The 221,556-nt window shown below is 40.1% G+C and overlaps 2 protein-coding genes and 1 long non-coding RNA gene across 14 annotated transcripts in view; 2 read left to right on the forward strand and 1 right to left on the reverse strand.

Annotated features, from left to right (window-relative positions):
- The window catches only part of CEP152 (centrosomal protein 152), a 21,848-nt gene extending 16,768 nt beyond the window's left edge, over positions 1-5,080 (forward strand). For all 6 annotated transcript variants that reach the window (XM_035554043.1, XM_035554042.1, XM_050713003.1 and 3 more), the window contains exons 22-27: positions 127-301; positions 1,829-1,910; positions 2,005-2,111; positions 2,791-2,947; positions 3,243-3,346; positions 3,607-5,080. In XM_035554043.1, the coding sequence (XP_035409936.1) occupies positions 127-301; positions 1,829-1,910; positions 2,005-2,111; positions 2,791-2,947; positions 3,243-3,346; positions 3,607-4,607 (1,626 nt within the window). In that variant the 3' untranslated portion in view covers positions 4,608-5,080. The remainder of the gene's footprint in view (positions 1-126; positions 302-1,828; positions 1,911-2,004; positions 2,112-2,790; positions 2,948-3,242; positions 3,347-3,606) is intronic.
- Positions 5,081-40,035: 34,955 nt separating this feature from the next.
- On the forward strand, positions 40,036-196,603 carry FBN1 (fibrillin 1). Of its 6 annotated transcripts, XM_035553775.2 has the most exons (66): positions 40,327-40,417; positions 40,674-40,985; positions 53,835-53,917; positions 54,836-54,934; positions 62,083-62,178; positions 63,752-63,847; positions 93,819-94,016; positions 97,307-97,432; positions 101,930-102,055; positions 105,698-105,856; positions 109,211-109,378; positions 110,691-110,831; positions 111,623-111,742; positions 115,510-115,635; positions 117,768-117,890; positions 122,848-122,970; positions 124,172-124,324; positions 127,021-127,074; positions 128,000-128,125; positions 131,235-131,360; positions 132,045-132,164; positions 133,142-133,279; positions 134,648-134,698; positions 136,968-137,093; positions 137,908-138,132; positions 139,841-139,966; positions 140,060-140,188; positions 140,893-141,018; positions 141,160-141,285; positions 142,150-142,272; positions 146,346-146,471; positions 147,185-147,310; positions 155,037-155,159; positions 155,741-155,863; positions 158,012-158,137; positions 159,760-159,882; positions 160,489-160,611; positions 162,642-162,806; positions 163,155-163,223; positions 163,334-163,459; positions 164,798-164,920; positions 165,567-165,725; positions 166,639-166,710; positions 167,787-167,912; positions 169,737-169,859; positions 173,683-173,808; positions 174,611-174,727; positions 175,133-175,261; positions 175,531-175,650; positions 176,100-176,225; positions 178,230-178,379; positions 180,712-180,777; positions 181,505-181,621; positions 181,984-182,103; positions 183,803-183,925; positions 184,358-184,489; positions 185,103-185,228; positions 185,891-186,097; positions 186,551-186,676; positions 186,890-187,012; positions 187,920-188,036; positions 188,496-188,624; positions 189,440-189,559; positions 192,058-192,289; positions 193,329-193,503; positions 195,326-196,603. In XM_035553775.2, the coding sequence occupies exons 2-66, from the start codon at positions 40,813-40,815 to the stop codon at positions 195,713-195,715; spliced, it is 8,610 nt and encodes a 2,869-aa protein (XP_035409668.1). In that variant the 5' UTR covers positions 40,327-40,417; positions 40,674-40,812; the 3' UTR covers positions 195,716-196,603. The 6 variants fall into 6 exon arrangements, with proteins under 6 accessions (XP_050568860.1, XP_050568861.1, XP_050568862.1 ...); XM_035553776.2 differs by lacking the exons at positions 40,327-40,417; positions 40,674-40,985; positions 53,835-53,917; ... (3 more) ...; positions 93,819-94,016; positions 97,307-97,432 and adding an exon at positions 100,840-101,048; XM_050712902.1 differs by lacking the exons at positions 40,327-40,417; positions 101,930-102,055; positions 105,698-105,856; ... (32 more) ...; positions 166,639-166,710; positions 167,787-167,912 and having other exon boundaries at positions 40,701-40,985.
- Positions 107,907-115,874, reverse strand: LOC118251562 (uncharacterized). Of its 2 annotated transcripts, XR_004779859.2 has the most exons (4): positions 115,755-115,874; positions 114,640-115,003; positions 110,282-110,444; positions 107,907-108,426 (listed from the first exon to the last, which is right to left on the reverse strand). It is a non-coding gene; the product is annotated as an uncharacterized LOC118251562 (long non-coding RNA). The 2 variants fall into 2 exon arrangements; XR_004779860.2 differs by lacking the exon at positions 114,640-115,003.
- Positions 196,604-221,556: the final 24,953 nt, after the last annotated feature.

Here is a 221,556-nt window from a genome sequence, read left to right on the forward strand (position 1 = left end):
CTCCTTTGGGTTGCTTGCTTTTATTCCTGCTAAGTTAAAGCAATTAAGCAGTATGCTGTGGCACGCCTTTATTTCTTCTTTGTGTGGCTCTGTGCTGGGTTTTCAGAGAGTGTTTTTCAATTGCAGAAATATGAAGAGCTAGTGAGTAGCGTCAATAAAAATGCATACCCTAGCATGCCCCGAGGCACAGGAGAAACTGGAGACCTGGCGACACCTCCTTCGTACAGCATTGGTCAGCAGGCAGAAACACAAAGCAAGCCGAGAAGATGTCCACCCCTGCAGAGAACTGGAACAGATGGAGGTATTGGGCTTGTTTTCACTCTGGCAGATTGTGCCATCCAGCTAAGTGTGTTAGTAGCAGTCTTGGCTGGTGAGCCTGTGGCTGGTAGAGGGAGAGGTAGCTGTTGCGACTAACATTGTAGATGGAGGAATGCGACAGCCTTTGGTGTGTGATAGTTCCGTAAGCAAGCCGGAGTTGAGACTGCTGAGCAGGGTATGGTCTAGATGCTGTCTTGAAATGGGTAAGTACTCAGCAAGAGCTTTGACGACCAAATCGTACTCCTTGCTGCTGCTGCTGTTAGACAAGACAGGGAATTCTGCCATCATGTCAAGGACACGGTTGTATTGGGAATGGTACTTCACCCGGCCTGGTAGTTTTTCTGATTGTTTTGATGAAGGGTTTAGTTGAGGAAATGTGACTCCCCTGGGCAATGCTTCTCCCTTTCGCCTTCCCCTGTTCCCTCCTCTTTTGTAATCTGTGTAATCTGTGTATGGTTGAGCGTTGTAGCTGTTCTCAAAGCTGTCACATGTGCTACGGCTAAGCCAAAGACTGTGTAGCTGTGGCAAAACTTCATGGGAGGCATGAAAGTCTCTCTGGGGCTTTCTGTTTAGTTTGAGTTCTTGTGCAACCAAAAAACATCGAGTGAGAAAGCCCAAGAGAGCCTTTGGCTTTATGCCTGTAATGTGGCTTGAATTCCTTCAACACCAAAATAACAAACCATCTATTAAACACCAAACAATGCAAGCAGTGCAGCCCTTCTGTCTCTAGAGCTCCCTGTCCTGGCTATGGAAGGAAGCCGTTGCTCTCCTGGAAGTGGCCCAGTCTTTGTGAGTTTCTTAACTTAAGTCAGCCGCATGTGAGTCTTCCCAGCTGGGAGAGTTTCCTTCAGCTGACTCCAGAAGCCCCTGTTTGCCTGTTGGCTTGGAAAATAAATAAATAAGTGAACAGTTGAGAATTCAGCCTAGGAGTCTCCTGCTGCTGCCTGTTTGGAGACCTCTGTGGAGACTCAGATGATCGCGGACGGGAGTTTGCTGAGACTGCGAGGGGTCGGTGACTCGATCGGTGCTGCCGCCCCATTCTGTAACGGGGTTCCAGCCTCATGTGGTTATTTTAATTAGCTGAAGACAGCGCATCCTTTCTCAGCAAAAGGAGGTCGCAGTAGAGCTCTGGAAGTAGCCGGGTTGGGTTAGATTCATTTTGGGCACGTGGGTGATGTGTGACGTTTAGGAATTGCTGTTGAAGATCAGCACGGCGCAAAGGTTCGCACTGGGAGTCAGCTAAGGGAAGTTCAGAATGGCTTGGCTGTGCTGGCTGCATGCTGAGGGCCGGTGACAATTAGTCTGAGATGATTTTGTATTGAGGCTTTACTAAAATGTGTTATGTTTGATTTCTGCATGGTAGTTGCTGCCATAGCTGAATGTTGTCTGGTGAAGCTTTGTGACCTGGAGCTCTTCTACCAGAGGCAGCAGTTTTTGTGATGTCTGATGTTGAACTTGACTGGAGTGTAGGCAAGTACAGTGTTTTATGGTTTGTTACTTGCTTTTCTAGGAAATGAGAAGTTTCTTGAAGCTCTAACTGCCGAAAACTCTGAGGTGAAGGCTAAACTGAGAGACCTGGGAACACCGCCAAGGTATTTAAAAGGGATCTTTTTAAAGGATTTAATAGCTGATGCTCACCAGGTCTAAGCTACTCATATTGTGGTGTGTGACTTGTATGCTTTTCAGGTCACTGTCAGATGGAGGTGTCTCAAAACCCTGCACGTCCTGCTGCCCGGTGAAAGGGCTGGAAGAAATGCGTGCTCTGTACATTACAACCGTGAGCAAGATTAAGAGTAAGTTCTAGAGTCTTAGCTAAAACGTTAAGAGAGCAAAATAATTCCGTCAGTTGCTTCCTCATCCTTGAGCCAGCTTGCACAGGAGTCTGACAGCCAAGTCACCTGAGAACTGCTGTTTGCTTTCTTGCTGGAGTGAATGTGAGAAATGGAGTTGTTGGCATGATGCTGGGCAAGCTTCATTTGGAGGGGTGAAGCCTTGTTTTGCCTTCATTTCTTTGTAGCACTAAATTATGTATGTGTTGTTAAATGGTAAAGGCAATTTGGAGCGCTGATCTTGTTTCTCCCGCAAAGCAGCTGCCAGCCCAGCAACTTGTTGTGAGGGAGCATCTGCTTTTCTCTTGTGCTGTGTCCTGCTTTCTGGCCCTTTTGGCTTAGTCAGCAGGCATCTGGCTGAGGAGAGGATTCGAGTGCAGCTCCAACTCTTACTGGAGGGCAGTGGGTCCCTGAGTGCCAGCTGTACCTCTGTGGAAGAATTCCTGGTGCTGGATATGCCAGCCGACATTCCTCTCTGGTCCCTGCCCCTTCTGCTGGCAAAATGCTGCTGAAGATGTGGAGCGAGCCAATTAAATTCCTGTGTCTGATTTTTGGTACTAGCTCGAATGTCCTTTTGTTTGCTTGTTTTTTGTTCCCTTCCCATCCTGGGTTAAACTAGCGCTAATGAAGTGTGTTTGTGTAGGTGATATGCTTAATTATATCCGTGGAAGTAAGGAGAGGGCTGCCGCTATGATTAGAGCGGAGGTTTTAAGAGAGCGCCAAGAGACAGCACGGAAAATGCGGAAATACTATTTGACGTGTCTTCAGCAACTTCTTACTGATAATGGGAACTATGACGGGTGAGCTTAAGCATGTTTGGAAATTTCTTTTTGAAAGAGCTATGTAAATTTTAGCATAATGCTGTTACTCCACTGGCAATTCAGGCTATGTTGGAGCATCAGTTGTGCAGCCTGAAGTGCTGCCGGTCTGATAAGGCTGGCACAGGGTCACTGCCGAGCTCGATGCCTGAGAATTGCTGAGCAGTCTGACATACTGTCTTCTCAGTGTTTGTTGGCTCTTGCTAGCAATAGCTTTAAGTACAATCTGAAAGGAATTGGTTTTTAATTTTTTCTCATGTTCTGTGATTCTCGTCAGAGCTGAGAAGAAAATAATGAACGCTGCCAGCAAGCTTGTTACAATGGCTAAAGGACTTGAAACACCTCTTCGACACACATCCCAGAGCAAAACTACCCGCTCAGGTTAGTCGCGATCTATAGCTGTTTCCTGCTTAACAATGCACACTTAATGGATGCAGTAATGAAAAGGCAGGCGTATGGTGATGCGCTAGTTCTCGATAAGCTTCTGAACAGATATGTAAAGATATGCTGCTCATTTTGACAGTGCTAATACTGACAAATCTTTATTTAAAAAGGCATACAGACAAATAACCCCCCGCCCTTTTTTTCTTCCAGTGTTAACATTTCCTTCCATTAATCCGTTTCCTTCCCTGGCCTTGTAGCTCTGCTGCTAAATTTTGATCTGCCAACCGGAGGAGAGTACTCAAAAAGAGATGGCCTATCTCAAAGTCGGCTAAACCACATGGAAAGCAAATCTTGTGGCGAAAGTACTACCGAGAATGCTAATGCTAAAGTTGTTCATAAGTTCGTTCCACGTGACTTGAGACAGCAATTTGATGCAATGCAGACTGAAACACAACATATGCTTCCTGAAACAGATGCTTCAAATATTCAGAATGGGAATAATACTAAAAATCTGGTTGACTTTACAAGAGATCATCTGTTAGAATTTTATCCAAATGAAGATGGAAGCAGAGAAGAATACAGCCCCATCATAAATGTAAATAAACCACTCCTGTGTGCAACTAGTAATTTAGGACATCAGAATGCCTCTCCATCTGCCTTTCATGTCAAGTTAGAAAATATGCATGCAGACAGCCTTACAGATGGCCTTGGTGTCGCAGGGCCATCTCATCACATGCTGAAGAATCAAAACGAAAGATTAGTTTTGAAAGAAGATGAATGTATACCATCGTGTGAAAACTGGAAAACTACAGCTGAAAGAACTCAAGACTCAGATTTTCACAAAATCCCTGGAAGGGATGAAAGTAGCTGCAGTGAATGGAATTCTGTGAATGGAAGTCTGTGTCTGGATAGTAGTAATATGCCTGTGGTGCATCCTGAGCAAAAACCCAATGCGAACGTCCAGGCAAAGTTTGTATCCTGTGAAGAATCTTTTTCCACTGCCGATGAAAGTGTTCGTGGTACTTGGAGAGAACTTACCAATGGCCATGTCAGGAATCTCAAAGTGAAAAACAGTAGTAAGTTTTACAGTAGAGGCCAGATGAAAACAAATCCAGAGCGTACTTCATTCCTTGGGTCTGACAAATCAAATTCTGCTGTCACACAGTTCAGCATGTTGCCAAACTCAAATGCACGAAAATGCTGCAAGAAATACTTGGAAAAGAATGTCATGGGATCCCCAGGCTCTTCAGCAAGATAGTGGTTTTGATTTTTTTTTTTTAAACTTGAACCAATAACAATGATTCCTCATTTGAAGGAAAAAATATATATGTAAGTGTGAGGAAAGGGGAAAAAAACTGTTTCATGATCAATGTTACAGAATTTGAGTGTTGCATGAACAAATTCTATGCAATTGCTTGAAATATAAATGCAGACTTCTGTTTACTTTTTGGAATAACTTTCACAGCTGTTTATAGTGTATGTATGTTTATTAAATAGAATCTATTTTTATATTAAGTGTGCAGTGTTTATATAAAACAAAGCTACTTTAACTTGTGGTAATCTTTTTAAATGCTTGTGAAAATTCCTTCAGTGCTCAATGAGAAAGGTTTGAAACAAGTTTTTTAATTGAGCTTTCCACTTTGGAGAACCACCCCCTTATTCCTCTGTATGTGTCTTCATAATAAAAGTGTAAATACTTACCTTAAATTATTAAAACAAATCAACTATCAAGTCAACTGTCACGTATTCTTCTGTTGGATACAACAAAAAAAAAAAAGCTTCTACTGGATGAAAGAAAGTATAGGTTAAATTAACCACAAGCCCGTGTTTCTTAAATATATCAATTTAAACTGAAAATGTAGTAATTTTTCTTTTGATGGTTTCAAAACTTCCCTTTAAAAGCCTGCTCATATTTGAGAGAAGAGATGTGTGTTTTAGATGTTTTGCCTGTGTCTAACACTATTTTTCTTGGAGTGGGATTAGGGATACAGTAATGAAAACAAGCATTTTTCTGCTTTCTTTATTGGCTCCATCTGTGTTGCTTGCACAAGGTGTGGTTAAAGCTTGTTGCAATTAATTGTATGGTTATGGCTCAGCAAATCACATCACCGGTAATACAACACACAGACAAAAAAAAACATCCTCCTATTTGGCCTGTTATACTTGTGTGTTATTAGAAGAAACAAAACCAAGGTTGAATCACAGAATCGAAGGGGTTGGAAGGGACCTCGAAAGATCATCGGGTCCAATCATTGGGTCCAACCCCCCTGCCAAAGCAGGTTCCTTAGAGCAGGCTGCCCAGGTAGGTGTCCAGACGGGCCTTGAATATCTCCAGAGAAGGAGACTCCACAACCTCCCTGGGCAGCCTGTTCCAGTGCTCCGTCACCCTCACTGTGAAGAAGTTCTTTCGCATGTTGGTGCAGAACTTCCTATGCTCTATCTTGTGGCTGTTACCCCTTGTCCTATCCCCACAAACCACTGAAAAGAGGTTGGCCAAATCCCTCAGGTATTTATACACATTGATGAGATCCCCTCTGTCTTCTTTTCTCCAGGCTGAACAGACCCAGGTCTCAGCCTTTCTTCATAGGGAAGATGCTCCAGGCCCCCTATCATCTTTGTGGCCCTCCGCTGGACTCTTTCCAGGAGATCCCTGTCTTTTTTGTAGCGGGAAGCCCAGAACTGGACACAGTACTTCAGGTGAGGCCTGATCAGGGCAGAGTAGAAGGGGAGGATCACCTCCCTTGACCTGCTGGCTACACTCCTTTTAATGCATCCCATGCATCCCATTGGCCCTCTTGGCCATGAGGGCACACTGCTGGCTCATGGTCAACCTGTCGTCCACCAGGACCCCCAGGTCCTTCTCCTCAGAGCTCCTTACCACCAGGTCGTCCCTCAGCCTGTACTGATACGTGCGGTTGTTCCTTCCCAGGTGCAGGACTCTACACTTGCTCTTATTAAACCTCATTTGGTTTCTTCCTGCCCATCTCTCCAGCTGGTCCAGGTCTCGCTGAATGGCAGCACAGCCTTCTGGCATGTCAGCCACTCCTCTCAGCTTTGTATCATCAGCGTCCTTGCTGAGGGCAGACACTATTCCCTCATCAAGGTCATCAATGAAGATGTTGAACAAGACTGGACCCAGCACCGACCCCTGGGGAACACTGCTAGTCACAGGTCTCCAGCCAGACTGCGCCGCCGATCACCACCCTCTGAGCTTGGCCAGTCAGCCAGTTCTCAACCCACCTTACTGTCCACTTCTCCATCCCACACTTTCTCAGCTTTGCTAACAGGATGTCGTGGGAGACAGTATCAAAAGCCTTGCTAAAGTCAAGGTAGATGACATCCATTGCTCTCCCCCCATCTACCCAGCTGGTGATGCCATCATAGAAGGCAACGAGGTTGGTCGAGCATGACTTCCACTTGGTGAATCCATGCTGACTACTCCTCATACCATTCTTCTCTTCCACTTGCTTGGAGATGGCATCCAGAACAAACTGTTCCAACACCTTTCCAGGGACAGAGGTGAGACTGACTGGCCTGTAGTTTCCCGGATCCTCCTTCTTGCCCTTCTTGAAGACCGGAGTGACATTGGCTATCCTCCAACCTTCAGGCACCTCTCCTGTTCTCCAGGACCTTTCAAAGATGATAGAGTGGTTCGGCGATCACCTCTGCCAACTCCCTTAGCACACGCAGATGCATCCCATTGGGACCCATGGATCTGTGTGCATTGAGCCCACTCAAGCGCTCCCGAACCACTCTCTCGTCAACCAGGGGGGAGCCCTCCATTTCCCAGACCCTTTCTCTTCCCGCCAGGGTTGAGGAGTCCCGGGGGGGAGTCCTTGAAGCAAAGACTGAAGCAAAGAAAGCATTCAGTATCTCCGCCTTCTCGGCATTTCCCGTTACCAGGACACCCCCCTCGTTCAGCAAGGGACCCACATTATCCCTAGTCTTCCTTCTACTGTTTACATACTTTAAAAAAACCTTCTTATTATCTTTTATCTCTTTTGAAAGCCTCATCTCTAGGTGGGCTTTAGCCTTCCTCATCGAGTCCCTGCAGGCCCTGACAACACTTCTATACTCCTCCCAAGAGGACAAGCCCTTTTTCCACATTTCATAGACCTTCCTCTTCCTTTTGATCTTATCGATGAGCTCCTTGCTCATCCACGCTGGTTTCCTGCCCCCCTTCCCTGATTTCCTACTCTTAGGGATGCACCGATCCTGAGCTTGGAAGAAGTGCTGTTTAAATGTAGCCCAGCTCTCACAAGTACTCTTGCCTTCTAGCAACCTAGCCCATGAGATACTCCCAAGCAGGTCCCAGAAGAGGTCGAAGTTGGCTCTTAGAAAGTCCAGGGTAGCAATCCTGCTACTAGCCTTACTTCTTCCACAATATTCTCCTCCATGATACATAAGCGTTTCATGTGTGACAATGTTTAACTCTTATAAGGATGGTCTCACAGTCAAACAACAACGCTTAATCGGAGAATCTTCTCAGTGTTTAAGAGGAAAACAGAGCAAGATTGAGGAGAGATCATATGGAGAAAAATGTATTTAACTTCCTTTACCAAACTGCCTTGTCTGTTTATATTTCAGGCCAGCTGGCAAGGCAGAATGCGTTACAGCTCTTGGTCTGCAAGACTGGTTTGTGTCTGGAGACTTTGTAAGGTGATGGAGTGAGAGAGCTCTGCATTTCTTGGTGGCTTTTAATGTTGCCCATAAATGCAACCCCACTTCTCTTTAGTGAAGGTGGGGTTTGTCATCGTCAGTGGGAGCAAAACAAGGCCACGAGAGACTGCTCGTGCCTAAACAAACACGGGCAGTGGTTAAGTTCAAGGGCGAAATTCCCAGCTCTAAGTTGAGGAAATAGCTGTGGCCTTGTGTGCAGGTGTAGTGAGTTTACGTGGCAAGGTTTTGGTAGCGGGGGGGCCATAGGGGTGGATTCTGCGAGAAGAATCCAAAAGCTGCCCCATGTTAGATAAGGGCCCTGCTGTTGGCCAGAGCTGAGCCAATAAGCAATGTCTGTGCCTCTGTGCGAGCATTTTTAAGAAAGGAAAAAAAAAAATGCTAGGGATCAGCAGCTGGGCGAGAGAGAGGCGTGAGAAACAGCCTTGCAGGCACCAAGGTCAGTGAAGAAGGAGGGGGAGAGGTGCGCCAGGCACCTGAGCAGAAGTCCCCTGCGGCCTGTGGTGAGGACCATGGTGAAGCAGACTGTCCCCCTGCAGTCCATGGGGTACTACGGTGGAGCAGGGTTCCACGCTGCAGCCCGTGGAGGAGACCACAGTGGAGCAGGTGGACCTGCACTGACAGAGGCTGCGGCCTGTGGAGGACCCCCACCAGAGCAGACCCCACGCTGGAGCTGTAGCCCATGCAGAGGAGACCATGTGGGAGCAGGTGACCTGGCAGGAGCTGCTGCCTGTGGGGGAACCCAAATTCCCCGCCCTAAGTTGAGGAAATAGCTGTGGCCTTGTGTGCAGGGGAAAGCTTTTGCTGGTTGTCCTCTAATCCCTGAGTGGAGGCTTCTTTTTCCAACGTGGAATGGCTTTTCTGGTTTGCTCAAGCATTTTTCCAAGTAGCAGAAGCTAAGGAAAAGAGACGCATTTATTGCTGTTTAAGAGGTGCTTGAACAGGTGCTTGAACCAACTGATCAGACAGACTCATTCCTTGGCCTCGTCCAGAAACCTTTGCCAGGTGAAGAAAGCTTGCAGAAGAAACCATGCAGCCATCCTGTCAGACACCACCGATGGCTCAGATGGAGCAGCTGAGGCCCCCAGCTCTCTCTGGTGTGTACAGAGCACACTTTTCCACGTAATCCTTCACCCCAGATGGGTTCAGTAGCTTCTATGTAGCTGCTCCATAATGTGCCAAGCTTTGTGCCTATACATGAACTGCTCTTAAAATTTTTCTGGAATGTAACCTTTTACGGTACGTTTTCCTTCGTATATTTTCCATCTGTTGTCTTGCTCAGTGTTCTTTGTAAGAGTAACTTAATTTTGTTGTTTCTCTGTAGCTTTTAAAAAACTTGCTGGGTTTGTGCTCCCTTCCTCTCCTGTGGGACAGGTAGAAGATGTTAAACAGACACGTGAAGGAGGGAGGAGGGGTGGAGTCTTTCCAATCCCACCTAGTAAAAGGGATAATGTTTAAATCTAGACACTTGCTGTTTTATTTGTATTGCATCACAGTACCAGGCAACATCAGTAACCAGCGCTTCAATGCATGTGAGAATGTGGATGTAGATTGCAAAACCAGTTAAATCCTTGCTCACCTAATATTTATTTTATATCTAGGTGTGCTTACAACTCCAGAGAGCTCTGCAGCTGCTGAGACATTTATTTCTCAGCCTTGTAATTTTTTTTTTAATTAGAAAGCAACAGCTGTCTTTCTTTAAAAATCTGTATAATTTAGAAAAGAATGAGGAACACTTTGAATTTGGATTATAAATTACAAATTTTAATATCTACAAAAGCTGATGTTCTTTTTTTAGTAGAATTTTTTTGGATGTTCCTATTGTTTTGTCAAGGGAATTTGCAAAAATGTGTTTAATGTGACTGTTCAGAGTGTTTCCTATGGGTTGATAAAATCATTTTCATGTGCAGTAATCTGCCCAACATTGACTTAACAGATCACTTTCTGGAGCATAGGTAACATAAAAAATATTTGCAAAAATGTGTTGTAGAACAACAGCTGTAGGACTTGTTAAGATGCTGTTGCAAACGTGGTGTGGGATCTGATATCTGTTCCAAAACTTTCTACTTGGATGAAGAACATTGCGCTTGTGCACACAACAGTGAACAAGCAGTGAATAATTGTGGAGTTATTGCTCAGAGAGAGGGAAAGAGAAAGTATATGTGCATAAGTAGGATTATAAGTTTAGGGAGTTGAGAGGAACATCTCTCCTGTGAGGAGAGGCCATGAGGTGGGCCAGGTTAGCCGGGAGAAGAGAAGGCTCAGGGGTGATCTTATCCACATACACAAATATGTATGGATGGGCAGGTGTAAAGAGGCCAAACATGTACGGCCAATATGTACGGAGGGAGGGTGTAAAGAAGCCAAAGCCACGCTCTTCTTAATGGTTCCCCAGTGGTGGGACAAGAGGCCGTGGGTGCGCATGGAAACATTCCATGTTGCTGTGAGGGGGGGAGTCCTTAGCGACCTCACCAACTGCTTGAGGAGCCTTCGGAGTGCTGGGGTCAGCAGGAGCTGACCCTCTGCTGCAATCAGAGCAGCCTTTAAAGTCTTACTTGTATGGTTGGACTGAACTGGAAAATGCGCTTCTGCTGAAGGTTTGTTGCTTTTGATGGAATGGGGAACTGAATGGTTTGGGAATGGGGCTGCTTGCCCAGCCTGTCAAGGCTTCTGCTGAGAGCAAACATGGAATGATTGAAGTACATTTGTGCAAGTTAAAACTTCATCACCTATTAAAAAAAGTTCAGGATCTGTGTAACCTTTGTCTATGGAAAAACATTTTGTGTGTTTTCCTCATGAGGAAGAGCAGATGTGGGGACAGCATCAGTGGGATGTGACGTTTATTAAGCTCACTGAATGGAGGCTATGCTGTGTTCACTGGTCAAGATGTTTTAAGACTTTTTGCATTCATTTAAGTCTTCTGTTACAGTAAAACAATTTGTTTTCCTGGAAATTGAAGAGATTTACATATTAGAAGAGTGATTTTATGTCACTTTTAGAAGTGCTTAGCCCTTACCCACACTTGGAGTCCTGCTAGCTAAACTGGTAGACTGAGCCCAGTTTAAATACGACCCCTCCTGATGATGTGGATGTGCTGCTTTCTTTTTGACTCATTCCAAGGCAGTGGAGGAGTGAAACCTATGATTTAATGTGTCTTTAGTTTCTAGTAGCACAAAGGACAGGTGGTCTTCAGTGAGTGATGTTGCCTTTCCTTTCCTGCTTCCTGGAGCTGAGATACAGTAAATCTAGGGAATGCCCTAATGATTGGGAAAAACTTGTCAAATACATTAAAACTCTGTAGATAACAATTTCATTTCTTCTCCTGTTCTTTGGTATTGTAACAGCTGTGCCAACAAGTTTAGACCGAAATGTTGTAACTATGTGGTGGAAAGTGTTTGTGTATTTATTCTTGTTCTCCCTCTAGCTCCCATCCCCAAAGTAATGACTTTTTGCTGCTGGTAAATTTCTAGGGACAAACCTTTGGTACTCTGGTGGTGTTCTGTAGATGTTTAGAAAAAATGTCTTTAACTCGTAGTCTATTCTTTGATTTTTAGAGATTATCTACAGTAGCATCTGAGAAAATATGATACTTTTAAGATAAAGTTTTTGTAGATGATAATTTATGTTCTGACATAGTTGCAACTGAAAAACTAAAGGAATATTTAAGAAGAGGCAGTTCATGTTTTTGCTCTAATGAACACGTGCTTCGCCTGAGACTTCAGAGAAAAACTGGGTTGGGATACAGACATTGCATGTAATAACTGAATATATTGTGTAGATCCTGAGTTGCCCAATGAGAAAAACGGGATGGACTACTCAGGTCTAGAAGAAGTGCAGCACGTGGCCCCATATCAAAGTCTCTATGAAAACCTGGAAGAAGAGGTACATACTATACAGGAGTCATTACAACAAGTAAGTTGAGAAGTCTTTTTGGTTGTTGCCTTTTTAAATTATTATTGCTATCTTTATATTTTAAAATAACTTTCTAAGCAAAAAAAAACTGACTAGCTTTCTGTAAGGCAGTTTAAACTACTCTGGAATAGTGTATGTTAGCATGCAAAAATATGATTTGGTTCCTTTTCTTAAAAAGCTTTGAAATAGATTTGCTCGAAACGTTTCCTCCAGAATGTTCCCATGATCCCAAAGATGGCAACAGTTTTTAAAAAAAGGAGTTGTCTTATTTCAGTGCAGTCATTCAGATGTGCTTCTAGTAGTTTTAAAGCACTGCATGAGTGTTTATCAGTCCTGAACTCTGCACTAATACAAAAGCCATGAATTAATAGTTTTGAAGTATACTTTTGGTTAGGCTGCTATATACATTCATATGAAAATTCAATTCCTTTATCCTAGTTTACGTTGTTAGTTTAATCAAATAATCAAATTGATTATTCACTAGTCACTGTGCATATTGACTATAAAATCCATATGAACTAGTAAAGGTAGCCAGTCAATTTGTGACTGTTGTTTTTGCCCTCACCAAAGTCTAAAATGGAGTTTCAAGCCAAACAGATGTTATTTATATAATATGACCCTTCAGAAAAATCCTGCCTGTTTATTATACACCAGGGAACATTAGATAAGTTTTTTTTTTTTTTCCCAGAAAAATTCCTAGGTTGGTAACTGTAGTCTCTTAAGCATTGCGTGGTGCAAATCTCTGTGAATTCCAGTGTTGTCAAGGAATGATGTCCTTTTCAATGGAGGAAGAAAGTCAGGGTTTTGTGCAAGTGGCCTCTTTCATCTGTGTTTGCCTGTCTTTGCATGAAGTCCTATGGGTTCTTTTGAAAAGTGTCTAATGCATATGGTTTGTTCTGCTTCAGCTGCAACAACTCTTGACAGACCTTCTGCATGATATGCTGGAGGACAGTGGAGACCAGCTCTCCAGCTATTCAGACTGTAGCATTCACGAGAGTGAGGAGCAGTAAGTCCCTTTGTACTTTATTTTTTGTTATTCTTACTTAAGTTGTGCTGTTGAGAGCAGAGCCAAGTCTCAGCTGATGGGGTAAATGAGAGTAATCCACGTAAAAGGAGTGCTGTACTGCAGTAGGCAGTATGGCAGGGGCTCTTTGAGAAATAAAGTAGATGCCAGTTACTTTAATGAAGTAGTTTTTTGTTTGTTTGTTTTGCTCGGTTGAGGTCGTAGTACCCTAGGTAAGCGTCTTGTCTTTCTCTAGATCAGTTGAGCCTCAGAAGCCTGATGGACGGTGGAATGATCATCCATTGATCGTTGATCCTCAAAACGTAAGTTTATCTAAATAGAGGTATAATGAGTAGGAACTGCTTGTCAGTAGTAACATGCTAAATATTCTCTGAATTCACTAGAGGAGTTCTTACGTTGGTGGCATACTTTGCTATTTATCTGAAGTATTTTGACCTTGAGGGCTGGTAACTCCACAAAGAAAAAAAATATAAGCTTTGAAAGGGAATATTTAATTATACCACTTATGTTTTGCACAGCAGTAATTTTCTTCTTTGTTCTTTTCTCCATTTTGTTTTTTTCTAAGTAGCATCCCTCTCCTTACTCCCACCCCCCAAAAAAAAGTGCCAAAGCCTGCATTATAAAGGGTCCTTAAAACCTGCCTGTTACTTGACTTCTCTTTGTCCAGAAACATACTTTGACTATTGAAGAACTGAAAGAAAATGAGGAAAAACTGAAAAACTCAAACCTGGGTCTCTGCTGTCAGATGAGAAAGATTGTTCAAGATTTTGATGAGAATAAGCAAGAAGCGCTTGACAGGTAGGTCTGTTAACTCTGTTTTGTTTCTTTTGTGATATTTTTATCCTGCATGTGTGTTTGTGTACCAGCTGTTTGTGGGGAAGGGTCTGCACTGGAAATCTGGTTTCTTGCTTAAAGAAGAGCAGAACTCCATTTACAAGGGGGACTAAAGCGTGTTTTCCTTTCCTTTCCTTTCCTGGAACTGTAGGTGTGAAAGAACTTATCAGCGACATCATGAGGATATGAAAGCCCAGTTTGAGAAAGAGTTGATCGAGAAGTATGCTGCAGAAAACCAGCAGCTTCTACAAAGTCACGAAGAGAGGGTCTCGCAGCTGAAGGCTTTTCTTTTTCTTTTCTTTTTCTTCTTTTTTGTCATTGTTCCTGAAGCATCCCCGCTCCTGTCTGGCCCTTGGTGCCAGTTATGCTTTTTTAAAACAGACTGAGTGTCCTGTGAGTGTAAAGACTGTTTGCTAATGAGTAATCTGTGCTGTGAAGGGCTACCATAGAGGAGCTGAACAGAGAGATGACTGCGGTGAAGGAATGTTACATAGCGGTCTGTGGTGAGAAGGACACCTTGGAAGCTACTTTAAGGCAGAAATTTGAGCAAGAGCAGCAGCTGAAAGAAGAGAAGGTACTACTGGACATACCTACACACCACTCTCAGTTCATCCTGTTTTAAAAATGTAATGTGCAGGAGTGGCTTGAACTTTGTTTGGAGCAGAGCCTTGGAAGAGATGCAGCCGTATCAGAAAGATAAGCAGTGTGACCTATTGATTGTTAAGTTAGCCTACTGCTGTGCTGTGTGGTTTAACATACAGTGGCAGTAACCCTTTCCAATGGCAATGCCTTTTCCCACAGTTGTCCTTCTTATAAAGTGGACTCCTGGAGACCATTCAGCCAGCAGCGTGAGCTATTGCAATCTCGAGCTTGTTTCCAAAAGACCTTAGTGACAGTGCAAGTTTCCTTCTCCCTGTAGAAACCTGATGTGCAAATGCTGTGTTTTTTTTTTTCTTTTTAAGTAATAGCGAATGGAGTCTGCAGCATTGATTAACAGCATTGCTTTCCTGAAGCTATGAGTGCAGAATGACTGAAGGGAGGTCAGCTGTCTTGCTTAGTCCAGCACAGCAAAGAGATGCAGCTGAAAAAGCGCTGGGAGATGCGGATGCTAGATAAGAGAATGTGCTTTAGGGCAATAGGCTGTAGTAACCTCTGATATTGTGCCTTACAACACCTCTTTCTGAGAGCTAAATCTCCTGTGCTAGGGGTTGTTGGTAAAGTCAAGCTCTAGAGAGTGCATCGTGCATCTCATGCATTCTCACTGCTTTGTACCAGAGCAATTTGCTGTATGTTGGAGAATGCTTCATCTGTGGTGTGTTTTTAGTATTATTGCCACTTTTTTTTTTGGCCAAGCTCAAGAAATGGCTTCTAGAAGAAAAAGAAGAGTCTCTTAACCTTCTGAGGAGCAAGCTTGAAGAGAAATACAGTGATTCTATGAGAGCAGCAAAGCAGCAGTGGCTGAAAGAAAAAGGAGAGCAGGTTGAAAAGGAAGTCGCGTTAGCCAAAGTCCACTGGGAGAAGGAAGAAAAAAAGGTATGGAGCTTTTACCTGGGGATTTCAAATGAACCAAATGAAGCAACCAATTTATTTTCAGAAGGAGGACTTGTATGTATGTGCACTAGACTTACTCATTGTGCTTCTGCCGTTTGAGGTGGTTGTTAAGGGTCTGCTGTTTCAGGCGCTTCTGATGAAGTCAGTAGGTATGACGTATGCTTGGGATCTTTGCAAAATTAGACCTTGTAAAGCAGCATACAGACCGTAATCACAGCTATAACATGCTGGAGTTTTCCACACTAATTGGGTGTTGAATGTTTATGCTTTGTATTCTGTTTGATTTGGTCATCCTGAGAAAGTCTTCTTTTGTCTCCTTCCACACAGAATAAAGCTGGGAGGAGGAAGAAAAATCATCTCCTTTAACAAACAGATAGCGGGAAGTGTGTATTTGGAGGGCGCGGGGGAGTGGGAGAGCGTGAGGGGACCCACTGACTAAGAAGCGCCTCAAAGCGTTAGGTTTTGATGCTTTTCAGAAATGTAGAGACGTGGCTTGGAAGAACCTCGGTGCTCTCAGAGCACGGTTTTGGTGTTCTGCTGTCAGGGAAGCTTACTAGTGTAAGCTGACTTTTGCTTGTTAAATGCCAGTGCAGGTGTGTTTATATTTGAATAATGGGCAGATTGTCTTAAAAATATATGTATTTTTTTTCCTTAGAATATAGAACAAGTCATTGGAGGGATAGAAGGAGAATGGCGAAATAGGCTGGAAGAAGTGAGAAGAACTGTAGCTGACTGCAATGACTGTGGCAGCCAAACTGACAGAGTGACAGTAGTGGATGATGCTTCATTCAAAGAGTTAGCAAGGATCATTGCAGATCAGAAGCTGCAGATCGAGAAGGCTCTGAAGGAAAATATGTCCTCTGAAGAGGCCTTAAGAGAATTTGAAATAGAACTGGAAAATAAATACTGTAAACACCTTGCCATCCAGGTAACAAAAAAATAGTTCAATTTGCCTGGATCCATTGTAACTGCCATGCACAACTTTCGCTGCCATGTGAAAGTAATAATAAAAATGTTCCCAGGGATGGCGACTGAAGCAGGCTCTTTACCTGTTCACAGGTAGAGGAAGCTTTAACCCAAGCTCGTGACAAGTGGCTGCAAGTATTAAGAGACCTCAGAGAGTATAAAGTAAATATAAAGACGGAAGAAGAAAAATGTGAAAGGGAACACCAAGGGACTGCAGCAAAGCAGGTAGCTGAAAACACTCATATGGGTGATGGTATTGAGCTATTCCTTTACTTTGAGGTACACTTAATTATTTACTCAGTTACGCTTTAATATGAATTCTGTGTTTATTGATCGGGTCTGTTTTATATGTTGATCAGTTAGCCCTGATTCTCTCAGCTGCCGAAGAGAAGTGGAAGAAAGAACATGAGAATACAGAGAGGTCTGGAGCAAGAATGAAAGAGCTGGAGGAAAAGGTGGTTTCTCTCAGGAAGGAGTTGGAGCTAAAGAAAGAAGAAATGCCTGCGGCTATCAAAGCAGAACTAGCCAGAGCCCGTGCTCAGTGGAACAAAGAAAAGCAAGAAGAAATCTTGCGGATACAAGAGCAGAATGAGAGAGACTACCGTTTTTTCTTGGATGACCACAGAACCAAGATTAACGAGGTACTTGCCACCGCAAAGGAGGATCTTGCAAAGCAGAAGAACAGTCTCTCCGCCCAGAAAGAGGCGGAAATGAAGATGTTACTAGACCAGAAGCAGCGGGAGTGGGAGGCTCAGGAAACAAAGAGACTTCAGGATGAGATCAGTCGTTGTGAGGAGAAGATTCTGGTTGAGCTTGAGCACGTGTTGCAAGAAGTCCATGAAGAGCTAGTTGAGTGCGCAGCTAGTAAGTGTTCCTGGAAGGACAGGTGTTCTGATGCTCCCGATCAATTAAATAATCAATGCAAAGGCAAACTGAAGGCATGCTTACAGAAGGCCTACAGAAGAACAGTTCACACAATTCTGGAAAAGGACAAGCAAGAACGGAAAGAGGTAATTCTTCTGTAAGTGGTAAGTGCCAACCAGAAGAGGGTTTTGAGAAGTCAGACTCCTACCTACGTTTACTGGTAGGAAGAGTCCTTTAGACCTGTGAGGGAGGGCTAAGGCACGGCTAGCGAGTGAAAAGGAAGAGGCTAAGCATATCTCTAACACTCTCAGTGTCTGAAGAAGAGGAATAGCAGGTTAGGAGCGTTCCTTTATAGCACCGAGACAGATAAATTAAGGAGGTGCACCTGCCATCTTAAGTCTGGGAGCCTGTTCAAAACTCATCATGTCCTGATTTGAGCTGCTGTCTTCAGTTCTTTTGCAGGGCTAAAGCACCTGGGATGCAATTACTAGGTCTACTGGTCTCCTTTGGGTTGCTTGCTTTTATTCCTGCTAAGTTAAAGCAATTAAGCAGTATGCTGTGGCACGCCTTTATTTCTTCTTTGTGTGGCTCTGTGCTGGGTTTTCAGAGAGTGTTTTTCAATTGCAGAAATATGAAGAGCTAGTGAGTAGCGTCAATAAAAATGCATACCCTAGCATGCCCCGAGGCACAGGAGAAACTGGAGACCTGGCGACACCTCCTTCGTACAGCATTGGTCAGCAGGCAGAAACACAAAGCAAGCCGAGAAGATGTCCACCCCTGCAGAGAACTGGAACAGATGGAGGTATTGGGCTTGTTTTCACTCTGGCAGATTGTGCCATCCAGCTAAGTGTGTTAGTAGCAGTCTTGGCTGGTGAGCCTGTGGCTGGTAGAGGGAGAGGTAGCTGTTGCGACTAACATTGTAGATGGAGGAATGCGACAGCCTTTGGTGTGTGATAGTTCCGTAAGCAAGCCGGAGTTGAGACTGCTGAGCAGGGTATGGTCTAGATGCTGTCTTGAAATGGGTAAGTACTCAGCAAGAGCTTTGACGACCAAATCGTACTCCTTGCTGCTGCTGCTGTTAGACAAGACAGGGAATTCTGCCATCATGTCAAGGACACGGTTGTATTGGGAATGGTACTTCACCCGGCCTGGTAGTTTTTCTGATTGTTTTGATGAAGGGTTTAGTTGAGGAAATGTGACTCCCCTGGGCAATGCTTCTCCCTTTCGCCTTCCCCTGTTCCCTCCTCTTTTGTAATCTGTGTAATCTGTGTATGGTTGAGCGTTGTAGCTGTTCTCAAAGCTGTCACATGTGCTACGGCTAAGCCAAAGACTGTGTAGCTGTGGCAAAACTTCATGGGAGGCATGAAAGTCTCTCTGGGGCTTTCTGTTTAGTTTGAGTTCTTGTGCAACCAAAAAACATCGAGTGAGAAAGCCCAAGAGAGCCTTTGGCTTTATGCCTGTAATGTGGCTTGAATTCCTTCAACACCAAAATAACAAACCATCTATTAAACACCAAACAATGCAAGCAGTGCAGCCCTTCTGTCTCTAGAGCTCCCTGTCCTGGCTATGGAAGGAAGCCGTTGCTCTCCTGGAAGTGGCCCAGTCTTTGTGAGTTTCTTAACTTAAGTCAGCCGCATGTGAGTCTTCCCAGCTGGGAGAGTTTCCTTCAGCTGACTCCAGAAGCCCCTGTTTGCCTGTTGGCTTGGAAAATAAATAAATAAGTGAACAGTTGAGAATTCAGCCTAGGAGTCTCCTGCTGCTGCCTGTTTGGAGACCTCTGTGGAGACTCAGATGATCGCGGACGGGAGTTTGCTGAGACTGCGAGGGGTCGGTGACTCGATCGGTGCTGCCGCCCCATTCTGTAACGGGGTTCCAGCCTCATGTGGTTATTTTAATTAGCTGAAGACAGCGCATCCTTTCTCAGCAAAAGGAGGTCGCAGTAGAGCTCTGGAAGTAGCCGGGTTGGGTTAGATTCATTTTGGGCACGTGGGTGATGTGTGACGTTTAGGAATTGCTGTTGAAGATCAGCACGGCGCAAAGGTTCGCACTGGGAGTCAGCTAAGGGAAGTTCAGAATGGCTTGGCTGTGCTGGCTGCATGCTGAGGGCCGGTGACAATTAGTCTGAGATGATTTTGTATTGAGGCTTTACTAAAATGTGTTATGTTTGATTTCTGCATGGTAGTTGCTGCCATAGCTGAATGTTGTCTGGTGAAGCTTTGTGACCTGGAGCTCTTCTACCAGAGGCAGCAGTTTTTGTGATGTCTGATGTTGAACTTGACTGGAGTGTAGGCAAGTACAGTGTTTTATGGTTTGTTACTTGCTTTTCTAGGAAATGAGAAGTTTCTTGAAGCTCTAACTGCCGAAAACTCTGAGGTGAAGGCTAAACTGAGAGACCTGGGAACACCGCCAAGGTATTTAAAAGGGATCTTTTTAAAGGATTTAATAGCTGATGCTCACCAGGTCTAAGCTACTCATATTGTGGTGTGTGACTTGTATGCTTTTCAGGTCACTGTCAGATGGAGGTGTCTCAAAACCCTGCACGTCCTGCTGCCCGGTGAAAGGGCTGGAAGAAATGCGTGCTCTGTACATTACAACCGTGAGCAAGATTAAGAGTAAGTTCTAGAGTCTTAGCTAAAACGTTAAGAGAGCAAAATAATTCCGTCAGTTGCTTCCTCATCCTTGAGCCAGCTTGCACAGGAGTCTGACAGCCAAGTCACCTGAGAACTGCTGTTTGCTTTCTTGCTGGAGTGAATGTGAGAAATGGAGTTGTTGGCATGATGCTGGGCAAGCTTCATTTGGAGGGGTGAAGCCTTGTTTTGCCTTCATTTCTTTGTAGCACTAAATTATGTATGTGTTGTTAAATGGTAAAGGCAATTTGGAGCGCTGATCTTGTTTCTCCCGCAAAGCAGCTGCCAGCCCAGCAACTTGTTGTGAGGGAGCATCTGCTTTTCTCTTGTGCTGTGTCCTGCTTTCTGGCCCTTTTGGCTTAGTCAGCAGGCATCTGGCTGAGGAGAGGATTCGAGTGCAGCTCCAACTCTTACTGGAGGGCAGTGGGTCCCTGAGTGCCAGCTGTACCTCTGTGGAAGAATTCCTGGTGCTGGATATGCCAGCCGACATTCCTCTCTGGTCCCTGCCCCTTCTGCTGGCAAAATGCTGCTGAAGATGTGGAGCGAGCCAATTAAATTCCTGTGTCTGATTTTTGGTACTAGCTCGAATGTCCTTTTGTTTGCTTGTTTTTTGTTCCCTTCCCATCCTGGGTTAAACTAGCGCTAATGAAGTGTGTTTGTGTAGGTGATATGCTTAATTATATCCGTGGAAGTAAGGAGAGGGCTGCCGCTATGATTAGAGCGGAGGTTTTAAGAGAGCGCCAAGAGACAGCACGGAAAATGCGGAAATACTATTTGACGTGTCTTCAGCAACTTCTTACTGATAATGGGAACTATGACGGGTGAGCTTAAGCATGTTTGGAAATTTCTTTTTGAAAGAGCTATGTAAATTTTAGCATAATGCTGTTACTCCACTGGCAATTCAGGCTATGTTGGAGCATCAGTTGTGCAGCCTGAAGTGCTGCCGGTCTGATAAGGCTGGCACAGGGTCACTGCCGAGCTCGATGCCTGAGAATTGCTGAGCAGTCTGACATACTGTCTTCTCAGTGTTTGTTGGCTCTTGCTAGCAATAGCTTTAAGTACAATCTGAAAGGAATTGGTTTTTAATTTTTTCTCATGTTCTGTGATTCTCGTCAGAGCTGAGAAGAAAATAATGAACGCTGCCAGCAAGCTTGTTACAATGGCTAAAGGACTTGAAACACCTCTTCGACACACATCCCAGAGCAAAACTACCCGCTCAGGTTAGTCGCGATCTATAGCTGTTTCCTGCTTAACAATGCACACTTAATGGATGCAGTAATGAAAAGGCAGGCGTATGGTGATGCGCTAGTTCTCGATAAGCTTCTGAACAGATATGTAAAGATATGCTGCTCATTTTGACAGTGCTAATACTGACAAATCTTTATTTAAAAAGGCATACAGACAAATAACCCCCCGCCCTTTTTTTCTTCCAGTGTTAACATTTCCTTCCATTAATCCGTTTCCTTCCCTGGCCTTGTAGCTCTGCTGCTAAATTTTGATCTGCCAACCGGAGGAGAGTACTCAAAAAGAGATGGCCTATCTCAAAGTCGGCTAAACCACATGGAAAGCAAATCTTGTGGCGAAAGTACTACCGAGAATGCTAATGCTAAAGTTGTTCATAAGTTCGTTCCACGTGACTTGAGACAGCAATTTGATGCAATGCAGACTGAAACACAACATATGCTTCCTGAAACAGATGCTTCATATATTCAGAATGGGAATAAAAGTTATAAATAAAAGTAAATAAAATCTGTTCAACAGATGTATGCTGCAAGGGGTTCCTTAAGTGAAGTCATTTTCTACTGCAGTTGAAAATTTTGTTCTTTCTTGGAGAGAACTTAATAACAGCAAAGGGAAGATACTCAGCACAAAACATAGTATTAATGTTTGCAATGGGGGCCAACTGTTAACAAACCAAGAGCCTACTTCATGCCTCTACTCTGAGAAATTAAATTCTGCTGTTGCACAACTCAGTGTATCACCAAACTCAAACATAGGAAAATGCTGCAACAAATATTTGGAGAAGAATGATGTGTGATCCCAAGTCACTTCAGCAACATTGTTTGATATGCCTTTTTCCAACCTGAAACAATACCAGCAATTCCGTGTTTGAAGGAAAAGAAATATTACATAAAAATCTGAGGAAATGCTGGAAATCTGTTTTACTGAGTCCATTTCATGATCCATGTTACAAAATTTGAGACTGCTGCATGAAATAAATTCTTTGCTATCCCTTGAAATAGTAATGCAGACTTCTGTTTACCTTTTCCTTTAAGAGGAAAACAGAGCAAGATTGAGGAGAGATCACATGGAGAAAAATGTATTTAACTTCCTTTACCAAACTGCCTTGCCTGTTTATATTTCAGGCCAGCTGGCAAGGCAGAATGCGTTACAGCTCTTGGTCTGCAAGACTGGTTTGTGTCTGGAGACTTTGTAAGGTGATGGAGTGAGAGAGCTCTGCATTTCTTGGTGGCTTTTAATGTTGCCCATAAATGCAACCCCACTTCCTCTTTAGTGAAGGTGGGGTTTGTCATTGTCAGTGGGAGCAAAACAAGGCCACGAGAGACTGCTCGTGCCTAAACAAACACGGGCAGTGGTTAAGTTCAAGGGCGAAATTCCCAGCTCTAAGTTGAGGAAATAGCTGTGGCCTTGTGTGCAGGGGAAAGCTTTTGCTGGTTGTCCTCTAATCCCTGAGTGGAGGCTTCTTTTTCCAACGTGGAATGGCTTTTCTGGTTTGCTCAAGCATTTTTCCAAGTAGCAGAAGCTAAGGAAAAGAGACGCATTTATTGCTGTTTAAGAGGTGCTTGAACAGGTGCTTGAACCAACTGATCAGACAGACTCATTCCTTGGCCTCGTCCAGAAACCTTTGCCAGGTGAAGAAAGCTTGCAGAAGAAACCATGCAGCCATCCTGTCAGACACCACCGATGGCTCAGATGGAGCAGCTGAGGCCCCCAGCTCTCTCTGGTGTGTACAGAGCACACTTTTCCACGTAATCCTTCACCCCAGATGGGTTCAGTAGCTTCTATGTAGCTGCTCTGTAGTGCCGGGTCCTGCACCTGGGACGGGGCAACCCTGGCTATACGCACAGACCGGGCGATGAAACGCTGGAGAGCAGCCCCACAGAGAGGGATCTGGGGGTTTTGGTTGACAGCAAGTTGAATATGAGCCAGCAGTGTGCCCTGGCAGCCAGGAGGGCCAACCGTATCCTGGGGTGCATCAAGCACAGCATTGCTAGTCGGTCGAGGGAAGTGATTGTCCCACTCTACTCTGCGCTGGTGCGGCCTCACCTCGAGTACTGTGTGCAGTTCTGGGCACCACAGTACAAAAAGGACATTAAACTGTTGGAGAGTGTCCAGAGGAGGGCAACAAAGATGGTGAAGGGACTAGAGGGGAAGACATATGAGGAGCGGCTGAGGGCACTGGGCCTGTTCAGCCTGGAGAAGAGAAGGCTGAGGGGAGACCTCATCGCAGTCTACAACTTCCTCGCGAGGGGGAGTGGAGAGGCAGGCACTGACCTATTCTCCGTAATCACCAGTGATAGGACCCGAGGCAATGGTGTGAAGCTGAGGCAGGGGAAGTTTAGGCTGGACATCAGGAAGAGGTTCTTCACCGAGAGGGTGGTCGCACACTGGAACAGGCTCCCCAGTGAAGTAGTCACTGCACCCAGCCTGTCTGAATTTAAGAAGAGATTGGACTGTGCACTTAGTCACATGGTCTAAACTTTTGGGTAGACCTGTGCGGTGTCAGGAGTTGGACTTGATGATCCTTATGGGTCCCTTCCAACTTGGGATATTCTATGATTCTATGATTCTAATTCTATGCTCCGTAATGTGCCGAGCTTTGTGCCTATACATGAACTGCTCTTAAAATTTTTCTGGAACGTAACCTTTTACAGTACGTTTTCCTTCGTATGTTTTCCATCTGTTGTCTTGCTCAGTGTTCTTTGTAAGAGTAACTTAATTTTGTTGTTTCTCTGTAGCTTTTAAAAAACTTGCTGGGTTTGTGCTCCCTTCCTCTCCTGTGGGACAGGTAGAAGATGTTAAAACAGACACGTGAAGGAGGGAGGAGGGGTGGAGTCTTTCCAATCCCACCTAGTAAAAGGGATAATGTTTAAATCTAGACACTTGCTGTTTTATTTGTATTGCATCACAGTACCAGGCAACATCAGTAACCAGCGCTTCAATGCATGTGAGAATGTGGATGTAGATTGCAAAACCAGTTAAATTCTTGCTCACCTAATATTTATTGTCTGTCTGCAGAGAGCTCTGAAGTTGCGGAGGGAATTTCAAAATGAAAATCATCTCCAGATGCCTGATGGGAAGATCCATACCCAAACTTTGTCAGTCTTTCTCTGGTGAGTTAAGTTTTAGTTACTTAGCCCAAGAATCAACAACTTAGTCAAAAGCATTTCTCAACCCTCCTTCTTCTAACATCAGTAGGAGAGAATGAAGCTAGGACAGGCTAGCATAAGGGGTGGCAACTCCTGAAATTGGATAGCTGACATTAGGAATGGGGGATGTGTACTTTCACAAGCTATGTGGTTGGACTTGTGTAGTTGACTCAGGACTGTAACATAGCCACTAAATAAATATTTTAAAATAAATTTGCCATTTATTTTCACAAACTCAGTCATACTTTAAAAGAACTTACCTGTTTTGTTCAAGAATTCATCACATATTATTGTCTTTTTCATTCAGACGGTTCCTTGTTTTTATTCTAATGATGTTGCAATTCAATACTATTTTACTCGAGTTTTAACACCCCCATATGTGCACAATTGAAACCTTGTCTCCTACAGCAGCAAGTTTCTGTGTACAAGAGTAGTTATGAGTAGGAACTGAGGCCATGAGAATTTAGGTAGCTTGTTCAGAAAGTTAGGAAGCCTGAACAGGGAATTAAAAACAGGTATTTTAAATTGTAGGTTAGTGCTTTAACCACTAAATTACCTTCATTTTTTTAATTTCTTCAACACTTTACTATGCTTTTATATTTCTTTGATTCATATTCTGTTCTATTTGAGTTTATCTTCTTTACTTTTTATTAATTCTTAGACTTTACATCTGCCAGTTTTATTTGGCTTTTTTTTGTTACCCTCTTTTTTTTTTTCTAATTTTAATCTTAGCCTGTCTTTGCCTTTGTATGGACTCTTTTTTTTAGTTTGCTTGAACATCGTGTAGTTTCTAAAATTCCTTGCCCCCTGCACCTCCTTCCCTGGCCCCCTCCTCATCCTCTTGTTCCACCTTCTGTTGTGGGAAATACATTCATCATTATGAACTTCTTCACCAGAGTGATAGATACCATTTTTTCTTGTCTTAAATGATTCATGATTTGTCATATTCAAGAATTATTATTACATATCACAGATTTCTACCTTTAGCATTCTGAAAGAGTTGTACAGTCCTTTTTCCTGCCACAATACTTAATCAGCTGTTGTTATGTTGGTCCTAATGGATGTTTGTCCACTATGGTGTTCAAGTTCTCCAGTAACGGAGACTCTACAACTGCCCAGACAAATGCTTTTCAGTATCTCATTATCCTTAATGCTGGAAGGCTGCCTCTGCTTCCCCTTTCCCTTTGTGTCTTACCTGAGCTCTTACACGGCAGTTTAAGCCTGTTACTACTTCTGCAATGTACCAAGTACAAGGAGTAGGGATTTCTTTTATATGTCAGTATGTCACGTGTTTAAAAACTGCTGTTACTCTCCTCAGTTTTCTTTCACTTAAGTAACATCAATCTTTCTTGCGTAAGTCAGCTTTTAAGATGTATAGGTCTGTTGTTGCACACAAATGTGGAAAGAGTCCAAATGACAGCAAATAGTAAATGGAAAAAAATTAGACCCAACAGTATTGATCCAGCCATGCTTGATAGTTTTCAGACTGGTTCAACTGATGGTCAGTTCTTCTGCAGAATTACTACAATATTAGAAAAACACCCATCTGTGATGATGAAAGTCTTTCAAGATTGCTATGATTAAATCAAGGTTCAGTAAGTATTATCTGTGGGTATGTGATTAAGGAGAACTCCAGCTTGCATTTACAGGCTTTTCTTAGCACCTTTGGAATTTTGTATCTCATTGCCCCCTCATCACTTATTTTACTTTTTTATTGGTAAGTTGGTACTTTCCAGTGAAGTTTGGAGATCTACTTACTACCATACAGTATCTCTTTTCCCATAAAATATCAAGCTGGGTATACTTCCCAGCAGTAGTAAGATACACAGTCACATATATATATTTCAGTCATTCATGCTTAAAATTTGCTGTCAAAGCCATTCTTCTGCTTTTGGAACTCTGTTCTCATGTTTCCCTTTGTTCTGCGGGAGTTGCTAAGATTTCCCATTGAAATTTATTTTAAACATTTGCTCTTTTGTGCAGATTCACTGCACAGTCTTGTCTCCCACGGTGTAGATGGGTTACAATGGAGACAGACTATGGTAACCTGGCAGTGATACAGGAGCACATTACTTGCAGCTGCAGTGAGATTTCACCCAGCATTCTGATGCAGAATACTTCACACTTTGAAATTAATCATGCTTCTCTCTCTGTTCCTTTTGCTTGGGCAAATATTTCAGTGTTGTATAGATTTGGGGCAGTGATCAATGTGAGAACCAAGGTTCTTGTTTTCCTGCCTCTTGTACATGCTTACCTACCAAGAGAGCTTTTAAGCCCAGTGCCTTTTTAACACTTGATAAAAATGAGTCTGTTTCCATCATGTAATGATGCTCCTTTGTAAATCTGAATACAAATAAAGAAATTCATGTCTATTGCCAAATGTTCTGGCTCAATGCCATCCCTGGTGTTCTGGCTTCATCCAGATGATGAATGTTCCCTGTCAGCCCGCAGCCTAGTGAGAAGGGACAGAGGTACAGAAATACTGTAATTATCTAATCAACTTTGCTTTAAAATGTTAAGCAAATGCAATTCTTTAATACTCTGGTTTTACTATAGCTGTTAATTAACATGTGCAAATGCAATTTGTACAGCAAAACCGAGTAGAGGAAATACTCACTTTTAAGTTACTTTACTCCCCTCTAGTGGTCTTTTGCCATATGTACTTTTATATAACACTTCATCGCAGTAGATTTAAGGACAGTGTTAATAATCTGTTAAGAAAAAAAAAAAAAGTCTTCTGGTAACTTCTTCCTTCCACTCATCTTCTCTTTCAATAGAGAAACCAGTTCATAGTGACAGGATTTCTTGCCACTGTAAATCACTAAACTAAACTGTTCTTTATAAGTTGACTTTAGTTAAAGGCCAAACTATACCCATGCCTTAAAATAAATGTATTAAAATATCTTAAATCTGTGTACTAAACGTGTTTTTTTTTTTTTTTTTTTTTTTTTCTGTGCCCTCAAACCTGTTCCAAAGGGGTGTTGGTGTCCGTGTTAGTTACTCAAACTGCAGCCAAGGATTTACATCAGCTGAAACTAACCACATCTGTAGTGCTATACGGTTGTTCTGAGGAACATGCCAGTTCTGTGGTGCACCCAATACTGTTTGGGCCTGTGCAAGTTGTGGGACATACAGAGGCTGTTGAAGGAGTGGGATCTGCCTTTAAGCTAGCCAATAGCCATTTTCATGTAGGATGTCACTTCTACTAGCTAGAAAACAGCTGAGATCAGAATGGAAACTCCTGCTCTTTGTTCAGGTTGCTGATGTTGTAATCAACACGATGGAGTTGTGCAGCACAGACTTAATTAAGCAATAGTTAATGGTTAAGTGCTTTGCATTCTAGAGTCTGTTTTTTAAAGGCTTTGAAATGACTTGCTATTCCAGGATAGGGTACGTCATCAAACATTTGTCTCTTTTCTCCTTTTTCTGATCAGGAATATATTAAGAAAAATGTATGTAGAGGATTGGTTTTCAGAAGTTAGCTGCTCTTTTCAAACTATCCATTTGGAACTTTTCCATTTTTTTCTAGAATGTCTTGGACTATTATTTGGAAGAAAATATGGGGGCATTAAAGGGGCATCGTGTCAATAAAGAAAATGTTGTCAGTTTACTAATACAAAATACAGTTCTCTTAAAATACTTCACAAAATTGTTTGTCTTCATATTTAGTTATGAAAAAAATTGAAACATTCCAAGTATCAAAACATTTTAACGTGATCTGAGTGAAACCTTTTGTTTTAAAATGAGTCTCAACTTGTAAACTTTTGCAAATTTAAAAAAGTCAAAATTGAAATGAGTCAGTTTAAGAGACCCACAGCCATCTTCTTTTCCTTCATGATTTTTCTTTTGTGGAAAACTTAAATACCTCAGTTTCCTTCCAAGGTGGAAGGAAATCAAATATAGAAAGTAAAATTCATCATAAAACATAACTTCTGTCTTCCTGCCCTGCTCTTGCAAGAGATGCTTTGCCTATCAGTGATGTATGTTATAATATCCAATAGCTGGTGAAGCTATTTCCTACGTTTCTCAACATTGTTGCCTTTAGGTCATTAGCAGATAGTTCTAATAAACATGAGCTGAGCCAGTAGAGGCTTTGACTCTATTTATTGTTGTGGACGCCTGAGCAGTCCCTGGGGGAAGTTGTGACTGATTCATCAGCCAGGGATTTTAACTTGTTCTCAACTCTTCTTCAAACAAAATGAAAAACATTCACGTTTGCATGTGGAAAGCAGGTAAGATATTTCATATGAAATAAAATCATATCTACATCTGTAGAAACCACACAAGCAGGCAGCTGATACATAAGATTTTTTTACTCAAATTAGCTGCTGGGGTCTAACTGAAGAATGTGCAGAAGTCTGTGTAGAGAAAGGTCCATGGCCACATGGTGTGTCCTGTCTGACACCTGGCAATTCTGCAGATGGGCTAGTCCTAGTTGTGCCACTCCAATGTTGCAATGTGGGCACTTGGGCTTGACAGCTGAAACAAGTTTCCCTGCCTCCTTTGGTAGTGCTGCTGTTATTCTCTGCAGCTTTCTGTATCAAATCCATGTAGGAGTTCCATAACATTGCAATTTCAGGCACACATGTGCTCCAGTTACCCTCTTGCTAGAAACAAATGGTTACTTAAGAGCTCCACACACAAGTCCAAGTAGGACTTTTGGGTTTCTGTGCTTAGATAGAAGTGGGAACTTGGTCAGTATGGATTCAGACTCAGTGACTCTAGGCCTCCAAAGGAGAGAAAAATCTACTGAAACACCGTGCCTTAGAAGTATCAAAGAGGAAGTATGAAGCTCATAATCCCTGTAACCTTGCTTGTCAGGTCACAATCACAGAATGGTTGAGGTTGGCAGAGAGCACTGAAGGTCATCTGGTCCAACCCCCTGCTCAAGCAGGGCCATCCAGAGCCGGTTGTACAGGCTTTTGAATATCTCCAGGGATGGATACTCTACAGCCTTTCTGATGCGCGCTGATCCAGTGCTCAGTCACCTTCTCATATCTCTGTAATAGTTAAGGAAGGTTTCATCTGGGCTAAGAAACCACGTGTCAGATATATGTGAGTTGTAAGGTGGGTTTCTTTTATTTTGGGCAGACTTAGATTTATTAAATGAGTTCCTACCAGATTCACAGAGTCACAGAATGGTTGAGGTTGGAAGGGACCTCAAGAAGTCATCTTGTCCAACCCCCAGCAGTTTATACCTTATTCCTACGGATTATGACTCAGGTCACCATGTTTCCTACTGTTTAAGTATGGATTAAGCTGACCTTAAACTTAGAAAGTAGAGGGGAGGAATGAGGAGAAAACAATTGTGGGGGAAAAATATGTTACGAAACACTTGCTAAAATTCTTGCTACCAGAAGAGGGAAAAAAGGAGCAACATAAAAAGCTGAGTATTCTCATCCTTTTCTGTAGTATCAGAGTAATGAGACTGCTGATAAGGAAAGCAGGTTTTAAAAATGACTTTGCAAGTCCTTATTTCCTAAAGCTGTAAGATCTAGTTATGGTAAATGAATTCTGGAGTCATGCTAGAGGTGACTGCATATGCTTCTGCCTTGCTGTCAAAGTGTCTTTCCACCACTGCTACAGTTTGCCTAAACCTGGTATCAAACAGCAATTGCTACTTGGAGCTTCCTTTCCATGGTACTGGTATAGTATAATAGAGTCACAGTTTCACTTGGGGTTTCCTAGAGCTTCTGGAATATGAACAACCCTATAAATTAAATCTCCACACTGCCTGCTAAATGCTTTCACAGAATCACAGAATCACAGAATCGTCTAGGTTGGAAGAGACCTCCAAGATCATCTAGTCCAACCTCTGTCCTAACACTAACAAGACCTCCACTAAACCATATCACTAAGGACTACATCTAAACGTCTCTTAAAGACCTCCAGGGATGGCGACTCAACCACTTCCCTGGGCAGCCCATTCCAATGCCTAACAACCCTTTCAGTAAAGAAGTTCTTCCTAATATCCAACCTAAACCTCCCCTGGCGCAACTTTAGCCCATTCCCCCTCGTCCTGTCACCAGGCACGTGGGAGAATAGACCAACCCCCACCTCTCTACAGCCTCCTTTAAGGTACCTATAGAGAGCGATGAGGTCTCCCCTGAGCCTCCTCTTCTCCAGGCTAAACAACCCCAGCTCCCTCAGCCGCTCCTCGTAAGACTTGTTCTCCAGACCCCACACCAGCCTCGTCGCCCTTCTCTGGATGCGCTCGAGCACCTCCATGTCCTTCTTGTAGTGAGGGGCCCAAAACTGAACACAGTACTTGAGGTGCGGCCTCACCAGAGCCGAGTACAGGGGGACAATCACCTCCCTAGCCCTGCTGGCCACGCTGCTTCTTATACAAGCCAGGATGCTGTTGGCCTTCTTGGCCACCTGAGCACACTGCTGGCTCATATTCAGCTGCCTATCAACCAGTATTCCCAGGTCCTTCTCTGCCAGGCAGCTTTCCAACCACTCATCTCCCAGCCTGTAGCACTGCTTGGGGTTGTTGCGCCCCACGTGCAGGACCCGGCACTTGGCCTTGCTGAACTTCATACAGTTGGCCTCAGCCCATCGGTCCAGCCTATCCAGATCCTCCTGCAGAGCCTTCCTTCCCTCGAGCAGATCGACACATGCACCTAACTTGGTGTCATCTGCAAACTTACTGAGGGTGCACTCGATCCCCTCATCCAGGTCATCGATAAAGATATTAAAGAGGACCGGCCCCAGCACTGGGCCCTGGGGAACTCCACTAGTGACCGGCCTCCAACTGGATTTGACTTTCTTGCAGAAGTGCTGGCTAGTGTGGAATGTATTTTGCTGATCACCTGAAGAACAGCAACTTATACACCTGGCAGCTGGTTTTCTTGAAACAAGGCTATTTGCTGATGGCTCCGCAGTAGGGTTGAACAAAGCAGACTCAACAGATTTATAGCTGGGATTTGCAGATTAACACATTGTTGCACTTCCTAGCATCTTCCTGGGCTAAATCTCACACGCATTTCACATAAGTGGAAGAAGTTCCATGCATTTTTTATTACAATCCTTCTACCACAGTTAACAGAACACAGAATTTAGTTCTAAATAAGCTAGAAGAGCTGTCTTCTCCAGAATGTTACTGGGGTTAAGCATGGGGCTAACCTTTCCCTTGCAATGGGGTTTAGCTAGTGCCATAAATTACAATAATTTATTGAAAACATTTAATTTTTGTTTTTCATCCTTCTCTTGCAAATAGCATGATAAAGTTCTTCACCACAGAAAGAGGAAGGACAACTTGTGAAACAAACATATCAAAGGAGGGTAAGCAGCTTACCGGTATTGCTTAGGCTAACTTACCCTTAAAATGCAATTTATTATACTGTTGGGAGAATAATAATACCTACCCCCCCCCCAAAAAAAAAAAAAAGGCGGGGAAAATAAGCAAACAGAAATGGGAAAACGCTAATAAGATTTCAAATGCTGAGATTCCCTAGAAAAAGCAACCCTTTTCAGCTTTCCATGGGGAATGATCATTGTCAACACATATGCTTATCAGAGATCCATTCAACTGATATAAAGGTGCAGTTGTTTTTATAACACATTTAGCTCTGAATTTGTTATCGTCAAACATGTATTAGAATGTGCGTATGTATCATGCTCTAAAGACTTGAGTTTTACGAGTTGGAGTAAATTCAAAAAAAAGAATTAATTTATTGTTTTAGACAACATTGCAAATATTTCTCTCTGTATTTTCACCATGCAGAACTCTCAATATTTATTCAGCAGGACTGTGTGGATTTGTTGCTATTTTGCTATTAGTGACAAAAAGTCAGGTAGGTAACGAGTCTCATCTGTAGACCAAAAAATGTAGAGAAATGCATATTTTGAAAAGGAAGAAAGATTTTGTAGCCAATTGTGTGAAGGGAATTTTTTCCAGTTCTCCGTAATGCATCAGAATCCATGTAATGCTGTTTTCAGAAACTTTACTGCTGTATTTTAGCTTAACTGGCTGGAATGGCATTCACCACACTGAAGTCAGGGCATGCTCTGTAGTCCACTGAAATAAATGGAGGGAAAAAAATGATCTCAGGCTTTGGACTAGGCTTGTACTGTCAACGGAAGTTTCTCCAGATCATTGCAGTGCAGGGAAACTGTTTTCCCAATAGTTTATCATATAATGCGTCTAGGCTGGAGCCTCTGAAAGATTTCCTTATCTTGAAAAGGCAGCACGAATCTCCTTATTTACATCACTCACTGTTTCATCCATAAAATTAGACTTCCTTCCTCTTACTGATGAACAGGAGTGGGAAAAGTCAGCCTTACTATATATCCATGTATCTCTAGATAGATAGATATAGATACCATTTTTTCCCAAGCATCTTCTGTCCATGAATATTTTTCCTTGGCTCTCCCTTATGGGTGTCAGATGACATTTCCTCTACTTGACTGTGTGCCTGTTCGACCTCTGTTCTTATTTGTCTGAAGTTGTGTGGATTTTTTTTTGTGTGGAAAGGAGTTCACACAGCTAAAAATGGTTTTCAACATTTTTATTTAAAATTTGTAGTGTCAAAAGCTTGTACCTTATTAAAAAAAAAAAAAGTAGCAAATCAATCTTTTCTGAACTCTACCCCATTCACCACAGTAGCAACAATTTTGGGTGGACTGGTGTTGATAACTTGCAAACAAACAAAAGAAGCTTTAAAGATTTTTTTTTTTTAATATTAGAATTGCTTCCCCTTTTAAATTGTAGTCTATTGTAATTGATACTACAAACGCAAGTAAACATTCACATTTCAAGTGTTGTAAATAATGAATTTTAAATTATCCTTCTATCTTAATCCTCCTTGTAGGGAGGAAAAAAATTATTTCAAAAACATACAGAGCTTTCCTCCTGTCCCTTCTTGTTTCCAATTTGAGCTGCAGTATTTGGAATTTATTGCAATTTCCTACTCAAATGGCTTCCTTAACTTCTTTTGGTTACTTGGAAAATGAATATGGTTTTGACTTAACTGAAATTATTATTTTCTGTGTTTCCTTACAAGGAAAGGCAACTAGATTATTTGCATTATTTATGTGCTTTATAGCTGCTTGCTTAGGACATGATCAGCTTGTTGCCCAGTGAGCCAGTACATAAATGAGAAGGGGCTTATAATGAAATAATTTTAAAGGTAATAGGATGTTTTCTATTGACTTTTGTGGGCTGAATATACCCAAGTAATAGTGCTGGAACTGTGGCATGCAATATATTAAAGAAGTATATGCTAACAAATGGATTGTGTTCTATACAGTGTGGTGTATAAAAGACTTTACAGCTGATGGGCATTTTGAAGCAATGAAGACTGGCTGCTGATACTTGTGAGCAGCTGCCTCAATGATTCTCAGTAAGTAAATCTTAGTACTTTGAACGGACAGGGTGGAAAAAAAAGTAATTCCTGAATGATATTATACCCTGTAAGGAGTCACAGACTCCAGATGAGGTTGTCTCATTTAGTTTACTGGTATCTAGAAAACCTGAGGAAATGAAGTCAGCCTTTTGGAAAGTTATTGAATAAAGGAAAGTGCAGAGCAGAGCTGTACTGAACTTTTCACTGGCTGGAGTCACTCATACGTGAGTCAGCAGTGTGCCCTTGCAGTGAAGAAGGCCAACTGCAGACAGGGCTGTATTAGCGGGAACATAACCAGGTGGTGGAGAGAATTGATTCTTCCCCTCCTTTGGCTTTTGGGAAACCGTATCTGCAGTAGTGCACTCAGTGCTGGGCACCCCAGTAGTACAAAACAAAACAAAACCATTGGCACCTGGAGCGAGCCTTGTGGAGGGCCACCAGGATGGTTAGGAGCTAAAGCAAGGACCTCTTAGGGGAGGGCTCATTCAACATTAAGAAGCAAAGGTTAAGGAGGATCTTAGTGATGCCTTTAGAGGAGACAGAGCCTGACTTCTGGGTGATTGTGAGCAGTGATAGGATGAGAGGCAACAGGCACAAGTTATAATGAGGGAAATTCCTATCAAGTATTGAGGAAAATTCATCACGATAAGAGCTGTCAAACACTGTAATAGGTTCTGCCAGAGAGGCTGTGGAGTCTCCATCCTTGGAGATGCTCAGAACTTGGCTGGATTGGGCCCGAATGGCCTGCTCTTGATTTGGGCCTGCTCTTTGCAGGGATCTGGACCAGGTGACCTCCACAAGTCACTACCATCTAAATTCATATTTGATTCTACGAGAGGTCCCTAAGTGATGCTATGATAGTGTTATTTCTCAATGGAAGGGCTTTGTAAATGGAATGCGGTGGGTTGACTCTAATCCCTGGTCTCTTATTACCTATTTTATTATTTCAACTGCATCATGGGGGAACTTCCTATCAACTGAGACATCTCATAGCTAGAGGAACACTGGGGTGGAAAACAGAAGCAGAGCCACCCAATCCCTTGCTGACACAATGTCTGAAGGAATGTAGGGCCTGATTCAGCTGTCTTTGTTCAAGTCAGTAGGGAGTTGTGCATAAATGAGAGCTACAAGAAGAGGCTCCTAGTTACTGACTTCCACCCACTTGGAATGTACTAATTCTCATAAAAAGTTGTATCCGTTTTGCTTAATGTCTTGGCCCCAGAATACACCCAGCAGTTGGCATTTCATGCTAAGCCATGAAATTTCTTCCACTTTGCTTCTGAGTTTACAGGTGGGATTTAAAAGGTCATTTGGGACAAATGTAAGATTGAGGAAACTAGTCTTGCAACTGTTACTCTGGCAGAATTCCCATTAAATTTGACAGGGTTATAGCTGACAGAACAAGAATGTGTATTTCCTTTTCTTGCAGTAAAGCTGGATTATTTTTTTTTTAATATTTAAATAAAAGAAAAATTGCTATTTTAAACTGAAAATTTTCTAGCTGTATGTATAGAATTAAATATATGTCAATGTATGTATTGTATTAGGATGGTATTTTTATTTTATTAAAATTTTCCATTCCATTTTAATTTTGTTGTATTGCTATTCAGCACTAGTCTTACAAAAATAACTTGTGCTTCCTCTTCTTGGAGGACAGAATAGAAGCCACAGGTTTTCTTATAGTTAACTTAGCTGTTTGTATGTGTCCTAAAGAAAAGATACATGTTAATGTTATCTCATATACCTTTAGTAAATGGAGATGTAGTATAAAAGGGTCACTCATATTAGATATTTGGATTTATTTAAAATAAAATACAGTTCTAGAAAAGAAAAGAGCTATGAGTATAGTACAGAACTATCCTTAAGTTAGTACTAAGAAAGGGCTGTCTGAGTTAGGGCATCTCTACAGTTTCCTTGTGATTTCTTTGTCACTAATACTTAAAAATCCAGGTGTTTTAGAGAATTAAGAACATTCCTTTCATTCAGACCTCAGGGAGGACAAATCCAGTTATTGTTTGAATTCTTCTCCAAATTTTAGTGGGGCGATACCAAAATTTTGCTTCATTCTTGTAGATTACAGGAATTGTCTTTTTTAAGATGACAAATTCTGTACTAAAACTGTTCTATGCTTGCATAAATAGGAGAGAGATGTACTGAATATATATAAAATGAGTAGCTTTCTGGTCATCTAGGCTGCAACTGAGATAAAATGCTGGAATTTCCCCAGGAGCACATAGGCCCCTAGTGTCTGAGCCAAAAGAGTCTTTCATTTAATTCTTATTGTATTACAGAAATATTACCCCAACACTCCACACAGTCTCACAAATTATGGATTTACATTCTAATGTAGATTGGATTTCTTCCTCCTCCCTTATAAACTCAGTTTACAGAGTAAACATATTTCATTTATAAAAATAAAATAAAAGTCTTAAGTGAAATTTGTCCCCCAAAAGCTATCCTTAATAGGTTTCATAGCTAGTTATCACAGCTTATCGGACCAAACAGTATTTAAAAAAAAAAAAAGGTGATAGTTTGTTTTGTTACCTTTTTTTTATATATTTAAACCAGCTAATTGGTCTCAACTTTTGTCTGGATGTAATTACTGTTCATGCTTGCAATGTACTTAAAAAAATACACACACCAAGATTTTCCCACACTATTTCTTTTCATTGGCATAATCAAGACTTTATTAAGAAATATGTAAGATGGGCATATTTTTTCTTCATGTGGGTTGGACTAAATTTACAGATCTAAAAAATACAATTACTGCAAAAGTTCATATAATTGAAATAAACTCTAATTGAAATAAACTCCCAACTCTATCTTAGTACTTCATTATGGTAAGATATTTTGTTTGTTTGCAAAAGTTCAAAACAATTTAAATGTCTAATGAATATGAAAATTCTGATCAGCATCCTACAGAACGAGAGGGAGGAATGTTTGCCTAACAGAAAAAGGATCAGGTTGCTAAAAGCCAGGAAAAGGGAAGAACAGTCATATCACTGCTACTGAACGTACAGCATCAGCACTGAAAACTTCAGTTCTGTGGTTTTATGAAAATCAAACAGCAGGATAAACAGGTATTTCTCTGAAAATCAATTAAATTTTAATAATTCCCACACTATACACAATTAACTAAAATATTTGTCTTTAATGTTGATAAGCACAGGGCGGTGCTCTATGGCATGGCTAGCTATACGAGCATATCTTTTATTAGAGGAATGTACCGATTTGTTTTAAAGGGTGTGTGCACCTATGTAAAAACTTAGGATCATTGCTTCCAAGTTGATACCCAACTGAAAAAGGTGGTCTGTCTATATTTGCTAATGTAATTCATTGAACTGTAATTATCTTCCCCTGATTTTGGGCCCTGCCACCCTGCCATACCATTCATATCTTCCAAGATATGCTATACCATCCATACGTTCTTACTCTTTCAAGTAAGATCCTCTGGGTCTCTCACTGAAAACAGTTGCTTATATGTTATGTCGAACTCCTCTAGGCACATAAACAAAGCATATAACATTATTGTTTCAGTGTCTTTTATTTCTGGATTTGATTCCAGATATTTGACCAAGGAGCTAAAATATCACTGAACTTCTGGTTCTCAGTTAATCCAAGAGTTCAGTTTTTTGTCATTAGAAATGGTTATCAACTGGATCAAAAGAATTACTCCTCTGTCTTCTCGAATGAAACTTCTGAGTGGCTGACAAATCTGTTGGAGGCCATATAGGAATCTGTTTGTCTGGATGTTTTTCAGAGTCCAAACATTTGAAAACACTCGAGTGCCTGTGGGAACGTGTGTGGATGACCCTTAGTAGTAGTTCTGTTTAGCAGCAGAGAGCAGAAGTTTTAAATCTTTTGCTTGTGACAGTATATTTTTTTTAGTGGTTTGAGAACCCAGGTGGGCACATTTTAAAGCTGTGAACAATTTAAATACTTCTAGTATATAAACATGTTCTTTAGAATGACACACCAGAAGTTGATGAAGTGCTGCATATTTCACTAGATTAATTAGCAGACAGCCCACATATCATGTAGCATTACTTCACATAGTGTAATCCATATTTCTGCAACCATGCAAGATACCAAATAATACATCATAAAATGTCCTAGAAGATATGAGAAAATCATTCTATTAACCTGTTATATAGAGTGGATATTTTTTCTGGTACTTTATCTAGAAAATTCAAGCAATTGAAAAAGAAAATGTTGAAAACAAAAGAATGTTTAAGTAAATAGTAAATGAGAATTCCCTTCATAACTTACACTTGCTTACGGGTAAATTCTATAATTCTATTTTGCATGCAAAATCAACTTTAATTCCATTGTTTCCTTTTGTACAAGCTACAAAACAGGGGTATAAGGTCTGGGTTGCTACTGGCTTGAGCCTTGTTCACATGAACTGAAGAGCCACACTCTGAATCTCACTACTTATTTCTTTTGCCAATATCCCATATTATTTCACTGTGTATCTACATTTTACCTGTATTATCACATTAAAATATTAAGTGGTGACACTGGAATGGCCAAAATCAAATAACCGTTTTACAATTTACAGCATCTGCCAATTTTCTTGATGTTAAAAATCAGCCTAAATACTTGGAATGCTGTTACTGGGTCAAGTATACACGTGTTGCATTTCCTGTGCTAGCTTAAATACTATGTATGTTTATATAGATAGATAGATATGCGTTATCCTTTTAAAACAAAAAATTGCTAAAAAAAGAGATTTAAAATACTTATTTCAAATAGCATCAAAATGTGGCACACAGTATATACTCTCCATTTCCCTTTGGCAGGTGCTTTGGCAGCTGCTGTGGGTGAATGGTCAGCTACTCTGAAAATCATACAGCTAAGCTTTTGCTACATCGGCTCACTAATACAGAACCATTCACAATCAATACCTACCTGAAATTAACAAAAGCTGAAAATACGTGTAAGTTAAGAAATCAAACATTTCTGCCAAAATACTTCTAAGTGAAGAGTAGCTGAAGGCATAAATATCATTTACTGTCAGTCCACAATGCTTGCTTTCCTTGTTTTGTATTTTCTGTATACATTGAAATAGGATAATCCTCATTATGTGTCTACCTGTAGGTGGACTACTACCTGTGTAGGTAGTCTGGGATTGAATTCTATTAACCACTCACTAATTTCAATATTACAGTTTTCTATGTTTCCAGGGTCGTAGTGGGGTTTGTTCTTCAGAATTTCAAAAAACAACACAAAAAGACAACTAAAAACTGCAGGATCTTTTTTTTTTTTTCTTTTTTTTTCTTTTCTTGGTAGGATGAGACATGCAGTTGTTCTGGAGCTGGCTGTACAGAATTAGGAGCATGTACAGGCTCTCCATGAGAATGCTACCAATCTGTTATTTATTAAGGCTGGATTACAGCTCGAGTTTCTTTAGTCCTGTAAGAACTGATCTGAAGTCCAGTGAGTTTGAGGAGAGTTTTCCATTGACTTAAGTAAGTTTTGGTCTAGAAGATGATAGCAACAGGCAAGTTATTAGCTACGTTATCATGAATTTTGTGTACTTTTGAAAGCAGGAAAGCACCTCCTGCTGAAATCTGGAAGTTGGTTCCTGGAGCTTCCTTGTACCCCTACTATCTAGCAGGTATTTTCATTTCAACTTTGGTGTGGATCTTGTCATTCCACTGGATTTCTGCTAACAGTTTGGACTGATTTGTGTTGATTCTAGAAGTAGCCCCATTTACTGTTTTTGTTTTTCTGTAATGAAGGTTGAGCTCAGTTATCCTTGTGTCTGAATTTCCCTTGCAAGGGGTGGAGTGCATACCTTCCACTCTAAGGATTTACAATTTCGTGTCAATGACAAAGAGTTCCCAGTGATCAAAAAAAGAGAAATCCAGAATTATAAGACACAAAGCAGTAATTATTCACAAAATATTCACTATGCCTCTTTTACTCCAAAATCAGTTTCCTTGTGATAGGGGTCTAATAAAAAATAATCTATCAAATCTATGCTTATGCTGCTTCCTAGAGTGGAATAAAGCAATAATGGAACTATGGAATTAAGGGCTTCCAGTTAATAACTGAATTCTCCCCTTTAAATGAGGCCTCTTTCTTAGCCTACCACTGCATGCGTTGCAAGTTTGGTCTGTCGCCGTTTCCCGGCTCAGCTCTTGCCCTAGGGTTTTTGCATCCCTGCAGCGGTCCCTGCCCTGCTAATTGCTAGAAAGCATATTATTCCTCCCGCAGCAGCCTCTAAGGTGAAGCTAGCATCGTTGCAATTTTTCCTTATAAGGGAAACAGAGATGTTCGGCATTACTTTTTTAAAGCCGCTAAGTCGCCGCAGCGATGCTGAACCTCTCGGACGCCTATATAGGTTCAGACGGAGGACTCTGTCCCTGTCCCTGCGCTTTGGGGGTACACCCTGAGCTGCTGCCCCCTGCCCCAAGCCCGGGGGCTCCCCGGCAGCCCGGGCAGGCACCAGGGGTCCGGCGGGTCCGGGCAGAGCCCCAGGCCCGGGGGTAGGGGGGCGGCTGGCCGCAGGTGCCCTGCCCAGATCCCTCCCACCTCGTGGAAGGTGAAGCACCGCCGGCCCCAGCCCCGGAGCCCCCCGGGGTGGCGTTTTGGGGGTGGGGGGGTACATTTTCGGTCACCTCTCTCTCGCGAGAAAGCGGTGCGCGGGCGGTCCTTGAGGAGGACGGGGGGGGGAGTGAGAGGAGGGGAAAAAGGAGGAGGAGGAGGAGGAGGAGGAGGAGGAGGAGGAGGAGGAGGAGGAGGAGGAGGAGGAGGAGGAGGAGGAGGAGGAGGGAGGGGGCAGCTGGAGCCGCAGCTGGAGCCGCGGTGGGTGCAGCGGCCGCAGCTGGAACAGCAGCGGGAACGGCGGCCGGCGGCGGCTCCAGCGGGTGCGGGCTCCGAGCGGGGCGGGCGGGCTGGCCGGGGGGCTCCTGCCCGCAGGGCTCGCCCCCGAGCTGCCGGCGACCCCCGGCGCTCCCAGCCGCCGGTACCCGCTCGGCGGAGCCGGGGAAAGTGGTCGCGGCCGGGGGAGGCTCCCGGCGGGTCCCGGTGGCGGGGAGGTGGAGGCAGCGCCGGCGGGCGCGGGGCGGCCGTGCCAGCTTTCGCCCTGCCCCTGACGCCCCTTCCTCCCTTCTGTCCTCACAGCTCGCCTCGCAGACGTTTCCGCGGAGGCAGGGCGGCGGGCACCGGCGGACTTCGGCGGCGGCGGCGAGAAGAAGGAGGAGGAGGAGGAAGAGGAGGAGGAGGCGACGGCCGCTCGCAGCCCGGGGGCTCGGGGGACGCGATGTGGCGGGGGCGGCTGCTGGGGATCGCCCTGGGAGTTGCCGTGCTGTGGGCGTCCCAGGGGGGCGCCGCCGCCGCCGCCGGGCACGCCGAGGGGGCGAGCGGCAAGGAGCTGCGGGCCAGCAGGGCCAAGAGGCGAGGGCAGGGCGGCGGCGGGCACGACGCGCTCAAAGGGTAGGTGCGGGCCGGGCCCCCCGGGGCACCGCGGCGGTGGCTGAGGGAAGCGGGGAGAGGAGGCTCGGGGAGGAGGCTCGGGGATGCCCCCAGGAGCCTCGAGGAGGCTCGGGGATGCCCCCACCACAGGGCCGGGGGGCTCCGGGCACCGCCCACAGCATCCCCGGGGAGCCGTGCTTCGTGCGGGGGGATGAGGGCTTCGCTGGGCTGCGGCTGGGCTTTGCTCGGGTGGCTCGAGGGAAGGGCGCAGATAAAGGCTCGCTGCAGGCTCCTGCATTCCTCGCGCGTCCCCTCTGCAGAAAGCAGGGCAGCGGGGAGGCCCGCCGCTTGCTGCCGGCTCTCGTCACCCTCTAAACCTTGTGCGCTGTGCCCCTGCCTTCTGGACTTGTGCTGCTTCTCCACTGCTGCTCCTGGCCCTGGCACCGCTGCTTGTGTCAGAGCTATCCAGTACCTAGAGCGAGCGAGCAACGCGTACAAGAGTGAAAACTCATCATCGAGCATCGTGGCACACGCTTAGCAGGGTGGTTTTTTTAAGGGGCAAATCCGTGTCAGGCAAAATGCTTTCCAAATCCTAATGGAACACCTTTCCTGAGAAAAAATAATTGTTAAGTCAGCTGAAAGGTATTGCGTGTGTGCGCAGTTGGAAACGTAGTTCACGGTAAAGGTGAAAGGTTGCAGTATTGGAAGCAAAAAGGATGTTTCCTTCCTGAGGGGTTCTGGTGCACTGTTTCAGCCCATAGCAAGATTTTTCACTCATCAGGCAGAGAGCAAATGTAGCAAAAATTACACGGAGATAGTTATGTTTCACTAAGGGATGCAAGATTTTTTCTGTTTTCGTGACTTCCCCAAGAGGAGCTATTACAGCTTTATTTTTAGAGGCCTTGATGGATATGCTTTAATTTCTTGCTGACTTCCTCACACTTACATAGTACATTTTATTTATATGCAGATTGGAAATCTTGGCCTTTTTTAATGTTTGCCTAATTGGAGAAGGTTTATGTTTTAGGGTTCTTGTTCTGCAAAAATGGATGCAAGCTGTCGGTATTGTTTTTCAAGGATCTGATTTTGTAGGGGCAGACTCTCTTATTTCATTTCCTCATACCTTGTCACCAGAGGAACAGTTGGACGGAGTAGGTCTTTTCTTTGACAAAAGCTGTTCTTGAAGTTGGGGGCTATTGGGGTTGTTGGGTTGTACTAGTTGGGGACTAATTGTAAGTAATAAAAAATTATAAGGAAAAGTATTTTCTAGAAAGAACCTTTTTTTCTTCATGATGTTTTAAAAAACTTTCTCATTTAGAACTCTTGAGTTAATATCAGGCTGACAAACATCACTTTCTGATCAGTGGGATAAAATATGCCACCTAGCACATGTACACTGCCTTGATGGACTTAGTGGGAGTTAGAGGCACGCAGCTGAGGATAAAATTTCTTTGTTGAATATGACTGTGCTGTTTAGATAGTAATAATAGTGCATCACAGATGATATTTCAATTTTAATCATTTTTGAAGTCCAGGATGGGTTAGGATAAGTATTCAATCTTACGGGTTGATTCGTATGTTTAACTGAAGCCTTCAGCTTGTGTACTTTGCAGTGATTCATCCCCATCCTTTTATTGTATATTATCTGTGAGTTCCATATCAACTTAGTGATCTGCAAATCTAGAGTTAATGCTAATATCAATTTTAGGTATTTTATATCTTGGTCAAATATTTGGAATTTTAGAGTTCTGAATGAGTGTCCTTGGAAGGCAAGTTCTTAAATAAAGTATGATTGCCAGATGTTCTGAGATACAGTAAAGACAAAACAAACCATTAGTTCGGTTGATAACTTTTTTTGTAACTCTCATTCGAGGCTGAGAGTAGAGTGCATAAGCTGCTTGGAGGAGATGGAAATCCCTTCGTTAACACCCAGTCATCTTTATCTTTGTTGGGAGAACCCTGCAGGACATTTCCAATTCAGAAATTGCGAGTGCTTCCTTAGGTGTGGTAGTGTACTGTACAGTATGAATAAAAAGAATTGTCATTTTAACAGACAAGGTTGGAACTAATTCTTTGGAAACCCAGATGGAAAACGTATTTTGAATGTACAGGAACTGTATATATGTTAGACAGGGAAAATTCATTGTTATTGAATGGACTAAAACACTAAAAATATGATTTTACAAGAAGTTTTTTTTTTTTTTAACTTGTTCATCAGTACAAATACATTTGGGAATCTGAGGGTTGTAATGCAAATCATAACAGATGCTGGGAAACTTTATTTTGATGTTATTGTAGTTGACTAAGACTGCTTTTCTTTTTTTCCTTTTTTGAAATGAACTCTTGCTCTGATTGTAGGAGCATGGGGTTACATTTTTAGACAGATTCTTTTAAGTTTAGACTTTTTATTTGCTTGATTATAATTACTATTGAAAGGGTCTTAGCGTTTTAAAATATCAGGGAAAGTCTGTATGTGAATACTAGTCTTTTATGTAAAAATGAAGAAGTCTAAGATCTGTTTCATTTCTGGCGATTTTTCACACTTAATATTTTTTACTGCAAGCTGTTGATGGCAGGAGATGTTTGCTTTATTCCCTGTGACCTTTGCCTCATTGTTTATACTAGTGAGCTGTCTGAGCGCATAATACAGTTCTATAAGTATTTTTAGCTTTAATAATTATAAATTATGTGGAAAAGCCTCTTATGTACTCATTTTAAGGCTTGAAGCTTGCTGCTCCTGTAGTTAGAACTGATCCAACTATTAAAACATTAGCACTGAAGTCTTAGTAGTGCCCAGTATGTTTGGTCTAAGGCAGTGTGTGTTTACGTGCTGGTACCTGCTGCCTCTAAGTGAACAGAAAGCAATCAAAAGAAAGGCAGTAATTAATTTCAGCATGTAACTAGATATATCATTTGCATATTCCCCATTCACAGAAATGTTGCTGGAATCTGTTGTGGTTCAGCAAGTAAAAATAATAAGCATCTTATTGAGACATTTTTATCCACAGAACCCCCAAGGCTTTAACACAAACGTTAATGTGTTGAATTATAAGGCATCAAGCCGTTATCCTGCTATTCCTTAAACACCAAAAAATATAGCATCAATTTTTGAAGAAATAAAAACTACAGAACCGGGCCATGAATGGGAAGTTCTTTCTAAGCAATACATTCTTGAAGTGAACCACTTATATACATTTCAATCATTTGAATATAAAGCCGAAAGTAATTTACTGGTGATTTAATTGGTGCTTTACTGCATACAAGAAATATTGTGCTTGAAGATCTTAGAATTAATTAGGTTTTCCCTTTTTCTGATGATGCTAGACAAAGACCTCAAATTTAATGATGATCAATCAGTTCTTAATAAGATTTTAAGCACGTTTATCTGCCTTTTTATCAGTATAATGACCAAAGAAAGCAATTATTTGCCTAACAAATAGCTCAGCAGAAATTTTGAGAGACCTAAAATTTCTTCATACATTTATGCAAAAGTGATTTAATTTAATTGTTGTGAAATTGAAATGATAGTGAATATTGTAGAACATAATAGTTGGCTTCAATGAGATTCATAACACACTTGGATTAAAGCTATTCAACAGGTGATTGGGCTTTTGGATCAATTTCTGTTGGTTGTGCTCACAAAACAAAGTTCACAGGTTTACTGATAGGCTTGCTTGAGTAAACTCAGTTGGATTTGATCCTTTTTATGCATGACTGCTCCCTGAAATAAAATAAATCTTCTAAATCTATAATATAATTCCAGTATTCAACTATATAATTAAGGCTTCTGGTTTTCTTTTTAAACCAATATTTACCACTAACAGCTTGGTGAAGAAAAGCAGACTTTCCGTACCGGTAAATATTGGTTTATACTGAAAAACCTCAAACATTTTTCTTGCCACTTTTTGGCCTGCACACCTCTGGCTGGCTGCTGGTGCCACACCTTGTCTGTGTCACCCTGGGAGCAGGAGGGAGCCTGGATAAAAAGGGGATAAAAAGTAATTAAAAATGCACTAGAAACAGAGCCCTTTGGATTGCCACCTGCCAGCCCTGTGAATTTTCAGGTATAAAAGCAATGCCATTAACTTTTAATATAGGGCAATTAAGAATACATGCAAATTACTGTAATAGCTGGCTTCCAGGCAGAATGGCAGACTTCCTTCCAGCTTTCGGCACCTTACGGCGTAAAGCCTCTGTGGAGGTCTCCTTGGCAGCTACACGCAGCATAAGGTTCTGCACCTCTCCGAGTTTCTTTGCTGATGGCCGTGATTTTATTTTTTATTATTATTGTTACATTATCCTGTACATAAATGGAAATCTAATTCAAAAGTGAAATGAGTTCATAGATCTTGGCATCATGTCTCGTGTACATGTTTCCTTTCTCCCAGTAGGACCATATGATGTGATTTGATGTAGGTGTGACTTTCTCTGGGGAGCGGGATGTATGGACTAGGACTAGCAAGAAGCCAGCACAGAATTTATTCTGCAGCTGGCAATAGCTGTTATCAATGCTTGCTGAAGGGCTAATGCTTAAAGAGGGAATAATGTATGATTTTCAATTCTGGTTTTATAGATGTCTTCCCGAATGCCACGATGTGTTTTAATTCTGTTTTTGAATATACTAGTTTAACCACTACATGTAAATTTTTATTTACATTTGATACTTTTAATGAAAGCTGTCTGACAGTAGTCATCAGAAAAGTACTTTTGATGTACTCAGTATTTATTTCCCATTTGATGATAGCAAGTCACTGCTAGAGCAGACAGTGGAAAAAGGCTACAATAAATGATACAGCAATGTTCTTGACATGCTGTACAAAACGTGGTTGTGTTGGAACTATTGTAAAATTGGCTCACGGGGCTTGGATGAAACAAGTTTCCTGTCACCAAGCCCCGCTTTGCCAAGACAATATGTTGAAAATCAGGACTTGGATGTAGTTATTTTCCTTTCTTCCCTTCTTTTATTTATTTATGTATTTATTTAGTTATTTTGGCCTGCATAGTCCTTAGCTATACCAGGTTGGCCTGATACATGACCCAGGTGCTGCAGGGTAAGTCACAGCTGGCATGCAATCCGTTTGTACTTTGTGTCCAGAGGGGAGGAGAATTTCCCATTGGGTTTGCCACTTCTGTCTCATCGTAGGAAGGTACATTGCTGTTCTCCATTCTGGAGATGTCCTGTGCAAGGCTGTTTGTGGCTATGACTAGCTGGCTGGCCAGTTAGAAGGAGATTTATGCTACAGCTCTTACTCAGAAAACAAGAGACGCTGTAGATCGCACAGTTTCTTCCCACTTGTTCCAGGTAATCATTTTCTTCCACAGTTATAAGATGGGATTATCTAACATTTTGTGTGGTGTTATCTGTCTGGAGCCTTTCTGATCTCAGTTTGTAGTTGTTCTGTTGAACTTCTGTCGAGGGAGACAGGTGGTGTTCACTCTTTAGAAACTGGATACTTAAAGGACTGGGGGGAAGAAGAGCACCTGCAGAGAGCGCACCTGATTGCAGCACAGTGTGGAGAAGTAATCCTCAGGTTGTGACACAGGTTTCCAGAAAGAGTTGTGTGGAGGAGACCGAAGAAGCCAAGCTGTGGCTCTGAAAATACTTTCTTCAGTAAAGGGCCAGTTTAAGGCTTGCAAAAGTAAACTTCTTCCTTCTTGTTAGCCAACACAAGCTACATTTTGTGTTCAGTGGCAGTTCTGCAAGTTGTTCACCAGATTCAGTCTGATCTGGGTGTGTTTGCTGTTACCTGGATAAGCTCCTCTATGTGCAACTGCACAGTACAGCAGTGACAGAACATTTGGACTGTGCTGAGCTTGACGATGCAGACTTTGAAGTAGGCACAGGGCTGCTCTCAGTTCTTTGGGAGAAATGGGAGGATCACTTGGTTAGGGTTTGGCAGGGAGAGTCTATCTGTCTGCTTCATTTACAGTGATTCCTATTGAATAAAATTGCAGCTTCTGTTTTCCTGTATGCCTGTTTTCCTTTCCTGCAATGTGTCGTTCAGCGGTGCTGCTCACTTAGGATAGTCTTGTTTATTGTCATTCATCTTCCATCCTGCAAATGTTGACTTTGAAGCCTCTCATTATTAGAATAGTAGTACCCAAAATGCAAGACTTAAATGATTTAGGTACATGGATCACCAGAAAAAACTTCCTCTTGATAGATGTGTGAGACATTGGCTCACTGGAGGCTCTCTCTCCTTAAACAAAGCTTAGGAGCAAGGGATCTTTGCATTTGTATGTATGGAAATAGTAAGAGATTAATCATTAGCTTTTTTGCTTGCAGTAAGATCACCTTCCATCTCATTCCTCTTCTTTATCTCCCTCCTGATCCTTAAAGACGAACAGGACATAGATGCATGTGTGTCACTTTGGTCTTTCTCCCCAGACTCAGTAAATATTTTTGTAAAATGGAACAATTGTGGCCTGGAGTGTTTCTGATTATCCATCGCACTGGGCTGGAAAATATGTTTGTAGCTCTTCAATCTTGTATTGTGGATGTCTCTTTTGATTGTTTTCACATCGATTCTGACTAGCCCATTTCAGTGTTGTTTTATTATTTTTAGGATTTCAGACCTGCAGAACAGCCTCATTCATGTTAAGGCTGATGTATAGATAGAGACATAAGAAGAATCATTTTCTGGTTTTGTGACAGTTCTGTAATGTTTGGGCTCTTCTCTGGAAGGTACATTGGAAGGTAAAACGAAGCCTGTTAAATTAAAACCTGTGCCTTCTCTTTTTGTACGTATATCTTCATTGAGGTATGAAGTAGTTCTAGCTTTTATCTGGAACAATACTTTGAATGTTGACTTGCTGGAGAATCTGTTGTTTTCCTTTCTACTTCTCATTTTGTGAAATGATTCATGACCATTAAAGCCTCAGAAATACCAAATGAAAGCCGCAGTTCTTTTGTCTACAGTCTTAATCATTTTCATCCACTTCTTCAAGCTTCCCTCTCATGTTTTGCTGGAGGACATCAGAATATCCAGTGATGTTCAGCTGAGGTTTCAAAATAAGATTTGTTTCCTTTCAGGAACATTTTTTTTCCTGTCTCTTTTCTCCTTTGTTTTTTCTCTCTGATGCTTCTTATTTTTCTCTTCCCTGTATAGAGAGTAAATTACGAGTGACTGCTAAGGACAAGGTGAGCTATAACAGTGGGATCAATTTTCCTGTTGCGTGACAGCAGACATACAGTTAACTGACCTTCTGAAAGCACAGCGTTGCTGTCCCAGCAAGGAAAGAGTCAGAGGGTAGGAGACAGAATGATGTGGAGGGAGGAGGAGGAACACTTCAGTCTTAGCTAAAATAAATCTTCCAGTAGCCTAAGGGAGAGCATTTTAAAAGACAAGTTAAAGGCATTGCTTAACACCTGAGGACATTTGCTGACAAGCATTGATACAGCTGTTGGGTTTATGAGACTCTCAGTAAGCGCTGGGATGTACTCCAAGGTGGGGATGGCGGGTAGCACTGGAGAGTACCTGCTGGATCCCTCCTGCTGACCAGCCATGCTTGTCTGGCCCAGCAGATAGTTTTTATGGTGGTATACTCATGCCTTATACTTGTGTCTTACGCAGCCATGTGAATTGGGTGTCGAACTGGACCCACTGACATTCTCATGTGGAACAAGGAGGGAGTACGTGCCAGAAGCACGTCTGTCCCTGGCTATGATTGAGAACAGTGCCTGGCTGTCAGGTTAGATGGGTCTGTCCCTGGAAAAGACACAGGCAGATTTTGAGAGCAAGTGCGGAAGAATTCACTTAATCAAATTAAGTCAAATACTGCTGTCAGGTTGTCACAGTTTTTAAATGCTGTATTTAGCTGTCACAGTGTGATGGAAGTTAGGGTTAGAAAAGCGCTCAGTGTTGCTGCAGGAAACTTGCATGTCATTCTGAACTCTTGACTTGCACATAGGCCAGAGCCAAAGACACCCGTAGAGCTCCTCAGCACATTATTTTTTTAGTTGAACTGAGCCAGGATTCTGGGACAGTGGTATCCTTACTGTCAGAGTGAGAAATAGTTATCATATTAGGCTCTCTGCATGGCACAAACATCCGGCCTCACTTATTGCATGGCAAAAATGAGTATAGCAGAAGCAATCCTTTCTATATAAAAAGCATATTTTGCTTAAAAATGTGTACTTATCCTTTGTAGGATAATAGGAATGATTTTTTTTTGTTTACTCTGAGTCTTGCATTGTTTCCTAGAGTTTCCTTTTAGGCGGATGAAATAAGTAGCTTCCAGAGTCCTCCTTCTAGCAGTCAGGCAGCAAGAAGATTTCTAATTTGTGCACCAAATATCTGGCTTCTAGGTTGTTTAGGTGGGAACGGACCTCTGAAGGCTGTGCAGTTCAACCCTTGCTCAAGGCAGGTTAACTTAGGCTGGGTTTCTTACAGCTCTGTCCAGTCAAGGACATCGCTAAGGATGGAAATTCTTGAGTCTTGTGTTCAGCTCTAGGGGAGTCAACGGAGTGGGGCCATTTCGCACTGTCAGCATTTACTCTGAGGTGCTGAGGAGTTTAGGGAGGTATGGAAAGCTGCTTTATGACAAAAGGTATAGATCTGATGGTGTCTCTGGAAAAAAGCTTGTAAAAGTTACTCCTTTTCACATTCTGGAGCCTTAGCTACTATTTCTTGCAATGTTGGTTATCTCCAGACTTACAGGACCACGTTTTTCAGACTACACTACCATCTCTTCAGGTACCGTTTCTCATTCTTTTAACTCCTGGTGCAAGCTTGGAAACACCACCCAAATTCTAGGTGGGAACGATCAGCAAATAGTTCTGGGTACAGTTTTAGCAACATAAGAAGAAAACTAGGCAAGGGCTTCTTTGAAAATAACAGATGGATGATGATATTGCTTTAAATTGTCTCTCTTATGCCAGAAAACTGTGTCCCTACGTTATGTTAAAAATAGGCCAGCTGCTGCAGCCAAGGAGTTAACTGAAGTCCTTCATTAGGCATTTTCTTGCAATGAAGAATCCCTGCACGTTTCTACAGGGAGAGGAAAAATGGGCTGAGGGAGTGATGAGAAACCTTCCTCTGTGTCCCTGCACCTCGGCTCAGCTGTATCTGGAGATCAGCTATCTCCCGTACTTGCTCAGCTGTTCCTGCCCACTCTGTCTCGTCTCTCCACCTAATTTATTTGAGACCCACGCTTTGGGTTTGATTCAGCCTGGGTTACGCCAGCGTTGGCCAGTGCATGGCAGTGCTGCTGACGGAATTTCGGCCCGAAACCTCGCTCGCAGCAATGCTGGAAACTCTTCCTGCCGTGGGAGCAGCTGGGGGGCGATGCTTTCTTCAGGAGTGGGCTGTCATTTCCTCGAGAGGTCACAGGCAGGGTGAAGCGGGATGCACAGCATTAGCACAGCCCCGGGCAGGCTGCAGCTTGGGCTCTGGCTGTGTGTCTGTCGGGGCCTTGCAGGGGACAGCCGTGATGCTGGAGGTGTCCCCACTGCTCCTGTGCTGGGTGGTTTCTTCTTAACAGGGGTAGAGGTTCCCTGCAGTTGTTCCTGAAGAAATCTTCTACTTTGATGCGTGCAGATGCTGTCAGCCAAACCTGTCATTCTCAAGCATTAATTACTGGAATTTCTGGATGAATGTTTTTCTCTTCACTGTTGCAGTCATTTTCTAGTTGATGACTAACATCCTTTGATAATTATTTAACTCATTTTGCTACTGAATTTGTACTTGCATATCATCAAAGATATAATTTCTTGTTTATTTTGGATGCCTTTGATGAAACTGGATATCAGTCAGTGTCTCTCAGCACCGTACCATTACAGAAATCCTTTATGGTTTACAAGTTCAGAAGTGACTCCGAAATAAAGAGAAAGCCTTCCTCCTTCCCCTCTCCCTACCTCAACCTTCCCCCCACCCAAAAAAAAAAAAAAAAAAATTGAGAGCATGTTGAACCTGTGTTTTTCAGTGTTTTGTCTCCTTGCCTCCTAAAACGTCTACAGTGGTCAGGACCCCAAGAGCTTTAATAAGCATGGACATAGTGAATTTGCTCCCCCTTGCCGTCCCTGTCTCCATGATGGGCACCATGTTGAGAGCTCGCTGTGTTACGGGAAATGTGTTCCACTCCGCAAGAGAGAGGCTGGGGTTTAGGAAGCGGGTGTAGGGCTGCTGCCTCCTTTGCTCCTGAGAGGATCTCAGGATCCCTCAGCTCTCCTCATCCCTCTTCTGGCTTGGGAGTGACAGGAAGGTGCTATGGGTGCCTTTTTACCTATTTTACCATTACAAATCAGGTTTTATTTTATTACTGAGCTCTGTAGTGCTGTTCAGGAAAACAGTTTTATAAGAATATAGAATGCTTCTTTTTTTATTCATAGCCTGTAATATCAGCAGGAAAATATGTTCTATTAAACCAAGTGGTGGTTAACTGTTTAAATTAAATACTACGATAGAACCTTTGAAATATGATTGATAGTGTCCATGATTTTACATGAGGTAAATTGTTATCCTTTCAAATACTTTATTTATTTACAGGCATTTATTGCTATAGTGTTTGATCACCTCATAAATATCAATGAATTTAACCTTCAAACTTAACTCCTTTTAAAGACATTTTACAAGTAGACACAAGTAAAGAACACTCCTTTCCCTCTCAGAGGAACCTACAGTAGAGCTTAGAATTTAATACAGGTTTCTTTTATGAGCTAGACAGCAGCTTTCTGACGAAAAACTGTTCCACTGGAAAATGCACTTGTCAGACTCAAACTGTTCCATGGAAGTACAGTTTGATGACTTTTTTTTCTTCTTTTTTTTTTTTTTTCATTTTCTTGTTTGAAAGCTAAGCAGGCTGCCCCAGAGTTGGAGCTTCTTGGACGTATGGCATAGTCTACCATGTGGACAGCCTCAAGACTCTCAGGGTCTCTGACTTCATGGTTGCTGGCACATCTAGGTTTTCCAGAGCCCCATTTTGGAAACAGATTTTAAAAATCGTCTTTCTTCATGGCACAGATGTCTGCTCCTGATTCTTAGCTTGGTCCAGATGGCCCCCAAAACCATGTGCTTGACGAGACGGAAATTTGACAGAGTGTCTGTGTATCACTTTATGGTCAGCTGGTCACAGATTATTACCAACCTGGGTCAGAAATGGGTGGTTTGTGCCTGTAGTTGTAACAGGTAGCAACAAACCCATTCTGTCTGTCTTAGTAAGTTCCATTATTTCTTCTGACCAGAGAAGGTGAAAAGCAATCTCACTTGTCTGCTTGCCAGTCTTACTTGGCAGATGATCATGGAGCAACATTTGGCATTGATGAACAGGGAACTCTAGGAAAGTTACATGGTTATAGCCCTGCAGGGAAGTAGCTGACATTACTAAAACTGAATACATCGGAATAATATGAATAAGAAGAGTGCAGGAAGGGAAAAGGGCCCTGCAACATGCCCAGTTGTGTTGCTCACGGCCTCAGTTACCACTTTGCAATTATACAAATCTTGTGGAAGATAATGGTAGTTTGCTTTGACTTGAGTAGTTTCTGGCCAAGCACTTAATGAGGGGACTAGGTGTCACTGAAGTTGCTGTAATCAGAATACTTGAAATTATATGAACAATGCAAATCCCTAAATAAATACAGTATAAAAATCTTGTTATTTAGAAAATGTGCATAAATAAATGTTTGTATATATTAAGATTGTTTTTGTTAAGTTGCCTCACCATATGAGGTAACTGTTGTTTACTTAGCAGTTGCAATACTAGGGATGAAGAACTTTCTGAACGACCAAGGACAAAACAATAATAAAACCCCTTCCTAAAACAATAAACACTTTAAATCTGTCTCTAATCTGTGTATAATATTTTAATAAAGCAGTTTCTAGGAAGTACTAGTTTATAGATAGCTTTAGTTGCATTAATCTAATGAGTAATTGCTCATAATAGTAATATATTGTAAAATTTTCATCTGATAAGATTGAGACATACAACAAAAGGAGGCGTATTTTTTCATTTTTGAAGCTATGCCTTACTAGCTTTACGTGCGTGGATGCGTTTTGTGCATTAAATAAATGGGACAACTTACATCAAAAAAAAGTTACTAGTGAGGGGCATAGAACAGTTTAAACTTTTCTATTTTTACCAGTGAAATCATAGGAATGCTGCCACATCCTTTCAGCTTTTGTTGTAAACTCTTTTTGTATACTTTTAAAAAAAGGAAATATGGGTGAGAGGGATGGGGTGGAAAGAAAAATTCCTATGGATCCATCATTTAAGAAGTGCAAGAAATACTCATTGGAGTAGCCCTTCATTTGTATTTCACATGGCCCTATCTGTCTACATGCACCCACATCCTTGATTTTTTTTGACAGTAAGTCAGTTTTGCTAATGAAGCATTTGCGTATTTTGGCTCATTTGGCTAATGTCATGATTGGCATGTCTCACTGATACATAGACATGTAGTTTTGCTCATGGCCAAAACAGGGAACAGTAACAGTGCTTTAGACTAAAGCAGAGAAGACAAGAAGCTTAAAAGTTATTGTTCAAAAGGCACTGGATTTCTTTGTATTCATTAATGATGATGGTTATGATCCCTCATTTTGTATTTAAGTGGGTGTTTTGCTAGAAAACTCTGAGTTACTTTTTCAGATATGGGTTGATAGGAGGCAAGTTTTGTCCATTCTGTTCTTGTTGTTCAGTTGTTACTGATTTGATTTCATGCTTTATAATGTCATCTTCAATTTGTAAGAGTGTATGTCACATAAAAAGAACCAACAATCTAAGGCATACAGTTCTGCTAAAAACATACAACACTTTCAGATTTAATTATTGAAATGTATATTGCAATGATTTACTTTTTCCATCTTTATGACTCTACTATAGAGCATATTTCTGAGTAAAAATAAGAATTCGTTCTTTTTTTTTTTTTTCCAGACCGAATGTGTGTGGATCACGTTACAATGCTTACTGTTGCCCTGGATGGAAAACTTTACCTGGTGGAAACCAATGCATAGTCCGTAAGTTAATCTAGTTATATGTTATGACTGAGGGTTTATCTTTGTCCCTGTATGTCAGGGTATTTTTTTAATTGTATACTAGAACTGAAATGTGTTTCTGTATGCTTTCAATAACAGCTGCACATCATTTCTTTACCATTTCAAATATATTAAACTAATATACGGAGTTTTGTGGGCTACAATATAGTGATGTGATACCAATATTTAACAAAGGATTAATCTTGTCCACATGTTCTGTTTAAGTCTGTGGTAGAGGGATGCAAGGGGTGTGTGGACTCTCAGGAGTGAGTAGCTGTGGAATACGTTAATCTATTTAAGTAAATGGAAGGAGGCAACAGCACTGGGCCAGCAAGTAGATTTGCTCTGCTTGTTTGGACCATATCCCTGAAATATATATGTAGAGACATAAATGTATACATACGTACATCATGTTGCTGTATACATATCACGTGTAATATTACATTGTCCCAGAAATAATTCCGTAAGGCTGATAAGACCCTCTCCAGAGATACTGAGGCAATGTGCTCTCAGATGGTAATTATTACACTGCTGTGTCTGTGGTGCAGCAATAAAGACAGCATTGTAATGCTGCATAAGAGCCATCCTTCCTCCAGGAGTCATTTGGTAAAATGGACCACAGTTTTCCTTTTCCAAGGAAATCTCCCTACATATCCAGCACAGCCCGTGGCATGTTCCCAGGCTTTTTCATAAGAGACTGGATGTTTAAGTTTTAGTTGTTTTTTAGAGTTGGAGATGAATGGCAGGAACCCTTTTGGATTCTGTTTGGATTTTGTCCACAATTTAATGAGTTTGTAACTATGGGTGTCAGGAACTGAACGTGTATTTTCTATGAGGTGTTTTTTTATGTGTTTGGGGTTTTTAAAGCATGTTTTAAAGGCATATATGTTTTATTTGTAGCGATTTGCAGACATTCCTGTGGGGATGGATTTTGCTCTAGACCAAACATGTGCACATGCCCAAATGGTCAGATAGCCCCCTCCTGTGGTTCAAAATCAAGTAAGTATTTCTTCTGTGTCTTTGATATTGTTTTGTGTCCGTGAAACTAGTGAGGTATGTAAGATAGTTCAGTGCTCGATATTTAGGACAAATTACTTCTGAGTCACCAGATGTACTTGACCACAGGAAAGAAAGTGTAGCCTCCTATGACGATACTGAATAATGACTCAGAAACTAGCTATTGGAGATGCTCTTCTTTGCCAAATTAGTTTTATTGGAAGTTATATTTATTTGCCATTTTGTAACACTAATTCCAGTCTTTGTTTGCTTTCTGGAAAATGTCTTATTTTTATTCAACACTAGATATGCACAGATACACTGTTCAGAAGTTGTAATAATAGAGAGATCACTGTTGGCAATTGGCTGAATTTATCTTGCTGTGTAATTCTTCTGTAATTTTGGGGGTTACTAAGCCAGACACTATGCCGTCTTTTACAGACATAGGCCTACTGATTTGCAATGAATTAATCGAGTATTATAGCATTTCCTTGCCAGGCTCAGTACGCATCTTCTGAATCTAATGTTGCTGAACTTATTAAAGTGATGCTTTTGTAGGTGCTGGAGGTACAGAACTGGTCAAGGTTTTTAAGTGGAACAGCTTTTCATCGGCAAAAAAACCAGATGCATTGAAAATGAGAATTTTCAGAGAGATGACTGTCTAGAAGTGTTTGAATTTCAGGTTTTCAAGGAAGGTTTCCTAGATCCATAATAAAATAAGTAAAATGAAATTAATACAATGAAACAAAGAGCTCAGTGGTTAATCATGGGTAGAGTATCTGATATGAAGTAGGATCTTGGTTGGGATAGTGTCTCAGTTTGTATCTGAGATGCCAGCTGTAATCTCAATTGTATTCTCATATAAATATGGTGTTTGTCTCTTAGATATAGAAGTCTTTGACTTTTGTACAAAATAGGTAGTTTTGAGGATGAAATGTGAGGGAAAATTTTTTGGTGCAAATGTCCATAACTATATGAACAAGATATTGACTGAAGTCAGTGAGGAATGCACTCAACTGACATCTGTAATATTATGAAAAGCCGTCATCCTTTTCATTTTGAGTATCTTTTCAGACTCAGTGTGTAGTCTGCTTGGTCCCCATATTTTACCTTGCCATTTTCCTGCTATCCTAGTTGAAAAGTGTTCCTACGTAACTGACCACTTCAGTTTGAGGCTTTAGCATCCTTTTCATGCAGTTAACAGTGGAAAAACAATAACTGTGCAATGTAATGGAATGGCATATACTAAAATGGTAAATATTGTTCATAGTTCAACCCCTTTCTCATGCTCCTGCGATGTCTGTTAGTGAGAGGCTGGCGTGAGGAGCGTATGGAGCTGTGAAGCTCCCAGAGAGTACTGGAAGGAGAAAGAGTACAAAATGCTGAAGAAATGTCTATGTTGTTCATTCCTGCCTGGGTTTGCAGCTGCTGTTTTACCAGGTGCACACTCCTTAATCCTGTAATCTAGTAAAGGAAAGCATGACTTTCTCCCAAGTCCCATTCAGAGTACAGAAGAGATATATCCCTACTACATTTGTTTCGTGTTTTGGCACCTTTGTAAAAGGCCGGAACAAGTGGGCCTTAGTATTACCTCATTTTGTTTTAGGCCACACTGAAGTATTTTATGAGTCAAGACTTAAAAAGAAAAATAGAGTATGAGTAAAGATAAAGTTGTTCTTGTGGTTCTTCTTCTGACATATTCTACCATTGACCTCTTTAGTTTTAGCCTTTATTGGAGTTGTGTGCATAGATAAATGGTCACAAAACGACTTCACTACAGTTTTTAATGAAGCAGCTTCTAAAGATTATACCTGTTAGCTGTTTTGGTTATTGTTAATTACTTCTTCTAAGTATAGGTGTTCTACAAATGAAAAGCTTTAATCAGTGCTAAGATCATCTTCCTTATACTGCTGCCTCGGTTTATAAGGCCTACATTAAAATGTTGCTTTTCTGTACACTATACCAATACATTCAGCAGTTGGTGTAAAAAATACATTGTTTATTTCTCATTTATATATGCAATAGCTTAAGATATTTTTTGTGTGTGTGGTCACATCACCTGTATTTAGTAAAGCAAACCAATTTTAAAAGGAAAAGTGTCTTCAGTTGTTGTAGAGAGAAATGACTGTACTGCCTCTGTGCACTCTTGTGTAATAACTTTTATTACCCAGCACCTCATTAGGACTTATAGAACATAGACTTTCTGAAAGTCATTTGCTCTGTTGGCACTGTAGACAAAACCCATGAATACATATTTACACAACAGACCACAATGGCTTAGATCTGCTATTAGGAAACAAAAGAAACATAAACATAAAAAAATCTGTTTGACATCAAAGGGTTACTGTCAGCTTGCATTGGCCACAACTAATATTTTGTCAGAATATGCATTCATAAACCAATTTATTAATTATGTTTTAACAAATGGGAAAAAGTTCTTCTAAAGTAATACAAAAAATCAAAGTGGATGATACCAAATATGCTAGTGTGATTACCAGATTGAATGAATCACGTCAAATGATCTATCAGTTCCTTTTATCCAGCATAAAAATCTGGGTAGTGCCATAGATACTTTTTTTCTTTTTCTTTCAGATCTGAAGGTGACACTATGGAAAGAGTGCTAATTTATGTGTGTTGTCCTGAATATTGGCAGATAGATGAATGCCAATTGTCTTTTTCTGTGTGCAGACATTGCATTACAGCTCAGGTTTCAACAAGTTTGTTGCATTTAAAATAGAAATAAGAGGTACAAGTGAAAATAATGGGACTTGACACAATTAAAAATAATGGGTCCTGATAGTGAGATGTGTTTGAGTCTTCTTTTGGATATTTTAAGCTACATCTGTGTTCATTACTTAAGGAATTAGTAATGGTCACAGGTTTTAAATTGTGTACAATTGCAGGCAGACACCAGATGCACGATAGCTCTGATAGCCTGCTGAACTCAAATAATTAATGCAGACTGGAAAGCAAAACATAGCCTCCAACTTTGATTCCTACGCAGGTCAACTGTCGGGACTTCTCTGGTTACTAATCAGCTTTAGGAATTTGATTCATGGTTGAAAAGACCAATGGGTGGTTTTCTCAGCATAGATTTTCATGACATCAGTGAACTTGCTGGCTGGGCAGTGGTTATCTCTGGGTAATTCTTGAAATTTTGGGTATGTTTACAGTAGGAGATAAAATTGCCACGTATGGAGGCATCCCCCAACCTGCTGTGTGTGGCTCTGATGCTGCAGTGCACGTGATGGGGGAAGTCATCTGCCCTGTTTGGAGCCGGCTCTGTGATGGATACTGCTGCCTCCCAAACCACCCAGGGCATGGCTGCTTTGGCTCCTCCTTGTGCTGCAGACACATGCCAAGATCCTGCCATGTTGTTGGAGTCATTGCTCTGTTCCTGTGGGAGCTTGGGGCGGGGGGGGGGGGAGAAGTGAGGAAGAGAATGGTTTCTCCTTTGGCTGCAGGCCTTCTGCTGCCCACAGGGTTATGGGTCAGGTCTGGCTGGTCTTGCTTCCAAATGTATTCCAAGTTAGAATGGCCTGGGTTGGCCAAGGCAGAGCAGACTTTTGCTGACACGGCTGTCTTGGAAGGTGGAAGCCATGGCAGAGGCAGTGAGGGCTGCAGTGGGCACTGAGGGCAGCAGCTGAGGGGAGCTGCCTCCTGTCAGGCCGGTTACACCGCTTGAATGCAAAATGGGGCCTGCCCCACTCCCCCTGCCAGTGGCTTCAGAGGCACCAGCTGAGAACAGAGCCAATTTGGATGGTCAGTCCATGAGTGTTGGTGGAGCCATAGTACTGAGGTTTTCCTCAGAAAATGCCTGCTGTGGATGGGAAGGCCCAGCATTTCTGGGGGCCCCAAGCCCAGGCCCTCAGGTTTGCACCCCCAGGAGGCCACTCTCTGGGATGGGATGCCAGGTGTCTGCTCAAAACCCCAGAGCTCAGTCCCTTCGCTTATTCTGCTGCTCTCAGAGGTGGTAAAAGGTCTTGAATTTTGAACATTTCCAGAGTTTTCAAGACTGCTGTGGGTTTACGCAGCCCCCTGGGGAGCTGCTGCCTCACGGGGATGCAGCCCAGCATCCTAGCCTGCTACTAGCTGCCATCTCCTGAGTCAGTCACTCGACAGGGAAAGCTCGCTGAGCATCTGGGATGTGATGAGGCCATCATTCCTTGTTTACAGCTCCTGGCAGGCAAAGCTGTGTCATGCATGGCCTGGCTTGGGAGCATTTCCTCTTCAGTGGCACAGAGAGACAAGCGGCGGCCGCTCCTGCCAGTATCCGCCACTGCAGAGTGCCCTGGGCCCCAGGTGCCAGGGTGCTGCTCCATTATGTTGCTTCACATCATGATCACAGACCCTTGTATTTTTTAGTTTGGGACTGCTGAGCTGACAGTGTGCAGCTTACCTGTTGGCTGCTTAGTGATCTCATGAATGTTTCATGAGTGGTTGTCATGTGGTATATTCCGTATGATGAAGTTTTTACTCAATTTTGCTGAGAATTTACTAAGAAAGTCAGAAACTGTTATGTTTAAGTGTGCAGCTTGTAGTTTGTTTCACTCTGGATAGTCAGTACAAACATTGCCCACACAATAAGTGTATGTGTATGTTAGATCTTGCTGGATCTTTTTGCAGGTTTATAAAGTTACATTGCTGCAGTTACCTCTGTTTTGACTTCAGAAATTTCCAGTTCAGGCTGTTTACAAGTTGGACCTGAAAGAGAACGAAAATTTATTAAGAGCAATAATGTATTAATGTTGTTAACATTTCCTATGCGTGCAAAGCTATATGAATTGACTTACCAGCCTTATGGTAATTCCCGTGATTTTTCCTTGAGTCTCAGTCAATGTGATACCTTGGAATAGGTTATTTCATTTAATGGAATATCTCCACTGACATTAATGGAATTGTTGATATAACTGAGAATAGACTTTGCATCTGCATTCGTATGATACTTTTCAAAAATGCAATCTTAAAATCCTCAAATAAGCTCCAGACAGCCTTCGCATCTGTTTCTGTGAACTTCTGGAAGGTCAATATTTCAGAATAGTTAGTATGATTTTGGAAATACTATTTTCAACATTCCCACAAAAGAGGACAGAAAATAAATAGCCTACTGACTTTATGTCACTGATTTTATTACATAGTTATAAGGTAGAAAGCTCACTGATTTGAATGGTTCATTTTAATAATTATGATTGGGTATCCCAGCTATCTTCCATAATGATTTTAGTTTAAAAAGGAGGAAGAAATATTTTACCGTGGAAAAATTTCTTTGAGAAGCAGTAAGACAAATTATGGAAACTTGTGTGTGTGTGTTATGTGCAAAACCACTCCTTATCCCAAAATGGGGAAATATACTTTACTGTTACTTGAACAAATAATATGAAAATCATCATATAGGCTACTGTTAACCTTTTTATCTCAAATGTAGTTCAAACTATTTAAATGGCTTTGGTCTTCATGTGGGAATGGAAATTAGCTCTTGGCATAGCTTGTTCTAATTGAAATCAGTTTGTGGTTTTTAAGTTCCTTCCCTGCTTGACAGATGATATCATTTCCTATGCTTTTTGTAATCCCCTCTGTTTTTCTAAGATTGTATAAAGCTAAGTTGAACTATAGATTTTAAAGTAACTATATACCTTTTTCTGACCTACTTAGGACATTGTCCAAAAATCTTTACCAGATACTCACTCTGTATTTGCAGACAATTTTACTTTTTTTAAGGAATGTTAGCGCATTTTTGTTTCCTGAAGGACATCCAAAGTAGAACAAAGGTGTATCATAAATGTGAGACACATAAGAAATAAGATAGTCTTACTTTTATAATTGAAGAATTAAGTGTACTAGTGTTTTAAATGCTAGAGATCATTTAAAATCCTTTCTCCAATTGCATGTTCAATTTATATTTTGTGGATTCATATTGCTATAGATGGCAATACTGCTAAAATTATTAATTCTGCTTAAAAATTAAAATTAAATTCCATGCACATACTTTTGAACTGTAAAAAGCCAAATGATGCTTAAGGGCTTTGTGCAACAGGAAAAATTCAGTGGTTGGCACAGCACCTGTTAGCAACAGGCTCTGGCAGTACATGCAATTTGTATTTTTCAGTCCTGAACATTTCAGACAGCATGGTGTAGGTATCCAGTGCTCCATCACAACCTACTAAAATGCTGATCTGTCCGTAATCCTGTCTGGGGAGGAGCCTTTCATGTGGTTCCTGTTAAGAGGGAAACCATTTCCTGGCTGTGTACTGGAGTGCCTGCCCCTGTTAGCAGCTGTGTCAGGCAGCAGGAGCTGTGAGGAGCACTTCATCGGGAGACCTGCCTGTTTCTCTGTGCCTGATGAAAAGCCTGACATACTTTTAAGTTGTTCCTGACCTCTGGTTGAAAAACGTATTTGTCCTTATTATTAGAAAAACACAGCACACACTTTCATGCTTTACTGGCTTGGGACTTGGGCTGTGTGTTAATCATAACAAACAGTGGGGCTGCTGCTGAGGAGAGTGAGCTGTGTTGCTCCCTGGTCTCTCTTTGCAGGAAGGACTTTGGGGAAGTGCTGTCTGTAAGCTCCTCAGGCCACAGGCACTGAGCTGGTGGCAGCTTTATGTGGTGATGGGGTAAGCCTACAGAAAGAAGTGCCCTGTTACTTTTCCTTTCTGTGCAAGAAGTCCTACCTGGGCAGATCAATTTCTTATGTCGTGTGTCCTGGCAGAGCCAGGCTGTCCTCAGGAGCTTTCTTATTGCTTCCCTTTCCCTTTCTTAATGCTTCCCTTTTCCATTGCTCAGATGATAAGTCTCTGTTTCTGCTTGGCGGTATCCGCCAGAAGTTTAATACTTTCCCATTACTGATGGTCTTTTTTTACCACTGCAAAGTAGGAGATGAGTTCTACATATCTATGCTCGTATGAAATGCTGCTGACTTCAATGAATAAGGGTGGTTTCAAATTCTTGCACAATGTCCTGTATTCCTGAGGAACTGTAAATTCGTATTGTTTTCTGTACTGCCATTTTAAATACCTGTTTTAAAATATGCATCTTCTGTTTCTAGCACTGCTTTCTAGTTCATATAATCAATCCCTAAAAATCCCTTAGCAGACAGTTAAGTGTTTCTTCCTGGCTTGGCTTAACTGAGGAAAATCTCTTTTCCTTTCAAGTACAACACTGTAACATCCGGTGCATGAATGGAGGTAGCTGCAGTGATGACCATTGCCTCTGTCAGAAGGGATATACAGGAACACACTGTGGACAGCGTAAGTACATTTTATTTGTATAGATACTGCGTACAGTTAAGTAATTCTGGGTTGTGTGAACTGGGCACCCTTTAACGCTAAATTTCAACTGATGTTGAGCTTGTTTTTTATCGGGTGCAGTGGAATTTTTCAGGAAAACACATGACTTTGTATTGAGTGCCGAGTGAATTCTTTCTGATGAGGACTATTAAAATAAACATCATGTGAATTCATAATAATTGGATATAACTTGATCCTGTAGTTCTCACTATACTGTAATTCCCATTGACCTCCAGGGCCTTACATTCTCTAGAGCAATAGGCCATAAATAAAGAATTTATATAGGATTCAGTTTTTGTCTTATAGACAAAATTGAGCTCCTTAATACAAATCCTTGTTTTTGTTTCAAGGGTTTGCCTCAGAGTTAGCTATTATACTTTAAGAATCTTGCTTATTTTGATGTTATCTTGATGGAGTTGATCAAGACTCTCAAATTGATCGATTTCCTCAATCAATCCTGAGCCAAGAGCATTCTTGGATCCACTGCATAAAGCCTCTACCAGCCTGATTCTCGTAGTCTTGTTCTTCTTGGCTGGAATGCTGTGAAGAAACTCAAATAAGGATGCAGGCGCTGCTTTTAACCAAGGCTGTCATGTTGCTATCTGGTGAACTATTGGTCTGACAGGGAAAATGTGTTTAGCCTATTTAATGAAAACCTTTTGTGCTCTGTCAAAGTCAATGGCGCACTTAAAATGAACTTCACTGAGACCATGAATTTGCACTAATAATCTGGAAGAGGATCACATGGTGAAAGGATTAAGAATTGTATTTCTGCCTTCTCTGTGAAATATCAAGTGGATAAAAGAGGATAAATGGAAACGTTCTTTCTACTAAAGTGAAATGTGAAATGGAACAAAGAATAACATTACTCAAAGAGCATCAAATTGTATTAAAAAACCCATTTTTCATGTGGATGTTCCTTTTTCTGATTATCTTTGAGAGCAATTGCTTTTGAAGCTCATTATGAGAAAAACTGGCCTCTATCACAGTGTAGTACAGGAAAGAATATCTTGGATTAACTAAATCAAAATAGATATTGATTACGTTTTGCTGTCGTAGTTGATATCATGAATTATTAAGCATCAGCAACAAGCCTTTTAACACTGGATTGTTATTTTTTTATTATGGTAGAGGAGCAAATACATTTTTAAATGTGCTTGAGTAGGCAACAATTTAGAGGATTCAGAGATTAAGTTCCTATCTGCAATCTCTACATTTTCAGTGTTTTTTCGTTGAAAGTTTGAAAGATGGTATTTTGCAGTTACGGAATTGTCTAGTCATCAAAGAGACTCTGAGAGGTTGGAGAAGCTGTGCTTGTTAGTATGTTTATGTTATGCTCCCTTGAAAAGATGAATTCATTATACTAATGAGGCCAGGAAATAGCAAAAGATCAGAAGTAGATTCTGGAAAAAATGTATCCTGGCCTGTTATGTTTACAGTGTTTGCTAGTTTACCTGAGCTGGTCAAGTATGTAGTTTCCTGTCTTTCTGGAAATAACTCAATAAAGACTACTCTTGCCTCCCCTCTGATACAGCTGTCTGTGAAAGTGGATGTCTAAATGGAGGGAGATGTGTGGCTCCGAACCGATGTGCTTGCACCTATGGCTTTACAGGACCCCAGTGTGAAAGAGGTATGTGCCCTAAAGCAGTGGAAAAAAATTTGATTTTCAAACTTGCTTAATAGTAGTTTGAAAATACCAGTGCCACCACACATTTAGGTAGTAATATTGTATTGCTGTCTGTTAGTAAGGTAAAATAGGACTGACATTCTTGTAGAATGTGAAGTACAGATGTAACACACCAGGATGAAACACACATGCTACTGCTTAGGGTCTTTGTTTTGTTTATTTTTTGCTATGAAAACATTCCAGTGGGAGAGCTGTGAAATAAATAAATAAATAAATATATAGATAAGTGTTTTTGTACAAACTTGGAACAGTTTTTAAGTCGTCAGAAAAACTCGTATCTCTCTGATACATTTGCGTACCAGTGGTAAGCAGCATGTTGCCTCTGTGTTTGGCATGTTGTCTTTTGGCAGAGTTCATTCAAGCCTTATTTCCATCTTGTACAGTTTTATTGTTATCGAATTTATTTTTTTTTGTGTATCCATAGTGATAATCACAGCTGACAGATATGCCAACTGCCTCACCTGGTATATTGTTTTCATTTTTTTTTCCATGGAATTAAAACCAATTTAATGGTTCATTTGAGAGAGATACAGCAATCAAGGTTTAGGTATAAGCTTTCTGTTGAGTTTTGTAATCTCTAAAATAACTCTTTTTCATTTGATAGAGTTATTGATTGATTTGTTTCTTTGGAAATTTGTACATACTACCCATACAATAGGTTGTGTTACATATCTGTGAACCTGGGACAGTATGGATATTACTGACCTGATTTTGGGCTTGCATGTACAGGATGTGTTTAGCACACGAAATTTCTGGCAGTGAGTATGCCAGGTGCTCACTGCTGTTGGTACTGCAGCTGGAGTGATGGCTGGCGTTTCTAAAAGGGCAGCGTAGGTGGTGATGCTGAACAACAAATAGTAGGGGACAAAAACGTTTCATTCTGGGCTAGAACAGACAGTAGGATGAAGCAGGTATTTGCTGCACTCCGTACGGCAGATAAAATTGTTTTGTTGGCATTGTGTGAAGTCTTGCCAGTTGTCCGCTCAGATGTTGTAGTAGTTCAAATTGATGCTGAAGTTTTTCTGAAGACTGAGGAGTAGCTCTGTTCTGAACCTCGTGATCTCATCACTGGAGAGGAGTAAGAGGAATGGAAAATGTTAAGTGTCTTTGGTTAAAAGTCTGAAGTTTGCATAGAATAAAAGCTTTATAGGTAATGGTTGTACTGAATATTATTGCAAAGGCTTTGAAATTCAAGCAGTGAGTGCTTGTTTGTTCTCCGTGGGTGAAGGGTTTGAGCCTTCAGTCTGGTGAGGAGCTGCAGTGCGGAAGTTCTAAAGAGGATTGTTCAAAGCTGCTTTTACATTGCCTGAATTTGGGCTGATTTCACTTGACGCAGTTAGGGCAAGTTTCAAGGCTGAAGCCTGCTATCAGCTTCAGTCCTGTCCCTCAGGGCTCCTGCCTTGTGTCAGGTGGAGTGAGAAACTGGTGGCACAAAGCAATTTGAGCCAAATCATACCACCATGGAATCCCATACATGTTACTGAACACAGTCGAGGTGGAAATCTGTAATCTAAATGCATCATCCGTTAGCAGCTTTTACTTAGAACACTTTTTTTTATTCTATAGTTATCAGTAAAAGAGAAAATAGGCATTAATGAGCTGTAGTATTTCTGTTTAAAGCTCATTGCAGTATTGAGGCCAAATGATAGTCATATCTTCCCAGAAAACCTCTGAAAGTTGGCTTCTTTCACAGAGATTTCCTCCAGCCTCTCTACCTAGCTGAGCTAATATGTTCCCCTCCTCTAAAAAGGGTGTGGTGGTTTTTGGTTGCAGAATCACATTATCCCATCAGAAAAATGTTTTCTGAAGATAACTTTTCAAGTATAAGCTAATGTTGATCTTAGTAGGAGTAACTTGCATTGTTCAGCACATGCACCTGTGTAGTCATTAGGGATTTGTCTGGCTGCGTATGATTTTACACATCTGTCAGCTAAAAAAGAGGTCCATATTTTGAATCTAGCTCTGGAATGTTATGTGGATTTGTGACATTCCCTAGTGGGCTTCTGATGTATATGTAGATGGATGTTATCCAGTAAATAGATTGACAAGATTCATGCCTTGCAAAGTAAAGCTGTCTTTTTTTTTTTTTTTAAAGTAACAAAACAAAACTAAAGCTTCTCTGAATGTGGAGCAGGAAAAAATGGAAATTAAATAAAAGAAATAGTCTCTTAAGTTATCCCATTTCTGGGAGAAGTAGGAGAGGCAGATTATTGTGAAAACGCCATTTCTGGATATAAATGTAATGTGAAGTGATACACTTTGTGGCATGCACATTCCCCATGTGTTTGGCTGTGGTTTGACTTCTAGGCTGTGCCATGCCACATGCTAACAGTGATGAAAGTAATTTACTACTGCATATCACGCAGTGATTTTCTCTACGAACATTGACTAATAGGAGCAGTCACAGGGTGTTTGTGGCACGTATGTCACAGACCAAGGAATGTTCCAGCCGTTGCTGCGTGTGTCATAGTTTAGAACTGTCTTGAATAAAACAATGTTGAGACAACCAAATTCATAGGAATTATTCTAATAATCCAATACGGAAAACAATGAAAACGTTCCAGTTGCCTGTATCAAAGTTTGAGCCAGCTTCTTAAGTCCAGCAGCATGTTGCGGTGTTCTGTGTCTACTGTTTTAACTAGTTTTTCCATATGTTTGGCCCATATTTGTAATACAAATTAGCTTAATTGGTATTACCTCAGTAAATGCTGACCATATGATCGTTAATGAAGATTTGCAGGACTTCTGTGAAGGTCAGTAGCTTCAAATACATGTGTAATGAAAGAGCTTATCTGGTAAAAGACCTGCTTCTTTCACAGTGCAGCGAGCACCATCAAATCTGTGGCCTGAGTACTTTTATGTATCTATTCAGTCATTCTTTCAGAGGGTAGCATGGTACAATTTCAGCATACAAATTACTTTTTGTGTGGCTTAGAAGTGTTAATGATGGTATAAAACACTATTTACATGAGCAAAATGAACGTTTAGAGTCATTAGTATCAGTGGAGTTCCTCTTTGTGTTCTGGGAGACCGCGTACTGTGTTACCAGTGAGATACACGGTGTCAGAGCTGGATCGGTAGCTGCGCTATGGTCAAGTCCTACACATGTATCAGTAGTTCCTACACTGTCACGCATGGTGTTTGGTGCCTTTCCAGAGCAAGGGAAGCTTCTTGGGCATACTGTCAATATGTGCAGGCATATTATAAATACAATAGACCTTTTTTTTTTCTGTGGGATAGTGTTCATCAAAAAGGTGAACTTGACATAAACTATACAGTAAGAATATAGTGGAGTTGGGAAATGCTTCCTAGAGCAATTTAAGACACATTTAATATACCTAGTCCAGAAAGGAAAATATTTCATGGATATTGACTCAGTTAAAATTTGAACTTCAACTATTCATTCTGGAAGGTGCTGAGTTCGCTGGCTGTGATCCAGTGACGGGCTTTGACATGCATTTAAATGCAAAACTGAGATGTCAGTATTCTTAAAATAACGCAAATGCTTAAGGGTCTTGATGGCTTTTGGCCAAAGCTTTCAGAGTCAGTTAAATTCCAAGAGGTGCACTCAGGTTTAAGCATATCATTTAATCATGTTTTTAATGAAAAGAAATCAGGTAACAGAAAATTAAGATGCAAGCAAAGGATAATTTCTTCTGCTGGTTAAAAACTGGATGCCTTCTTTACACCATTTGTCTTTTAACACAGAATAACATGAGTTACTTACGGATTTTGCAGTTCCTTTTAGAGTCTCTGAAGAGAATGAGGGCAGAGACTTAGCTTAGGTTCCCATGAGGATAATTCAGAACATTGACAGCACTTCTTATTGTCTGTAAAAAGAGCCTGGGGGATTTTGCTAGCCATATTCAAATGACCCCAAAGTGGGCATCTAAATCCCTATATCATGCATTTGATAAAAGTCCAGAGGCAGAATTGATATTACCAACCTCAGAGAGATCAGACATCCCTATCGGATGTGATAGAACAATGTCTTCCAAATGAGTGTATAAAAACTTGACTTCTTTGAATCTGTTTTTCTTTGGACATTTGGATAACTATACTATAATAGGGTCACTTCCATAGAATATAAAATTGTATGTTGTTGTTGGTCTGGCATTGAAAAAATGCAATGAAATGTGCTTTTCTTTTTCTGTCTGGATCCAGTTAGAGGAACACAGTGGAAGCTTAGAATGTGTTACAGCCCTGTTTGTTTATTTGAATGCTTGTGACAACATCAGGGGCTCAATCCTGCTGCATTTTGGAGTTTTGCCACTCGCTTCACATAGGAGTCGAATTGGGCCTGATGGAGTTCAAATATTAAAAATATACCACGTATGTTTTGTTTTTTTCTGGACTCAGAATATGAGCAAATGATTGCTTTTTCTTCAAACAGAGTCGTTTCTGTACTGCTCTCTCCATGGCAGGAATTTTTGCCTAATTTTTAATTATATTTGGCCATTATTAAAAGTTCCCAGAATTAATGCCATATGTAAAAATATCTTTCCCAGAGTCTCACTATTAAAGTGCAGCCGTTGAAAGTGGTCGAGAGCAGTGTAGAGCTGTGTATATTTTTTTTCTTTCTAAATACTACAACGGGTAGAATGTTTTCACAAAGAGGACACTGCACCCCTTAGTGTGCCCCGTCTCTGGTATTTAGTCTAAATGGAAAGTAAATAACAAAGTGTAGATAGCAGTAAAAGTATGTTCCCAAAGCCTTATGTTGCATTTAAAGTAGTATTGCAGCATATGGTAGCTGGCAAACATTTGAATAAACTTGATTTTTGTAGCTGTCTTCCAAGAAACACATCTGTTGACATAGACGTGTAGTTTCTGCAGCCCTGTAACATGAATACAGTGTGTACAGTATTATAACAGCAAACTAAAAGGATGGGTAAGCTTGAAGGCCTGGAATAAGTATTCTTGCACACTATTTTTCCCCTGATTTTATAACTTGATTATGAAACATGGCTTCAGGCAGAAGTTAAATATGTTCAGTCACAGTCATGTTTTACTTTATTTAATGCAATTTTTATACGTTGCCACCCTTGATATCTTTGAGTTTTAAAACAAAAAGTCAGTATCAGCACCTAGGATTATCTTTCCTATAAAAGAAGTTGAGTTAAATAGATGAGGAGTTTTTCTGCGTTTTAAAACTGAAGCTGCAGCTTAATGCTGAGGAAGTCAGTCTTTACAGAATTACTGTGTGTGATTTAAGAACATTTATAATGCTTAGCAATATAATCAATAGATCTTTGGATCAGAACGCAGTACTAAGCTCAGTCTGTTATCTAACACCAAAAAGCATTTTTAGGGTCTTTTGTATGTGAAGGCTTTTATCCATTGTTCTACTCCTTGTAAATACACTATCTAACCAGCTGTATGTTGCTTGCTCTATCCTTTGTGCATCTGAAAATACCACATAGCATGTTTTAAAACGTTCCTTCGGATATATGCATAAAGCTTAATCAAGATCCATAAATGATTCAGTACATATGGGCTTAGGTCTCTTGTGAGACGTAGGGACTCCAACTTTTGTACATGAAGCTGAACATTTACATTTTGTTCCAAATTGAGTTTTGATTTTAGTCAAACAAATCCAAATCCAAAGTTTTCATTCAACTATTTGGCAGCCCTCTCTGTATTTCCATGCCTTCTTGATTGGCTGCTAAGGGCACTGACCTTTAGATGTGCAGTAAGGTATTACTTGGACTTTGTGTTTTGTTTTGATTTGATTTTAGCTGTAACAGTGGAGATGCATACAAATTTAATGACAAATTGAGGAGCCCATGCTTTGGTTGAGGTAGAACTAAAAGTGTTCTTAAAGTGGTAATGGCATATGTTAATACAAACAGATTTAATAAATTACACTACAAATGTTTGAATGAAAAAGTTGCATTGTTTCAATCTGTGAGATGTGAGTCTTGCATGTAGGTCCTGAAGGGACTCACATGAGAATCACTGAGATCATTCTCCCGGTCCTGCAGACAGCTGGGTTGCTGCAGCCAACGCCTACCTCCAGGTGTGCTGGCAGCCTGCAGGCACATTTGCTGCACAAGAAATTCAGTTCTGCTTTCTGCAGTCAGAGACGGAACCTTGCATTGGCTTCGCTCATGCATGGTGCTTGCAAGCTGCCTTGTGGTGTCTTAAGAAAAAAAGAGTGGAGGCCCGTGCTTTCATCAGAAGGCTTTGTTGAAGTTACATACACAAAGAGATGTCTATGTTTGTTTGATTACAGGATGTTACACTAATACAGATATGACATATATATACAGTGTAAGCAGTTGAAAGATGTATCTTCCCTGAACGGCCTGCACTGCCAGATTTGCACTCTGCAGAGCTCCAGGGAGAAATGGGAAGAATCTGTCTGATGTATCATGAAAGTGAGATTTTTTTCTGTGCTGAAAGACTGAGTCAGCTTTTATTGATTTTAGTTATCATTGCTGCATAGCGTTGCATTTAAAGCCTTCAGAACAAGTGTCTTCAAACCATTCTTGCTCTTAGTGCCATTGCAACATTTCCATTTTTCAAATTTCAGCTATTTCCCAATTTGTGGGTCACTACAAAACTTTTAGAACATAAAGTAGTGAGCACAAACAATTTCTCATGGAGCTTTCGATAGAGGAGGTGCTGCCTAAATGGTGACCCTGGAGCTGAACATAATACAAGGAATGAGTAAATGAAGTTGAGAACTTAGCTAACAGTGCCGACTTAGCCATTTATGGAGAAAAGTGTTCCTCTGTGTCTGGACCACAGTATATTTTGATACAAGAAAGCAGAGCTACCTAAAATTCTTTGATTTGTTAAAGTGAAAACAAATGTTTTCCTTGTGAATCACCCTGAAAATTTATATAAATATTTTCCATTCATACCCTTTTTCTTACTGAGCTGGTAAGCTGAAAAATTTTGTTACTGTTGCAACAGAAAAAATGAAATATCAGTACATCGGATTCCTTAAGTCAAGTTTGTGTTAGGAGTTTGTTTTTCCTCTGTTTGTTTTTAAGTGATCTAAAGCTTTCATGATGGGCAGTGCTAACAAAGAAAAGAGAACCTCTTTTAAAACATCATAGATCATACATAATGTAAGGGTAAACTGACAAGGGCATTTCCAAGAAAAACAATTCTTTTATGTAGGTCAGCTACAAAATGCTAATGAAAATACATCTTAAGCAGAGGTGCTCAAAATGGTCAGTATAACTGTTTTGTCACACGTAATTTTTCTTGCAACGTGTTCTTAACAGTTGTTGAAATCTCTGTTACGTTTAGAAAGATATCTTATATCCTATCTCAGCATAAAAGTGGCAAAAAGTTATAGGAAATAACTACCTAAGAGCAGTTGTAAGGACAGTCACATTCACGCTTCCAATTGGCCTTAAGAAGTTCAGGAATAATGACTGAGTGGTTTTTATAATTTTTTTCGGTGACAGCTTGTACGGTTTGGCACTCTGGAGAAATGCTGTAGGAAAAGAAAAGAGGCCTAAATAAGGTTTGAAAAGAAAGGAGCCTTAAGAGAAAGAATCACTTTCCAAACTCTGCTCTGCTGTAAAACGGAGTCTAGCTTTGTACTCCTTATCCAGAAAATCTCTTTTGGAAAAAGGGGGAATTTATGAAAGAAACAAAGATTCAACATTTTTCTTTATAAAAAGACATGTAAAGGAGAAAGAGAGAAGCATTTTTTAAAAAAGAATGAAAGTTATTAAAAGTGTGTGGGTATATATACACATATACATACTTACATATTCAGATATGTTTAGAACAGAAATATGAAACCTGTGAGCACCTGGTTTTTGGTTGTGATCTTACACATTTACTATGCGTCTGTTGCTGGTATTACCCACGCTATACTAGCACAGGTAGATTAACATAACTGCAGCCTCACTTTCACTTTGCTCTGCCATAGTCTAATTTTCTTTCATGGTGATGTAATTCAGGTCCCATTAAGAAGGAGGGACCTCTGCACTGCTTTCTGAATATTTAACTTAGTGAGTGACTTTTTAAAGAGCATTTAACTCGAGTAGGCCTGCCTTACTGAATGGTGCTGGTCTTGTTTTATAATGGCCCTGTCCTCATCACTTAAGTTTTGCCAAGTTTACCTGGTGATCCTCAGGAGTTTCAGTACTGTCGTTATTTCCTCCTTACTCCATGGGCTGGATGGAGAAGAATTACTAAGAATTACTGGAGAGAGAAGGGATAATTTCTAAGATTTTTTCACCTTACAGAATCACTTTAGGGTGGAAGGGAGCTCTTGAGATCACCCCTGCTCAAGTAGGATCAGCTAGAGCAGGTTGCCTAGGCCTATATCCAATCACCTTGTGGAAAATGTGTTAAAATGTGTGTTAAGCTGTGATTAGTAGCACCTCCAACCGTGTCATTCAAACCTGTTAGCCATTTAGAATCATAGAATCATAGAATACCCTGAGTTGGAAGGGACCCATAAGGATCATCAAGTCCAACTCCTGGCACCACACAGGTCTACCCAAAAGTTTAGGCCATGTGGACTAAGTGCACAGTCCAAACGCTTCTTAAATTCAGACAGGCTTGGTGCAGTGACTACTTCACTGGGGAGCCTGTTCCAGTGTGCGACCACCCTCTCGGTGAAGAACCTCTTCCTGATGTCCAGCCTAAACTTCCCCTGCCTCAGCTTCGCACCGTTCCCACGGGTCCTATCACTGGTGATTACGGAGAATAGGTCCCCTGCCTCTCCACTCCCCCTTGCGAGGAAGTTGTAGACTGTGATGAGGTCCCCCCTCAGCCTCCTCTTCTCCAGGCTGAACAGGCCCAGTGCCCTCAGCCGCTCCTCATATGTCTTCCCCTCTAGGCCCTTCACCATCTTCAGCGCCCTCCTCTGGACACTCTCCAACAGTTTCACATTGTTTTTGTACTGTGGTGCCCAGAACTGCACACAGTACTCGAGGTGAGGCCACACCAGCGCAGAGTAGAGTGGGACAATCACTTCCCTCGACCGACTAGCAATGCCGTGCTTGATGCACCCCAGGATACGGTTGGCCCTCCTGGCTGCCAGGGATTTAAGGAAGATCCAGGGCTAACAGCGTCAAAGCACTCATAATCCTGGATGTTTTACATGTTTTGTTTGTTTGTCTGTTTTATTTATTTGTGCTTTCTGCTGTCTGGAGGGTGTTTGTCCTGTGGCAATGATTAACTGAGAGCTATGAAATGAAAGCACATGTTACACTGATAATTTCTAGTGGACTTGCCTACTAAAATTCTAAAAATGGAACAGTTCATTTAAAAATACAAGCTGACAAAATTACACTGGTTTATGGGGTGTGGGATAGGGAATGGTTTTAATTTCTAGTAGCATTAGTAACTACAGAAAAACTAGCAGGGGGGTTTTCCTCCTTTCATTTGACACTCACTATACTTCTGTCATTTAAAAGATGGGAAGACCCATTATCTAGAGTCCAATCTAGAATCAAACCTATGTAAGGCTTCATACTGGGGCTGCTGCAATCTAGTCATAATGCTTAAAGAGTAATTTCTTTTGTGCATTAGACACGTCCTATAGACCTCCTCATATTTTTTCTCTAAAAAAGTGAGAGAATAAGGAAGATAAAATCTTCTGTCCAACATTTTTTTCAGTGATTTAAGATCTGTTATGCTAACTCAGTGGTGCTTTGTAAGAGCTTTGATGTTACTTCAGGTCCTAGCCCTAAGAATGGGGAGACCAAACCTAATTCACAGGCCTTTAGTAGTGCACTACCTTTGCCTGTTACACAAGAAAATCTATCACAAATCAGAAAAGATGAGATGTTGCACAGAGGAATATGACTGGTTACTTTCTTCAGCTTTTCTCATGTTCTAAGGAAGTTAAAATTAGAAGCCAACAAGAAAGTGAGGAAAATATTCTTTGTTCTTGCTTATTGATTGACTTCTTTGATTAGCTGAAATCCCCAGAGGTGATGTACTCAGCCCTAATTCTTCAGGCTTGTCATGTTATGCCTACTGCACTTACAGTATTACATTGTTAATGCTGCATTTAAATGATTCACCATCACAATTTCTTTTTCACTATAAGATTTTAATTAGAAAATCTTATACGTTGTAACTGATACAGCTAAATAACATGCAAATAAGCAGAACCATAGATATGCTTTGAGACTTTTTCCCAACTTGACTGATAATTTCATTGGATTTAGGGGGAAACCGGGTCCCTTAGTAGGAGGGGATTTTAAGATCTCAAAACCTCTTTTGTCTGTGTAACTTTGTGAGAACTAGGACAAAAAATGAAGCGGTAAACATTTGCTATGAAGAGCACACTAAAATTTATTTGAAGTGCAATTAAGATGGATCTTAAAGTGAGACACCTTCTTCAACTGAGTTCAAGTGAGAACTGCTTCTTCAAGGGCCATTGAACTAGTCTCTGCTGGAATAGTATGTCCAGACGTCTTAGTTCAGCTGAGCAGTACAGTGACAGAGTACTACTTGAGCTTGAAATGTTTATAAGAGGTAACAGTAAAACCAGCAAGCAATGAACTATAATTGTCCTGCTGGGATATGATGAAAGCCTTTATGAGAATCTCCGCATCCCGGTGGGACAGTATGGGTGGTAACTTGGAGCGATTCACAAAATGGTAGTATGACAGCTTTACAGTCGGATTAATACAGGCTTCAAAAGAAACCACAGGGTCAAAAATGACTTCCAGACTGCAGGCTTTAAAGGCAAAAAGACCTACCATTGAAATGGTCAGTTAAAAAAGAGAGAACTGATATGTAGCTGTGAAAGGAGAGTCAATGTTAGATCACTTTCACTCCAGTAACCTTTCAGGTATAATTTAATGATGCAGGTATTGTGTCTGGAATTGAATTGCACCACGCAGTGTGAATTATCCCAGTTACTTGTTCCTTGAGGTACAGAGTAAAGGAGTAATAAGAGGACAGTTTATTGTGAGCTTTTTGAGGTATTGAAATAAGAAGAGGTATGTTTTAATATGTAAATTTATGAGGAGTTACAAAGAAAAACAAGAGAAGCAGGTGAGGGAAGAAGATAGGAGAGAGGAAGGTGACAGAGGGGGTCTAGCCAAATGCTTTCACGCAGGAAGAGAGCGTTGAAGGCAGGTTGAGAAGTTTAGACTGCTTCCTAGGCAGGGGAAACCCAGCAGAGATGTGCATTCCATTCATCTGAATGGCTTTTCTAGTAAAAACGTTGCTAGACGCAAGCACAGTCCAGGAATGGCAAATGATGAATGACTTAGCAAGCTACCTTGCTGGGTACTTAATCTGTGTGGTTATCTAAATAATTTGAAATGCTTCTCTTGGCCTGAGCCAGGCTGGGCAAAATGAAGTGCCATGCATTAAACCTTTTGCTGTTTCAGCTCTCAGGTCCCAGCAGGAACCCAACAAGATATGGCTTCATGAAAGGTGATACTATATTAAACTAACAGTACAAGTTGTATCAGACTCAGTTCCAAATTCAATACAAAAAGTCATGTTTTTAGAAGGCATTTTAAATCTAGCACTAGCACTTAAGTCATTTGCTGATGCCAGTATTAAAAAATTGCTTTGTACAGCTGCTGACTCCAAGGAAGATGAGAGGTTAAATTGGGTTAGTGGAAAGGAAAGATGTGCAGTGGAATAAGTATTGGTATCAGAATGTTTATGGAATTTGTCATTAAGTAACAAGTGTTTAAATTGGAGGGCTAATTTAAAGCGTTCCTTTTTTTTTTTTTTAAAGAAGCTTTTTTTCCTTTTTTTTTTTTAATTAAGATTATTTACTAGGGTATATAAGAAAACATTAATTTCTTCCCCTATTTCAAGAAAAAAAAATGATCGCAAATCAATCTTAGTCTCTCACTGTTCAAGCCTTCTTCAGCTAGGGCCTGAGCCACTGATGTGTATTAGAATAATTCTGCTATTCTTACTACAGTTGATTACAGTTCTCTGTTATAAAGGGTGGAGGCACTTGGTTGTTCTCCAAAGAAAGTGAGTAATAATTGACCTAATGTACAGAGCACATGAATAACATATTCTTTTGGTAAGAAATTTATGTTTTACAGGGTGTGCTAGAGTTCACATCCCTTTTTCACATCTTCCAAAAGATTTTAAAATACTCAGCTGCTCTATTAAATTTCTAATTCAACAAATATTCAAATACAAAGTATGCATTAGATAAAGCTCTTGAGTTGAATCCAAATATTGAAAAATCTTTTAATCTGTCTTGAAAACAGCTGTTTAGAATTTTGAATAGAAATAACAACTTCCTTCAGCCTATGTCGTTGATGTCCGGTTCAGTCTCAAGCTGGGAGGAACTTCTTTTTGTTACTCCTATAAAAAGTCTTGCTGCTGTTCCAATGATTCAACTATCCTCGAAACATATCAGGAGTGGTGTGCTGGTCCTGTTGAAATCAGTCGAAACACTTCCTTTGAATTCAATGTGGTGGAGGACAGACTTAGAAGACTGGAGATAGTTTTGATTCGTTACTTATAGTTGTCTAGAGAGTGGCTGCAGGAGCCATTATTGACATTTCCCGCTGCCGAGAGACTGCCGTTGCTCTTTGTGTTTGTCTTCTGAAGGAATTCTTGATATGAGTATAGTGTTTTTTAGTGTCTGAGATCATTCAAACAAACAGGATGTTTGTTGTGCATACGCATGTGTGACTTTTGTTCCCTGTTCATAAATACTTGGGTAATCTTATAAAATGTTATGTAATGACTCTACATTAAAGAGCACAAACAAAATTTCTAGGCAACTGCCATTGCATCCAAAGAAATATCAGCAGAGGTCAAGATGGTTAACCTCACAGGGAACGTCGAAACCAGTAATGATTTGCCACTTACTGTAAACTGTTGCCAAAACCCTGCAGGCAATGCATTTATTACATTTATTCCACAACTTTGCATTTTGTTATGACCAGAGGGTAGATTATGCATGTATTTCACATATAACAACAATAACAAGAAAAGCATATTGGTTTTACATTCAAATATATGGGCAGTATTTTAGATTCAGGGGCGGAAGTTTTATATTGTTCAGGGAAGCAAAGTCTGGATTAAACTTCTCAGTAACTATGGAAGTGATCCAAACCCTACTGAAGTCAAAGAAAGGGACACCCAAAGACTTGGGTGGGTGTCTTGGTTTTGGCTGGGATAGAGTTAATATTCTTCCTAGTAGCTGGTAGGGTGCTGTATTTTGCATTTAGGACGAGAATAGTGCTGAGAACATGTTGATGCTCTGGTTGTTTCTGGGCAGTGCTTACGCTGAGTCAAGGACTCAGCTTCGTGCGCTGCCCTTGCTATTGAGGAGGCCGGGGCTGCCTCCCAAGGAGCTGGGAGGGGACACAACCAGGACAGCTGACCCACACTGGCCACAGGGATATTCCATACTGTATGGCGTCCTGCTGAACAATAAAACTGGTGGGGGGTTGCCGCTGCTCAGGGTCTGGCTGGGCATCGGTCAGCGGGTGGTGAGCAGTTGCATTGTGCATCAATTTGTATATTCATTTATCATTCTTCTTTTTCTCTTCCTTTTCCTCGGAATTGACACAGGCAGGCTTTTTTCAGACAGGTTTCAAGAGAGAGCATGAGGTTTTTGAGAAAGCGGGCTAGCTCTGTGCTGTAGTACCATGCATTACTATCAATCAGTAATTTTGGATAGAAGTGCTCAAAGACATAAGCCACAAATATGAACAAGCTCTAGCAAAGAAGGCTATTATCTGTGGCTGTAGAGTACAGAAATACTGTTATTTGGAATGGTATTTATTTAACAGCAATTTTGAATTTCAAGGTGATGAATATGGGAGATTCTAAGAGTAAGAAAATATATAATATCTTTCTATTTAATAATGTAGTGTGCCTTTTCTTTTGGGTTTAAGTGCTGTATGCACAATCTTTCTTTGATATTCTCATTTCTACAATGTTTCTTGAATGCAAGATGTGTCAATATACATTGGTTAATGCATGGAGAAATACATGTGTACATGTCCTCCAATAGCCTCTTTCAAATCCAAAGGGGCTCTTCATCTGCTTCAGCTGGATTTAGGTTGTACCCACATTTGAGTAGATGGGGAAGAGTTTTGGGCCATCCTTTTTCCATGGAATGACATGCTGTGCAGATGGAGTGCTCAGGATGCCAGCAGCTCTCTGCACCTCATTCTAAGCAGAATCAGATCTCAGGTGGGCAGCAGGTTCTCTGCCCTGCAGGGCGTTAGCTTGATGCTCACGTGAAAAATGAACAATATCGCTTTTATGAACAGGGCTTTTAATCAGCTGTTTAAAAGATGCCGATCCAATTTGCAGTTCTTAATTAGACGAGGTGGAGGAAAGAAGGACACTGGTGTGCTGCCAGGAGGGAGTTCCATCCAGTGGTTATCTAATTTGAAATATGTGGGCTACATTACATTATCTTTATAATTTAGGTTTATAGTATATTCGCACACTAATAAAACATTCATGTGTAAGGCAGCTTAACCACTACAGTCTTATTTTATTTTATAAGACTAAACTATTTGGTGCTTTAAAAACATTTTTCTAATTCAAATTTTATTTATTGCAAGTGTAGTTGAAACTTGAAGCTTAATTATTAAAATATATGTTTCCTTACAAGGGTGATGTGGATAAAAGACATTATTTCTGGAAACAATCTTACTTACCTTTTGGATATAGTGCACAATACTTCTGATAATTGTGAGGAAGTTTTCTCTCCCACTAACGTGTCTTAAATTATGAGCTTTCTACTGTTTTATGGGAATTTTTTTAAAACCACCTAAAAGTTTTCCACAGTTCTGGTTTGCAAGCAGCTGAAGCTTTAGACACCACTCAGAACAGTCTGCTGTTCCTTTAACATTGCTGGGAGTGATGCTTGTGTGTATCTGTGACAACCTAGATTCTTAAATGTACCCATTCTATCAAATATTAAAAGAAAATATTTCCTATATTTTTAGGTACAGCTTTAAATTGGCACTGGAATTGCTAAACCGTGCAGTTTAGACAGATGCAGGAGCTCCCACAGAGGAACTTCAAACTGCATTGTGCTGTACTGTGTATGCTTGCCCATCTTAACTCCCAGCAGCAGACAGGAGGTCCATCCTGCTTCCCTTCTTCTCTCCCGTCTTAGCAGTTGAGGGAAACCCTGAGGTGCTCTCCGTTCTGTACTGTTCTCTTCTGCTCAATCCCAAGGAGAAGGTGACTGTTGGTTTGAAAGATGAGTTTTAGATCTAATGATTAGGCCTTGCCATGGTTTATTCAGCTCCAACTCAGTTATACACTTGTTCTTTCGGTATAAAAATGTTTCAGAAAACAGCACAAGTATTAGCAATCCATTAGCTACAGCTTCTAATTTTGCCTCAATTTTATTCTTTGAGATGGATACATAAGAGCTGCCTAATTTAACAGCTAAGCAGTATGTTGTTAGTGCAGCTGGATTAGGCCATCCTTGACATGGTTTCTAACCTTTTTTTAATTTAATAACCTCATTTATCACTGGCCTGGTATTTGTTTTGCTTGATCTAGGATTATGACATTGAGCTATATAAATAATGTCGGGGTACATACCTCTTACCTTAGCAGCTTGAAAATATCAAAGCAAAAAAGAATATGGAAATCGACTGGAAATATGGAATATGAAAAAGATGCAGGGAGAAAAAGCCCTTTGGGAAAAAATGAGGATAATATCTGTAATTTATGTAATCATTGTTTATTCATGTGGTCACCTAGTGCTAGCTAATACATAATATTTCAGAGTTTATTGCCAGATGGGAGGCTGTGGTATACTGCATCCGCGGTACTCTTATCACATGGCTGTGAAATTCCCGGGCATCTTTTTGCGTCTCAGAGCGTGTAGGTGAGCGCCGCTAACGCCTGCTGCTCTCTGCAAGTCACGGTGCTGGTGGCAGGTTGCCCAGCTCCTGGGTGGAGCCGGGACTGCTCCCATCCTACTCGATAGACATTGCTCTCCTGGATGTCTTTGCCTGGCTGGCTGCTCTTCACTAGTTGGCTCTCCAGACCTCCTTTTTAACTAGTTAGTTGGCTGGCCTGTCCTGGCAAACCTCCCTCTCCTGGTTGGCTGATGAAACTCTCTGCCGGCCGGCCTTTTCCTTCCCTTCCTTTTCAACCCTTCTCACACATGGTGTCTGCTGATTCCCACTGTTTATCTCTCCATGTCTCTGTGCCTCCCACTCATGTGTTAGATTCGCTTTGATCCATCCTGTCTTTGCTGCCTTCCTGTTTTTCTTCCCTCTTCTCTTTTTGCTGTTTTGATTTGCTGGATCCTTGTTCCCTTCACACTTGTTCCCTAAAGGCTTTCTGCACTGGCTCTCCCCTTCCTACAGGCAGTGTGCATCTTTTCCAGAGCTTGCTGTTTCTTACTCTTGTCCTCTTGTCTGATCTAGGAGCCACTTCATTTGAAACAGAGGACATTGTAGAGTCACTAACTGAAAACTGATTAGTGTTACAGTTTGGAGAGATGGTTAGGGTTATTGCTTTTTATTTGCTATAGGATATTTAAGTTCATTTATAAACCTATTCCATGTTTACATAGAAATGCCCGTGATAAAACCATGACTGACATGTCTTGTTGAGCTTCTGTGTCACCTTTCCTATAATTATGGATTACTAAGTATACGTCAATAACTTACATTGTTTCCTTTACGACTCTAGAAATATCACAGCTCACTTTTCTAATCCAGACTTCACAGTTATAACTGTAGTCTCACACTTTATTCTGTTAGTGGGGAAGAAGTATTTTGGAGTAATCACAACGATGGGAGAAGCAGTGCAGGCGAAATATGCAGCAGTTAAAGTTTTGCTGCTGAAGACCCTGTGAGAAAGACATAAAATTCTGTGGCCGCTCTTCTTCAACTTGTTTCAGACTTTGTGCTGCAGTCCTTATTCAGACACAGTTCCTGCTGATGTTAATTGAAGGTTTGTCTGCATTAGGACTGGACAAACAGATCTCTGTTGTTAGATGCTGTAGCCTCATGTCATCTCTGCTTAAAAATCCCACAAACATCCATACATTTTGTCCCTGTTTTATTCAGACGTATTTTCTAAGCACATCTTTTGCTTTTTCTTTCCACGTGGCCAGTGTTTTTATTCTCCCTAGTTATGGGGTACATAATATCATAAATCACTCTAAATACTGATTAACAAGCCAGTCTCTAATGCTAAACACACAGCCTTGTCAATTGGAAAATAACTCTTATTCCCCCTGTGTTTTTTCCTCTCATGTCAGAAATATGAATCCCACATGAGAGGGCATTGTTCCCATGTAGCAGCCCATTCCCTTCAAGCAAATATCATCTGTCCTTCTCCTCTAAGATTTTAAAAGTTTTTGGATTGCTTTTACACGTGTGTCCAGTATAGATATATTTCTGCATAAAAAATAGTTCATAGCATCTACTGAGTTGGAAAATTAATTAGACGACCTAATTGATTGTGCATGAGTTCCTCTGTGGAATTTGTTCCGCTGCTGTTGCACTTGCCCGGCACAGAAAATCTCAGGAGCTAATTCTTCTGGTCTTTTACTATAAACAGACAATTAATTTTATATATATATATATATATATATATATATATAAACTTGAAGGGTCATAGTACAAAAAACGTTATGTGAAAAATCTTTTCTTATATTATTACAGTAATGCCAAGAGGCCTGAACTCGGCTTGAGGCTCCCTTTATCATTCACAAAACACACAGTCTGTGTCCCAAAGGCTGTGTAGTCTGAAGAGGAAAAAACCCAACAGCGTCCAGAAGTATTGGCAGCCCCATGTTATATGTGGGGAGCTAATATACAGGGAGATTAAGTCACTTGTGTAAGGGTATACAGGGAGTCTGTAGCAGAGTCTGAAACTGAACCCAGGTCATCTCAATCCCAGCCAAATGTCTCAACCACAAGACTATCCCTCCTCTTCTGTATGTCAGTGTAGAAAGTAGGCCAAAAAGCAGTTTCCATCCTTTTATACACAGCATTTTGTAAGGCTGTGAAGTATTATGTACTAGACAGGCATTTGGATCAACAGCAGTTTCTACAGATACTTTTATCTGTAAACAGAAGCAAAGCCTGTAAGGGCTTTGTAAATTTAACATAAATTATTATTTTATCTATAAATTGCGTAGTTAAATCTGTAAATAGTATCCTTAATTACAAGGCATTTCAGTGATTTTTAAGAATGGAAAACATATTTAAAGGACTTCTGCATTCCTTGGCTCTCTTAATTTTCATATGTTTTAGGTTCTGGTCCTACTCGTTTATCACGATGTGTTGGCAGTGATGTGCAGTGCCAGGCTGTGGGGCGTTACACCATGCAGCGTAAACTGAGAGAGGGGGCGCAGGGGCGTAACAGGCTAACGCACCCGTTCCTCAGAGGTTAAGGACTCCTGTGTTGGGAGCTGGTGAGGCTAGCAGTTAGCTGACCTACATCTGGGAGATTCCTATTATATTGAGTACATTCTTATCTTTTGGAGAATCTCTGTGTAGCCAAAGTATTATAAAACTTCTTCTGTACCTCAGATGGAGGTGCAAGTATGTGAGGGGGGAACTCCATGGACATGCATCATCCTTGGATAGGGATATCCCCCCCACACTTTTTTTAATGAAATCAGCAGTGCTCTGCTGAAGCATACAAAGAGGCCAGAGCTGTTCATTCCCCTCTGTGCCATAATTAGGTATTCACGGACACCTGGTTTATTTGCTGAACCCCTGATTGCTTTCTCCCATAGCCCCCAAATAAAAATTACTTATCTGATTCTCACTGACATGTGTTCTGGAGCACCACTGTTATGAACTCAGTTAATTGAAACTATTAATTCCAGATGTTCTGTGCATTTACATTGATAAATTTCAGTGATTGTCAAGTCTAAAAATAAAAATAAAAAATCACTGGGATTTATGCAGAGTGGAGGTGAGAGAAACCTTGTTTTTCAACACAATCTCTAAAATAAGTAGTGAGAAATCACCCCAAATGGTACAATGATTGGTTCAGTGCAAACTGAGGTTTCCAAGAGTTTGATGCTATTCCCTGTGAGCATATAATTATTGAAATACAATTGGAGTGTGTCACTTTTGGTTGAGCCAGTATGGGCTAGCTTTTGGAAAGAGGCCTTTGATGCTGGGTGGATCTCTCTCTTACTGTCACCTCCCAGTGATGGCTGTTTTCCGTGTGTGGGTTTGCATGCGCAATCACAGGCAATGGGATTCCCCACAGAGTCACAAGATGGTTTAGGTTGAAAGGGATCTCTGGAGGTCATCTTGTCCAAAACACTGCTGAAGCAGGGACACCTAGAGCAGGTTGCCCAGGACCATGTCCAGGCAGCTTTTGAAGATCTCCAAGGAGCGAGACTCCACATCCTCTCTGGGCAGTCTGTGCCAGTGCTCCATCTCCTGCACAGTACAGACGAGGTTCCTGATGCTCAGACTTCCAGCTTGTGCTCACCACCTCTTGTCCTGGCACCAGGCCCCACTGAAAACAGCTTGGCTCTGTCCTCTTTGCACCCTCCCTTCAGGTATTTATGCACATTGATAAGATCGCCCCTGAGCCTCCTCTTCTCCAAGCTGAACATGTCAGCCTTTCCTGATAGGAGAGGTGCTTCCATCCCTTGATCATCTTGGTGGCCCTCTGCTGGGCTCTTTCCAGAATTGTCATTGTCTCACCTAAGTCAATGAGTCTAACCATTTACTTGTATCTGGGACCTGGACTTCCTTCTGGATGTCCACATCTGGGTACCTACAAAGCCATAATGTCCTTTCTAAAAGGGAGGAAACAGAAACCTGTTAGGATTTAAGCTTTCAGAGCTTGAATGTTAAATGTTCAAGACTGCTGGCTGTTTCCCGAGTTTTCGTGGTATGCCACATATTGGAGGGCAAATGAAATCTTAGTCAGTAAAGACCTTTTGCTCTTCCTACCTGCAGCATACAAGCGAGAAGAAAATCTGACCCTAAGTGTGCTGATGGTCTATGGATCGATTTATTTTTTATTTCTCTCCTTTAAGATACTTAATTATAATTAGCGTTGTATTTTGTTACTTCTTGGGAAAAACAGACTTTTGATTTGGTTTTGGCAAAGACTATTTAATGGAGAATTGCCATAAATAGTTTTTCTGATCTTTAGATTAAAAATGTGGTATATGCAGAAAGTCCTCAGTCATTTGAGGCCAGTCATTCATTGACTTGAGGTGATACTCACCTCCTAGTGCTATGCAAGAACACTTTTCCAACCAAGCTGTCAACGAAGATGGGAATGACAGTAGACCTTATAATGACTTTACTTCCTTTCATTAAATACTAGTATAACTGATGTTCATTGTCTCTTTCCAATAAATATAGAAGTCTATAAGCTATCTGAATATATTAGATTTTCTGCAGTTCATTCACAGATAGCAACAATTTAATTCTGTAGTAAATATTACAGGAAAGCAGTGAAGAAGAGAGAACCATAGGCTCTCTGAAAACCTGATAAATCGAAAGACCAGAAGAATGGCAACTGAGAAGTAGAGTCCATAGCATTATCTACAGGATTATACAAAAAAAATCATGTATTTTGGTAGGTGTTACATATTTATAGATATGTATACACACACACACATTCACATACACACAAACACTTAAAATTATACTTGCATAGCTGAAAATACTTGTCAGTCAAGATTAGATCATTTGCCTTCTTGGAGAGCGATGCTTTCTACTTCTAGCAGTAGGTATTAAGTACATGTGATAATTGCGGAGTTATGGCATGTATTCTATAACATTTCAACAGAGATACCATCAGACTTACTCAGAGTTAACTATTGCATGCTATTACCGTGTTTATTTTTGGACCACGGTCTTAATGTGAATCCCATATATGTGGTTATGCAAAATGAGCCAGATTCTGGTCATGATTACAATGGTGTACACACAGAGTGATGCCACAGTTTCATTGAGGAAGGAATCTGATCCTTTAACACAAAGGGTTGCATGGTATTTCAATTAAGTAGTTGATGTGTTTCACTGCAGAGTTTGAGGTGAGACATTCGTGTCTGAAGTTATTCTGGCACATTATCACTTTAGATTTGTAACACTTTGTGAGATTCAGGGGGAGTATAGTGCAATCATGAAGGAAAATCATAGCTAAAATATTTCTGTGAAAATCAAAGTACTGTACGTTATCACTGTTCTTCAGATACTTCTTTGAATGCTTTAAGCTGGCTATTTACAACATAAAACTCCATGTTATAAACTTACTCAAAAAAGAACAATGTAAGTTATTTGAAAGTCTTCAGACTAGTAAAATAAATAAATCAATATTTACATTATATCAAATCTGTCATAACTAAAATCATAACGCTAAAACTACATGTACACAAGAAGTACTGAAAATACAAAAACCCAGGCAAGTGCCTGCCTGAAGACCTTTGGTCAGAGAGCTGGCTGCCATTTGGAGACGAGTATCTTCACAGGAACATGATCTGCATGCCCCTTGCTTGCGTTGGGTGGAAGCTTTTCCACTGCCATAATTTCTCAGGAGTGCTGGTCCCTTTCAGTTATGGAAAAGAGGGAGTTTTCTTAGGACAAGCCAGATGATTCCTGGCAGCTGTTACAACCGAGTAAGAAGAAATTGTCGATTGCTCTAATTACCTCGTTAAAGAGCTGCCAGGACTGTAGAAGTTCTGCATTCTGTTAGGACCACAAACATTTGTCCGTGTGTCATTATGATAATATATACTTACTGACACCCAAAACGCCATTATTAGATTTACTGCTTTCCCTTTAAGTTATCCACACTGAAACAGAGTCGACTTCTTGCCATTCCTGCTGTATGTTTACTCTTTGTATTTCACTTAGCTTGAACAGTGAAATTGGCTCTTTTCTTTCCTCTCACCTCCCCTTTTTATTTATAACCCGTCTTCGGTCCTGGACTGAGTTTCATTCCAGTGCTCTGCAATTGTATTTTGTTTCATGACACTGCAGAGGAACATTTACATTAAAAAAAAACACACACAGAGTTATTCCTAATATATTGTACCACTCCTTCTTTTAAAATGTGAGCAGTATGTCTTTAAATCCTGCGTGTTGCATTGTCTGAAAGCATTTTCCCTTTCTTTGGATGTCACTCTATTTAATATACTATAACTCATTAGGATCTATTTTTCTTACGCTGTTTGCTCTACTTTTGCATAGTCTTAGCTATTTTATAGTCAGTGTCTTCTGGAGCCAAAGAGAAAAAATTTACCAAGCCTGTCTACTAGCTTTGTCCTTACCTTGGTATTTAATAGTTAATACTTTGTGGTATGTTAAGACTGTTTCTATAACGTGGCACTTCTTAAGAGCTCTACTTTTTAAAAAGTAGTAATAAACTTCAGCCAACTTGTGCTTTTTAAGTGAAACTTCCAGAGTTCTTCAATTGAATCCATTCTCCTTAATAATCATCCGGTCTTGACAATAAATATGTCACCAACGTTAGTTACTTTTTTGCAAAAAGAGAGATGGAAATCAATTCAGAATTTTATTTCATTTTTGTTAGCCTGTGAAAGAAATTGGAAAAATTAAAATCTGTGAAGAAATGTTCCTTTGTAGCTTACATAGCAAAGTAGGGTGGGTTAGAGTTTGTCAGGTAACTGATTATTCGGAAATGAGAAGTTATTCTGCATTTAGCTGCATTGCTTACTGTTTTCTTCATCATGGAAAAGAATAAAATGTGGTAACAATTTTCTGTATTTGGACTGCTGCCGCACATAATTGGGAACAACAGAGCTAAAGCCTTGATTTTGGTGAAATGCTTAGTCTGCGTGTTGGATTAAAATGTGTGCAACAAATCACTCCAATTCTATAATAATTTTTTGAACATTATTTTTTTATTTTATTACTGTAATGTTATTACTTTTCAGTTACAGACTTCAAGAACTGGGTCAGTTGCAAGAACAAAATTGGCATGAAAAGGTTGTATATTTGTTCTTGAAAATGAATTGCCAAAATACTTTTTTAACTGGCCAGCCTGAATTGTTCTTTATATCCAGTGCAACTGATAATGTTAGTCTGATGTGGTTAGCAAACTGTTATTTAAAAGTCCTGTTCTTTAACCAGTATCCTAGGAAGACTAGATAATATTTGCTAGATAGACATGTTAAACAGATCATCTGTGCAGAAAGGGATTTGTGAAGAAGCTTACGGAATGGAAAATAAATTTGGTCTGAAGTGTGCCAGCAAGTCAATATATGAGAACAATTTGCAACAAGCAAAGGTGAGGAAGACATGCAGAAATGGGGTCATCAGATTCATGAATTAGGGGATAATATTCCTAGGTCTGGAATATATGAGGCTGGAACTAACTTTTGTGGTCGACTAATACAGAATAAAGAGTTATGATACCAGTGGAAGTTATTTATTGCAAGTGTTGGATATGCCTCCATGGATGTTCTTTACTCTCGTTAAAATAATGAGAGGCAACTTGGAGCACTGATCTGTCCACAGCACAGCTGTGGTATTTTGAGCCCTTTCTGCTGCCAGATTTATACCCCTGCCAGACACAGTGCTGACTGACTGCACTCTGGGTCCCCAGCTCCAGTGACATTGCAGCACTAACCGGTGTTAAATCTCAGCAGTTTGAGTTCTGGGCTGTACTGTGCACTGAAGCAACCAAGAAAGGGTCTTGTTAATATGTGAAGCCACTTCTGGCACTGGAAAACAGCAGACAGAAGTGACACGGTGATAATTTCTTCACATACCACTGCTAAATCCACCAAGCCTCATTAGTAAGAAGTTTTGGACATTGTAGGAAGTAAGGTTTAAAATATTTACAAAATTTTGTTTTCTTTCCTTCTGAACACCCTCAGATACCTTTGCCATGTACTTTCCAATGATGACACATCAGGATCTGACTGGGATGAGTAATGGTGTCTGGCTGGAGGGAGGAGGGGACAGGGGAGAGCTTAACAGTGAGTAATTATTTAAGGAAATGGCCCATGTGGAAAAAAGAGTGTTGGGATAGAATGCATTTATCAACTGGCATTTCCGTCTCACCTGTGAACGGAGACTTACTGTGTCTGAGTTTTTAAATGGTTGGAAGTCAGTGCATCTAGCTGACATCGGAACGTGGTGCTGTGTGTCTGTCTCGATTCAGTCTGTGAAGCGAGGTATGTGGCATGTCCCCTATTAAGATGGAGGTAAATAATTGTTATCCCATGCGTTCCTGACAGTGGTCATTCAGTTTTCTGCCTGGTGCTTAAAAGCCATGAAGTGCTGTATAAATGCTGTATAAATGCAAAACATGATTTCATGATAGCCTACACACAACTGAAAGGGAACGTTGGACAAGTGTAAATAGAGTCCAAGGACGTTGGCCTTTCCTATGCCTCTGGTAAAGTGGCACACGTGAGTTTGCATTAGTTTCTTGGGAGTTGTATGTGTATAAAGCAGTCTGTTTATTCCCTCTGTCCTTATCAGGAGATTTTTGCATAAAAATACTTAGAATCCCTTGGAAGGACATTTGGAAATTGAGCCTGAAATGCTGAACCTCTGTTTTGTAACTCCCTGTGCTATGGTGGTGCTTACTGCTGCAGTCAGCGTGGCCTTGTTGTCCTCTGGTGCCACTTTGGAGTCTCCCTGTAATTCTTGGAACTTTACTGCAAAAAAATTCATTTTGGGCACAGTTCATCTTGCCTCCTGAGATGAGGCAGAATGTGTGATATTTTTCCCCGTCACCTTTAACTGCATTTCTGACTTCTCTGAAGAGAGTGAAATGATGGAAGTACAGTGAAACATACAGTGAGTGAAGCAGTATTTTTTTTTTTTTTTATTAGCAGTGTAGTTGTTAGTGTACTGAAGTGGAGGTATTGTATTGTTTCTGATCCTGTCAAGGAACATGGCTTCCTCAAAGAACTAAGGCTTTCAGATCTGGTGCTTCTCATTATATCCCTACTGCTGTGAGGTCACCATTTATTTCAAATTTTATATCAGAGTAGCAGATATACATTTATTCCATTCCTAGATTTTAGACCTGGGAAAAATGATAGGAGCTCTGTTTGTGCAAGCACAGCTGGATCAGCTTTGAATCTCTGATGCAGGTAAATAAGATTGTGTGTGCATACTTTTAGGTTTCATTTAAGATTCTTCATTCATGGTTCAGTGAAAGCTAATTTTATAAAATACTGTCTTTATGTCTCAAGAACATAATTTGCTTGATGTGATTCTCATACTTTTCTTAGTGGTGACACTAGAGTTGATGCATTCAGAGTTCCCTTCTCCCCCATTAATTTTTGCTATATACAAGTGTCCAGTCATGGGACATTTTTGGAAACTCCTTTGGAAATCCCATCATCTGTTTTCCCGATCCTAATTTTTGTTAATCTGAAATTTGTGCTGCCCTCTTGTACTTTAAGAATGCTGTTGAGAAACAGGATCACTGTAAAATTCATTTTCCCCATTAGAAATATATATTTTGTACAAATGATATAAAATAAAGTCGAAATTTACCTCTTAAATAGTTGAAGACACTCCCTTCAGTTGTTTTTTTCCTTTCACCTTCTTCTGTCTTTTCTGTTCAGTCTGTTACATTTCACAGAGAGCTTTTGGTGACACCATTACATGGGAGTCTATAAGTGTGGTATCTTCCTTACTGAATTGGATAATGATAGAAACCGTTCACAGTCCAGGTTACAAAAGGTGTTGTTAAATAAATCCTACTGCAGACCTGCATTTCCTTCTGAAAAAAATTGGTTGATGATCTGGTGGGCAGTTGCTTTTGGCCAGTCTTACAAGTAAGTGACCTGCTTCGCTTCTGCTTCAATTTTTCTCATTCTTTTTCTTCCTTGCAATACAGCACTAGGCAGGTTATATGGTGCACATTCTCCTCTGTCTATCTTGTTTCTCAATAGACCATAGCAAACCCTTTCTTGTAGTCTCTCCAGTTAGTTAGACTGGAGTATTTAGTTTCATTTGCTACTAAAATATGAGGGTAATTTTCCAAATACTATACTTGGGTATAGAAGCACAAACTTGTACCATGGTATCCATAACTCTGGAGATACCTGAAAGTTTATTTACCTGTGAAGTTGTGTACTGTTAAAAGGATTCTGCTACTTGAAAATCAGACTGGCAACCTTTTAGCTAGCATTATTCTTTGGTTGTTTGAAATCAGGTTCCAAATGAGCATCACAGTAAGGTAAATGCTGACTTGCTAGGATCTGACCCTGCGATCTCTGCGCTTACTCAGTTCCAGTTCATTCTAACAGGGCTGGAAGAGTCTGTCAACCTCCACAACAGGTGGTTATCAGTTTGTGAAATCAGGCTGTTAATTTAACCATCAAGAACTCTTTCTACGATGTTTCTATGGAATGAACCTTGAGGAGAGAGTGACCAGAATTTCATCCAGCATCCTTGCACTATCATAATTCTTTAATCTGTGTTCCCTTAGTTCAAAATTATATCTAAACTGTATTTTAACATTAAAAAATATATTGTTCTTGAAAACAGAGGTTAGCAGGAGCTGAAGGTTTAAGGGTTTTCTGAGTTGAGGACTAAAGAAGTGTGCCTGCTGTAGAAAGTCTTGCACTGACCCAGTGTTTGAGTCTCGTTGGTGCTGTCCAGCATTACTTGGAACAATTACCATTATTTATTGCTGTACTTGGTTTTGATCAAAGCCTTCCTGTGCTACATATTTCAGCAGGCTCTCTGATGGATTTAGGAACATAAGGGATCTTTTGAAAGGATAACTAAAATTATCCGATCATTATTGCTAAAACAGGAACAAGTTGTAGATCAAAATGCACCTTGCTTCTTTCCCTTGGACTTAATAAACAGGATTTTGTGTGGTATACACCAGACTCATTTCATTGCCCTCGTGCTCTTTTTGATGTATATGAACTTAAAGTGCTTTCACAGTTTGTGCTGTCTTCTCAGTTGTCTGAGGTTCCCTGGGGAATTATTTCTTATAGAAATAGCTAAAAAGTATGTGAAGAAGCAGATAAAATTGTTAGATAACCGTGATTAATACCTTATTGAAAGCTGCTTGCACATGCTGAAAATTGCATTAGAAATTACTTGGAACATTGGAACCATCAGTTGCCCATCTTTAAAAACTAATTTTACTAAATTAATTTCAAATCTCAACTTTTTTTTTTAGTTAAAGTGAATTTACTCTGGAAAAGTGCAAATTTTTCTAGTAGTATTTCTCCATGCCTCTTTTTTCAGCTTCTTACTGATCACTTGGAATCTTGTGTTTGAGCTTTACTCGTAGTTTGAGTAATCATGAATGCATAAGGGAATGTTATTGTAACAAAATAAAAACAATTTTTTAAAGCTCATATTGCACATCAGTGCTTAGTAACATAGGCCCTATGGGTTACAGTGTCTTCTAAAATCAGCATAAGTCATAAATCCGAACGGTTTTAAGGAAGATGGTGTAACTCCAAGGATACCTCTTTACTAGCTATACTATTATCTTTTTATTCTGCCATCATTTTAATGGAAACATATTTCCTTGTTGTATGCCTTATTCTTTTAATACGTAAAAGATCTTAAACACAACGTTAAGAATGCTTTAATTTTAGAGCTCTTTTGATTGGATAATAACAAATAGGAGATGGATTTGCTTGGTTTTGAGTGCATATTTGTTCTACTTCTTGTTACTGAAACCTCAGGGAAATTTGCATGATTATGAAGTAAACTTCATTGGGTTCACAATATTTCTAAGTCATTTTAGCTACTGATAAGCCATTTATAGTTTGAAATCAAACAATTGTAAATGCTGATCCATTCATAACATAACATAAAATACAAGATGGGCTATTCACTGCTGTCTGACGTTTGCTTCCCACTGTGACAGAGAACAAAATGCCTCCTTTTTTAACTGTCTATATTTAAACTGTGTAGGGGCAATCTACAATGAGGGATTTCATTCTTAGGAGGTGCACTGGAGGTTTCATGTTGCCAACACAAAACTGTGGTGTTTCTAAAGAAATTGTCATCTCTTGTTTTAATATTAGGAGTTCTAATATCAGGAGTTTTGCATACAGTAAAATAGATATCTGTCGTAGCCCTCGGTTTGCGTTAGGTTGAAGGAATGATCTCAGAACTAAAATTTTTTGATTGATTAGGTGTAATTTGTCCTGACTCACTCGTATTCACTGTGGGCTGAAGAAATAAGATAAAGCTAGTAATACTACGTGCTTTCAAAGCTTCATTTCTACTATGAGAAATGAGAAAGAAGGCTGTGTTAGTTTTGACAAAAGCAAAGCAAGGCCATCTAACTAGGAAAATGAAGGTAGCTACAAAAATGCTTAAAAACAGGAAAAGAACTGGAGAGAAGTTGTAGAGCAGAAAAATAATATGGGAATTGAAGGGGCAGAAAGAGAAATGCCAAGCCAAAAAAAGTTAGGGCGATGAAATGGAATTTAGTAACCAGAGGTAAGAGAGATTCTGACCCATTTCAAGATGAGCCTGCTGGGGAAGGTGATGGAGAAGTGTTTTGTAAATGTAGCCGCACTGTTTGGAGGGGATAGGACAGAAATTTTGTGTTAGCAATCCAATAGCATATAAGGATGACATTAAATCAGGGGAGACCAGTGTTTCCCCTAACATTAAGTCAGGCAGGCAACTCAGGAGGACTCTAGAGCTGTTGGCAAGCTGTGCAGGGACAGAATCAGAAAGGCCAAAGCTCAGGAACTCCATTTGGCTAGTGCAGTGAAAGACGATGAAAAATGCTTTTATAAATACATAAAGAGCAAAATGAAGATTAAGAAGAATCTCCATCCTTTACTTAATGTGAGGCCACTGATAGTGAGTGGCATTTAGTACAAGTTTATCAGAAATAATTCTTCCAAATTAACTTGCTATCTTTCCTGATAGGATCATGGTTAATTGTTGAAGATAACAGTAGTAATATAGCACTGTTGTATGGCATATAGGACTTGTGGTCAGTTTCAAGGTGCACCTGGTTCGGGGAGCAATCCTGGAGTACTTGTCTGACAAGAGTCCTGGGGGGCAGATGGGAAAAGTGTCCATTCTTACTTCTGCCCTATTTAACGCTTTTTATCAGTGGTTTAATGGAAACATCTTACTGTTAACAGTGTTTGGAAGTGGCATGAAAATTGGAGGCATTTATAATGTCATCGCTACAAGGCAGTGTGGATTGCTTAGTGACCTTGGCTTATGCAGCTGGTAACTATTTCAGTACAGACAAACGTCAGGTTTAGAATTTGCTGGCTGTGCTTACAGGATGCTGGACTCTGTCCTGGTGCACCGTAACAGAAAAGCATTTTAGGGTCACTTGTGAATAATTAGCTGGAGTGTGCACCCCGGATGTGCAGGAGACAGCTGAGTTGGCAGTACCACTGTTTGGTTGTTGCCCTTGGAGCATGGAACAAAATAAAGTCTACTAGTATTTTATTAATATCTTAGTTTAATTCTTTCTATTGGATAAGTGGCCTGTCCTACCATAAACAAATCAAAGCAGATGTGTTCCACATGCCCTCCATTCAGCTGTAGGCAAAGCTTACCCACGTATCTGGTACAGCATATGCCTCAATAACAGTGAAAACTGTCATCGAAAAACTTCCTGCAGCCTGTATTCTCATCCCTTGAGACTCATTTGAGAATAACACTTGTGGAAATAAACATATCCTAACTTTTTTATCAGTATTATTTTAATTAATGTGTTGAATATTTAAAACAAAGTAGTGTAAAGACCTCCCAAATAGTGTTACTAGAGATTAAACCAAGCTGCAAAGGGGATGTGCAGAATCTTAAATATAAAATACCCCTGGTAAAATAGTCACAATGTATTCGTGGAGCTGCGTATTTTCCATGGATTTGAATGAGAAGTAAATCTGAGAAAAACCTGTAGCAGAGCACTGCTAAGTGAAATCATTGGGGTAGTAGGGAATTTATGTGCAGAAGACTTGCTTAAATCTTGTTGCTTTATTATAAGTTATTATAAGTTTTGTTGTGTATTTTTACTGTGATGCTGATTAGGTTTCCTGTCTTTGGCACAGATTACAGGACCGGCCCTTGCTTCACTTTGGTAACCAACCAGATGTGCCAGGGACAGCTCAGTGGAATAGTCTGCACAAAAACCCTTTGCTGTGCAACTGTTGGGAGAGCGTGGGGCCACCCCTGTGAAATGTGTCCTGCCCAGCCGCATCCCTGTCGCCGAGGCTTCATTCCAAACATTCGAACGGGGGCCTGTCAAGGTAAGTTAGCAGCAAAGCTTCCCGGAAAGCTGCTGAAATTGTTACTGGATTAATTTTAATTGAGTTGCACTGCTGTGAATAACCTGTCCTAAGTCATTCTCAGCTATATGTCTGAAGTATGGAAAAATGTTGTCAAATGCATTACTTCATGATTCAGTGAGTGTCTGATGTTCAAGTGAGTACATTAGTAACTTAGGTCGTGTGAGAGCAGCCAGCATCTTAATGAATTTCTCACTGCCAGCAGCCTTTTCCCTTGGTTCTGTAGCATGTTTCTCAGAGTGTACCACTCAACCGTTCCACAGAGGATTTTATTCTGTTTCAAAAAGTGCTCAAAACATGCATCAATCTGTGGCAATACTGTTCCATTTATCTGGTGTGGTATTTTTTTAGCTAAAATTTGTTGGGTTTGGATTCATCTTGGGTGTCTTATCTCTTGAGCTACACTGCTTCAACCTGGAGAAAAGTGCACGTCATGAATTTCAAATGCCTTATTATACTTATTATATATTTTATACAATTTTGGAAATGCATTTGCATTTGTTTCAAATCGTAAAATCCACCCAGATGTTGCTTGCTTCTTTCTAAGCATGCCTTACCATAGAAAGTCCTTACACTGCTTTTGGCTTTTATTCTAGTACTTCCAGCTGTATAAATTCTTTTATTGTCTGGATGTCTGGCAGGAAACAGGAGAAAGTTAACAGGGGCAGCTATGTATTAAACTGATGTGGATTATAAATTCCCAGGGCCATATCTTTGGGACTAGTTTATTTCGATTTGTCTAACATTTTCTAATAAGTTACAGTATTTTTTAAAATAGGGGAGATAAAGATTATAAATCTACAAGTAATTTTATTTAATCATTAAATTCTTGTGAAGGACTTCAAGACATTCCATTGTATTAAAAAATGCAGATATCTGTTGCAAGCCAGGTCCCGGTTGGTGCCTGCAGACAGGCATGATGAACTTCACGATGGGCATGTTTGTGTATGCTGCATAACGCTTACGTATTCTTACCTCAGCCAACCTGTTCCCCTCTCACTGTTAAAAGTCAGAACTAAATTGTGCAGAAATCTGTAAATTAACATTCTGGACAGTTCTGAGATTTTATGTGCATAAATATGTGGCCCACACCCCTGACCTCATGCCTCACCTAGTTATAGCCCTCTTGTTTGTGTCATGGAAAAGTTGCGGTGACCTCTCCAATGGTTTTGTGCAGGTCAGAATAAGGCTACCTCCGCTTGCTACACATTTCTTTGCGTGCAGCTACATTTATGCTAATCTGTATGCAGTGCCAGCACAGTTTTGGCCCTGTATATCTGACCTGTACTTTCCAGTTTTCTTTTCTCTTGTAATGTGTTCATAATTTCAACAGATCTGCTATGGAACCACATATTAGCTTTATTTTTCATACAATTGTACTAAATCCAATCCTTTTGAAATCAGATAACATCCATTCAGACTGAAGACATTTCAGGGCTTTCACATCCATATTCAATCTAAGTAAAGAAAAGCAGGTTAAATAAAATCCAGGTTCTCTGAAGGGAAAAGAAACCATTATTATTGTGTGGAGAAATCAGAAGAAATAAAATGGAGGGGAGGACAAGTTTATTTTAAAAAGTAAATAGAATATCACTGCCTACAGTTTGACTTTGTCTGTCTGGCTAAAAGTTAAATTAGTATTACAGCTGAGATTTTTTAAAGATACAAACTACAAAAATGAAAGCCAAAAGGTAGGATTTTGAAACAGACATTGTGACTCAGGAGCATGAGTTCTATTTTTTTATTTTAAATTTAGTGCAGTGCCATGAAGTCTGGCTTGACTGTTGTTATTGTAGCGCAGCGTTTTGGTTTAGCTCAGGTTCCAGCAGCAGCGTGGCTGTGTCAGTGGGTGCTGTGCTGATTGTCTGTGCCTCCCAGTGCCCGGGTTAGCTCAGGCACAGCACTACTGTGGCTCTGCTGTGGCACTCCGCGACCCGGTTCATCACCCGGGGATCTTTACATAATGCTCTGCAATGTGGTACAGATATGCCCCATGGCGTTGCTGAAACTTCCTACTCATGGTTCCCAGGGAAATTGCCTCTTGGCCTTTTGTACAGACATAATACTTTGCTTTTCAGACTGCAAGACACATTGCAGCTGGCTCTCTGGGATTTATACAGGGAGATTTGAAGGCGTCATCTCCTTCAGCTTGTGGTCCTGTGTAGAAACTTGAAGCCCAAGATTTCAAGAAATGGGGTTTTGCCAGCAGCAGCTGGTAACCCCTGGGTGGAAGCACAGGTGTTTGGTGTGCAGAGTGGTGAGTGCTCTGCTTGCTCCCAAAGGACTAGGGAGCCACAGACACAGGGCAGCCCTCAGGGGGGTGTGAGCCAGACCTCCCTTGTCTCCTATGGCAATGTTACTCCTCCTCCTTTAGTCTTTTTTCTCTAGCTATTACTAAGCCATTGCAACACTTCTGCAGCTTAGTGATGACACACGTTGTTGTGCTAAAACAGCTGTCAGGCCAGAAAGCGGGGCTTCTTGAAAATGTTTGTCTTGTGCTTCCTACCTACCCTGTGGTACTATCTTTGTCGTTTCATTTTCTTAAGTGACAAATTAAAAGCAAGAGGAGAGAAGTAAAGGGAAAAGTTATAAAGAAAGAAAGAAACAACAAAAACCAGCCAGAGTTATGAATGTCTAAGTAGGTGATTAATAATGCCTCTGGAGACATTAATTATGGCTATGGAAATAAAACACAGCTTAAGGTCATTGATGCTGATCTTACTGGAGTGTGAGGAGTTAATCATTTCCATCAATAATGAGTGTGCAATTCCCTCTGTGAGGCCTCTCCATGCACATCACACACTGCTCCTCCACTCATTCGGGGCTCCTGCATCTCAGCACTCAGCTATATGCTGTATGGAGTTGCCAAGATTTTCAAAGTTGCAAGTGATTTTGGGTGCCCAGCTTCAGACACTTTAAAGGAACTTGGGTTTTGGCAGGCTGTGTTCTCTGCATCACCATTCCCCAGATGTTTTGGAAAAACAAAGCAATAACAGTTAGATGTTTAATGTCTGTAACAATAATAACCATGTAATTTCTTGTAGAAAATATTTAGAATACTGTACTTAATCATACTTTGCATAGAGTAATTACAAAATCAGTGTCTGTCTTCACAAGCAAGTATCATAATATTATCATGGGTGAATGATGGATGTAGGCATATTTACTTTAATTTCTATCTAGACAAATTATTATGGCTATTCTTGAGAAATGAATTTAAAGTGGGTGTTTTTTCCTTTTTTATATGATAGACGTGGATGAATGCCAAGCCATCCCTGGGATCTGTCAAGGGGGAAATTGCATCAATACTGTTGGATCTTTTGAGTGCAAATGCCCAGCTGGACACAAGTTTAATGAAGTGACACAAAAATGTGATGGTAAGAACTTTCAGAACTTTCTTCTGAAAGTAAAGGGGGGAAGTCTTCTTTTTTGGGGCCAACTTTGTTTAGGAGTTTGTAACAAACTTTCCAGTCTCTTTGACCTTGAACATGCAAACAGCATTCTTCACAGCAAATATGAATAATGGTCCTTTCTCCTTCTAAACCAGAGAATCTTAAATATTGGCCCTGCAGCTTTTTCCAGCCTTTTATTCATGTAACATTTTGCAGACTTAAAGGTACAACTGAAACAAGTTAAATATTAAAACTGAAAATATTTTTAACTGATATGTTACTTTAAAAATGCTTGAGGCACATGTCTCTCTGTGGATCTTTTAACCAAAAAGTGTATATGACTGGAAGGTTCAACACATCCCCACCTACTCAGTTAAACTGTATGTGACATTAATGAGAGTTTTACACTGCTGAGTGAAGACCACAGGACTATGGTCTAAACTCATCCTTATAGTTGCAGATATTAAAGAAGGACAAACATTTTATCTTTCCTTATTGGTAATCCGCATATGGAAGTTTAGCAGGTGCTAGATATTAGTGTTGAAATTTGCACTGCACGATTATTGAATCTCGAGAATGTTTAACTGTGATTTGATAATATTTTTTCTTCTCTGTAGTATAATAATCAGGCATAGATACTGCAATTTTAATTTTTGAGGGGAAAATCTGAGTATTAATCACTGGCTTCTTTACTGTCCCACTGACTTTGGCGGCAGAGGGTCTGTCCCCAGAGTATTTTCTCAATGTCCTGTTTTTTGTTACTTGACATGCATTTAGCACCTTGCAGGTTAAGCCCTTCAGAAAGATGAAATGATGAATGACCACTAGAGCTTAAGGTGATTATGAAAGGGAGGTGTGCATCCACCACCCTTTCTTCTGTCAGGTGCCTTTAAGGAACTACTCAACATTTTGTAGTCATTTTGGAAGAATTATGACAGTCTTTCAAAAGGAAAATCCGTATTTCAAGAAAAACTTTATAATTCAATTACGTGTTAGGGAAAGCAATTTCAGAAGAGTTTGTACATAGCATGGCTTTCATATTGACTGCCAATGGTTTTGGCAGAAAGTAGCCCAGCTTCAGGGTAGAACAACATTACAAGTATTTCCTTCAGTGGATGAAGTACCAAGAACAGGATGAATAGGAAAGACTGAACATGTGCCTTGTTAAGTATTAATACCTGGGGAACTGAGAACTGCAGGCTTGCTGCATTGTATAGCATTGCTATGGTATTTTTTGATTGCCAAATCCTATTAAAAGAGAAAAGAGAAGAGAAGAAAAGAAAAGAAGAAAAGAAAGAAAAGAAAAGAAAAGAAAAGAAAAGAAAAGAAAAGAAAAGACCTTCAGAGCCTGCAATTCCTAACAGTTGAGAATGATTGGCTGGGCCCAAGAACCTGGGATAACTTGGTTCATTTCCAAGCCTTGCCACAAATTTTGTGCACCATTGTGTGAAATCCCTTTGTAGGGATTTCTTAGCTGCAAAGATGGGATACACTTTCCTTTGTTTTATTTTATACCTGTGCGTTGTTGAACTTTAGCAGACAGAGATTTACTTCCAGTACATTTTCATATAAATTGTACCATGCAATTTTAGTGAAAGCCTTGTAGATAATAATAAAATCAAAAGAATTGAGAGTAGGAGCTCTATACCAGCAGCATGAAATAGGACAGTGATTCGATAGTTAAGAACATAGTCATGTAACAGCTGAATATCCATTCTGCTTTCCCAAATTATCCCTTTGAGTTTTAAGTTGAAATTTCCACTATAAGACAAGGTGTTTGGCTTATTGTAATTAACTATAATTAATTCTATAACATAATAATAAACATATGATCATGTACTTGGTTTAACTTTTTGTCCAGCAGATAGGATTTCTGGCAGGTTGTAACGTCTCCTTGGTCCATGGTTTCATAGACCTGGGAGCTACCTGCTGAATTACTAGCACCATTTTATTGTGGGTCCCAGTTCAAGTAAGATCATGACAGAAATCATAAGGTACAGTGAGACACCAGAGCAAGATGGGAAAAAGAGAAGTGTCAGACAAAGTCCTCTTTATTATCAAAGCTGGTGGAAAATTAGATTTTAGGTGTTACATTATTTCACTGCTTCAAATCAGCATTCCTCTTGCAGTTGCATTAAAGCTGAGGTAGATATATTTTTGTGGTGATTGGAGGGAGTAATTTTTCCTAGAGTGACATTCATGTCTGTGAGTACATTGAGTATACTTACCTTGCATGCTTAATAATGACAATATTGCTTATATGAATGTCAACACTAATATAAATAGTGAAATACTGTTTGGATTAGGCTCAACCCTAAAATAAAGAGTGGTGATTTTGCTTTTAAAAAGGTCAGACTCTATATAAACAGTGGCAACACCGACTTTAAGATAAACATTGGTGAATTTGAGTCAGAAGATGCTTGAATCTGATCCATTTACAACTGCATTTTTCTCTGTTAATTAAGGGCTCTATTCAGACCGAAATTCAATTTCCACATTTTTTGTCACTGAGACTTTTGGGACTCCTGCAGAGTATAATCCTGGAGCAGACGCCAGAAGTCTCTTAGCAGCGCTCCCAAGGCACTCAGGCTGGAGGTTCTGGCAACACCCTTGAAGTAGCACTGAACAAAAAGTCACACCCCTCTCACACACCCAAGCGAGGAATGTGACCCACATCACGACAGCTAGCAAGATGCTGGGGAGGAATGTGTGCACAGGGGGCCCAGGGCCCCGCACAGTTTGGGATGGGTTTATCTGCAAAGTTTGGTCATCTGTGTGCCACCCCAGTCCCTCTACTCCTCTCCCGCAAAGGTGAGGGGCCACAAAGATAGTAGACCATCCAATTCTTTACCTAGGGAAAGAAGAATTGATCATTTTTATATTACTGTCTTCCCAGGAAAAGGAAAAGAGAGATCCTCTCTACTTGATAAAAAGCACATTAATGGGCCTGTGGGACTTAGGGTGTTCCCCCATCTGTCGGGGCCAAATTCCAATTTAGGCGTTGCATTTAAATTCTTCAAATCGTTTATAATGACTACAATATTATTCATTCCTTGCCTTGGCGTGTTGGGTGGTGTTGCAGTATTTCATCTCAGAAATTTTTGTGGTTGGTGAAATCATTATTATAGCCATGTGTCTATCTGTTTGTAGATCTCTGGAGAAGAGGTTGTATAGAGAGAGTCCTGTGATACCATAATTTCTGGCAGGATTCTCCCTCTCAGGAGAGCTAGCTGCTCAGTGATCTTAGATGGCTGTGACAGCCGGTTATCACTGATCACTCTAAAAGTAACCTGCCTTTCTGGTCTGCTTCACTGATTCTTCTTGTAGGTACCAGAGAAAAGAGTGAGTTCTTTTCAAGCTCAGCTGGACTCCAGGTTCCTAGATGAGAGCAGTGCTAAGTAGATACAGCTGCATTGTTAAGACAGTCACTGAAAACCAGGGGGGAAGTAACAACGCAGCACAGGCGGGCTATTGATGGTAATTAAGGAGCAGCTGAGACTGGCATAGGTCGGTTTTTGCAGGGCTGTAAATAACATGAACTCCTAAGCATGGAAGAAACCTTTTATATGTTCCCTCTGTTCATGTATGCAGCAATGATCAGGTATAAGATGTGTGTTATTTTTTCACACAGAAATTGAAAAGTTTTCTGCATTAGATCTATGCTGATGATTTAGTATATGGATCAAAATTTGTTAGTGATGACATGGTATGTTTTTTTTTTTTTAATTACTGACAAAATCTGTGGAGAAAAATTCTGACGTGCTTTCTGTGGTAGATATTTCAGTTTCTAGAAATCTGTTTCTAGTGTCGAGAAATCTGTCGAAACTTCAGTACATGCACTTAGTGGCTTTTTATTGCCAAAGAAACAGGTGAGAAACAGAAAGGTAGTTCTTGTTGCTTGCAGTCATCGTGCTTTGTGCTACAATCCTGTTGGATTGCATTAGTTAAACAGTACCTATCTGGTCAGTTTTGTATGGGGGATTTCTAAGAAAAAAACAAATACAGTTAGGATAGGCAATTTAGTAGGTGCCACAGCTCCCTTTGAATCAGTGTTGCCTGTCTGGTGCCAGAAGATGCTGTGCTGCTGGAGATACCACAAGACGTAACAGTTATGTTCCTGATCACTACCGATTTTCTTAACCCTAGTGTGCAGAATTCAAATTGGAGAGGTTATTGCTTGCTTACAGTTAGTAAATCCTTCCTGCAGCTTTACATTTTCATTCATCGTTATTAAGCAGCAAAACAAACAGACCTTTTGCAGTTTACAGATATAATACGACCTTAGATTCTATTTCACTTGCGTTTATAAGATAACTAACAAAAGATTCTGATCCTGGTTTGAAACTGCTAATTGTGTCCCTAGTACATAAGTTGAGAGGGGTCTCAGACCACAGTGAATTTGATCATTAATGTTAATTATAAAACACCTTTTCTCACGCCTAATACAGCTAATCTGACCCTGCTTCTCTTTTTTGCTTTAAGATATTGATGAATGCAGCACCATTCCTGGAATCTGTGATGGGGGAGAATGTTCAAACACAGTCAGTAGTTATTTCTGCAAGTGTCCTCCAGGGTTTTATACAGCTCCTGATGGCTTAAAATGCATAGGTGAGTAAAATACTGTAAATCATAAGGCAGTAGGTGTCATGAGTATTCATGAATCTCAGAAATGGATAACATTGTACCAGAAACATATTTCACCTTGTGATCTTTAAATTCTTCTTTTATGTAAAAGTACATAATGTGCCTATATTTGTATTCCAAAATGAGGTTTTAATTTGCAAGATGTTTCCTCTTTCCTTCTTTGTTGTGACCTTCTGTTTAATTTTTTGTATTAGAATTTTTCTGTCGTGCCACATTTGTTGTCTTTAAGTAGGCAGAACATATTTAACAATTCTACTTGATATTCTTGATCTTGTGTTTGTACTTGTTTTAGTCCATGTTATATTAGAGTGAGTCCAGAGGGGGCCACAAGGATTATCTAAGGGCTGGAGCACCTCTCCTGTGAAACCAGGCTGAGGAAGTTGGGGTAGTTCAGCCTGGAGAAGAGAAGGCTTCAAGGAGACCTTACAGTGGCCTTCCAGTACCTAAAGGGGGACTAGAGGAAAGCTGGGGAGGGACTCTTTGTCAGGGAGTGTAGTGACAGGACAAGGAGTAGTGGTTTGATACTCAAAAAGCGTAATTTAGATTAGATATTCAGAAGAAATTCTTTACTATGAGGGTGGTGAGGCATGGGAACGGGTTGAGCTCCTTGTTGTTTAGTACCTTTGGTAGATAATGATTTGGGAAGAAATTGAACAAAAATGACTTCACAGAGAAAAGTACCAAATGATATTAATTTTCCCAAGAGTTCTGGAAGTAGTTTGGGTTATAATTCATTTTGAATCATTCTATGTGAGTGCCATTCTATTTCTGCAGGTTGTGAGAAATAGACTATTTCTTGCATTATCAAGAACAGAATTTTAGTAGATTAGACATATACTATATATGCTTAAAATGCTGGTTGAGCATTGCTCTTGTTGCTTCAGATGAATAGCTCCTAAATGACTGTGGATCATTACATCATTGATTACCACTTGTAGTTAATATTTATGAAGGATATTTATGCACTTTTCTGTAGCAAAAAACTTCTGTGGAGATGCTCAACTGCTATTTGCGTTTTACTTTTTATATTCATTGCTCAGCCAGGTTTGCCCAACATTCCCTTCCATTCCTGCCATTTTCCAGCCTTTTTTACCCACTGTATTTGCAGTCTGAAATAGTTTAGCTAAAGAATGGGGTATTTAAATGATGACAGGCTATGTTAAGTAATATGCCAGACCATGAGGCATCATTACAATTTTGGCTTCATGTCCAAGGCAAAACGTGCTAAATGGGAAGCATTGTTAATTAGCTGCAGATATTTTGGATTTTGTCTAATAGGCAGACCGCTTACTTGCTATATTAACAGGGATGGAACCCAAATCTGTATTAGAGATGGGCAAGACATGTAGTCTTGATTTAATTACAACATGCCTGTCTTAAGTGAAAAGTGTTAGCTGAACGTGTCTATTATGTTGGAGATGAGGAAGTGCTTCTGAGAAATGTATCCCTTATGAGACTCAAATGGAGCAGCACTGAAGCCAAATATCCAAAGGGAGAACTGGGAGCTCCATTATGACAAACCTTAAAAATAAGAATAGATGAAGCAAATGGAGCTGGAGAGCAGAAATAAAAGCAGAACATCTCATCCAAAGTACATGAAGAGTGCTATGAAGAAAGCTTATAAGCCTGTTTCTGGCTTTCATAAATTTGTTTGCTCTGTGTTACTTTTCAGATGACTTTTTTTTTTTTTTGAAAAAAAAAAAAGGTATTCTTGAAAGCTATATTCAGTGATTTTTTTATATTTTCAAAATACTGTTTTTAGTGAAAAATATTAAAATTTTTAAATCTGAAAATGTATTTGTGAACAGAAAAATGTTTTTCCCTCTATTCTTGACCTTACGTGTATTTTCCCTTTTGCAACAGAAAATGAAAGAGAAAAAAGAACTAAATAAGGAAAGAATTACTTACTAGGAGTATGGAAAGATTCGGCATTTTTCTCACAAATTTACCTTCATTTTCTGAAAATGTTGTAGTTTTTGGATAAGCTCTTACACCTGTAGGCAGACAAAGATGTTTGCTGTTTATCTTTTTATGGCACGTTGTGTGCTTGCACAGAACCCACGTAGACACTTTTCCCACTTCAGCCCATTACTGCATTCACTTGTTTCAGAACTTTGTACTGACCAAAACTGAGAAGACTGAATTACAGGGGTTAGGGGTGGTTACAGTCCTCCCTTCCTGCCCATGCACCCCACCATCACACCAAGCATCTGAATATATGTCTGCTTTGTGTGAAGAGGAAACTGTAACAGGTGCAGTGGAGAACAGTTTGCATCAGAGCTTTCTTTGATTTTAAAATGGTAGATCAAGGACTATATGTGCTTGGCAGTTTAGCTGGATACCAGGAGGCCAGTAACAGAACTGACTAGAATTTATTTTTTTTGTCTATTTCAGAATTCCATTGTATCATAATAAGAGTAAACTAAAGTTTGGAAACAAAGACCAACTGTTTTTTTAGTTGTACTGCCAGTAATACCCGTGTTCATGGTTCCAGCTAATAAAATGCAGAACCATCACAGACTCTCCCAACATATCACTGTATATCAATTTCCTCAAAATAGTAAGAAACTTCCCTGCTTTTTTTTTTTTTTGTCCACTAGAATATCTAGTAAACTCTGGAAAGCACTGTTAGACAGATGAATCCACCATGCCCTGTATAACTGAGATACTGTTTCTTTAGTGCATGGTGTCTGCTGTTCTAAGCTTTTATCTGCAGCTTTTTCCACTACATTTTGACAGCAAATGTTTGTGCATTTTCAAAACAAACTTGGTCTGGTTTATCATGCAGCATCAAATCGCTCTACAGCTTTTATTGAATTTGACATGGTATGACGTATTGTGAAACAATTGCTCAGAGCTTTGTATTTATCACAAGATTATTTTATTTTATTCTATTTTTTGCTCCCATATACGTTTTCTTTCCCGTTTCTAAGGTAGGGTATCTTCTGTACAATGTTGTTAGAGCTGAGTGTATGAAATCTGGGTATGGGATGTTCATTGTACAGCACGTGCTTACCCTTTTCGGACAGGAAGACAGCGTATTTCCATAAACAATGTGATGGCACCAGTTAAAGCTGTGCTGCTCTCTCTTGCCTGCAGGCCTGTATGTTGTCAAATCACTACCTACTTCAGCTGGGGAAGGCATGACAAATGAAATATGAATTACTCCTTTGAGATCTGCAATGCTGTGAATTTTTGCTATGTATCAGTGGCTTTGAAATCAAAGCTTAAACAGAACTGATCTAGTACTATCTATCTATATATATATAGTACTAACTATAGAGTTGACGCTGGAATTTTTCTTTGGCGGCACTGCGTATTTTGTATACTGAATACCCATTTCCATTCTGTTTTTCCTCCTCTAATTCATTGCTATTACGTTTCACATTGGCTTTCACACAGGAGGTATTTCACCTGCATTGAATCCCACATAGACCAAATTTTATCCAGATTTTTGTGGGTTTCTGCCTTTTCTTTTTTTTAATGTTGAAAATGCTATATCATTGATAGTGCAATCAAACAAGAAAAACAGGACCTGTCTTTTTTGTTAAAGTCACATTCCTTGTTGAACTGGTGATTATGTATCCATTTTTTTTCTCTTGGTAGATGTGCGTCCTGGATACTGCTTCTCTTCCCTGACGAATGGGCGCTGCAGCAATCAGCTTCCCCAGCCTTTGTCCAAAATGCAGTGTTGCTGTGACAGTGGCCGATGCTGGTCTTCTGGTGCAGCCGGTGCTCCTGAAATGTGCCCGATCAGATCCACTGGTATGAATCCACCTGTATTCTTATGAGTGTGATTGAACACTGAATTAGGCAGCCATTTTCTTTCATCAGTAGTATTTTTGTCACAGGATCACACAGAACAGTTGAGGCTAGAAGACACTTTGGCAGATTGTTTAATCCAGCCCCACTGCTCAAAGCACGGTCTCCTATGGCAGGAATGCCAATAGGCTAGGGCAAGCAAACGTCATCAAAGGATTTTATCGGTAGCTAGTTGATGTTTTATAGCCTGGATATTCTGACCCTACCTGACTGAGGTGTTGTTTTCAACATCCTCTTCAGGCTCAAGTTACTTCCTCCAGAGCTCTGTAATAGATCAATCTGCAATTTCATTCTCACTGGAAAACTGAAGTTTCCTTTCTCGTATGTCTAGCTCTTTGAGGTGCCATTCTGGAATTTGACACAACATGATTTCTGTCTGCTACCAAAACGTGTTGTGCTTTAGTGCCTCACTGCATATTAAGATCCCCAGATAACATGAATCTGGAATTTACAGAAGATGGTGAGCAGATTGTGAAACTAAGTGTGAGGGGGTGGAGGAAAGATGTTTTTGAGTTTGTTTAGGAGTGGAGACTTAATGAAATGCTTTAGAAAGGAAGAACACAAGAAGCTTAAGGATTGCTAGGAGGAGCTCAAGGGAGGTGCAGGGTTTAGGGAGAATTTGGGGTCATAACACTACTGCAGTATAACTCTGAAGAAATTGTCAGAGAACACATATGGGAGTGTTTATTCTTGTTTTTAACCCTTTGACTGAAACTGTAATACTGAAGCAGAGCAATAAGATCAAAACTGTGGGAGGTGTCTTCCTGGTTCTGTCACTATCTCGTTAATAATATTTAAACATGTTAAATATCCAAGATTGACTAGAATAATGCTTAGAAAATAGTATAATCTATTGATGATCACCTGAAATTGGAAGAGGAGGAGACAACTCTCAATCTTAACACAGTCCCTGTTTTCTTTACATACTTTCTAATTATTCATATCTAACTGCTGAATAAGCTGGGTGGAAAAGTGAAATGATTTAGCACAGGCCACAGACAGAGACATATGGTGGAAAAAGAGCTAGAACTCAGGCTTCCTGATGCAAAAATCCATGCAAGGTCTCCCAGATCATGGCTGTATTCCACTTTTTTCTTCTGACTTGGGATATAGATTGAGACTGAACTTGCTCTTTTCAAAGGTGCTTTGAAATCTTTGAAAAGCCTTACCTGTATGCAAGGTGTTGCTGTCATTATTTAATCATGTTCATTTATTCCTCAATATAGCCTGAGAAAGTAAGATGAGGAATTTAGAGCTATCAGTGAAGAGTACCAGTGGCCCGAAGTCTCTCTAATTCTGAAATGGAAGCACACAGCAATATGAAGTGGAGCACTAGTTGCATAATGTAACCAAGTAGCTGCATTTTCAATGTGGGCAGCAGACCAGATGGTACTATAAAATCAGCTGTTTATTGCTGGAAATTATCCACAGAGATTAAAGTTGCAATAAAAAAGGCTTGCACTGTATTTCTTTGCATAACACGGCAATAATTGTTTATATGGAGTGACAGTTCGCCACTGACACTGCAAATAATTCAAAAGTGTTGTGGCGGGCACCCAGCCACGTGTGTGTTCAGTTCACACCTAAACGGTTTGATCATGTGTGCTGATTGCATTCATGAGCAGCCCCAATGCCGTGACTTCTTTTTGTGCGGAAATCCTCAGCTCTTGGTCAACTGCCTTTGGGTAATTGGGCATTACCAATCTGGAGTGAAAAAGAAATACAGTATTGTTTCTTTCACAGAGACTGATCAGTAGGCTGTAGAAAACGGATGATTAGAAAATTGACTATTAAAACTACTGTCGTTAGAAAAAAATTGCATACTGGTGTTTCTGAATGTACTTAAGTGGACACTCTTCTGAATGTCTCTGTGTCTGTTTTGTCACAGATAGATCACTGACTGAGAACGGATTCAGCTTACTTATGAATAGGCAAAGTAGAAAACTAGAACAAAACAAGCAAAATACAATAAAATCTTCTTGCGAATGATTTAAAGATTAAGTCACCCTAAGGAACAATAGAGGGGAATGCAGTGACGTATGAAACAAACCGATCACCTAAGAGTATGAAAATAAACACAAAGACAAAACACAAACACAAATAATCAGGGAAAGCAGAATTTTGGGCTACCGTGTTTATTTAACAAAACCTTCGTGATTCAGGAAGAATTTCTGATATGTTTTACAGGTGAAAATAAAAGCAGGATGAAAGTGTTGAATGCTGAAATACTCAACCTAGATCTTCCAACACTGGACTTGTTTTTCAGTTCTCATTTTTTATATTGGTTCAAAAATTCATGCATCTCTTTAGCATTTTGTTTTCATTATATAATTCCTCCCTCCTTTTCTGCCATAAACTACAATTTTGAAGTTCAAATATACTGGCTGCACAAATAGTTATTTGCGTACACATGAATTGCGGACGTGAATCAGGTCAGCTGGAAATGTGGTCTTTAATTGTGTGCATTTTTTGGTTCACATCTTCCAAACCTGCACTTCCCAAGGACAAAAGAGCTGGGGGCACAAGGAAAAGTGGGTCAGTAGGGCAGATGCCACTAATAAAGATAAACAATAGAAGAATGTATGACGCTCAGTATAGATAACATTTACAGCAAAATAAATCATTTTCCCATTTTTCCCATCAGGGGAAGGATGAATTTGGTGTGGATCTGACTCAGTTTCTCTTTGACTACACTCCTTAGATTGCACCTCATTTGATTTCTGCTTTTAAGGGCAAACTTCATTTTCACAATGAAATAGCGTTAGTGTATTCATTCTCTAATTGCTTTTGCCTCATGGCTTATGTTTATATTTCTTTGTTTTAGGGGACTAACTTTTAAGAAATACAGTAGAAACTGGTTTTTTTTTTTCCCCAGTCTAGTATTTTTCTAGCTTTATGGGAGGGTTTGTATTAAATTAACTTGGGATCAAGTCCAAAAGTCCTTCTTTTGGTAAATTTTTCACTGAGTTCATCAAAGATTTGATGATTAAAATCAGATTAAGATGAGATTAAGATCAGGTCCCAATTCAACTGTTCAATTTCATATCCAGAAAGTCAGTTATGTTATCTTTGTACTAGCAGTCTTCTGACAAGCAGCATTAATACCCTCCTTTGGATTAATGACTTGATTCACAGAACAAAGCTCGTTGCTATGAAGAAAATTGATGTAGGCTCAGTGTGTCCAGATTATTTAGAATTTGTTATTACTAATCTGACATGCTGTGAAAAGGGGGGGAGTTGGATTAAATGGAAAAGCTACAAGAGTCTAAAACAGCACTCGTGTTTTTCACATTTCAGATGAGTATCGCAAATTGTGCACAGTAGCTGCTCTGCTGCCAGCAAGACCTGACATTCCTCCGGGTCGTCCTGAAGTCATGCCTCCACCAATCCTTCCTGGTGTTTATCCTCCTCTGGTCCCTCAACAGCCAGAAATTGTCTATCCATCTCGGGCTCCACCACCTCATGGTAAGAAGGAAGTATTCACTTCTTCCTATACCATCTGCATTTAGTTTATATAGAAACATGCATTTCTGAGGCGCAGTTTGTTTCCTTCAGCTGTTATCACTTATTTTATGTGGCCATATCGTTTCTAGATATCCTTCTAATTGTAGTCTGGTTAACATGTATCTTACAGCAAGTGTACCTCATTGGTAGTGTTTTTCTCCTTTCTATAGGATTCCAAAATCACATCTTTACTGTCTGTACTGAGATGTATGTATTACAATAGTTACATTACTGTTATTTTAAGGCTGTTGTGAGCTTTGCTGCATGTCAACATCATGGAACACCAATAGCTTTTTAACTAAGTTGTGATAGTTACTTTAAAGAGCTTGTCTGTGAGAAAACAGCTTCTTTCAGGTTGTGTTCCTCACTCTTACTTGGCCAGGTGATGTACAGGTAAAAAATACTAGTCTGGTGGGCACTGAGGCTGACCCAATGTAAAGAAAGAACTGTTCCAGTGATACACATGAGATAGGTAAGGTTTCACTAGAACAACATGGAAGCCAGAGCAGAATAGTGATATATTCCTTATTCTGCCCTTTCTCTGGGAATTTACTAAGTGCCCATATAGTCTGCAGTAGGCATGCACCACCTAAAATCACTTGGCCTAACCACATTTTCTTTTGCAAGTAAACACAAGTTCGTTTGACCCATGCTGTGTGCAGATGCAGGCAGGCTCCATTGGCACTGGCACCAGCTGAAACTATTTAGTCTTGGTTCATCACCAAGCTGAGCTAATAAGCCTAAGAGGCAAAGTATACTAACTCAGGCCTGACACTTCACTGATGTAGCTGCACAGCTTCTAGTCAGCTGGGAGCATGGATATAGCCCGTTCATGTCTGTCTGCCAAAGTCCGTATAGGCATACCTTCCAAGGTTATTCCTGCCCTCTGTCACTGTGCTGTCTTTGAAAATGGGGATAACTGAACCAGTCTTCCTTATCCTTGTTACAGTTGGCTTTTGATAGAGTCCCTGCAATTCCACGCACCTGCTTTTCCCCTAGGTCCAAGCAGCTTTAGACCACTTTTGTCCTGCAAAAGAGGAAAACTGCATCAGATTTGCCACAATGAAAAAGGCAGTGGTTGTTAGCTGGTTTCAGACAGATCTCTTAGAGACAAAATGCTGTTTTGTCTCTTCCAGTGCTGATTGTACTATGTAATTCATGTTGTGATGGAAGGTAAATGTTGATTTTTAACGGAAAATGCTGTCCAAGTTGCAGATTACCAAAAATGATTATGATGAGCTATTAAAATATTTTTCCAACTTTCTTTTTTCAGTGATCTTGCCAGTGAACTTCACTGACTATTGCCAGCTGTTCCGACATCTCTGCCTTAATGGGCGCTGTATTCCCACTCCTGGGAGCTACCGCTGCGAGTGCAACAAAGGATTCCAACTGGATGTTAGAGGGGAATGCATTGGTATGTGATTTTTTTGCTGTAAATCACAGAAGGGAATTTTATTAAACTTTTTTTTCTTTTCTAGACAATGTAATAACTCAGAGTTCTTATATAAAATAACCCCCTGTCAAACAAACAACAATAACACACCAAAATAACTTCATATTTAAAAAGACAGCAAAACTTCTTTCAACGGCAAAGTTACTTTTACAGCAGTTTTGCCTTTAAGACAGCATATAACAAATCTTGTAACTTGTCACAAAATTATACAAAATTAAGGATTTCTTATTAATCTGTGATTGTAATGTGTTTCTTAGTGATTTAAAATGACATCTTTAAAAAGTTACCAGCTCTTTGAGTATGCAAAAGAATTATTGTAAACAAATAAATAAAAGCAGCCATGATCTTAAACTCAGTAAAATTAACAAGTCCTCTTTCAGCTGATCAGGAGTACCTTGCTGGGCTCTTGAGGCCTTTGATTTTGGAACTCAGCTGGAGTTAGATGATAGGAGCAAGGATTATCTGTCTTACAAGATTTTGCTTCTGTCAAAATCTGTCTCTCCTGTGAGGCTGGGAATGCAGACATATGGGATTGAGACCTCTACCACAATATCTTGTCTTGAGTACTCCAGTTTCCCAGGTCCTGCTTCGCTTAGAACATGGGATCCTGTTATTGGGAATTCAGTGGTGTCCCCTCTTGTTTTAGATTGCAGCACACTATTTCTCCAACTACAAAACAGTAAAATAACCCTATGGACCTGAATGTCTTTCAACCAATGTCTTAATAAAAATATACTGTCTGTGTCTTGCAGATGTTGATGAATGTGAGAAGAATCCATGTATCAGTGGAGACTGTGTGAACACCCAGGGATCCTACATATGCCAGTGTCGTATAGGATATCAGAGCACACCAACGAGAACAGAGTGCCGAGGTAAATCACAGTTTTACAGACATATCTGTGTTATTGTATACATACCAGGAGGGAAAACAGTTTTTAAGCAACATTTAACACTTGTTATGTATGATTTAAAAAAACTAAAAGAAAAGAAATACGGCAGAAAAAAGAGCTCTTTCAAAATGATTAACCTGCCTTCCGCAGACAGGGTTATGAAAAAAGACATTTTGTCCTGTGCTGAAAGTATCTTGGCAGCATTTGTAGCTTTGAAGTGGAAGACTTTTTATCTGTTTTAAACAAAACAACAACCAACCAAACAAACAAAAAAAACCCAAAAAAACCTGTTCAGCCGTTTCTTCTTTTGCTCCATGAAGATCTCAAGGACAAATAAACATACCTTATTTGAAAGAGCACTTTACCTATAAAGACTGCTAAAAGACTGACACAGGTGGGAGATAAAATAAGCCTTCCAGTGGGTAAAGAGTACAATGTCCATGTGTTCTCCCTGCCCACTGACAGAGGAAGAAATCAACGTAAATTTCAGCTTACTAAGGTATGGAGAAGTGGCAGAGCACACAAAAGGCTAGGTGGGGAAGCTGTAGAATCCCCATTATTTGTGTTTTTGAAGAACAAGGACAACAAAAGTCCTGATCTTCACCCTGTCTTCAGAAGTGGGGAAGGTGTAGCTCCTCAGTGTTCAGCCCTCTGTCAAGGCTCTGTGACTTGCAAACCGCCCTGAGGTGGTAATTGGACAGCACAGGTGGATGCAGTCCTTTATGGTTAAGTCATAATGAGAGACTTTGGGCGGGAGAATTAATGACTACTTTGATATTCCACAAGAAAGGAGGCATCTAAATGGAGTAGGATAAATTTGAATGCTCAAAGTCCTAGCTTGTCGTAATATTTTGCTTTCTGGAGTAAAAGGAGGATTCCCTGAACATGCAGTCATCCTGAAGCAGAGTTTCTTAAAGAGCCAGAAGAAAGCTATCTGTATTAGTGTGTGATTTTTATTTATTTTTTCCTTTGTGAATCTGAAAGGTATTTGTGGTACAGAAGCTTATTCCAAACCAGGAGGACATGCAGAGCCAGCACCACTGCTGCATGTTGCTGGGAATATTTGACTTAGTTGCTGCCAAACAGCCAAGCTGTGGAAGCATCTTCATAGTTCAGCTGACTAGTGGTGAAGGAGTGCTGAAGTGGAGTCTCAGTGGTGATGAATTCACTCATGAGTCATTTTTGTCACACACTTTTAATTTGACTGATTCATTACACAAACACATGGTTGTCAGAAGCCCAGTAGCTTAATGGCATTAAAGTGTGGTCACTTAGCAGTTCCTGTGCAGTCTGTGGGAACCGTACTTGCTTGACAGACAGTTCATAAAGTGCTAAGATGTGCAGAATCTTTGTTTTCTGAAGGAATTTTTAGGACCAGTCTAGGGAAAAGAAAAGGGCTAGTGGGGTACGTTTGGCAAAATATGCATATAGCACTGGAGCCTGCCAAAATCAGCATTTACTGTAGAATTACTTTGCACGACTACTTTGTAAATTGTTCTATTTTTTGCATATACAAATGTGTCTGTGGTGATACACTTTTGCAAATGTATTCCTTACATCCCTTCTTGAAAAATGAAACCTCTTTAATGACCAGATGTTTATCCATTCCTTGCTCTGAGGTTCCATGGAAGGTTTTCTGCATGATAAGTTTGATAGGTGTCTGATTAAACATTGCTGTCTGTAACACAAGCTACTGATATAACTGCTAATAGGATTCCTTTTAATTTTAGTAGGAGTTTCACTGAATGAATATGTTAATTGGGAACTTAGATAAATAAGGCTACTAGAGCGATGATTAATGATCAAAATGAAAAATGCTTTTCAAGTGCAGAAGAGTAGATGTAAAATGGACCTCAATAAAAGTGAAATTTTATGGTGATTAGCTATGAATTTTCAGGAATCAAAGCTTTAATAGCTAAGTGCTTATTATAATCTACCTGATAGTTTCAAGAGGAAGAGATCATACCTCACACAGAGGTGGCAGCAATTGCAGACATTTCAGTGAGAGGGGAACTTTGAGTTTTAGAAGTTTCCCTGAGGAAAAAAGAAAAATCCACAATGATATTTCGCAATTTGAAAATTCTAAAGGTAACAGAAACAAGTGATGAGTCTCCCGTCAGCTTTCTGAATGTAAAGAACGCCAAAATTCTGTGTTAATTTCCTGTACCATGATTTAGATGGAAACATAGAAAGGTTTGGGTCAGAAGGGACCTTTAAAGATCATCTAGTTCCAATTCCCCTGCCACGGGCAGGGACACCTCCCACCAGACCAGGGTGCCCAAAGCTCCATCCAAACGTGGCCTTGAACGCTTGCAGGGAATGGGGCATCTGCAGTTTCTCTGGGCAGCCTGCTCCAGTGCTTCATTACCCTCACCGTAAAGAATTTTTTCCTACTGTCTAACCTAAACCTACTCTCTTTTAGTGTAAAACTGTTACCCTATCAGATCCGTGAAGGTAGAGATCCTAACAAACTCTAAAAACTAAAAGGCCAGAAAAATCTTGAGATGATTTCGCATTCAGCCTATCCCGAGGAAGAAAGCTGGCAGAGTAACTAAAGTCAGGCTCAGGTACAACTGAGTGCCACAAAAGTGGGGAAAAGGGACTGAGCAGAGAGAAAACTCGCTTTCTGCATTACTGAACAATGACGCTTGTTTATCAATTGCGAAGAGGTTTATCAAGCCTGTACGCTTTTGCTGGATGTCAAGAGGGATGCAAGCTGCCACTGCCACTTAAGCAGCTCTTGCCTCTGCTGGCCTGGTTGCGTGCTGGCAAAACAGTTATTTTAAGGGCTTTCTTAGTAGCTTCCTAGAAGTACCATGCTGCTGGGAAGGCAAATCTAGGTTCACAATTTCAAGAGATGTAAGTTTCCCCTCAGATACCTGTCTGGAGACCAGGGTCACTGTTCAGGAGGACTCCTTGTCCTCTGTTCCTTCCTCAAGCACAGCAATGCCCTTCTGTGGAGAGGGCTTGGGGAACGACACCTCCAGAATATTTGGGAAGATGATGTGATTGTACTATAGATGCATTTGCATAGGCTGGTTGAAATCCCTGTGAACAGAGTCCCCTGTGTGCAGGAATCTCTGGGAGATGGTCCAGGCCTTGATGGAGAACACTGAGCAATCTGAAAAATGTCTAGACAGTCTGTCTCAGCATCTCCTCTCCCCTCGTTTGGAGGCAAGGGAGAGCTGCCAGCCTTGTGTGATATCACTGTTCAGGTCCTCCAAAGCATTTGCCAAGCATCTCCTGCAGAGAGAGGGAAATGAGGAGCTGATGTTTCAAATATAAAGTAAGCATGAGAAATATCTTCTGAGGTGGGAAAGTCTCAAACTCTCCTCTTACTTTACAAAGCAGCATCAAAAAACAAACTTCCCCTGTCTTTCCTTCAGTAGTTAGCTATTCTTAAGTTAAATTTCAGTAAAAGCATTTTAATGATGAATGAAAATGGAAAACAAACAAAAAAAAAACAGACAAAACCAAACAACAACAGTTAAATGGGTCTGATTCTTGTTTGAGCAAGCTGCTGGGTAATGTTGACTGAAATCTTTCACAGCAACTTGAAATTTAAAGCTGGCGAACATTTTCCACACCCGTAGCATTTGGTTATGGAAATCAAAATAAATTAGTTCTCAGGTGAATATTGTTTCCATGTAGGGTTAAAAACCTAGGGTGAAGAAAAATGTGAAAAAATCCGCTTGAGTATAAAAAAGAAAAGTCCTAAAACATTCTTTTTCTTTTTGTTTGGCTTTCAGACATTGATGAATGTTTACAGAATGGTCGTATCTGCAATAATGGACGATGCATAAATACAGATGGCAGTTTTCACTGTGTGTGCAATGCTGGATTTCAAGTGGCAGCTGATGGGAAAAACTGTGAAGGTAAGACTTCTCTGAAGTTACTCCATATTAGTAATTACAGTTGCAAGCGGTTATTCACATCAATAAAAAAGAAAAGTGAGAGGGGAAGGAGGGGAGCAAGGAATCAAATTTCTATATACCTTTTGCTGTATCTGGGAGGGCAAGTAAACTGTCTTTTGCAGCCAGTTCTGGAGCCTTGGCTTGGCAATCCTCAACAGGATGTCTGTCCAGCAGGAGAAATAGCACATACCACTATGGCAAAATGCAGTTTCTTTGATGGGAGTGGTACATTTTAAAACGGAGTACAAGTCACATGCTGCCTAATTTTACTGTGTGTTTAACAGCATACTTTATGGGATCTAACTGGGTGACTAGCAGTGTGTTTTATGCAGATGCAATCTGGGCTGACCCATAAAATCTGTTTTTAAGAAAAATTTGTAAACATAATTGATGTGTTCCTACCTCCTAGACCTTTAGCAAAGTTGGGGGGGACGGGGAGAATGTTCTTTATCATGCTTCCCAAGGTCCTTGGGAGGGTTCCCAATGATCTATTCATACATTAAAGGAATTTCAAGCACTGTTCTTAGAAACATTTTTGGCAGAATATTATCTCAGTGATTCAGCTCAAAGACTTAATGCCAAAATTCCTGGTTGGGATAGATACACGATTTTTTTTAATCATAAATTATTTTTGTCTGACTTAGCCTGTAAGTAAAAAGAAAACACACCATGTCTAGAAGTGTAATATCTGTCCAAGACAGCTGCAATATTAAGGAAAATAGCATGATTCCGAATATATTGTAATGTCATTATGATCCAGTGATTTTATGTGCTCGTAGTGATTCTGTTAATCCTTGGTAGAGACAGACATTTTAAGACTGTTTTACCTGACTCTTTTTTAGACACAGTTTAGCACTATAAGTTAGTCTTTAAATATCTAATTATGGATCTATATTGCCTAAAGGTACTTGAAAATGAATATATTTTGGGAAAAAAAACCACTTGATTCTGATTTCTTCCTTTCCCACCAAATACCATGTGCTAATAGTAATAAGAACCAGGACATCGGCAGTCTGGTAAAACATTTTTAATTCCATTGCACATGTTGCCAGAATGTCTGTTGCATCCGCTTATGAAACAGTGTCATCTCTGGCATTGTAATGCATTGAGTTTTGTTCTTAGGAATACATATGCACACACTTATCGGTAAAGACCCTGTGCCATCCATCAATGTAACTGCGTATAGTCCTTTATATGAAACTGCGAAATAGTACAGATTTTCTTGTATGTGATGTCCAAAATTGATTTCATTTGCACCAGCATGAAGTAAAGACTAAGAGCACATAATATATTACTCAAATCAAGCACAGAAATTTCTTGCCTTTGCGTGAGAGAGAGACTGACTGACTGACTGTTCAGGGTTCAGAATAGCAGTATATGCTATTCTTATTTGAATTCTTATTCTATGCCATTAGGTCAGAGAGTGAATAATGCCAGCATGAAGCCAGTAAGTACCTCTCCTATGTGACCTGTCATGCTAAATCCAGGAAGGTGCGAGTTTTATTTTAAATGGAAATTGATGATGAAAACGCAGCAGAGTTCAATGTGCTTCTGCATGCTTGAGTGCAGTGGTGGGAAGTCTCCCACACTGGAAATCTTAAACTCATCAAACAGAGGTTACAGAAGTTTTCACTTCTAACATGGGTATCCACTCCTGCCCTTTCAGGTGATCTTAGTAACATAAAAATATGTTTGCCATTCCAAATGCAATCTGCTTCTAACCTAGCTTCCATTTTCATCAAGATTGCAGGCTCTCTTCAATTGCATCCCTCCCACCCCCTTTTTTTCTAAAAATATTTTAAAGGTTTTTACCAACCGGCAGTTCTTAAACTGTCCAGTCTCTCATCTATTTTGTCATTCTCTTTACTTTTTTTGTATGCATACCTTTGTATGTTAACTATTCATTATGAAAAACTGGAGTTACTGCTTTCATGCATCCTCTAGGACAGTGCACTACGTCCCACTGTATGTTCCCATTTATCATGTACCCCTGACAACCAAGAAGGAAATTGAGGTTTACCTTTTGGATATAATTAGTAGGGGTTCTTTTATGTAAACAGTATAAGGATTACATCTGTTATGTGCATTTTCAGATATGGATGAATGCAGCATAAGGAATATGTGCCTGAATGGGATGTGCATCAATGAGGACGGCAGTTTTAAATGCATTTGTAAACCAGGGTTCCAGTTAGCATCTGATGGACGCTATTGCAGAGGTAAGCACAATAGCTAATGGATTCCCAAAGTATGAGAGTTATATTCCTCTTGTAGCTTCAATTTCCTTACAGTGATCCTTGGGGACAAGAAACACTGGGCAGAGTTCTCATCAGATATGCTTTTTTAATTAGCTAGAATGATTCGTTACTGTGCAAGACAGCACTCAGTCTTCTTCAAAGTGCTGAGCAGCAGCCCTAACCAACCAGTGGGAAATATTTTTTGATCAACAACTGTGTGATCTGACCTAGTTAAACTTTTTTTTTTTTATTTTGCCTATGAGGTCTTCTGCAGTTTGACTCCAGTATATCTCACTTCTTGTGCTTGGCATTTTCAAGTTTTCTGCCTTTGACCACCCAAACATCCTGGCTCATTGCCTTCCTGGGGTCTGTCTCCCATTCTTGCCTGTGTGTCTCCAGTCAATACAGTATCTCCAAGAAGCGTGCAGTACCCCTTGCGACCGAGGTGCAGACATGAGCACCACAGCAAGATTGTCTTTGGTGTTCGCTGCACTAGCTCAGCAAAAGCTCTTGTGGGAGACACTGCAGTCTTTTTGTTGCTAGTTATGTCATCAGAGTTCCTGTTCTGTCCCATCAGGAACTGCAAGTTTTGTGTGTATAAGTCTTCGTGTTTCAGCGTGTTTTATAGGCACAAACCAGAAGTTGAAATAAGGAACAAACAAGTGCTGTGCCAAGTTACTTACAGAAGCTGAAATAAGGAATAAGCAAATGCTGTGCCAAGTTACTTAGGATTTTTCTTTAGAAAAATTTAAAATCTTTCAGCTCTAGGAATCAAGGTAATTAAAGTATTTACACTTCAGTAAATTAAAAAACAAACAAACAAAACAAAACCAAAAAAAGAACACTGGATTATACAGCAGCATCTTGTGGACCAGTTACAAAATTAAATGTTTGAATTAATTTGTTTTTGAGAGTTACTGACATTAAAGGTGAATTTCTCTGGATCCTTTTGCTTCTTGAACACTGTACAGGTCTTAGATCTGAGATGCATGGTACCTAGACTTAGACTTTGGATCCAAACTAGGACAATGATTTATTGGTAAAACATCCAGAAATTCTCTTGCATTTGGTACCTTTTGCACTAAATGTGCAAGCCAGGGGTACCCAGCTTTCAGGCAGGGGATTCATATATTATAACAAGAGGAGACCCCATTCTTGCTTCATAATAGGATAGTTTTGATTGGGAGAATAAGTTGTCCTTTAATTTCTCAGATGAACAAATGCATGGATCTGTACATGTGTCCCATTAGCTTACAAGCTACTGCCTGCATTGGCAGCAGCTTTCACACACTTAACAGCAATCAGCTGTATTTACATTCTTACCTGTTTTCCAAATAGTGGGTGTATGTCCGTGCTTTGCCAAGGCTTATTTTCAAGCTGGTCTGTGTGTGTGGGAAGGCAATGAGACTTGGCCTCAGACTTGGCAGGGAAGAGTTCAATGCCTATCAGGCCTTGGCACGTCAGACAGTCTTGTTCCCAAAGACCACTCGCTGGCTGCTCTCTGTGTCGTTAGCAGGGATGTGACTAACTCATGAAAGCTCAGCCCAAAAACTTGTCTTGTTTTGTTCCTTGATCACCTTTTGGTATGGCGTTTTGTTGTTGTTGATGGGTTTTGTTTGTTGATTGGTTGGTTGGTTTTATTTATTTATTTTTTTTTACATCAGTCTGTTCACCGAAATGCCATCCAAGAAACTGGTACATAAATTGCTTCGACTCTTTCAAAATTAAACTTGGGATACTTGACTTCACAGCCTCTCTTACATGCCTCCTGGCCAAACAGGACTATGGATACAGCGAAAAAGGGGTTTCTGGCCCTAGAGAAATGTTACTTCTGTGCATCAAAGGGAGAATATTTGAAAATTATCCAAAATTGCAGGCAACTCAACTGATTTCTACTGGAAGTTGGAACAGATGTTATAGTAAAATAAGGATTTCTCCCACTGCTTTTCAACACTTAACAGTAAGCCTTGTTCTCTATGAACGAGCATGCAAACATTCATTAAGTATGAAATTGCAATTGGGTGAAAATCAAACCAGATTTTGAGACATTGACACCCAAAGTGCACGTATTCCCAAATTCCCATATGTGTCTCCTTCTTCCACTTGCCCAAAGCATCATGAAATTCCCAGGAGAAAGTAGTGGCTAGAATGAGCGCAACTCTCTGGTAAATGTCTCTAGTCACATTAATAAAAGTTTAAAATCGATCCTTAATAATGTCTTTTCCTTGTACATTTTAGTGTCTATCCTTGTAGAGTCCTCTCTGTATATACCACAAGTGCAGAGTAAATAATTTCTGTCTTGTAAAACAGTTAGGTTCTGAAACACTCATCTTTCACACTGTGTATCCTGAATTTGTTTGTGAAGCGAATGCATTAAGATCTTACACAAGCTTAAACATGCAGTTGGTGCTCACACATATTGGGAATGTGTGTATGCACAAACTGATGTTTCTGCAGCAAATTGGCTACCTGCCTGAGCAATTTTGATATGGAATTGACAAGTATTTTTGCCAAATTCTTCAGGAGATCAACAAAGGAATACAAGAATTGCAGTGTGAAACGCGTTACTCCTATAAACATCTCATTTGATGCATTGTAAGCTGAATTTGGAAATGTTAAGAAAAATTTCTAACCCAAAGTTAGGAATACTGTAATTGACAGTTCCATAAAACTGGAATTTAAGTATAAGTACAGGGCATGTGCTTGGCTGTCTGGTAAAAATTCCACTCAGGCTTTATGAAGTAACATGCCAAAAAAGAATGTTACACCACAGTCTTGTGTATTCCCTGTAATACAAGACATATAAACTTTTTCACCATTAGGTTCTTCCACTGATGATTTGCTGAAGCTTTTTCAGAAATACTTACATCAGCCAGGCAGAGGTTTAAAGCATTATTGAAAGCTCTTGCAAGGCAACTGGAAGTGGGAGTTTAGTAGTCTGAGTAAATTTTTCCTGGTTAAAATTAGAGGACTTAGTGTACCCAGCTGGCACTACTGAGCAAGCTAAGCAGAAAAGGCAAAAACCGATTGGACATGGAGAATGAATCTATTAGGTTGTTTTCCAGAACCAGGTTGAGGTATTCGGGCAAAAGTCAGAAAAGCAAGTATTTCTGAAGTTGTCAAAATGGCGGCTTTTACCACAGAGGACGGCGGAGCCTTGTCAGGGTTAGAAATTTGGACTATATGCCTGCATGTGTAGTTGATTTACTGGGTGGAATCCCGGCCCTGGTAAAAGCAGAGGATTTTTGCCTCTTTTTCACTGGAGCCAAGATTTCAGCTACCTCTGCAATGCTGAGTGACCAAGTGTACCTTTCTATAAAACACCAATGACAGTATTTTAGACACATTTGTAAATGAGTGTAAAACAAAACACATTGCACATTTCATCCCTTACTACTTTACAATTTCTTTTTTTAACAATAAAAAAAAAAGGCAATTTTGCCTTTCTGTTTCTGTAAGTAACCTTACAAAAGGAACATGTTTTTAATTTTTTTATTTTTTATTTTTGGAGAACATGTATCTGTCCAAGGAGTTCATTATTGTTTAGCAAAAACTGTCTGCACCTTTAAATAATATGGACATACATGGAATTCCTGACTCAGTTTTACTTACACTGAGTAAGGATGACATTTAAAGAGGGAAAAGCATTTAAAATTTGCCTGAAACAGAACAAAAGATTGCAGGATGAAGTTGAAATGAACTGAGCCCATATACTCAACTATAACTTCTATTTTAAAATGCAGTTTGAAAAAGGAATCTTGGATCATACAAGCCCATGTTTTATGCCAAACAACACAAACTAAGTAAAACATAGAGGTGTTTCACTCTCAATTTGCCCTTTTAAGGTCAGAAAAAAAGGAAATTGTCACACACACACTGTCTTTTGTATATGTTACAGAGAGTTGTTATGAAGTGATTATTTTACAAAGGTTATACATACTTCCAAACAATATTTTAAACACTCCTTTTCTTAATCACTTATAAAATAATGGCATGATCTCTGTGTCTAGAGAATGATCTTACTATTAGGACAGGAAGACTATAAAATTTTTTTTTCTAATTTGACATCCCTTTGTGATAGTCCAATATTATGAAGTTTTACTCTTGTATTTCACTGCTAAGGGCCTTATCGTTTAGTGTACTATTGTTGGGCAAAGATGATAGCTTGTGCTTGACAATTGCTCAGTGCTCAAATCATTAGGAAATTCCTTTCAAGACTGGAGTGTAGTCCATCCATTAAAAGTTTATAAAATGGGCTGTAATGAGCATCTGATAGGAAAAAAGTAATTGTCATGCAGATAACCAGAGAGATGCTATGTGCAGGAAGGGTCTGCCTGTGAACATTCAGATGAGCTTCCAAAAACTGAACCCACAGCAGGAGGAAGGGAAATTCTTTGGTGTCCTTATGAAGGCATTCCTCAGTCCTGCGGGGAGCAGGGTGAGGGTATGAGAGATTCAATTTGCAATCTGGGCTGATTTCTTACAGTGCAAACTAACTGTTAACACAGAAAGGGAATACGCAGTTGCGCACTACAGAAGTCCTTTGTCTTAGCAGTCACAGTTTCCTCATTCCTCTGTTATGTTTTTGCTGAATGACCCTTATTTTGGAATATGTACCCCTTGGGAACAAGTTGGGAAAGTGTAGACCTCTGAGCAGCAGGAAAATCCTGAGAGAATCAAATTGTTCTGTTTTGTTGTTATTTCTCCTAAATTTTAAATTTTCTTCTTTTGTTTCACAGAATTAATTAATCATTATTCTTAATAAGACCTTTATTTGAACTAGTTTCCATTTTCATTTGATATTTTTCTATAAGATGCATTGAAAGCAGCTGTGAATGCAAGTTTCAGCTGAAAATAGGCTGCACAAATGCAAGTTTCAGCCAAGCATCAAACTCTATGTAATTTAATTTCTAATAAAGCTCATTCTGTTCTCCAACAGACATCGATGAGTGTGAGACAGCTGGAATATGCATGAACGGGCGCTGTGTGAACACTGATGGCTCTTTCAGATGTGAATGCTTCCCTGGCCTTGCAGTAGGACTGGATGGACGTGTGTGTGTTGGTAAGACAAGCTCGATGTGAGGCGAGTCACAACCAATGTTAAGGCATTAATGTTAAAGTGATAGACAGATTGGAATTTGAATGTAGAATTTACTATATTTTAATGGATTAGTGGGTTCTGGAATATTTACGTTGATGACCCATTTTACTCTTTTTTCTTTCTGTTTGTGTTTAAAGGTAAAAAATGTGTGGGCCAAATTACAAGATCAGGTAGACTATATAGCATAGTGCTGTTGGGGATGAGTGATACTCTATCAGTTTTGAGCAGGTGAGAATCTGCCTGTTTTTTGTCAGTCTAGATTACTTCATTTTTTCACCAAGCCTAAAGATTTAGTTAGGCGTTCATCTCTTTTTAAAGTGGGACATATCAATTTTTCTACTTCCATCTATTTCTTATTAAATGAAGGAGGTTTGAGATCTTTGATTTTAAAATCGTAATATGTCTGATGGCCATTATCAGCCAGTTTTTAAAAAGTGAGAAATGTCAACTATGATCCTGAAAAGGTAAACAACAACAGAAAACGTAATGGTACACTCAGAAATTGTAAGGTTTCATCTCTTGACTATTCTGAAAGGCATTAATGCAAAAATGCAGAAAAATAAGGTGTTCTGATATTTTAATGTTTGCCCCCAGTCCCTCAGTTTATAACTTGCCTTTAAAAAGCCATCTCAGTAATGTGCCACAAGTATTGTCATTAGGGAAACCTCTTTTAACATTCAGAAGCCATGAAAATATGGATTTTTCACTAAATTTTGCTCAGATATGTAGTTGATTTATCCCAGTTGACAGAGTAGCTGTGGTCAGCAGAGCTATAGTAATTGTTTCTGTACTTCTGTTGCAAAGGAAGTGGGAATTTAAAATGCATTATACGGTCAATAAAAGAGTTCTAAGCTAATGCATTACACATTTACATTTTCTGCATCTTAGAGCCCATAGTAACAGTTTCTGTAGTTCATTTGTTAAGTCATTAAATGTGGTAACTAGTTTGTGTGTCTGAACTCAAAGGAGCATGAGGAAGAATTTCCTGTCCTGAGTACAGTGAGGGTATAGGTGGTTGAGAAGCATAGGGAAATGGTGAAAAATGTTTTGTTTTGACAGCTATTTCACAGTGTTTATGACAACCAAGCTATATTTAATAGCTGTTGTAACTTATGGCACTATAGTTGATAATGATAGGATTAAGAGGGATTTCTTTCTTCAGATACACATATGCGAAGCACGTGCTATGGTGGCTACAAGAGAGGGCAATGTGTGAGACCATTAACCGGTGCAGTTACAAAATCGGAATGTTGTTGTGCCAGCACTGACTATGCCTTTGGGGAGCCTTGTCAACCCTGTCCAGCACAAAATTCAGGTATGGAATATTTACTGGTACGTATTCTAATGTAAGCTTTATGTCAATAAGCTGTTTTTAGGAAGGTAAAATACAGCTTTGTGTTAACATCACATCTAAAAACCGGAGAATTATGTTGTCATACAACATGTTAAGTATTTTGAGCAATCTGCTATTTTGAATGTTGGAATAGCATAGGAGAGAATTTTTTGAGGTAACAGTAAATGCCAATATCTGATTGAAAGTCATTACACAGATGAAAACAGATTGTCACACACAAAACCCTACTTTGATAGATGTGGATTACTAAAAGTATAATTTTGATCTCAAATCATTAATGGAACCATCTTGAGTAATTCATGCATTCAAATCCTTTTGTACACCTGTCAGTCACATATTTGCTGTCTGAATTCTGTATCACCCCAGCGGTCTGAAATTGTTTATACAGTAACTAGACTTTGGATAGTCAGGGCAAAACAAAAGCCCGATTAAGACGGTTGAGAATATTTGAGTCTCTCACCAAAATCCCCACCAAGCGATGTAGTCTGGAACATAGTTGCACTCTGGCAAGACAGCAATCCTAATCATTCTCATGGGCAGAATCTGCTTTTAGGCAAGCACTTCTTCCAAGAAGAGTATGCTGACGCAGTCCTTGTCCTGAAGCCAGTAAATAAAGAGACTCTGGTTTTGTGGAGGTGACTGCAGGGTGATAGTTTGAAGCACAACTTGGTCAAGTGATTCTTTGCACTCAGCAAATTTGTTGTTGCATATGAACCAAATAAGCCATTTGATAAGTAGTTCTAAAGCATCTCACACTAACTTGGTACCTGCTTTGTAGGCCAAAAATGTATTTTAAATTTCAGTTTTAACTGATAGCTTTATGAAAAGCATTAGAGACATGAGCAATTGGAACAGATTAGGCTTGTTGAGCTGATTAGAGCTCTTCAGCAAGAGCTTGCTGCCACCATTTTATAATGTGCCATGTTATTTAGAATAGCAAAACACCATGGAAATGTTAGCAGAATAGGAAGGAGCCTTTCCAGCAGCCTCTGTTCATATCAATAGGCCCTTCTTTCTGTACAGTAGAGTTGAAATCTTTGGATTTAAATGTTGGACTCTGTATCATTGACTTCTGTTTTATATTTTAATTACTTTAACAGAACATTTACACATGTGGAAGCTATTTTTCTTGTGTTGTTTTGCCCACCTTCTCAGCTGTTTAAAACAAAAAAAAGCCATCTCACAAAGGGTGAAGTGCAGCATTTCTTTGGGAGTTGACTTGGAGAGGAAAGGAGAAATTTTTTTACAGAGGAGCATTGCATCAGAGAAATTTAAAAGAATTCCTGAAAGGAAGACACTTGTTGCTCTGTTCTCCTCAGAAACTCTCTGCAGAAGTTCCTACCATTTGAGAATAATAGTTGTGCTGATGCATGTCCAGAGCAGGTCTGCTTTCACATAAGTTGGCAGTGATTAATTGATTCAAGCAGCAGTATGTGCTGTGTGTGTATGTACATGGATATTGAATCCCTTTGGGCACAATGTAGACATATATGGTTTGCCCAGGATTAGGTCCTTTCTCTTGCAAAGTCCCGTTGTAAACTGTGTAATGCAGAATATCTTTGTAACAGTTGATTTTGGGTCAACTGATTCCACTTATCAGTTCATTTTACAAGTCAGAAAATCTGTTAAGTGTACAGCTTTCTGAATTCATTTCATTCTGCTGATTATGATGAGACTGGGAGGTGTTTTGCATATGATTTTCTTGAAGAGAAAACAGCTGTTCAGTAAATATAAAAATATTTTTTAACAGTAGTGTAATTATTTTACAAGGAGTAATGTCTTTAAACTAAAAGAGGGTAGATTTAGATTAGATAGTCAGAAGAAATTCCTTACTATGAGGGTGGTGAGGCACTGGAACAGGTTGCCCAGAGACATTGTGGATTCCCCATCCCTGGGAAGTGTTTAAGACCAGGTTGGTTGGGGCTTTGAGCAACCTGGTCTAGTGGGAGGTGTCCCCTCCCGTGGCAGGGGAGTTGGAATTAGATGATCTTTAAGGTGCCTTCCAACCCAAACCATTCTATGATTCTAAGATTCTATTTTGACTGTTCATAAAGAGCAACTGTATTGAAAAACACTGACATATCTGTTTACAGGTAGTCCTGATGTGGATGTGGTTGTTCAGCTTCCTCTGTCAAGTGGTCTGAACTCAAAAGGACTTGACCCCACCATTCACTGAAACATTTGAGAAAATTTGATACATATTTATTTTTTTTAAGGATAGCAGATTCTTGATTTGCAGACACTCCTACTAAATGGAGTTAAATATGGTCTAGATTTATAGGAAAACTTTTTCTGTTTTTCAATCACTTTGAGTGTGCACTTTGAGCAAGGACTGGGACATGTGAATACTGGAGAATCTTGCTGTGAAGATGTTATGATTTATTTATGTAGGAAGGCCATGATGAAGCTCATGTCTATTCCTGAATGCCTCGGTTCAGCATTTGAAGTTTTTACTCATTCATCTTCATCAGCAGATGCAGACCCTGAATCTGCTAAAATGTTTCACAGATTCAGAACATTGGGAGGATATTCATGTGTTTGGAATTGAAAAGCATGTTATTTAATTGGAGTAATTAATTGGCGTGTTGTAAATGATGAAGCTGAAAGCAATGAGCTGAGAAAGAGTAAGCCAGTAAGTATTTTCATATTTTTTCCAGCTGAATATCAGGCTCTGTGCAGTAGTGGAACTGGCATGACAGCAGGAGGAAATGGTAAGATCACCTTATGTAGTTTCAAACTATGGAAGTTCTGGCTGAAAGCATGACTTTGATATCCTTGATTAGTTAGACACGCTGGGTGGGATGATGGCTGGAAAGAGTGGGAGGAGGGCTTATCTAGGTGGATGTTTGCAACAGAAGAATAGATGAATTTAGGATAAAATAAGTGGAGCATGCCATTTCATCAGTGTGCCCTCTCTTTTTATGCCATTCAATGTATGTGAGTGCTGTTATAGAATAGTGGCAAATCTGTGAATAGTGTCATTACATACATGACTTAGAAATCTTATCTGTAAGTCATATTTACATTTTTTAATTGAAATTGACCTGAAGAATAAAGCTATGTTGAACATTGAGCTTGCTCATGTATTTTCATCTCACTCACAAATACCTGGCTAACAGACCTTGGTTGATAATTACAAAGAAGGAACAGATGATTACAATCACAGATTTGTAGTTGTACAACTGAAATTGCAAACCTTATGTCAGTCAATACTCACTAGTAGAATTGCTGCCAGTAGAGAGGGAAGAGCATTCAGAAAGGAAGGATGTTCATGCTCTTGGGAGTGATGACATCTGGAAATGCTGTGAATCAGAGAATATGAATACGGGGTGCTATTAGTACCTGTGCATCTATAAACATAAGAGCCCAGTTTGTATCTACAGTTGCGAGTTTTTAAAATGTTTGTGGGCTAGAAATGGTCTTAAATCAGTGTAAAAGGGATATTTTTTTGTCTTGAACGTGAATATTTAGGTGTGAATTTGCTAATCAGAACTACATGATTAAAAATACGGAATGGCCAATGTTAGTGATATTGAAAATATATCTTATTCTAGTTTGGAGAATGAAAAGGGGGAACCCCCACGGTTCTCAACAATTGACTTTTGTTTTTATTTATTTTTTTTAACATTTATGTAGATATTAATGAGTGCTTACTGGATACTGATCTCTGTCCCAATGGAAGATGTGAGAATCTGCATGGAACATACAAATGTATTTGTAACCCTGGGTATGAAGTGGATTCAACTGGGAAAAACTGCATTGGTATGAAATGTTTTATTTTTCATTTTGAAGTTTGCTTGTGTATATCCTTCTTTGCCATTTTCTTCAGTGTTTCATCAGATCCAGTAGCTGCTCTTCTGGATGTTTTTGCTAAATTTTATTGGTTTAATTTTGGTGCTTTGGTGCTTTACATGGCTTATAAAGTCCTCCGGTGTAAAAGTGTAAGTGACCATTGCTACCAATGACCTGAATTGCTGGCAGTTCAGATAAGTCCCCTAAATATGTGCTCCATGGCACCACTGTTTCTCCAAATAAAAAGCAGCTGGATCCTGCTATTGCAGTGCACCATGGGAGAGATCTAGGATCACCAGTGTGGTAGGTCCCTCCAAGAGCAGGGTATTTATGTAAAACTTATAATAGATCCTAAGAAGAAGAGTATACCATATGCTACAGAAAGCTTCTGTGATTTCCACCAGTTCTGACTTTGGGGAAAATTCCCTTTCAACTTTCTGACAGGGCTAAGTTTACTGGTCAGACGCAGGAAAATTGATGAAAGCACTAGCAGACTCTGTATGCTTTCTCTAGCTATGGCTTATTTCCTGTGCTGTGCAAGTGAAAAAAAAAAAAAAAAAAGCCAAATTTTTCATCACCGAAAAAGTGAAATAAATTGGTCACCTCTACAGGAACAACAACAGAAGCACTGCAGTATGAGATTAAAAGAATTCAAATAAATAGTAGTTCAGCCTCTTCTCATGCTGTCAAGGATGTTAAAAAAAAAAAAAAGGGCAGATACCTACAGACTCCTATTAGAAATTTTAGTTCTGTTAATTCTCTTGTTCCACTTAACAGAACCATCAAAAGCACATTACTTAAAAACTTTCAAATTCCTTTCTTCCACTCCTGCATTGGTGCATTGTTCCAGAATGTCTTTATACAATTGGTTACAGATTTCTTCTAGGTTCTTGTTAAAATTTGTGACCATTTTATGACCAGTTGATGTTATACTAATATTATCCTTTGACATAGCACCATGTCAGCACTTATCCCCAAAGTATTTCTAAACAATCATCGTATCCTTTCTCAAACTCTGTTGCCTAAACGGCTATCCAAATTAATGATTTTGGTCATTTCATAAAAGCAAAGACTACAGCTTTGTATTGCATACAACTGATCCAACCATTATACAGTCTTCTGATGAGGTCCAACCCGTGTCTTAAACAGTGGTGCCAGCACTTCTCCATCGCCCCTAGAAAAGACCTACCTGAACTGACTTTGGAGTGAATTACTCTTTTCTAAAACACGTTATACTTGGGGATTAAAGTCAGCCTCTAACTGGAAGATACACTTAGAGCTCTCTCTCCTCTATTGCCTTCAGTTTATGGGTTCTGTTTTAAAGCATGTTATTGTTACTGGCCCCTAAGTTTTCAAACGTTGGTGATTGTATTTTATTTTTCTTACTCACATTGTCAAGCTTAATTGAATTGCACGATTGAAAGAATTGCATGATTGTCTGTGTTAGCAATAACTTCCAGTGTAGTGTTGTCCATAGTTTTTGATGCAATTCATTTTTTATTTCTACATGGCAATGAATAGAACCATGACTTATCCTTGAAAAACATTGCTAATATCATCTCTCCATTGTGATGACTCTCTTTTTTAATATAACCTACTGTAATCTCTCCTTCAGCCAGATCTGAATCCACCTTAAAGTTCAAAAGTTCCTTCCTGTTATCTTCAGCTTACATAATAATTTTATTTTGGTTCTGTATTCTCTATTTAAATGTAAATAGCTTAAGTCATCTCTGTTATTCCAGTCTAAACTATCCACTATCTTGTTAAAAAAAATAAAAAAATCTGAGTTGATCTTTGATAAAAGTCATGAGGTAATTTATCCCATTTTCCCATTTGCTGCTTTGGCTTTGATTATCCGTGTCCCATTTCAGAGTCTGCCTCTAGCTTATGGCATCCCTTCTCTTCTCCCCATCCATCTGTGACTTTTCCAGCTGCTCCCCAGCCCACCCTGCTGCAGCCCACATCCATGCTCTATCACAGCTGTTTCCCATTCCTCCATAATGTTCTACCTGGCCCTCTCTCAATTTTTCTGAACTCCTGTGAAGCTTCCCACATGGTCTGCTTTATTCTGCAAATCTCCCTGCTTTTCCTAGCACTTCTTCTGTTCCCAGCTGCTGAGCTGACCCTCTGAGTTTTCCCATCTTCTCTCAACACTTTCTGAGGCCTCTCTGACTTAGCCAATTGTTCCTGTCTGCGAGTCTCTCCTGATCTTCACCTGCCATTCATGGCCCATTGCCGCCTTCTTGCAACTTCTCTCTCATGACCACAGCTCTTCCAAAGATTCCCTAAGCGCTCTTGAAATTTCGCACTGGCATTTCTATTGAAAATTTTCAACTCTAAAACAAGCGTAGACTCACATTGGCCTTATTAACCATAACATCTAAGACAGTCAGAGCAGACTTGGAAAAATGATGATTTAAGGACCAGGATGACCAGCAAATCTTTCCAAACCAATCATCTCATTTTTTTTCATGAGTGTGGGGGCTGTTGTTCAGGGAATCAAGAGACTGCATAGAGCTATTCCACAATAAAGGCAAGACAAAAATGTGATTCCCAGCTTTATTTTAAACAGTGCTGTGGCTGTCACATGTTATGAATTCATGTAGAAGGAAAGTATGAGCACTTATGAAAGCAAAATAGCCTCCTAAATAGTAAAGCACGGGAAAAGCTCAACAAAGAAGCTTTTTGGGGCATTTTCCCCTATTTAAAAGCAAAACAAAAACATTTTTTCTCTAGGTAATATTTGTGTGGTTTGAATTCATATAACTTATTGTTTCCATTATTTTAACAAGTTTTCATGAAGAAGGAAGGTGAAGGAAGTGGGGTCTTCAGTATTGGAGTGGTCATTTCCATTTAAAATAATTCCAAGTCTGTTGTTTACTAAAAAGTCTAGAAATCTATTTAGTGTTTTTGGAAAACAGTGCAAGGCATGTGTATGAGTATTCTCTGTCTCCCTTTTATTTCCTTGTCTCCACATACACAAAATGTAATAAAATGTGGCTGTGAGGAGGGGAATTTTGTCTTGGCTTCTAGTCCAGGAATGTTTCCTTTCGTAAAAAAATGTTAATTTTCATTACAGACATTGATGAATGTGCACTGAACATGCTGCTTTGTGACAACGGGCAATGCAGAAATACGCCTGGGAGTTTCACCTGCACTTGTCCCAAAGGATTTGTATACACACCAGACCTAAAAACATGTGAAGGTAATTGCGAAGGCACTTCATTTTATTTTAGTTTGATTCACAGAGATTTTTTTGGGGTTGTGTCAGAAGTACTTTGAATCTTGATAAGGATATAACATGTAGAACTTGAGAGGGAAAAGAAAAGCAAAAAACACAAAACAATTATAGGGAAATAATATGGGAAAGGAAGGGAAAGAGGAGAGACAAAACCGAAGTTTTATGTAACCTTGTGGAATAGCCTAGATCAGGTCTTCACTAGCATTCTCCTTATTGGCTACCACCAGCGGGCCTGCACTGTGTCAGGAGTGAAAAAAATGTGAAAACCACCAGGTTTTACAAATCTTTTCTCTCATGTGGAGAACAAAAAGCTAGATGGGTCCTTGTGTGAATCCTTTTTGAGCCGCAGGCAGGATGTGCATCAAATCACTTAACACAGTCTACCAACTCAAAACAGGATAGTAGCTGGATGTCACAGAAAAATGAGGTGCTTCTGCTGAGTTCAATGTTTTAATGCTCTCATGTGTTAGTGTGTCTTTAGGGCACATGCATCATTAGCCTGCTGTGAAGAACTATATAACTGAAACACAAAATATGAGGAAAACCTATCATGAGGAAAGCTGCTTCCATTTTTACCCAAGCTGAAAAAGGCTATATGTATTTTTGTTAATGTTTCCTGGCACTAATAGCAGTGTGTTTCTCTTCTAGATATTGACGAGTGTGAATCTAACCCCTGCGTTAATGGGGTATGCAAAAACACACCAGGCTCTTTTGCTTGTGAATGTTCTCCTGAAAGTACTTTGGATACAACAAGAACTATCTGCATAGGTATTTATTTTTCTGAAAAATTTATGTTTGCTGGTAGAAAATGTCCAATGACATAAAAGCAGTGTACACCAAGTATAGAAAAAACCTCTAAAATTACTTTTGTAGATATGTTTAGTAGAAAATGTTCCAGAAACAATGTTAAAGTGTTTGTTTTCACCATTACTATGGGTACATAAAGTGTGACTAGCACATAGGAGCATGGTGTGCTTTCATGTCAAATTTGAAAGAGATGAAAATTTTTCTAACATACACGGGATTGATCAGACCTGATCAGAATGATCTTCAGGACTATGCTCACCCACTTCAGCCCTCCTGCAAGAGGGGTGGACGTGTGCTCCCTAACATCTTCTCTCTAGAAAGGCCACTTTTTGATTTGAGATGGAGCATAGGTAAGTTATGTTCAGTCCAGACTAGCTCTAGAGCAGACACAGACAATGCTGTGACTCATATACTATGTGGGCTCATAATTTATCCCCGAGTTGTTCTGGAGTGACAATAATTTATAGCTGTTGCCTAGTCACCAAGGAAAATTATGGAGCTATGGTTCTGGGTGGTCCTCAGCTGTCTCCTGCCGCTTCCTAGATGGGAAGATCAGATGTCCAGACTGAAGTATCTTATAGATTAATGGAGGATCTAGAAGAGGTTCATATCTACCCCGTTCTGCATGTGCCTCAGATCTGAATCATAAAAAAAATTATGGCGACTCAGGTCTTGAATGGTGTTGAGATATTCCCATATGTTAAGGTTAATAAGCATAAATTAGGACTTGCAAGGGCTCTTTGCTGGGATGATTACAGGCTGTACTTCAGCATAGAGAAGGATAAATTAAGATCTTTTAAAATAAATTCAGATCTGATGTGGTGAGTTAGAATGAAAGGATGATTCTTTTTCATGGTTAAATTGAGATGTATTTTCAAATATATTCATGTATAATTCTAAACAATCTGCATGACAATACCTTGTTTTTTTCCTAACAGAAACTGTTAAGGGTACCTGTTGGCAGAACATAGTTGATGGAAGATGTGAAATAAATATCAATGGAGCAACTCTGAAGTCCCAGTGCTGTTCCTCACTAGGTGCTGCTTGGGGTAGCCCATGTACACCATGTGAACGAGGTAACACTCTTCATTTATTCTCTTAAAATTCTCATTCACAGCTCTTGTACCTCACAGATGTGACATTACAAGAGCCTTCCCATCTTACTTGAATTCATGAATAATGTAACATTCCAAGCAAGGGAATAAGCTTAAAAAGGCAAGCTTGTTTAAACCATCTAGCTATGAAATCCTTGGCATAACCCTTTAGTGCCTAGAACAAGGATGATGGCCATCTAGGCACCAGTGCCACATTAAATAAATAAATAAAATAAGGTAGTAAGACTGGTTTTATTCTCAATCAATCCATAAAGTTTTAGAAGACAGGGAAACTGTTCTTTGTCTTCTATAGCCTTGCTTTATTTTGAGAAGGTGGCATAGTGTAACAAATAGTATATATCCTCAGGAACCTAGGATTTTTCCTTGTTCTGAGGCTGGTCCACATTATTGTCATAGAACTTTGGCCACAGGCCAGATAAATAACTTTACTGTTTCTCTTGTACAACACTTATTCCTTATTCAGTCTGAAAAAGGGATGACTTAATATTGAGAGGTGGCATGTAATTATAGAAGGCTCTAACATTGGCTTTTATAGTAAACATTTTACAAAATTAAATTCTTAAAGGAAGGGACCACACCTACAGTCTGTAACTTGCAGCATTACTTTAGCATGGTTTGTCATAATAAGTGATCTAAAGTTCTTAACGATGTAGCAATTGATGCAAGTTCCCCAGAGCTCCCAAGAAAATGTTTGCAACAAATGGATCTTTGGTGTGGTAATGGAGGGAGGAGAGGGAGTAGCCCTTGTTATTATACTCCGTAGATTAACTGATTATCTAGAGAATCATATGGTTGATCAAGCAGTGAGTTGAGGTGTCTGCATATTCACTTCATCACAATTTGTTTGACTGAACTGTGGAATGAGCTGGGAACCTAGGGATAAGATGATGATTGCACAAATGTGTATGGGTTGATACTTAGACACACTGAAAGCTGCTAGTTTGCTCAAGTCATCAATTAATTCAGCCTTTATAACTTAGCAGAATTCATCCTCATCTATCAGTGATAAATAGAGCTGTAATATGCTGAGACCAGATTAAATGAATTAATTGGTTTGAATAAAGCAGGAATAATATAACCACTTTGTGGTTAGCTAGCTAAGACATGTTGGAGGTAAAAGAGGATAATGGCTGACACTTTACATAGTTTATGTAGTTGCCCCATCTTGTCTCCTTATTTTTCAGAAAATACTGAGATACTGTCTAAGTACTCAGACCTCTCACAGCAATAAACTTGATGTAATATTTCACATGATCATTTTTGCACAAGAGGTTAACAGTGAGTTTTGTACTGTACCATTCTAAAAGTTCATTTTTGTTTGTTTTACAGACCCAATATGCCAAAAGGGATATTCAAGAATAAGAGGAACATTATGTGAAGGTATTTATTGTTGCCTTAACATAAATCAGAGCTTGAATGAAAAAAAACGCCAGTGTTTTGAGTTAAGCAGTTAATTTAGCGTAGAGGAACATTATGCCAAATTCTTACCTCGTATAGTTCCATTGACTTCGTTAAAGTTATGTCAGGGTTGAAATTGTTTTCAGTTTTTTTAACATTCCTACATATAGTTTATCTCAAAGTACACACTTGAAAATACAGTATCTATGAGTATAAGGAGATGGTTCTCTCTTCAAGTACTATTAACTGAGTAACCTATTCAGGCAAAATATGCAATAAAACATGGCATTATTGATACAGTGGTATGCAAAGCCATTACTATGCTGTAGAAAAAGAATGTTTAAAGACTGTATTTCAAATGAAAGCTTTTTTTCTTAACCTTGGCTTTCTTCCATGTAACATTATATTAAATCAGAAATGTTCCAAAGCATAGTTATTGTCTTATAAAAAATGGGCATCAGGACACAGTTAAACTTTGGTTAAAGAACAGGCTGAACATTTTTTAAATGTGTAGCTTTTTGCTCAGTATGAGATGACTCTATACTATTCTGTGAGAATTGAAGGTCCCACCCTATTTCATCTTCATCTGAATTGATTTGAACCCCTGGCAAAGTACTGCATATTTCCATAATATGCAGAAGCTCAGAGAGTCTCAAACTGCTGTGGGTCATCCTGACTGACAACATCTGACATGACACTGCAGTTAAAATATTTTTTAAAAATTACTCCCATATGTAGCTTCCATAAAGAAACATTTTTTTTCCTTAACAAAAAAGAAAACAAAACAACAACAAAAAAGAAAGAGGAACACCCTCACACATATTCTTTGCTTTCCAAATGATGACTGAATACTTTGGCACGTCCGTGCTGCAGACCCACTGTACACAACTTATCTGACCTCAGCAACACTTTTTGGAGTGTGTAAGTGAAAGAAAAGGAAAAAAAAAAGTGGCCCCACCTTTCTCTATTCACAAGGAAAGTCTTAGAACATTTTCAACACTGCTGGGATGGAAAGTTTATCCTTCCAAGATGTAGACATAACTGTTTTCAGCATTTCCTTTACCAGCACTTTGGATTACATCTATTACATGCTTTAATCTTTCTGATTTCAGTGGGACCTGGATAGTCCCAGATTCTTCTGAGTACTTTCCCCTGGTTTTAACATACTAAAGCAGTATTTGGGTTTCAACCAATGTAAGCATTTTTCAAGACAAGGGAAGAGCTCAGGGAAATTTACTGGCAAGTGAGACAGGGCAAGAGAGTAAGTTTTGTTCGTAAAAGGTGATAGTTCTCCCATACATAGTCCATGTAAAATTAGTAACGGGCTTTGTGCAAGGAAATAAGCAAACTAAATTGGCAGTGTTCCTCGAGTTTACGGGTGAGCCCTGGAGTTGTCAGCTGAAATATTGTTCACAGGCTGTGATCTGTGTTTCAGTGGTTTCAGATAATCTGTTGGCTTTACTTCCTGCCTCCTAGTTGATGTGGGCCTTTTAGCTATAATATCTAGTCAAGGGCAGAGGCCACTGATGTCCCCTCCACATGCATCCTCTACCCTGCACCATGCAGTCAGAGTGTTGCACAGACTCTGTTCACACTAGATTTGTCTGGAAGATGAGTGAGTCCAACCCACCCACTTCTTGATTACTCTCTGTACATGAGTGTTCAGCTGTAGACCAGTCATTCCTTTCTGATTCCTTCTTCTTATCCTCTCCTGTCTTAAAAATTGTTATGCTTCATCTTGGGTCATGTTTAATGTTGGAGGCTTTTTTATAGAGGCAGTTGTGAAGCATGTGGTTTTCACAAAGGACACTGATGGGAGGACCCCATGTTTAGATTGCTAAATGTTTATTTATGCTCAGGCCATGCTAACACAGATAATAAAATTATCCTTTCCCAAAAGTGACAAATAACAATAAATATGAAAATTGGTAATATTTGAAAATATTTTTCTTCTTTTTTGGGGATGAGGGTGTATGTTTTTTAGTTATTTTAGAGTTGGATTTCAGTATTCATAGGAGCAGCAAATAACAACATGTAATATTCCTAATCATCAACTTTTGTCTGTAATTAATTGATTCTGGCTGACTTGCATAGGAAATCCTAAATATTTGCAGTTTTGTCAGGCCATATAAACTGTTGTGGCTTTGTATTTTATCCTAAAACACAAACATTAGAATGTTAATATTTTTTCTGACCTGTTAATGTTTAGCATGCTAGTGATTACATTTATTCACACTTTCATTGGAAATAGATGTAAATGAATGTGAGGTGTTTCCTGGAGTCTGTACCAATGGGCAGTGTGTCAATACCTTGGGATCGTTTGTTTGCCAGTGCCCCAGTGGAATGACTTTAGATGCTTCTGGACGGACGTGTCTTGGTAGGTATTAATTCCATTTACAGGTCTACTAGGGAAAAGCAAATCTATGTACTGAGAAAATAGATTTATGCTGCATGTTTTCTTACAAATAAGGAAAATTATTTTTGTCCACATGTCATTTTCAAGTGGAATCGATCAAGGACATGAACTCTGTTCAACTGGAATATGAACAGATTCCAGTGGTAATATCTAAAGCCCATCACCATCTGCTGGCTGGTGAATGGCATAGATTTGGTTCCAAATTGTTCATCTGACAAATCCCTACAGCTCATCCATGCCCCTAGCACTCTTCATCGTCAGTCCCACCAAGGTTGGAAGGGTGGTGTTGGGACCACTGTTGCCAGGACCAAGGCTTCTGAGGAGAGCTGTGGTGTTGGTAGCCACAGTGTACGCATTAATGGGGAGTGTAACAGAATATCAAAGTTTTGTATGCAGTCCATACAAAGCACCTCCATCCCTTTATAACAGTAAATGCCTAAGATTCGTCTCAGAACGAGGAATAGCTTGTATTGATTAAAGGTTTACCATACCTTACATAGGTATGGTAAGCTGAAATGCTTAAAACCCTTTTCTGAGCCTAAATGTATTTCAAGTGTTGAGCACCATTTAGAGAAAACATTAAACTTATTTCAGTTGTTAATTTTCAAGTTTAGTGTTCATATTTTGCTGTTAGGAGCTGTGCAGTAGGGTTGGTATGCCCCATGAGTCCTCAAAAGCACAGGGCAAACTGTCTTGAGAAGGGATTCTGGAGATTCCTCTGCAGTGAACTAAATTTTCTTTTTCTCTCTCAACATATTGTTCAATTGGCCAACAGACATTCGCTTGGAGAGTTGCTACCTGCAGCATGAAGATGAGCAATGCACTTTACAAATACCAGGCCGACATCGAATGGATGCTTGCTGCTGTTCTGTGGGGGCAGCATGGGGCTTTGAGTGTGAGGAATGTCCTCTGAAGGGATCGCCAGAATTCGAAGCTCTTTGTCCCAGAGGATCTGGATTCTCTACAAAGATAGAGATTACTGGGAAACCTTTTTCTAAAGGTATCTGATGTGTTTGTGGTTCTTTGCTTCCAAGTTCTGCTGTCTTTTCCTTTTACTCTTCTCTTGGTCAATTCCTGGGGGTTTGAAAATTTCAGTGGTAGTTAGGCACTTCAGTCGCCTTGAGGCACATTTGCAAATCCCATTAGATTTCGTGGAAAGTAAGGCCAGAATAAAACATAAGATCGTTTAGTCTGTGTCACAGACCATTAAATACTATATTATACTGTAGCCTCAAAATACTAAATCTCTTTCTGTACTAGAGAGGTTAAATTGTGCATGACTGTGCCTCCTGTGATGCATCTAATGGCATCTCTGGCTGATGGAATAGTTTTGAAAACCTGGCACCTCATAATGCAAGAAACTGGAACTAACTGCACAGGTAGCTTTGGACATGTTCTGAGAGCAGAGTCTTTCCTACCTGTGCAGGGTATGGGAACTTCAGTTTTACTGTGGAGCAAGCAAGGGAGGGTGAAAAATTTTGGTAATTTCTTGTGGAGCCACTAGAAATAGAGAAAAAATGTTTCCAGCATGATAACTTAAGTGAGCAGAATTGCATTTACTGTAAACTTAGTCTTGTTATGATTGTGCTTGGTAAACTTCCAGCATTAATGGGAATCACACAGTGACACCCTGGCATCATGTGTTGAAAGCCATCTTTGCAGGGTTACCAGTGGGATTAAGCTAGACAATATCAGAAGCACAACTGAATGTGAATATGTTTAAAAAAAGCCAGTTACCAAAACCTAAATATTTCGAAGTTTTAAAGGATAGGAAAATATATATGAATGACAATTGTTGTTAATAGTTTCAGTCTTAGCTTTATAAACATTTGCTAAGCCATTAATTATCCATAAAGAAGTGAGAGATGCTGTTATTTATACTTATATGTTCTGTGACTCACGAAAGTCACATTTTTTTCTCAGAAACTAGCAGATAGAACCACTAGCAGTGGTTCTTTTGGAAGCTTCCTTTGCCCTTGTAGGTTTGATCTTCCATCCATTCAAATCAATGTCTCCTTCAGTGAGCTGCAATTAGATCCTGTAGGACAAAGGAAGAATAAGACAATACCCTTTTATGGCAAAAAGTGCTATATGCGGTTCTACTGCATAGTGTCTGTATTCGTGGTTAGGTGGAAGGCACTATCGGTTTATGTAGTATGGCCGACAAGTTTCCCAAAAGAAGAGATAACTATCACATGAAAGAATGATCTCTGAAGTCAACGTTGTTCTTTTGTGTGCAGTTTTTGTATGAATGGATAATATCATAAATCCTTATCATTAAATCTGTGCACAGGGAGTGAGAAATGTGGCTTTTTCAAGAGAATACATCATCATGCTCTTGCATGACCTTTCCCCTCTTTCTCAGACATTCCCTCTTTGAGGACAAGAAGCATGAAGTCTATGCAGTGCTTGAATACCCTTGCACTGAACAGAGGTCTTCCTTAGCACCTTAGTTACACTACAGATTCTGTGAAATAAAGGATACGTACCTCTCTGTAAAGCTCTTCCAAAGTCTGTTGTTAAAGATAATATATTTGCTTATGAATGCTTGTTGTTACATTGAGAGAGGTGATGAAAGGTTGCATGTATAAATTGCGGTTGGCTTCTTATTGCAGAATTTACATTTTTACTAACCTGTCCTTCTTGAAGTTTTTGGACATTTTGCTAGCTCACTTGACAATCAAATGCCTAATCTGTTTCATTTTTAGATATCAATGAATGTAAAATGGTCCCCAGCCTTTGTACCCATGGAAAATGCAGAAACACCATTGGCAGTTTCAAGTGTAGATGTGATAGTGGATTTGCCCTTGATTCTGAAGAGAGGAATTGCACAGGTAAACTGCATAGACATCTCTCATAACTTTGAATTGGAAAAGGAAAAGCTGGACTACTTCGAAAATACTGTGAGTGTTCTTTTCGTGTTACAGATATCGATGAATGCCGCATCTCTCCTGATCTGTGTGGCCAAGGCATCTGTGTCAATACTCCTGGGGACTTTGAATGTGAATGTTTTGAAGGCTATGAAAGTGGATTTATGATGATGAAAAACTGCATGGGTATGTTTTTAAAGACCGTAGATGTGCAGTAGTATTCTACGTATGTTTTATTTTTGTGAAGCAATCAGGTTATTTTAAAGGCCTGATTGTGCCTTGATTTAGATCTCTCTCGTTTTTGAGTCTTATTAAAGCTTGCTTTAATTTGGTTTCCACCCCAAACACGAATTTCCTATTTCTGTAGGATGCCAAAGCATAAATGTGCAAGGCTCAGGATTTTAGGAGGTTAAATTTATCCCCACAGTCTGGTGAGTGGGATACAATCCTGAACTCTGAAGTTAAAGCAGATTTAAGGAATGACTAGCTGTAGCAAAGGCTCCAGCATCAATCTGGGCTGATGGAACTGGGAGGGGGAGAAGACTAAGGGGACAGGTGGACGCGGTCAGGACAGAGGAAAATTTTTCTTGGTCTGCAGTGATCACCTCCCCTGGCACACATGTCAGTGAGGGGAGTAGGAGGTGGCATACAGGGGCTGTGTGAGTACGGTGTGTGGAGCAGTCCCATGCCTTGTCTTAACATGTCTTTTGGACCCCTGGGGAGAGTAGCAGGGTCAGCACCTGGAAAGGCGTTGGGTAAGGAGGAGATGTGTAGGTATGCTCACGAGAGGAACAATGCTGGGGCATTGTTAGGGCTGCTGCTGGGGCATTGCCAGGGTTGGTGCTTTGGCAGTGTTGATCCCTGTGGTGATGTGCTTTCCCTTCTCACAGACATCGATGAGTGTCAGCGCAACCCCCTTCTCTGCCGAGGTGGAACCTGCCTCAACACAGAGGGAAGTTTTCGGTGTGATTGTCCTCCAGGCCATCAGATATCACCAAATATTTCTGCATGTATAGGTGAGATATGGAGACAAAATCGATACTGTGCACAGCTAGCTCTTTATACTAATTTTTTACTGTGCTAGCATGTATTGTGTTTGCAATAGTTTCATTTCCATACAGACATAAAAATGTGTTTGTCTTTTTCTTTTGCAACAGACATTAATGAATGTGATCTAAGCACCAACTTGTGCCGAAATGGACATTGTGTCAACCTGATTGGAAAATATCAATGTGCTTGCAACCCTGGATATCAGTCCACACCTGACAAGTTATACTGTGTTGGTAAGGACAAAGTCTACACAAGATGTCTAGTGAGTAGGGAAGATATTTGTAGCTGTGTAAAGACATTTTTAACTGTGATTCAAAAAATATAACAGTGTGTCAGAATAGTATGCAGAAAAAATAAGATGTGCACATCCATTGCTTGAGAGGAGTGAAATTACAGCAGTGCTACAGTTAACTGTAATAGCTTATTTTCTCTCATAAATCAATCACAATGCATAAAATAGCATGCTTTTTTAAATGTCTTAAGACTTCAGATTTTGATTGTGAAGAGGGAATATCTTGTTAATTCCTGAGTTCTACATTTTATTTAAAATCTGCATTCCTGAGAGACGTGAAGTACAATCAAGTGTCTCAACTGAAATTTTTTTCCTTATTTGATCTGCAGTTGTCTCAAATATAGGTTCTTTTCTGTAACTGCTTTCTTAAAGCAACATTTTGTAAATAACATTTAGCTTAAGTCATCTATTGTGCACTCTTTTCTTTGCGTATATTTTATTGTGTAGTGGAAATGCATGCAAAAATCCACTGGCTTTAATTCTGCCTAGTAGATTTTTTTTTCTTAAACCATACCAAAAGTTTGTTGCCTTAATGATGCTGTGGTAACCCAACATTGGTATTTTTATATAAATTATATGTAAAATTTTGAATGTAAAGAGAATGTCATCTCTTTTCCTTCCTGGTTTGCCCGACATTCTTCCTAATGCCTGTATTTGCAAACACTTGTATCTTCAAGGAGTGTGCAAAAGCAAGTGTAGAGGCTGGATTGATGCTGTTCTGGAAAGCTAACTCCAAGTATGTCTGTGAAATGTGTTTTAAAGTAAAAGATACTATGGGTATTAACTGTAATTTTCTCAATTTTAGATATTGACGAGTGCAGCATAATGAATGGTGGCTGTGAGAACTTCTGTACAAACTCCGAGGGCAGCTATGAATGTAGCTGTAAACAAGGCTTTGCACTCATGCCAGACCACAGGACGTGTACCGGTAAGGGAGATTTTTGGAACTCTTCAGCTGAAATGGTTGATTTCAGTATTTTTAAAATGTAACTTCTTTTTAATATTAAAGCTCTTGTAACAAATATACTGTAAAAATAATGTAATGAATGCATGTAAGACAAAGTTCTTTTTCTAAAGTAAACATCTGAATCGCTTTGAAGGGAATTGGATATTAATGATTGCAGAAAGTGTGGAAGTTGACTATGAGTTTGGTAGCAAAAGGCAGTGATTTTTTAGTAGCAGATAAATTTTCTCCCTTAAGCTATAATAGGTGCAAATCTAAAATGTGTTGAAGTTAATGGAAAGAATCATCATAAACATAAGTCAAAATGCCATACATGTATACCATATGATTATATTGGAGAACAAATAGGCAGAAATGCAGTGTTGTCTGCTCTTAAGCAAGCAAAAAAAAAATCCTATTTTTAATTCTTTATTTAGTCAAATGCAAGTGTCCTGCATTCATTCAAAACGGAATGACTTTCAGACAAACTGAAATTTGAATAGTGCGAATCTTTCTTAGGAAACAGCGCTGTTGCACTCTAAACGGTTTGTGAGAAAATTGTCATCAGAGCTCTGTAATGGCTGGGTGTTCTCCTTTGGGATTCTGGGAGTCATAATCCCAGTATGTGGATTGTACTTGGTGATTTCCACATAGGTTAGTGGAAAGATAATTATTCTCTGCTCTTTTCTTATTTCTTACTGCACAACCACGAACTGCTGAGGCATGTGAATATCTGCCAGCTGTTTGCCAATTGCATCCAAGAACTCCTTGAAGAGCATGAGAAATATAACAGAGTTAATTCCTTGGAATAGAATTGCCTTTATAGTTGAACAAATTGAGAGTTTTCTATGCTGAATTAGTAGAGAGAACTCACATTTAGAATTTCTAAATATTTATAGACCTCTGACCAGGATCTTATTTACCCTGAGGCCATTCGCTACCATTCCAAAGGATAAAAGAACCTTAAAGCATGGTTCAATTCAGTTTGCCCCCCATTGAAAGATTACACTGTCACAATGCTGTAAAGTAGCCAATCTTCAGCAAGCATCTGACCCTTGTACAAAGACAGAAATCAACTAGAAAAGTGCAAATTTGACCCTGAAATTAAATATTTCAAAACCTCAAATACTTAAATTAGAAATATTTTGCTTTAGTGAGCAGGGATAGGTCAAGTTTCTTGTGAAGGCAAGTTCATACAAAAACTTGCCAACAGTGCTGTTTTGGGCGCTTTTTGAATGCAAAAATAAAAACCATTTGATCAAAATTGTGCCTCAACCAGAATCTGAACCTGACAGGATTAGCAGATACATGAGAGGGAGGGGAGCAGCAGGGGTCTGTGGTCCGCTTTTCTGTTTTCATCTTGGCTTGACTTGGGTACAAATAACACAAGTGCATATTCAGGCAGTCTTAGGGATTTCAAGTCTGCTGGCTAGAAACAGTTCTCCTCTGTTTTAGCCCTTCTTGCCCTTAGTCAACCAGAGAAATCTCTAAAACCAAGAACAGAGTGGATCGTTTAGAGCATCTTCCTGCCTATTAAACTAAAAGCTTTGGAATAGAAAACTATCATCTTTCCCTTTTCAGGTTTAAAAAGGGAGGGAGCAATTGTCTTTGCTATGTGGAGGGCACAGGTTCTCAATGTCTTTGACCACTTGAGCATAAAAAAGTCCTTAGAGGTTTGTAGTCAGATCTTAACCTGGGTGAGGAACCATCTGATCTTAGTTGTTAATTTTTGCATATTTATATCCAGCCTTGACTCTGAAAAATAAAATTTCATTTACAGGCCAGCCATTAATAGCTGCTAGCTATTCATTTTCATATTCTCCTCTAAGAAAGACTTGTATGCAATAGCTAACATGTAAGGAGGTTTACATAAGTATGCTGATTTCTCTAGGCCTATCCATGTACTTAACACAAAATACAATACTGAACTGATGCCTCACACTCCAACAAATGATTGCATCTGTGGGGAGCTACTGATGTCATGCTAGAACAGGTTGCTATCCCAAATCTAAAAGATAATTTTTATCCTCACTTCACAAACCACTTGATATTATTATAATTCTATGTTTATAGAGAAACTCTGGTATTTCCTGCATACTGTATTAGATTTTTTTAAAATATAAAATATGAGAATGAATGAAATTCCATTAAGGAATATTGCCAATAGGTAGGATTTGAAGGATGAGATACCAGATTTTCGGTATTATTACAGATCTATCTGAGCATACCCAGGAAAGATTGTAGATACAATTAATTGTGAACACAAATAACAGTGATCAAATTTTAGTCAGATGCTTTTTCCTACAGTTTGTGTAGAGACATATCAGCTATGTCTGCACGTGTGTTGTGTATGGATAGCAGAAATACTAGACACTTTTGGATATCTAGTCAAACTCTACCCAAGAAAATACCCAGACCACCTTCACCACGCTTTTAGTATCTGAAAATGCTGCATTCTTCTTATGAAGAGAAGTTAATTACATATATAAGTGTATGGTGAATATTCAAAGTCTGCATGCTGAAATTTTGGCCTCTACCCAAACTTAGTGACAAATAAGAAAAAATGTTTTTTTGCAACATATTCTACTTTTTGCACAGAATGACTGATTGTACTGTGTTGTATGTTTGTGCAAGGTACATGATTTAGTAGCATTGTGACCTGAGTATGTGAAACACCTATTTTACATTTTCAGTTTGCTCTCTGTGTGAACATGTCTTTTATTTTTAACATCATACAGAGCTAGAAGCTATTATGGAATATATTTCTTGATAATTGAGCTATTAAGAATGCTGTTCAGTTCAGTAGTAGGTCAAGTCTGAATTGGTGAGGTTATGCATAAATAATCAGCTCAATTAGGTGAAACAACAGGTTCTTTGTCAGATGATTTTCCCCCAACTGTGAAATCAGTACAGTGACAGGTTAATAAATAAAGCTCTTTATTTCTGACATTATTATCCCAATTTATAGAGCTTAATTTTGCATGTTTATTCAAATTCCATTCCAAATTAACATTTCCATGCTAGTGTCCATGCCAATGTTATTTGCTCATTAGGATGAACAGGGGTGAATCAGCCTTCTTCCTCGCAGAAGCTGTGTGTATCCACACAAATATTCACAGCTAGAAATACAGAAGAATAATGAACATAATATTTTTAGTTTAAGCGAGTTCATTTTCTGCAGCTGCATAATTACTGCAATCCACAATAGACCAGTCTGATAATGAGTTACACCCTTGCTCTCAGAAGGGGGTTCCTGAATCTTGTCCTTTTTGTGCTGACTTTTTTCCCATGGAATCATTAAGCAGAGTTTCTGATTTTTGTCCTTGCTGGTCTATGTTGGTGCTGATACAGGGAAATTGTAGGGATTTTTACAAGGAACAATAACATAACCCCAGGGACTTTGGAAGATTCCAGACCTTAGCATGGCTGCAATAATATAATAAAGTGTCTGCTTCTGCAGTTGGCCCCAATCAGTGATAGCCAATTTCATGAATTGAAAAAAACATCATATATGCTGGAGAACGTAAGTATGTGGCTGAGCTAGCCAGTCTGCTGAAATGCTAAAACAAACAAACAAAAAAAAAAACAAACCAGCCCACAAAAAAAACCCACCCCACCCAAAAACCACCGTAAAATCTCTTAGTGGCATAAATGTATGTGCTGTAATCATTCACATCATGAGCTTGACTGGATCAAGTCACTGTATTTGAATTTGGAGCTTCCATTGACTTCAACAATGATGGATTGTATCTAGAAAGATACAATTATATGTGGCCATGTGATGTGACAAAGGTTCCGTATTTTTTTCTTAGTGACTTTTTTTTACCTACAAAGCTCGTTCCTGCTCCTGTTGGAGCAAGAGGGGAATGTTTGCCACTGATTTTACCAGGAGATGGCGAGTTTAATCATCAAGACAGTTTTGCAATATACTGTTCAGGGATTCAATCTTGATTGTGATTACCAGAGCATTAAAATGTTTGCTTGCTGTGGTTATGGTTGGTTGCACTGCGTAAAGATAATATATCTAAAGCATGTTTTAATATGATTTTTCCCTGTAGATATTGACGAGTGTGAAGACAATCCTAATATCTGTGATGGAGGCCAGTGCACAAACATCCCAGGAGAGTACAGGTGTCTTTGCTATGATGGATTCATGGCATCTGAGGACATGAAGACTTGTGTAGGTAAGTGAAAATATATCTTTTCCTATCTGCTTTAACTAAGGAAAAAAATATTTATTAAGGCACTATTTCCAAGTAGGCAGACAATGGTATTTAAAAGGTATTGCTCTTATGCTGCAATTTTGGCCACCTGACCACAGGAATAGCCCTAGTGCACAAGCTATGTTTACCAAGTGCAGATGTAATCTCTGTATGTTCCTGTAGACCCCCAGATCAAGTTGGGATGCAGATGTGGTGATCTATAATAGTGTATCTCTGGGTCCTCTTCCAATAAGCTTTCATGCAGCTCAGATCAAAGAGGGCTTATAGAAAGGAACTGCTGATGGGTGACACTGGAAAATTTCTGGCAAGGTAAATCATCAGTGCTGATTAAACTTGTCACTAAACCAAACTGTGTGCAAGTACTGTGCTTTGGTAGAACAAAGTCAGGAAACAGTTTGAATCCAAAACAAATTTTCACGTTTAAATTAAAAATCTGGAGCATATTTGAGAACCGTTTGTGCAAAATTAGATAATATATGTGTCCATGTGTGTGTATGCATATATAACTGTATAGACACATGCATACATATACATAGAAAGCTTCAATAAATAGTCATAGTCATTCTTTGGACAATACTGCTGATTTTGAGTCTTTAAGGAACCATATCTCAGAGATTTTGCTAGTTACTTTCTAAGAATTTTATTTAATAAATCTTAAATTATGTTTTTTTTAGATGTTAATGAGTGTGATCTGCATCCAAACATTTGTCTGAGTGGAACCTGTGAGAATACAAAAGGCTCATTTATCTGTCATTGTGATATGGGATATTCAGGCAAGAAAGGCACAACTGGTTGCACAGGTACGTTTTAAAGTTAATAGTTAATCTTCAGTTGAACTTGTGATTCTGCATGCCTTTTTAGTTTTTCTAGTGTTCAAAACCTCCTCTCACTGTGATTCTTTTCACTTATTTGTGTTAAATACTGTAATCCTTACCCAAATTTGCTGCAGTTCTGTGGCACAACTTTCAGCTTAATGCAGCTTCTGCTGAAATGAGTGATAAAATATGCACTGGGAGCAAAATTGGGCTGACTGTATTGTTGTTAGTCTAAGAGAACAGAAAATGCCATTGGCTGTAATTTGACAGACTGTTGAGGGCCACAGCGGTTTAGGATTAGTTAATTGTATGCTGTGCATGCAAATAACAGGTCTCTTTTCCAAGTGTTATTTTGGCAAACGTAAATGGCTTGAAATATGTGTTAAAATATATTTTCAGTTCTTGCAAAGCGGCAACAATACAGCTACTCAACTACATTATATCAGCAAAATCAGAATTTGCATTAATTCATATATTGCCAGCTAACAGAAATGAGGTTCAAATATACAGACTTAAAGGGCATGATATTAATAATCGTAGTGCTGGTGTCTCAAGCCAAGGTGTTGAGAGTCTTAGGCTTTTCCAAAATATGAATGCAAACATATGTTTAATATAATTTTTAATGTAGACTTAGGGTAAACACATTTTTGGCAATGTTTTTGAGACTTTTATTCTTAGTCTGCTCTTATTGTACTGAGTTAATAATATACTTCTGTAAGTGCCCCAGATATATGAGGCTGGTTTTTAACAGCTCTCATAGAACAATCTGAGAACTGAAGTTCTACTTTGCATATTGGATTGCGGACGAATAGCTATGCATTAGTAACAGCTGCCTTTGACTTACACATGAACTGATCTAAATCCAAGAAAACCCTAATTGTACCCTGTAGACCAATATTTCATTGTTCTTTGTTTCTGCCCTAAATTATGTAAAGATCTTCAGTTCTCTAGACCTGAAATCCCTCATGCTGATCAGTTACACATGGTACAGCTATCACACCGTGTAATGAGTGATAGTAAGGAGCTGTCAGGGAAGATGAAACAACTAGTAGAAGGCAAAAGGCAGAGAAGAGTCCTGGAGGCAAGGGAGGAATCTGAGGTATGGCTTCTGGGGAAGTGCCTGGAAACAGACACCATTTTGGCAGCATGTGACACAAGGTAGTGGCAAATGTCCCAATAAATACTCTTTTATTAACAGAGGCGGGGAAATCCCTCCCTCCTGGTTCCAGCCAAGCCTGGCCCTCTGGATGGATGCTATCTGCCATGTAGGCTCTTCTCACCGCCTCACATGTACTTACCTTTCTCTCAGCCCATTCTTTGTTTATCCTGGGTATGTGTCAGTGTCCCAGGGAGGATGCTACTCACCAGGACACCTAACTTACGGCAGATGCCATGGAAACCCTCAGTAATTTGAAAGAGGCCAGTGGCCTAAGGAACAAAATGATGAAGTATCAGTTGTGCTGATACAGCTGTGGTGGGACCATACTCAACTCACGAAAATCGTTTGGATTTAAGCAAGTCTTTGGGGAAGGGAGGAAACAGAGGAGGACCTTCATAGCCTGGTTTCGTGCTGAGGAGACTGTTTGTAGGGACCAAAGCGTAGGAAACAGGTCCCATTGTGCATATTCTCACATTCTGACTTAGAAAAAGTCTGATTTACTGGTGGAGACTTTTGAGTTCCACAGCTCTTGCTTGCATAGCCTAAGTGCCAGAGCTGAATTTCCTAGGCCCAGGTACTAGAACCCATGAGAGCATCCTTCAAGACTTCTTCTGGAGGGACCCTACCAACAGCACCTTGACACAAGGGCCCAATTCTTGTCGTGCAGACAGTTCAAAAGCATTCACAGTTTTTAGGAACTCCCGTGGAAAAAAATTACAAAAATGTGTACAATGCTTTGAATGGGAGGTTCTCTGTTTCATGAGAACAATTAAATAACGTCCTCTGGGTTCCATTACAGTTTTGTCTAAATATTTCAGCTCCCTTGTCATTACTGATTGTTTCCATTTTAACAAATAAACATGTTTTTCACCAATCATGTAACAGTATTCAGAATCCACCCACTGACTTGCATTCCCATCCCACACAGATGTTAGCCTTACCCCCCCACCTTGGTTCTCAGTAAGAATGTGTACAGAGCTTAATAACAAAAATAAAATTAAAAATGTTTTATACACAAATATACACTGTGAATGCAGGTTTCTGAGGCAAAATGTTACAGATGATGTAATTTCCATTCACAAAGCAAACTGTGGCAAGACTGACCGAGAGCAGTTCATTTTAGATTTTTCTAGGCAAGTAGTGGTTCATAGCCACTAGAGGAAAGATTGCAAAGCTTTCCCCTATCCCTGTTCCAGATTGCTGAGCTTTATAACAAATTTATCTGCTTTTTCTGTCAATAAAGTATTCATGTATTTGCGCAGAGATGGAATCCTGTATTGGCACTTGCATTTGGTGATTCATCACTGCTTTGGATGCAGTATTTCATTGTTGATGCAGAGCCTCAGCTTTACTTGCTCTGATATCTTCTCAGAGGAACAAATTCTTCTCTGACTCTCTTACACCTATCCTGGCTAGTTATGGCTGTGTGCTCCTGGTGAAACTGTGCTTGGACTGGGCTAGGCTGCTCTTCACAAAGTCAAACTGCGTGAGGTGACCCTGGGGCAGAAGTCACCGGAGATAATCAGCAGATAAAAAGTAGATGTGCTCAAATGGGCAGCTGGGCTTCTCCACAGCAAGCTTGGGGCCACTCTGTGAGGGCCGCTCTGGTACTGTTTGGAGAAAGGCTGGTGGAAGGTGTTCAGCCATGGCCTTTGGATGAGATTAGAGGGTTTGGTCCTGAATGCTACTTGCTGTCACTCAGTAGTGATTATATTAATGGGTAAAGGAGGAGTGTGTGCGTGCTGTTAAATACTTGCATGGCTGAGAATAACACAGCTAAAAAGAGAAAGACAGCTGATAAGGTGAAAGAGGTGAGCCCTGTCATTTGCCCTCAGAAGTAGGTCCATAACGCTTTGTGGTGTGTACAATCTGCTTTGCCTTTCTCTTCCCTGCCTTTGGCTTCTAGCCATTAATAATACATTGTGCTTCAGTCTGATGGCACAAGAGAATTCTGGTATCAGTGAAACAAATACATTTCCCATTATGAATTTGGGAGCTGGCTGTGTCAGGCCAAATACCAAAAGATAATAATATTACGAGGTTGCCTGCCAAATGGGAGTATTACAGAAGGAGTGCATTGTGAGTAGGTGCCTGTCCAGCAACAACATGCTGCACCCCGGGCTGATGATGTAAGGATCAATAGCAGGCTAGACCTGACCCATGGGAAACTCCAGGAGGAGCTTACACTGCAGTATGCTAAACAGAATCCGAGAGTGAGTCCAAAAGAAGAAAACAGTTTCACCAAGTACAGAGCTCAGAATAGGGGAATTTTTCCATATATGTTTCCACTCATATGTTGAAACGAGTGCTAAGTTGAAATAGAAGACAGAAGTCACTGTCTTCGCCCTTCTGAGAAGCATTCCTTCTTAATAGCTCCTTTTCCTCACCTGATTACATGGGCAGCATCCCAGGAGGAGGAAATGCCTTGTGACTTCCACCAGACGACCAGTCTGGTGGGAATCGGGCCCAGGCTCAAAATACCAGTGGAACGTCAGTGCAATAAAATGCACAGATATATAAAAAAAAATTGAGTGCCAAAAAATTAAAAAATCAGAAAATGCTTAAGGGATTTGCGTTATTCTTGACAAACAGTACTAATTTATAGGTGAAGACTGAATTAAATTCACGCTTTGCTAAGAGTCTTTATAGGCTATTGAATTCCCAGTGAAATTTAACAGGAAATGTACACGGCGTACCTTGATGCTTTCATGCCCTGTGATGGATATATGAATTGTCATGGGTTAGTGTTTCTTTGTTCAAATACAGAGATTCCTCTGCATTTGGATGTTTCCAGAGTATAGGCAAGAATAAAGTGACTTCTCCCTGTGCTTCTCTCTGGCTGATTTTTAATGATGCACTTACAAACTGCGTGGGGACTCTGTGCAGGTGCTGGCTAGCTGTTTCTTGCATTTGGCTGACATGTTTGCAAGCATAGTGCCAACACAACAGGTATGTGTGAGGCGTATATTTTTGCTGTACATCCACAGCCCTAAACACTTGTACCTCTTTGATTAATGGGAGAGACGCTTTATTAATTGCCAAAGGCTTGAGAGAAAAAAATATTGGTCCAGAGAACTGAAAGAGCCAACAAAATAGGGTGACTGACAGTTTTTTTCCCCACAGTGCTTGGGATTGTTATGATGTCAGATCTGCATATTATTTATCACGCATATTCTCATCTGTTGTAGCAGACAACTCCCTTAGTATTAATGGGAGTTGTGCAATTACAGAGCTGAGAGCATGTGTGCAGCAGGACTGGGGCACAGTGGGACCGGCTGAGGATGCAGTGTCAGTCTTGGATTGGAATGTCTTTATTTTCCTTGGCTTGTCACAGATTCGTACTGGAGGCAGAAGGAGAAGGTTGATATAAATCAGTGACTCACTCCTTTGCTCTTTAATGAAAATCCCACTGAAGTCAATGGGAATAGGCCATAATTCTGTGAAACATTGACTTGAGCAGCATTCTCCTGTGTGCTCTTTGGGTTGTGATACCTTTACTCAGTCTGAGTAATGCCCTGCTCTTCAAACAATTGCATGAAAATAGTTGGAGCTATTTGAAGAGTGTAGTACTGTTTGTACTGCCATGCAGACAGCACAATCTGGACTCTTGCTTTTATTAAAGATATTTATGTTTAATTAATTTTCCCCTACAGAGCTCCACAGAATGAATCAAAAAGGAGAAGTTAAGTCCTAATTCAGTACTTATGGTAACATAAATCCATATTAAGCTCCGGTACAAGCAGGCATAAATTCCATTGATTTCACTGCCCCATTTACACAGAACCGTGTTTGGTCTGAGATCTCCTCTGCCTTGGAAATAATTGCAGTGCAATAAATTTAGGCTTATACCTCAGCTGTGCAGTGAAAGGAGAAAATAGGGATTACAACAGAACAATGCGTGAGTTAAATGCAGATAGCTTTGAAAATAAGTACAATCTGGGAGGAAGCTGGTAATGGTATTTTATATGCTTCAATCAGCTTTCATCTAAGTATCTGAAAGCTTTTCCATACATCAATGAAATAAGCCCAGCAACGTCACTGTGAAGGTAGATGGCATTAGAAAATTATTTTGCATTCCCTATTTGATATTTACCCAGGTAAAAAGTAGTGAAATCTGATGTGGGTGTGGTTTTTTTGTGTTTTTTTTTTTTTTGTGTTTTTTTTTTTTTGTGGATAAAAGCTGAAAAGGATTTCAGGATTTTGATCAAAGCAAGTAGAATGGCATTTTAGTGGATGATATCTGATAAAGTTGATCCCGTTATGAATACCCCTGTTTGGATATAGATTTGTGCTCACAACTTTCATCCTGCAGAAGATTCCAAGCTTTTTAGTGTTTGTGGCAAATAGCTGATGGGGGAAAAGGACGGCTGGCATGGGGGAAGGTGCTCAGCTCACAAGCTGTGAGAAAGTGCAGCAATTGCTTTCTCTTCCACTGGGAGATACTAATGGGGTGCAAACTGTTAGTGGGCCAGTGCAAAATTGGATGGAGTCCACAGTCAGTTTATGTAGAACTAAAAATTGTTTTTAGATTGCCTTAAAATTGAGCCTGAACATGACTTCATTGCGGTGGAGCTGTTGCATGCGAGTTTCTGTTTGTGTTTGCTGGTGGTTTAGAAGAATTCTTGGCAGAAATATCTCAACTGATGATGGTTTTTGTGTTGTTTTGTTGTGCTCCAGAGGGTATAAGGAAGATATTGGTTGTTTCAAAGCATCAAATAATCAAATACAGTGCAATCTTAATGCTAGCTAAAGTTTAACAGTTTGGTTTTAAAAAATCACGTAAAGGTTAAAATATAGAGTGTTTGCCTCAGCTTTTTTATGTCAATGTATACTGTAACTGACCTCTAGAAATTCCTTTTAGTCTTTCCCTTTAGTCCAAGCCAAAATGAGGGTGTTTTTTTTTTTCTTTTTTTCTTTTTTTCTGACCACCCTTAAGATTTTTAACAGACACTAGTTTCCTGTTTAGGGTGATGTTATCTTCATATGAGTTTCTGCACATACTGAAGGCAAATATGCTTTGAGATTATCTGCCCCTCCTCCCCCCTTTTTTTTAAGTTCTAAAAAGTAAGTGTCCATTTGCATGTTTTCAGGCTTTGTGGTGCAGTCAGCCTTCATTAACAGTAGATTCCAGCTGCCAGACTTAGATCTGTATCTGGACTTCAGCATTCAGATTGTGAGGATACTCACGTCTGGAGTTTTGATTCAGAGCAATGTCTCATTTAGAAAAACTCAGAAAAACAAGATTGGATGCAATTTCACTACAGAGCTAAACAAAAAAAAATCTGGAGTCAAGAATTTAATTGTAGGATGCAAGACATATGTTATCTGCTTCTCAGAGTTGCCCGTAGCCTTTGTGAAAAGGCAGGGTATATGTACAGGTTATACAGAAAGGACGTAGAGCATTATGCCTAAAGAAGGGTGGGCAGAAAACCTAAGAAATGTTTATAAAGGAAATGGCGAAGGTCTTACCTGGACACTCTCCCCGGTGGCTCCCCTCTTCTGCCCTCTTGAAAGAGCTAATTGCTTTTAGGTACAACGGTAGATGAGGTCTGAGGGTTTGGGGCTGAGAACCCCAGTGACTGTTAACTGGTTGATGGATGATACCCTCTCTTAATCATCTTCTCAAAAGGGGTCTAAGATGGGTTTTTGTGTATGGAATCATGCAGAGTTCATGAGCTTGATTTCCCTTTCTGTCAGCTTTTAACAGGATGGCATGATTTGACTTATTGCAACAGCAAAAAGTATCTGGGAGGGTGAAAAAAATGATATAAATATTAAGTGGTTTGATGTGAAGTCTAGATAATTTGCATCCTGCGTGGATATAAAGCACAGTTAGAGAGAGCTTGGTTACAGAAAGCACTGTAGCTCAGATGTGTAAGAAAATTCCTGACCGCTTTGTTTTAGTTACCAGTAGTAATTTCTAAAAACTTTGCCTTTGAGCTTACACATTCTCTAAGTACTTATATGGAGTATTAGCACTGTTTTGTGACAAGGCAGAATGAAGTTCAGTTTGTTTTTTAATGTCTATACTTTTCAACATTGCCGGAGAACGCCCGAAAATCAAAATAAGGTGAAAATAGAAAGTATTGAAATAGAATGTGCTGGCATGAATGCATATGTTAAAGTTTGGATGACTTGCTGCCTGGTGTCTCCGAGGTTGCTGACTTTTTCCATTGTGTTAGGTTTCCTGAGCTCTTATTAAACTGCATGCCTGATGAGCTTTGTGTCCATCAGCTGTCCCATCAAATGCAGTGGTACAGCCCATCCTCCGCCTTCCACCATCTCTGGCAAAGCAGGACCTGGCTTCATTAACTGCCTGGGGATAATGCTAGGAGGAGTTTGAAGCTGGTACCGTACCTAGCTGGTGTTCATCAGCATCCTTGCAGATACTGTGGGGGATGTGCTGCATTCCAGGAGTCCACGGGCAGCAGAGACTCGTCTGAGATCGGATCTCGTCTGTTCACATTGTCTGTCTTGAAAAATTCCTATATCAGTAGGCTGGCTATGAGAAAGTTTGATCCATGAGCTCTTCAAATGTCTCTGTCTTTACAGATATCAACGAGTGTGAAATTGGAGCCCATAACTGTGATAGACATGCCATATGTACGAACACAGCGGGAAGTTTCAAATGTAGCTGCAGCCCTGGCTGGGTTGGGAATGGTATCAAGTGCACAGGTGAGTGTTGTATGCGTTTATTTGTAAGGTCTGATCAGCACTGGGTCTTGGTGACTCTGGAAAAAACAATACCACACCTACAAATAGAGAAGACAAATGTTTATCATCCTCATTAGGTCAATTTGACATGATCCGTTGGAGGGCGAATTCTCTGCCATGGTAACTGTGAAATCGGCATTATCTCATATTTGGCGAGTGTGATGGTGGAAGTGAACTGGACCATGGAGAGAGACTGTGTGTACTTCGGGAAAGTTTGTGTCTCATGGGAGACAGTGAGAGGTCTCTCAGTACTCCTTGTGAAAACAGGATATATCCTAGAAGGTCTTAGCCTGGAGGGTGCCCCGCAGCCTCCTCATTCACAATTACCTTGTCAGCATTCTTTGTTGGGCTGTAAATAAGCTGTGACTGCTTTTCCAGTCAGATGACCCTACATACGTGTGGGTTTTATTACGGAAGATCATTTGAAGTAGAGGTTTGGTCATGTCATATACTGCCTAAAGTGTGTATTCATGTTGTGGTGTTTTTTTTTTTTGTTTTGTTTTTTTTTTAAAAAAACTAATGTTGTTTTTCTTATTTTAAAGATCTGGATGAGTGCTCCAATGGAACCCACATGTGCAGTCCACATGCTGACTGCAAGAACACAATGGGCTCTTATCGTTGCCTGTGTAAAGAAGGTTATACTGGGGATGGCTTCACTTGTACAGGTAAGCTTTCTTAAGAATGAGACAAGTACCATGCTTGCATATTCACCTGGCATTTAGGCTTATTAGTGTTATAATTTAAACACAAAAACCATTGAGTTAATATCCACAATGGAAACTTTTGTACTCAGAATTCCCATTCAACCAGAATATAAAGTGTGGATCAGCTACAGGATTGTGTTACATTAGGTCTGGTGCTCCCGAAATTAGGTTGCTGATTCAGCAGATAGCACTTGAGCTCTGCAGCAGATGTCAAAAGATATTATAAGATCTCCATCTTTGGAATTACTAAGAACTCAGCTGGGCAAGGCTGTGAATAACCTGATCTAATTTTGAAATTAGCCTTGTTTATAGCAGAGGCTGGACCAGATGATCTCCAGTGATCTCTTGCAACCTACGTTAGTCTATGATTCAATACAGAAAAAAAAAAAGCTTTTAAAGATTTGAAGTTATTCTCGAATGTCATCTTCCATTGTTTTCTACTTCTTTTAAGTTGTGACAACTTTAAAGATACTGAGTATTATACCTAAAGCAGTCAATTTTTCTCTTGTTAAAATGCAAATTTTCATTGAGTTTTTCTTGTTAGTAGGAGTGGGTGGCAAACTTACTAAAACAATGCTTCGTCATATAATTCATCCAATTAGTTACCCAATCCACTGGCTGCCAACATTAATATTTAAATAGTAGGGCGCATTATTAAAATTATTTTATAAAACTACCTAAAAATGTTTTTGTTTTGTTTTTCACAAGTGAGTTTGTGCTATCTGCCCTATTTACTGCATCATCCTGAAAGATGGTGTCAGGACATGTAGAATGATGGAGGTAGCTGCTTTTAAAACCTCATTTTATAAACTGTAAATATGATTATAAAGTATTGCTAGAGAAATGTTTCCCACCCACACTTCAGTCTTCTGCTTTGAAGAACGGATCAGCTCACATAGGCTTAGTCATCAGGAACCCTGCTATTATGTTAAGGGATTCAGCGTTGCTGGTAATGCAGGGGGATCCTGTTGAGGATAAAGCAATGGGAAGGCAGTTGGTGGGCCAGATTTTCAGCTGGTGCAAATTAGCAGTGCTTTATCAACGACAGTAGTTTTCATGGCATCTGAGAATCTAGCTCAGCAGGTTTAAGGCCGAATTTGAATCATTCCAATTTATAAATGAGCCCTGGGATTCCATTTAATCGAGTCTGTGTTATTTAGTCTTGAATCTGATTCAGCTTCCTTAGTGGCCTTCATAACCTGCAGGGCTTTTTGTTAATTTCCCAGATGATGATTTCCAGGAGTCTATAAACTACATCTTTCAGAGCACTTAACAGAGATTCTGCATTCAGTTGAACACTTTAAAAAAAAAAAAAAAAAAAAAAAAAAAAAAAAAAAGGAAAGCTTATTGTTCGTGGATGCAAGAGGTGGCTGGGGCTCCAATTAGGGTATGCAAATATTCTGTAAGCTCTCTGCCAAAATATACAGCATTCACACTGATAGGTACTACCTTTGCTTTGCCAGCCACAGACTTGTAACAAGCTCACACTGACAGCTAGACTCTGTTGTAGCAAGTATGGTGTTTTGGTAATGTATAAAATGTCAGCTAGAAAATAGGGGCCACAATCTATCTGAAGGGCAGCGTAGCCCAGTAGCAAGGCCGTTTCTCTCATCAGCTGTTAAACTGCAGTTTGATTCTGATCAAGTTATTTTCACTTCAGTGCCACTTTTGTTAGTGTTTTCTATTTGGCATGGAGACCGTCTATTACCATATGTTTGCTCATTGCACAGTAAACCTCTTATTTCAATTGCTGCCTCTAGGCTTTGCTGTAATAGAAACAATAACGATAATAAAATTCACGTGCTCATTCTGAGCCTAAATTTGACTGTGTGTACTGCTTCCAACCGTTGTTAACTGTAGCTACTTTAGCAGCCTGTACCTGTTGCTAATTTTTCTTTTGATTAGAAGCTGCATTTTCAACATGTAGAAAATATCCCAAGCTGTTACATGTAACAGCTTTTGCATATAAGTAGGGTATAGTTTCTTCTGCAAGTGTTCAGAGCTAAGAGAATAGTTAAAATCCTTGGAACGCTGCATACTTCAGCTGAAACAAATGTTGTTGAGAAAACCATGTTTACTGTAAACCTCCAATTTCTTTTTCTTTTACAGACCTAGATGAATGCTCAGAAAACTTAAATCTCTGTGAAAATGGGCAGTGCCTCAATGCCCCAGGAGGATATCGCTGTGAATGTGATATGGGATTTTTGCCAAGTCCAGATGGGAAAGCATGTGAAGGTAATTCTCTGTAAGCTTTAAACAATGCTCAACAAATTCAGCCTTAATAATATTTTATGTTTGAAAAATCTTACAATTGGTTGCAGTTGTGGTTTTATTGAGAACTGCATGAAAACTGTCAATAGTTGCTTTTTTTTCTGTTTATGTGCTTGGATGTTAGTATTTATTATGGACCCCTGGGTCTTCATTTACCTATTGTATAGAGAAAGGACAGTTTTTTGGAGACTGTTTTTCCACATATTATTAGTAGATGTAATTGCTGATCAAAATGGCATTGTCAACTGCCATTTCATCTTGGTCGGTATGTACACAGTTCTTCATTTTATTCATAACAGTTAAACAGAAACAGTTACTTTGCCTTAGTGCACGTGAAGCTGAAAAATGCTGGTTTGGTAGCTAATATAGTGAGCCTTCTTTGAGGGCTTCTGCCAAATGCCAAATCAGAAATTGAAGCCTTGCAGAAAATTTATATGACCACCAAAAAATAAAAATAAAAAAAAAATAAATCCCATGAGTATTTTTTCTGTTTTGAACTGGTTACTGCTCTTCAGTAAGAGCTTTTCATATAAAAAGATTCACAAAACCCAAGGAATACCTATTTTGCCAATGTGTTTAAGGGCATATATTTGATAATGATATATGAAAGCCAGTTTGTGTAGCACTTATCACTTCATCAGTCAGTCCAGAAGCAGCAGCTGTATCATCTGACATACTAATGACTCGTAAGAACTAGTACGTGAGGGAGTTCATAAGTACATCACTATAAATAGGATTTTTCCCCTGAAAAGTATTCTGTGTATTTTTTTAGTAATCTACCAAGAGAAATAATTTGAGTGAATTTTTGCATACATTAAAGGAATATTAGATTTCATACTGTTTCATGCAACAATTTACTTTGAAACCTTTTAGCTAACTTTAAATAGCTTACATAGAGCCTAGCTTCTGTTGTGAAAACAGACTTCCCTTGATGTCTCGGATGTGTACACAAAACAGTATTTTAAGGTCCTTTGTAAACACACACTTTTTTTTATTGTTTCGTTTAGTTGTTCTTTGTCTAATACATAAAGCATTCAGTAAATAATGAATCAGACACAATGATTTAGACAAACAGCACATAGAAGTGAGCTTCAGGTGCCAACCTCAAGATCTGTCAAATGCAGAAACCTGAAGATGAGCATCAAGTTCACCTCTGTGCACAAGCATGTGGGGGAGTTTTGCCTTTTTTTTATTATTACTAATTTATTTTGCTGAAGTTCAGCTTTCTGGAGATGGCTGCTGGTTTAGGATGAACTTCATTTTTAAAGCATATCTCCTGCCATGTTTAATTTTGCTACTTGTCAGGTTAGCCCATGAGTAAGTTCAGATTATTTCTGATATGGCCTCTAGTGACATTGGAAAGAGTCTTTTGCCTAAAAAAAAAAAAAAAAAAAAAAAAAGGCCATGGATTAGATTACTTAGGCTTCAAGTGTAAATCTTGCATGTTATTCTTCTCTGGTCTTACACAGTGCGCAGGAGCAGTCAGTTTCCAGATTCATGTTTTCTGAACTTTTCTGTAGTTTTCTGTGTCTATATTAAAAAAGATAAAGAAACCTTATATTTTTCCCTTCCTCTTTCTCTATCAGATATTGATGAGTGCTCACTTCCTAACATCTGTGTCTACGGTACTTGTCATAACCTCCCTGGACTTTTCCGATGTGAGTGTGAAGTGGGCTATGAACTGGACAGAAGTGGTGGTAACTGCACAGGTAAAGATGATTTCGAACAACATGCTTTTTAATTTTCTATTAGTGTTATAATCTGCTCCTTAGGAAATTCTTCTAAAATGCTATACAAATCAGTCTGAATATAAAGGAAATCTGCTGTATAACACAGAGAGAAAGGTCAGTGGAAATTATACTCAAATGGAGACTGGCAGCCTTCTCCACACTCCTCTTTCACCTTTTTTGTCAACTTCTGATTTTCTAGTGGCTTCAGGGAAGAAAGGGAGAAATACAGCAGAGATAACATCTTTGTCTACATCTTCAAGGCAGGGATGTGTTGTGCCCTGTAGTTTCGATTCACGGTACTGGATGGCAGGCTAATGTCATGTATTTTTCCCTTAAGTATTTTTGAATATTTTATGTGAGTTGATAGATCAGTTTTCCAGGGAAAATACTTTTTTTCCCAATGAAGTGATGAATTAATCTCAGGCTAGTGTTCTACTTCTAAGACGTGTATATACATTTAGAACTTCCTGGAGATCAGTACTTGGTAACTAATGGATTTGTGGTGGTCAGCGTATTATACGTGATATATCTATGGTATGCCCTGTCCTGGAGTATTTGCTTACCACCTGCTGGTTTTTTTTGCAGATGTTAATGAATGTGCAGATCCCACAACCTGCATCAGTGGCACATGTGTCAATACTGCTGGTAGTTACACCTGTGAGTGCCCTCCAGATTTTGAGCTGAATCCTACCCGCGTTGGCTGTGTTGGTAAGGGAACACTCCTTATATTTATTTACAAGTGAAGTTGCACAGAGGCTGCAAGGCTAACTGTTTAGAACCTGATCTCCTTCTGTGAAAAAGTGACACTCTTGGTGGATGAGGGAAAGGCTGTGGATATGGTCTACCTTGATTTCAGTAAGGCTTTTGCAACCGTTTCCCACAGCATTCTCCTCAAGAAACTGGCTGCTCTTGGCTTGGACTGGCGTACGCTTCGTTGGGTTAGAAACTGGCTGAGTAGCTGGGCCCAAAGAGTCGTGGTGAATGGAGTTAAATCCAGTTGGAGGCCGCTCACTAGTGGAGTCCCCCAGGGCTCAGTACTGGGGCCAGTCCTCTTTAATATCTTTATCAATGATCTGGATGAGGGGATCGAGTGCACCCTCAGTAAGTTTGCAGATGACACCAAGTTAGGTGTGTGTGTCGCTCTGCTCGAGGGTAGGAAGGCTCTGCAGGAGGATCTGGATAGGCTGGACCGATGGGCTGAGGCCAACTGTATGAAGTTCAACAAGGCTAGGTGCCGGGTCCTGCACGTGAGGCACAACAACCCTGAGCAGCGCTACAGGCTGGGAGATGAGTGGTTGGAAAGCTGCCTGGCAGAGAAGGACCTGGGAGTATTGGTTGATAGTCGGCTGAATATGAGCCAGCAGTGTGCTCAGGTGGCCAAGAAGGCCAACAGCATCCTGGCTTGCATAAGAAACAGTGTGGCCAGCAGGGCTAGGGAAGTGATTGTCCCCCTGTACTCGGCTCTGGTGAGGCCGCACCTCGAGTACTGTGTTCAGTTTTGGGCCGCTTACTACAAGAAGGACATGGAGGTGCTCGAGCGAGCCCAGAGAAGGGCAACGAAGCTGGTGAGGGGTCTGGAGCACAAGTCTTATGAGGAGCGGCTGAGGGAGCTGGGATTGTTCAGCCTGGAGAAGAGGAGGCTCAGGGGCGACCTTATCGCACTCTACAGGTACCTTAAAGGAGGCTGTAGCGAGGTGGGGGGTTGGTCTATTCTCCCACGTGCCTGGTGACAGGACGAGAGGGGAACGGGCTAAAGTTGTGCCGGTGGAGGTTTAGGTTGGATATTAGGAAGAACTTCTTTACCGAAAGGGTTGTTAGGCATTGGAATGGGCTGCCCAGGGAAGTGGTTGAGTCACCATCCCTGGAGGTCTTTAAAAGACATTTAGATGTTGAGCTTAGTGATATGGTTTAGTGGAGGACTTGTTAGTGTTAGGTCAGAGGTTGGAGTCGGTGATCCTGGAGGTCTCTTCCAACCTAGATGATTCTGTGATTCTGTGTGTTTATGTGAGTCCTAGGTCATGGAAGAGGGCTGGAACAGACTCACCAACTCCCAGCCCACTGCCCCTGGCCTTAGAAGTTGTAATAGTGCAGTGGGAATATGCCTGAAGTGATGCAACACGCCAGCAATGCCCTGCTGCCAGAACCAAGCCCTTGGGGCTTGTTATAGTTGTCCACAATTTACAGCAGGCATGAGATGATTTTAAATTTCAGCAAGTTTAAACCAACATCCAGGCAAATGAAGTTGTGGCATAAAGCCACCTTACACTCTTTGAGCATTGAGTGCAGCTTGGCTAGGTGCAGCTTTCATGACCAATGGAAATGCTGTTGTATTAGGCTCCGATTACTTGTTACTCTGAAATTTTTTTGCTTTTGTTTGTTTAAGAGGGCATAGGGATGCTCCTCAAATTCAAATGTATTTGAAAATCGTAACAAGTAGATGCTTTCATGCTTGTTTATCTCATAGCGAGGAGAAAGCAGTGTATTTCTGGAACTGGAAGGGTGTACAAATGTGGATGGCAATGTAAATCAAAATGAGAAAAGGCCTGGCTGAAGAGCTGTGGCACCACTGTCCTATCCAAGCAGGAAAAGCTGGGTTCTCTTAGACAACACAAGTCACTTTCTTTAGCTGTTATACATGAAATTAGAGTTGTCTGAGGGTATCCCTCATCCTGAGATGTTGTTTGTGATTTCTTTTCCCCTCTCCTAAGATGTTTGTTGTTAATGTGCATTCTGAATAGATACACGATCTGGCAACTGTTACCTGGACATTAAAACTCGTGGAGATAACGGTGGCACCTTCTGCAGCAATGAGATCGGAGTGGGTGTTTCTAAGGCCTCCTGTTGCTGCTCTCTGGGCAGAGCTTGGGGAGTTCCCTGTGAACAGTGCCCACCTGTGAACACAAGTAAGTCAGCTTTCCTGGGTTAGACACAACAATACAATGTGATCATTTACTGTATACCTGCAGGAAAGAGGTCTTTGAAGAACTTTATCAGTCTTAATGAAAAACTTTAATAGCCTTTCATAAAGGTTATCTAGACAGAATATTACTACTTTTGGGCAAATTTGCTGTTACACAAAAACAATTGACATTATGAAATGGAATAGCAGTTGATGTTATAGAGTAAAATTTAATGTTGTTATCTGGTTACTTTACATTTATATTATCTGTAATAATTTGACTAATTTTCAAAGATAATTGTGCTGAAAATGTTTCTGCTATTTTAAGTTTGTAAATCTATTTCGTTTTCAGCTGAATATAAGGTTCTTTGCCCTGGAGGAGAAGGATTCCGACCAAATCCTATTACAGTTATATTAGAGGGTAATGTTTACATTTTCCTATTTTTACATGCCTAAAATTATTAAACTCTTGAGTGTTGTTTTTAATGGAAAAATGTAAATGAGATAATGTCTGTGAATTTGTTTGAACAGATATTGATGAATGTCAAGAACTGCCTGGGCTCTGCCAAGGAGGAAAATGTATTAATACATTTGGTAGCTTCCAGTGTCAGTGTCCATCAGGGTACTATTTGAATGAAGAGACGCGAGTATGTGATGGTACGTAGCCTTCACTTAACTAGTCTTCAGCTTTTATTGGTATAAAATGATGACAAATCAACATGTAGCAGAATTGATCTGTCTTTGAAAATGAAAATAAGCAGACCAATGCAGCTTTACAGTAGAAAGTTGGAACAGGTTGAAGTCTTACATTGAGAGAGAGAATTCTTTCTTGACCATGTTGAAATATATGCAAATTTATATTCAAAATAATAAGATTTTTGTCCAAAACAGAATAAACAGCAATTTATATGTAAAATATAGTTTAATAACCAGTTATAAAATAATAGCTGTCCAGTAATGGGTAATAGAATGGTTTATGGGTAGTCAGATAAAGAACTAACTTGCCCCTTGGTTTCCTGGGTTGGTTACAGTGTCTTTGTGCTTTTTATCCACTGCTTATTTTCTGTCCTATTGATTTCAGTGTCCAACTGAAAATATTTGTTAGACTGCAAAACATTTTTCTTCCCCCAGCGCTGTCAGTAGTATATATTCATCACATTGCGTGAAACTATCAGGTTTTACTAGATACAAAACTTCAGGCAACCTCTCAAATCCTTAAATTTCCCAAAGCCCACACTGTCTTCAGCCTTCCAGACTGTTAATAATGTTAATACAGTACCTACGATGTGCCAGAGACTGCAGAAATACAAAAGATTCAGGTTCTAAATTAAGGCTGAAGCAAAGTGCTTCATCCATATTGTGCTTATGTAGCTCAACAAATGGTTTCCTGTTAAAGAGGAGATCTACCTTTTTATTTTTCCTTAGTGGTGTGTCAAAGATGGTTTAAAATGTTAAGGTTAGTGAACTAATATTGAACTTTTAGGAACCAAGTTGGACTTCTTCTGTTGTTATTTTAGCAAATGTTAGAGCCTCTTGATGAAATTAACATGACATCTTGAGTTGGGAAAGTTGCTCACTTTTCCCAGTCAAAACAGACTTGAACCCTCCAATCAGTCTGTTTTAGCATCATTACTTACTGAGATGGGCACTCCACAGTAAACAGCTTTGGTTCTTGGCTGGTTTTGGGAATTCGGAATGAATGAGATCCTCAAATGATATTTTTGTGTGGCAATTGCAGAAACCAAATTACTGTCTGTGAGCTGCCTAGACACATTAGAGTCCCCATCTTCACACCACAGCTGGGCTCTCTGTGGCCACTTGTGCCACAAACTCCTCCACTGTGTGGGCCTTGCTCCACCATGATCTTGTTCAGAGATCCTTCAGCTGTCCTCTGTTAGTACCTTCCAACCTCAGGTGTTACTGAGACATTTTCATTCTTGAAAGCACAATGAGAAAACTGCTGTGGCCACTCACTGCCTTTTTATTCTCTTCTAGATGTGAACGAGTGTGATACACCTGGCATATGTGGACCTGGCACGTGTTACAATACTGTTGGGAACTACACCTGCATCTGTCCTCCTGATTACATGCAAGTCAATGGAGGGAACAACTGTATGGGTACGTGTTGTGGGTTTTTTTAAGCTTTATATTCATGCTTTGGGCCAGGGCTTTAGCTGGCACAAATCAGAATTATTCTTCTAAATTTAGTTAAATGAGAGTTAACTAAATAAAAGATCTACCTTCTTTTATTCATCTTATTGCATAAACCAAGGTAGATCACTTTTATTACAGACTTTTTAGTATCTCATCAGAATTTCTCTTTTGATTTGATAATTTATGTGTTCATCCTTTCCAGTTATCACTTCAGCTTTTCAGTTAAAAGCTTCTGCAGGTGAAACACTACTAAAATGATTCAGGCTTCACAGAATGAAATCACAACCTGTGCACAGTTTTTAGGAGGAACCACAAACAAACTCGTGTTTTTAAATTTTAGGCAAAACGCCAATACTGAATCCTTTAATGACTCTGATCAGTGTTACAGCAGTGATTAGGACTCTTAAATGTTTGTATTGCAAACAAATCTTCATACTTTTAGAGTAATCTTGTTGGGATAAATTTTTATGTAGTATTCTACAGTGCCACAACATCTATTTGACAGGCATCTAAAAAGTATGTATGTGAAGAATAGTTCTTAAACCCTTCAGGTTCACCATCTTCTATAAGAATTGCTAATGTGTTGGCCTTTTTTTATTAATTTTCACAGATATGAGAAGAAGTCTGTGCTACAGAAATTACTATGCTGATAACCAAACCTGTGATGGCGAGCTACTCTTTAATATGACCAAGAAAATGTGCTGCTGTTCCTACAACATTGGACGTGCATGGAATAAGCCTTGTGAACAGTGTCCTATACCTAGCACCGGTACTTTTTTGAATTGGGAAGCAATTTGAAAGCCTTGGTAACATGAACACTATTAGCAGGTGTAACATTGTTAGAGAAAGAGATGCTATGACTTTGTCTGCTCTTGTGTGTCTAAAATGAAGAGATCACTTACCTCTTTTGGCCTGGATGTGATCAGCCCTAGTCACAATGAAGGCATATGTTTAAATCCTTTTGGAGTGGTATGTGTACAGACTGCTGGGCCATGCCTCTTCTGTGACAGTTTCCTTTTCTGGGAGACTTCATGCTGTATAGTTTGATCCATCTCTTGGCAAATGCCTATTATTGATCAAGTACTGAGGCACTGACCAGATTTTTATTGGCATTGCTTCAACCAATACGGTGTGTGCTGTGCCTTGACTGCTGAGGTACCTTGGTCTCTTCTGAGAATGATCTATGTCAAGCAGCTACAATAAGATGTAGCAGTTTCTGGGCTAATTGTATGGGCATACAGGAAACCTCCACATTGACTTAAGACTCTGCGAAGTTGAGCCCAGGATATCCCACTCTGGTTTGAGGTGGTTAGCTACAAGAATAAACTTCCTAGACAATTATTTGGATAACTTCCAACTTATGATTCAGACTTTTTTAAACTCAGATCTGGACTTGTGTGCAGAAACTGTAGTGCACAGAGATAAACATATGCACAGCAAAGCCAGGATGTGAGCCCAAGCCCTCCTCATCTTTTTATGTGCTAATTTCAGTGGCCTTTGAATGAGAACTCAAGTACATACTAAGCATCACACAACCTTAGGGAAGCATCTGCATATTTCTACATACCCTGCAGGTGTTGAAAGAGTAAAAGTAGAAATTTCTTTGGGCAAAGGATGTAGTGAATTTTTGACTGTTGATTAATTCAAAATACTGTAATTGCTGCTTTGTTCTCCAATTGTAGATGAATTCTCTACGCTCTGTGGAAGTCAAAGGCCTGGCTTCTTCATTGACATTTATACAGGATTACCAGTTGGTGAGTTGTGATTTCTGTTTTGAACTAAATTCCATACTACCTCTGCCCAAGGAAGGGAGGATGTTTCTTTTCCCAATTATTTCTTTCATGGGAGGAAGAAAAGCCAAACAGTGTAACGGAGATCAACCTTCTGTTGAATTTTGAGCCTGCAAGCTTTCCGTATAGCTCCTCCTAGCTAGCAGCAATGATTATTGCTGCTTGTTATTAAGGCAATATAAAGCTCTAAATAAATTATCATCAGGCCTGCATGAGCAGGGCACAGATACCAAGCCTACAAGGTCTGGGAGTAAGGCCAATCAGCATTTGTTGAGTAGAATTAGGAGTCTTTCCTTGAGACTAAACCAGAGATTTAATCTGACATTTCATACCAGTTCCCCTGTGTATTGGTTTGACAGAAAAATCCTTTTTTCTGTTCAACTGGAATATTTCTCACATATGTTATTGTGTATAACTTTTGAATGGTGAGTAACAAATTACAAAACAAAAAGAGGGAGAGAATGAGAAATTCAAAGACAAGAATCTGAGTAAACCCTGCTGGGACTCTATTTTGTTTTTATTCACACAAGAATGCAAATAAGAAGCAGATAATGTGCCATGTAACAAACAGAGGCAGTATATAGGCAGTAATCAGGTGCTTTAGGATTAAGCTGTTGCCGTGATGCAGTGTTTGGCTAGTTAAATCGTGATACTTCTAGTGAAGTGGGGAATATCATTTTCAAAGAAGTTAAACTCTCTCCATTTGGCTCTTCCAAATAACTTCATTGTAACACTCAGAATGACGAGTAGGTTCACCAGTGCTGTGGATGGGAGAAATGAGGAGGGGTGTGCGCTGCGCTCTGCCTTCCCATGTGGCAGGATATGTCTTCGCTACAGAGAAGAGTCAGGATCTGAGGAAACGGGAAACATTTACATTTCCACAGTTTGGAATGACTTGCTATCTGTTGCAGTTGGAAAAGTTCTGATGATCACACGTGCTTGATGATTCTATTAAGGATAAATGCAGGAGGACATGTTCTTCAGCAGAGGATTTTATGAAGTGCCATTTACAAGTATTTAAAAAAAAATTCTTCTTGCAGATATTGATGAATGTAGAGAGATTCCTGGAGTGTGTGAAAATGGGATCTGTATAAACATGGTTGGCAGCTTCCGATGCGAGTGTCCTGTGGGTTTCTTCTACAATGACAAGCTACTGATCTGCGAAGGTAGAGTGTTGATATCATTCAGAGAAATGGTATTTCACCAGCTGACAATTCAGACAGTGGCAAATTTGATATACTTGCAAGTCATTCTGAGCAAAGGAAATTACTGGTGTCAGTGTAGTAAGTCTATGTTAATTAAGACTTCTATGATTTTTTTTTGCATAGAAAATACCAGATTTTCCATCAGACATCTTAGGCTTTGGAGGAGCATGAGTCAGCAGTCATGGGAAGAAACGTTGTTTTTCACATTTGACAGAAAAGCCAAGACAAGAGTAGTCATCTTGAGTCAAATCACAATAATATTTTTTTATTCTAAGATATTTTTTCTTATGGGACCAAGATTTCTGTAAATAATATAAACACATGACAACTTTTTTTTTTTTTGGCCAATTTAAACATTTCCTAACATTGTATTAGTCATTTTCGTGGTGAAACCAAAGACAGTAGTATGAGTTGCTTCGTTCCCTGGTGTGGTTTATGACTGCTGACAAAATGGGTACTGCAAAGCAAGATATTGAGAAGCTTCAAGTACAAGCATGTTCTGTAGGCAGCTTCTAACTGAAATGTTGAATTTCTAGGGAAATAATGTTCTCTATTTGCAGCAGCTTTGAGAAACCCAAGTGACAATGAGGGTCGTGTTGACTTTGACCCAAGCTTAAATGGATTCAGAGGATAGCCTCTGCTCTGCCATCCAGTGCTGTGGATGCTGTTTAATGAGAATAAAATTGCATTTAAGTGCCCTGCTTCTCTCCCCACTCACCTGCCTTTATTTTTTTTCCAGAATAATATTGATTTATTACAGTCAATATCTATTGTTAGAACATGATTGTGAGAGTCAGCTCTCTTAGACTATGTATTTCTCTAAGAGTGCTATTATACATTTATCTCTTGGTTATACCATCTAACCTATAAAACACCTCTCTCCCTTCCATATTCTGGGAACAAGGGGGCTAGCAGCAATCCATCCACAATAAAATTCTACTGTGATTCCATATTCAAAGCTTAAAAAATATAATCAAATCCAGTTCTAATGCTTTATTTTCACACCTCGTTGCCTCTGACCATGAATTTAACTTGTTCTGTCAGATTCTTACTCAGTCTTAGTCTGTCTGGGTAACTAGTACGTGAGGTATTGGTCTCTGAGGTGCTGCTGCTGGTAGAAATTGCATGTGGTAGTACAGCTCTCCCAAGTGAGTGTGCTGCCTTCAATGTGCAGCCATGCACAGGAAATAATCCAAAACTGAGCTTCCCAAGTTGTAAGTACAGACAAATATCACAAAAGGGAAAAATAGTCGTTCATGTCCATCTACTTTTCACATCCTTAAATAAGGAAAACTGTTTTTTGTTTGTTTTTTTTTTTCTTGCCAGAAGTTTTGTGTTGCTGTTTATATTTATATTGAAAGCTGCTAATGTCCAACATGGATCTTGTTTCTGTGTTACGACTGGGGGGATGCTTATAGTCTCCACCTGCAGATCTACGTGGGCATAGCAACTTCCTTATTCTGATCGCAGTCTGACAGAAGTCCATCCAAGTGAAAGGTTGCAACAGTCCTTTCCTGTGCACTCCAACACTTTCAGAAAACCATTATATCAGTCTTCTAAGCAGGAATAAATTTTACAAATGGAACATACAGATTTGGGACCATTTCAACGAGACATCTAAATTTAACCAAGTACCTAATTTTTTGAGTATATTGATGTTTTCAGAATTAAAAAGAAATACCTATACTTGATAAGACAATACTCCTTTACACTAAAAACAAAGTGGTTTTCTTGTCTTTCTAGTACCAACTTACCATAACAGTCAAATTCCTTCTTGTATAACAGATATTGATGAATGCCAAAATGGACCAGTATGTCAGCAAAATGCCGAGTGTGTCAACACAGCAGGTAGCTACCGTTGTGACTGTAAACCTGGCTATAGATTCACATCAACCGGACGCTGCACTGGTGAGTACTTCTGCCTTGTTTGTATGAATGTCTGCAGAAAGTAGTACCTTTTAAAAGAAGTTTAAAAAAGCATTTCTCCTTTTCAGTAAGATGTATTCTTTATACTAGGAGGTGATCTAGACTCCAAGAACCCTCCTCTTAAAGACTTTTAGGAAATCCCATAAACATTCTGCTAATTCCCGGAAGACTAATGGGCCCATCCTGCAAAGGCATAAATGATAGTTAATCACCTGAGTAGGTATTTGTCCTTCATTTTATCCCACCAACTGCAAAGATCTTTCTTTAGTCCATGTCATGTCTGGCTTCACTACTTCGAGACTAGCTGTTTTCTGACACTAAAAATGCAGCTGCTGACAGAGAGTGCGGTATTTTCCCCTTCGTCTGCATAAAGTCATTTATTTTTATTTTCTGGATGTGTTTTAGCACTTTTTTTTGCTACTTGTTTTTTCACGAATAAATCACTGCTTGCTGGGGTCTCTGCTGATAAGGTGGACTTATCTGCTAAGCCATATGCAACAACTAACTTAAAAAGCTTTTTGTTAAACTTCCTAACTTTTCTGTGGGTTTAAACTGGCCCTTGAACATTATTTTTAAATAATCCCTGACTGGGACTGTAGTTCTCTAATCTATTTGGTCTTTCTTCTAATATCATAGTCCAGAGAGGCATTTGTGTTATCTTGATTACTCGAAGAATTGCACAGATTTTAGAGTGCTAGGAGCTAAAGAGCTGTAAATATTATATACGTTTCTGAACAATATAATAATTACAAAGGAAATTGGTAACATTTTCCTTCTGTTTTTGCTTCTGAGTACTTGAGTTTTAGGAAGTGCACTTTTCCCTGCAGTGCAGTTTTTCATTGTTTCATGAGACCCTTGAGGGAAAAGGGTGTAGGGGCAACCTGAACTCTGCTATGAGAACTAAAACTTTGTTTTGTAAAGCTATGCAGTGGCACATGTAAATATGCAATGTATTCCCAATGTAATTGTTGTTTTTACGTGTTCGACCGTAGTACAGGAAGAGCAAGGGAAGGTTCTGATATGGGTTACAATAACCCAGCATGAATTGGCACAAAAGTAATACTTCCCTGTATTTTGCTCTTATTTTATATTTCGTGAAAATAAAGTGTAACAATTAGAGTCAAAGGTGGTTGATAAAGTACTTGATCCAGCAAAGAAAGGAAAATCCTAACTGCTCTGCTGAGAGCAGAGTGCTAAGCACCTTGCAATGCTGGATCAGTCATGCTTCTGCATTAAAAAGGATTACACCCCAGTAGCTTGTATGTTACTGAATCCTAACTAGGTTGTATCATGGTCAACAATACTATGAGTACTTCATTTATCTTATTATAAAAATAGCATTCTTCTGGTGCTATCTATTGTTGTGTAATGAGTATTTTTTCTTATAAACAGTTAAAACAATTCTGCCTCCCAGTTTTTAAACAATTCTAGTGTTCTTTACTGTGAGGGTGGTCGAACACTGGAACAGGCTTCTTAGAGTGATAGTTGATGCCCATGCCTGTGAGTGTTCAAGAGTCAATTGGATAATGTCCTCATTAATCTGCTTTATCTTCTGGTTCATCCTGAAGTGCTCAGGCAGTTGGACTAGATGACCTTTGAAAGGTCCCTTCCAATGAACTATTCTGTTCTGTTCTATTGTCTGTTTATCCCAAAAGAAGTGATTTTTCCCTGGGACTTTGAATTCACTGTTCACAGAGCACTGAAGAGAGTCATAGTTTTTCTTTCCCTTCCACATTTCTGAGATGAGAGAATTAGGAATTCTTACATCAGCATGTTATCCAGCATTGGTTTCCTTTCTCCTTCCTTTAGATTCTAGTTAGCAGCAGTATCCTTAATAGCATTGGCAGAGCTTAGTTGTCAGTAAATGTTCATCCAAAGTTACTAATGGAGCTGATTGATATACAGTAATCCTAGGGATGAGAGCTATCAGGATGGTCCGTGTGCTTAGCAGAGTGTGGAGAACAGACAAAGGAAAACAAGATTTAGCACACGCAGTTCTTTGCAGTTAAGAACAACTTCACTCTTACAGTTTTGCAATGCACAGTTTGTTATGAAACTGCATCTTAGACGTTTTGCTTAGATTGTATGTAAAATAAAATTACAGAACACTAAAATCGATTAGATTCCAATACAGGCTTATGGGAGCACATCAGTTGCAGTATTTTGGAGCTGCAGCAGATAGAATGCCAGGAAGCATACTGAATCAAACCAGCTTTTGTTGGTGGATGAGGTCAACCAAAAGACCTCATTTGATTCATGTTTCTGATTTGTTATGGAAAAAGTCTGCTGGACAGTAAACATTTTGTTCTTTGACATTTTGTTTCGCTTACTATTGATAAAATCCTGCATTCTGCCTGAAAGCATTCATAACAAGAGTAGCAGGAAACAGTTAGCTGTTGAACTAGTGTAATAGATGTCCTGCTATTGTAAGGCAGCAAATCCCATGCTAGCAGGATAGTTTTCCCCATCTCTTTATGCAGTACTATACAGGTGATTTTATGCTTCTGTTGGCAAAATATTTTCTGGCTACATACAGCATAACTCTTCTTGCTGTTTGAGCTTTTGTTGTGATTTATCCTGGCAGGCAGCTAAGCATCACGCAGCCATTTGCTCACTCCCTGCCCATGGACAGATGGGGGAGAGAATTGGGAAAAAAAAAAGGGGGGGGAGGAGGGACAGGGGGACTTACAGGATGAGATAAAGACAGTTTAATGTGACAGAAAAAATAACAATGATAAAAAAAATGTACAAAACAAGTGATGCACAATGTAATTGCTCACCACCCACTGACTGATGCCCAGCCAGACCCTGAGCAGTGGCCTCCCTGCTCCCACTCCCACCTCCCCCAGCCAACCCCTCATCAGTTTTATTGTTCAGCAGGATGCCATACAGTATGGAATATCCCTGTGGCCAGTGTGGGTCAGCTGTCCTGGTTGTGTCCCCTCCCAGCTCCTTGGGAGGCACCCCCGGCCTCCTCAATAGCAAGGGCAGCGCACGAAGCTGAGTCCTTGACTCTGTGTAAGCACTGCCCAGCAACAACCAGAGCATCGGCATGTTCTCAGCATTATTCTCATCCTAAATCCAAAACACAGCACCCTACCAGCTATTAGGAAGAATATTAACTCTATTCCAGCTGAATCCAGGACAGCTTATCATGCCTTGTTTGTCTGATCTACAGGACCATCACATTGCATGAGACACAGGTGCTACTTGTACTCATTTTATCTCTGCAGAGTGCCTAATATTTTAATGCATTTTTATCTTTCTGTAAGCTCAGTGAGAAGAGTGTAGGATTCATTTCAATTTCAGTTTTGTATGATTTCAGTAAGTCAGTTAAGCAAAGTTGCGCTTAACATGGCTAAAAGCAATAAGCTGCTTTCATGAGAAGGATACAAACTGTGATATAAATACATATATGTGAGGCTTTCACATCCACTGCGAAATCAATGTAGAACACTCAGAAATCTCCTGACACAATTTCATGTCATTAAATCTGCTTTTCAAATCCAGTGATTTGAAAATCACAGTTTAGTGACATGATTCCCTTTCAGCAAGAATTCGTGTTTCAGCAATATCATTTTTACACTAGATTTTTACAGCTCCACAAATGTTGTAAAGGTAGTTTACAAGCAAAGAACCCATTTCCAGAGATTTATTTAGTAATGTTTCTCTTATTAGTAAATTAAAAATACTACTTTAAATTAGAGACCTGCACTGAATTCTAAATATCATGGTTGATGCTAATACATCTTTCCAGCCTTGTAGTTTAGAGGCCTTAACTTTCAATGTGCCTCTTTGTTTTCAGATCGGAACGAATGTCAAGAAATTCCAAATATCTGCAGCCATGGGCAGTGTATTGACACTGTCGGAAGTTTTTACTGTATTTGTCACAACGGATTCAAGACCAACGATGACAGAACAATGTGTATAGGCAAGTATATCCAATTAAGTTGTACTTAGACTAATGACTATCTTAATGGAAGCCGATCCTCTGTGTCATAAGGAATGACACTGTAAGAACTGATTGTGAGCCATCTACCACCGGCAATGGTGCGAAAACACCATAGCTGGCAAATGGAGATGATAAGCTGATAATGAAGGAAGAACATCTCATTACTGTAGATAGAACCTCTAAAAATATATATCCTGTCTAATGAACTGTTGATGCCTTCATTTTTCAGGAAAATATTCCTTCCTTGTTAGAATTTTCTGAAGCATTTTGTCTCATTTATTCCTTTGGGCAAGAAATCTAATAGATGAATATTGCAATACAGCAATTGTGTACAGCCTACTTGTTAATAGAGTAAGTGAAGGATAGATTTCCTGCCAGAAAAGTGCCCTTTTCAGAAACAGAGACATCTTCATAAAGAAGGAAGTTCTGTACTTAACCCATTCATAGCTGTTAGTTTAGATCTGTTGTGGATAGGATGAGATTTCAGGATGTTTATGATCAAAGATAAATTAGAAATCCTTTGGGAAGGGTGAAATAGATACAAAATAGATTTAGGAGAATAAATTATCATTGGACACTTGATCTATTTTTACAGATGTTGCTATCAAATACATAAACCTGTGTAAAATCTTCCTTTTGGAAGACAGGAAAATCTTTTTTACTTCTATTTGCTCTGTGTTGGCAGTAGATAACTTCTCATGCCTGTGGGATAGCTACAGGCCTTCCTTTCCCCATTAGAGATTAAAATTCTTGCTGCTTGTTTTTTCTCCTTTGTTTGTAGATATCAATGAGTGTGAGAGAGATGCCTGTGGCAATGGAACCTGCAGAAACACTATTGGCTCTTTCAATTGCCGCTGCAATTTGGGGTTCATCCTCTCACACAACAATGACTGCATAGGTAAGGAGTGCTGAGACCAGTTAAGTGTTTCTAAGACTTTCTGCTTCTAGTGAAATTAACATTAGTACCATCATCTCTACGGAGTTAAGATTGCACCTTGAATGGTCTGTGTGATTAAAGACAAAAAACTATTTCTTTGGTCTGAAAAGGCCTCTGATTGTAAACTTCTTGCTTTTCTATAACCACTTAAATGTTTGCTTGTGAAATATGCCATTCCCTTTTTAACTCTCGCTTTGACAATTTTATAACATAGACTAATAGGAGTATTTTTCCCTCACTTGCTTTTTCAACAAGGGTTTATTGATGAATTCTCAGTTACTGTGTGATATGGTGTAAACAGAAATCTTATCTATGCAATTGTACTTGGTGCAGGTATTTCTCATGTATCTTTCAATGTTATTTTAGACGTGGATGAATGTGCAAGTGGAAATGGGATGCTCTGCAGGAATGGTCAGTGTGTGAACACGATTGGATCTTTCCAGTGTCTTTGCAATGATGGCTATGAGGTGGCTCTGGATGGAAGGACTTGTGTTGGTGAGTACTTTCTTTTAGGGTCAAAAAAAGAAAGTGCAACAAACCTTGAAAAGACAATGTTGAGTGAAAAGTGAGGGAGGTCAGAGAGAACTGTCAAAGTGTTGTCATTATAGCTAGCTGAAGAAAATGATGACAAGTGGATGAAGACACTTCTGCTTCTGGAAAGTTCCACCATTAGTTTGATGGAATCAAGAGTAAAGCATCCTCTACAGCAGATTTGTGGAGATAACATATTTGAAATAATTGCTGTTGTCTTTCTTTTCTTTCAGATGTCAATGAGTGTGCACTGGATCCTGGAAAATGCTCACCGGGCACATGCCAGAACTTGGATGGGTCATTCAGATGCATTTGTCCTCCTGGATATGTCCTGCAAAATGACAAATGTGAAGGTGTGTATAGATCAATCCTTCATCTGTTTGTTTTTCTAGCTACTCACTGTTGTTACCAGTGTTCTCTGCATCTGAACATGGGTAATGTTTATTCTTTTGTGGCAGTATACAGTTCTGAACTGTAGCAACTGGTAAGTCACTTGCTTCTCAGAAAGTCTCACCCAGTTTTATTTGAACCTGAGCTACCTTATCAGATCCCAAGAAAAATCTGATCCCAGGCTGTTTGGCTGATGGTACATTGCTGAGGCGTACCCACCACATGAGGTTTTGAAAACTAACTGTAGATTTTGTGCCTGGATTTCTCATCCCTCTTTCTGTCTGTTCTTCTATTGACATTTGTGTTTTCAAATCTGTTAGATATCAGTGATGATGTAAGGTTATATTTTATGTTGTACGTCTGCCAGTGTAGACATTTTTATTTCTCATCTCTGTAATTACTTTTCTTACAGACATTGATGAGTGTGTGGAACAGCCAGAAATTTGTGCCCTGGGCACATGCAGCAACACACCAGGCAGTTTCAAATGCTTGTGTCCAGAAGGTTTTGTGTTGTCTTCCACAGGAAGGCGATGCCAAGGTAATTTCATTCTTATTTTTTGGCATTTCAGAATTTTTCTGTTTTATAAAAGCCTTGTTAGCTGCCTGTTTCTAATATAATAAGGAGGCTCTGGATTCAAACAGTGTTTTTCACAAGAAAAACATGATAATTCTTCAGTTGTGGCGAGGTTCTGTCTTGCTCTAACATCTGTTTGTCATCAAAGAGAACATTGCAATAAAAGAGGTGAAGATTATGTTAAATGCACCAGGTCAAGTGAGGAAATTATGTTGCCCTGCAGCCCTTTCTTGCACCCCTGGAAGAAATGTTGAGGCTACCTAGATTCTGTATAGACTGTGACATGTTTGACATGGTGTAGAAGCATGAACACAGGAGACTACTGCAGTGCAGTGCTACAAGCAGCATTTCCAGGAATAAGGCTGTTCTTAGCACTTATCAAATTCTATCAAATTCTATATAGCATTTGTTATACACTATTCCTCTGCACAATCGTGTGGATGGAAAAAAGATCAATGCAAGCGGTGTTGCATGGCTGATAAGCACCCATCTGCTTAAAAAAGTCTGAAGCTCCTTTTGGCTTCAGGCATTAGTACATACACTGTTCAGAGGCTAAACCCTGGGCACTGAGACAGGTTAAATGCTGAAAACTGAACATCTAGTAATGAAAAGCCATGGGTTAGTTTATTCTGTGGATAAAGAATAAGCACAGCAAATTAGGGAGTGAGTTATTTTAAATACTTTGGAAATGATTAAATAGATATATCATTAAATGTCCTATACACAGTGTGCACATTGGTAACCACTGATGAGTAAGACCTCTATAAGGACCTCTGTAGTTATGCTTGGCACATTAACGGTGATGCTTATTGACACCATAGTGAGTTCTTCACTTCACAGTGGGCTAAATGAGTCTGTGGAACCTGCAGTAAACATTCATCCAGGTCTCCAAACCACCATGCAGTTTGGCACGGTTACTTGCCTCAACTTCAAGAAAGTAGCATGGCTGTTTTAGCTGTGTTTTTGTAGCTTGTATAAATGAGATTTCTTTACCCCGAGGTTATTGTTCTGTCCAGGTAGGGGAAACCACTAAAAACCAAAAACACAACAAGAAACAAAATCACAAAAAAGAATGCAGCTTTATCTTCTTTATAAAAATAGACCATTGTTTCACATGGAATATTAGAGGAAAATGCATACTTGTGTGAACAAACCTTAAGAACCATGCTTCTCCCCATCCCCTGAAGAAGACTGGTTTTTTCAAGTATCTCAGGCCAAACAAACTTTTGTTTAAAACTTCCCATTACCTAGGACTTCTGTAAAGTCTGGACACTGCCCAGCATTGATGCTGCAGCCAGAAAACTGGATGAGCCGCTGCTTCCACAACTGGCCTGTTGCTGTTCCCCTGCCAACCCAGGGAGCTGCCAGCTCTCTGCCTGCTGGATGCTTGTGGTCTGTGATCTCAGCCCTACTCCAGCATCCTTGTTACCCAGCTTAAAGGAGTAAAATGTAGTGCCACAGGGCCAGTTTTCTTTGTTGCGTGTACCTCTGGGAAGAATGAGAAAGGAAAGCACAATTGTACATTGCCCCTCAGTTTAACACTACACAGTATTATCATTGCAAGTTTACTCAAATCTTTTGACTTAAGTGATTCTTACTCATAATGAAATATAAATAAGTCAATGTTTGGTTTTTACGAAGAGGAGTGAAGATAGGAAGGAAGTACAGCCCTTCCACCTTTGCTGGACAAATGAGAAAATCTTTTCCTTTTCCCTGACTGAGATAGGACACTCTGTCCCATAGCTTTCCTTTACTGGGATGGAAGGAGTCTCTCCCTCATCAGAGCGTTCCCATCAGAGCTTCTCCTGTCAGAGGCAACAATGGTCCTTGTTAAATTCAGACGGAATTTGGGTGCTTTGCTGGGGGGCTGTAGGGGGACCTCATGTAATTTTGCAACTGACTCCTCTAAGTGAAAACTGTGCCAAAGTTAGACTAACTGCACATAACAACAAGTTTTTCTCTGTGCAGATCTGAGAGTGAGTTACTGCTTTACCAAATTTGAAGATGGAAAATGTTCTGTGCCGAAGTCCCGAAACCACTCCAAACAAGAGTGTTGCTGTGCCTTGAAAGGACAAGGGTGGGGAGATCCCTGTGAACTCTGCCCAGAGGAAGCAGATGGTGCGTTGTTGACTAGGTGACCTTAATATCATGATAGCCTTTCAGAACTGAAAGAAGATTGTGATTCTTATAAGAAGGAATTAAGAAAAATATTTTTCCAGAGGTGTTTAATCCTAAAAATTGCCATTGCTATCTCTAAGGTAGATGCCTTTGCAGTCTCAAAAACCATCTCTTGACCATATTCCATGTTTCCTTATAAGTTTGTTAGTATGATTAGGTGGTGAGTATTTTGCTCTGGAGGTGTCACATACTGCAGTAGGAAAGTAGTAGGCTGTGTGTGGAAATACCTGCAAGATGCAGATGGAATTAATCTAATTACAAGTACAGGAAGGGGTGCCATAAAGATGAAATCTAAATTAAAAAAATATAATAATAAAAATAGAATTAGCTCCTCATCTGAACCACCATGTTACATTTTGTGACTTCATGTTATTATTAAAAAAAAGATCTGTCTGGCAGTCTTTTCAGTGTGAATGATTTGCAAAAATAGCAGAGAATGACAAAACAGAGGCCCTTATGAAGGAAAGCCTTCCTGGACTGTTGCTAAAGAAATACTTTCTTTTGTGAGTATCCTCTGTAAGACTGTGAGTAACTAAGCATCAAACAACTCAGCAGGCCTTTGTACCATCGTAGTGCAATTTGCTGAACGGACTTTAATTCATACTGACAAATGTGGTTAACAGCATTACTAGTTTCAGGAATACATTAATACAGTTCATTTCATTAATATGTCATGTAGATGTTTCGGCGACAATCCACACAAAAACCAAGGGAAGAAAAGAGAAATCAGATGTGCCAGTTGCAGTACTCCTTCTAGGCGTAATGCCTGTGCAAATCTAATTCAGTTGCCCCAGGAGCATTTGAATCAGTCAGCTGGAAAACCATGATATACATCACAACATTTCCTTGAAGTGTCAGCACATAACATTTTTTGCAGTCCAGGCTGCTCCCAAATGATGAGATCAAGGGCATTTTTCTTATCTTTTAAAAGAGAAATGGCATTAATATATCTGAGTGTGAGAAATTTATGTCCAGGCATATTGTGGACACTGGAATTGGTTGTGTTTTCTTTTGTTTTTGTTTTTTTAAATAAGTACTTGTTTGTTATCTTTGCATGTTCTCCACTGCATGCCATCTAATACAGGCTGGTAAACTCAAGCACATACACGAGTCTCTTTCTGAAGGCTTGGGCAATAGGTGGGTTTTGAGTAGCACAGGGCTAAGTTTCCCAATCAGAGAGCAGCAGCATGCCAGTCACTTTGTTATTTTCAGTGCAAGTGTGCACCAATATTTTAGCTCAATTTTGTTCAACCTCAGCAAAGGTACACTAATGTATTTCAGCTAAAGAAAATATAACATCTGTTGTGGCTAAGATTGGATTTTATTGCTGAACTGTAAACCTCTTTGCAGCCTACTGCAATTTCAAAGGAAAGTTGTATCTTGTGAAGAGTTCTGAGCATGGTTAGTAGAGAATAGATGCTCAGCAGTGTTTTGAGATGATTTGAATTACAGTCATGCATCCATCCATGTGCTCAAGATACAGTTTAGAGAAGAGAGGTAGAAGGCTAATTTCAGTTTGAAAGACCTGTTTTTTTTTGTGTGTGTGCATGTCAGGCCCGAAAGTAGAGTTTATGAATCTGAAGAGCCTTTGTGATTACAAAACCCTCATTGTAATTTGGTCCAAAAGAGTGGAAATGTATGATTTCTTGTTTACTATAATGCCCAGAATATATTAGGTGATTTGCACAGGTAAGGAACTACATGCCTTCTGCAACAAAAAATTGGGAACGACTCGTTCTCTAAAGATTTACACCACCTTTAAATCTTCAAAAACTGCACAGAAAACCTTGTGGATTTAGAAACTGGGTGGTAACTTCACTCTAAGCTGAACCCAGAAATTATACTCTTAGCCTACATATAAAAAAGATTATTGCTGCTAACTACTGACTACAAATGAGATTGTATTTTGTTCAGAAAATGTAGGAAATCTTCAGTTTACAATAAAAACGAATGCAGTCACTGGTACTGATACTTTTAAAGTGGAAATATTGCGTTAGTTTACTCCTTAAAGCAAGTTGAACAATGCTAATTATTCACAGGATTTTACATATATACATACTGGAGATCAGGTGGAATGTAAAGTAAGCATATAGTTTTCACGTGAATATAAGACTAAAGTAAATTATGCATTTTAAATTGTACATACTAAATTTCTGGATCTGAGCATGAGAAGGATGAATTGGTGTGAGTGATTGCATAGCTTACGGCTAATGCTGATCTCCAAGACAGAATTTATCACATGCTTTGAATTTTTTTTTTTTTCTTTCCACAGAGGCGTTCAGACAGATTTGTCCATTTGGAATTGGCATCCTTGTTGGACCTGGTGATGCAAGACTGGGTAAGTGCCTGAACTGCATGATGCTAATGCTGTTGTTGCATCAATATGACATTTTCTACCCAAAAGCTATTCTCAGTTTCAATTGAGAATAATATCTCTGCAACTATTTCCAAATACACAATTTTTGGAAACTTCTATAATTCTTTTCATTTATTTATACCAATTTTAAATTCAAGCCTGAATATGTCCTATGTCAGAAATTTAACTTTTAGAGTTAAAAAACCTTTGGCTTTTTAATTTAAGCTGGGCAAATTTACTAGGAAACTTCTGTGGTGGGATGTAGAGAATGGATCACATAGCATACCTGCCTATTCTTACACAATATGGGTAGCCTGTTCAGAGGCTTCAGAAGTACAGACCACAGTTTCCCAAATGCCATCAGTACATTCTGTTCTCACCCAAGACATTTCAGCCTCACTGGAAAAAATTTTCATTTAAGGAGCACTGGATGACCACTATTTTTTCATATCTACTCCTCTCCCTATGCCCCCCCCCCCCCCCAGACAAATTTTTTATGACGTTTAGAATCAATTTCTTTTTTGTGCTCTGAAAGCTAGCCTGTAAACTGAATTCTATGCTCTCATCCTAGTACATCAAAATTCAAATATTTGTATTTTTGTTGTGATCTCAGGAATATTTCTTGCCAGAACAACATTGTTCTTTGGGAGAAGTCTAAAACCACATGAAGTAAACTGCTCTTAATGTGTTGTTTGTATTTCTGGTTCAGATGTGGATGAGTGCCTTGATCCAGATAATTGTAAATTTGGGCAGTGTATCAACACAGACGGGTCTTTCCGCTGTGAATGTCCATATGGTTACATCCTACAGGAAACTCAATGTGTGGGTAAGTACAGCTGGTTCATCTTCCATTTTAAAGAATCTGCTGAGTTGCTAAGTATGGCATTAAAGACATAACGGAGATATATTATTCTAACGTAGAGTTTCCATCCCTGCTGATGTTCAAAACCTGACTAGGCAGGGGCTGTGCAACCTGTTCCAAGTAGGTCTTCCACTGGATGGGGGTTTGGCCAAGAAAACCTCCAGTGTTCTCAAATTATGCTAGAATTCTGTGACTGTAATGCTGTAACTTAAGTGAGTTCTTGGATTTTGTATTTTGGGTTTTTTTGGTTGTGTATTGATGACAGAGTTTTATACCTTTTACTTGAGAATAACTGTGTATTCTTGCCTTGATTTAATTGCTTGCAGATACTGATGAATGTGCTGTTGGAAATCCGTGCGGAAATGGAACTTGCAGGAATGTAGTGGGAGGTTTTGAATGCACCTGTGTTGATGGATTTGAGCCTGGACCAATGATGACGTGTGAAGGTGAGACTTCCACATGTTAAGGACAGTCATTGCAGTTGTGTGCTGAAACAGTTTCCTGATTTCAGAAACAACTGAGGAGAGTAAAGCAGCTTAAAAAGTAAAATACAGCCATTTGGAGCAATGCATCTTTATCTGAAAAGGGAAAGCAAGTTCCTCCTTCCTGTACCCATCTTGAACTGAACCTTTTTCTAATTGGAGATTGAGAGAACAGGCTTTCAGGTGTTATCTACTAAAGGACTGCCCAGAAGGGAGCATCTGAGAGTACGGTCTCTCCAGAACAGTCCCCAGAAACGCTGTTTATTGTCTCTATGGCTTTTGCTCACCTCCCAGATGACCCTTGAGTGAAGAGAGACTATCAGTGACTTCTGAAATGTTAAGCAAAGGTGAAAGTAGAAAATGGACTGCTTGTTTGTTGTTGTTGTTTTTTGTTTGGTTTTTGTCTTTTTTTTTTTTTTTTTACGGAAAGAAAGGGAGCAAACAGACAATGTAAACACAGTACCATATAGAATTACTATGGTACCCCTACACTGAATATTTTTTGTGCTTTTGTCTCTCATTTCAGACATAAAAAAGTGAAAGTGCACAAAGAAGGGAGGAATAAGGAAGATCGGGGTTATAGAAGGAGCACACAGAAAATTAGTTAGACTAGAATATTTCAGTGTGGTAAATGTGATTAAATTATTTATATTTATAAAGCCACAACTGGTGAAGGTACCAGAACTAGAAGGAACGTGTTAGACAAACCAAAGCAAGCATTTTTATATGCATAGTACTTATTTAAGTAGTGGAACTCTTTGCTGCAGAGCATTAGTGAAGCCACAAGTATAGATTGATCCTGAAAGAGTTTGCATAAATGTGTGTGGTAATCCATCAGTGGAAATTAAGCTTGACAGTTTGGATGTGGCTTTTGGCTGTGGAAGTCCTTAAACTGAGAGGCTGTATCAGGGGAAAGATCTCTGCATACATGGTACGAGTTTTATTTTCAGTACTCTTCCCCTCCCGTTATAGTCAGAGAGAAGAATGTCCTAGGACATTCTGACACTGTCATCTGACCTGACACTGCTGTTCTTAAATTATCTGCCACAATCTAGTTGTTTGCAAGCTCATACAAAAGAATGCTTCTATCTTTATGTCAGCTCATGTTAGTTTTATATACAGTTAGAGCTTCATTCACTTCCCCGTGGAATTTGGTTCAAAGCTCAAATTGCAGAGGAGTTAGCAAGTGCATAAACATCATTATGTAGCAGTAATTACTCTAGTAGCCCAGAGCATATGTAAATGCACTTCAAAATCGTGTTTCTAGTGAGAATATTGTTTTATGGAATTCAGTGTATGAAGAATTTGAAATAGTGAAACTAGAATTTAAAAATAACCAGTCATAAAAATTGAGCCTAGAAGTGGAAAAGATGCAATTTTAAGTTAGATGGTATTTTGGCAGCATAGATCTGAAAATTATTTCTATTGGCTGCTTGCTATTGAAGATACTGAAACTTCAGGTAGCTTTTAAACATCCTAGCATGTCTGGTGCCTTGTTCTATACAGAAATGAGTAGAAATGTGGGTCCTCAACAATGAAAATTTAGCCCTTGCTAAACTGAGTTCTGTGGTATTGCCAGTAAATAAAACCTACGTGTTCAAGTCTGCTGCATATTGTGAAAGCATGTTTTCACTTCATATGGCCTTTGCTGCTCTGAATCTAGATGTCAACGAGTGCATTCAGAACCCTCTGCTCTGTGCTTTCCGCTGTGTGAACACTTACGGATCCTACGAGTGCAAGTGCCCCGCAGGGTATGTTCTGCGAGAGGACCGGAGAATGTGCAGAGGTAAAACTCCTACCAGATTCTCACAGTTACAAGATAATGATTTCAAGTTCCTGCAGGGGTAGGGCTCTGACTCACCGCAGTAGTGGTACAGAGTTTTAATCCCAGGAACTAACTGAGTCAGAAGGAATTTGGGATGAAGTTCTGTGGCTTGCAGTTTGCATTACACGGTTGATTGTATCAGCCCTATCCTGCCTGAAAACTTACACATCTACATAAAGTGAGGTCACTTCAGATGATACGGATTTGCCTTGCCCCAGTAAAAAGGGCGTGTGGGAGAACTGAATTTGCTCTATACTACATCTTGGATATAGTTTAGCATAATAAAAGTGTGTGTAGAATTTGATTAGAATTAAAATTCCAAAGTCAGTATTTACTATTGTGAATTTTCAAGAGCATCTCTTTATACAATAAAGTCTAAACCTTGTATTTTAGATCAGGATGAGTGTGAAGAAGGCATTCACGACTGTGACTCAAAACAGATGGAGTGCAAAAACCTAATAGGTACCTATATGTGTATCTGTGGACCAGGTTATCAGCGTAGACCAGATGGGGAAGGCTGTATAGGTAAGTGTGAAGCGTTGAAGCTCTTGATACGTACAGTTCCTCAGCAGAGCGGATGATTTTGAATTTAACAAAGTATTAAAGAACCCAAGAGAAGAATTATGAAACTACTTGCGTAGTGGATCCACCAGTGCTGTATACACATCCCTTTGCTGTTCAGGTGTTCACACATCTGGGCAATAAGTAGAAAATCTGGATGTGGCTGTCTTTACAATCTGTTTGTACTGCTGTTGATGAATTGCTCTTAGTGAAGAAAGCAGAGAATTGGGCCCACTGCTGTGAGCTCGTTTATCTCTGTTAATAAGAATGAGTGTAGGTCCTGAATTATTTTAAAACTGGATAGCATTAAGAAGTGCAGCTATAACTGTGAGCAGTTTTGAAAACCAGTGAGGAGGAGTATGTTGCAGAGAAAATTTAGTAACAAAATATATAATGTTGTGAGCTGGTCATCTCTCTTTCCTCTGAAAATTAAATGAAGAGAATTTTTATTTAAAAAAATAATATTTATGCAAGTTTAACAATGCAGAATGCCCAGCTTAAAAATTCCGTGTAATCTTCTCTAACCTGCTTCAATCCAGTAATAGACATGATTTTTCTCATATCATTTTGAAAACAGATGAGAATGAATGTCAGACCAAACCTGGGATCTGTGAGAATGGCCGGTGTGTAAACACAGTGGGAGGTTACAGATGTGAATGCAATGAGGGATTCACTGTCAGTGACAGCCAGAAAGAATGCCTCGGTAAGTCTAACAGTAACACCCTAATGAACAATCACTTTGATAGCAGAAATTCTGTTTTCTGGGAGTCACTTTATCTGTGGTTGTTGGTTGTTTTTTTTTGGCACTCAGAGGCGACCCCCAGTTGAGGCTGTTTCACAGCTTAATGAGTTACTACATTTTGTGGAAGTACTCAGGAGCTTATACTTAGAAATGTAACAGTTAATAAACATGCATTTGAATTTACATTCCTTCTAGAAGGGGTCTTTTTAAGTAGATGTCCTCCTGCAACTTCATTCTTCCGCTGCTAACTGCTTTGATTAGTCAGGTTGGGTTGCCTTGCTGTGCAAGCTGACTGTTCGGTGGTGTCAGTCAGCTTGGAATTGCTCTGCCTTTTCTTTGGTGCTGATTTTCAGCCAGTCCTTCTTGTCTGGGATCAGACAAACTTACCTTTTATGAGCATAATGTAACTTGTCTTCCACCTTTTGCTAAATTTCCTGTCTTCTTTGTTTTCCTTAGACATCGTGCTCTCTTTCTTACTGCTGGTAGTTTTTCACTCTCAGTTCCACAGTCCCAGGGTGAAGTATGCCCTTTCTTTTATATTTCTAACTAAATTCCTAGTATCTCATGACCCTATGGAGGTCATCACCATTAGGATTCTCTGTGATGCATAATTTGTCTTCCAGACAACAGGGAAGGCTACTGCTTCACTGAAGTCTTACAAAGTATGTGTCAAATCGGATCAAGCAACAGGAACTCTGTCACCAAGTCTGAATGCTGCTGTGATGGTGGCCGAGGCTGGGGGCCAAACTGCGAGGTCTGCCCCTTCCCAGGCACTGTGGCCTTTAAGAAGCTTTGCCCTCATGGTCGAGGATATATGTCTAATGGAGCAGGTACCAACTTACCTATTAAACACTGTCTTATGCAATTTATTGAGTAGTAAATTAGAAAATCTTGCTTTTTGCATAGTTAAACATTGATTGACACACACTCAAATGGGAGTTTGCACGCTCACGTTTGTGCTATAGGTACAGATTAAGAACTACTTGTGTACACATAAGCAAAGTGATGTTTGATTTATGGAGGCTAATATAGATCAATTCCAGTTGTTTGCTTACACTTAAAGCTTGTTCATTGTACTTGAAATTTAGATTAATGATCCATTCCATATTTTTCTACTTAATATTTCTCCTTAATCTGGGCAATATTTCATTATTTTATGTAGGGTTTTGTTTTTTTTTTTTATGTAGGGTCTTTTTAATGTCAGATTGCAAGAATCTACTAGAACTTTACAAAATCAGCTCTTCATGATGTTCTCTTGTGAACTAACCTTCATTTAACTGCAGATATTGATGAGTGCAAGGTTATTCATGATGTCTGTCGTAATGGGGAATGCATCAATGAAAGGGGATCTTACCGTTGTCATTGCAACCTGGGCTACACTACAGACATAACTGGCACTCTTTGCATAGGTGGGTTTTTCATTATGCGGTATGTATATAAAATTTATTATGCTCTCTATATATAAATTTTATATATACAAGGCATGGCTTGTGGAAGGAAATACAAAACCTTTGAAAAAATGAGGAAATTAAAATGTCATCCCTTATGAGGTTTGGAGCATTTTAAAAAGGATCACAAATGTTGTTTGTCACAGTGGAGATATCTGTTTTTGCTTATTTTAGATCTGAATGAATGTAACGAGTCCCCCAAACCTTGCAATTTCATCTGCAAAAACACAGAGGGGAGCTTCCAGTGTTCATGTCCGAAAGGGTACATCCTTCAAGAAGATGGGAGGAGCTGCAAAGGTATATAAAAAACAAACAAACAAAAAACCTGCAGAAATTCATACCAATCCAATAACATTTAAATGGTGTAAATAGCTTGTGCAGAATGGAGCTGGTGTTTCAGGTAACTCTGTTAATTTGGATGAACATTGGAACCACAGGCATTCTGCAGGTTGGTAGTAGCCAGTCTTTAAAGACTTCTGAACCAATGGTATAAATGATTGGTCTTATGTTGGTAAGCATATTGGTTTAAGCCATGTTGTTTGATGATAAATATATCTTTATGACTGCTAATTATAATAGCTGTAATGATCTGTAATTCAAAGATGGGTGTAGTTTGCAGTGCATTGTCCAGCATCAACAGAGTTTTAACCAACCACCTCAGCAGCATGCTGAATAAGGGACAATGTTACAGGAGAGAATTTGAAATGCTCATTATATTTTCATTTATTTCTGTATCTTGTTACCAAAGCTCTGACTGAAACCACACAAGTTTGAGCAGCAATTCTAAACGTGGCGTGGGAAATGACAGTATACTTTGTAATTAGTATTTAAATATTTCTTTTGGAGTTATAGCATGCTTCAGTGCAATACCATTTTGCAATCTGCCACTGCTTTTGATGAAGACAGTGACTTTGCATTTGCTGACTGTATCTAGAGCAGTCATTTATTATATAATAGCACCTTTCAGACAGATGAGAGTGGTGTCTGTAGTCCTGCATTATCGCAGACATTAGTATAGCTCTGAAGTCCCATCATAACATGTGGGGTTCCGTGTGAGAGGTACTGGAAGCCAGCATGAAAAGTGACGTGTGGATTCAAAAGCCTTTATTTGATACTTTATTTATTTGCAGTCTCTTCTAAGTCCAACTGAACTGTCACATCCTTGCCAGGGAACATAAATGAAAGATATTTGCTTGTTTTTTAGATCTTGATGAATGTGCTACAAAGCAGCACAACTGCCAGTTCCTTTGCGTCAACACTATTGGGGGTTTTACTTGTAAATGTCCTCCTGGATTCACTCAGCACCATACAGCCTGCATTGGTAAGTGATGTGAGAATGTAGACACAGATTTGGGATTTCTTACTGTTTCTTTTTCCAGAAGCAAAGTAGCAAGAAGGCGAAATAAGCTTCCTGGGAAACCAAATGGAAACATAGGCCAGATTCTGATCCCAGGCCGACAGAACAGAGGTGGAGGTCCTCCCTACCTTCCCTTGTTTTCATAAACCATGTCTTTGAATTTTGCACTTGCGGGAACTAGACAGTAAGACCACTGATTTGTAATTTTTGCCTTACCCTTTCTTACCCAAGGAGCAATAAAAATAAAAAATCAGTTCTTTTCCTGTAGTTCATTGCAGGCCCACATTAGACATAGCGTTGGGGCTCCCTTAAAAAATAAGCGTGAAACGTGTATATTTCTGCAGTCCTCCTTTAAACAGTTACACATTAGGTCTGTGGAAATGTCTCATGTCAAAGTAACACTTAGGCTTTGTTTTCCTTCAGATAATAATGAATGTGCTACTGAAATCAACCTGTGTGGGGCAAAGGGTATTTGCCAGAATACACCAGGAAGTTTTGTTTGCGAATGTCAACGTGGCTTCTCACTAGATCAAACTGGGCTTAGCTGTGAAGGTAGGTACAACACGTGGTGCATTTAACTTGGTCTCGTCTTGTTTTCCTTCATCTTCTTTCATCCTACTGTTATCCAAGGAGGGACATACAGAGTAAGCACCAAAACTTACGGGGTAAGCATGTGCAGACTGAAGAGAGGGTGGGGTATAGAAGTTTACAACAATTTCCCTTAATGGGCCTGAATAAATAGATATATTGCAGGACGCTAGAGAGCTGATATCTTCTGAGGAGACTTCAATTTAGTCTGGAATGTTTTAGTTTAAGAACCATAAGTTCAGTGAACTTCTGTTGAATCCTGCCTGGATTTCTGAGGGGCTCACCAAGGACAGGAAGTCTTGCATCTCCAAGGTGACCTGCTGAGAAGAGTTCAAGGGCAGACGACTTTATTCCTCTGGGTCCCTAGAGCCTTTTACAGGAACAGGGTTTTGTTTGTTTTGAAAAAAGATATCCTGGGATTCCTGGGTTTGCTTAGGGGAAAGCAAGGAATTCTTTGCTGTGGAGATTAGGACCCTTAGGAAGGCCTTGTTGGCCTCACATATAAATGGCTTTCTTCTCTCTGCTCAACAGCAGAATGCAGTAGCTATGAAAATTGTGGCTGAATTTAATCTTTGGGTGGTTTTCTGCCCTAATTTACTTTATGTGGAGCCAGAAACCCAAACCTGAAAGGCCTGAAGTGGGTTCCCGTGCTGGTCAGGGTTTTGGAAGATCCTGGAATTTACTTACACATATATACGATTTTATGTTTAACATACTTTTCAAATACAGAATAATTTGAGCTTTTCTCCCAGAATTCAGAGTGTATCTCACCTTTTTAGATGTTGATGAATGCGATGGAAACCACCGGTGTCAGCATGGCTGCCAAAATATAATTGGAGGATACAGGTGTAGCTGTCCGCAAGGATACCTCCAGCATTACCAATGGAACCAATGTGTTGGCAAGTCACTTTTTAAAATTCATACATAGAAATGCATGTTACCTTTGTTAGCAGCATGTGAAGGGCAGTAGAGCATTGAATGGGCCTCATACAAGCTTGTCTTGTGTAGGTAGCTGGAGATGTGTTTGACCTCTTTGAGAACAAAGAGCTCCGTCACTCTTTGCTTGGCTTTCTTTGCTTTCAGAAACATAAAAATGCCGTAGCTTGTTAGCACTGTGGTGCTCTAGGGAGGTCTCTGCTTCTCATTATGCTTACCAAAATTCCTAACATTTTATGCAGCCCTTGCTGTGATGTTTGCTAGCTTGTGCTCCAGCACTTAATGCCTGTTTACGTACAAGAGAACAAGGGGGGAGCACAAACATAGGGTGGCCTTGAATAATAATTAAATTAGCAGAGCTTAGGGTTAAATTAGAATCTAATAGTTGTCATGAGAAAAAAAAATCAAACAAGCCTGTAATAAAGAACCTGCATTTTTAGTACTACTAATTCTGACTGTTGGGGAGGACATTGTGGAATGTGAAAAACTGCAGCTCTTTAGTTTTGCAAGTCATCTTTGCTGTTTCCAAGTCTTCCTGGGTGATAGCATTTAACTACGTGCATTTCCAGCGTGGTTTCCAGACCAGGCCCACGCTTTTATTCTGTTTTTTTTTTTTTTTTTTTGAGACTATTGACTACTGTTTAGATTTCATACAAGGATTATCAGTTTCAGAATGCAAAGGTATGCCCGAAAGACAGAAAGGTTTCAACCTCTGTGCAACATACACTAATCACCAGACTTCACTAGGGAAAGTTAGGTTGGGTGCCACAACTGGGGACAGACTTGGCTGGCACTTCCACCTTCTTGGACACGGGGCACTCCAGGCAGAAACCCAGCACTGCAGGGCAGGAGGTTTGGTTTCCTTGTGTGCTCATGGCACCTCTCCTTCCTGCCGGAGCTGAGCATGACAGAGCCGCATGTGTTGGAGTGCAGAGCACCAGAGAGCAAGGCTGGCACCTGATGGCACAGCTCGCATAGAGTCCAAGGCTCCCGTACATTTTTTTCCTTTTTACGTGTTTTTTTTCTTCCACCGATCACCCAAAATACAGGAACTAGAGTTGGTAGTGTCCACACTCCAGTTGTTGTGGAGCAAGGCAGAATATGTCTTGTCTTGGTGCAGCAATACTCTGTGGCACAAACAAGTGCTTATGGTGTTGACTTAATTGCCATGAATTCAGCTGTGTTAGGTATGATACTGAGACATCACTCTAACTTAATGCCAAAGCTCCTCTGGGCTTTGGTGACAAAGAATGCAGCCCCAGGTTGTAATATATTGAGTTCTCCACATGTTCAAATCATAATGTCTGTAATCATATGTGCTAAAACACTTATCAAGATCTCCTGTGCGTATCACAGGGGCAGAATTCACGTAATAGGTTTTTCTGTGACACTTCTTTCCTATTACTTGACAATCCCACTTCTGCAAACAGTTTGTGTCTTTTTAAACTTATTTAATAAAGTATTCAGGGACTTCTGATGTTGCTGCAACACATACTTAGATAATCACTGAAGAATGGTTTGGTTCCTCCCATGCCTTCTGCTGTGTGTGACTGCATTCCCTGCCCAGGCAATTCTGTAGTGCACCATGCCATAAATCACACTGCAAAAAGTAAAGGCACTGCTTTTAAACAAAGAAAGAACAGCCACGTTGTTTGGGAAGAGACAGTGATGCTCTGAATTAGTACTTCCATCTCATGTGGATGTTCAGGTCAGAGATGCTGCTCTGGGCTTGATGTTTTTATTTATGCAGTGTCCAGATGACATTTCTTATGCATGTGCACACGGACACAAGCACGTGCAGTTGCTTTATCACAGAAAATGGAGAACAATAGCATTCAGAACATTTCAAAGCGATTTTGCCACATCAGAGAAAACATTCAGACCAACTGCATTTAACAAATCATCCATTTACAGTAAGCAAGCCTGAGCCGACCTCAAACTCCTACAGTGCCACACTTGGGAAGTTTGGAAAAGCATTGTCTCAGTGTGGCAGTCCTTTGTATCTTCAGCTGCTTTTATTTTTACTTTACTACTAGTTCCTGCGCCTTACCTGTACCTCATACTTAACTGCGTGTAGGAAGGGATTTTCAGTGCCTGGAAAAGGTGTCAGAGCCCAATTCCCTACTCTTTCCTTTAATGCTGAATAGAATTATCAACATTTGATTACTAGACCAGATTGTCAGCTGTACAAAGTTTTATCCTTCTCAATTGTTTCTGGAACAAAAAAGTTCCCTCCTCTGCTTCTCTGCTCAGCACCAACTGATGTGGCATGAAGCATCTAGAGCAGCCCAGCCGCTGGGTTGTGTGGCCGTAGTCAGGGAGAGGCCGAGCCCCGTCCTCCCTCCTTTCTGCACGTCTCACAGGGCAGCAGGTTTAGCAAGTCGGGGACAACCTTTCTGAAGGGGTAGCTTGGGCTGGGCCTGAGTAACAGTTAACATGGTATGTTCTGCTTCCTTTCCAGATGAAAATGAATGTCTCAGTGCACACATTTGTGGAGGAGCATCTTGCCACAATACTTTGGGAAGCTATAAATGTATGTGCCCTACCGGATTTCAGTATGAACAGTTTAGTGGAGGTTGCCAAGATATCAATGAATGCGGTTCTGCACAAGCCCCATGCAGTTATGGTTGTTCAAATACTGAAGGTGGCTATGTCTGTGGATGTCCACCTGGTTACTTCAGAATAGGACAAGGGTAAGGGATTCTCATTTTAACCTAACAGACATAAAGGGGACATAACTCGCTCCCTTCTCTGTAGTGTGGCGCAGCAGAACCAGCGGGTTGTCACCACTGAAAGGTGGACAGGGTTGTGGAGGTGCTCAGGAGATGGATCCACCTGCCTGTTTTGGAGATGAGGGAGGGGAGAGCTAACAGAGAGAAGGGAGCTGTATGGGTTTAGCGTTTAAGAAAATTTCTCACAATTACAAAGTTCAATAATCTCTTTTAAGCTACTGTTTTTCACCTCTCTCCTGCATACCCCAGCAGCTAGCCAAGCTACCTGAGCTTGCCCCTTGGAAGCTCACACCTCTCACCATGATTTGTGGTGTACACTTGTCTCTTTAAAAACAAACAAGCCCACCCCATCCCCCTCCAAATCCAAAGACAAATGATATTATACAGGAGGTTTCACCCACTGGTTGGAACAACAATTTTGTATGCTCTTATGTTCCTGCATGTTCCATATTCTTATCTGTGTTCCATATTAATTATTTTTTAAATAAATGTCTCCCTTATGTAGGAAACCAATTTTCACTTGCCCCAGTTGGGAGTGTTAGGGCTGTGCATCATGTAGGACCAAGCACTCAAATGGAAAGCAGAAAGATTGTGGCTTAAATTTTAGAGGTGACTAAAAGTTTGGGATACTCAGTTGGCCTACATTATGGAAGACCCCAATTCTCAGATTTTTCAGCACTTCCTGAAAATTGGTCTCTTTTAATGCGTTTCAGGTTGGATGACAGAAATAACTAAAAACTTCTCAGAACCTGAGTTTTTAAAACTGTTTAATATTGGCAGGTCTCTCTTAGGCAAAGCCTCTTGGAGACAGAATCTTGAAATCAAAGAGGCGATTGCACTGTAATTCAGTGAGAATTTTGCCTGTTGAATTCAGCAGAAAATTTTTCTGGGAAATGAGTGCAACATAATTGCTTATTATTTGTATTCACAGTCCCCAAATTTAGCTTTTGATAAGATATGTCTGTCACTGGAATTAATTTTGGATTTCTTCCTTCCTCAGACACTGTGTTTCTGGAGTGGGGCTAGGCAAAGGTCAAGGACAAGAGCTTTCACTCAGTGGAGAAGTAGATGACAACTCGCTCTCTCCTGAAGCTTGCTATGAATGTAAAATCAATGGCTATCCCAAGAGAGGAAGGAAGCGCAGAAGCACTAATGAAACTGCAAATGAAGCAGAGGTAATCGACCCTTTTCAGGGGGAAGGGGTTTGGTGTTATCTTGTGAAAGGCAATCTTAGAAGGACGTGGGCCAAGAAACAATCCCACAAGAAAAAATTATACCCCAAAGTAGACCGAAGAGCTGGTTTTGGACTACAGGTGTCTGGGGGGGGCGGGTTCTGAAGTTGTTCACTGTCACTAGGCTAAGGTCATCCTCTGCAACCCTCACCTTTACCTGTCACATCAAACAGTAAAACAACCCACCCAGCTATCTATAGAGCACTCCCCAGCAAAGCAGGCTCTTGATGTCAGAGGATGGCAGATAGGTAAAAAATTTGTGTGACCTTGTGGCGAGGAAGGCAGCACTGTTGGTCAGGGTGAGGATCCCACCCAGCAGGACCTGTGACCGCAGGCCTTCCTGGGGCTTGTCCACACCCTTGCAGTCATTCAGGCTGGGCTGCCAGCCTGCGAATGAAGCTGTCAGCGGGGTCACTCGTGGTGCTCGCTGCTGGCCCCACTGGAAGGACAAGAGGCTGAGCTTCAGCTGCCATCACTAGGAAGTCACTGGGGACAGTGACAGGTTTCCATTTGCCTCTGAGTGGGTAACTGTTTATCAGTGAAATGCTTAAAATCTATTGTGCTGATCCAGCTCCACTCCTTCCTAGCTGTTGTCATTGTTTTTTTATCAACCAAAAGTTAGTGAGTGGTTTCAATGCCCACATTTATATCTGGGTGAAGACTAGTCTGCTGTGTGACAAGGGACATGTGTTGCCTTTATATGAAGAACAGGCACCCTTTTTCATTCATCCTGTAGGGAGATATTTTTCTTTAGTTCTTAGAAAACATTTCTCAAAATGGGATTAAAGTAAAGTAAATCCTTCACCAAACTCCCTCTGCTGGGGTTTGTTCTGAATTGATCACAGCAGTGAAACAACGTGGCGGAGGTGGTTGTAATGCTGTTTGTTCTTCAGCTGGGCTTGCCCCACACTTGTCCAAAAGTCTGCCTACTCCCAGCACCACCCCTCCCAGTGTGAGCACAGAAGTTGTGGCAGAAGCATGATCCTACAATGTGTCATGTTACAGTAGTCTCTCTTGAGCAAAACTCCCTGCATTACCTAAGGAGTGCCACGTTGGCTTATTTTAACTTCTTGTAATATAAGGTCAGAAATTTCTGCTTGAGTCATCCAGTGCAGTGTCCCACTCAGGTCACTAGACTTAAACCTTGGTCACACTAATTATACTTCGACTTTACAAACAGTAAACAGCTTGCAGAAGTGTTCACAGTCATTGGATGTCCCAGTTCTTCATCCTTTCTATGGTGACAATGACGTTGAAGGTGACGGGACCTGCCCTGGTCTGGCCAGAGAAGCAGCAGGTCATGGCAGGTCTCAACTGTGTAGGTAAAAGTATGTGTCTGTGTGCAAATGAGTGCGTTCCATTCAAAATATAACCAAGAGACTCTGCACACTCTTGTAAAATGATGTCACACCATCACTACCCTGAGCAGTCATGTGTACTCTGCTCGTGTGCATATGCCGAAGAGCTTGCTTTTCCACACGTGAATACAGGGGATTCGGGAGCCAGCGAGCCGTTTCCATTAAGTGCTCAGTGAGTGGCTCTCTCACGGGAAGGCAGGAGAGTGCTTTTGCTGTGGAGAGTGGACACTTGACTGTACTTTTTTCTGACAACTCCTAAGACCCCAAGAGTGGTTTAGACAGATGATGTTACAGAATGTCCTTTTAAAAGGTATTTCATTAGTAATGGATGCGCTGGGTAAGAACTACGCACACAGGCGCCTGTGAAACATTGACAAAGCCGACTAACATTGTTTGTTCTTGTGCAGGATCAGCAAGAGCTGGAGCCCCCGATCAGCCTCGCCAGCTGGGATATTGAGAAAGCAGCAGTCTTTTCTATCAACATCTCCGAGCTCAGTAACAAAGATCGCATCCTGAAACTGCTTCCTGCCCTCACAACACTGACAAACCATAACCGATATTTAATTGACTCCGGAAACGAAGATGGTTTCTTTAGAATCAATAAGAAGGACGGGATAAGTTACCTTCATTTCACAAAGAAGAAGCCAGTGCCTGGAAACTATTCATTACAAATCAGTAGTATTCCACTCTATAAAAAGAAGGAACTTAACCAGCTTGAAGAGAAACATGACAAAGACTACCTCAGTGGTGAGCTGGGAGATAATCTGAAAATGAAAATTCAGATATCGCTTCATTAATTCATCAACCAAAGACCAAATAATTAAACCAAAGATAGATAGGTAGGACTGAATATTCCTCCCAATCAGATTCTCCATATCATAGGTACAATCTTACATGAGTACATTTGTATGAACGAGCACTATTATACTATTACATAAACAAGGTACAGGATGAATACCCTAGCTCAAAACAACCACTTTCTCAGGCTTTTAACTGTAGCTGAGCTACCTTGATATGTTGAATCTTGAAAACTGGGACTTTAACCATTGGAAGTTGGCCACTGATGCTGAGACACATCATCATTTCAGCAGAGGTACAAGAATGTGCTTTCAACTGATGGACAGCTCTATTTTTGTAATTCTTAAACTTTGCTTCTCCAACTACAACTTACTAGGTCAGCCATTTATGATATCCATTTGGTGCTAGTAAATTTTCAACCTAGATTTATAAATGCACTGTAATATTTACACAACTTAGAAGCCAAAATTGCCATTATTCAGTCTAAATACTTCAATCAACCAAAGTTAGCTCAGTAGTTTATCTCAGTTATGCCTATAATACATTACATGTAAATTAAGTGTGTGTATACTGTAATCATGCTATTTTTATCAATGAAGCATTTGTAAACTAGATTAATAATACCCTTAATGTGAGGGTTTGTAATGGTGCTTATAAGACCAACTACTTGTTAACTGTATACACAAACCTGATGATAAAGTTTCTGTGACTTGCCAAAATGCACTGAGGTCAGTAGGGACCATTAAACATTCTCAAAAGTCAGATGACAATCAGTGCCATCCTACACCATGACATTATGTAATGTGTTAAGAGTACCCATAGTCATTCATATCAACAAGGGTTCAATGTCATAAATGTCACAATAAAACAGTTTTTTTTTTAGTTTATTCTGTGGCCTTGTGTTCTTGCTAAAAGTATGATAAACTGAGTTCTTATGTTTCAGGCATTTTTGGTAGCGTTGGTTGTGTATCTGTGCACAGGTGATTTCTTCTTGAAGGCATGCTGCTATCATTTGTTCATTCTTTGTGCAAAGGAAGAACGGAAGAAATACAGAAACCTTCACAAATCTAAGCAGCAGTGGAATTCTGTAAAATAATTGTGTGGCTCCAAAAAGTGCGTTAGAACACTTCCAATGACTTGACATGAATAATCCTGTCAGTCAGTAACTTCATTGCCAAAACGTGCAGAAGTGGATGTTAAATCATTATACAGAAAAAAAAACAATTTATTCAAAGTCGTTTGCTAAAACTGCTTTGACTTGTTTAAAATATTCCATTCTTTTACCCCCACTTCAACAGCTGTTGTCAAATGAGCCAAGACTGATTGCAAAAGGGATAATCCAATACCAAAAGCAACCACTAGTTGTAGGTGGGCTTTAATAACAAAGGAATTTTTCAGTGACACCCATGTTCTTGTATACGCAAGTGCTGTGGTGCATCTTTTGGCAGCAGCAGGATGTTCTACTGAGGTGCGATGCTACAAAATCTAGGGGGGGAAAAATGAAGAAAGTGGTGTTGCTGAAAATACTGATTGGATAGCATTGTAGTTGACAGAGGGAACATACATTAAGCTATAACAACTTTGAAAGGGAAATGTACTGTAACAATTTACCCTGAATTGTATTATTTTCTGTAATTAGATTTCAGCTGCCTTGGATTTCTTCTATAACAAATATAACTATATGGAAAGGAGCTGGTGCACAGGGTTACTTTGATATTTGTAATGGACTATGTCTGGATTTTATTTGTTAGTGTGCCAAAATCTTGAACAGTGTACTTTTTCCACATGTTGCGTAACTATGGCGAAATATAACCAGAGCTTGACAGTTGTACATGCCACTTCAACTTCAGCAGGTTGGGAGTGTTTTCGAATGCCAGCGGCAGCATGTAAGATTGTATGGTTTCTGGTTAAGGTTTGGGTACTTTCTCTCCAGCCCATAAACATCAAGAGGAAGTGAGAAGAGTAGTTTCAGAAATAACTGTCAGGACTTTGTCAAGCAGAGTTAGTCTGGCATTGAAGCTGCTGTATAACACCTTATTGTGCTGAAGCCTCCTCTGTTGTGTTGTGTTCCAGTAGTCCCAGTGTTGTCTGCACAGTGGATCACCTTTGTTACACTGCAGAAACAAGGGAGAATCGGAGTATTGTTATTTTGTGCTCCAGGGACGAGACCAATTTGAAGTAGTCCTATTTTTCCATCAACTAAAAGTCAATTTTCAAGTAATTCCAATATTGTGCTATAAAATATTGACAGCATCTCTTTTAGTTGTTTAAAAATGGAAGGCACAATCTTGCCTGCCAGTTTTAGTTGTCATATATGTATAATTATTTACAATAGCTTGAATTTCTGCGGTTTTCTTAAATTCCCAATGAAGCACAAAACTTGCATGATAACATTGAGTGAGACCTGCAATTAAAAAGTTGTTTGTAAGCTACAAGTGTGATTTAAAATATCTTCTTGTATTTGATTTGGCAGTGGGATCCCAGAGAGACTCTAAGCACTAGGTAGACTAAAGCAGAGGTCTTTTCCAATGTGTATGCTTTTGCAATTAAAGGCTATTTTTCAACTTTGAGGAAATAAATACTTGAATAACCATGTGCTCTGTTGTGATTGTGCATATGACTCAGCATGGATATATCCATGCATGAATGCATGGATAATAAATAGAGGTTTTGGTTAACTGTGTTTAACTAAGATGGTTTCTTACTGTACATATCAAATCATTCTTGTTGTGTATTGTAACTGTATCTTGTAAATTTGACAGCTGACGTGTATTTTGGCAGAACATGACTATTTCCACAGTCTCCCTTTTAACACTGACTTTCAAAGGACCCAAAGTGTTTGCTTTCTTACAGCAGGTCCCAGCGGGTCACACTCAGGTTTTCTCTGAGATAAATTATCTGCATGGTGATTCAAGTTCAGCTTTGTGCTTTGGAAGAGCTAATCTGGGCAAGACTCCTGAGCACAGACAGGCGTCAGCTGTTTGAGGAGCAAGGCACCACGACTGTCATCTAACAGCTGCCTACAACTCCTGGGACCCTGTTTGGGCACCTCTGGTCTCTGCCGGCAGCACTGCAACAGGTAAGTGCAGCACAAGGCAGCCTGCAGCTGCTCTAGACCAAGTTGGAGGGGGAGGCGTTGGCATTGTAAAAGCCTTCTCACCACCTTTAAAAATTCACATTAGCTGCAAAAGAATCATTAGGATTCCCCCTTTAAACTGATGCTGTACTGGAATCATCAAAACCTCACAGTACTCTTACGGGTCTGATGGCTTCTGCCAAAGTGAGTCTGGTTATGAATGGTTATAAATGAGCAAGGTTAACAGCTTATGTTGCGGTGTGGTACTGCTGCTTCCTGAGTAGGTATGGGAGGGGAAGGAGAAAGCTTCCCTTCTCTGAGCTTCACCATTGTGACAAGATAATCCTGCATTTTGAGTTATAGAGAGGAAGCCAGAGTTCAGCAGCTGTTGAGGTCACGGCTGCCTGTGGAGCCGCAGGAGCTGCATACCCATCTTGCAGTGGTCCTGCAGCTGCCCTGCATAAGGTAGCACAGGAGCTAACAGGACAGACACACTTCTCAAACCTGGGACATCTGAGCCCAGGATCTTGCCTACTTCACCCTCTCTCTGGAGCAAGTCTTTAAGCTCAGTCTGCTTTGGTTGGCTTCATGCTTGTGAGAGTGGCCAGCAGCTAAGGCCAAGATAGAATGTACAGCGGGCTAATCCAGTAAATTCAGGTTGGCAGTGTCGTACTGGAACATTTGCCCAGAATAAGCCCTCATTTTTTCACGATGTTGAAGGATAATGCTTAGCTAAAACTGTTCAGAAAAACCCAAGGGCTTTTAGTTGTTGACAGTGGCCTGTGTTGGATGGCTGCAGAAACCTGCGCAGCCCCTCTGGGAGCTCCTGCAGTTACACGTTGTTGTGGAGGGGGCTCTGCCTGCAAGCCTGTGTGTTGGCATCATGGGTCTGGGCATCATGTTTCATCCCAAGTGCCCACAGTCACACTTGCTCTGGGTGCTATGAGAACTAAAGAGGAAAACTTTCAGAGAGGGTGAGCATACAGCTCTATTTGGGGGAAGACTATGGCATCACTTACGCTAATGTAAATGGCAAATGATTGCAGTGGGTGCAGTAGTAAGAAGAGGGAGGAGAATGCAGCAGTTGTTCAGTTGCCCAAAACACCCCAGTGCACGTGGCTTTTGCTTCCCCCACAGACACTGGACCTGTGCTGTCCCTGTTACCTTGGAGGTGTTCAGAGGCAGGACCTCAAGGTGCTGCTGCTGTGTTCAGGGAATGCCTTGCTGAGGCCCTGGTGCCCCCAGAGAGACCGAGAGCAATGGCTGGTCTCTCTCTAGTGGGTCGTGCACTTTGGTTTGCCTAAAGATGAGACCATCTCTTTTGCAGCAAAACCTTGAAGATGTTGATGACTTCAGCTCTGACAAATTCCAACCATCTACTTCTGCTGTCCTTAAAACTTGTCAAATACTTCACACCCTTGTAACAAATGCTTTTGAGGAATACTGTGCCCAAGCCAACTCCTCAGTTTAGAGCTTCCCCTTGAGTTCAGTGAAGCAGCATTGAGGCCAGAGAGGTCACTGCAGTGTTGTTTAATGTCAGGCTCCCCCTTCCATTTCTAACGTGCTTTTGTGCGGCCCTGTAGAGGCAGGAAGCAGAGGCTGAGGCTGCTGGGGCACTGGGAGCGTGCTGGCAAAGCTGGGTCAAAGTCCTGCACTGGTGCAGGCAGGCCCGCTGGGTGCTGGTGCCGCTTGTTAGCACATAGCCGAGTCCTAAACCTGCTCAGACACATGCTTACGTGCGTATGTAAAAATGTGTATTTTTATTTCTAAAGAGTCTAGAGGGAAAACTATTTCTCAGTGCTTCCAGTCTGAACTCACACTTGTGCTAAACTTCTGTTAAGTACCCAGGAAAGGGTTTTTCTCCTTTCCTCTCTTGGGCTGGACCCTTCCCTCCTGCGTGGCAGCAGCACGGGCCCAGCCCTCGCCCTGGCTCGGTGCTCACATCTGTGGGTTTGTTTGTTTATGAGCTTCTCTATGGCTCCCAGGGCTCTAGGATGTGAGTGCCTCAGACACGCGTGCTGATCCTCACTACACTCTTGTGAGGTTGGGATGTGTTTGTCATCGTCTTTTTACAGGGCAGAAACCAAGAAACAGATGTTTCAGTTTGGAAGAGCCTATAGGCCGTGGCTGTCCTGCCTGGAGCAGCTCTGAAGTGCTGGAGTGTCCTCAGAGCAGAGGACACGGAGCCACATGGGCTCATCTGCTGTGACGGCCCTGGCATGCATGAAGCCATGGGAACTGTCCAGCTGCAAAAAATGTCCCAGCACCAGCCCTCTGGGTTGGCCATTTCCCCACAGGGCTCCACATGGGATGCTGCCATTGCAGGTGCTGCAGCACTGGTTAGAAAAATTCAGAATGGCGGTTCCTGGTAGTTTTCTGCTGGAAAAAGGATTCTGGGTGAGTATCCAGGTCAGCAGAGTGCATAGAGGTAATCAGAAGTGACACAGCTGGTGAGCAGGGCCTGGCTCTGCCAGATTCCCCTTTTCGTCGCTAAGGCTGCTGGATGAACCAGCCAGGAAAACAGGGCTACCGCTGAGTTTTCTTTGGAGGTTGATTCTTTATTCCTATCATTCCTATGTGAGGTGCTTCAGGGTGATTTTTTTTTTTCCTGTGACAACCAAGAAGAATTTTAGTCTATTTTTTTAAGCGTCTGTGTGGAGCACGGTTTGATTGTAGATGTAGCACACTGTGTTATTCAGCTCAGACAGGTAGGAAAGCTGTCTGGACTCTTCCTTTTTAATGTTGTGTGCATGCTTGCAGTTTTGTATAAATGCGTTGTTATGTTAATCATACTAAATATTAGAGCCGTGAGAAACATCTATAACCAAACACAAAACAGGTGAAACTCCCCTGGTTTTGGGTTTCGTTACATACTCAAGGCTCAGGCCAGGTTTGTTGAGGTTCATGAACCTCTCTCTGAAGCTGGGCTCAATTTCAAGCAATCCTGGGCTGAGTTTCAGGCAAATCTGGTCCAAGCTTTGAGTAAATTTGGAACAAATTTTAGGTGAATAAGAGATGATTTATGATTTTAGGTTGAAACCATACAAACTGTGAAGTCTTTGCTTCGTTTCAATCTGTAATCAGGAAACCTTGGCATTTTGGCCGAGTTTCACTTTGATTTTGAATTTTGACCCTAAAAGCAAAACAGCAGGGACAAGGAGGTGCGTCCCGCGAATAAACGATGCAGAAACGGGTTCACTGGGTGGGAGCCCAAAGTCCTGCACAATGCTGAGCACACACCTGTGATGCTCCACCAGCCACGGGGCTGTTCCCACCCTGCAGGTACCACTGTGCATGTCCCTCCAGCAGTCTGACACAGCCAGTCCTGCTCACATATGTCCTCCAACTAACTTAGGCTTCCCCAGCCTCTGAATGTGAAGTTGCATGTACAACTCCTAAGCCTGAAGTGTGCTGACTTTAGGTTTGACTTATGCAACAATGATCCAATCCATACTGCATGTTTGTGTGTCAAGGGGTAAATTCGGCTAAGAAATCTACGCAGGGGAACAAGGCCCAGGGTCCTCATCCCCATACTGTGTTAAAACGTGGCTTGCAACCAAGCTTATGGGGAAACAGACTTTCTACCTGTTGCTTCAATGAACTCCTGAGATTCAGAGCACTGCAGCACTGGTTCTCCGGCCTGGAGATGTCCAGAGGGTCTTAGAGGTCTCAGCTTGCCAGTCCTGCCAGGTTGTCCACAGCACAGATACCTTTAAGAAGAAAAAGAGATGAAAACTTTCTCATGCAGTTTTCTTTAGATTCATTCAGGCATTTTAAAGGGATCTCCAGACATAAACTTGTCTTTTTAAATAAAAAAGTATGTATCATCATTAAACCCCTTGATCATGAGATTCTTTTTGCGCCAAACATAAACTGTAGATGGAAAATATTTGCGCAGGACCTGGCTTCAACTGTCAGGCAAAATATGAACAGCTGAACTGGGAATGTAAGTGCTGAGTCCAGAGTAGAAGGTGATAGCACAACTTGCTGCTTTGAGAAACACATGACTGGAGGGATGGGCAGGAAGGGAGAAAGAAGGTGCCAGTGCGGAGCAGACAAGGAACCGCACTGTCAGTCTATATCCACATCAGTGCAAAGCTGAAACAACAGGAAACTGGGAGAAGGGAGAAAGGGAACGAGCGACTCAGCAGCGCTGGCTCTGCCAGCTGAGGGCTGGCTGTTCAAAGGATTTTTTGAGATGAGTCAACAGCCACCTGCCCTCATGGTAGCCAGCTCCACAAGGCCACCAGCTTTAATGTAAAGCCTTCCCCATTGTCTGGCACTCCTAAACCAATGAGGACTTGGAAGGACTGTAGAGCTGGCCACGGGGCTTTTTGTACCAGGTCTGCACTAAAATGGATTGAGTGAGGAGAGCAGGGGGGCTGCCCCATTGGTGACTGAAGGTGGGGCCTAGTGGGGAGCTCTGGGACTGCCAGGCTGTGGGCCCCTGGCAGTGACCGGGATGTCCCTGGCCTAGGTTGTCCACTGGTAAAAGGGAAATGAGGATACTTCTCAGGCAAAAAGCATACTAAGGAAGGTGGTTGAAATGCCCAGAGAGGAATGTGGAGTTTTTTGCCTTGGTGGATGAATAACGGTATATAGCCAGGTTTCTTTTTGTGCTCAGTCCTGAAAACAATTAATTTTCCTTCTTTGCTGCCTTCCTGCTTTGCTCATTCTTTTATGGATGAGGAAAGACTCAGGCTCACCCACCTCATCTGAATCCTGAGGCAGAGGTCATTGCACTGGGACACAGCTCTCCTGCCTACCTACCAGCTCCTCTCTGCACTAGCAAAGACACCGGAGAAGATAGAAGAAAAAAATATAGTCTCTTACTCAGCTGGGAAAGTTACAGTTATTTCAGCTTGCCCAAGCACAGAGATGTAATCCAGGCACGACTGGGTTGATGTGGAAGGCAAAGTCCTTAAGAGGAGCCAAACTTGGTGCGCATCCTTCCAGTGCAAAATTTGTCCTTCTGGGGGTAGTTACATTTGTGATATTGTGAGCAGAACTGGAAAATGTATTCTAGAAAGCATTTTCATATCAAGCAACTGCTTATGTGCAAATAGCAGGAAAAAGGCTTTTTTTTTTTTTTTTTTTAACAGAAGTTTTATCTGCCTATTGTGGTTTTGGGGCTGTGGGACTGTGGCTCCCCTTTGGAGGGTGAAGTCCATCTGTGGGGTGGTAAGAAGTTACCAAATGAGCCAAACAGAAAAATCCCCAAAGCCTGTCAGGACCAGATCACTATGTGACCTTCCCAAGTACTGAGTCTAGATTATTAAGTCCTTAAATACAATTTCTCATTTACTGAATTCAAAAGAAGGGTAACCAAGCAAGAAAGAATTTAACAGATTTCCATTCCCCGTGTTGAAATGGTACTTGCCAAAGGCATAAATCCCCTTCACTGAAAGCTTTTCACTATCATTATTTTAACTGCAGTTTTCAAATCTGCCACTGTAAAAGATGTCTCAATACTTTTTCAAGTGTTCTCACAGCACTTGGAAGAAGTAGCCACAATAAAAGATGTGAAGTGCTTTCCCTAAAGCTCTAACGTCAAATCACCGTGGAGGCAAGAGGCTGCCACGTGTTCAATCAGTGACTGTTTCTACTCCTGGGGTACAGCTGTGGAGTGAGACAACGTGAGGCCAGAGCTGGAGAATCCCGACTGGAGACTCAGGCCGAGAAAGCTGCTGTACAACACAGCACAGTTTGGGTGAGGGACGGACAGGAGTGTGAGAAAAGACTCCCGGGGAGACGTGTTCTTTATTTTCAAGCACTGTATCATGTCCACCTTGCATGGATTAAGACTGAAAGAGGCACCCAGCAATGAAGGGGAAGAGAGGGGAAAAAAAGGCTGAAAAATATCCATGGTGCATGTTCTCAGAGCAAGGACGAGATGCTTCCTATCAGGAAATAAAACTGTATTACAGCTAAGTCAGATCTGTGTGAACTTGCCCATTGTTTGTTTGTCCCAGTAATTTGATTACATCATTTATGAGGCTGAATTTACCAAAGATCATATTGTGATCTATACATAGGCCTACTACATACTCCTGTATCCCTAATGAGAACATTTTCTTCTCCACAATGACAGCACAGATAAAACCATGGAAGGAAATTGTGGGTCTCAACATGACCGCTGGGCCCAGGTTGAAGGCCAAGTCTGGCAGGAGTTGCACAACCCTCTGGTGAAAAAGACCAATTATTTGTGTTGGGCTCATTCATGCTAAGAAACAGCACAGTTCTGGGTTCCCCACAGACCAGCCTGGAATTCATTTAAAAAATAGAGAATTGGTAAAGGCTTTACTCAAGGGAACCTCTCCAGCAGACCCCTAAGCATTAAACACCTCATGTCCCTTATGATCTCTAACCAGGGTCAGTCCTGTGAGAGAACCAGCTCGTTGTGCTTTGAGCACCAGACAGGAAGGCGGGATGAAAGAGAGAAATCCTGGCTTTAATGGTAGCAGAGCCAAACCCCCAGCCCTGCAAAATCTGCAAGAGACTGAGCACTCCATTTGCTGCGGGTTTTAGCGATGCCATCAGCTCGTCTCAGCCAGGCAGTAGGACACTGTTCAAACCTAATTCAAAAACAAAGTCCAGAAATAATAGTTGTTATCTGAGCTGCTGTGGCTGTGCTAGAGTTGCAGCTTTATAGCACAGACTGGTTCAGCATGGTGACACACTGATACCTGTCTGCTACTTGTGCAGGAGCGATGTACCATGAGGCTCTTGTGCATCCACTCCAGAGATAGAGCTCACATGGCAGAGATTAGCTACAGGCACAGAGCAAGCTGTTTCATTAGTGCAGAAATGGCGTTTTCAAGGCATCATTAGTCTAAAGGCAAGTGAGGTGCCTCCACCTGCCATAAAGAAAATGCATGTGAATGCACAGAATTCTGTTACATGCGGATGTGGATCCTTATACTAGTTGTTCCCCTTTTTTGTTTCCTTGGAAATGAGAATAAAAGTGAAGGGCAACAGTTATTTTGGGTACTCTTAGCATAGGTTTGTCCAGATCTGCTCTTCTTGGGTAGATTCCTGTAATGGCAGGTAGGTTTGATGGTGGGTTACTCTGTGCGTGCTTCACAGCTCCAAAAATGTGTCAGCAAACAGATATCTTGTGACCCGGTGTCCTGCTCAGAATAGCTGGATTATGTTTATAAAGTGAGTAAGAAAGATGATGGTTGATCAGTATAATATAAACTATGGCATGGAAAATGAATTTTGAATGAAATGCACAGATAAATCATTTATCCTCACCAATACCCTCTCTATGTTTCTTATCCCGGTAATTGAGACCATGTGTTGTGCTGCAAACAATAACTATGGGAAACTACTCATGATTCTTCCTTCATAAACTTGGGAAATGAAAGTGATGGGAAGTATGATCATCATTTTTTTTTTTTTTATGTTAACAGCTCTAAATTATTAGGGTGGGAAGAAAATGTCAATAGAACATAAAAGTGCTTTGTATAATGTTCATATTTGCTCATACTTTCAAATCCACTGTGGCTTATTAGTTCATGGGAAAAATGACAAAAAGGAATAAAACCCAGAAAATGAATCCAGTATCAACATCTTGCCTCTATAGTAACAGAGAAATTGTAACTTGTGGGTAAAAAGTGACAATATTAGGAAATGTTTGTTGGGCAATTGTGGCGATTAACCCTCTGCATCCCCTGGCACCTCCAGCTTCCTGCCAGCCTGACACATTCCTATGGATTAAAGAGTGCACATCACTCTGTGCTGCTCCTTGTGTTAGAAGCCTGGAGCTAGTGAGGCCCTTAACCTCTGTTTCAAGAGTTTATTGCTCAGCTGTAAAAATTCTCCCAAGGCTGAAACTTGACAGAAAAATGTCTCCGCCTGCGAGGAGTTTCTGTTCTGAGTTTGGTTTGAATTAATTCAGCTCTTTTCCATTTGCAGAAGGACAATGGAGCAGGATTCCCTCTCTCTGCTTTTTTCTTTTTAAATCCTGCCAGGGCAGTACACGACAGGCGGCTCGCAGACCACAGTCCTCTCTGCAGCTGCGGCACAGGGTCAGTGCTGGCCACTGCAGCAGTTTCCTTGCCCTGTAACAGGCCAGACTCCATCCCTTTGCTTGAACTGATGCTGGCTCAGACAGTGACTTATGCCTTCTCTGAGCCGAGGTTGCTGAAGGCCATCTTGGCTATGGTGCAAGCTGAGGAAGTCCACCCTTGCTGCTATTCCTCGAGGGACTGGCTTGCTGCAATGCAGAAACACTGGGGCCACACCTCCATGGGGCTTCTGACTTCTCCCAGAGCAGGCTGGTGTGCCAGCAGGAGCCTGTCCTCCTGTGGTGGAGGTGTCCTGGTCAGCTCTGGGCTTTCTGTGGGGTACTGGGTGGTCGATTTCCTGGATAAAGGGCTTGGCCCAGGGAAGCAGCTCTCTGCAGACCTCTGCCCGAGCCAGGGGATTCGTTTCGAGAAGCAAGAGTGCTAAATCTATTACTCTTCTTGCATGAGCTGCCTGCGCGGCTGGTAAATCTATTATAACAGTCAACTCTCTATGAATGAAGTCAGGCCCCACCAAAGTCAATAGCTGAACTACCAGTGATTTCACTGGAATAAGGTTTTATCCCGAGCCTTGAAGTGCCCCTGGGAGCTCACCCGTGCTCAGCGCAGCCATCCACAGCTCCAGCGAGGGAAAGGACAGCAGAGAGCAGAGAAGGGTCCTGGTGCTGGCTCAGCTGAGCCTGGGTCCTGCTCAGCCAGCTGTGCTGAGAATACCACTTTGGTAATACCGATGGGCCTGGGTGTGAGATAGGTGTCATGCATCTGAAGTTGCTGACGGAGACACTTTGGCACATAAGCAGAATTTTATAGGTTAGTGGAGTTTTGCCCTGAGCTCTCAGAGGGCCAGAGCATAAGTAACAAACAAATAAAAATTTCTATGGATGGAGAGATATCACACCCTCAGCTCTGTTCCAGTAACCCAGCATCCATAGAGACTTCTGTGTGTGTTTGACTGACTGAACAGCTACTTGATGTCATCCAGAACAGCTTATAAAATTAAATGTTATTAAACATAAGGGCAGACCCATAATACTTGCCAACACTTATTTCAATAATGATGCTATGTTTGCCACTTCACAGATCTGACCTGTCACTTGAGAACTCAAATGACCTGTAACTTAAGCTGCTTTATCCTCCTATAAACCCAGGCAGGTGTGTTAGCTGGACTTGGTGCATTACGTCATATTGTATACAACTTTTTTACAAACATGTGCTTCCTGCTCATACATTTTCTCATCACCTCAGCACGTGTGACCCCTGGTGACAATATTTTCCCACCTACACAAGTAAATGTCCAAGCAAGGACAACATCTTATTGCAGAAAATGGAGCTAAGGAAGCTAATCGCTGTTATTTAACAGTTATTTCACTGGTTTCTTCTTGGTTTGCTGACTTTCTCATACCTTTTCATTTGCTAAGCTGACCAGAAGGTTTTCTCCATATTGTATTCAAGTGACTTTTTTTCTTTGACAGATACTTTAGAGTTGCCCTCCCACTGATCACAGGTGAGCTCATATATAAACTGTGCTGTGGGATTTCTGATATGTGGCGGTCTTTCAACACTGATACTGGGTGGAGAATTCAAATCTGAAATAAAAGCAGCCTATTCCTGTAAAGGCATGGCTTATACATGAACTTTTTGATGTCTAGTAAGACCCAAGGTTCAGTCAAGTTCAGTTCCTGCACAGGCAGAGCATCAGTAGCAGCTCCTTCCCAATCGCTGTGGTCTAATAAAGGTAAAGCTCACACCACATCCTTTCATTTGGGTGGCTACTAATCCAGCTTGTCATTCACTGCCTGCTTTCCTGAAAGGCTTATATGAGCGTAGCAGATGTTAGACATTTACCACTTGGTTCAGTTTGGCTCAATTTGACCAGTGGCTTTGCACTTTTACAAGGAAATGTTTAGGCACTAATACAGAGAAAGCAACTCTGAGTACTGAAGTTGGCTCGTGGCTTATAGTCACCTTGAAAAAGTTCAACTGTACAGCATTTGCCACAGTTTTTATCAATATCCTAGAAGGGGTTCCTTTCCACTCCTCCTCCTCATTATAGAGGCTAATTAGGAAAGTGTTTCTTGCTCTTTTTTCTTTGAATCTAAAGTGCTGCAAATGCCTTCTTATAGGAAAAAAAAAAAAAAAAAGTCCTTTGACCACCTTGTGCTGGGATACCACAGAGGTTTTTATGTACAGCTGAATACATATCAGGATGGACTATGAAAATCCTCTTGTTGTTTTTATTTCCCCTTTTGCTCTTTTGAATGCACAGTTTCTTTCTGCTTTTTATGGTCACTTCAAATATTGTTTTCCAGTGTTATATGGCTTCAGAATCATTGTTCATGGAATGAAAGTGTCCAAAAGTACAACATCTAGTCTAACACAAGATCTCCTTCAACCTTTTCAGTGGAATATATGGTGTCTGGCCCATTCCGGTCAGAAGAAGCAGGTGGCATAAAGTCATATTTCTTTTTAGGAAGAATAGAAACAAATAAAAACTGATCTTTAACAACTCTCAATACACCGTGGTCTAATATAAGTAGCAAACAAAAGGCACCTGCTTCTCCTTTGCAAAGCTGGCAGGAAGAGACCCTGTGTCTGCAGTTTGCAGACCTGATTTGACTTTTTAGTTCCACCTGATCTTCATGACATTAATCTAGAAAACAGTCAACATCTATGGATGCCACATGCATGAATGGATAAGGATGAGCTGTGCTTACTGCACTTGGAGCTTAAGGAGCTCAAATAACTAAGCAGTCTATTTTAAGCAGCGGTTTGAAATGGCTCTTGCTCTGAAGTCTGGAGGTAAATGCAAAGTGGGAGAGCATGACAGGTTAAGCAGAAGGAAACATATTCTATGTAGTCTAGAGGGAGTACACACAACTCTTGTGGCCCTGTCATCTATGCCTGGTTTCAGAAACCGAATGTATTTACTTGGCCATCTTGAGCAATGAAATTCCCTTTGACCCACAGAGTGGTCCACACTCCAGTGGTATTAAAAATTACCTTTTCCAAAATTAATTCCTTTTCTTATGGATGCCACTAGAGTGAGTTGTAGTTGTAGACTGAATAAAGTCACTCTAGAATGACTTCATTGATTAATATGTAAATCAAATGCTAAGGAAAACTTGCTGGTATTGCAATATCCAGAGAATGATCTACTTCAAAATAACTTGCTCAGGTTTTATGGTTTAACATTTGGAAAAAATCTTTCAGACAGCAGATTGTTACAGAGGAGATTAGCAGTCCTAACAGAGAGGTAGGCACGCCTTTAATGAACCTTCCCTGCAAGTTTTCAATCAATGAGCTTAGATGGTCATTTATTTTGCAGAAGTTTGTTTTGTATATTCAGCATGATACCTAAAGGTTGTGGTTTTTAAAAATTTTGTAGAGTGAATCTTTCCTGCTTGGTACAAAAAAATCTTTATATAACCTTGGGAAGATGTATAAGCAAGAAATGGCTGTTAACAGCTGCAAATGTTTATGAAGCTCTCCTGTGCTGGAGGATGCTGGCAATTAAAGGTAGCTAGCAGGAGGCTGGCTGGTGTAAACATCTGCAGCCAATAATTGTAGCTTGTTCTCATCCATCTTCTTTCTGAAGACTTGGAGGGTTGTTGAGCTGAAGAAAGCACTATCAGTATGTTCAGGATTTTGCACTAGTGAAGAAGATGTAAGTAGGTCTTGTTTTCTTCAAATCTAAGGTGTTGTTATAGCTGGAGCAAACTCTATCCTTGCAGGTTATAAATCAGTTTGGTTACCAAAAGACTGAGAAATACACAATGAATGATGTGAAGCCTTGGTTCGAGGAGCACTTCAAAAGACTATTCTATATTAGAAAAAGATTTATTTGATTTTCTAGGACTGATATCCTTTTTTAGGGAAAACTTTACTGGTGAGGCATGCAAGGGGAAAAGGAATTGCCCTTGATAGCTGTCACTGTCTAGTTTGTGGGCTGAAAACACCAAGTGAGAAAGAGTGGTAGCCAACCTGAGAATGATGTTCCTCAGTCACAGTAAGGCAAACAATGCTCTGTAGTGCTAAGTCCAAGCTGCTTTCCTGTTCTTGACCTGTTCCCCACAGCTGAGGTGGCACTAGCATTACAAATCTTGCTAACAGATTTCAGAAGACTCTAATGTCTGGGTATGTCAGAGCAAGATAAAGGTCGTGAATCCCCGCCAGTACAGATTCCCTTTTTGTATTGTGCCTGGCTGCAAGATAGAGACTTAGTGTTAATTTGTGTTAATAATTAAAGTGTTTATGATATTAAAGGACAAATCACCCTCTCCTGGAAATTAAAGACTCATGCTACAACCTCCTGATCCTCAGTGAGTATTGCATTAGTCAATTTGTGGCCAGCCCAGTAACTGAATAGCAGTGAATTATGTAGTTATGTGGGAATTCTGGTTTTTGGAACAGGCTGAGGTTCCCAAGCTCAGACCCAGCACTGCTAGGGTGTGTCATCTGTATGAGGCACTTAGTGGGAAGAAAAAGCTGTGATGCCACACTCTCTAGTGCTTTCTGGAGGACAAAATATAGCAGCAATATTACATAAAGGTAAGAATGGGAACAGACAGAACTATTTCTCCACCAAGAACTTTCCTCTACAGTGAGGGACCAGTTGGCTAAACAGGTTTTCAGCTGATGATATGTTCAGTTACCTGTTTTACTTATGACTATTTTAGGCTTTGAGATGATGAATCTGAGAGTGGATTTGGGCCAATTAAATGTCCTGTCTGTACCTTCAATTCCGTGTTTAAAAGTTTTAGAGGACCCAGTATGTAGGTCACTGGAAAAGACTGCTGTGAGATAATGAGTGAAAGAAACTAATCCTGATTTGTGGTAGAAGCAAGTCTTACTCCTGGTGTCCACTTACGCTTGTGCTGTATTTAGTCTACAGCAAGATTAAGAGTAACTACCAGAATTTTAGCCCAACATCCTCACCTCAATCCAGACTGAAGGAAGAAGGATAACAGCTGAGGGCTTAAGACTCAAAATATTTCTCTTTATTCGTTCCTTTTAAAAATAGTTCTGTTGTTAAATCCCAGCCTAAATGCCACTGATTTCAGCAAAGTCAGAATTTCTCCTACTGAAAAAAATAAAGTCTACCATCAATACTAACATAACAGTCTAGTCCTTCTTCGTGCTTTCTAATGCACTCAGACTTCAAATTTATGCTGCCATTAGCAGGAACTTAGAGAAAACTGGATTGTGATAGAGCCAAGTAATAATTTACTGAAGTTGTAAAACATTCAAAAAAAATACTGATATAGCTTTTAAAAATAGCATTTTTTTTGCTACCAAGTGGCAGATTCCACTCTCCCTCACCTATCCGCACAGCTTGCTTTGCTAAGTATCGGGGATGCCTTTGTGGACCACCCCTGCTTTCAGCTCTGGAGAAGGCTTCTCCACACAGCTGTTCTGCAGCAGATGGGAAGGTGTGGAATCTAAGATAACCTTCCTAAATCACACAGTGGGGTGTGTTTGTGTGTGGTGGGGTGAGTGGGGAATTCCAAGAGATATTAACTCCTGAATTCCAAAGGAGAAATCAGTATGTTGTCGGGCTTTTTATTATTTTATACAATAGCAAAAGAGATGGATTTCATTTTATGCTTAATGATGTAAGTAAACATATACAGTGTTTCAGACATTTCTTACAAAAGAACAGTATGGCTGTGTCCAAGGCTGTCATAGCAAATAGGTTTTTGGAGCCAAGATTGTTATCCAAGAACCCACCCAAAAATTTACTGTATGAGGTATGAAGCAATAATGGAACCCACTGATTCATCATTTGATGAAACCAGGAGTGCCCAGTATTGCCCAACAGAAGGTTACACGGAGTCCAAATGAAGTGCTTCTCTTGCATAAAAGGGAACAGATGTAGCCAACCTCATGAGAAACAGAGCTGTGACCTGCTGTGAGCTCCCATTGGGCAAAGTTTCTTTCAGATCTGAGAAACTGTTCCAGCTGAGTCAGAATATTACTCTGGTACCACCATGCTTCTGCAGGCTACATTTCCAGATTCAGATCTGGGTTGCGGTAGGCTACGTTCTACCATTTTTCACTCAGTTACTGTACTGGCAGAATATCTTTAGACCTTGCCAGGCTATTGGATAGCTGACTGCTGGCTGAGGAGCTCTGCTCTATGTGCAGAAACACTGCACAAAGTTGTCTTGCTCTAGAGGCTAGAGGTGTATTTCACACTGAGAATCAAGCCTTGTCACCTTCCCAAGTTCTCAGCGACAAGAGAGATCACAAATCTTCCTGCTGTACTTTGAGATATAACTGTAACAGTGTTGGGCCCAGAAGAAACTCCTGTGGCAACAGGGTAAACTATAAAGGCTTGTCTTTCAACTGAGGAACAAATGTGATGAAATGGCTCTTGTAAGCTTGTACTTGTCTTTACATGAGGATGTGCTGTAGTGAAGAGGAAGTAAGGCCTCTTATATTAACTTACGTGGGCAGAGAACAGGAAAGAAATACTGACGCTGCTGCTGGACTGAGGATTTGTAGATGGATACCTGCATCTCCTAATGAACTGAAGACTTCAGTCTAGACCAGAAATGCTTATAAATCCAAACAACATCTTGGTTAAATAGTACAATAAGTGATTGCAAGCTGCATTTCTTCTGCACTGAAGTAAGCAGAACACTGACATCCATTACAGTTACTATACACTGATGCAAGTGTTTCAGGGCATCCTGGTATTAAGGCCCAGGATAAACCCAACTACCATGATGAGGCATGTTTCCATTGGCATTCTTGTTGCCTCTCACTTCATACTAGAGTTAGTTGCTCAGTGGTGTTAGCTATTCCAAGTTCAAAACCAGATCTTGATTAAAGCTTCCAGGAAAGCACTGTGGATGTCAACAGGGCCTTCAGCATCAAAAGTACGGAATAAAATTATAGATGGAAAAGACCCGTTAGGTCATCTATGCAGCCCATCTACCAGTGCAGGATTGTTTTCTGCAACGTGCTTTTTCCCTTCTTTGTCTGTATCAAGCCAAAGGGGTTTCCACAGCTTCCCTTGGGAGACTATGACATAGCAGATTAGCTCTTGCCCTTAGGAGTAACTTTGAGTCTGTGAAATAACAGAGGCATTCTAAGTTTCATTTTGATGGAGGAAAGGAACTCTGAGAGAAGGTCTCTGAGTCTTACAACTATACCGTATCTCAAATGTAATTCTATATTAATCACTTCTTGTGTACAGATCATATGAGGCTAACAGTGTCCCACCCTACAGCTGTCTCTTTCAGTAATTATTCCTTAGACAGATTTTTGTCATCTTTCAGTAGTAACTAGTGCACAAACCCTGAACAATTGAATTTCTCTTGGCAAAAGTTCACAATTTGCCCTAACTAGTGTTTGAAGTGTTCTGTCTGCCTCTTGCTCCTTTTAATTGTGCCAAAGTTCTTTGGCAATTAGTGATGTGATGTTCCAGAAACCCATAAAAAGTTATTCCAGCATATTTTCTTTAGGTGAATTAAAAACACTCAGTAGATACTTACTAAAAACAACTACATTTATAGATAGAGGACTTTTGACAGCTATTGATTTAAGACTTCCAAATGTTTTCATTCAAATTCCCTGAGTGCCTGCTGTTGATCAATCATAACTTTCTGACATCTTGATCTCTTCCTAGGAAATGTTTCTGGCCAAATATATGAAAGTGCTTTTTGACCTTGGGTATTGGGCATTAAGAAAACATGAATCAATTATTTTTCGGAGGGAATAAAATACTTCCATAACTATTAAAACAAGCAACCCTCTGACTTTTGTTTAAGATCTATGTATGTATAGACTATTGAAGTTGACTATGGACATAGCTCTAAAGGAATGTCGCTACCCTTAGCATTTTGATGAGGGCTGTATTTTGGCAGTCCGTAGCCACTGAAAATCCTATTCAGCATGCAGGACAGCTATCAGAATATAGCTGCAGAGCTATGTAAGGCTATAATTAGTATCCTTTTGTGATTGTTTGATATGTACTCTGCAAAATGAACAAGGATTCAGAAGAAGCTTTTGTCTGACTGGCACTTTGGGTATGGGGGAGGGGAAAAAATTTGGATACCCAAAATGTCTTTGTTAGCAGTTGGATATAATTTCTTTTTGTTTAGCATTTGCAGACATCTTTGTGTAATGCAGTAATATAATGAGAAAGCTTTGTCAGCAACAGACTTCAGGAACACGCGCAGGCTAATGAGACTACATAATGTACTTCACTGTAGGGCAGCCCTAGAAGAGGCAACTATGATGGAGTTGTAACAAAAAGGTTTTCCCTGGGCTGTTGGCACATTCTTTAGAGTACTAAACCAGGAGTTTGCTCTTAAGTCTAATTTTATTTCTAATGCCTGATTTGTAAACACTCTTCCTTTGCATTTGTTAAATACAACTTTCTCTAATGTTCATTAGAAGTGAGTTTCACATGAATCTTTCAATAAGCTATTCAAACACCCCTAACACTGCTTGCTAGCTAATAGCACACCTGGAAAATCAAAGTTTGGCAAACCAGAATGTAGAAACCAATGAGCAAAGAGATGAGGGGGGAAAGCTGCTATCCAGGGAGACCCAAGGAATCATGTCGTGCTAAGCAATCTTACCACAGCCAGACAGCTCTGGTTTCAGCATCGCATCAGGTTTTGCTGATCTGTGGCACTTGGTACTCCCTTACAGTTCAAATATAAGGGAAGCTGGTGGAATAACTCATTTGGCGGGCAGAGATCACTAGCAAGCAGCTTTATCAGTGTGCATTGTTGTGCACCAGCCCAATGCTGTGATAAAGGTAACAGACAACTATGGCTGTTGCTTTGTATAAATTTGAGTGCCAGCTTAGGCAGACCCTATTCCTCTCCTCATCCAGCTGTTCTACTATTTTGGTACCTACTCAAAATTACTTGGAGTAATTGTAAATAAGTAATAATTTTTACTTAGCTTGTATGCAATCCTGGTACCACTGATCATTTGTGTGCTTTCTTAATATATACATAGCTACACCTTCAGTATATGTTCTGAACTTCTGAATGGTAAACTTTAAGAGGTCAAAGTTGGAGTCCAATTCATTATTATTATTAATTTAAGCCATTAATTTAATATTAATTATTAAATAATAATAATTACTTAATCAAACAATTACTATAAGGTCCAATTCATTATTGTTATTAATGCGGGCCAATAACTTTTAAAGTCAACTTTATTAGTGGGAAATGGTGATGAAAAAATAAATAGGCAGGTCCTGTTGGTAAGGAGGTGCCCAGAATCCTCTTGTAGGAACCAAACAAGAACATGAGATGTGTTTTTCTGCTTGGTCTGGGCTGTTCCATAAACGCTAAGTATCTCAAAGGCCTTCCAAATAAAACCAGATGGCTAACTCTCCCACGCATCAGACTTCCAGCCTGCTCAAAATACAGTGGTGAAAAGCTGCCTAGATTTGCCTGTTGTATTAGTCAGTCTTACTCAGCTGGCATTTGGGAAAGCTATGAACAGGAGGCTGGAAGCTCTGTGCAGGTGGCCTGGGGGCGGGACACAATCTATGTCATGGTTCCAGAAATAACAGAAATGTGAACACCTCTTTGCAGCTTCTCTTAGCAAGAAACTGAGAAAAAGATGCAGAGGGCTGCACTTGGGTGAGGACCAACGCCCTGACAAAAGTACCAGTACCTTGCTGCCTCCCCAGAGCAGTGTTTTGTTTTTTCATTTGGCAGCACTCTTCTAGGCGGTGGGTTTTATCCACTTTTATAAGTGACATTAATATGGTTAATATTAAACAAAAAGCCTCACCAAGCTGACAAATGGGAGGCTTCACTCCATTCTTACACAGCTGTCTCTTCCTCTTCACATCAAGAGAGGGCAATGAACTCTCTGTTGCTGGATCCATGATTTCCTGGCTTTGTCACAACTCCTTTTTCAGTTTTCCCACATTGTTAATGTTTTAAGGCAAGTTGAGAAGAAAGGTAAGAATATGATTATTTCTTATTTTTTTTCCCCCCCAAACAAAATACCTCCTTTTCTTTGACCACTGCCAGCCTATATTGCTGTGATACACTGTTATAGGATAGGATGGACAAAAAAAAAAAGAAGCCATATTCTTGCAGATTGTGAATGGCCTGAATTACCTGTAATAGCCCTGACAGTTTGGACTCACTGCCAGCAGTAACTTCTACATGGAAGTATAGGAAAGTGAGACTTACATTTTGTGTTTGCTGCTGTGAAAACCTGGCATGGGCTTCCCTGATGCTGTCCTGTATCCTACGGGAATGTACCTGTAATTTGTCAGCAACTGAAGTGCAAGCTGGCACAAGCAGGAACATTATGGTCAGGACTGAGGGGTTTTAGCAAGGCAGCACTAGATACATGCTGCCTTGCTCTCTAGACATGGCACACACAATCAGGCTTAGTTGCAAAGGAAAGGGAGAAGTTTTCTTCCAACTAGGACACACAGTTATTTTGTCTTGGCGACTTGAGACAACCTCTCGGACTAGCTAGGAATCCATAAACCACAAAATACTCATGCTAAAAGAATCTGGCTAAAGATAATACTTTCATGACTATTTGTTTTTTCTTTTTCTTTTTACAAAACAAATTCCTTTGCAGTAATCAATAGTAATCAAAAGAACTTTCTTCAGTTCAAGGACACCAGCTTTAAATGTTAAGGCTACAAGCAATATTAATTGATATGAAACTCTAGTATCTGTTACAAAATTTACTATACAAATGTCTTCTAAAGTCATTGTTTTTTTGATGTCACAAAATAGTAATATTAAAGTCTATGGTGAAACAAGCAAATGTGCATACACAGCTCACATTTGTTCAGCTAAGCATAGTTTTGTATATTAAAAACAGTAGTTGCTTTTTGGATGAGGGCTCTTGAATTATAAAATTAATTGGTCAGGTTTTCAGACTTGGCAGGGCAAAAGGTTTTCTTGCTGTGTTCTAACAGAGAAGGGGAAAAGCATCACTTCAGTAGTGAAGGGCCAAATAGCCACACAGTTAATGGAGGGAAAATTTAGGAAAATAATTACGTTAATTCACTTCAGACCTGATCCTGCAACCTTTTACCATGGAATGACATTCTTTGCCCAGCAGCAGATCCAAATTTACACTTTACGGAATAGCATCCTCACTGAGGTAGAGATTGCCAAATAGCTGTTAGTGAGGGAAGTGCCCTGTGTGCCAATTCTAGAAATCAGTAAGGCAGTACAGTTTGCCCTATATTTCCAGACTTTTGGTACCTTACATAACTAGGTACAAAATACTCATTTTTATTGCAGATTCTTTTCTTTGGAAGTGCAGTCATGTGCAATCAGGTGGAATAAGTGTGCTGATAATTTTCCTTCAGAAACCGTAATGATTAGCAATGTGGACACTTTTCAGGCAGAAACCATGAGGCACTGAAGCAAGCATTCACTTTTCTTGCACTTGAGGTCACAAATTTATGCAAGTCAAAAATGTTGGGCCTGCCAAAAACATCATGCTACACTCCACCAAATAAAAGGACACTGTTATTCTTACAAGGAAAGGTTTGACAGGACAGGAAATAGGCAGGGTCATAGAAGTTTACTTAATACTGAAACTTATTTAACCATCTTTAAGCCAAAATACAGTGATAGTTATAAAAATATATATAGAAGGTGTGTGTGTGTGTGTGGGGAAATACAAGAGTAGTGGACTGAGCTATTGTAAGAGTAGCAACCAATACAGAAACTAGGGAATTTTAATAAAAATTCCCTTAATTCACGTTACTGTATGTCACTTGCCTTTACTGGGTTAACATGCATTAACTAAGTTTTAATTAATGTCCTGAAGTTGCAGTGAAAGGCATCTGATCTGGAGAATCCAATGCAGTTTATCAAGCTACTTCCATTACAATGCAATCCTTAAGTAAACTGCATTCCACTTAAAGGAATGGAGGAAGGGGGAATAAGAGCAGAATGAATATGAAAGATAGGAAAAATGTTGCTGTTCACTACAATTTTCCATTTTTGTTGAAACACAGCAGGAGAGCAAAGCCACAGGCTTCTCTACTGCTCTTGCATGCCAGGAGGGATTATGCAAACACTGCAACCACCCAAATCTTATTTAAATTACAGTCATTGTTCCCCCTTTAATGGTTATACTTTTGCCTGCTTTCACTCAAATATTGCTGCATCTTGCTTTCTGCCAACTTAGTCCCAATGGGAGTCATCAACTCTTAATTACAGATGAACAGATCTCTGAAAAATACCTCTGGAGAAAAAAAGTAGAAAAAACAAACTTTAAGTGCCATCTAGTGGCTGATTTATTGAAAGACATTACATTCAAAAACTTCTGAGTGTGACACAGAGAGTAATACAACTGTAGCTGAACTAAGGAAGCAGTGCTTGAATTCACAGCTACCAAAGACCAGGTTAATACTTCGAGGAAACAAGAAAAGGACTAGAAATAAATGGTGTTATTACCATAATTTTTCTTTTAAGCTTTTAGCCTGAAGTGGAGAGCTCAAATGGTAGGAATCATGTAGTGATCACCTGTTTCCTTAAAGACTCTCATCAGCTTATCAGAATGTGTAACCTTCCAAGTTGTCATATGTATTTCAGTTCAAATTGGAAAATTGAACCCTCTCACATCTCAAAAATGGTACCTAAACGATGGTGGTGAAGCTGGACGCAAGAATCTCAATTCAAAGGTTAGCTTTCTCCACCAAATTCATCTGGAGTTGAAGGTCAGATTTTCCTCCATCTCTATTTTTAACAAGTCAAATTCATTTCTAAAAGAAAGAAGGCAGACTGTTAGCAGCAATATCCTTTTCCTTTCCCTGCAGGAAAAAGCCACTTTCTGCAGAAGACGAGAATTCCCCCTCCCCCAAATTATTTCCCATTATAAAAGGTCCACATTCCTTTTACACAATGAGATTCTGCAGTATCATTCCTCAAGCTTTAGGCAACTCCTCTTGTAGTCAACATGCCCCTTCTACAAATAACCAGTAGTTAACAGTGTAAACTTTAAACAGGTTCAGACAAAGCTATTTGTGAGACAATGGAGAGCAGCCCAATAGCATTTTAATTTAATTTTTTTTTGCCCCCCCCCCCCCCTTTTTTTTTTTTTTCAAATAGCATTTTACTTCCAAGTTGTTTCAGAGCTTTCCATCTCTTCGGTCTCATACAGTGAGCCTTGGGAACCACTCCTCAGTGACAGATTTTGGAGAGAAAAATCTGTCTATATATCTTTGTAAGACTTGCACATTAGTTTCTGGCTTCTGGTGAGGTGATTTAATCACGCATGTCATTATGTCGTTCAGTCAAAGACATACCTAGCCAGCTTTTCACTGAATTACAGAACTAATTTATAACTAGTTGTTAGGTAGGCTAGTAATGAGCAAGATCAACAAGGTTAGTAGTCCTCTCTTCCTTTTGCTAATATAAAAATTCTTAAACATGATGATTTTTTTTATTAAAACAGAATCAAATGTGCTAATTAAAGCTTAGAATTATAAAGTTTAAACTTTGCTGAAAAAGTACCAGTCTATCTTCTCCCTACTTATAGGAAAAGGGTAAGTCGTATGAGTAAGAGACAGGGGAATTTTCAAGAAAAATAAAATAAATAAATAAAAAAACTAAACTGCTCCAACAGGTGCTCACAAGGAAACATTAAAATAATCTGGAGGGCATTGCTTTCCATGTCCATTGTAAATGAAAGTCTGCAGGACTCTTAAAAATACGTATCAACTTCAGAACGTTCAATATGCTGGTATGTAACTTGGTACCTTGTAAGAAGTATTTATCTTCTACAGCTTTGCTACTCATATTGAAGCAAAACCCCAACTCTATTAAAGGAATTATCAGAATTTGTTATGCTAGTGCAGTGGTTTGATGCATACAGGGAGGAGTTTGGTGTAGAGATGAGCTTGAAAGCATTTCCATTGTTTCAGATACTTTTTTTTTTTCCCCAAGAAACCCTACTGGCAAAAACCTTGCAGTAATCTTAAACTCATTACATGCTTCTCTAGATAATGACTGAGGAGACTGATGAAAGGGAACTCAAATACATATCAGTTTTCAAAATAAGTGAGCCTTTTTTGGTAAAGATACTTACTGGCTTGTATGTTGACAAATTACAACAGGCATGGATCTCTGTATTTACTGTCCCGTTTCTTCCTCATGCATCCTATCTTCTGAGATTGGTGGTGGTTAGAAAAAGCAGATTTCCTCTTATCTCAGTATCTGAAGTACTATTATTATTCAAAAATAGAAATTAGATGTTTCCAACAGTTACCACAAATGATGTATAATATCAAGAAACCTTTAAACTTTTTCCTTGTGGGTTACTGTCTCAAGTGAGGTCACCTTAAATCTTTTAAGGACTTATGTCAATATATCCTGTGCTCCTTTTGTTGTTGTTGTTTTTGTTTTTTGCTGGGGAAGAGGGAGGGAAGAAAAGAGGAGCAGAAAAACTTGCCCTCATCTTAAACTCCAGCAAGAAGAAAGCTTTACAGAAAGGATTTTGTTATTTTAGGTCATTTAAATAGCCTTTTGTAATTGAAGTTCTTTCCTGGCAGATACATATATAAAAGAAAGGAATATATATGGGAAGACACTTAGTGTCAAGATCAGTTTTTCCAGTTGATGTAGAACTTTATTGGTATGATGTGCTTCTTGCTCACAATAGGTTTTGGCACAGTAAGCCTGCTTATGAAGGTCTGGGTATACAGATAAAAGAAACATGTGGTAAGGGTGTAGGGGGGAAAAAGGCACTGATAAAAATGCACATG

Source organism: Cygnus atratus, chromosome 11 (genome assembly GCF_013377495.2).
Source record: "Cygnus atratus isolate AKBS03 ecotype Queensland, Australia chromosome 11, CAtr_DNAZoo_HiC_assembly, whole genome shotgun sequence".
Classification (NCBI taxonomy): domain Eukaryota; kingdom Metazoa; phylum Chordata; class Aves; order Anseriformes; family Anatidae; genus Cygnus; species Cygnus atratus.

What these genes read in the sequence shown, in the direction of transcription:
- FBN1 (XM_035553775.2), top strand. Translation starts at nt 40,813, where the DNA reads ATGTGGCGGGGGCGGCTGCTGGGGATCGCCCTGGGAGTTGCCGTGCTG. An exon ending in AACGAGAACAGAGTGCCGAG is followed by an intron (nt 111,743 to 115,509) that starts GTAAATCACAGT and finishes TTTGGCTTTCAG; the next exon opens with ACATTGATGAATGTTTACAG. An exon ending in TATTACAGTTATATTAGAGG is followed by an intron (nt 163,224 to 163,333) that starts GTAATGTTTACA and finishes TTGTTTGAACAG; the next exon opens with ATATTGATGAATGTCAAGAA.